The sequence below is a fragment of the Strigops habroptila genome, chromosome 5 (genome assembly GCF_004027225.2).
Source record: "Strigops habroptila isolate Jane chromosome 5, bStrHab1.2.pri, whole genome shotgun sequence".
NCBI lineage: Eukaryota > Metazoa > Chordata > Aves > Psittaciformes > Psittacidae > Strigops > Strigops habroptila.
In genome coordinates, this window is record NC_044281.2 from 33,453,929 (window position 1) to 33,682,944 (window position 229,016).

Sequence of the window (229,016 nt, forward strand, 5' to 3'; positions counted from 1 at the left end):
TCTACTTTCATGCCAAAGCATGAAAGTGTGAAGCTGCTATTGCATGGTACCAAAAAGATCCTTACTCTGAAATAGCATGAATGCAGCACTGGATGCTTAGCAATGACAGTTCAGTAATAAAAATTCTGGTTCTTTTGGTACTGTAAGATATTTTTGATGTAATCCAGCATCTAGAAATCAGTACAAATAAAGCTGACATGGTAAGCGAGGAGAAATTGCTATGTATTTGAATCTTGCTTGGAAACTTGATGGGAGACAACTAGCTAACCAGTCCCTACCGGCCAAGAGAGATTTTTGTGCAGCTGTATTAAAATTGTTGTCCCAGCAGTGTTTCTTCTTGCACCGAATGGTGACAATAGCCAGCAAGTTGGAATGCTGAAGGCATCCATCACGTAGGAAGGCTCCTCCTGAGCATGCCTCCAGCACCAGTTTATCTTCCATCTTCACTGAAAGTGATTGCAGATGCTCCACTGTTGACTCAGTGCTTTCCTTCCATTATATTTTTGGACACCAGATGCTAGAAAGGGCTAACTTTTAAATTCTACATGCAGTTTCATGAGCTTTTTGCTTGCACAAGCACAATGTTCACTTCTTTTCCTAGGAGTCAATGTGGAGAGTATCCAGAACTACAAGTGTGGATGAAAGCTTTGAAGATGATTTTTTTTTTTTTTTTTTTTTTTAAAGGGATTTAAAAGTCATGACTGAAGACTGGAAATGACACTTCTGTTACTGCTGCCTTTCTTGGCTGCTGGTGGTGTCTGCTCACCTCTCCTAGATCTTGGCTCTCCCATATTTGGCTTGAGTTTCTGCTCTTTTCTGGTGAGAAATCAAGTTTCAAATAAGTACTCTTGGGAAGTTTTGAAGCATTTCAAATTTTCAGGCAGACTTTGCTTTTTGTGTTGGACTTAAAAACAGTGAAGGTACAGATGCTAATGATCATCATTGGCCAGTGTGAGGAATGAAATTTTTAAGTACAACACGAACAATACATTGTGATCACAAGGCCAGTTTAGATGAGGGCATAATTTCTTCAGATGGGCAGTTGTTCATGAAGAATAAGAAAAGCAATAATTTATTTACTTTGGGGTTTTTTATATATGTACATTCATCTGTATGATATATGTGTGTATATATATAAAGGAGCGTCTATAAGGATCCATCTGTCCTTTTGTATGGTGTTCTTATTACAGTTTTAAAATTATGCAAGGTGACTCCAGGGCACTTCCCGTAACCAGTAATAAATAGATGATTATTCATAGACAGACTCTTTAATGTCCACCCACTTCAACATTAGTTACTGGAGTACAATAGTACTCCTTGCTTCCCATCTGTCTGTAGTATTTCTCCTGAGGCCAGTGATCCATGCCCTTCAGTTGCATATTAATATGTGGTTATTCTCTGCCCTGGAGCTGCTGCAAGACAAGATAATGAAAACCCAAAACCAGAATTGCTTATGATCTAGTTCCTAGTGCATCTTCTTGCTGTGTAAACATATCCTACCTCTCATATCGGGGGTATGAGAGAATTTCTGGACTGACCAAATGTGTTGGTCTGCTGAAAACTTTGAAACTCAGTATTTTCAAGTCCTCTCCCTGCTTAATTGTTATGTGATGAATTTCTAAGCTTTGAGATGTTTTACTTCTGGTTTTGTTTGTCAAATCCCTTTCAAGTGTTATGTCTTTTGTGATTATACCATTCATGATAAAACAGGCATTAAATCAGATACTACATGAAAATACATTGTATTTTCCAGGTTGTACTAGAAATTGAATATTGGAGAGGTTTTGTATCCTTGGTCTATTTTGGGTTTAAGTGAAATTTTACAGACATCTCAGAATTTGTGTGTATACAGAAAACCCCAGAATGTTATGACAAAGAATTGAGACTGTCCTTTCCACCTCCCTTCCCAATGCCAGGTAACAGTTAGTGTTTCATCTTACAGCACTTTTTTTATGTAATTGAGATTTTCCAAGAGTACAAAATTTGGCAGGAGACAAATCAAGTTCTTTATGGTTCCTGAAGGCAAATACTTTTCTGATAAACATTCTGGTGTGTTTTTCATGCGCTATTCAACATGGGAGGTGTGCAGAAATACGAAAGAGATCTTGAAAGCTTTCTCACTTGCCCTCTAACTCTTCACCAGGTCAGCTTTTCCTTTTGCTTGAATCTAGTGAAATTGTTCTGTGTTTAAGCACAGAAAAGAAATCAATGGTAAAGCAGTACTTCCTTCCTCTATACATACTGTAATCTTACCTACATTTTTTTTTTAAAACAAGTTCTTCAGAGTTCTAGAGCTGGTAATATGTTGTAAGAAATATCTAGTTGCTACATGTTCACCTACTCAGAGATAAACCCTTGTGCTCCACGATGAACAGGCTCTGAGTTTGTGTACTCAAGGGAACCGATTTATGCCCACATTTCACGCTCAATAATGAAAAGGCAGAACTCCAAGATAGTATAAATTTTCAGGTCTTGTTTTTCCCATGTAAGCTATCTCTCACTAAGCTGATGCAAGTAGAGTTCTTTCAGTTACTGTTAAATGAAGTGGACTGCCCCCTGTGAAGTTATTTGTCAAAACAACTGTTATGGTCTATCTTCTGGTGGCTACTCAAGCCTGCATAAGTGAGTTTTGCTCCATCGGGACCCATGACTGAAACCAGTAGTGGCAAGTGCTTGCGTAATGGTTTCTTTTCCTTTTGCAGCATTCTCAGCTTTCATTATGTAACATTCTAATGAAGAACTTTTCTAGCACGATTTCCCTCTCATTGCCAAGGTATAATATTGCCATGTTATAAACAAAGTGTGGTGTTGGGTAGTCAAAGATTAATCTGAACAGCTATTAGGAAAACTGTGGATAAAAGTCTCCATATTTGACTTTGGGAAGAGTTGCTGCAACAGCCCTTGAAGGAACAGAAAATAGTGCAGACCTTTGCTTTGCCCTTTCTTATTAGCTGGAGTGGTAATGATTAATGGTTAGAGGAGGAAACCAACTGTGTGTTGCACTGTGCATTTTCGGGAGCTTTATCTCAAGTGAAAATGGTCAAAGGGAGCACGATGCACCTTTTAAGAAATGTAACCAAATCACTGTTCTGGCGAGAAAGAGGTAGTGTTTCATGAAACTTTTTAATATCTCACCGTGAAGTTCTGAGCCTTTTTTTGATAAATGTGGGTTCATACCTCTACTGAGAAAGTGTTTGAAAGTTTTCAATTAATAACAATGAAAAATTCACTTTTTTTTAATTGATTTGCCAATCTTTAGCAGGGGTATCAATGACAGTTTCCCTTCAAAGCAAAAAGTCTAACCTTACTTTAAATCTAGATAAAGTCAGAATATACTTTCAGCCACTTCTTAACATTTGCCATAGAAATTAAATCATACCTTGAATTTCCATAAGGAAATACTTAAGTTGCAACCAAGTCATGCTCTGATTCTTTCTTTTTTTTTTTTTTTTTTTTTGTCCCTGTAAGTTAGCTAAATGGAGTTCCATTTATCTTATACTAAAGGTTTTTGGATCTCTGTAACCTATTTTCCACCCTTTCCATGGGCTACCATTTAGTTCTTTAGCATCCCTCACATGGAGCACAAGCCATGAACACATTATTGCTGCAGCAGCACAGGCACTACCTAAGACAGCTCTGAGTGCAGCTTTGCTATTTCCTTGTGTAGGTGCCAAAGGAGCTCTCCCCCCAGCATCATTGGCGAGCTCCTGGTCTGCTGATTCACCTTCCCTCTCACTATTCACCTTTTCCAGTGCTTCCAAATAATCTGGGTCACAGTCCCAAGATGGGTATCTGACAGGATACTACTACGCACTGGTTGTATTGCTCTAACTGGTATCAAGTAGACAAGGTGCACCCCGAGCCCCTGTGGTGGGTCAGCTGTGGCTAAGTCTCAGGTGCTGCCCAACTGCTCTCACCATGTCCACCTCAGCAGGACAGGGTGAGATAAGGTGAAAAAGCTCATGGGTGGACATAAGGCTAAGGACACCCTTACTGATCACTGTCACAGGTGAAATGGTCTCAACTTGGGGAAAATAACTTCCATTTCTTGGCAATTCAAATAAGTTTGCACTGTGAGCAACAAAGACAAATTAGCCACTCACTACCCCTTTCCCCACCTCAATCTCCCTCCTTTTCTCCCAACTCCTCTGCCTCTCTCTGCTCCTGATGGCTAGGCAGTGCTTTCCTGCCCCTCGCCTCTGTCCCAGGAAGCACCCCTGTGGGGCTGAGGGGAGCTGGAACTTGCCGGAACCTGCTGGAACCTACCGGAACCGGCCATGTCCCACCCGAGGCAGCCCCAGCCTCTCCTCACAGAGACTCCTCAGCCCTGCTGCTGACCCAGGGTGTGGGTACTGGTGCTGCCCCAAATCCCTCCCTGGCCCATCCCAGCTCCCTCTTCCCAAGGTGGCATTTGGGAGCAGCCCCGGCCAGCAGTCACATAGAAGGTGTTGCCATCAGCCAAAGCAAGGCAGTGCGTGAGGCCACCTCTCTCCCTTGCCTCAGCACCAGCAGGCCATGGATTCAAGGCTGGTTGTGCTGGTTTAACACACAAATGTAAGGATGCCCCAGCTGCGGGGAGCTATTTAGGAATGATGGGTTTGGTGCACAATGAGATGCACCTGGAGGGGCTACTGGTGAGCAGGTGGGGGCCATTGCTGGTGATGAGCTGCCCCGGAGCCCGCCCTTCCCCAGGCACTGGCCACATCAGGGCAGGGTGTGGCTTCTCAGCAGTGTGGTTTGTGTTTGTGAGTGCTGTGTGGAGCAGGTGCCTTCATTACCATAAGCTCCTGCCTGAGTTACCCTGAAATGAGGAATACTAGTGAGCAAAGAGGTGACACAAGGCAGGAGGAGCAGTGAACTGTGGGTGCTCACAAAGGTAAGCTGCCTTTTAAAATCTGGTAGAAGAAACTAGTTGATTGTAAAGCTGTCTATGGCGCAGCTGTGACCAGGCAGTGTGTTCCCTCTCTTTGCAGTTTGTTGTATTCATGGTGGGGTGCTTCATAGCAGTGGCTTTGGGCCTGCTGTCTTTTTAGGAGATACATTGTCTGTGTGCTGTGTTGTCCTAGAAGCCTCTTGTGTCTGGCTGAATGGTTTAGTATCAATGTCTATATTTGGACCACAGAACGATTGTGGAGGATGCTTTAGTCTCCAAATGCTTGTTTTCCCTTGTTTTAAAATGCTCTTTATAGCCAGACATATTTTGAATTGTGTATCTAGCCTTGTCCAGGGCTTGGTTTGTCAGGCGTAGGTTTAAGTACTTAAATCAAATAGTAGCACCCTGAGGAGGGTTCCCTCCACTGCTGCATGCTTGGACTCCAGCTCTGGGTGCTGCATGGGCTGAGACAGTGTGTTACAGTGTACAATACTACATGTTTTTAAACTGCATTCCAATGTGATAAGTTTTGTGATGAATTCAGGGTTTGGCTTTGTGAGACAGTCATGCATTATTCACACAGGTCAGAAGTCATCCAAACACAGTTTAAAATAAATTGTTTTGTAAGAAATAAGTTTAGGATAGACTGTTGAATATATTTAGTTATTTAATATCCATACAAATCTGACCTTGCATCTTTATTCCTTAATCTGTGCTGATTTGTCATGTTTATGTGAATGCAAGAGCAATCAAAAAGCAGTCATAATTCATATTCATGATATTTTTAAACATCTGACAAAGGAATTGCTTTCCATTTAGAGTCACCAATATTTTTGTGAGGCATGGCAGTAAGCGTGATAGCAGATGGCAAAAACTTCCAGCAACAGGCAGTGTGACATCTAAGCAGAGCTTTCCCAACACCCCTGCTGTGGCAGCAGATGGAGAGATTGGCAAGTAGGGAGGACGCTACTTTTATAGCGTGCAGTGCTTCAAAAGATGGGCTTTGCCGGGTGAGCTGGGGTTGGCAGAGCCGAGCGTGCTGCAGCAGCCAAGGCTGCTAAGAAATGGGAATGCCAAAGGCACCGCAAAAATGTAGCAAAACTCCTAATGGTGTTTTGAGGTTTTCCTTGCTTTTGACCTTTTATGACTTTTTCTAAGGCAAAATATCAGAATTGCAGCTTTCCATCAACTTGCACATGTGCACACACACACAGAGAAAGGCATTTCAGCATTTCGTAAACATTTGCAAAGCATTTGGAAGCTTCAAAAGCTTTTCTCTGGTTTCTCAGACAAATCAAACTTATATGAGCACATCATTCAAATAATTGCTGTCAGCTGCACTTGCTATCAGAAGTGTTTAAAATAATACCTAATTGTGCTAGAAAATGAACCCACCTTTTTCTGCTACAACTTTGATTTTTCAGACCTGGTAGAAAATTAATTTTATGAAAACTTGTAGGTTCTCATTTTGTATCATGCATTGTCTATGCCATTATGGGTTTTTTTTGCAACCTATTTTCACTCAACCCATCCAAAATGATAAAACTTTACCATATCTATATAAGCAGTCCCTGTAGAACTGCTGTTTGCACTGCAGTTCCAGTGGCCGGATTAGTACATGAAAATCTTCAGTTCTGGGGCTTGTGTTGACTCGGTTGTTATTTTTAAGGGCCTTTAAAATGATATCCTGATGTAATTAAAGATGTATCTGCATTTTCAATCAGGGTCGGACTAGATGACCTTTGAAGATCATCTTTCAACCCAAACCATTCTGTGCCATCCTTAACAACTAAGAAGCACAAATTCCCAAAAACTCCCAAATATATGATTTTTAAAACTGAGGGGTTTTAAGGAGTTGTTGATTGATTGTGTTGCTGAATAATGAATATTAAAGAAAAAACATATACTGCATTTTCTTATCTGCTTCTCAGGATTTGCTACCAGCTTGTAGGAATAAAAAATGTTTCTTCAGGTAGCTAAAGGGCTGGCATATTGAATAGACATGGATCTCCTAATGCAGCTGCAGAGAAGTGTGCTGAGACTTCACAGTTGCCCTTGGTATGGCACAATGAGAACTGCACAGCCACTGTGCTGTTAGACTGGTATATGGGAGGCTAAAGAGTTTCTGGTGTCAAAAAGGAGCACAAAGAAAGCCACAGCTCAAATTTAAGTCAGAAGCAACAGAAGAAACCTCCCTGTGGGTTGATTAATCATTAAAGTGAAAGATTTTTCTTCCTTTGCGTGTAAAGCTACAGTATTGCAGTTGGTGGGTTGTTAGCACGATATGCTTGTATCTAGCTGAAGCTTTGTCTGAGGACAGTGACCTATGAATTGTATTTTTAAATCTGCCACTGAGCTTTGAGGTGCCCAGAGGCACCGTCTGGGCTCATCAGGAATCGTGAAGCAGCTGTATTTCATAAGAGTCTGGAAACTTGACAAGTAATAGCCTCACAACACAACATCATTCTGGCTGAAATGATAAACTTCATTAGGCCAATATAGCTACACATACTAAAGAATTTAAAACATACTTTTACAAGATTACATAAAAGCATCACATGCTCACAGGCCTTATAACTAGTGAAGTCTGAGGAAAATTACCTAAGGCTTGCTAATCTTTCTTCCATCCTCTGAATTCTGTAGCCAAAGTACCTCAGTGTTGTTGACTGTTACTCTCTTACTTTTTAACCAAAGAGAATAAAATAGGTTAAACTTTTGCATTGCTTAGACATTTCAATACTACAGAATATGGAACTCTATTTTTATATGGTTTGTGGAATTGCAGTAACTTTTCTTTTATTTTTTTATTTGAGCATATGATTTATGTAACTTCAGGAAGGTAGGTAGAAGACTTAAGGTTAGGGAGCAAATGATTAATATTTCTGTGAAGGATGAATTTATTCTAAATAACTAGCTTTAGGGAAATAGTTTTTTGAGAAGTCAAAGGGAGTTGATGGTGATGGTGTTCTGAGTATATTTATTCCTTCTTTTATCAGTTGTTAATGCTGAATCAAATGTAGTACTGGAAATGGGAGATTTAGTGCATCTCCTGTAGCCTGCACAAAAGCTTAAGGTAGATTAAGTGTTTTGGCTAAAGCTGATTGCAGGAGTTAAGTATGAGTGGGGGATTTTTTTGGGGGGGTGGTTTTGTTTTCAAATCACAGAAAAGTATTTTTTGCATGCATCTGTGAAATTGGGATTTTAGTGCAGATTTCTTTAACATGCTACCTTTTGACCTGTTTTATGTTGGAAAATAAGCTGATCATTCATCTTCAAAAGTCCTGAAGTTGCAGAGGGAAATATCATCCCGGTAATATAAGAGAAACATATTTGTACTCCCCAAGCAAGGCAAAGAAGAGAGGTAAATCTTTTATAACTCCAGTGTACTGCACAAATACTTCACCTGTATGTACTAAAGAAAGCTACTTTGTAAAATAAAGCTACTGCTTGGTTGAAGCAGGCAATGGCATACCTGGAAACAGCTGCACTGGGGTAGCTCAAGGTCCATCTTCTCCAGGACTGTGCTGCTAAAAGCCATGGATATCCCCCAGGATTTCCTCTTGGGCTCCAGCAGGTTACTCAAAGACTTTGACACAACACCTTTCATTTTGATAGTTATGTCGAGAACATGGAAAAAAAGTCCACCACTTAGTTTTGTAAATGCCTTTTTTTTTGTCTTGAGCGCATGTGAGAACACAGGCTGCGTACCCACCTGGGACAGCCCAACCTTTTCTGGGCTGTCTGTCCCTCTTTGCCTGCTTTGCAGGTGGAGCAAATCTCCATTGCTCCTGCAACCTTAACCTAGCTTCTTCAAACTCACGACTTCTTGGGGGTTTGGATTTTTTAATGTGTTTGAAAATGTTAATCTTATTTCTTGATCTACCCTAATATTGGCTGAGTTCACACAGGCGAATGTGTTACGTGGGGGAGGTAACATTATCCACATGTTTCTATGTTGTCTGCACAGTAAAAAAAGAGGTGAAGTAAGCTCTTCAGTGGCTCAGGTCATGCTCATCCCTTCATGATACAGTTTGCAACACATTCACCATGATGCTCTCTTGGTACAATACTGGGAAAAGAATGTTCTCTTTTGCTACCCCCCACCCCTCCCCTTTTTTTAAGAAGAAAAATGTTGGTTTTGTTCTCAAGCTCTACAAGTTTCCTTTCAATTTCTCAAGAAATCTCCAGAGCTTCCCCTTCCCAACCAACACTGCCCTTGATTTGCTGTTGAACCCTGTGGGATGAAGTCATCAAGAGAAAGTTCTTGTTTTCCTGTATCTGTTTTTCTACACAGTCTTGTTCCTTTATTATTTTCACCACAGAAGGCATGTGTTTTAAGTCGGATGACTTGTATTACGTTAGGAAATCCTCCCACAGCACAGACCTTTCTAAACATTGTTTGTTGACTTACGGGAACAAGATCATTCCTGTTGCTCCATGCTGGCCTTTGGAAAGGGGCTGACATTTGTGTGTGATAGCCACATGCTCTGGGAAATGGGGACAGCTCAGTCCCCTTCCTGTCTCCAGAGCCAAACAAACAACAACAACAAAACAAAATGCTGTTGTCTGAGAAGGGCCTTTCTGTGTTAAAATGCATAGCAAGACAGCTTTGAGGAGGCACCACCTCTACTAAAAAGAGGTGTCTGCAGCCAGGAGGCTCCTGAGAGTCTTGTGTGCAGGCGCTTAGGGGGTAGGCGGTATGTCTGTATCTGTCAGCCTGCCTGAAAGAATCAGGGCAGGAGCATCTGATTGAAAAACAAACAGGCACCGACTTCCTCTCATCCTAATCCCCATCCACAAAAAAAGAAGTGAAAAACTGGGGAGGGGGGATGATCTGGCACCTCCCCAAGGAATGCAATAATCCCAAATGTGGTGTGAGCACTTCATGATCACACATTGGCTCTCTCTCCCTACGGCTGCTGCCAGCTTCCCTCCCACGCGTGCTGGGTCTCGGAGGTGATGCGAGTCTGGATGCTGGACAGTTAATCAACTCCAGGAAAATCAACATTTTGGAGAGTGCTCTTGCGAGGTGCTTGCTGTTTAATAAAATGCAGGACGCTGCCACGTATTGCATACTTACAGGATGCTGCTGGCTGCCTTCTCGCTTGGCTTTTGGTTTTGGCTGGGGTTTAGCATTTCTCGGTGTTGGATTTCTCTTTTCTGTAGTCATTGCCAAGGGGAGGATGGGCTGCACCACATTGGCAAAGACAGCTGAAGTCCAGCCCCGACTGTCCTGTGTTTCCTCCAGGGTTAAGTGCCTTCGAGAGCAGCGTCCTGTTGTCCCTGGGTGCCTGTGTGCAACTGGGAGAAACACTTGCGATGCAGAAATTGCAGTTTGAATAGTCCTTGTGAGACTGCTTTGGGGAGGTGATGGTAAGGGGGAGATGAAGGGCCATCTGCTAAGGTGTGCACAGGTGTTCCTTATGGTAATTTCTGTGATGAGAGGCTGCAAAGCTTTTTGGTAACAGTGGCTATAAACTTACAGATGCGGAGCCAAAATGCCCTCCCATGGCAGTCTCCTCCTTTGAGGACAAGGGGTGTGGGGAGGCTTTCCAAAACAATCCTGACAACAGTGGTAGGGTTCTTCCCATGAGAGCAGAGCTGTGGAACAAACACAGGCCAGTCATGTAGAAGAGAGGAGAGGAGGTCTGGACCCAAATCTAGCACCTCAAGCTGTCTGCACTTGCCAGTGGTCGGACCCTGGCACATGAAAGCCACGCCATCCCTAAAAGTATCTTGAAGTCATTCTTTTGCTATGATGAAATATATGAAAAATATTTGCTATGAAAAATAACTTCATTGAGATACATGTAAAGTGTTTTGCCACTTAGTACCTGGAGTTTGGGTAACAGTAGTGGCTGTCGCCTTCCATTTAGGGAGTGGTGTGTAAGCGATGTATGTAAATTCTATCAGCAGTATACGCCTTTGTGGGGGGATGTGTTGTTGTCCAACACGGCCCCATCCAGAGCCCCTGTGATTGGACCAGCTCATGTGTTTTGATCTGGAAGGGCTCAGTTTGCTGTGTCCCACTGGTCTATAAATGTGTACAACTGCTGTAATTTTTTCCTTGAGCTTTAGCTTTGATTTACCTTTATAATTTATTTACATGTATGGAATGTGATAAAGACTAGAATAAGTGTCCTGTGATCTAATATCTAAAAGAGAATGCAAACAACGTATCCTGATTCTTAAGGAGGATCTTTCACATTGGCTTTGCTTAGACAGAAATCTCCATTACTTTATCTTTTCATAAGTCATTTAAACACTCTCTTTTCCAGCTCCATGACATTTGACAAATGTAACAGTAATCTTGTTTGCTTCCTTTCAGTTTCTTACAGGGCTTGGCAACTCAGGCACTGATCTCTGTCTTTGTAAAACACCCACAAATTCATAATTGGAAATATAATGGACTAAAGTTGCTCTTGTGAAAGATTTTGTTGTGATTTTGGTGGTTTTTTTTTGGTTTTTTTTTTTGGTTTTGTTTTCCAGTATTTAGAGTGATTTTAGGAACATAAGGAAAAAATATTCACATAGCATATAATTTCATTGACCTTCCCGTTCAGAATGGTCCTTTTTGTGCATACTAGTGGAACAGCTGGAGAAGCTCTTACCAGGCAAAAAGCTGCTTGATGTTAAGCAGTTGGGATGGCGCGGGTAGTGTGTTGTGCTCTGGGATTGTACTCGCAGACCAGAATAGGAAGCCACAGCTCAGAAAAGAGCAGAGGCATGCGGCTGGAAGAGGTATGCAATTTTAGGCTTGTCCAGTAACAACTGAACTAAGGTTTTAGAGGGGTAATTTTGCAAAAGGAAATCGCTCTCCTCCCACCCCTTGCACACAGGCAGGCAGATGCAGGGAGGGGTGGCCAGACAGAGGCAGAGAAGGAGGGGATGTTTTGTACCGACGCAGCAACGACGTTGTCTAGAGAGCAGCAGAGACTGTCACTGCTTCAAAATAAACAGATGACTTTGGACACAGGAGAAAATAGAGCAGATCCTCAAGAAGATATTCACCACTGCTGTCAGCAGAGCGCATGCTCCCACCAGCGGAACAGCAAAGCTTTACCCCATCTTTAGATGTGGGCTGTGAAAAGAAACTCTGTTTTCTGGCATTGGCTTGCTGGCCAGGCAAGAAAAGAGCCTCCAAAGAAAGAGAAAAAAGAAAGGGGTCCAAGCTACTGCTTATTTGGTCTGTTCAGCCTCCTGGGGCCACTTGCTTTTCCAGACAAAAGCATCAAGATGCCTCTGAGGAAGGATAGCATGTGACTTCTTACTCCTATGTTCTAGAAGAAAAATCACTCTAAAGACACTAGAGTTATTTCCACCATCAAGGAACAAATGGAAAATATCAGCATGGGAAAAATGTTAATTGTTAGAGTGTTAGCCTTTCCTCACTGATGAAACCTGTCCCGGCATGCGTTGACTCTTGTCATGGAGCCAAAATACAGTCCCAATTCAATTTAAGCTGTAATGCTTTGTTTTATTAGGTACTTTTATACCTTAATATTTGTCTTAGGTGCCTCTCTCAAGTTCCGTCAGTAAAGCAGACATTATTGCAGCCACTTGAGAGGCACAGGATAATAAGCATGTTCCATAAGCTTAGCAGGGCTGCTCCTGCCTTGGGAAAGTGCTCCGTGATGCTCCTCCTAAGCAGTGCTGGTCTGCGACGGCTTCCCTGGTGCTGGGTGCTGAGAAGATTTGTCCCTGTTTGGTCTCTCTCAAAGCAAGGCTTCTTGCTGAGCCAACCTGTTGCTCTGCTCATTGCCAAAATGTAAAGTTTGCACGGTGGCTCCCCTGTGTTTGAGCTCTGCTTTCTGCCCCTATTCTCCAGCAGACCAGGCCTCCCCAGGGTCCGCTAGGCTATTGATTTTACTTCTTTTTACATATTTTTCCATTGTAAGGCTGCAGGCACAGCATTGCTTGGTGCTGATTTCTGACAGCATCGCAAAGGGTGCGCAAGGTGTTGCGTTTGCAGGGCCAGCCTGTCCGTAAGGGAGAGCTGAGGCACCGTGCTGCAGAGCTGCTCACCTGTGTGTCCCCAGACCCAAAGGGGAAAGCACAGGGGGAGAGGGCTGATGTGAGAGGGGAAAGGCAGCATCTGCTGAGTGGCTGGGTCTATCACTGAGGCTGTTCTGGCTTCTGCCTGCAGAAACTTGGAGTTTTCAGAATCTGAGAAAACCTATACCATTTCTCAGTCTGCTCCAAGAAAAATACCCTGCTGCTCCAGTAATGCAATAAGGGCTGGGTTTGTTCAGCACCTAAATAGCAACAAAGCAAAAGTGAATTGTTTGGCACATCACAGAGCATGTAATTTCCAAAGAATTTGGCCCCAAATTGATTGGGTCATGCAAGGGTCTGTTTCCCTTTGACCGTTATATCCCATCTAACTAAAACTGCAATCACACTTCTAGTATTTGTCTGCCTAAATAATTTCCCATCGGCCTAGGACTTCTGTAGCTAGGACTGATGCTCTGACTGCAGTGCTGTGTGCTCCTGCTTCCACATTGGAGTCAGAGATTACTACAGCTTTGCAAAGCATTTGATCTAGATCTGAACATGAAATTTAGCATTTCAGAGGGGTTTTTCAGCCTATTTGGATGCATGGAGCACAACACTGATGCAGGATTTTAACTGACTTGGAAAAATCTAGGAGTTCAGTCCTGTGAGCTCTCTGAAATATTTTCAGCTCCAGTTGCATCCCATGGCTGTAAATGGACTCACAGACTGCGCAGCATCAAGGGCAGGCTTTTTAGCTTATAGCAAGTAACAGCAGTGCAGTCAAGAGCTTGCCAGTGGCTTTTGTGTCCCCAGCAAATACAAAGGTTTGGTCTGAAGATGATGATGTATAGCAAAGCTAACATCAAAAAGAACAGACTTTCCCTTCTCTTTCCTTACACCCTTCCCATGTGCCATCATAGCTGTTTTTGTTGCAGAAGTCCAAGGCAGAGTTTTTGTTACAGGCCCTTTTGTTAAGGCACAGAGGCTGCCGGGGACCACACGGCTGCTGTTCACCCGGGGATGGGGCAAATCCTCCAGTGCTCTTTAAACCTCATGGTGCAATGAGTCCCCTTCCAACATTTACAGCTTGAAGAATGTTTAAAGCCTGTGACCTATTCAAGCATTTACTCAAGTCTTTGAGCAAAAGTCAAATGCGTGCTTCCTTCCTTCTTACATCCCTATTACAACAATTCAAGGTCCCTATACAATAAAAGACAAATTAGTTCACCAAGTCTTAGGGAACACCCATATGTATAAAAAGCCTCCACCTCGTTACTTTTAATATATCTCATATGCCCCTTACACCACTGTTTTCCCCTCCTTCCTGGTGGCCTTCTTACAAGGCAAATTTACCTGAAAATAAATGAGACAAACTGTGTGACTAATGGCTGTAAGGATGGTTTTTTCCTGTAAAACAGGAAAGAAAAATCTGCTCTCAGTTCCTCTGCTTAGGTGTGAAACTTGCCAGACAGCTTTCAAACCATGTAGGCACTTAATTCCCAGGGAAAAGTGGGATTTGTCTCCACAGTAATGAACTCACTTGTTTTAGAAGATGATGGTGCTAATAAGAGGGTTTTCACCTCAAAGTGAGCATTTCCCTTGCTTTATCATCATATCATAAAGTAAACTAAGAGGCACAGAATGAAATTTACTGGAATAAATTGATACATTTAATAAGCTATCAAAAATATTTATATTAAGATATAACAAACATAAAAAAATAAACCCAAAAAGTAAAATCACTCTCTGTAAATCCAAGAGTAGCTTGAACATTTTTTCCCCTCTCTTCACCTCTGTCTGAGCTTCCCTTTGTCCATTCCAAAAAGTTTGGTCCATGTGTGATTGGAGAATGAAACCTTGACTAAACCATTGATATGAAATTTCATCGACCCTGCATGTTACTGCTGTTTGCAAAATTATTTTGAGCATACAGACATTGCAGAACCATTACTGGTGGTTTGTGTTTGGTTTTTTCTTTAATGGAGTCATGCATACAAACTTATATACTGTTTTGAAATTAAAATGGAACAATCACTATAAGGGTGCTGAGTCACTGGCACAGGTTGCCCAGAGAAGCTGTGGCTGCCCCATCCCTGGCAGTGTTCAAGGCCAGGTTGGATGGGGCTTGGAGCAACCTGGTCTAGTGGAAGGTGTTCCTGCCCATGGCAGGGGGGTGGAACTAAGTGATCTTTAAGGCCCCTTCTAAACCAATCTATTCTATGGAAACTTGGAACTGGGGCATATAAAAGTTTTCTCTACTTAAAATATCTGCCAAGTGTCTCTTCACTAGTTTCTGTTTACATGTGAGCTGAGAATGGGCTCTTACTAAGCAGTTTTTTGCGTGCTGAACAGTATAATCAAAATACTTGCATTCGCCTTTCAATCTGAGTCACTTAGATAAATAGAAGCTTCGTTAACCAGAACTACTTGTTCGTTGCACAACTGTTTTAAAAATGCTGAGCCCTCTAAAGTCACAGCAAGTTCAGAAAAGATTTTTGACCTATGGAGTAAGAGTGCGAGGAACTTAAATCTGGTTACAGAGATCTCAGTGGTGTATTTTGTTGGAGTTGCCTTGCTGTAGGTGCGCCAGTTCTCTCCACCCTAGCCTGCAGCAGCAGCAGCTCCTGAGCAGGCAGGCAATTACTAGCAACTAAGCTTACTTGTTTATAAAGCAAACATGCTTTGGAGGACCTGTATCCAATGTGGTATCACTGTAGTATCTTCACTGGTCATGACTCTAAGCCGTGCTGCAGGACCACTGGGGCTGGGGCACCTCTCACTCATTTCTGAGAGTAATGGTGATGGTGGTTGTGAAGCTTCAGAGGAACTCTGAAATGAGACCTCTTCTTGCTTGAGATTTTTGTGAATCGTGTACCACAGTATTGTGTTAATCTCACAGCTTCTAAAAACTTTTACTGTTAACGATGAAAACATGTTGGTCTTTGAGGGAAACATGCTGCACTTCCAAATATTATGTCAAGGATGGAACAAATTTCCATGTTATCAGCCAGAACAGTTTTATTGTCATTCATAATAGAGCTGAGAGTGCAAAATGCTGCGTTTCATCAGGACTTTTTTTCTATAGTGCATTCGCTTTCCTTCGAAATATTCTCTATAAGTGAAATTGCACAAGTCTTTTTTGTAAAAAAGAAAAAATCCAACTCTGTACAATATTCGCATTTCATTTTTATTTGCAAACTCTTTTTCACACACATAAAAAGTTTCTGGTCTGTTTGGGTTTTATCCAGTTTTCCCCATATGTTGGGAAGCTTTCACAGACCTGACGCCACATTCCTGCATGCACTAGGATAAGGAATAAGCTATTTACAGATGTCTTAATAGCAATTGTTTCTCTGTTCTGACGAAAGCCCATTTGAGGTATGTTTTTAAAGCATTTAGAACTTTTTAAAATGTTCTGGTTTATATTATTTAAAGCCTTAGAGAAAGAAGTGAGTGAAATTAATCTTGTAACCAAAGCCAAGCTCACCAAGGTATGAATTCCTCAGTAGAAGGAGTTGATGACCACAGCCTTGGTCGCTGCCATGTTCCTAGTGGAGGGGGCCAGGGAGGCTGTGGCTGCCTGGAGGAGCTGATTTGCCTTCCTCCTCGCTGACCAGGGCTATTGGGGAAAAGTCTCCTAAGAGGGTGAACTTGGCTTTTGTGATTGTCCCCTCAGGCAGCTGCAGGGATCTGGGCAGTTTTGCAGCCCAGTCAGTTTCTCCTTCAACTGCAAAGTGAAAAATCCCTATTATAACATTTGCACAGAGCAGAAATCGTTGCTCTTTACAAAAAGGTCCTTTCCCTGAAATACAGAACCTAGCCCAAAGTCCCGTACAGCTTTGGACTCTGTGGGTATGGCACATCACTGGTCTACTTGGGAGATGAAGGGCTGCAGCGGTCCAGAGCAATAGTTTCCAGCTAGAGGATTCATTTGCATGAGGAGAAGTAGTCCTCTAGGTGACTGGATGAGGTCCAGGGAAGGACAGAGGGCATTTGCCATGTGTCTTTCTGTGCTGAAGGTATTGCAAATTCTTATCACTCTGCCAACGTGCTGTGAATCAGGTGTCAAAGGCTTTGGAGCTAGGTAAAGAACACACACGTCATTCAGAGCAGAAATGTGCGACTTCACTCAGGAAAAATCTTTGTGTTAAATGCATGTTCAGATGGAGTATATGCTAGCACAGGCCTTTCTCATAATCATAGAAAATATATTTTAAAGTGAGGGGGGAAAACATAGCGTTCATTTCCCATGTATCTGTTTCTGTATTTCTCCATTTTCTCTGAGCTAGAAAATACAGTCCCCAAATGACAAAAATAATTTTTCTTCCCCTCCCCTTTCTGCTGTGACCACAAAACTGAAGTTCTGCTACTTTGATAGGAAATCTGTTCTCATGGACTTGCCAATCTGTATCCAGCTCAGGCACAAACTTGGCTTTAATTCAGCAATACGCCAGTCTCCAAATGTTTGGGGATGGTACTAATAGCTGAGTTCACCCATTTGTTCCCCAGTTATCTGTCTTTTGGGCTGCAGAATGTTCTTTGACTGACAGCCGAATATTGGCAACCTGACTGCTAACTGCGAGGTCGATGACAGTTGCATGGGCTCAAACTCATAAATCCATTTTTCAGAGATATGCATGCATGTGCTAGAGGAAGTTTTAGACCTTGGATACACAAATCAGTAAAATTCAGCAATATTAGCTGGTGACCTTGGATACACAAATCACTGAAATAAGGCAACAGTAGCTGCCCAGTTTCTGAGTTACTTGGCTGTGCACTGGGATGTAATTTGCTCTCTGCTGTCACAGCCAGATTGTCTTTGCTGTCAGTGTTTTTAGAGATTGACAGAGTACCAGTTAGACTTCCTGTTTCCCAGACACATTAGCATAGGCAATGTCCCACACAGACGTTGCTTCATTAGCTCTGCCATCTCGAGGTCTCTCTCTCATTTTCTGCAGCTCCTTAGGTATTTAGCAGAAGCTTCTCCCAACTTGGCTTTTCAGGTCTCTTTTGCTGAGTTAGAAGGACCTAACCTTGATCTGTCGAAGCTCTGGTAGACTCTGGTTTACAACTACACTTTTTTTCTGAAGATTTTTGGCCTGCTCTCTATCAATTTAACTGCATTTCAAAGCAAGCCAACTTAATTAATGGCTTCCCTCAGGATATCGAATAGCAGTATATCAGATTTCTTACTGAAACCCATAAACATTAAATTATCTCAAATTCATTTCTGTAGTCTTTAACTTTTTCAGTTTCTTTTTAAAAAATACAACCAAGCTTGTTTGGCAATATTTTCCTTTAATGAACATATGTTGTTTGATAGTCAAGACGTGAGCCACCTTGACCTTGTTTTCAATTAGCATTTCACGCTCAGTAATGAGGAATATGACACATCATCTGTTGAAAATCCACTTTTTGTGTGAGACTTTGGAATTTTTTTATTACAAATTGCCAAATAACCAGTTTTTCTCCTTCCTCACTACAGTCCTCTGTCAAGGAGCCTACTAAGCAGGGAAGGCTTGCCCTTAGATCCCTTAAGAATAATGATTTACTGCTGAAAAATGCTCCAATTTTCCTGTCTGCTGTTGCTATGCCAGCAGTTTCCTAGATCAGGGAAGCTTCATCTTTGTTTGTTTGTTTTGGTTTTTTAACCTCACAGTTATGAAAACATCTAAGGGTTTGACTGTGTTTCTGTTTCCGCCTGTGAAAATTGTGCTGCTGAGGAGGAGGGGAGGTTTGCTCAGGAGCGCAGTGGAGGGGAGAGAGAAGGACTGGGCGTATGGGTCACATTGACAGCTGCACCATCATACTGAGGGTGCTCTTGCAAAGGCACTCAGGATGCGACTGACTGCAAAGCCAAGGCCAAGAAGTAAAGTGGGATACCTAGTTGAAAAGGTAGCACTGGGATGCAGAGTATAGGTTTCTTAGGAAGTGGGACAGCTTTTGGAGAAAGTGTGCATAAGATGGACTTCACCTAAGCCCAGCCTGGTTGGTTATGGTTATTCTGGTGCCATTATACGTCCCTAAGGCCATCACCAGGTTTTTTTCCAACTTGGAAAAGCCATTGTTCATGGAAGACTATACAAATCTGTGTAACACACCACAAGCAGATGAAATACTGAAAATCCTGTAATCCAGGAATAGAGTATAATAAAATTTGTGAAAGAGTAACGTTACAAGTAATAGCCCCTGATAATCACAGGACATAAAAACAGACAAGAAAAAGTGTACATACATTTTATATGCAAATGCTGCAGTTCTAAACAAAAAAACCCAAAACAAACCAGCTACAGTGTATGAAAAGAAATGCTTGGCTTAAATCGAAATATAGATATAAAAGATATGTCAAAAGCTTGGTAGAAGTGGAATGCTGTAATAAAAAGAAACAAATCCTGCAAGCATGACAGCTCCCACCATGACAAGTCATACCAAACTATCAGGTTTTTAAAGTGTTGCCAAGAACAAAACAGCCTACTTCGTATAGTGTCTTTGGATGTGTAGAAAAGTTGTTTTAAGTGCTTCAGCACGTGTTCCTATAGATACTAAGATGTTGTAGGATAAGAAGGATTTTTTTAATTTTTTTTTTAAATGGATTAATACATGCAAATAAGTGAAAAAGAGGAGAACAAATGGCTAGTCTTGACATGTGAAGAACGTCTCCATTGAGAATCCAGAGAAATCCACTGTTCAATGAATTTATATCTATATGAGACCATATCAACCCATTTGGATGCTTCAAGAAGATGTTACTTGGGGTTTTTCAGAGTGGTGGGAATGTGGTTCTTAGTTCTGAGCAGCTAGATGAGAAGAGGGTACAGGCTTTGTATTGATAGAAACTAATTTTAAGTTAAAAAGCAGCAGGAGGCAGCTCCAGCAGTGCTAACCCAGGGGTAGGCTCCAAATGAGCTACTATCTTTTTAGAAAAGAGTTGGTAAGGTTTTTATGAAAACTTGTCTTAAAATGTCTGCTTAGTCCCACTAATGAATATATCCAATGAAGTTTTCTTCCCTGATGACCAACAGGTAGGGTTTTCCTTATAAGACATCTCTTGTTTCAAGTAGAAGATCCTCCTATTGCTGTCATCTTAAGTAAATGAAGTGCATTTTCCACCCTTTTCACTTTCCAGTTTAATCCTCTGGCATTGGGAGTATGTGTGTGTGCATTCATACCTTAAAACATGCTATCTTGTTGCGGATCCAGCCTAGTTTCTAATGTAAAGGTTTCACTTTGAATTTTCCCAAAAGCTTTTTGTCTGTATTTTCCTTTAGTAAGTTTGTGTATGGAGTATGGAGTTTTCTTAGTGTTAGAAACCTTTGCTTCCTCTACACCAGGGATTTGCTTAACTCAATGGAGATCTAGCACAAGCTAGGATTTTATACAGTTGAGGAGATCTATAGTTTGTAAACTCCGTGGTATTTGTAGATTTTCTTGAAATTATTTTCCTTTTTGTTTTATAAGTACTAGTTATCTATAGTAGATATTCAGAGCTTCTGTTTGCTTAGTTTACTCTTGACTTTAGGAGGCTTGGATGCTGTTTGAGAATTATACTGGAAACATTTAATAAGAACAGTAAACCAATTTCATAAAAGTTTAATTTCTGAAGGATCAGGTCTTTATGAGCTTTCATTCAGAGGTTGACTGCATAGTGTTTAAAATTAACTTCTCAAATAATAAAAAAAGAACTTTCTGGTGTAAAAACCTCTTTCTCTCCTTTGGGACTTTCCCCATTTCATTTATTTAAAAAATACATTCCAGTTTTTGCAGTATTATAATCTGGATATGAATATTTACATTGTGTTTGGATTGCTGATGAAGAGCAGGATCTATTCCAGAACAGTCTCTTGCATTCAGCGAACTAAGAATTATATAGGAAAATAATCAAAACACGGTAAATCTTCATGTTCCTTTTCTGGATCATTACATACAGAGTGAAACTCGCTCCCCCCACATTCAAGCTCACTTTCGCTAACCCAAGCTGCTGGGTTAGGAACTACTTTTGGGATTCGTGCCCAAGAGAAACCGATCAGGTGCCTGAGGAGCAGGGCCCACCACAGTGCAGAGAGCATCAGGGAGTAGATTGTTTACTTTGTGAAATTTAAGCAGCAAAATGAACTGTAAAAGTTTTTCATGATTGAATGAAAGGTCTATCTGCATATAGAAGTATTCATATTCAAATCTATTCCATACAGAAATATTATACAACATACAAGCTTTTCTTTCTTGCTGCTGAGGTACTCATTCAGCAGCTTTGTTTCTTGCAAATTTGTTCACTCTGTTGACCACACAGATGGATTTTCTATTCCTCAGAGGGCTTTTCACTGTAGTTGCTTTTCATTAATGTTTTGCTGATAATATATGCAGGAAGATGGAAAGAAATAAGTCATTTATTGTTTCATTTGAAGAAGTCACTTAGGATTAATGAGATTATTCCTTTTTTTTTTTTTTCATGGAAAGTGTAATAGCTGACCTTTAGAAGAATGCACTTATTGTTCTGACGAGATAGTGAAGTCCATTTTTAAATGAAAATATTCTTTCTAAGCTTCACATTCTTAAATGAGAAAATATAAATTATTTCATTGCTCATGGTTACTAATGCCACACCACTGAAATCATAAACAAGAATTTAATTGGAAGAAAGATTAGTGGCTGCTTCTCTGGTCCTCTCTTCTCCACCCCCATCTCCTTCAAGTCTGGTACAACTATGAGTGCAAGCTGTAAATAAGATCTTTTAGAAATTAGTGTTTCTTGGTTGCACTGGAGTTCAACCAAAGTTTCAAATCTAGAACACAGATACAGAATTATCACTATATGTTAATTGCTAATTGCTTAGATCTAAGATAAAGAATATTTGTAACTGTCACAAATATTTTTTTTAATATCTTTTAAAATGAAGTTGCTTCCCAGAGAGTATAATTACTGGTGAGAATCACATTGGTTCAGTTGAATTACAGACAGCTCTTCAGAAAGATAAGCTCAGTACCCTGCAGCAATTTATTTTCTTTTAATTAAAAGATCATACATTGTCCTATTTTATAATCCTCTGAAAATATCTCAAGAGTATCCTCCATTAAGTGAGAGCTAATCTGAGCTGATGCCCACTTTCACTTTCCCTAACATTTAGATGGGAAGATTAATGTAATGCCTTGCTTTCAAGTAGGAATAAAGTCATAGGATCTCAAATAGGCTCAAATAGGAGTATTTGGACTTTCATGCCATCCAGTGCACCCTCCTCCATCTGGGATACGCCCAGATATTGTCCCATTGCCTGCTGGCTCCAGAAAACAGCAATGTTTCATGCTCTGAAAAAGTTAAAATGATACTATAGCAGACAACTGGAAGACTTAAAAAGTAAAATATCAATTTTCAGGAGTTAGAAAACTCCAAAACTAGTAAAAAAAGCCCCAACTTAAAATTCCTTTGGAAATGGAAATGCCTTTCCCTACACATTTATTGCACAAACAAGAGGGGATTGTAGGTGGTGGGTCTGTAACCCCATTGTGAAGACCTCTGTTTTACCAAGCCCGGGGAGGGATGCGCATCCCCATCTTGGCCTGTGTTTCTCACCTTTGTCCTCTCTGCACTGTGTGGTGCCAGCAGTTCATTGAGAGAGGAACAGCAGTTTCTGCAAGGCGATGATGATTGGCAGTGAAGTTGTTGTTTGGAAAAAGCAGCTGGACACGAACAGAAATGGCTCCAGCATCAGAAGCAGCATTCCACTTCGTCCTCCCAAAGCTTAAAACAAAGGAGAACAAATGCCTTACAAGAAATATAAAATTGTATATAACAAAACCCACCCTCCTCACGCTGCTCGTGGAGGCAGTGACAGCCCTGTTTTTCTCCCAGCTTTCTTTCTCCATTCATGGTTTCAGGTTCTTGCATGGAAGTTTTCAATCCCACTGCAGTAGAGCTGTGGAGATCCCTGGAGAGTGAGAGTACTCCCATTTCTCCTTGACTTTGCCCCACCCAAACTTTGGTGACTTAACAGGAGCTATTTCTTATTTCCATTGGTGTAAATAAAGGGCTCAGCAACAAAAATGCTTATTTTAGCCTCTCAAACAAAGTCTTATAATGAACCACTATGTACTCTCTACTGCTGGACTCTATTGATCTGCAGGAAGAGCAAAGATGAGCCTGGGGGCAGGAGGAGAAACATCACAAGAAAATATTTTATTTCCTGAATCTTCCCTCCCCCTGTTACTGATATAACATTGATCCTCTGCTGTCTCTGTGGCCTGTGACTTGACTCCGTGTTTTATAGTGCTCAGAAGTCTTGCAAAGAGAGTACGTGGTCTCCGTGCCTTGAAAGTAACTACTGCATTTGAGGCAGTAGGCTATCAAGTAAGTAAGAGTTTACCTGTCTGGAGACCTGCACAGCCTGTCTCATTTCAGGCTCCTACTTAACCTATCTTTTGTTTGGTTTACCTACTTGGAAAGGAGATCAACCCCATCATTTCTCGAGCACCACCCTTTCAAGTTTGGCTGAACTGTGTGTATTTTTTACTTATATGTGTATATATAAGTATGTATTAGTTTTGGGTAAGCTAATGCAATTGTGAGAACTTTTCAGTTACTTTTTTTTTATTGCCATTGGCAGAGTTTGAAACCATTTGAAATGCAGCCACATTGGCTTGTGCTCTATAAGAAACAGGGGGAAGGAATCGGCATCTGCCAAATGGAAAAGGATAAAACTGGTGTAATGATATGTTGCAATTGCACTGCAAAACCTACCACAGTAAATTACTGCTGTAACAACCTCCTTCCTGTTGCGAAAGGCTCCAGCCCAGGCTGGTTTGTATCTCCCTTCTTGATATTTCAGTTCTTAAGAGAAAGTTATCTCTGTGACCCTTAGCACTGAGTGACTGCTAAGCTTCTTGGAGGACAAACTGAAAGCAAAGATGGAGGCCAGGAGGGGCAGGTGCCTGATTTTTGGCGGGGTGATGGTGCTAGACTTGATCCATCAGTCCATGGAGGCAGACCCACAGTGCTGTGGGCAGGGCTTCATGTGGTGCATTGGTCTTTGCCGTGCAGTCTTTTTTCGCCCTCTTTGCTTGCTGGTGGTTGGTACCAGTATTTGTAAGTCACCTGAAGTTTCCATGGCATTGCCTGCACAACCCAGCTACTGGAGTGCTCTGTCCTGTGCCCGCAGCAGCGGTTTGGCTGGGCTCGGTGGCCCAGGGGGAGTGTTGTCCTCTGCGGTGGCCTGTGGGAAATGAGCTGCAGCCCCTGCTTTCGTCCATCCCAGGTGCATCTCCTCTCCACAGACGTTGCACTGTGTTTGGCACGCAATGGTGTTTTGTTAACACTGAAAAGAGGAGTGAAAAGGGAGAGAGCCAGAAAACCAGATTACTGTCCTGGTTTCAGAGTGATCCTCCTAAAGGGAGGGGAGGAGGTGACAACCTCAGTGTGGGAAAGTTTTTCAAGCTGCTCTCTAAGTTGTTTGTGTTCTGTGGAGAGAGCAGTTTGGGTCTCCTGAATCCAACTGCATGTTTGAAAAAGAGCTATTCATCTGTTTAGGGGAAGGAGGAAAGAAAGCCGCCTCTTCAAGGGGAAAGCAATGAGATCCTGGTGGTTTCAGAGGTGTAAGGGTGATGGTCCTTTGAGAGTGCTTTCCAGAAAAGCATCATACAAAACTTCATCTGACGGTAAGCACTGAGACAGAAAAACACTGGGAGGAACCCAGAGCTGCCTTGTACTTAAAATATGCAAACCACCCAGTGTGATCCAGGATTCAGGCTGTCAGAGCAGTGGCCAGGGGGCATCTCTTCCCAGGGGTTTCACTTCCTGCTGGTGAGATGGACGATGAGTATTGAGATTGCTGGGAAATATACAGAGACAAATCTAGGAGTCCCTAAAAGCTCAGTGGAACGGAAACTCCATTTTCTGCAGGCACTTTCCAGACTGGCAAGCAATGGGGCTCCCAGCATCCAGTGCCTGTGTGCATGCTTAGCTGGGTGCTGCTTCAGCTGGTCTTGGGCTTTCCACAGCTGAGCCTGCTGTGTTGTTTCCTCTATATGTGAATGAACTCCTCCTACTTTCTCTCCTGTGGTGCTCACACAATTAAATTTCTTTTTCTTTTTTTTTTAATAAAATATTAGACAAGTCATTAACTTTCTGTACTTGAATTGCACCACCACTTCCTTGCGCTCCCCAAGTCCCCAACCTCTGTTGCTTCCAATAATAATAATATAACCTGAAAAATCTTGTCTTGTCCTCTTTACAGCTACAACAAAATGGATGTAGATTTAGCTGTGCTTTTCCCCTCAGATATCTGGCAGCACTCCCTTCCTCTCTCTCCAAGGCTTCTCTGTGAGGAATGAACACAGCTGATCACAGGGATAAGGATCAGCTCAGGGGAGTATGTGCTGGCCAGGGAAATTTTTTCCCTTTGATGCCCATTGCTCCCCACCTCTGATGTCTCATGAGCGTTTCACATTCCCTAAGCCCGGAGTCATCTAAAATCACAGGCCAGAAGCAGCTTTTCTTCCCCTGGCTGCACAGACCAGATCACCCCAAGGGGATTTTCCCTTGTTAAAGTTGCCAGCAAAATATTTTGCAGGGCTTAAGTTGAGGTATCAAACTATTTCCCAGCTATGGCCAGTTTGAACCAAAGGCTGTTATGAAGAAATGCTGTCTGTTATGTTAACGTGAGTGGTCAAGAAAAGCCCCAAATAAAAGCTCTGAATAGATAGAATCCAGCTGGCCAATTTCTTTCTTTTTCTTTTCTCTTGTGAGTTTAAGGAGACTTTCTCTCTTAAAATGAAATCTGATATTCATGGGAATATCTTATTCTCTGTAAAGCTATGAATTTTTTTTTTTTTTTTTTTTTTTTGTGAACAGACCAAACACTACATATAAATCACATAGAACTGATAAGTTGCAATATATTTAAAAGAAGTGGACTTTTTTTTATGTAACAGAAGTGGGTGTATTGTTCTTTCACGCACTGGATGCTTTCTATGGAAAATCCATAAACCAAAATGGGAAATAAGAAACCATTTCTTTGCTGCTGATGTAAAATGGCAGAGAGGAAAGGAAGTTTCTGAATTATAATGGGTCAAGCAAAAATACCTCCCTGACTACTCTTTCCAAAAGAAAAATGAACAAGTCAGAAATCCTGCATACCAGTGGGATCAGTTTGGGCTATTTGGTCTACTTTTGCATCAAGGGAGTTTGGTTGTATTACTTGTGATATTAAGTTCTCTTAGCCATAAGTACCTTTAATCATTAATGTCAAAGAGAATCTATTTCAAACCATGTTTGGGTAATTGCTCAAAGTAGAAAACAAAGGGAACTGAGTGTGCTTTAGGGTTAGACTGAAAAGGTGTGGCATGTCTCAAGCATGGGGTTTAGTTTTGGTCCTGTGAGGACCAGGCATTAGGAAAAGGAGAGCGGATGGAGGGAAGCAGGAGCTTGGTCTGGGGTCTTGCTGCCTGGGGCTGCGCCACGAGGGGAGTATTTCTGCTTCTTCAGTAGTGCCAGAAGTCACCTTCTCACCTTCATCGCTGCAAAGAGAATGTGTTGAGAAACATGGTGGCGGTGGCTACTAACACCCTGTATCCTCATGGAAGGCAGGGAGTACAAGAGGTGCCTGGACACTGCTCCCCCAAAGCCACCTTGGATGGGGGCTGGTTTTGCTTTTGCCTCATCCTTTATGCCTTGAAAACCTCTGAGAAGTCCAGCTGGCAGTGAAGGAGAGAAAGGCCAGGCACTGCTGCCCCATCACCCTACATTGCTTTAATTGTCACGGCAAGCAGAATCATGGCAATGAATGCCACGTGGAAACATGTAATTCACTGCATTTGAAAGCTGACACTCCATAGGGATTTAGTTTATTATTTCTGTGTGTTGCTCCAATAATACTGGCTGTCAGGCCTGTACTCAGTGAACAAGGATTTGAGTTCTAGGAAGCTGTTTTGTTGCTATCACAGCTAATGACTTGTCAGTTTCCAAGGCAATTCTGATATTTCAGTAGACCGTTTTCTCGATTGTTTCAAATTACAGGGGGCTTAGTCCTGCGTCAGCCTAAGCCATACACTTCTTTATACGCCTTTTTCTTTGGAGCATGCAAATCAACTTTGCTTGTTTAGTCTGCTTTTTTAAAAGCTTTTTAGAGCAGGTCTGCAGCCTGCTGTAGGGTTTATCTCTGTCCTTACCCTGCTCATGGCCCGCTGCTGAGAGCAGCGCTGGGCAGAGCTGTGGATGGATGAGCGCTCAGACAGGACATGTCCCTGCCAGATGCAACCCCGCCATCAGCTGCAGGAGGAAGAGTGGCATTTTTACTCTGCTGGCCACTAGATGGGGAAATTGTATTTGCATTTTTTGGTTGCAAAATGGATCCTGGCAGTGGGCTGGAGCTCTTGATAGTAATGAAGCATATCAAGCCTGTTATCTGCGAGGGGTGTGTGGTGATGACTCAGACTTTGCCCCCCTGTTTGGCAACGATGCTGCAGCTGCTCTGTAAGGAGTCAGGCTCTGCTGAGCCACTCTGTGGCCTGATGGGCTTTTCGAGAAGGTACTCCACAAAATCGACCTTTACTGATGTCCCCTCTTTTGAAAGGTTTTTGTGGTGTGGGGTAACAGCGAGGTTGCTCCTTGGGGCAAGTGAGTGCCTGCCCCACTGCCTGCGCCTGCATGCCCTTGCAGCTTCACATGGGAAATGGGGAGAGGGCATAAACATTTCAATGAATCTCTGAACAGGGAGCTCTCAAGGCCAGGAAATCATATGGGCATTCAAGAGCTCGTGTCAGGCTCAAGGCAGAAACAGAAGGCAATGTGTGCTCAGGGCCTTCTCTTGTTTCCAGTAGTCTACTGCTGCTAAGCCATTGGCTTTTTCATGATGAAAGTGTTTCTGCACAGAGTGGCAGAAGTGACAGCAGTATGGTGACACTGGGTCTGACAGGGCCTGCATGTAGGAGACCAGCAGTTATGGGCAGGCTAATTCAGAGAACGAGCTTAAGGAGGAAGATTTGGTAGGTACAGGAATATTTCAAAGTTGAGTATTAAAGATCTTTGCCTAAAATATGGTGAGTATCGATTCTCAACCATTAGATCATTTTGCTTTAGAGCAAATATTCTAGGACATGGTGAACCATTTTTTTTGTAAGAGAGCATTAAGGCTGGTTATAGTCCACGTCACAGGAATGATTTTCCTTGTTGGAGGGTGTGACTGATGGGATCACAGCCTGATGCAGTGCTTTTGACTCAGTGTTATAGTAATTTAAAACTAGCTTTCTTTATGCAGTGCTACTTCCAGAGCAGATATGCCTTTCTGCTAAGGCATGTAAAGATTTTCAGACTTTCTACAAATGACAACTTTGTTAAGCAGCTTTATTTCTCTAAAGGTATTGCTGTAGTATTTTCGGGAGGATATCTAAAGCTGCAACCATCGCCATGTGGTAGCAGCTATAGAAATGCAGACCTCTACTTTGGTCGGACCTGGGAATGGCCCATACCATGATGAGTTCACACTACTAGACCGAGCCCATGCAGTTCTCTGTTCCCACCTTTCCCTGCCAGTCTCTGTGGGTGCAGAGTCTGCCTTGGGCCTGGGTTTCCTCCTCACTGCACCACCACTGCACTCACTGTGATGGGTCTAGTTGTAGCTGATGGATGCTTTTGTGAAAACTCAGTTACCCAAAGTCAATGTCAGCTCAGAAAGAAGCCAGGGGAATGTGTTTAACTAAGCACACCTGCATCTTTTTGGCCTTGGAACTACTGTAAATAGCTTAGCCAAAAATATGAATGAGTGTTTATACCCTTTCAAATATCACCACCAAGCAACTGGAGAGCCAAATGTTTTTGCAGCAGTTGTGTGCTTTTTCTGCATGTGCTTTATTAGAGAAATTATGTCTTTGAGTCTGGAAGTCAGAGGTATTAAGAAAAAAATATGCCTGTGAGCAATAGTCATGATCATCATTTGGGTGATTTCAGTTAGCTGTTAAGGAAGACATCATATGCTTACCAGATTTCCCAGTAGGACTCTACACTTGATTAATTGAGGAAATTGTACAGGGTCCTTTACTTCCATGTTGTTCGCTAGAAGACTCTGTCACAAACCACAGTGTGCTTGGGGATGGATGATTTGCGGATGTTTTCCCCTTTTGATTTGGAGAAATGCTTCCATAAGGAAAACCTTAGGCTAAGAGTCCTTATGAATTAAGAAAGTCCTGTTACAGGAGCAACAATGCAGTGTGTGTGCTCAGGGAAGCTGAGGTGCTTGGTAGCAGCAAATCTTTTCTGCGCCGTGGAACAGAGGTAATCTATTTCATGAAGTCATTTGCTTTTGTGTTTTTATACACAGATCTTAAAATGATTCACCCAGGATATTTATTTCCATCTTAAATATGAGGAAACTGTGTGTGCGCACACAGCAACACGCTCTCCCTCCCCACTCCAACCTGTGAGTCAACTTCAAATGGGATAAATGCATATTCCCAGGACACTTCAGTGACAGGAGGAAGAGGCAAATGTTCTCCAGGGCATCTGTTCTGATTTTGTAATTGGAAAATCTTCCAGAGTGTATTGAGTCTTCATCTCCTGACATGCAATAGCATGGCATGGCAGGTTCCACTGCTAAGTGTCTTAAAACTCAGCAGTGCCTTGGCTGAAAGCTAGATGAGCATCAATATCCTCTTCTTTGATCTCTTTGAGTAGTTTTCGGGTTTCCTTCTGTTGTGCTGGAGGGGTGACCATGGTGTGAGTCGAGGTGGTGGTGCTGGGGGCCATAGCACAGGGCTGGATCTCGAAGGCTTTTGTGAAAGCAGGCTGCAAAACTGAGGCCTGCTCTGGCATCCCAACAAGCCAGACTGGGTTTCCAGTCACATCACAGTAATGGCACTGCACTTGCCTTTAAACTAGCATTCAAACTTAGTGATGCGCACAAGGCAGTTTCTGCACTCATTTTTCCAGACAAGCTAGGGTTACTCTCTATCCTGAACTATAAAGAGCTCTTCTGTGCTCTTAAATGATGTCTGTCAGCTGCCCATGATGTCTAATGTCTGCATCAAAATTAGGTTTTAAAAATTCATCCGTGAGCCAGCATAGGGAAATCTAGGAGGTGAGACATAATCACTGCCCAGCTTTCCCTGGGCATTAAAATGTAATAGAAATGTGTTGTGGTTTGAGCCCAGCCAGTAACTCAGAACCACACAGCCGCTCGCTCACTCCCCCCCCCCCTTCTTCCTCCCCCCGCTCCCGGAGGGACGGGGAGGAGAATGGGAAGAATGTAACTCCCACGGGTTGAGATAAGAGCAGTCCCGCAACTAAGGTATAATACAAACCACTACTGCTACCACCAGTGATAATAATGATTAGTGAAATAACAAGGGGAGAGGATACAATTGCTCACCACCCGCCGACCGATACCCAGCCCGACCCGAGCAGTGATCTGGGCCTTCCGGGTAACTCCCCCCGGTTTATATACTGGGCATGACGTGCTGTGGTATGGAATACCCCTTTGGCTAGTTTGGGTCAGGTGTCCTGTCTCTGCTTCCTCCCGACTTCCCCTCCTCCCTGGCAAAGCATGAGACTGAGAAAGTCCTTGGTTGGAATAAACATTACTTAGCAACAACTAAAAACATCAGTGTTATCAGCGTTGTTCCCAGGCTGAAAGTTAAAAAACACAGCACTGCACCAGCTACTAAGAAGGAGAAAAATGACTGCTATAGCTGAACCCAGGACAAAATGTCATTGTTACAGTCATAGCTTTTACTTTATGCTCTTTGTCAAGAACCTATTTGTCTATTACCTTGATTTATTTATGGCCACTCTTTGGCCAGTGCAGGAGCTACCACTGAACGTTGCTGCTGCTTCTCACTGTCCTTTTGCAACCACTGGATAAAGAAAAAGGCTGCAGACTGCATACTCTATATAAAGGATCAGTACCTCAGCAGGATAGACATAGGACAGAATTGCTTATCCTTCTCATTTGGTATATGGCTCACAGAGGCTGGCTTTATAGACTGAATTCTGGGGAGGTATAAATACGTGACTGACAGTTTCTTCAGTCCTTCGAGGGCTTCCCAGAGCTATCTGTCTGAGATCCCATTTTTAATGGAGGACCATCTGCTGCAAACGCACACGGTTGTTAGCAAATGCCTACCTAATGCTGTTCCAAGCTACACCCAAGGTAGATGAAACAAATTAAGAAAATATACCACCTGCTTTTCTATTTGTTTAGTTCATTGCGTTTCACAACACATCGTGTATAGTAAGTTTTACTGTTCCCCTGTGCAGTCTGTCAGATTTTGGTTTTGTGAGGTTTTTACACATGTGGTGAGAGATAATGGAAGAAACCATAAGGGTTATAAAATCCCAAAATACATAACTGGAATGCAGAGGTGTGGTGCCTGAAGCTATCTGAAAACTGAAAGTGGCTAGGTTTGTAGTAAACAGCAATGTACCTTCAAAACTCAAATTATCCTCAGTCTGCAAGTGTAAATTTATAGTTTCTTGCCATCTCCCTTTTGGTAAGGCTGCAGTTCCCAATGGAGTTGGGAATGGTCCCCCTGTTGCTTTTGAGAGCCCTCTAATTACAATTAATTAATTAAAGGATACATGCATTTCATTTGATTTCTGGAATGACTTACAAAGCTTATATCTTTGCTTTCAAACTTCTTGACATCTGGACAGTTTGTACAATTTACATATTCAATTAAAATGATTTGCTTCTTTGACCTTTGATACACAATGTGAGCTCCATTTGGCCGCCTACACTTTCATAGCCAAAGTTATTACCAAAAGCCTTTTAATTATTGAGATATGGTTGAATTCCTGTGAGTTAACATTCACAAAGCTAAGTACCAAGATATTGTGATGCTGCATATGACTGTTCCTAAGATCTAAGACTCCACTGCTCTCAAAATCTTACTGTGCACAGGGCAAACAATGTGCATCTTCATTTTGCCAACCTCTGCATTATAAGGGTAATTACCAATGAAAGGTCAACATTTAGGCTATGGGACTTGCCTGGGGTGCATCACTACATGGCATTATCATCCAATACCAAGGCAGAATGATTGTGCCCAAAAATGAGACTGAGGGACCAACATGTAAAAAGTCAGGTTGAGATGAATTAATTTCACTATTAATTTTTGATGAAGGATTTGTGACTGTCCCCTCTTAGTGAGAGGGAAGGAAAGATGATATCCTAAACCCGCCTGAGGCAGCCTTCTGTCATCTCTCCTTGCCAGGGCAGCTGCATCCCTCTTCCTTCCCTCCCACCAAGAGCAGAGAGCTGAGCTGCTTGGCCTTGGACAGCTTTTTATTGACAGACGTAATACCTGCAGTTTCCTTTCAGCAGTAGTAGGTAGAGCTCTTCCCCTCCCCACTTTGGGGAAAATTACAGTTCAGCTACACAAGAGCAGCTCAAAGTCATGCACTTAATGGTACCCCCTCTCTGACGAAGGACTCTTTTGCTCTCTCTCCCTAATTGAGTGCGCGAAACTGGTACAGCAAGTGTCTTAAGTGAGGATCTAGAAATCCCAACTCGGGGTTTACATAAGCCTTTTGATTTTTCTTTCTCTAGACCTAGGGCTTGGATAAATAAGAAATGCATCATTGCTGGCGTGTCTTTGCAGACCTACCCCAGACAAATGCCCATTTGTTCTGATGCAAAATGTCCCCAGTGTCATTGGCCAAAACTAAGACGTGTTGTTTTTCTCTCTCCTTTTTTTTTTTCTTTTTTTTTTTTTTTTTTTTTTTAAGCTTCTTTCTGGCTTGGCGCTCAATTACATCAGCAACACACGCAGCTGCAGGCTGAACAGGGATGCTCTATAATCTGGCCAATGCGACAGTGCTATTGCGTGGCACAGCCCAGAGAAGCAGTTGGATTTTCATGTCTACCAAAATCTGACACCTCCTCATGGCTTTCCAACTTTCAAGGGCCAGAGGGTGTGCGTTGTTTCTCTTGGGAGGGAACATGGCCTTTCCAATCTGAATATCCCACAGGGACTCTAACTTCTAACTTCTTTCCCTGCCATATGCTGGGCACAACAGGTAACCTAAGATCTTGCAGGTTGCTTCTCCTGGGATTTTCTGGCAGGTTTTCCTGTGTCCTGTGATTTCTTTTACCTTTTCCATACCTGGTTCCCCTACTGCACACCCAGGTTGTGGAGTGTCAGTGCAGGGCAGCCTTGTGCAGGCATGAGATGTGAGTCCTAATGCTGCTATTAAGCCCAGAAAGTTTCTTGGGGATTTGCAAACTGGGAACTTGCTCCACTTGATTCTTGCAGTGGGAATGCAAAGCTTCAGCAGTTTCTCTGCATGGAGAAGTATATTAATTATCTCTACCAAGTGTTACAGCATCATCAAAGTACCCGCACTGCTCAATTAACTTGCCCTGCATCCTGCAGGTAACTTTACTTGGAAAAACCTGAAACTGCTCCAGGTGTGCCTGGCTAGGCACAGCATTTTCTACACTGAGTACAGGTTTCCACAATGCTGCAGCCACTGGGTGTGTCTCCTGCAACAGTTTGTCCTGTCTAGCTGAGCCTAGGCTCAAGTTCACTGAAGAGTCTCCAACTACAACAGAAATACCTGCCATGCACACTCCAGGAAACACAAAGAGGAACCACGTACTTGCACAGGTGATGGGCGGCAGGAGGGAGCAAGGGCTGGGTTGCTTGCCAGGCATGTGTGCAGGATGCAGCCTCCAATCACGTGAGCCGCTGGCAAAGTGTGGAAGTCAAAGAGAAACAGAATAAAATAGGTGGTAGGATCTCAGCTCAAAATTGCAGGCAGTAACTGAACTGCCTATCTATTTTTTTAATAATGTGGTCTTCTCCCTGTGCTGTCCTTAAAGCCCATTTTGTAAATCCAATTGTAAAGAGCATGTATGATTTACTGCCCCGCTGACTATAAAAAACCACACAATTCATTAGAAGAATTAAGGGATAATGTCATACTTAGAAGTGTACAGTCTGCAATGTAAACTAAACAGGTTGTAGGGATGGTTAAATATCAGCACTTCATAGGAGCATTTAATAACCACAAAAGCCACTTATTCCAAATATAGAAGACAGTATAAAGGAAAATATTTTGCTTTGGCTTGCAAGAATTTGAGGGTGAGGAGGTGGCTGGCTGAGGAGGTCAGGAGAGGAGAGTAATTAATCTTGGCCTTCACAAGGGGGGACAAAAGCAGGTCAGCATTAGCTGGCTGGTTAAGGAAGCTTACCTGCCTTATTAAGCACCAAGGGGTACACAGCAGCTAATAGTGATTGCTCTTTTAGATGAATGTGCCCATGGTTTTTGAAACTGAGGCTTTAAACCATCGTTTGAGATTATACCTTGAATGAAAATAAATGACACAGGTAGGGGAGGAAAATCAGATTTTGGAGGCTTGGAAGCCTCATGACATTTTAGTGCCAGTGCCCCCGAAGAGTTGTTCTGGCAGCTTTTTAAAAAGACAGTGTCAGACAGCAGTCAGCTGTGCACGTCTCCCCGTGCCACTGGGTGCCCTTTTCTGAAGGAAGCCATGGGCTCTCCAGCAACACAGCCCGGGTCTGTCCCGCTGCAGCGTGGAGAGCTGCATGCCTGGGCTCTGGTTCCATGTGGCTCTGATCCATCCCCTTCGTGTGCAGCTTTAGGGAAAGCATTCACTAAGTGCTTTAGGGAATAACAAATTCCCACGGATGGAGATAGTCACCCATTTGGTTTTGTAGTCTGCTGCTGCTTTTTTTCCAATCTTCCATTTTTCTTTCTTTCCTTCTGCCTTTTTTTCCTGTTCTGCAGTTAGGTGGGGAGCCTTTCATCTCCTCCTGGCCTACGTGCAGCCTTCACAGCTGCTGCCAGGAAGGACTGGACTCTCTTTCATCACCTATTGTTACTGCCACAAGTCTTGCCCTGACTCTTGATACATCACAATTACTGTTTCAATGGAAGCCACTGCCTGCGGCCACAAAGAACTGTGTCTGATGGGGGCATGAACAGCCCCACAGTAGCATGGAAAAGTGGAGCTGTACTGAATGTTTTCACCCTGTCATGGGAAATGGGTGCTGGGGCTGCCCTGCAATCCTGAATATGGCACTCGCATGGTCAAAGCACAACAAACCCCAATGCCAGCACATGAAACAGTATAAAAATGTTTTCACTTTCCTCCCACCTGCACTCCTCTCAGTGGTATTTGTCAGTGGGGAGAAGCAGCAACTGAGGTGTTTCCCACTGGGACTAAGATGCTGCCATCCCCCCAACCTACAGATAGCCTCCTACAGACAGCAAAATTTCAAGGTACATATGCTTTTGTGAGAGGGCAGCAAACCACAGGGATGTCCTCAGGAGGAAGCTCCATGTTCAGGGTGTGAAATTTCTCACTTTTTCTAGCTGCCAGTGATACTTCTCAACTGTGGCAGTGATGTTATTAACCTGGCTTTGGCTCCTCCAAGGCAGAGCAATCTGGTGCAAAGCTGCCCCTTTCCTCAGTGTCTGAGGAAAATGGAGTCCCAGTCTGAAAGGGAAATACAAGGTGTTGGTTTGTGTTTCAGTCTTGTTTTCCAGTGAACATTGCACAACTGCAGGACAGCATGATGCAGAGCAGAAGCAAACATGGACAATTCTGGACATGATGGTGGCAGTGGTGAAAAGGGCACAAGGAGGTCCCTGTGGGCACAGTGGTGGGCAGGAAATACGCATACTGCTTATGTATTCTTCAGGTTCCCTTATCTCTTATGCATGGGAAAGTGCAGCTCTGGCTGTTGGCCAGGCTGGACCAGGAATATGCCAAAACATCAGTGCAGTTCCATAGAGGATGTTCAGGCTCAACCTGCTTGTGTCTTTGCCAGCAACTGATTCAAAACAGCTATTGAAATCCCTGCCAATATCTGCTGGCAGCAGCTTGGACAGAAGTACAAAGGGAGAAACAGTCTTGCTATAAAAGCAGCTCCTCTGCCCTGCTGATTAGGGGCAGCAGGGCCAGTTCCCCTTGGCAGAGCCACAAGGTGCTGAATGCACTGCTCTACTGCTGCCAAGGAGCAGCTTGATGATCTCCTCCCATCATCTTGAGAGTGAACCTCCCAGTTCCTCTACCGTACAGAACCATGAGCCCAATGAGCCTAAAGGGTCTCAAGAACTAGAGAATTTGGGAATAGAGATTTGAGAATCTGGTGTCCTCAACATAAAAAGGATATAGAGCTGTTGGAACAGGTCCAGAGGAGGGCCACGAGGATGATAAGGGGGCTGGAGCACGCCCTGTATGAAGACAGGCAGAGAAAGTTGGGGCTGTTCAGCCTGGAGAAGAGAAGGCTGCGTGGAGACCTCATAGCAGCCTTCCAGTATCTGAAGGGGGCCTATAAGGATGCTGGGGAGGGACTCTTCATTAGGGACTGTAGTGGTAGGACAAGGGGTAATGGGTTCAAACTGAAACAGGTGAAGTTCAGGTTAGATATAAGGAAGAAGTTCTTTACAGTGAGGGTGGTGAGGCACTGGAATGGGTTGCCCAAGGAAGTTGTGAATGCTCCATCCCTGGCAGTGTCCAAGGCCAGGCTGGACGGAGCATTAGGCGACACGGTTTAGTGTGAGGTGTCCCTGCCCATGGCAGGGGGGTTGGAACTAGATAATCTTAAGTTCCTTTCCAACCCTAACTATTCTGTGATTCTATGAAACTCCTGAAGATTTCACCACTGGTGGAAACAGCATGCTCCTGTGAGTGACATGGTCATTCAGCAATGGATTACATGACCGCGTGCTGACAAGCCCACGGGTATTCCTTTATCTATCATTAGCATATGAGACATTTTAAAACCAAAACCAAACCCCTTCAGGACAAAGAAGCCTTGGCTGCTCGGTCAGGCAGCATAGAACGGCTGGTTGCATTACCTAGAGGCTAAAAGTTGCTTGTGTCTCAGTCTGGGCTTTTCTGCCCGTAGATGGAAATAAATGTGAGGAGAAACTAAAGAGGAGAAAGCACTGGGAAGAGAAGAGATTGAATGGTTCAAGATGAAGATAGCACTAACCACTGTGCAACAGTGTGCAAAACAAGATCATCTTTGTTTTCTGTAAATGAAGTGTGTTCAACTGCTCTTTCCATCTCTTGTCTCTTTCTTTCCTCAGTAAGACTAGTATTTCTGTTATTGTCTGGACTAGCCTCCAGACAATATTGAAATGAAACTTTAGACTTTCTTGGAAACGGCTCATTTAAAGATATTTACACAGAAGTACTGGGATAAATATGTACCTTCTAAACACCAAAGAGATGTAGATTTGAGATGAACCTGTGTGTGCTCTCAAGTAAATTATTCTGATTTTGGTGCAAATACAGGCTTAGTAGAAATCCTGCTTGCTACTAGGAGGTAAAACCATGCTCCATTTAAAAACAAACACAAACACACCCCAGCAGCAATATTGCTTGTCATTAATAACCACATAAGGAAATGAGCTTTAGTTGAGTTAAATACCAATTCCCCTTTTTCTGTATTTCACAGGTCTTGCCAAACTGTATCCAGTAGCATGTGAACACAAACCATCGTAAATCCCAGATGGGAAAAACCTAAACTCTTGATTGTTTGGTTTGGGGTTTGTTTTGGTTTGGTTTGGTTTTTTTATCTTACTGGGGAAAAAAAGGGGAAAAAAATAAAAGGAAAAAATCCTGACAATTTAGAGGTGTTGATGGCAGGGGCACCCAGCAATGTCCCTGGGCACGGCTGAGTTTTCTGGGTTGGCCACAGCTCGTGTGCTCTGGGTCCCCGACAGGCATGGGAACAGCTCCTTGGGCCGTTCTGCAGCCCTGTCAGTCACGCACAGGGCACAGTCATATTCAGTATGCTCTGCTCGGTTTCCCTGCACCACTCTTGGGTCTGTGCTCTCTGTACCACGGTCATGTTGTACAATAGATTTTAAAGCAGTCTTCTGTTTTATTTCATCTGGATAAACCCTGGGTTTGTGAGGCTGGCTTTTGGGTTTTGTAAAGCTGCATCGATGGCGGCAATTGCACCTCCTGGGATGAGAGAAGACTGCAGGGGGAGTAAAGAAAAAGGTTTTTTGGGATATGGGTGTGATGGCGTTGGAATAACAGTGCTAATAACACTTTTCCCATCTATCTGAGAGAGTTTGTCACCAAAACCACACAAATAAAAGCCTTTTCATGCAGAATTAATTTTGCTCTTCACAGCCCAGTGGGCACATCTTTTTAATGGAGTCAAAGATGCACCTATACTGAGTGTGTTTACCACCATGTGCGTGTATATGTATTTTAAAGCAGTCTGCACCAAAGCGAAGTTAACATCTGTGAGAAAGATTAAAAAATGTTTTAAGTCTCAAGGAGAGTTGAACTATATTTAGAAACCAGAGGAGGACTGCCATTATGTTACGGGTTGTTTCTGCTGCCAGTGCAGTCCTTAGGAAACATGCTGTGCTAAGGGGCAGCTAAGATTGTAAAGATGTCTTGGGTGCATCAACTGTAAGCCTGGAACACTCAAACTGTACTGCCAGAAATACCCCAGCCAGCTCATCTAGGATTAGATTTGTGAAAATGAGGAGCTTTCAATTTTCAAAATCCAGATCTGAGTGACCTTCAAGTCCAGGCTTTGTGGACTTACTCAGCTATGTTCAGTTGATGGAGGAAATAGTCCGTGTAGGTTCTATTGATCTGGTTACTTTTACTGTACCCATTCAACATGTTTTTAGGCTTTTATGTTGTCACATGGGGCTTTGATATCTCAGAAAATTCAGGTCACTCACAGCCTGTCCACACCTCTGGTTTCCCCAATCTGTGAGATACTCTTGTGTCCTTGCCCGCTCCTTGGGAGTTCACAAAATGTCCCCAGAGATTATAAATAATCCTTTTTAGGGAAGTAGATTATGCAAGTGACAAGTTACTGGAAAGATATGCATCTGGGATGAACAACATGAGGTCTGCGTCCCTGAGATGGTCTGTGCTTCCTGACCAGGTAGTGTTTTGCTCCAGGCAGTGGCAAAGTTTGGAGCAAGTTGGGGTGGGGGTGTGCGTTTGTGCGTGTGTGTGAGGCACTTTCTATAGTGAGACATTACTTGATGTTTGAAATCCAGCCTAATTTAAGGACTCAATCCTTCATGTCAAAACCCTGTGAGCATGTGACCTGTGGCAGAGGCTGTAGTGGGATACTTTGGTGGCATTGCAAAGTTCCAAACACACAAACAGTGAGCCTAGAAGGCTGCTCTAGCGAGGGTGATGTGTGGTGCAGCTGGAGAGCTGCCCTGGGAGGGGGGGCTGTCTCTGTCCTCCCAAACCCTTTCACGGACGTGATGTGGGGCAGAGTGCTCTACTAAGTATGTGGTATGTCAGCGTGGCACTGGAAGTTTTATAAGCAATGCCTAGCTTGCAGAAGTTTCCAAAATTCAGGATCATTGCCATTCCCTAAATTATGCTGGGGGTCAGAAGCTGGAAGTGATCCCCCTGGGCTGCACCTTTTTCTCATTGCAAATCCCTCTTGGCATGGTGTGGTGGGTTGACCTTGACTGGATATCAAGTGCCCACCAAAGCTGCTCTATCACTGCCCTCCTCAGCTGGACAGGAAGAGAAAATAGAACAAAAAGTTTGTGGGTTGAGATAAGGACAGGGACGTCACTCAGCAGTTACTGTCATGGGCAAAACAGACTCAGCTTGTGGAAATAAGTTTATTACCAGTCAAATCAGAGTAGGATCATGAGAAATAAAACCAAATCTTAAACCATCTTCCCCCTACCCCTCCCTTCATCCCGGGCTCAACTTTACTCCTGAGTTCTGTACTTCCTTCCCTGACTCCAGCAGTGCCAGCAGCCTGCTCCAGCGCCTGCTTCCCACAAGGTCACAGCCTCCTTCAGGCATCCCCCTGCTCCAGCGTGGGGTCCTCCAGTGGCTGCAGGTGACCTGCTCCCCCATTAGCTTCCATGGGCTGCAAGGGCACAGCCTGCTTCACCATGGGCTGCACTATGGGCTGCAGGGGAATCTCTGGTCTCATGTCTGGAGCACTTCCTGCTTTCCGTCTTTACTGACCTTGGTGTCTGCAGAGCTGTTTCTCTCACATATTCTCACTTCTCTCTGGCTGAAGTTGGTTTTGTGCAGGTGTTTTCCCCTTCTGAAACCTGTTATCCCAGAGGTGTTACCACCATCACTGATGGGCCTGACCCTGGTCTGCCTTGCAGCTGGCTTGCATTGGCTCTATTGGACATGGAGGAAGCTTCTAGCAGCTTCTCACAGAAGCCACCCCTGTAGTCCCCTTCTACCAAAACCTTGACATGCAAACTCAATACACATGGAGAGAATTATACTGCTAGTAAACCATCATATCATGATATATATAAGAATACTATTTCCTATCTAAACAAACTCACCATGTGCAGGGAATTATCTGTTTATTTAAACCGCTTTCATGTCAGTAGATTATAGTTACTTTGGTTTGCGTGAAAGTCACTGTGCTCAGACTGAAATCTGCTACCTTTATAAGCCTGTACAAGCCAAAAATGAAGATGAAATGAGCTATTTGAAAAGCTAGGGGAATTTCAGTTACTCAGAAATCTGTCCAGAACACTTTATGTTGCTATAGCTGCCCCTGCAGAAAACACTACAGGAGTTTTGTTGCTCAAGAGTAGCCTGTGTCAGCACTGCACGAGTGCATTGTGGTGAATCATGGGCTGTGGCTCTGACTCAGCAATGCAGTGATGTGATGAAGAGCCCTACTTCCACCCTGTGTAATTGCTGCACATTCATCTTTATGCAGTAGCCTTAGTGTTCCTGTGATATGTGTCTGTGATTTGAAACATGGTACTACCAAATATTTTGTGAAAAAAAAGCAAGTTTCTTCCCCCTGTTTAGGTTCTTAGCCCAGGTTGACCAGACTGAAATATGAGAGTCTCATGCTCTAAATGTCATATCGCTTCTTTGTTACCCATGATGGTCCTTCCCTTCCTCAAGGAGGGAGAGCACATGGGGTTTTTGTGGGAAGAGATGTTTTCTGTCCAGGAAGGTGAGGAGGAGCATGCCTGCGGGTAGGGAGGAGTGGCTAGATCTGAGGTGGCTCTGGCTCTGCCGGTCCGCAGGGCCTGCTGTGCCTGGCCAAGGGCAGTGTTCGCCACAACCTGCATCCAGGATGTTGTGAGAGTAATAGGATGTTACTACCTAAAAATTGACTCCATTCAGTGTTCTCCCAATAACTGATGACCTTAGTGTACCTTAGTGCCTTAGTAAAATAATGGTGTGCTACTCTTTTCACCTGATTTAAGTTATAACATGTAATTGTAATTATAAAAAAAATTAGCAGTGAATACATCTAAACTACGAGTTCCCAGTTCATCCCAACAGCCATAAAGCATTGCAGAGTGGCCGTAAGAGTCTGTGCACAGCTTTGAGGATAAGCATTAGTCTGATTCTGCATGGTTCATCTGCACTTAAGCCTTGTGAGGGGCAAAATTCAAAGCCCAAGGGAAAAACAAAACCATCTCTAACTATGTGGGTCTGAAGTGCTCACGTCAGGGAGCACGTCTCCAGTGCCAGCCCTCTATTTTCACTAGAACAGATGAGTTTTAGAGTAGACACTGACCTACATAATGTGGGAAGCTGCCTGCAACTGTTCCTGAGAGATTAGCAGGGCAGGCTGGGTGTGGGATGTGAAGGGGTAATAACATTTTTAACGTTTTTTTTTTTTTTTTTTTTTACTTGTTAGCTATTTAGAATCCAACCTCATTAAATCCATGCATTACAATTCAGTGGCCTTTGAATGAATGGATTAATTCAGTGTTATTTTATCACTTTTCTCATGCACCCTGCAGCTGTGCAGTCTAAAGTTATCTTGTTTTCTCATTTAGAAATGTTGTAAAGGAAGCTCCCTGGAGATGATGCAGTGAGCACGAAAGCCTCTGCTGAGCTCAGTCATTGCAAACAGTCATCGTAAGTCCTCAAAGCTGTAGCCTGGGTGATGCTTCATGGGGGATGTCTTAATTGTAAATTTCCCCTTTTTGCTGTTTCACCTAGGGATCTCTGAGAAACACCTAGAAAGGTGCAGAGCATCAAAAGACAGTGGTATTGATTTGTGAGCTTTGGGCTCATTTTCTTTTGGTCTGGAATGGCTGAATTACACCTTCCAGCAACAGTGTCAAAGTAACTGCAGGTCCAGAAAAATGTTATGAAAAATTGGAATTTGTGCTCTTTGTTGCTTTTATGTAGGAAATGCTGGATTTGGGGTTCTTTGTAAACAGAAATCTCTCATGCTAAGCACAGCAAACCTTGGAAAAAAAATCTAGAATATCTCTGGCCACTTCTGCTCAGTGGGCACTAGAAGGGCTGTGGCAATTTACATGGCACAAAAGCTTCCCATCTACTTTGACATAATGTTTGAAAAGCCTTGCTGGATTTCACTTTTTCCTGGTAGATAATGGAAGTTTGATTTGATTTACAAGAAATCTGGAGAAGGACTTTTTTCAAGGGCATGTAGCAACAGAACAAAGGGGAATGGCTGTAAGATGAAAGAGGGGAGATTTAGATTAGATAGTAGGAAAAAATTCTTCACTGTGAGGGTGGTGAGGCACAGGCACAGGTAACCCAGAGAAGCTGTGGCTGCCCCATCCCTGGCAGTGTTCAAGGCCAGGTTGGACGGGATTTTGAGCAACCTGGGCTAGCAGAAGGTGTCTCTGCCCATGTCAGGGAGATTGGATCTAGATGATCTTTAAGGTCCCTTCTAACCCAAACCAGTCTGTGATTCTGTGATTTTCAGGGTGGACAGTTATTCAGACAGTAGCTGGCAATGATATCTGTATTCAGCATGTTTATGAAACATCCCTGATTTGTACGGAGAAGGGACCGAGGGGTGATAAATCTCATCCTTTAACATCTCCTGCGATAAATCTGGAATAGCAACCCATCCATTCAACTTTTTTCTTTCTGTAGAATTTTAATAAGAATACTTCCATAGCTGGAGATCTTGGACCTCTGCGCAAATTCCCCCATGAAATGAGCAGCCTGCCCACAGCGCTGGGAAGCAGGGCAGCCAAAGCAAGTAGGTGAGTCTCTGTGGTTTGTTTGGAGGACACTGGAGACAGGAGGAACCTCAGAGATGATCCAGAAGGCTTGTTTTGGCTCCTCATCTAAGGGACCCTGGGGATACCTTGTGTCCTCTAAGGAGCATCTGTGTGGACATGCACACTGCACGGTCACAGGGAGACTGAGTTCTCTGCAATATCACTGCTTAGAAATGGGAACGCTGTTGGTGCTGCCATGAGGGCAAGGACAGGCCACCTTTCCTCCAAAACAGCCCAGCCTCTGTCCTCTGCTGCACAGCTGCTGGGCACTGTGTATTTTGTTTAGGCTGGGTGATCACAGGTCCTGACTGACTATTGTCTTGTAGGATTCATTCCTCTGTCCTATGGCTGATACCACTTTGCTCCTGAAATGACCTCTGTTGTCCTTCAGCTTATGGCCAGCTGCAGGTCCTTTCTGCAGCAGGAGGGAGAACCAAGAAGCTGTGTCCCAGGAAGGCACACTCACTTTCTTGAAGTAAACCTCTGCCTCAATCCAGATGTGCTTTTCTTAATCTGTTTAATTTTCTGTTTGAATATGATGTTGCATCAGAGAAAAGCTGACAAGTAAAGGTAAGTAAGAGTTCCCAAAGGCAAGCTACTTAGGCTGTAAAATCCCTCCCTCTGTAGGCAATTAATAAACTGCTCACTGAGATTATTTCCTATTAACAGGTTTGAATAACTGCATAGTCCTTATGCTGCTTTGGGTTTGGTATCTGATAGCCTGAAACCCACATGTAGGTGAATGTGGGAAATAAATTAATCACCAGTGCTCATAGGCTATAACTCCAGGTCTGAATATGTGTGGGCTGACTTAATGCCACTTTAAATAGTAGCTTTTTTATGAGGAGCTGGATGATAGATCTGCAGGTGGGAATTAGACTCAGTGTGTCCTATACCTGTTAATTGAATCAGGCTGAGGTGCTCACAGCAAGGAACAACATCAGGGTTTGTTTTGTGCCTGTACTGCCCTGGCTGAAAGCTGGAGCTGCATCTGCAGAAACCCAAAGGCAAGTGATGAATCATCTTCATCACTTGCAGCTGCTCCAGTGTCGGTGTCTGTTTAGAAGAGGTGTTTCAGCCTGGTTTCTGCTCGGCCCTGCAGCGCTATCAGAGCAAGACAAGCCACAGGGAGTGGCTGTTGGCTCTCCAAGGACCCAAAAAAGCCAGCAGCAGGCCTGCTTGCATGAGGTTGTGCGATCCCTGGGATGCAGAGCTGTCAGCCCCCATCTCTGGTTATGCTGGCAGACTTGCCCTGTACTAGCACACTAATTCCTGTAGAAATCATTCTCTCCCAGGGTAGAGAAAGCATCAATTTCTGCCAAAACCATTTCTTTGCAATTGGCTCCAAAGAGAAGGGCCCTTAGCACAGAGATAGAACACTAGTGGTATTAGCAAGGTGTTTGCTCTTTTCCTTGGAAAGTCATTTGTTTCCAGGAAGGATGTGGCTGTCATCTCATAATTAAGGTCTGGAAAATTATCTGCATCATTAGATGGAAGTTGTAGTGAGGAGACAGGTTTTTGGATCTTAAAATCTAAGAACATTTAAACATGTTTTGGTGATTGTTGTAAAATACACATCTTTGGGAAAAGGCTTAATGCAGCAGTCCTTAATACTAGTATTAGCTCAAAGCACAAAAATCCTTTAGTGCAGCAGTAGCTTTCTGATTTAAAAATTCTCTCTTACAATTATTTTTGGTTTATTTTCAACTAGGAGCACTAACCTTGATATTCACAGATGTAAGTAGTGTTATATAGGACTATGAGTGATCTCTGGAGAGTCACTGAGGCCTTACCACCATTGAAGAGAGAGGAATAATTGCCTGCCTCTTTAATGCAGCTGATGAAATCTGCCTCCTGTTCATCAGCATTGCTTTGCAAACTCAGGTTAAGATGACTCTGCACACTTTTCTACATATTGCTGGCTGACTAGGTATCACTGACGTTGTACTGCATATTTGATTTTCCTTTCCGCTGTGTGGGGATTTGCATGTGATAAAACATTTTGAATCATGTCAGACAGGAAAGATATATATCAGAAGCAAATATGGCTTTGAAAGTGAATGTAGTTTCTAATATACAGTTACTCTGTGATAGCTGCTGCAGTAACAGCAGAGAGATTTCATTTCCATTTGGTAGGTATTATGTATTTTGTTTCTAGCAAATATTGATAACTGCAGTAGGTACCTATTTTCAGTTAACCAGGAAGCTACTGATTTCCTTCTTTCCCCAGTACACATCTGAAGGTGAATGTATTTATATTCCAGACCATAGAAAATTTTGTGTATTTATTGGAATAGTAAATCTGGGGCTTGTGGCATACAGGATAAATCCGTGAGACAGCATATATGCTGATTAGCAGTGTTTTCTCATTAACTGCAATTAGGTAAAGTAGTTTTCTGTATCTGTTCTGACATAATCTTCCATTAATATAAAACTTGAGCCCTATGATATGTTCAGCTTTTTGATACCAAGCTGGGGAGAGAAATTGCACCAAATATGTAGGACTATTTTAAATGTGGTTAAAAGAAATTTTACATATTTGAAGAAGCTATGTGAGATAGCTTTGGAATTGCTCGAATTTCCTGATATGTGATCTTTATACACGGATCTTTTTTTCTGTTTATGGGTTTAAAACACCATGGGTATGTGCAGATGGGGGTGTTAACTTCAGCTTCAGACAGCTGCAGTGATTCTAAATAGGAATAGGATGGGTCACAATAATTTATCAACAGACTTGTTTTCAGTCTCCTGTTCCAGGCTAAAGAACCCCTTTGTGCAACAGCATAATAACCAGCAGGCAGATGACTTTGACTCTCTCACTCTCGGGGGCAGATGAATAAGACCTAATGAAAACAGCAGGGAGACAAAGAGAGAGAGCTACTTCATGCTGCTAGCAAAGATAGTCCTTTCTAACACTCCATACATCTGTAACAGTCCACATCTACAACACACTGGACAGGGACAAGAACTGTAAACAACGTTATCAGAGGACAATGTGGGCTGTATGCATGTTTATTCCATATAAATTAACACAGGCCTGTTCTTCACTGGAGCAGAGAAAATAAAACAATTTTTTGTCACTCTGCAAAAACCTAACTTGAAAAGAGCAATTTTAACCAAGAATGTTTAGAAATTGAATATTAGTGGTGATAAGAGGCTGATCTTCCCCTGTCTTATCTTTCACTGTCATCCTTCTTGTCACCTAGAAAAAGAGTATCTAAATATGCTGGTCATGAGATATGCAAAGGAATGTAAAGAGATATAGATCCAGCCCAAATTTTTGGTTATGGTGTCTTCATAGCCTCTAACACAGGTGTTTCATTTCCTGAAATGACATATGCTCTTTTGCCTTAAAAAAAAAAAAAAAAAAAAAAAAAAGAGAGAGAGAAAATTTAAACCTTAAAACCTGTATCCAATAGCAAGACAAATGGACTGAGCAGATCCCTCCCTACCAAAATAAAACATCTTTGAAATACCATGTCTGGTCTCATAGCAAAACTCTAGCTGAATGTGCCAAAATAAATGAGATGTTTGCCTGATAGGTCTCACTAGCTGCTGGTAGGACTAGACACAAAAGACCCAGTATAAATTATAAAATGTAGGTGCAAAAATAGTTCAATTTTACAAAATACAGCTGTGGTAGATGTGCAGTGCAATAACAGCCTATGCAACGTTAGCCTTAAAATCTTTACTGTATTACCATGAAAATAATTTTCTCACTTCCACAAGCCTAGTTTTATTTTTCCCATAGTTTCATCCCTGCACTTTCCAAATGATGATATATAATTAGGAGACATACTGCAAAAAGAAATCCTGAAGAAGGTAGTGTTGAGGTTTGATGCTTTTAAAACACCCTGTGCCAGCCTTGAGTGGCATGGCTGGGTACATTCTCCACAGGTGCCCCATGACTTACTTTAGGAGTATATCCTGAGACCTGAAGCTTGTGCTCCCCTGCACAACCACTCCACACCCATCAAACAGATGGAAACACTGAAAAGCATTATTCAAGGTATTTTGAAAGCTATGGCTTTAATAATGCTCTTATACAAATAACTCTTAAGAGTTATCCTGGAAAAATATATGGTGCCCTCATTGCTCATGTACATGAGAGAGGATGTGAAACTGGATCATGTATAAAGTAATGACTAAGATGTAGAGACTATCATATGGGCGAAGACCAGAAGGGTTTTACTTTTTCAGCCTAGGGAAGAGTAAGATCTGTGATCACTTTCGATTAGATGAATTGGGGAAAGAAACACCATGGAAAATTATTTTAGTTCAAATAAAAAGCTGTCATGAGGAAAACTGGGTATAAAGTAGTCACAAATCTGAAATGGAAATAGAATCACAATTTCTAGCCTTCACAAAAAAAAAAAAAAAAGAAAAAGAAATCAGGTTGGGTTGATAATGAGTTTTAAATGAAGTGTGTATCAACTGTGGAAAAAAGGGCAACAAAACTCAGTGGCTATTCTTCGTTTAGGAAAACTTGAAGCCTTTTTTTTTTCTTCTGAAGAATGGTAGGTGCAGCCATTCTTGTGTATCTGAAAAACATTCGTTGCTTATTGAAGAACCTTTTATGCTCAAGGGACCAATCTACTTAATAGGTCTGCAGGCAGTGCAGTCTTTGATTGTGTCACCATTCACCCTGTCACTCTTTGAAATACGTGGGAAAACTTCCACTGGCTATACTTACAGTAGCCCTTCACCGTGAATTAGGCAATAGAACACCCATCCCTGCCGAATTTGGCCTGGATGAGTTTCACAAAGCACCTGGAGCAGGCAAACATGCAAGGACTGCTGCAACTGTGCCCACAATCTGGCAAACAATTCATAGTAAACAGTCTATCAGGCTTTTTTTCTCCCCTGTTTATTGTGAATTATCTGTGAACAGGTGGTTATAATGAATTAATGCAGCCTTCAGAATTACTTCATAAATGCTTTTACATGAAAAAGAAATCCTGCCTGAAGCATTTGCTTTGACTTTGTCTTGACTGTTGATCCCAGTAAGATGAGCACCCTCTCTGCTTGCTGATTAAGAAGGCCAGAGGACTAGAAAATAATGCTGCAATTTGTAGCCAAAAGGTAGAAAAGCCAAATGTCAAGAGTGTCATGGTCTTGATTTCCAGTTCTTTGGGAAAGAGAGTCCTATAGCAAGTTGGACTGAAGCATTGCCACAGTCTCAGTGTAAAGCCCAGTTATGCACAGATTGAAAAGCAGTAGTAGTTATGCTAAAATCAACTGAACGAATCAGCTACATAAACAAGCATATGCTATAGTTATCTTTTGATATTGTCTTTTGCACTACTCTGAGTTTTAACTTTATTTCACTCAATAATACATGTACTGTTGTTTCTAGCAAATATTTCAAAATTGAACTTCATTTACTTTAAGTATGATTTTACTATTCTTACTTCAAGATATTTTTTAATTGAAGTGCTTTTCCATAACAAATGAAGGAAACTATTTAGCTTGTTATCTTCTAGTCATCCCATAGAAATTAAACTAGTGTATTCTGAATAGATACTCTGGAAGTATGTACTCAAACCTCTCTGATTCTATGAAATGGTTATTTTCAGGTTGCCAGGGACCATGCTACTAATTACTTTTCTTTTGCTATCAAAGCTGTGTTTGAAAATTAAGCAGTGCATTTACAGGGTTTGGTTTTTTTTCTTTTCTCCCCCTGTAACTAAAGGAAAATACGCCATAATATGTGAAAGATGATTAGCGTGCAGGGAATCACCTTTCCCTGTGTTACTACAGTGCACAGAACAATGATGCACCTGAGCTCTACTACAGCAGACACGAGTAGCAATGGTGTGATAAGTAGCCTATTAAAACGACAGTCAATGCCATATGAATAACTTCTTATTTGTCACCAGTCACTTCAGGATTGGAGGTGCAGGAACTTCTTTGTAAAGGTAGCTCCTCCAGAGAGCTTGCCTGGATGCAAGGCTCAGAGAATGAGTTTGGGCTGCAGCGAGCGTCCAGCAGTAGGTGCCCCTGTCCCCTTAGGTGATTTTGTGTCTCGGGTGTTTTGGTAGCATGAGTGCCTGTATGGGAAGTACTTCTGAATGTGATCTTGGGTCAGCCTGCTTCTGCCTTGGCTTCCATGTTTGTGTCTGTATAACAAACACCATTGTGGATGGAAGAAAATTATTTGTGATTTCATGAGGAAGATGCTGGCCTCTAGGAATCGTTTGCTGACATGATATTGGGGTAGCTTGGTGTAAACTATGTTAAGTAAACCTAGTTTACATCCTCCATGCCTAGATAGAGATGAAGACCTTTTTCTGTGTAGCTCTGCATATCTTGATGCCTTCTCATGCCCCGCACAGTGCCCCGAGGGCTGCTTCGTCTCATGCTGCTGTGCTCAGCTCTCAGAAATCACCAAGGTCTAGCCAGTGCTGGGAGCAACCTTGCTGCTGTGTGCTGTGCCAGCAGCATTCTGCCTGGTGCAAGTGCAGCTACCAGCCTAGCTGCTGCTTGTCTTGATGTGGGCATGCTCCTAAAAGCTAGGCTGCTGAAAATGTAATTATAACTCAACGGTACAATAAGATCTTCTGCTTACTTCATTATGTGGCTCGGGCGTTGTGCTTCTTACCACTGCAGTTAGGCTGAGAGGGGTAGGGATGAGAGCAGGAACTGTCAAAGTGGTAACATAGTCCCCTGTCTGTGCTTGGTCACGGTGGAGTCTCAGCCCAGCATCTGACTTACATCTTGTAATAACGAGTGCAGCATTTGGGTAGACCTAAGGGGAAGACATGTTTTGTGCATTGTTATGTTCCTGATTTGTATAAAAAGCACTGGGAGATAAAAGCCAAGCTGTAAAGAGAGCCTGACTTGCACCAGTGGTTAGGCTAGTCTCAGAAGAAGTGAGAGTACGTACCCCGGCAGCTGCTTGGCATCTTAGCTTAGCAGGACATCTTAACACCCAGGGCTTAGCAGGACCCTGGCTGTAGCTGCTCAGACCCCCACGCTCTTTCTGTTGAATAACTACCTACTGAAATAGGGCATTCCTTGCACTCACCCCAAAATGCCAGATAATCTCATGGTCCTAGAGCATGCACAGTAGATGCAAGAAAATTGAGCCATGCAGCCTGGGAAGCTTCTGGATTGCAGTTTATCTGAAATATAAATATTTTAGTTCATGGAACTGGCGCTTATCTACTGATTACAGCTCACGAACATGTACTTTCTTTGACATAATGAAGCTATGGGTGCATGCTGTTTGATTTAAAGTTTGAAAAAAGCAATTGGCTCTAAAGCCTAACCCCTTATTTCCACAGAAATTAAGCACCTTTCCCATCAGAGTTCTTCAAAAGGGCCTAATGGCATCATTTCCTCAAAGTTACACAACATTAACTTTGTATGTTTTTTCCAGAAATGAGGGGAAATTATGTGAACATCCAACACAATTAATTGATATAAATTGCCTTCTGGCAATGAAGAAAACCAAATAATATGCTGCTTTAATGTAATGAATCAGTTAAGAAGTTGTAAAGCAATAAATATATGGACTTTGAATTTAACAGCATGCACTGGGAAAATTATGCTTGTTAGAGCCACAGCTCTAGAAATGTTATCTTTCTCTGAGACAGCAACAGAAAAAGAGAAAACTCAAGAATAAGTAGAATAAACTGAATATCAATATGTTTCATACCTGATAATTAAGAAATCAATAACAATACTATATGATATGCCAGGCTCAGCTGCTTTTGACATTTCTAGGACCTGAACCTCCAGACTTTTATGTAAACACAGGATTTTATTCATATGAGCATTATCGTTGTTGTCAGGGAGACAGTCACTCGTCTACTGTTGCCACACAGAGCATTTTAATCATCTCTTCTGCAGTCAGAATTCCTGCTTTTAAAACAGCAGACAAAGGTTCCTTTTCTCACTTGCTTTGCATATAGATATTGCAGTTGGACAAGTCCTGCACCAGATCATGTGCGACGAAGGGAGAAAGTCATTCTCAGAGAGAAAAGAGACACCTATTATTAGTGTTCCCAAGGCAAACTGTTCTGAGAAAAAAAACCAAAAAAGATATTTTTCATTCTTAATGTGTTGCGTGCCAGTGGCTGCTGTTCTTGCTGTTAGCTTTTCACATTTGCTGGACTGTTTTGTTTGTAACATTTTTTATTAAAGCAACTACCATCTCACATCAAAAAAAAAAAAAAGGGGAAAAAAGAAAAAAAGGCAGACTGGTAAGGAAGACTTTTTAGTCTCTTGTCGTTGAATGCAATAGAAATTGCCAAAGACCAGAACGTCACAGAACTGTGGGAACCCTGACTGTGCTGATCATGTGTTTTTACTATTACTGAATAATTTACATTTTGAAGGAAAATGTGTGGTCATTGCCACCTTTTATTTTTGTCTTCTCTATAAGTTTAAATTTCTCAGTAAGGCAGTATAGAACTGTCAGAAACACAATAGAGATTGCGCAATAATTTCAACCCCTGTAATTTAAAGTTTGTGTCTGCCAATGCAGAATAATTGCTTCTCCAAAGACTGGCACAATTTGCCTGCAAGTTCAGCCTCTTAACCCTGCCGCTGACTCCCAAAGGCATGTGGGCTGCGATGCAGGCTTTGCATAATTCAGGGCTGAAATAAACACACCAAAAAATATTCCAAAGAGCTTGGATTTGCCTGTCCATCTGCACTGTGTTAACACTTACAACCAGGGTATACCATAAAATGGCGCCGAGCCATCAGGTGACACCTCACCCAGGTTTGTGTTGTGTGCACCTGGGCCATGCTGACTGGTTTCAGCAGGCTGAGCAGGGATACAACCACCCTGCATGGGCCAGGATGAGCATATCCTAGTGAGAATTGTGTCACCAAACGACAGGTGAGACATGATCTCTGTGTATTGACTGTACTGACTGTCATATCCTAACTCCTGCTAACATTTCAGATTTACCCAAACAGGCAAATACCCAAACTGAAAGAAAAGATTTTGCTCTACTAATTTTTCTATGTTAGCTTCTTCTCGAAGTAAAATTTTCTTCCTGGGGCACTCTGGCATAACTTCTGCAGAGTATCCATTTTGATTAGTACCTCTGGGCAAACTTGTGCCCAGGTTCCAGGAGTAATTTATTGCTCAAGCTACAAAAGAAACCCACGCTGTTTGCAAACTGCACAGATTCAGTTATCCTAAGTGTAATTCATTTCATTGTAAGGCAAAACTTTCACGATGTTGTTCTGAAACTAATAATATATTCAACAAAATACCTTCCAAAGTGCATGCAGTGGCATATGTCTCTGTAGATTTAATATAAACTGAGCCTACTTTCAGTAAAACGCCACCAGAATTTTCTATGCCAGTGGGGACTCACGTATTGTGTAAAAGTGTAGAATGTCAACAAAATAAACTTGGCAGGATCATTAATTTCCACTCCAGTATAAAATACAGTTTTGCTGATAATGGAATTAATAAGGAATTCTGAAGTCTCCAAACAATCATATTTTGTTTTCTTGTCTGTTTGCTTAGAGTTGGTAAGACTAGCAGACTAGGAAAGCAATGCTACCTGTACCTCATGATGTAACCATATTTTTCAGTGCAGCCTAAGCACTGCATCTTAAAGTCGTGTTGTATCTTATCAGGTTAGATTCTCCTCCTAATTACACTGGCATAAATTGTAGCTTAATTGAATTCGGTTGAATTGAATAATTGCTGTGAAAATAAAGGAGATCTCATTGAATTCACAGCCCAAAATAATGTTTTAAAAACAAAACCAGTATATTCAGAAGCTATGCAATGTGCTGAATGTTGTCAGTTCCTGTAGAAGTTCAAAAGAGTTGCATTACATCAATGACAAATCCTCATTTGGTGCACATTAATAACATGGTAGTTCACCTGGGCGTTTTCGCGTGATATTCCACAAGCAATAGAAATGTATAAACTTCAGAAATCAGATGAATTTGCTCATCTAGCAACAGAATCCAGTCCCCTTAATTCTTCGGAGAAGCATGTTAGCCTATGCAATTAAAGCATAAAGCTTGCAGCTGTGACCTGTTTGGGTTAGCCAGCTTTGGATATGGACCTGTCCACTGCTTTCAGGGAGACTTCTTGGAGTAAAACACTTCTCAGTGAAAGCCAGCATGACATGGTGGCAGACACACAGCAAAAAACATGCACAAGAATGTATTACTGGTCAAATGCAAAAGGCGTAGCAGGAAAATCTGTAAACTGCAGCTGTAATCTTTCTTTCAAAGTGCTCTAAAAATACTAGTTCAGACGTGCAGCCTCCTTGAGAAGTGAGGACATATAATCATGTCAGAGTTAGCTGCTGCCTGTTTAGCATCATACAGGTAGTGGCAAAATTGGGATTAGGAGTGGGAAACCCCAAGAACCTGAAAGGCTTAAAGATATTCCTGGCAAAATACCAATGAGTCCTCACAAGTCTTTAATTCTTGGTCATTATGAGAAATTTTACCTTCCAGTTCAGTTTCCTAACTTGGGGAGTCCTGTTAAGATACAAATACCTCAAAGAATTATTATGCATTAAAATTATTAAGGGGAAAAAGTTTACTTAACTGATATTTCACTAATCTAAAAAAAACCATTAAAATTTCCAACACCATAGACACATTTTTAATGTTCCCTTGAGGAGCCTTACGGGGACTTTGAAGGATGAATATGACATGACCAAACTTTACCCTTAGTAAGGACTCATTAGTCCCTTTCTAACGAGCTCACCTGAAACACTAAGAAAAGCCAGTGAGCTGGTACCTGTTGAAGCTAGCTGGTGTGCTATCACACATCTATTTATGGATGCTCCCCTAAAGAAGGCTTATCAATAGTGTGTTTGCTTCTCAGCTGTTCTGCAGCGGCAGCAGTAACCAGGACTCCTATGACACTGCCGTTGCAAATCCTTTCTTGGGGTATACATACTATGCGTGTAATCAGCTGCCATTCAAGTTTGCTTATATGCAGAAATAAACAGATAAATTATTTACTGTGCAGGCAAGATGATACTGAATACTATGCCAGCTAAATATTGTAGTTACACTGAGTTCCCATGAACAGGATATAACTAATTCGTAGTCAAGAAGTGCAAGAACTCTTTCACAAGATAGATTTTTGTCAGTCATGATTTTTCATGTGTTCTGTACTATAGGAAGTCCTCTTTGAAAAGAGGACCATAAATTATTTACCATGCAGGGAGGATGAAACTAAATGGTACAGCAGATAAATCATGTAGCTACAGTGAATTCACATGAGCATGGTGTTCATGAACCATTTGTTTAGCCTGGCTGTCATGCTAAGCTGGTGATCACTGGCAGCCCACATATGCTTTTCAGCTGTGAAACAGAGCTATCTTCTGGACAGATAGTGCTCTGCCTTTTTAATTTGTTGTCATCTGCAGCCAGACCCTGCCTCTGATGGGCAGAGACTTAATCATCTCTCTGCAAAGTGATATATGTGTTGCTGAGTGATGACTGCAGGACGTGGTGCTCTCAAGGGTTGTTTTGAGGTGTACTTGTACCTTGCAGCTCATGTACAGTACACTGTGTACATGGTATAGTCTGCCATACACATTGATATAATGTGACATATTGCTAACCAGAATTCCTCTTTAAAAATGGAGAGAGAATAGAAAAATACCAGCAAAGATATAAGATAGAATCTTGAACACTGAAGTAAGTGGACTCAAGTGCTCATCCACTATAATGGCAGAATATTAATTTTGAACACCAGACTCTCTCTGAAGGGCTGGAAGGGCTTGTCCTCAAAAAAGATTCTGCTTCATTTTATAGCAAAGCGTTTTGAGGTGTTCGTAATGACTATCATGGTTCCTGTGCCATGTTCTAGGGCACCTGGAGCCTGGCTCAAGGAGGGAACTCTCATTGCTGCTGTCCCCAAGCCTGCGCTTCAGTCCCTTACTGGGGGAAGAATACCAGGGTTACAAAACTCTTGAGGAATGAAACAAGAAAGAAAATTCACTTTTCACTTCCTCTATCCTTAAAGTTCTTCAGACACTTGTCTCTGTCTTAAGGACTTGCATCTCCCACCTCCAGTCTATAGGGCAGTGGTACTCATTTACTCAGGGGGCTGAGAGCTCCTGCGTCTTGCACAGATGCAAGCAATGGTAAGATGAGCGACTTGCCCTGATCAACACAGCTTGAGACTATTTCTGCAGACTGGACAAACTTCCTTCCCTTCTGCAGTGCTGCTGAGGAAAAGGACTTGTCACCCTCTTTATAAGTTAACATAGATATAGCAGCACAAGAACCAGTGTGAATGTAAATTGGGAATGTATACCTGCAGAGAGTTAAAATCTGCTTGTGCCATACGTTCATGTAAGCCTGTATATAAATGTGTTTATTGAAGATAAATTAGCTATTATAGCTAATTTATTCTGCATACTTCTCATTAGCTATGTTAATTCCCTTAACTCACCCCACCACATTGCTCATCTTTGCCTCAATTCTGTTTTGATCCTCTCAGCGCTGGTTAAAATAAGTTTTACATCATGACTGATGTGTTAAAATACCTTTCGGAAACAGCCCTATGATTACTCTTGCTTGTGTAGAATTTCTCTCTTGTACCATGGAGGTTTTATGTTTTGTTTTTACTTTACGCACCCTCTTGCAAGCACAGTGATTTTCAGTTTTGCCTTATTGTGTCGTGTAATTTCTCGAAGCAGATGTATTGCTTGCTTGTGATCTCCTTTCATACAATGAAACTGCCTCTTGATTAAAGCCTGTGCTGAAGCCCTGAGCCCAGCCCTTTGTCTAGAAGGACTGTGCAGTCCTTTCTAGGATGCAGAAGGAAGACCGGTGTCTTGCTGAATGTTTACAAGGGATAATGACATTTCAAGTAGAATAGAACACTATGTAAAACAATATTGAAGTCATTTAGTAAGAAGTGCTAAGACAACACCCTACACCACGCAGTACACTAACGGAAATAGCATTTCCTTTTCCCGCTTTGGAAGTTGTTCCAGTGACTTCTTTGGAAGTTGCTCCAATGATGTTCCACTTCCAAATGACTGTTCCAGTGATTTTTACAAATGCATTTGTTGTTCAGTTTTTGAATGAATGCCTTGGGCCAGCAGATTTTCCCATCATATTTCTGAGGAACTATATGCTGCTTATTCATGTTTAGGTGCTCCTGCATCTCAGCTGTTGGATGCTACCCCAGGTTGTGTCCGTGTGTGGCTTACATTGGGACTGTGCACATGGAAGCTCTGTCTACCTTCCCACGGGATTGAAATTTCCATCTTGAGTGTGAGGCTGCTCCTTGTTTCCCATTTAAAGAGGCTCGCTAAAGACTTGCAGTATGGAGCTGTTGGCTAAGTGCTATACTGTCAAAATCTAATTGCTGTAACCAGTGAGAGCTAAACTGTGGCTCTCCCAGCAGAAGACAGGCTGCTGGGGAGGAGGTCACCCTGGCAACGCCGCTTGCAGGTGCCTGCTGAAGATGGCTGATGAGAGCTCATCAGGGAGCTCTTGCAGACAGCAGTGAGTTTTTGCAAAAGCAACTGTGGCTTTTGCTCTCTCAGGCTATTTCCTGCAGCTCAGTGAGAAACTCAGAGAGGCAAAGGAGATCCTGTTTTCCTTAAGACTGTCAGACCCTCAGGGACTAGGAAAGGAAAGGGGAGTTAGTAATAAGCATTGCTTTTCCAAAGAGTGTTGTTTCTGTGATGACCTCTAATTTTACTTCTTTGGTAAAAGCTGTGGCATATTCAAAATGCCACGAAAGTATTTTAGTTCACAGTTTCTCCAAATTTTCTGCAGATTGAGCTGGAAACTAAAATCATTCTCCAGTGGGAAGAGGGTGTTAAAGCATAGCAGGAGTCTGAGTCACAGCTGGGGCACAGCTTTCTGGGGATGCAGCAACCCAGCACCACACCAAACGGTGAGCGGTTAATATGAAATACTCAGCCAGTGCCACCACAGGCATCATGTGCAAGTCTCCTGGGCTTTCTGTTCAATACCTGGACAGTCTGGCTTTTATGAACTGTAGTTTAGAATTTTATAAACGTATTTCAGAATTTTTGTTTTGCTTTTCTGCTTTTTTATAGCCACGTATGTGTTTGTCTCACATTTTTGCAAGTAGGGCATGAGATTGCTGATGCCCTTGGCATGAGAAAAAAAGACTATTTCATACCCATGAACCATACAACACTGTTTTCCAATCAGGTAAATTTTATCCTTTTGGTCAGTCTGACCCTTTTGTAGTGTAAAGCTGTTAATCATGATCATTCCCTCAAGGACATTAGATGGTCTTTCAGCCAAGATGAGCTTTGAGCTGTTTCTCTAGAAACAGTTAAACCAATGCAGACTATCAGCCTCAGAGCGGGGCATCTGCATAGCTGCTATTTCAAAAGCACCTTCAGCTTCAGAGCAGAGACCACAGATGGCCCAGTGGGACACTTCAAGGAAAATCTGTGCTCTGGAGCACAGCCCTTCTCCTCCTTCAGATCTTTTTTGTCAGGAATCCGCCACTCCTTCAAGTCTGCTCTTATAATAAGACTGTGATTACAAAAAGCTTGTTGGGGTGACAATTCATATTGGCAAAATATTCCCATAGGAAAAAACCGAAAACAAATCCAAACCAAACCACCCAAGAAAACAAGAAAAACAATCAGTCCTGTGCCTGTTAGGTGCATATCTCATCTACTGCCTGACCTGGCAGATCAGGTGAGGAAAAGACAGGGCTGTTGGTAAATTTTCACAGGTACAGTGTCACCCATGCTCGGCTGGCAGGTGCAGGTGGGTTTCTCTTGCTGTTTGCCTGCTTTGAAAATGTCCCTCTGAGACCTGAAACCTCTTGCTGTGTTTAATTTACAGAACTCTCTGATAATATTACCCCCAAATGCTTCTAATGGAATTACTTAAGCTTCAGTTTTGCAGGTTGTTACCTGCCTGTGGAAATGCAGCTTGAGAGATAATTGTCAAACATGAGACAAAACCTACTGGCTTGATTCTAACATGTATTTCTAAGCAAAATGAGTGGCACTAACAGCTCTGATCTATCTAGTCCTTCACTTAAACACCCTCAAACATGAACTTTGATACACAGATCGTGAATGACAAGTGCCATATTTTAATGAGCTTGCTTGCAAGGTAGAACTAAGGAATGCTTGGGTAAACTGGAAGTTATTGAATGCATAAAAAGCATGAACAGATGAATCAAAAAGGATTTTTTTTTAATAAGATCAAAACCAATACATGCCAGAGGCTTTCTGACTTTGCTAAAGGAATACGTTTTCATTAAATAGCGATTTGACACATCTCTTCTTAAAAGGCTAGGATTTTACTCTAATTTTAATCAGACCTGCAGCAGCGAAATATTTGCCTCAACAAGTTGTTGTTCAGTAGTTAAACACTACACAGGAACATACTATTGATGATACCTTTATAATTATTCCTCAAGAAAGTTTACAATAGCATAGCTTTCAGTAGCTGAATATTTATCTAGACAAGGGTATGCACAGAACCCAGCCAAATAAGTCACTTCTGTCAGGATAAAATGTGTGCTTTGATTCATGGGCAGTGGGAAAGTTCCAAAGCAGGCATAAAGCACTGCAACAATTTACATTGAAAGCATCACTTGGCAGGCTTCAGTTTTCACAAACACCATGAGCTAGTGAGTTAGAGCAGTTAGTAGCTATGCGAGGATGTCCTCATCTTTAATGAATCTCTCATAACTGCTGCTTCTCCACAAGATCTCATTAAGGCCTTGAAGATTTGGAGCTAGGAAAAGATTAGCTTTATGGATGGGAGTCTCTGGCAGTGCTTGCAGATGACCACTGATCACAACCCACTAAAATAAGTTGTCATTCACAGATTTAACAAAACAGAGCAGGGAGAGACCACCAACACGCTGCAGAGAACTGCTGAAAGGGAACATAAGAGGACAGAAGAGCAGTGATGTTTGGGGGAAGGCGTTTACTGAAACGTTGCCAAAGAGATGTGCAAACATGTTTTCTTTCCCTTTCGGGTGTGGTACGAATTTATTTCTGCTACTGGCACAGCTTGTTTGTTTGTTTGTTTGTTTTTACTCTAGTGTAGTAGGAGGCCTTTGCAGACAGTCCTTTTCCGCTGTCCATCAGCAACTAGCCTACGAGCAGGAGTTTCTTTCTGTTCCTTGCAACCAGTGCTGGCTTGTCACGTCTGCAGCTTGTGAAAGGAAATCAGCCTTCTCTACTCATGCTAATTCTTAAGACAGTATGCGGGCTGCAGGAGGTGGGGATTCAAAACACCCTACCTAAAACTTGTCAGGTCAGCTCAAAGCGTCCAGTTCAATTTGAAAAACCATGGGTGAAACATTTCTGCAACAGCCAAAAGTAACAAGAGGCCTTGAAAATAACCTGTGTAGCTTGTTGTTTTAGAGAGTAACTGTAAGCCATAGAGAACAGTCATCTTTCAGCTAGTCACTGACTTCAGAAAGGAAATATGCTTTGAGTAGTGCCAATTACAGCACAAAAATTTCATCTCAGTTTTTGATCAGAGCACATATAAAAAGAAAAAAATAACCCATGTATTTCACCTTATATCTTCTCTCTGGCCAATACATAAATAAGGCTTGGGAAAACTGTCAGCTTTAAAATTGTATCAGATATCTGTCTGCTCCAACACATGTATATTGCTGAACTCTGTTTCTCAAGCCTTCTGATTTGTTACTTTGGCACAAGCGCTTCACATTTTTATTCTACCTTTCTGTTTTGAATTGTGGTTTCCCAGCTAAAACACAGACAGCACAGCAGAGTGAAAAATATATGAGGGCCTCTTTGCTGCAGCTTTCTGTGACATACACAAGTAGAAAACTTGACTTACTTGACCAGGCATGCAGTTGTCTGTTGATGTCATTTCCTCATGATTCGCAGTGCTGATACAGTGTTTTCTGACCCAATGTCTAGGATACGTCCTGTGATACTCCCATGTCTTCTTTATTCACCAATGTACTTTGTTTACACACGTTTTAAGTAATATCATTTTAATTCTTGCTTGCTTTCTTTGGCAGTATTTGCTTCAAACCTCCTCCTGCAGGCAGTGTCATAAATCTTGCATAAGGTGCCTATACCTTTCGTCATGGCTTTCAATGAGTTCAGCAAGTCTGCAGTCACAGTCACTGGTCTTCTTGTGTTCACTCACTGCTTTTTCTGCTTTAGTGTAGAACTGCTGGTTCCTTTTCATCGGTAGGTACAATAAAATTTCCTTATTATCTGCCTGTCAGAATGTTTTTGTTATGGGTGTTCCACTTTTCTTCGTCTTTTTTTTTTTCCATTTCACATTGTCAGTTTAATCACTGGTGATGATCCCATGGTTTGGCTTGATGACATGCATCCGTGTCTGAAAGCCTGAGGCGAGCTCCCTGATTTTATCAGGTGTTCTGAAATAATTTCCCAGTTGATGCAGTCTCGAGCAAAACAAGCAGTGCTGAGCATGGTTTCCATTTGCCCCTACTGCCTGTCTCGCCTGAAAAGGAGATCATTTTCAGTGCATGTTTTTCGCTCTTATGCACAAAGCTGCTCTCAAACACAAATGCACCCCCTGTGCTTCAGTGTACTCACCAGGGAGCAGTGTATCAAATCATGCACCAATTTTCACTAAACATCCTTCTTCTCTTGTGTTCAATGCATTCCTGAGCCACTGGGCTAGGGTGCATTTGCCGGAAAGCTGGGCTTTTGACAATAATTAACTAGTCATTTTAGGCTGGCACTTGACAGTGTAAACAATCTGAGAGTGCAATACCTCTTAAATGCAAAACTGCTTTCTCCAGGCTGTGAGCTGGTTTCCTTTCTCTCATGTTGACCTTGGGAGCACAGGCTGTTCTGGCCTCTTGCTGAGGCAGGGGAGAAGCTGGCGTTCAAAGCAGAGTTACAGAGCTGTGTGTTACTACACCATTACACGGTGCTCAAAACACTCCTGCTTGTTGGAGGTGAGGCCCCAGCAACTGCCAGCACAGTATCAGGAAAAATATTGAGAAGCTGTCAATTTCAACAATTGACTGGGATTGCCAAGGCTGTTGTTTTTAATAGGACTATGTGTTTGTCAGGGCCTTCGCACTTAAGTAAACCCTGTGTTCCCGTCCATCTTCAATCTCATATTAATCAGGTCTCTCCATACACTTAGCATCACTTGGCACTGAGAATGGAAGAAGGCAGTTACAGACAAAAATTGCTAAGAGATAGTAATTCATGTCTTCTGATCTTACTTTTGCGCACTGATCTGAGCCGCCTTCACCCCTTCATGTTAGCTCTTCTCTGCTATCGCTGTTTTCTTTGTTTAGCGTCCAGATTAACCTTCTTGAAAACTCAGGTTTCTTGTGTTGTACATAAAGCTGTAGCCACACATTTATGTAATCTGTCAGTTGAAACAAGGACTGAAAATAGAAACAGTCACACAATGTATTAGTCATTCATAAAAAAAAAATTACACAGCTTTGCACCTAGGGACAGCACAGTATAAGAAAGATTCCCGGTCTGTGGAGGGTTCTGGCGAAGCAGTTTTCCAGTTGCACTTCCTGTGTGGGCAAAGCACTGAGCACGGATGGGAGGGAGAGCTGCAGAAGCACCGTGGACTGCTGTGCTGGCATGGAGGGCTGTGCTGGGGGTTGCAGCAGCTACCCTCGCAGCCTCAGCTTGTGCAGTGAATGTTGTCTTCACCCCAACTACATAAATAACCAGGAGACCCAATTACAGCTGCCACAATTGATACACACGTGTCAATTTTCCTCCAGAAAAAGTTAAATTCTACTGTAATCTAATATGACTTTCAAACTATTGTAGGCAGCGTATTTTTCTTCTATGACAGTGCTTCTAAGTCATATAGATTTTACAGATAGGATTTTATGCCATAAAAAATGGAGCAATCTGTACTGTGGTAACTGGTACCATTTAATTTGCCAAGTTTATCAAAAGCCTTTGGTCTGCATAGAATTCTGATAATTAGGGAAAATTAGGAACCTGAAAGGGAATGGATCCGAATTAGTTTTCTGATGGTGCATGTGTCTGTTAACTGGAATATTATAGAGACCTTTGCTTGTATTAATTAAATTGGCAGATGAAAACAGATTAGCTCTGATTCAAATGCATTACTGCTGCAAAGTCCATCAGAAGATGCTGGTGGGGAACCTTTTGTGGGTCATAAACAAAAAGGGAGAACATGACACACAACTTCCTAACACCCTCTCCAAAATCTGGTAAAAAAACCCCAACAAACCAGAGCTTATGGGAGAAGGCCAATTTGAGCCTTAAGCTCATATGTCAAAGTTCTTAGGTACCCAAAGTGGAGCATTATTTAAGTTCTTAATTGTAAAGCCAATATTCTATTCCAAAATTTTTTGCTCTTCATATATACGGTATATAATACAGTAGCTGCATTTTAAGCCTAATTTCTAAGGAATATGGGAGTTAGCCTTGGTGGCCCAGAAATCAGCATTTACACAGAAGCTGGTGATCATGGTCTGATTGCACCAGTGATGGGTAGAACAATGACCAGTCCCAACCACTGCTGTCTATGGTGGCTGATTTCAAGGTCTGCTTTGTGAGAACTGAATTAAAATCAGACCACATATGACTTGTGTGTATATGTGCACACACACAGAGAAAAATGTCAAAGAAACTTCAAAGATCTCCAAGATCTTCCCAGATGGCCGGAAAGACAATATTCCTTGGCAATGTGAAAGTATTGTTTTGGATAAAAGCGTATCCTACTTTATGAGAAAACAAAATATGGAATTAGAAATATAGAATGTAAAAAGTGGGGGGAAATCAAACAGCATACACTAGAAGTTTTGAAATGCAAAAGAGGAGCAGAAAAGATCTAGAATATCACCATCATTCTGCAAAAGCAGGGAATTTGCTTAATGACATTTCCAAAAAAGGGACTAGTTCTCATTTTGTAGAGAAAGGCAAGAAAAATCTTAGGAAAAAAAAAATCTGACAGAGAGAACTGAAGAATAAGAGTGGAATTAATGTGGTCAGACAAAGCTGATTTCAGCCTCTGAGGTAAATTTAGTTTCTGACTGAGATGTATATTTTTAGCACTTAGCATTGCAACATCAAACCTATAAAGTGCATTTCAGTGAATGATGAACAGGCTAAATGGTAGGTGCATTTCTCAATAATCTGAAAGTAAGTATTAAAAATGGCATAACACAGTGATTGGTAGAATATTGAATAACAGGATGAGCAGGGTATCAGAGATGCCTGAGAGACTAAACTGATTCTTTGGAAGCTTACATCTTTAGTAACAGGGATTGCCAGCTACATATACAGAAAGGGGTGCTGTGCCTATTGCTGAATATGACAGCTGTTTGACATACGACAGGACAATTCCATGTGCAATTCCAAGTATATATTCAGCACTGAAAAAAACCCCAAACCATCCACAGATGGCTAAAAGAGGCATAATAAATAGGACAAATTGTGTGATACTGTTTTGTATACCTTCGGTAAGTTGTTATTGGGGAAGATCTGATCGTGGTTTTAAAATAAGACACAAGGGAAAAAAGCAGCAACTATGAAACAGCAGAGTGTGGTAAGAATTCCCAAACTGGTTCAAGAGCTAGAGATAATGCCTTCTGTGGAGAGACTTAAGGAGCTCAATCTATTTAGTTTATCAGGAAGAGGCTTGAGGGGTGACTTGATTACATATATAAATACTTTAATGGGTTCTAATGGGCTCTTGAATCTAGCGGAGGAAGACATGAGGAGGATCATCCGCTAGAAGCTTCAGCCAAACGAGTGCAAATAGTAAGATAGGAATGTTTAACAGTAACACTGATTCACACTGGAAAAAAACATCAAAGAAAGCGATACATTCTGCTGAAGTATCCAGTTCCTTACTGACTGCTTTTAAATATAACGTTCTTTAGTCTGACAAAAAGTCACTGGATTCAGTTCTGGAGCCTTTAATAAGCAGGTCTGGCTACAAGATCTGCTTGTTTCTCTTCTGTCCTTTTATTTTTACCTTTCTAGAATAGATATTTGTGTATTGAGTAAAGAACACTAGAAACGTCACTATTTTGGGTATATTGATGGTCTCCAGCACATTCAGGTACTGTATAATAAGTTAAGATGGCTGGAACATGATTTTATTTTCTTGAAAAACAAAAAAGTTGTAAAGTTAGAAAAATTTCTAAAGCTTCCTTTAACTATGCTTTTGATAAATTCCTTCTCCATTTCCTCAAAGCTCTGGTAAAAATGGGGTGTCTTCTGACAACATAGACTTTTTAAAAAAGTATTTTCAGAGCAAAGATACTGAAAAGGATTTTGCGTGATGCATTGGAGAATCTCAGATAGCTCCTGATGTACATGTACCATATGGCAAAAGCTATTTGTGGTATATTAATTCTCACATTTCGATTTTGGGATTTGTGTCTTCTTGAAAGGTGCTGCATTTTCAACCCTGAAGCCAGCTTACCAAATTCATGTGTGCTTTTGTAGAGCAGCTGCACTGAATTAGCAATACTGTAAGTTTTCCAGTGTTTCAGTCCTGACCACAATAAACCATCCATTGCACTGAGACTACTTTTTATAGTTCCAGAACTGTTCACTGTCTACCACAGAAACTGGCAAGGCAGGCAATCATTCATGCTAATTGTGATAAATGTCTGTGTCAATATTTTAAAATAAGTGGTCTCAAACAATGTCCTACATCTTACATAAATCACACATAGTGCATGGAGATTGGGAGCTATACCTCGCTGCAGGCTGGGAGCTCTCTGCTGGTGCTTGCTGGCCTTTCCCTTCCCTGGCTTTGCTTGTCTCAGAAACATTACAGCTCTGTAGTGTGTAGGCTTCACATCACAATAAATGCTAACTTTCGTTACGTACGCTGTGAAAAGAGAATGCCTGCCACTATAAACACACTGAAAAATTACTCATCTGAATCAGTGATACTGAGTTAAAAGGTTCCATCTCATTGTCCTGAGTTAGTTCACTACAAAATATGTTTGCTAAAGCACACATGTGAACATGGGGAGAGTCAGTCCACAAGCTGAAGTTGATCCCAAAGTGAATTTTGGTTTTGTTCAGAAAAATGTGAACTTTGTTTTCATAAACCAGACATATATTAATTTGTCAGCCATCCATCTCACCAAAATTTGAAGCCAAAAACTGCCCCCAGGTGTGAACATGCAAACACTGTTCCTGGATAAATCAGTGCGCAGAGATGGATGTGCTTAAAGGCTGAGATGGGAATTTCCTGAATAGGCTTGGGGTACGATCCTAAAACTTGTTAGTGTTTCATTGCAAGGCTCATTTTGATAGATGGAGGTTGCCCTGTTTGCAAAGAACAGTATTGAATTTGCTAAGACTGATTGAGGTATTTAAATAAATAAGAATAAGTGTACAACTTTATGGAGTTTGAAAATTATGCAGAATCTAAATAAATTAATAAAATTAATGGAGAATAGTTAGCTTGTGCACAAAAATACATGTTAAAGCAATTATAGTAAATGTATAGTAAATGTTTACAGAGGTTGCAGGAAAAATCTGGCAATAATGTCTTGCTCTGCAGAACAGAGATTCATGGTAAAACTGTGTAGCAAAGTGAACTATTTAATCTGATTTATGAGTACTTCTTTAAAAAAGCAATCAGAAAAACTCTATGAATATGATTAGAATAAAAATAAATACCAAAAGGGCAAATATTTATATCGGCTTCAAGTCAGACTTCAGCTGTGACAAGACCAAAATGAATACAATCCAAGAGCCAGAAATCTCTGATTATATTTAGAACAATAGTTTTAAACAAAATAATCTGATCAATTTACTGTACAAAAGCCCACAGGGTGTATCAGTGCCAACATTTTATGCTTGAAGTGACAGCACGCTTTCAAAGTACTAAGTAAAAGGGAGTTTTTCCAAAACATCCTAATAGTGAAAATGAGGACACAGAACTGTCCCTTTGTAGGCAGAGGAAGGAACTCAGCAGTATTTATGATGAATTGACCACAGCTGAACTCTAGAAATCGAGCTGCTGTAGCTGTGTTGGTGAATGCAGAATATGGCTGCCTGTGTGCATTAGGCATCTCTTGCATGCAGTTGAGTCTTTAGATGAAAGATTTTGAGGTCGTAGATTTTTTTAGTTTTTTCCATTCACGATCTTTCTTTTTCTTGGAACACAACCATGGAGGGAGATGGCATGCTATGCAGACAAATAACTGAGGTGCAGCTGAAGAAGCACGAATACTCAAAACGAGAAAGCAGGAAAAACAATTTTGTCAGCAAAGTAGCTAAACATTAGTTTGAAACTAATTGAACCTACAAAGCTTTTTGAACAGCCCTTGACCTATGCTGACTGGCGATTCTTCCATTTTAACCTCCTTTAGGTTTTTATAGTTATAATGAGCAAAATACATCTTGGTAGACCTACATTTTCAGGTTAGGCTGGTTAGGGGCTGTCAGTTCCAGGACTCGACCCCCCCAGCACATAAGCAAAAACTCCTGCCTTGGCAAAGGCACTACAGGGATATTGGGCCCTTTCACCTTTAAGTGCTGCCCTGACAGCCCAAACAGCTGCACCGTGTCTCCCCAGCTGCAAATTAGCAGCTCCAGATGAGCTCCCTCAGCTTTAAACGCCTTTCTGACATGTGTTTGTTCTCTTTAAACACTGCAGCATTTCTTTCCTGGGTAATTGCCCAAGGGCTTTGCTATCCTTACTGTTAGAAACATTTTAATTTTTTTATTTGTAAAGTGGTGGGGGATAAGATTGAAAGTGAGTAAAGTGGCTTAAGGTGGCTTCTGACATAATTATCCTCTTAGTGCATTTGCATCTGCTTTGATATGAGAACAGAGTATCATGCCAGGATTTGAGGGTCATTCCTCAACAATCTCAAGCCAGCAAAAAAGGCAGCTTCAGAACAGAAATAAAGCCTATCCTTGGATCACATTTCTTGTCCTGTGTCTGAACAACTACAAATCAAAATTCACACACTCCTGATGCACAGACACGTAATAAATCACAAATAGTAACATGCAGGAATTTTGTTACTATCGGGGGGGGGGGGGGGGGGGGGGGAAGCCAAAATGCCCTCAGTGGTTTTGGACTTTTTTCTTAGTTCTGTCTATGACAAAGGCCTCGGACATTAAAACTGACACATACTCTGAGATATCTTTCCATCCACAGTTTTCTTCTTGTAGACTATGGCAGCATTTTCAGGCTGAACAGTGATTTCTTGCCAGAAAAGCAGCCAAAGGTAGGCTTAAGCTTTCATGGCTTGTCTGTTCCTATTTTCTGCCAGTTGCTTGAGACTGAAATAAAAACACTGACCACCCATCTTGAATATTTCTAGGGCTGGTGTGCCTTTAAAAAATAACACTAAGAGCACTTTATGTAAACCACAGTGTTTAGTAACTGTTGGGGTTTTTTTCCAACCACAATGTATAAAACGTTTTGACCTCACAATATTGACTACCAGCATCTGGCTCCATCATTCAAATTATCTCATATTATGTTTGGGGGGGAAAAAAAAAGAGATCATAAACAGACATTTTAAGTACAGGGCTTAAACGGCTTGGAGTGCCCTAGAGGTAACCTCAGCTCTAAATCATTTCTTTGGGTCTGCTCAAGCTCAGCAGGTTATGCAGCTTCTTTGGTAGCTTATGCACAACATGGTGCCCCAGGATGTACCATTCCATGCAGTACTATAAACCATGAGTAGGGAGAGGTGCTTCAGAAAAGTCTTATGGTTAGCTGGGTTTCAGTGTAGCTTTGAGTGGACAGGTGGATTATATAGCACCAAGGACATCATTGCCTGCCTGGTGGTGAGGATTTATGTACTTCCTTGCTCTTCTCTCTTCCTGAGTGCCTCTAGGAGCTCCAGAGCAGTGGGGCTAACATCTGCCATGCACATGCTTTTTTCTCCAAGCAGTAAGGTGTGTTCAGGAGAAAGTGTTGAGGATTTATATGTAAAATATCCTGGCAAGTAAAATGTAAGCTGATGAGGTTGCTAGGGTGCTCTCTGAGACACCAGTGTGAGTGCTGGGGGCAGAGCTGGCAGTGTGTATGCTGGGAGGACTCTGTACAAGGCTGTTTGTCTTCTGGAGCGCTGTGTCTGCATGCTGTGAGCTCTCCTGTCCCACCACAAAGAAGGAATTCCAGGCAGAGGGGTTAGCTATTGACGTGGTATGATACTAAAGCTTGTATATATTGGTAGCTGGATGGTCCTGTTAACACTGCAGAGCATGTTAAATATCTTTCAAACCTTTCATGATAAGAGATTCTATATAAATGTAGTAGGTTGGTGTGGAAAAATTCTTATTGTATTTTGTGTGCTTACTGTATAGGTCTAATTCTTCTCCCTTAGTGAGGTCTCTGGCTCCAGTATGAGGAGAATATTTCCTTGTGGTGTATAGTGCTTGTGGAATAACACTGCTTTGACCTGCTCTTTTTGTGAAAAAGAATAGTATGTTTTATCTTTATTCAGTTGCTCTGAAAATAGTTTTGCTTGAACTTAGCAAGGAACAGTAACTGAAACTTCCCAACTACTGCTGCCTTCATACTAATTTTTGCCCTGGATGTGGACTTGGACATGGCTGATTCCGTTCAAACTTGCATGCTGTGACTGTCCTTACACAGCAGCTGGGATTCTTTCAGCTACCAGCTTTTCTTTCCCCTTTCTTAGCTATGGGTTTTGTGTATGCTTTTGTCTCTATCCTGTCACAACAACCACACAGAGCTGAGGTCAGATTTTACATCTGAATGCTTTCCTCAAACAACTGGGTACTGTTTTCCCTCATGATTCCATGAATTGGTACAATAAACTTTATCAAGCACTATATAATGATTCCTTTTTAAATAGCAAAATGTTTTTTCTGGCTCTTGTTTGTGTTACTCCTGGTGACTCGAAGGTCTGTAAAGTCACTTCCCCTGCCAGGCTTGCTCTCTGTGGGATGCTTTAGCAGCCTGCAGTTTGGATGCATGCGAACAGACATGTGCTGTTTTCCAAGGCAAGCACCCATTTGTTAGCACGGGCTGCTCATGCTCTCCTCTCCATGGGAGCTCTTCCCCACTGAACTTTTGAACCACTGAAGCAAATCGAATCGTGTAGCACTACAAAATGGAAAATGGCATTTGGGCTGCATGAAGGAAGTGTTCCAGCTTCAGTGCAGTTGCCTGGGGAAGCAGAGCCAACAGAAAAACACATCGTCCTAGATGGCTAAAGAATAAGGGCCTGTTAAACAAGTTTTGTCTCCCAAGTTTGTAGTATCTTTCTTGTGTGATCTCTTAGGCAAGACTGCATATGTAAGATGATAAATTTTTGCAAGATTTTTCCTTTTTGACTGGGATTGCTGAAATCTGTGCAGTACCTGTTAATACAGCTTCCAGGATTGGTGGGAAAGGGAACTAATGCCAGAAATAATAGCCCTGAGTTTATAAAGGCCATATGTACTTTCAGTCATATGGCAAAGGAGTGCACCAGTTCTTACAAATGGGACTCCTCTAAACCTCTCCATTTCCTAGGTTCCCTACACATCACCTCCCCCAAGGCAACATATGTGTGCTGCCCTGCGAGCCAAGTAGCTCCTCTAGGTGCCTCAGGCCACATGTGGGGACATGGCCAGTAACCACAAAGAGGAGAGGGGAATCTCAAAGCAAAAGGCCTGGCAGGCAGGGCATCCATGGGCTCCCAGGGTCGCTCCTCTCCTCCCCTAGTAGTCCAAGCAGCGGATGTGGATGAGCAGAGGACAGGAGCAGTTGCAGTTAGTCAGCAAGTCTGGCACCAGTGCTGGCCAGAAGTGGTAAGGAAGGATTCATGTGACCACACTTCAGTTGTGACAGGTTGAGTGCAGTCAAAAATGGAGTCAAGCAAAATAAGGAAAAGGTTTCTCTTTAAGCCTGCAAATAATAATCGAAGAAATTGATTGACCTGTTATTATTGAAACAACATCTTAAAAGTATTGCCATGAAACTAACTGCTCTTTGGTGTATGTTTCAGACCTACCACTTCCCTAAAATGAGTTTAGAATGACCACACCTGCCCTCAGGAATGCTGTGTAACTGGAGTCAAAGTTCAAAAAGAAATCCTAACTAGAGGCATTTCAACAGCCAAGCAGAATTGTGTATTAAAGAATACTTCTTAGCTGATCTTCAGTGGATTTCTTTTCCAGTAACACATTAGCTCAAATCTTGTTGCATTTCAAGTCTGTCTTCTTCAGAACAATGTCCTCTAAGCTTGAGAGGACAGCACTGATTCGAGTGGTCTCATTTGAAATGCCTTCATCTTTCACGCAAAGATGCTTACAAGCTTACACAACAGCAGGGAGTCATTCATATAGGATCATGGTTTTACTCACATAGCAAAAGTAAAACTGGTGTTCTCTGTGCCCAACTCCAGGATTGCTAATATGCAGGACACATATAACAGATGTGCTTTATGCTCTGGAAAAAACGAATTATTAGTGGGTGATAACACCTCCACAGTGGACAATCATAGAGTCATTCATAAGTATTAACTTATTTTTCATATTCCTCTTCCTTGTTTCCAAGTGGAAATAAATCTGAATGTTATTTCTGCACTTCGACTGGAAGTAGAAAAGGTCAAAGGTGCTAAAAGCCTCTCATACATTAGATCCACTACAGATGTATGCCTGCTCTTTATCCTTAGTACTGTGTTTATTAATCCTGTTAAGGGTGGCATATGATTTATACAAGCTTTAACAAGTGCGCATCAGTCTATCTTCTTGACTGAGGGCATGATTCATCAAGTCCCTTTTCCATTTGCCTGACTGTAAGAATGTGCTAATCTCACGGAAATTAGATGTAATTCATCGCCGAAATGAGGTATTGGGGCTGGGTCAAACCTGTGAAATTAAGCAAAGTTGATTTTAAATAAAATCAGCAGCTTTCACTGCAACTGGAATTCATGGCTTTATAAATTTTGGGTATGTAGCTGTCTAGGTGGGAGCTGGTCATTAGAGAGGATCCCAAGATAAGGATGGGGTAGAGTGAGGTGCCTGTCCTACTGCATTAGCTGTAGAGTTGTCTAATTTCTAATGTATACATGTCTATACATGGCCAGTGAGGTGAATCTTAGCTAACTCCTGACTCTAGTGATCAGCTCATGTCAAATGTATAATCAGACCACATTGTTTAAAAAAAGAAAAAAAAAGAGGGGAAAAGGCTGGAAAAGCAAAGAATATATAGCAGCACAGTATGTGGCCTTCAGTTTTTAACCTGCTCTTTGTTGGTTTCAACAAATCATCAACACCACAAGATAAATTAACTTTTAATTTTGTATTATTTTAAATATCTACAAGTAGCACATCGTGTTTAAGTCCAGCAAGTAACCATTTTGTAAAACCCTTGAAAGCAAGGATGTACGGATTTAATGATCTTTGCAGGGCATTAACTTATTTCACTGTGTTCAAATAGAGATCTCTACCTACCACAAACTTAAAGACACCATAAGTGTGTTGTATGCCAATATATTTGTTTAATCATCTGCCTGGTATTACTCTGGTTTTGTGCTGGATGACATTTGGATTTACAGATCCACTGTGCATTATAGCAGATTGACTGCAGACAGAACAGAAAATACGTGTGCTAAAATTTGATACACAAATCAATAACTCATGTGTCCCTTTAAATATAATGAAAACAAAGGTTCATCATTGATCTACATTGACTCTGATTAGAGTTGCATGGTATTCTCTTTTGAAAAAAAAAAGCAGAATAGCTGATGATGAGTGAATAGTAGGCATCCGATATTACATAGCTAGCTCTCCTTGCAGTCAGGCAGAGGAACCAAAACAAGTAGGGAGTCCACAGGACTTTACGAGCTTCTGTAAAATGGTGCCTGAAAGCTGGGTTTTACAGTGTACTTTCCATAGCTCAAGTGTTCATTGCAGTTTTCATTGGTGAGGAAAAGAGGAAAATCATAGAAGGGAATCCCCTCTCTGAGCTGAAGAAATGTTGGCATACTTTGCAGTTTAAGGGTTTGATTTTAAGGAAACTTGCTAAGTACATGATAACAGGGCATATGCTGCCAACGTATTCTGAGAAGTAGAACTCTTTGCCAGATAACATCCATCTTCGCTTTACTATGATACTTAATTTTTAAAATAAGGTACCTAAATGCTTTGCACTTACATGTTCTAATTTGCTTAAATGTGCTGCTCTTTTTGCCCATGGATGCTAGCTGCCCTCTGCATCTTCATTCAGCCTTCCATATGCAAGAGAGACAGTATAGGTAAGGCAGCCTCCTCCATGCTCAGAAGTTTGTCAAGTGCCAGGATATCCAGAAAGGCAGACAGTCCAAAATCCTCTGTGGCTTCCTTCTCAGCTTGTTAATTCATACTTAATTTTTATTTATGACTTTGGCTTGAACATGATATATATCCAGATTTTCTGGGTTGGGAACACTTTCTCATCAAAACCTGCTATTAGCATGATGTTATTGTCTTCCCAGGGTTTCTGCAAGGTGGTGTTTTCCAAAGTTACAAAGTTACAAAGAGGACCGTGGAACAGAAAAAAGTCAGTTGTCAGACTTGCAGGGCGCGTAGCATACCAGCCTGTGTGAGAAGGGTCTGTGGAGCTGGGGATGCAGGGCAAAGTGCAAGCCCTCTGTGTGGGCTCAGAGCGCATGCTTACTAGGGAAATTCTGCAGTTTGCTGTATTCCAAAGAGCCTGCAAATGCCTACATGCATTTTCTCCTCAAAAACAGCTATCTTGTATTTGCGACAAGGATACAAAAAACTTACAAAGAATAAACAAAAGCCTGGTGAGAAAAATGGACAAGACAGTGGTTGCACAGCATTTTTCTTCCTCTTCATTTGCTCTTTCCTCTCATTTTATAAGTATGCTGGGTTAGCAAGGTACAGCACTACATGTAGCACTATAAGTCAGATTCCAGGGGCATTCCATCAACTATTTTACCATTGCATGCTGTTGTGATTACCAGTGCTCCTCAGAAATGGAAGACTGTGCCTCTTCCCCCAGACCAAACTTCTCCAAATTTCTTTTACGACCTTACACAAGAACACTGAACCAGTCTGTAAGGATGAGACTTGTGAGTAGAAGTACCTGACCCTGAAGAAGATAAGTGTTGCTTTCCTCTAGCATTTGATAAAGTAAATTGCTACAGTAAACTTGGCCTCTTCCTTCTTCACCTGTGTGTTTTTCCTCAGGACTTGATCTCACCCCTTCTCTTGCTGTAAATTTAGAGAGACAAATAAATTACTATCACATGTAGTACCCTCACTGCTAGGGTTGTGCCAAGAGCCTTATACTCTCTCTTAGCCCTGGTCTGTCAGATAAATTCTTACTGTGTTAATCATTAGGCAGTACCATAGCTCAGCGCAAAGTGAGTGCTGCTTTGGGTTATCTGTGGTGTCACCAGTGCACCAGAAGCTCTAATTTCACGTTACATGTTATCAGAGGGTACTATATAATCCTTTACACACAAGCTTTTCACAAGTTAAATCTGTACGTTCTTCAAAAGGCTCATTTCCATGCCATGCCCCAGCAAAACTGCTTTTCTGAAACAGTGCAGGACTACTGATAACCATTTGTAATGGTGGAAGCATACATTGGTATATTTTATTGGAATATTTGGAGCTTGGAGTGGAAGAGCACACAGGAAAGTGGGACACCAGTGGCTAATGCTCATGACTGTCATTTTTGCAGAAAAACACTTCGGGATTTTAGGAATGGAGTGTGTAGGTAGGTCTGTTCTGAGCGGAGGAATGCTGTGCTGTTCATTCACCACATCCTCAGATTTTTCTCATAATCCTCTAAGAAATGTGGACAAATCAATTAATAAAAGTTCTACTTTGGAAACAGTACATCTTCTTTCACTTATCAGAGGTAATTTTGTATGCCATACCTCCAAACGTAGTAGCAAATCCATGCTTTTTTAATGTCGCCCATTCTTTGTGGTTATTATTGAATTCTTTTTTACACTGATTAAGTAGTACTGGCTGCCCACAAAAGATTAAGAATCCATACAATCACTTATCCAAGCTCAAATCTTGTATACAATTAAAATCCTCCTGCAATTTTAGCTATCCTTTGAAACTCAGATAGATTCAAAGAAAAGCTCCTTAAGGAGATTGCAGCTAGTTAGGTATTTTATTGTATATAATTGTACATACAAGCTTACAGGCAGATATACATAATGTGATAGTTTGCTTTATCGGCGTCATAAGTGGATTTAGACAAGTCCGCAGCTCCAAATTAGAAAAAAGTTATGCAGGACCTATCCCTCCATTGCAGATAAGATCTGTATTTGGTCTTGTTCTTGAAAAATCACAGGCACTCAGCGTTAGTTTAAACTCATGTATGGAGGCTATGTTTCATGTCTAATATCCTTCAGAGCAGCACATCAGAGTTAAGAGGTCAAATGCTACTGAAACTCAATAGGAACTGGGCAGCTAGCTCTTTCAGACCCCTTGGAAAATCAGCCCAATCGTGGAGGAACAAGACAGCTGCAGAACAGATTAAACACTTACTTGGGACAACTTTTATGAACATCTGAATGCGAATTATTTTTAAGGCCCTTCCTGTCCAAATCTTTCCCTCTCATTCAGCACTAAATGCATCCTCAGCTCTGTGGAGCAAGATGTTGTGCTTTAAAAGCCATCATATTTTAATGTATAGAAATGCTTTTTTGTTTGTTTGGGGTTTTTTTTTGTTTAATGACCCAGGTTTGAAACTGACTTCTCTTGGGCTCTGAGGCAGAGTTAGTTTTCAAGAAGAGGTCTGTCTTTTAATGTAGATAGCAGACTGTAAACGCCAGCTATTTGAACTTGTTCAATAGTATAAAATTTCAGAAGAAGTCCTGAGACAGGATGGTTACTGGCCAGAAAGTAGAAAAGGGAATTAAAGGTGTTTAATAAGTGCACTTATAAAACAGCTCTGTGGATTATCACGTAGTTGTACAGTTTATCACAGTAATATCACTTCCAGGCATTCCTGGCTGTATGTAAAATATGCGTGCTAGTCCTGGCTTTTTTCATGGGAAACAGCAAAATTTTTGGAAGTCAGAGATCAAAACTGAATGTTATTTCCAAAATACCAGTGATACACAGAATGCTGTCATGGAAACCTTCCTTTCAGAGCCCTTAGCATAACTGGCAATCATTCCACACTGTGCTGCAGAAGTACTCATGTGTCCCCACACCAGACTATGTAGTCTATAAATTGTAGTCACAATAAAACCACGAATTTTAGTTGCTTGATACTGCTTTTCATGGATAAATGGTACAGCCTGCTTTCCATGCCTGAATATCTATCTGTACATTGCAAAGCTATGTGGGACCAGATGGACTTTGTTTCCTTAAAAAAACTGGAATTTCTTTTTTCCTCTGAAACCCATGTTAATATCAAAAGTTACTATGGTTTAATGAACGCTCTTTAGCTTGCTTCTAACTTGGGATACAACTCTTACTTTGTCATGTCCCATCAAAATCAACATTTCACTGATTTCACCTAATAACACGTGGTTTTGTTTATCCTTCACAAAATTCTCATGTTTGTTAGTTATATTTACTGAAGTCACTTATGCTTTTCCAGACTATAAATAGAGACACCATACCAAATTTCCAAACAATAAGCCAAGAGAGCTTCTTTTTTTTTATCAAGTACAAAGTGTATGCAGGTTAACCCAATTGCAAAGGTATAACATCACAGTGGTATTTAGACTGTGAGAGGCAGAAGTAGCAGAGATTTTTGTATTTATGTATGAGATGAAGTTTTGCAATTAAATAGCAAAAGGGTTTATAATGTGTCAGATCCAAGCCACATGCCTCAGAGAAAATCCAAATTCTCAAATGAGAGACCACAAATCTATTCAGATAGATAAGCTATGAGAATGCAGGTATCAGCTTCCTTTGGACTTGGTATATTTAAGTGAAGGGGGCAGTACATTCAGGCATATGTCACAGTATGGTTTTGGTTGCATCTTCAATTTTCAGGTGGAACAGAAAGGCTGAATCAGGAATTAGTCATCAAAAACATGGTAAAAGAAAAATAGAAAGATACATGCTTCTCTATGCCCATATAGGCACAGGAGTTAATCTTTGTTCCCCTTTATAGGAATTTTATCTTCTGAAAAAGTCACAGCAAATGCTACAAGACATTCTAACCTAAAACCTTGTTAAGATTGACCATTACTATAGGTCTACCTCTAAATAAAAAGCCAAGAGAATGTCAAATACCTTCTTTCTTATGAAGCATATTTGCAATCAAGTGTTTGAAATTAAGTCATATAAGTTATACAGTTTGGTGTAGAATTTTCCTTTTTCCTAGGTCTTACAGCGTAGTAAATAAAATGACAAGGAAATAACCAAATGGGCTGCACGAAAACAATGATTATAAGATCCCAGCACAAATACAGAGCTGCCAGAAATTAGTTTTCTGTGAGCTGGGCTCCAAAGAATAAAGTGTTAAAAGTAGCAGATAATGGGCTTGGGAAATCTCACAGAAGTTAATGGTGCTTGTAGCACTGCCTACTATCAACTTTGCTCTGTGGCCTCGTATAAAAGATTGTCACACCACCACAGGTGGGAGATGGCATCTGTGCATTGTGGGATAGTGGGGAAAAAACCAAAGTCTACTTTTCACTTTGTTTTTTGGTGTGATATAGCATTTGTGACTCTGCCTCTTCCTCTCTTTACCAGATCTGTTTTTCAGGTGAGTGAATATTACTAAGTTTTATGCCGAAGGTGTTAGAGGATAAATTTCCCTTGTGTTTCTATACAAGTTTGACTAAGAAGATCTTGAGAAAAAGAAAACTAAATTACTTTCAGGCTGAATAGGCATATGTGCTGTGTTCTTACTCCATGCTGTGTCACTTACTCTTCAACAAAAAACACTTGATTATTCAGCTTGAAAGATCTCTCTATACTGACTGACCACTGACCCCAATTCTCTACTTCTGTTTTAGTTATGTTGTGATAGTTGCAACAAAATGAGATTTGAAAAAAAAAAAAAAAAAAAGAGTAAATTGTATGAGTTTCCCCTGCCAGATTCTGGGAGGCTTTCCTTATCGTATCAGAAAGAATACTCATCTTACCTGAGTTAAAGCTGTACATGGAGTGTGTTGGAAAAGGAGGTCTCTTTCTCAGATCTTTTTCCCCCTAAATAAGAGATCCAAAGTAAGAGTTTCTGACTTTCTATTCAATATTTAAATCACTTAGAAGCTCCAGTAATTTTTGGAAGACGTCATCTGCCTTCTGCTTTCATTTTCTCCCTTTTAATAGGAAACTCTTTGTTCCTGCATCTGAAAGTGAAGTACACTTCATTAAGCCTGCAATTGTTTAGAACTCAGAAGTGTAGATTGATTAGCAAATACTCTACAATAGCTCTTATAATGGAGAGCCTTAAATAAATGGGTTTTAAACTATTCTTACAGTTTCTAGTGCTTTTTATACAGTTTAAAGATGCTGTGTACACTATTCTTTGACTCTGCTGTGTTCCTGGAGGGGAATGAATTGGAATATTCTGAATGCCTTATGTAACGTATTTAGAGAACTTTTTTGTTTGTATCTTCGTTTGAATTTCTTGGACGGAATTAATTAATGGCAAAGTATAAAGGCCAACTTTGAAATCCTAGCTGACTTAGACACTAGAGCTCAATTTGTATTCTACATCAAGGAAATGTTTGGATTTGAAAGAAGGACACCATTATCAAAAAGATTTCTGTAGATGGCTCTGTTCTTCAGAGCACCATCTCTTTGCCACAGAACTGCAGTTTTAACATTTGGGTAATTCAAAAGGAAATTTATTTTTTGATCAGAATACATATTTAATTCCTTATTAAAAATTAAAAGAAGAACAGGAAATAGTAACTGATTTGGGATAGGAAGGGGAATTCTAAAGGTTGGGTTTGTTTAAAACAATGTTCATTTCAGAGGAAAGGTAGAGAGAATCAAATCTGTAGCCTGTGCTTTTATGATCCTGTAGAAATCTGATGGGGTAACAGCTTTTAGGAAAGAGAAAGATTCTTTTTCTTTTCATATCCATATTTGCATTGCAATTTCATAACTGTATTCCTTACTGCAGCAGTACATTAATGCAATAGTGTGTAAGGATTAGTTTCTCAGTGGTATAAGCTTGTCTATCTTCCTTGAAGACAGTGGAATAAATATACACTATACTCCAAAGAGTTTGATCAGCTGATCACTGCAGCATTGGGAGAGTCAGCAGGAGAATCCTGCCTTTTGTCTTCGTGGAAAAGGGGTTATTTATGAAATGCCATGTTCTGTTTTACAGACAACTAAAGCACTATCTTACAATATGTTAGCATGTGTGCTTCAGGCCTCTGCTGTCTCTGTTGTGGTACAGGAAAAGAAGACCAGATGGAGGTCCTGCTTGCACACCTATGCTTTTCTAGATTTCAGGTTCTACATTCAAGAATGGCTTTCCTCATAGGAACTCTGCCTGAGTGATAACAGAGAAACAAAAAAAATCCAAAACCCCCAAACAAAACCAAAACCAAACCCACCACAATTTGAGGTTATAACCCATACACCAGCTTCTGTTAAAGCTACTGGAATTTTCCCAGAGTATACTGTAGAAGCGACATTAACTCTTGGTGTGTACATGGTGCAGCCCAAGGGAAGTTTGACATCCACTATTTGCAGAAGACTAGACCAGTACCTGTGTTACAGCTGTAGGAGGCAGAATGCTCAACAAGGAAGGCCAGGGGCTTTCAAGTCCATGCATTAAGTTCAGGAAATACAGGGGAAATTTTTCGAGTCTAGAGATCTCAAACGTTGGAGAGTGCCAACCTTGCTTTTTTTTTCTGATCTATCTATTGTGTTCTCAGGCCTTGAAGTTTATGTGGTTACTCAAATCTGTGCAAAGTCAGCGTAATGCTCTGGTAGCTCAATTATAGTGCCTAGCAGTAGGGTATTAGGATTTCTAGGTAGATGAAAGATCTTGTCTTTACATTTTCTAGGATTATTCTCCCTGTCAAAGAGAGATTAGGCAGGAGGGAGTAGAGTGCTGATAACATCTTTTATGCTTTTGAATATTTGTAGGGTAAAGAGAGAATTTTTTGAGATGGTCTTTTCTGGTTTTAAAATAATTTTTCTCCTCATACTAGTAGCCCTCTTTTTTTCTTCTCAAACATTACATATTTTCCGCCTCATTTATCTTATTCTGCTACCTCTGTAGCACCTTGGCATGGTCCTGAGAAATGTTAAACACTGTCCAGCTTGTGTCTTTAGAAACAGTGGAATATTAAAGACAATTTTGTAGCATCAAACTCTGGGTAAGAATATTGATCGCAATCCCACCATATTCCCTTGTCTTATTTCTCTGATACCGGCAAACTTCCATATTCCTACAAGAGACAAGAAATTAGGAAACAGACAGTAGCTGGTGTACAGAAACTAGCTCAGCCCCAGCCTATTTGACACTGGGCAATCATGGATTTCCTCCAGAACTGTTGAAAGCGCTGTGGACAAGCCCATGTTTATCCTCCTGCAGTACAATGTGAGCAGTGGCACAGAAATGCTGCTGGGCTCCTGCCAGAGGGCCCCACAAAGGCAGCCCGATCATCTCCCTGCCATGCAAATACGATGACAGTGGTGGCAGGGGAAGCCTGGTTGTGCAGTCACCCTCCCCGGTTCTGGTAACTGGAGAGTATACGTACTGAGAGGGAGGTCACCAGGAGTGCTGGCTGTAAAGGGATTTTGGGAGGCAGGCTGCCTTCAGACCTCAAAGCTCACACCCACTTGTCTTTGGGATGGGACTAGTAGCATTACCCTTCATGTCAGGAGTCCTTCGTGTTTGGCTGGTGTCCAGAGTGGGCAGGACCATTCCCCTCATGGGGCCCCAAAACAACTTTCAACAAAACCTCTCTTCTCTGTGCCCAGATGAGAAGACTGGCGGGAGCTGGGGGAGGAGCACCAGGAGGATAGTGTGGAACTCTCTGTGAGGGGAAGAGCCCACAGAGAAGTTGCCATCTCCAGTGTGAGCGAGGGCGACTCCTCAATCAAGGATTCCAGCCAGTCACCCTGTGCACAAGGTAGGACACTCCTGGGGTAGACGGAGACTGGAAGGAGGGAGGAATGGGAACTAGCAAAGAGCTGTGCAACTAGGAGAAGAATGTGACAAATAGAGCAAAGAAACGATGGAAGGGCTTGGAAGAACATGGCCCACTGCTTGCAGAGAAATGAGATTCAGTGAAAAGCTCACATGTGCAGAAAGTAGGGAATAGTGATGTGGGGAGCAGAAGGAGAATTTATTGTGGAGTTAAAGGCTTGATGCAGTCATGAGTATTCAATGACTGAGGGATTTGAGTGGGAATACCCACATTGAACGGGCAAATCTAGTGTCCATTTTTCTTTAAATTTTTACTCTGCTTATAGCAAGTATTTCTGTCTGGCTCCCACATGTCTCCAGAGTTTAATAATATAAAATCGTATTATTCTACAAAGATATTGCTGATCTTTTTCTAAGCCATGAAAGCTGTCTGAAAACAGCTTTCAAAATGAAATGTTTCCCTGCCTGATAGTAGCAAGTAAGGGATTCACTGCATCCCAGTCCACCAGGTTTCCCATCTGTTCAAAAGGGAACAGGCTGCTTTCATGGAAGGAATAAATTTTTTAATTTATTTTTTGAGGAGGGGAATACATGCATGTGATTTGGGAGGAGGATGTAAGAGATGGTGTCCTCTTCTTAAGGGATGGTTAGACCTGTTCTTTAGTGTGTGACAAAGCTCAAATATGATTTGTTCTCTTGGACTTGAATGCGTTTGGATCCCAGATGCTCAAGGATAAACATTTTCTTGTTTGTTTGTTGTTTGTTTTCTGAGTGGAATTTTATTTATTTATGTATGTCCAGAATGGTCTATTCTACTGAGTGGGATGTCAGACTATTTATTTTAGCACATAGTTAGAGAAATAGGTGCTTTTACTGTACAGCTGAAGTGGTTTTGCTTCAGCAAAACCTAAGTCCCCTTAGGATTATAAAACCCACCGAGCAGTGGTTCACTGCAAAATGAAGAGTGAATAGTACTTGGCTTTATAAATTTCTCAAAACTTTCTGCACTCTGTGTCAAATTCATGCATATAACCTTCCATTTTCATGAATCTCACATGGTTCTGCATGCTTGGATTGTTTTTTGTTTTAATTTTAATTCTTGTTGGAAAGCTAGTTACATGCGGCATTAAGTACCAGCTGCCCTTATTCTGATAAAAGATTGTTTACTGATTAAGAAAATTTGCCCAAAATAACACTGTATATATCATGGCAGAGTACTTTCTATACAAAATGTTATTTTACAGTATTTCCCTATTGACATTTCTCCTAAGACTTTTTTGGCACTTCGAAGGCACGCTGCAGGCAGCTGGCCAGTACAGCCATGGCTTAAGCCTTATTCTGTCATTACCAAATGCACAAAACATACAACCCCGTATACAGGATAGGATCTCTATCCATGGACTGGCTACAAACCAGACTTACTAGGAAGTATGTGCTCGAAGAGAAATCAGAGCTGGCAACAGCAGATACAGTGATGCATCTCATCCATCTCTGAGCAATGTGTGAGTGTACACATTCAGCCTAATGGGGCTCTCCCTCATCCATCTCCCACTGGAAACCCTAGGAGAGAACAAGTAGTAGATTCATCCCTCAGCTTTGCTATCCAACCAGGCTGGTGATGTCTGCAGGAGGCTCTTCTAACTTCTTCAGTAAATACCAATGAAGCAGCTTACAATACAGCCTTGGTCTCCAGCTGGAAGAGAAGTGATGGCTTTGGGGGGTGGTTGGACTCCTCACTCCTCTGTCCCTCCTGGGGTTGGCCTGTCCCCATGAGCTCTTCACTCCTCTCAGGCAGTGGGCTGAGAGGTAAAAATCCTACCCACGTCTCTCATAGTCTTTCTTGGCTGCCTGCTGCTGAAATCAGTCTGCTGATATCTCACTTTCTGAAGCAATATTTCAGGATCTTCACTTCAGGTGAAATTTTGTGGTTTGGTTTTTGATGTGAAGGAATTTTACAGTTTGACATTTCTCTACAGATACAGATATCAAGCTTTTAGGCTTAAGAGATAGGGTGAAAACATTATCTTCCTTTTTCATGCTTGTGACAATAACCGTGAATGCAAATAGCTACATTAATGAGGCTTATTGAAAGTATGTTATTAGGGAATGTACAAATCACTGACTTTTCAGTGAAAAAGTGTAAATGGCCTTTCTTGTATTTGCATGTGAAAATATAAAACTTATAAGGAAGAAGTTCTTTACAGTGAGGGTGGTGAGGCACTGGAACAGGTTGCCCAAGGAAGCTGTGAATGCTCCATCCCTGACTGTGTTCAAGGCCAGGTTGGACAGAGTCGTGGGCAACATGGTCTAGGGTGAGGTGTCCCTACCCATGGCAGGGGGGTTGGAACTAGATGATCATAAGGTCCTTTCCAACCCCAACCATTGTGTGATTCTATGATTCTATGCATATAAGAGATTTTTGTCCATTGTAGTAGCCAAAGCACTTTTAATAAGTCATTTTAGTTTGAAACAATGCTGTCATTCAGTACTGTTATTTTTTCCTCCACCACCTTACATTCCTAAATTCTTTCATAAAAGACAGTATATGATTTGTGAATGTAAAAAAACATGGGTGTTGTTCTGTGGGTAGAATCCTCATTTTGGAAGCTAGTTTGGAGAGTGGATAAGAACCATTACTATTGAATGGAAATTTTTCTTTACCTGCATAGCCAGGAAGTTTTACTACTGGCTTGACAAGTCATTTTGTGGCATTTGTTTCAGAATTTCTTAGTGTTAAAAAGCATGCTTACTCTGCAGTTCATGTACATGCTAGCAGCAAGATACTAGTGGACAGTGTAGGAAGAAATAAGAATAAGGAATTTATTAACTTGGAGAATTTTCATAGGTCTTGAAAATAAATAACAATTTACATCACCTTATTAAATCTAGTGTGTTCAATGTCAATTAAATTAACTAAAGGATCAAGCCAAGTGTCATAGTATATATTTTGAGTTTGCTCCAGTTCCATGTTTGTTGCTATTTGTGTCTATAAATCAACCTTTTTGAAGCTTCACAGACAAAACTTTTGAAAATCTCAGTGATTTTTGTTCTTCCAAATGGTGATCTTTCAGTTATTGGTGTCAGGATACATTTTTATTGTGGAGAACTTTCTTCTAAGGGAACATATCTGGCATAAGTATAGAGCATTGGGCTCTGGGAATTATTAAAATTAGTAGTTGTCTTAGGGATGAAACTCAGGAGAGCAGCAGTGGTGGACCAAGGCACAGAAAGTGAAGAAGGGTAGGCACACTCCTCACAGAGAGAAATGTTATGGCAAAATGAAAACAGAACATGACTAGAAGACAGAAACCCAACACCAGCTTTTTTTCCTTCCTAAGAGAGGAATGTAGTGAATCTTTGTGTAAGGGTTGTAAGAGATCCACAGGGGAAAACCTCATAGAAAGAAATACTTGTATAAACATTCCCCACTGAGGTCTAGTGCCATTTTTATCTACAATATTGTCTTTGTTGTTTAACTCCAATAGTTACAAAATGCATCAAATTTGTGTGAAACAGAAACAATTTCCTTGGTCCTAAAACAATAATTTTAACACCCTTCCTATTTGTAACCGAGGGGAAAAAAAAAAAAGTTGTAAATAACTTAAGTGGTTTCTTTTTATGGATGCACAAATATATAGCACATAGAAACCAAGTCTCATAGTAACAAAAATTGTCATGTGTACTTGACAACAGCAGGCCTGCGTGTTTTTCCTTTGGGTTTGAGTCAGTTGAGAATAAGTTCCATGTTGAGCATTACACTGTTTTTCTCTGGATAATTCAACGTGTGAATTATTTCACTGTTATGTCATTATTTCCCTATACGCTAGATTTCAAGGAAGCAATTTTATGTGTACAGTATTTAAGCACCTATGAAGGCCTGCTGACACTTGCTGGGATTATACATAAAATCCTGCCATGGATGCAGAGAATACTCAGCTTCTTCCTCCAAAAGGCTAGTCATATCTTCACATATGATGAGATATTTACTGAGTGCAATGTTAACAGCTACCATATTGCTGTACTCCCACATTGATGCAAATGTTGGCAAAAGCTACTGTGCCAGCTTCCCACTTACACACCCTAGCGGCACCTTTGCTGTTCCTCAAATCTACAAATTGCTATTCGCATCCAATTAATGCTCAAACACTAGTGTGTTTTTCTGCCTCACATATTTAGTAGGCTTCTGTCAGAAAATAAAAGATGAAGATGGAGGCACAGAAGCCTATCAAACTAGACCAAACCCAGCAAAGTTAAGAATTTTTCAATGCCAGAAAATACCCTGGAGTGGTCTGTGGGATATTAGGAAAGAGAACCAAGGATTAGAGTTTGAGGAGATTAAACCTTAATTAAAATAAGCACTTATATACAATACATATGGCAGACAGCTATTCTCCTAGCTGTAATGGTGCAGAAGTCTTCCTGCAGCTACACAGGAACTCATCCTACCAAAGGAGTGGGTTTCTGCAGTGGCTGCTGGAGGACACATTGTTAAAGTTAGTATAGAAATATGCAACTACAGAAGGGTCCCCATGGCATGGTGCTTCTCTGTAACAAGATAAGGTGACTTCTATGATCAGCATTTGTATCTAACTACACACATGGTTTTTGCCATGGTTAGACCGTCCTGCTCCAGCCCATGATGGTATGTTTACTAGAAAGCCAAAGCATGGGACCTGCATTCGCCTCTTGAGTGCACTAAGTGGAGGTGCCAATCATTTCTGATAACTTTTCATCATAAGATGTATTTACCTCCAATCTAAGATGGACTCTGCCTGCTGCCCTCCAAAATATGCTGCAAGGGCATATTCAAGACTTGAATTTGTGTCCCTTTTTACTTCTAGATATGTTTCATGATTTTCTAATAGTTACACTTGTCATTTTTAAATAACAACAACAACAAAAATCAATTAATTGAGTGCATGCCATTTCTATGGTTATGTAATAATTTTTCCCTGTCCATGAACCTGTATTTTGATTTTATACTTTATATACTTGTGATGAACAAAAAGCATGTAAAGATCACATTTGTGGTGGTGTTCATCATCAAATTGTGAGGAGAAAAACCTGCAACTTTTGATTTATATCCTTTCAGAACTTAATGGCCACTTCGATATTTTGAAATAGAAATACAGAATATCAAAATATATCTAAATGACATTCCAATATCTTTCCAAAATGGTTCTTTGTGTAAAAAGTCAAGAGGGGCTCTTCTGGAGTGCCATTCTTTGAATGCTCTCAAAACTCCTGATGTTATAATCCACTGATATCCAATATTTTATTATTCTCAGTAGGACATTTATTGGAAAGATGAAACATGAGTAGGCCATAATTTATGCTTTCAGCAGTTCTAGTTGTGTGAAACTGTTTACTCTTAAGAGAAACCTGAAGGGTCTCTACATTGCAATGGTGTTTGCCAATATTCCTTTCTGACCTAGTCTGTGTTTTGGTGTAAAGTTATTTTAGGGACATATTTGATAGTTTAGAAGCAAAGTCTAGAAATAAACATTCACATGTAAATCTCTTAAAGTAGCAGGGCTTCTGCTCAGACTCTGATAACTTCATTCCTTTATTCAGGGGTTGATGCACATAAAAACATTCCTCCAGATCCTTGCCAAATTATTTGTTCATAGTTTCAGGGCATATTATGTTTAAATTTCTTGAGATAGTGTCATAAGAGGTATAAACTAATTATTCTATTCAGCATTGAAATACAGTGCTGTCAAGTTCTAGATGTCATTTTAGAATGTCTTCCTCTGAAAATCCTTCTGTGCTGGTCCACTGAGGCTAATTGGGCTGGATCTTTCTGTGTCAAAGTCAGTGAACTTCCTTCTTGCTATCACTCTGAGAAGAAATAACATAATGTCTGTCTTAGGGGACTTCATAAGAGATATCTTATCCTTACACTTTTCCTTATCCTCTATTCCTTACTTGGCAATTATATAGATGTTACATATAATTATGGGCCACATATATTAGGGCCACAAAAATGATCACAGGGATGGAGCACCTCTCCTACGAGAAAAATCTGAGAGAGTTGGGGTTGTTCAGCCTGGAGAAGAAAAGACTCCAGGGAGACCTTATTGCAGTCTTTCAGTTCTTAAAAGGGGCCTAGAAGAAAGATGGGGAAAGACTTTTTAGCAGGTCCTGTTGCGATAGGACAAGGGGTGATGGTTTAAAACTAAAAAAGGAGAGATTCAGGCTGGATGTAAGGAAAAGATTCTTTACAGTGAGGGTGGTAAAATACTGGAGCAGGTTGCCCAGAAGAGGTGGTAGATGCGCCATCCCTTGAGACATTCAAGGCCAGGCTGGATGTGGTTCTGGGCAACCTGATCTAGTTGAAGATGTCCCTGCTCATTTGCAGGGCGGGGTTAGACTAGATGACCTTTGAAAGTCCCTTCCAACCCAAACTATTCTATGACTCTACTATTCTATAAATAAAAAATATTTATATTGCATGTGCTATGTTATTAGATTAATGTATTAAAAGGGGAACCTGGCAAAAGAGGGTTGAAAGGGGGTAGAAGGAAAACCGTGATGAGCACAGAAGGAAAAGCAAAAAGTTTGCAGAAGCAGAGAAAAACTCTTCCGTCAGAATTCTGATAAGCAGTATTAGTGACTTAAAAATTATAATGTCTGCTGAGGCATGTACAGAAGAGCACTAAGAAAGCTCAGCTATCTGGTGACTGGCAAATGATACCGCTCTGTAGCCACTGCCTCCAACACAAATAGCTCAGCTTCATTTAAGTATCCTTACTGGAGGCAATCAATCACATACGGAACAGAGCAGTTTCAAATAAGGTCCGCTGTTCATATACATTCAGTTATTTTTGCAACTAAGCTATATTTGTGTCCAAAATACATATTTGGATAACTGAATGTCTCCCTCATAGGAGTGGAGGAAAAGAGAGTGCAAATTGCCAGCATAGGTCAAGAAATAATTGAAATTCAGAATTCGGTGCCTTGGTGCATTTCATCTTCAGAACCAAAGTGTTGCCACTCTGTGCAACCTTTTGAAAGACATTGGTGCCTTAGGCTTAAGTACCTGATGTCACAGTGAATGAAGAGCTCCAGACAGCCAGCTTACTACTTACGATGGAAAACAACAAAGCAAGTGGAAGGAGGAGGAGCACTATGAGAATGTTATAAAAATTGCAGATATAAAGAAAATTGTGAATAGAAAAGATATCTTTGAGCAGAAAGTCAGCTTCTCGAAATACCCCATGTCTCTGTGTTTCTTAGTGTTATGATAGCAAAATGCTTTAAAACCATTGATTTTTTATCTTTTTTTCTTTGTGTCTGCCTCACAAAGAACACTTGTTTTAGAAATTTCAGTCAAGTATGTATCTGCACACTGTGGGTTACCAGGTCTCCAGAACGGTCTCAAAGAGTCTGTCAAAAGTATGATGAACTTGGTTGCATATATTGCACCAGTGGGACGCACAAACAGATTCACTTGCTGGGCTTAGGACAGCAAGGCAGGAAACTTAGCACTGGTGTGTGCAATAGCACTGAGCAACAGAGCCAAAGAGCTCAGTAGGGCTAACATTAGCCACTGTGGTAACAGCTCTACTCACATTCCGTAATTCAGTAATAAACATGGGAAAGTCTCATTTTCTTCATTGACCGAATCTAGTCAGATGATCTATATGTCATTACTGGTTTTCCCCCATGAAACAACATATAGTATATCTTCCCCTAGTTTGTTTTTTTTCCTCCTTACTTTCCCTCTTTTTGGACATTCTCTCTACCTTGTATTTCCAAGCTATTCTGCAGGGCTTAAGAGAAGATGAGTGCAAGTGCTGTGTTTGGGTTTGTTCTGCCTGTGGTATTTCATTGTAAACGGAACCAACGTCAGGAGCTTGAAACTTTTTTCCACAAGTTTGGCTTTGATCTTCCTGCCAAGGAAATACACATCAACCAATATTTTGCATTTTAAAGAAAAAATGCAAACAGAAAAAAATACAAGTTTTTCATAAAATATGCATGCTTAGACTGTGTTTTCCATTTGAGAGGCTGATAAAGTCCAGCATGAAAAACATTTTAATGCTAATTTCAGAATTATAGATTTTTTAATAGAAAAACAAACAAATAGATATGAGACCTTTTGTTTGTAACTAGTGTAGTGACTGGGCAGAGGTGAAATTTCATTAGTTGTTTCTATCTTTAAGAATCCAGCCTTTACCAATGCATTATTCCAAATTCTTCACTAGATAATTTGCATAATGATTTCAGTTTCTGTGAGTCTCATCACCAGCAAATTTGTTCATTAGAATGTATATGAAGGACAAACATAGAAGGAAGTGAACACAGCTGAAATGAATTCATAAAAAAATTTGAGCAAATGCTGCTGGATTTTTTTTCTCCAGTGTTTTCCTCAGCTCTCTTCAGAATCGATTCAAATCTCATCTAAAAGCAGTGGAAAATGTCCACCACTTACTGAATTTTGTAAATCTATGAGCCCTCTATACCTCATGCTCAAAAGTAAAGACAGGACAGACCCTCTCCTGATTTTGACTTTTCTCCTGTAAGTATGAAACTTGTTGAGATATTGTCACATTACTATAAGCAGCCTCCACCCATGAACATTGTTAATCTCTCTGGTATTTCAGGTCCTGCATGTGCTGTCTTTTTGCCATTTTATATGAGCACAACATAAATAGCTTGAAGTATGGCACATGATATAGCAAAGGAAGATAAAAAGGGGAATAGAGCTGACAGTAATAAATATGAATGGAAAGTACAAAAGAGCCTTTCCTCATTTTCTATCTATTCTGCTACTCTTGTTTCTTTTCCCTTCTCTGTCTTTTCTTTTACATTCTCCTCTCTCTGCCATCAGGATTTAAAGCATTTTAAGTCATTCCCTCTGTCTTTCTCTACTACAAGCATGAGTTATGAGGAATGAGCAATAATGAATGAATGTACTCTTCCTCAGGAGAACAAGCAATATACTTCCAGCAGGAGCTGCTGATGCAGCACTTGAGGAGACTGAATGGAATAGCATGGCACAATTTCATAAATCAGCATGCAAAAATTGTCAGACAGCTTGTGTCACCACGTGGTGGTTGGTTAGGAAAAGCAATCTAGTCCAGGAACAACCCATTTGCAATCCGTAGACTCTAGGTTCTGGAGCTTTTTGTTCAGTTTTGGTTTAGTTTTACTTTGGATTAAAACTTACTTGCTTAGTTACCTCCTATTTCATTTACTGAACTGCTGGTTAGCTAGTGGATAATCCAGGTAGTGGATTATCGCACAGGATTCTGTGTGAGGTACAACTCTTATTTAAGTTTCTTGTTTACATTTAAAAGAGGGTGAATTTTATTTCTGTTGGCTTTATACTAGCTTTGAATATTCAGAAGAAACTTTCAAGATGTCAATACCTGTGTTGAGCTCCAGAACCACTGCCGTTTTGCTTTTCAAATTCTGCTTTTTACATGTTTTCCTCAGTCCTTACATAAGGAGATTGCGTAAGAGAAGAATGTAATCTCCAAAATAATTTACTATATTAAACAGAAACTACCATCAATAGATATCAGCCGCCTGGAGCAGAAAGGAAACATGTGGCTGTACATTTGGAAACCGGTTGTTCACAGTACTCATCAATGCTTGCTGCCAATCATGTTCAGATGTCATCAACAGTCATTACGCAGTTCTGAAAATAGAATCAAACTTGACCTGGGCAGGTCCTCAAACAATGGATAAACTGCCTCTGAATAATGGAAATGTGTGGAGTCTATTCTCTCCACCAGCCTCCTGCTGCTCAGGGATCCTACAGACCCAGAGCTAGGGCAGCATGCGGAGGGGATACTCACTTGGGGTGTACATGTCAGGTACTCAGGATGTCTCCTCACCCCTAAGAGTTATTATTTCTTTGTGTGTCCCTGATCTGTCCTTGTGGAAAGGAGCATGACCAGCATGTCTCTGCTGGTCCCTGCAGCAGTGCTGTGTCATCTCTGGAAATGGCAAGTTATATTTGCCCCTTGCTGTTCGTCCTTTTTCTCTTTTCCCCTAGAAACCACTGGTAAGCAACGAGAGCGAGCAGGAGAAAGCACTTTGGGGAAGAGAAGGGCAAAGAAGTTTTGAGAGTACTTCTGCCATACGTGAGCTTCTTTGGCTATCCCAGCCACTGTGCTGTGCCCTGGGAAGGGAAAAAACAGCATCAGAGTGCAAGTGCCTCCATCTTGCCCACTTTCCCAGACCATATGAACATGGCATAAAGAGCTGGTGGTGTGGCTCTGACAGCACTCCTGCAATTGCTGTGCTGCGTGGAAGAGAACAACCTGTCATGGTCTCTTATTCATACATTTTCCCAAATCTGGCTTCCTCTGCTTAGCCCCCATACGAGGCTAAAGAGTACAGAAAGTGGCTTCCTTTCCCTGACTTCACACAAGACTTGAGAGGAACATTGTCTTCTCCTTTTCTTTGAGAAGTGCTGGCGAGCACAGGCTGTTACAGTCCACCGCATACAGTGCCTTGGCATCAGAAGCGGTCAGCTGTTCCATGCTCCTGTTTGCTTGGTGGTGTGTGGCAGAGGGCATGAGAGAAAGGAAAGCAATGCTATACTTCTGAAATGAGGCATAGCAAGTGGTGTGTGCCCGCAGCTCCAGCCCAGCCTGCCGCCAGTGTCTGTTCTTTCGTTAGCAAGTAGAACATTACAAGTGACTTGCACTTAGTTGCTCCCCTGTGCAAACCTCTCTGATCTCCAGCAGGCCTGGAAGACATGATTCAAGGATGTGTGTTGCTTCATCTTTTTGGAAATGCACAGCTAGCGTTCTGTGGTAACGTTATCTTTGAAATACAAGAGTGCTTTGTAAAGGCTACCAATACTGCTAAACTTAATGACAGGAAAAAATAATTTTTAAGATATGCCTCTGCCAGAACAACATTCTGTTTGTCAGAAACAGCCAACAGTCCTCCCGCAAAAGAAGAGGGATGTATATCTCTGCTATTTGCTTCTCCTCCTTTACAGTCTGTAGAAGGGTGCATGCAGAGAATCTTTTCTGTCTACTTTGCCAAAACAAGGAGGACACCACAGTAATAATCTTTGATGACAGAAATGTTGGACTGAATCAAAATTTGTTATAAGCTATATAGCAGAACAAATTGTTACCTTTTACCTGTGCAGGAAGTGATCTCTTTATTTAACAACAGTTGAAGCAAAAGAAATGTTTCTGACTATGATTTTGGGGTTTATGCTTTTCTGAACATTCTCCTTCTCTCTTTTGGCTGTTCTTGAAGTTGTGACATGAGATCAGGGAAGCTTAAGAGCTTATGTGGCTTCTTAGCTTGCCATCATTTCAAGATGAATAAGTGTTCATGAAGACAGCCTGCGGGAAGGGAATTGATGTACTGTTTGGATGCCCTGACTTTATAATTCATACTAAACTCGGTAGGAGTGTGCCCAGTGCTGAAAACTTTGCCTTAGGGTTCAGATGGATCAAGCAGTAATAAGACTCCATGGCTAGCTGAGGGGGAGGGAGAGGAGAAAACAATTTAAAAGCAATGAAAGAAGATACCACTATCATTGTTGAAGCAAAGCTTTTGCTTCACAGCCTGTAGAACCAGCACATAATAGGCTGGAGAACTGACCCCACTCTCGGTTGCCTGCCTTGCAGCTGCACACAGGATTGCAACCTCAGTTTGGGAACTGGCTCAAGGAGAGGCAGCTGGCTGCTCTGCTCAGCTGTGTTTTGAGACAAGCAATTTTCTGTTGAGGTCAGTGAGAGTTTGACAGGATAAGGAGTTCAGACCACCATCCCTGGAGAGGGTGGAGAAATCTAAAATGAGAAAATAGGGATAAAACCATATGTTCTCTCTAAAACTGGTTGCATAATCTATTTTGATCTGAATATATTTGTCAATAAAGTGTTTTTCCCAGCAAGATACAGGAAGGAGATTTTACTCGAAGATGAATTCAGAGTTTGCATAAAGCTTGCAAAATATTTCCACTTAGACAGTGCTGTCAGACAGTCATTTTAATGAGTGCTGAAAACCCAAACCAACTGTAGTCTAATCCCACTGCTTGTTCGTATTTCTGTATTAACACTCCTGGCACCTCCCAGTCATTTGCCTTCTGCAACCAAACAGCCGCACATTGGGAGTGAGCATCTTTGTCCAAACTGTCTGCTATTCAATAATGTTTGCTGATACAACTGTTCTCATAAGTTCTAGATGGCATGGCTTCAAATGATGAAGCACTGTGCACCAAAATGAAACTAAGACCCAGACAGCTTGGTTTTCCCATGTTAACCATCATGTTCACTGAATATTTTGTTAGATCAGTTTTTGCAAGTTTTAATTAAGAAGGTAGTTTTGAATTACGTGGTGAGGGGAGTGGGGGGACCAACATCTGCTTTCACAGCTGTGTCTTGTTTGTTGGTAAGCATCTCTTATCCCTCCTAAGCACGGAAGAAGCCTTGAAAACATGTTGGAGCAGCTTCATGTGTTTTCTCCCTGAATTATTTGCTGTTGTGTTTTTATTGGACATCACTGCTCCTGTGCTGGAAACAGGAAGGCTTGCTTGTAATTCAGGTAAAGGCCAGTTATGTGCATTTTTGGTGTTTTTGATAGCCTTGTTAACTCCTGATGGCATAAGACTTAGTGGTCAGGCTATAGATAGCCGACGGGTCTGATAACTGCTAATCTCATTAACCCTCTGACTTAACTTGATTTATACTTCATTTGCTCCCCCTAGTTTGTAGTGATATATTAGTCCAAGAAAGAATAAAACCACCGGGTAGGTGATAAAAAGTGCCACAGAGCATTTTTGCTCAGGTCTCAAAGTCTCTGCACGGAATGGAGGATTTGGATATAATTTAGCACCACTGGCACTAATTTCTATTGCGCTATTAGGCAAATGTGAATAGTCCTTGGTTGGTGCTAAAGAATTTCCATTTTCCATCTCCCTTTAGGCTCAGTCTGCCATATCTGCCTTTTCTGAATAACTTTGCTTGAATAATTTTATGAATGTAAACACACATGCAGTAACACGTTGCTAGAGTTTTTACTATAAACGAATATTTGGCTCTGCTCCAGAAATATGCACAGGTTTCAGTACTGTCTTAACACCAGGACCAGTTCATTCCTGGCAGGAGCTGTTTAATGGTACACAGAATTTAAGGGGGGATTATGCTCATTTTTTGTATGACATTAGATGTATCACTGTACACATCTGTATAATTAGGCTGGTGCAACCTCTAAATTAATTTGATGGAGCTACAGCTATAAAATATCTTTAAAAGAATAGTGACTTCTAAAAATTTAAGGAAATACACTGTAGAAGTGTAGCTATTGCCCACGCAAAATAGTAGGACTAGTCTAGGTGACTAGCATTTAAAGTACAGAACTCTGTATAGCTCCACCTTACACAATTACTTTTGTTGCTCTGCTGCCGTTGTAGAACTTTTCTGGCACTTATATGCACAAATCCTTATTCCCAGCATGACAAGGAATATGTTATGAGACTTGATAAAATCCATACAAACAGCTTTCTTGACTAATGCCTCTGTAAATAGTTATGCTAAAGACAAGACACCAGACAATTTGTGTAGTGGGTTGGCTCTGTCTGCATGTCAGGTGCCCACCAAAGCTGCTCTATCACTTCCCCCCCCTCAACTGGACAGGGGAGCGAAAATAGAACAAAAGGCTCATGGGTTGAAATAGGGACATGGAGATCACTCAGCAGTTACTGTCATGGGCAAAACAGACTTGGCTTGGGGAAACTAGTTTATTACCAATCAAATCAGAGTAGGATCATGAGAAATAAAACCAAATCTTAAACCACCTTCCCTCTACCCCTCCCTTCTTCCCAGGCTCAGTTTCACTCCTGAGTTCTCTACTTCCTTCCCTGACTCCAGCAGTGCCAGGAGCCTGCTCCAATGCCTGCTTCCCACAAGGTCACAGCCTCCTTCAGGCATCCCCCTGCTCCAGTGTGGGGTCCTCCACTGGCTGCAGGTGACCTGCTCCCCCATTAGCTTCCATGGGCTGCAAGGGCACAGCCTGCTTCACCATGGGCTGCACTATGGGCTGCAGGGGAATTTCTGCTCTGGTGTCTGGAGCACCTCCTTCCCTCCTCCTTTACTGACCTTGGTGTCTGCAGAGCTGTTTCTCTCACATATCCTCACTCCTCTCTGGCTGAAGTTGGTTTTGTGCAGGTGTTTTCCCCTTCTGAAACCTGTTATCCCAGAGGTGTTACCACTGTCACTTATGATCTTGGCCTCGGGCAGCTGCAGGTCCATCTTGGAATTGATTGTCATTGGCTCTATTGGACATGGAGGAAGCTTCTAGCAGCTTCTCACAGAAGCCACTCCTGTAGCACCCTCGCTACCAAAACCTTGCCACACAAACCACATAAAATTCAATTTCACTAAATAAAACCAACCATTTTAACACAGACAGCACTTTTGTTTGTTTGTTTGGATTTTTTTTCCTATTCTTTACCTCATTTCCTTCCCTTCCCCAGGAATAAACAGGTGTATGTCATGTGGTCAAACCGAAAAAAGTACTGTCAGTGTCTAAACTGAATTTATGTGGAAATATATTAGTCAGAAACTGGCATTGATACAGATGGGAGTAGAAGAGGTTAGACTAAAAATGGAGGAAAATAGGAACAGAGAGAATTAAGAAGAAAAATACTAGTATTAAATGGGAAAAAATAGAGAAATAACTCTAGTAAATTTGGTAAAAAAGCTCATGCAACCTATAAGGTTAGCATGTAGCATGGAAGGAAAAGAGGAAATTAGAGAGACAGAATTTACTGATGATGGGCTTTTGAAGTGAGTTCAGCAGGTCACAGATAAGCGGTGATCAGGCAAGCCTGAAACAGACCCACATTCCATCACACAGGAGCCACTGTCAGACCCCTGTCATTAGGCAGCAGATGTGCCTGTATAAATGACTACTTTTCGGCTTTGCAACCAGCACTGTTCTGTGAGCATGTGTGGATTAAGCCCCCTGATCTTTGGACAAGGAGGTGAGGGGCTGATATTAGCCTAGGGGAGAGAACTTTGCTGTATTTATTTGCTCTTTTCATTTCTCATTCCAGAACATGCTGCAGGTTATCAGCGACGGCTGTTGCAAACACATATAAGAATAATCCGGGGGGGTATTCACAAAGACAAAATTTAGCCTCAGGATACTTACCCTCCCAGCTTCCTTTAGAATCAATAGAAAGTGTTTCCTCTGGGGCCATTCAGAACGCCTACAATGAGCTCCCATTGAGACACTCTGCTGAGGATTTTACAACTCCCCACTGGCTGTGGAAAGATCCTAAGGCAAATAAGCTCCTTAGGCTAAAGGTGGCCTTTGCAGATATCCTCCTGTGCAGCTTGGTTTAAGACCCAGGAGCAGTGAATGAGTACCTAACAGATTTTAGAATCAGTTCTATGATTTTCAAGGTTCTCACAGAATGCCTCCACTGACTTTAAGCACTCTGAGGCACTGTGTATGTACAGCAACTGGAAATCTGTACGGATTGCTATAATATCAATAAATAACATACTGCAGTGCTGCCATATATTCAAAGCACAAGTAGCGATGATAGGACATCATTCAAAGCAGAACATGGTTTAATTAAAATGCTTGTGGATGTTATTGACAAAACAGTGCTATAAACTAACGGTCACTTTATTGTCTGTTTGTGTACTCTATCTAATCTGCATGTATATGGGTGCTAAGTGGGCATACATTCCTACCAGAGCAAAACCAATGTAAAAACCAGCTCTTAATTGCTTTTTCTAATGTATTTCCTTGTGAAATTCTAACTGTGGCTCACAGTTTAAATAATCATAGATCTGAAAGACAGTATAAGAGCTTGTAGTAAGTGACTATGAGTCAAGTGAGTGAAATTTAAGACTAGTCTCACTACACATCCAGGCTCTGAGCCAAGGAGAGGGAATGTCTGGGTGTTCCTCCTCTCATTCATGTAACATAATTTTCCTCCTGTTTCCTTAGCAGTTGATTAGCTGTGTTCATGATAGCAGTGGGGGATAAGATAATGGTGTCTTTCCTGTCTTGCCATATCACCTCATTCATATCATATCTTGATGGTACAGAAGCTGTCAGGCAGCAACATTAATCTGGAATGACCATCTTCTGTGCTTATACAAAAAGCTTAAAGCAATGTAATTATAAGAAAACTAGATAAGTGGATGACATTGAGAAACTAGTCACTTAGACTTTCTTAATTAACTTTATATATTACTGAACCATACCTCTTTCTTGGCTGTCTTTGAGGAGTTTTGACATCATCCAATGAAAGGATGTAGTATTACGAGGAAAATCTAATTCACAGGATCAGTCAAGAGAGTTTAAGAAAAGTGCTTTTGGAAAGTCGAAGGGCAGTAAGAAAGACCTGAGAAGGTAATGTAATGGAAAGCCAGCAGAAATGTGTCTTGTTCCCATGAACATGGGCAACACTGGAGAGAGAACGGGTCACTGTGGGCTACTTAAGCAAGAAAAAGTAAAATATGAACTGCACTGGAAACAGAAAACTGGAGGGCCACCAAAACAGGCTTTTATATTCCAAGTTTAGTGCACATGAGAAAAACAGGGACATCATGAGGATACACTGAAACAGTTGCCAATAGGTTAAAGATAATACGAAAAGACTGTATTACAAGTCCTGAAGGCGCAATAGCACAAAATGACTTGACCAAGAAAATATTAATTGTAATTAATTTGTAATAAGGAGATAAATTTTGAGACCAGTTCTTATTCCCACTAAAACTAATCGGACTTTTGCCATGAAGTTTATTGGGAAGAGGATTAACCTTTGAATAATTGCTTGGTTAAGAAATTATCGATGTAATTGTGAACTGCTGGCAAAAAGTAACTGAGAAATATATAACAAAATATCATCCGTTGAACAAATGCATCCGAGGTGTCCCTTTGGGTATTTAAAGAAATGATGGAACAACTAGTTGCTAAAAAAAGCACACAGAGAATTGAGGAGGTAGCAGGAGACTAATAAAGTGTCAGCATGTCTCAAGTCTTTAAAAATTGAATTAAGAGTAACTATGGAAACTGTTGTCTTATGGGCATGGCTCCAAATCGAAATGTTAAAGCAGAAGGGGAAAATGTATTCATATGAAGGTGAATAGTATAATGAGACCCCGATAAGACACAGGTGTACTACAGTAAACTAAACCAGACAAATTAGAACTTTTATCCCTCCACTTCTTTTTAAGATTAAGCCAGCAGTAGAGTACAGAATGGCATCAAGACTTTGCAAAGGCATTTGAGGTTCTGCCACATAATGTCTTAAGGGAATTACTGAAACCAGTCAGCTTGGGCCAAAATTCACTTAAAGGGATCACATGCTGGCCACTGAACTGTAGATGGAAAGTAAATCTGAACAGCAGTCAACGTTGTCAAGGATAAGTGGCTGCTAGTATCCTTTAAAGGTCAAGATATGGTCCGATATCTGGAGGATAAAGCACTAATTAAATGTGAAAACAACTACTTAAGTAGGAAGAATGATTAACAGCACTGGAGAGAGGAAACACAGAAGGTTCTTGTTATTCTCCAAGGATATTATGGATCTAATAAAGCAAGGCTAAACTTAAAAGCAAATTAATAAACAATAATGCTGAGTATTAGCAGTACTTTGTGCCCATTAGGCAACAAATAAATTTTATGAAGCTACAAATACATATTTTTGTCTATGAAAGAATTTTTCTTTCTTAAATACTTATTCAGGCTTTATAAATCTGATCAGAAAAATTAAATTCAGAAAGCAGCACCATAAATAGCATTAATAAAATGATAATTTGCTTGATATCTTTCTGTTTATCTAAGAGGAACATTGCCTTTTAATTGTTTACATTGCTCGGAGGAAGTTGGGAGTTGCACACCAGCTGGTGCAGGTGGAGGGCTCCATAAACTGAAGTGTTCATTACGAATGAGGACAGTGTGGTTGTGGGTCGAGGAATGAAGGCTTAGATACCAGGGTATTTCCTCAATTCTGCTGGATTAGACCAAAGACCTACCTAGGCCAGTAGTCTCTTTAGCAGTGGCTGAAAATCATAGAATCATAAAATAGTTTGGGTTGGAAGGGACCTTGAAGATCATCTGGTTCCAAAACCCTTGCCACGAACAGGGACACATAGATGTTTACAGAAGATGAAGAGCAGGACAAGTGTATATAACAGCTTTAATTCTTCACCAGAGTTCCTAACAATTTTCAGCTTAGGGACTCAGAATCACTTGTGGCTTTAGTAACTCTAAAGGATTTCTTTTCCATTAACTTTTCCAGCCTCTCCTTGAACCAATGAAAACTTTTAGCTCTGACACTGTCGTCTGGCCTTACAACTCTAACATAAATTGCACATCTCCTTCCATTTGTTGAAGCTTGTTACTATTAATTGCAATTGACACACACTAATTCTTATACTGGGAGACTTGGCAAACAGTCAAACTTTGGCTACCCTGTTTGCGCTACTTGTGCTTTAGTGAATCTCTATCACATATCCCCTTGGTTGCCATTTTCACAGACCAATTATCTTTTTATCCGAGTGGCAGACTAGCTTTTCCCCATACAGAAGCCATTTTCATGTCATACTTCACAAAAACCTACAGATTCATGAGTAGGTCCCCTAGCACCAGAAGTCACAAGATTACCTCACAATTGTCGTAGAATCATAGAATAGTTTTGATTGGAAGGGACCTTCAAAGGTCACCTAGTTCAACCCCCCCTGCAATGAGCAGGGACGTCTTCAACTAGATCAGGTTGCCCAGAATCACATCCAGCCTGGCCTTGAATGTCTCCAGGGATGGTGCATCTACCACCTCTCTGGGCAATCTGTTCCAATGTTTCACCACCCTTATTGTAAAAAAAATACTGTATCTTTGACGTTTTAAAGTATGCTTTATGGCCTTGCAAGAAAAGCCTGAATGCATGAACTGAATGCAGCTGCTGAAATGAAGTCTTCCTAACAGGGAAGGATAGACATTTTGAGATGTATGAACTACTGCATGCATTTCACTGGAGAGTTACCAGATACAGCGAGGGCTTCCTATCACTGTGAGCAGCATCAAAACAGAAAACAGAAGGCAGACAGACCCCTTTCCAAGAGAGCTACAGCCTCAGTGCTAGACTTAAGAGTCAGGGTGCCTGGCTGTGTTTGTTTTCTTTGCAGAGAGTGGGAGGAAGAGGGACAGACTCACTCCAGAGCTAAGACTAAGCACTGCTGCTCTGGCTTGGATTTTCCTAGAGAAAAAAGGGAGACCTGTGCCATCATCCTCCTTGTTTAAGTATTTGAGGAAGCTCCTGCTTTGCTATCTGAGGAAAAAAACAGAGGTTCCCTGTGACATACCATGCCCAGTGCTCGAAGTTGTAATACATCAAAGTCTGTCTCCACATAGAAAAGGAAGCTGTGTCACACTGTACATTAAGTATACATAGACAGGGCTTTCACTTAAGGTCTTAAATATTCTTTTGTCTTTCTGACACCAGTGTGTGGATTTTACTTCAGTTCACACACAGCCCTTTGAAAGTATGTGCCTTAGCATGCTTGAAACACTTGGCATCTCCACTGAAGACAAAGTATGACTGTGAAATTGCAAAGCATTTTTTTCCATGAAACTTCAGGAGTCGGTTGCTAAGCTTAGTCAATGCTCCTTTTAGCACTGATCCAAAATGCTGGATACTGGTTTTGACCCTTCTGTTTATCTGTCCTTTAATATTTTGCTTTTCTCCTCAAAAGTGACATATTAATGGGGGGGGGGGGAAGGCTGTCTTTATTCTCTCCCTTGTTTTTCTTTCCTGAAAACTGTCCGTAGCCTTTCTGCCTTCTGCTTGCACACTCCACTGAGCAATAACACAAGTCTTTTTTATTCCCAAGTGGGAAGGAAGAGCTGGAACTGAGTCTTGCTGAAGTCTGAGAAAGGAGGTTTCTTTTATAACTTGCAAATAAAAGCCTGCTACTGTGAAATACAAAAGTATTTTCAAATAGGAAGAATGGGGTTGCCTTACAGCTCTGTTCTGTACTCTGCTGCTGCTGTGGAGCAGTTTTCCCAAAATGGAGCGCAACAAAGGCAGGACAGAACTTTGTAATGGTGTGTGGGCTGGTTTGTGGGGAGGAGAGGAGCACACAGCACCTTTTCCTCTCGCTTTTATGGCTTGAATGAGGTTGTAGCTTGTAAGAAAGAAGCCACACACCTTTCCAGCTGGCTAGCAGCCTCACTGCCCGTTTGTTGTAGAATGGTAGCTCTGCAGCAAGATCTCAGTGACCTACCTGGGGGGCTGTGAATGCCAGGCTAAGGCACAAGAGCTGAGGCCATTGAACCTAGCCAGGCAAGAGGTGTGTGTCACAGCTCATGTTTCCTGGTATGTGTATTGTGCTGGAAAATGCTGCTTCTCTCTCCTTATGTGAGGTTGCAGTAATAACAGAGACACTCTTATTGAACTACAGAAATTGGTTATCTATTTAGCTAAACATTGGAAGTGTGAAAGGTTGCTGTTGTGGCAAATTCTTTGCAAGCTTTTGCAGTTCTAAACACATGACACTTGTCTCTAATGTTGTCCTGCCTTTGGCAGACTTCCCATTATATAATGTTGACCCATACTTGTGATATGTGACATTTTTTGCTAAATACTGTCAGGGATAATCTGTCACATAACAAACTTTCTGATTATATGTTAAGACTCTGTCATCCTTTAACACAAACGCAACTTGTGCCTCAGACAATGCTATTCCTTGTTAAGACAAGCAGAGTACAGTTCTTTCAGGTAAGAAAAACATCAAGAGAATATCGTGTGCTTTGAGACTGAAATACCTAGGACTAAATTCACCACTGAGTGATTGCATGGAATCACATCTGGGAGTAATGTAAGCTTTAAAAAATGCTGAGCCCTAGCCCAGGTGATGGGAGTAGTGATTGGCTGAAGGAAGCATGAAATCTGAAGTGTGACTCTGCAAAACGCTGTCACAGGCAGGTCTAGCTTGTTTCTTGCTTTAGAAAAGCAGAGCTGTGGAAAACATTGCTTTACTCTTTCACTGAAGTTTGACAGTATTTGTAGACTTGACTTAACCAGTCTTTTCTTAAAAAAAAAAAAAAAAAAAAAAAAGAAAAAAAGAAAGGGTACTGGTGTGGGGAGATAAATAGGTATAGCTCAGCCAGGGGTTCTTGCTGTAAGGCAGCTGAGAAATGAGAGGCCTTAGAGGAATAGGAACACCCCTAAAACCATCTGCTTTCAAAGAACGATACAAAATCCATCAGTTCCTAAAAACGTTATTTCAGTTGCATAGAATAAAAAGCAGAGGAGAGAAAGGTGTATAAAATAGAGGCAGAAAGAATAAAATGGGAATTCTCTCAGTATTCAAGAATACGGTCTGCTTCAAATGGACTTCATACAATGTTACAGCAAAGAAGTAACAAGATTGTGTGAGCTGCTGAAAGGTCTGCCACATTGTGGGAAGGGATGAATGTGGAACATAAGGCTGAGAGACTAAATACACCGTCTTCAGAGAAAGAAATTTTCCAGCCTTACGTAGGAGATGACTGTGTGCTAAGAACAGTTGCAATATCGAGGAGAAAGGTTTTGCTTCTATGCAAGGAATGAATGCTTCTCAGAGCCAAAATTAAAACCTGATGAATGCAGTCTCACCCGCTTTCATTTCTTCCCTCTCGGATTCTACATTTGTCCTCATTCTGTCTGTACATTCATTCATACATTCCTCTCCCCTCCCACCTCCTCATTGACTCATGCTCTCCCTCCCTGTTTGTTATTGCTTCCTTTTAATTTTCTCTTCCTTTAGTTTTCCTTCCCACTCATTAAATTTCTCCTCTGCCTGATCTCTCTGCACACATTTTCCTTCATGGCGAAAAAATAGCAGAGACACAGAGGAGGAAAAATAGAACATGAGTGAGGAAGGGAAGGGGCAAAGAGTAGACAGTGCAGGAAGGGTGCTCAGTGTTGCACTTTCTCCCCATGCTGCACTACAGATTTTTGAAGGTGTCATAGGAGTCAGGGCTCCTAAAACCTGTTTCTTTCTCTCAGGCAGCAGCACTTGGCAGTGGCTTTGTGAAAGGTAATGCCAGAGCTCATTTCCTCAGATTAGCATCCCTAGAAACCATCATAAAGAATAGAATAATCTGAAAGTCCAGTGGAAAGCCACCTTTGAGTGACAAACACCTGACAGTGCATGGACCTTGCTGCCACATTAGACTCGGAAGAGACTGGGTGGTCTTGGGACTCCAAAATGGGAAATGGCAGCTTTAGGACTCTGTGGACTTGCTGGCAGTTAATGCTGACCAAAAAACATCATAGCCCCAAGCTTGTCAGGGACCTGTGTGCAATGAAATGGTGTTTCTCAATGCTGCCAGTGCTGGTGTCTCAAAACTAATGGCCAAATGGTGCCAATTTTGGTTTAGTGAAACAACAAAGAAGTACCAGGAATGCTTACTGTAATCTGTGGTAGGAAATGGGCTGAAACCACTTTATCGGGCGAGTGGTGATATCATCCCAGCACGATGAGCTTGATCCCGAAGTTAGTCTGTAACCTGGAGAAAGCGCTGTGCTCCTGCAGCCCCCAAAGCTGAGGCTGCTCCTTCATCCAGCCTGCAGATCTGTGGGAGGAGTGGAGCTGAGCTGTCACACACTGATGGTGCAGTGCCACACAAGTTTCAGTTTATTCTCCTCTTACTCTTTATTTACTTTTTCTCCTTTTCTAGACCTGTTCTTGTTCCTGAAGCTGCTAATCAAGATGGGATTGTTTTTCCCTGATCGAAAAAAACCCCACCCTTACTTTTCACCAAAGCTTGGTACAAATAGCACCATACACTGCGGGTTATTTCTCCTTCCCACAAAAGGAGCAGGAGGGAAGTGTGCAGGGCACACAGCCAGAAACGACTTTACCCTGTCCTGCCACCTATAACCTTCTGCCAGCTTTTCTTATCAATTTAACAACGGCTAGTCTGTCTGCGTCCAAATTCTTGCATACATGAAGGATCAAAGTGGACGTTCGCAGCCCTGGCAGTTTAGTGCGAATCATGTGCAGCAGTTGCGGCGGGCTGCGTGCTCGGGAAAGGGCAATCACTGTCCCCGGGTTGTTGAGGTTTTTGCCTTGATGCGACTCTTCTCGGGTTATTGGAGTAACCTGGAACCAAAGCGCCCGGCGCCGCCCGCGCCGCGCAGGACAGGTGCGGGCAGCCGCGCCTGGAGCCGGCAGGGTGAAGCGGAGGGGGTTGGCCCCCGGGACCTCCGGTTCACCCCGCGTAGGCCCCTGCCGGGCGGCACCGCTGCGCCTCGGGAGACGCCCGGGCCCGGCGGAGGGGCCTCCCGCCGGCCGTTACTAACGGTCGCCGCGCACCGGGGGCTGCGGGCGGTGAGGGGGGGAAGGGCCGGGCAGGGGCTCGCGGCACTGCTCCTCGCCGCCGCCGTTACATAAGGAAGAGTGGGGGAAGGGAGCGCTTTGACGCGGCGGCGGCGGCCCCTTTAAACGCGGTGCCTGGGGCGCGCTGAGTGCGCCTCTCTGCTGCCCCCTCCCCGCCTCGCTGCAGTGACAAATCCGAGCCCAGCCGAGCCGGGCGGCGCCGGGAAGCGCTCCCGCGCGGCTGTGCACCGCCCGCCCGCCCGCCGCGGAGCCGGCAGCTTTAGCTCCAGACCCGGCGGCGCGACAGCAGGGAGCGGCGAGAGGCGCGATGGAGGCTCCGCGCCTGGCGCACGCCATGAACAGCCCCACTAGCCCCTGCGAAGAGGTGATCAAGAACCTGAGCCTGGAGGCGATTCAGCTCTGCGATAGGGACGGTAAGTCCAGGCTCGGCACGGCTAATCCCTGTAGACGCAAGATGCTGCTGCCCTCATGGATGCTAATGCAAATTAATCCCCGCGGCGTATGGTCCTTTGTCATCCCCCATGTATTTGTAGGTTCAAGTGTTCCCCACCCTTCCCGCCGCCGCCACCACCCTCTTGCCACTGAGAACAAAAGAAAAAGAGAAGGTTGCACCTTGCTGGAGGGAAGGGAGGGAAAGCCGCCGCTCCCTAAGCCATCTCTCGCGTTGCAGTGCGTTTACCCCTGGGCGAGCCTGCTGCACAACGCTGCCCCTGCCAGGAATGGACGCTGGGGTTTATTCTGGGAGAGGCCATGAGAGCTAGAGCAAGCGCTGCCGGGAGCACTGGTCTGGAGACGGGGTGGTGGCCCTGGTGGGCTCCAAACTCCTTTGTATCGTAGGACAGTTCCTGTGCTTAAAATACACGAACGAGTCCACTGGCTGGCGGGGGCTAACGGCGAAACTTGTTGCCTGTCGCTTGTGCGAGCGATAAGGCGGGGAGCGGAACGACATTGGGAGTTGCAAAATGGGGCTCGGGGGGAGACGGAGCGGGAGGCGGAGGGCCCCGCGGTTCAGCACCGTGGACAGCACCGCGGCGTGCCGTGCCGCGCTGTGCCGTGCCAGGCGGCCGCGCAGCCGGGGGACCGCAGTGCCCTAGAGCCAGCGGCAGCCCTTCTCCCGGGAGGCACCGCCGAACAGGTGAAGTTTGGGATTAGAGTTGCAGGTGCGGATATTAAAGATTATCTGGGTCGAAGCAACCAGATAAATGTAAGGTGGTGGTGTGGGACAGCCAAAACAAATTTACATGCTTAAAGCACACTGAGAGCTGACTGTAGTGGAACAGAGTAATATTGTTTATGCACAATTATGACTGACAAGCTGGACAGAGAAACTGATAGTCAAACAATGAAAAAATATTTTCTTGTAGAGTGGCATATATTTTATGTTCATATACCAGATTATTCTCATCTTCTCATTTTACATTGAATTATCAAAAATAACTCCTAATTTTTTGGTGCAAAATATGATTTGGGTGTGGAATATATGTTACCTGGTAAATATACCAAGGAATGGAAATACTCTGTTGGTGAATGGTACAGCTGAGTTAGTGAAGCTATTTCCTTGTTGTGAGTGTATTTTTGGAACATAACTGTTATAGGTGATGATCATAGGAAGAGTCAGTCCAACTTTCTCAGTCATTTTTTACAAATTAGTTATGATTGAATAGTTTGATTTTTTTGTCTGAGGCAGATTCAGTATTTTAAATGCTGGATTTTTGTAAGATCTTTTATTTTTCTTGAAACATTCAAGAAATTCAGAAAGCATTAAAAATGTCTTTTCAGTAATAATTTTCATAGCTGCATTGCAAGTTCTTTGATTTTTTTTTTTTTGTTGTTGTTTGGATTATGATATAATGTGCACTTCCATCCATTCACGCCTAGCTCACTGCCCAGAGAAACTGAACTGTGTTTATAGTAGTGGAGTCTAGACTGTTCTTTAGTTAAGACACCTTTTCATGTTTATTTTATTAATACTAGAAAGAAATGAAAACAGATAAATAATGCAATCCTTCATGTTTGTCTACCTCAAATAATTGTTAACTCCGTGTTAATCATTGCAGATTCTATGTGGTTCAGCATACTGTAGATAAGGACTGCTCAATTTCTATGGAACAGTGTCATACAGACAAGCAAATGGAAGAATGTAGCATTTTTAGTTTTAATTCCCTTTTGAATAGGCTTCACTGGAAAACAACGACTTTCCTGTACATCTGGCTTTACAAACTAACCTTCGTCAAGTAAGCCACTATCATAGAGTCATTGCTTCCTACAACACATGGTTAAATTTCTGAAGGAGGCACCTATATTGGGTATGTCAGATACAGAACTCAGTGCCTCATTTGGCACAAGACTGCGCTTGAACATACTTTGCTATTTCCTACAGGTGGCACTTATGTATCAAAAAGCTCATTTTAATGGGCACATAAAAACAAGCAAGTAAAGGTTAGGGTATTAATCTTTCTAGGTAAGCGTGCAAATGTATATGCAACATGCTTAGATTCCTAATTGTGTACATGGGTTTAGTTAGTGCATTATATTACAAATACGTAAGATTTATTTTAGGGTATCTTTGTTGTAAAAGATGTGGTTCTTAAGGTGATACGTTGACATCATTGAGATTAATCAAAGTTTTGTGATAAATATCAATATATTACCTCTAGTGAAATAAAAATATGCTAGATTTTAATATTCTGAAAATGCCCTTGATCTCTGAGCTGTAGTAACTGTAAAGGCAACCAATTAAATGATAATATTACATATCCAACTATGATAAATTCTGCAGCACACTTAGCTTGGCATTTCAGACAAAGCTGCAGTATAAACATAAACAATAATAGAATTTCTATGCAGATAACAAAATATTTTTCTTATTCTCTGAGATGAGGGAATTAATATTGAGACACTTTGTATTAAAAAACTGGGTTATACCTCCTATGGAGGTATATGCAGGAGCCAGAAATCCAGGAACTGGAGTGAGCAATTAATAATACCATAACAATTAATATCTTTGTAGATTTTGGGGTGCTTGAGGGTTTTTTTTTTCAAACACCATCATCTTTCTTAATGAATCAAGACCATTTAGAAAACTTACAAATGCCAAATAAAAGAAAACAAATGTATGCATTTTGGAGATTATTCTTTTTTTTAAATAAACACGCCTGCTGAGATTTGGTTTAAAGTGAATGCGGCATTATAAAGCCAATTATCAGCTCTTATTTTCAACATTCTCTGTTATTTACAAAATTATTTTGCATTATTTTTCTTGTTATTTAGGGTCTACTAGCACAGCTTGGTATTAGTCTCTTGCACAGTCTAATATGTAGTTCCTTAGAACTCTACTGAACACCACAGTCATATTTCTGTAAACTTAGGTCAGGAAAGAATGTTTAATCTCTGCTGAAAATTCTGGTGACCTTTTTATAAAATTTGTATTAGCCCTACCTAGGGATTAAACCTTTAGTAGATGGATGGCCTTTGTGTCATGAGCAAGCCAATTCTTTGAAAATATATCCAACTTCAGAAAATCATAAGCCTTTAAAAAAACTGTGCTTTTCACAGACTTGGTAGAACAGTCTGGGATTTTAGCAGCTGAATTTCCTGAGGCTCCACATTGTGGTTGTGCAGCGCTCCCCCTATAGATATTGCACTTTGGCTGCTGGGGTCCTGCCAGAGTGAGAACAGTGACGCTGTCATCTGCTTCCCATGCTCTTATAGTTGGCATAGACAGCTGGAAAGCAGCAGACACGTGTCAAAATGCAGAAATGAGAAAAGCAGAGCAACAAACATTCAATAAGGATGCTGGAACTTCAGAGACATGGACTGGGGAGAGGAGCAAGAAAACTGGTCTGGAGGACGCTAATAGAGACTTGGGAGTGGCTGGTCAAGTGTGGAAGAACAGGAAAGATTTGAAAGCTGCATATGTTTGTAAGAATTAGATTGAATGGGAAGGCAGAAATGGGAAAAACGACCCTGAATGAGAACAGGAAAAGAAGATGAAGGAGCAAGGGAGGTAATCCAACTTCAGGCAGGATGCCCAGGGAAGGAGAACTGGGAAAAAAAGATGAGGGGCCATTCACCCAGTTCAGATGAATTGGATGACTGAGAATGAAATGAGAACTGGGAACCTGTGAAGACTAAACCTGGAGACCTGTCTGCAAAGAAGAGACAGAAAGTACAAGAATGAGGAGGGGGGAACTGTGCACAGAGGTTAGGAGTAAAGGAATGGAACTAGGACTTGCTGAGCAAAGAGGCTAGGACTGAAAGGACAACCTTAACAATAAGGAACAGGACTTTTGATGTGTGACTGGGGAGTAGAAGAAGGGGTGGGACAGGAACAAGTTCAAGGAACAGGGCTGAAGTGGGCCATGTTTTGGTGTGACAGCCAGAGAAAGGTCAGTGTGTATTAGCACGTGTCGTCTTCCAAAGCCACTCATGACTCCAGGATACCAAATTCTCCTTGTTCGTTTGCCAGCAATGAATGGTACCATGGCATCAGGGCTTCAGGGATATAGAGAGTCAACAGCCGCAACTGACTTCAACAAGAACAGGACTTTGCAAATATAAAGCACACCTCTAGATGCTTGGAGAAAGAGATGGTAACCACCTTAAATAGGCAGTGAAAGTTACTAGCCATGTTTTAACTTCTCTGTGCCTCAGTTTTCCATGTGTAAAATGGAAGCAGAATTATTGCTTCTCCTCATAGACATGTTTTCAAAATAAGCTAATAAATGTTTGTTAAGCAGCCAGGCACTGTTGTACCCTGGAAAACCCATGAGGTGCGTGGAAAAACCTATAATGAATGATGAAATCCATTTTTCTCTTCAGAGCAGAATATGAATAATGTGTAGCAAATAAGTCCTGGAACTACACACTGAAGAACAGTGGATAGCTGTTAGAAGAAAAATAGTTCATTATGTATGCACTATTCATTATGTGTGCTGAATGAGTCAGAATTTATGTGGAAAAATAGTATGTAATCATGCAGTTAAAGACTATATCATAATCTGAACATACAAAGGGGCCTATTTAAAGTTATTCAAGTATGCTTCGTTCTGGTATTTTCTCACTATTGATGGCTTGAGCTACACAATCTCACTAGCGTGCTTTTAATGTGTTCACTACATATATTTAAAGATAGTATTTGGGTATCAGGATCAGAACTGGAATTGGTGTCTTGGCCAGTTTCAGTTGCATAAATCAATTTCATCACCTTCCAAACACTTGACACCATCAAAATTGTTCAGTCTAACAAGCTTTTATAAAACCATTACGTCATACAAACTAAGAAGTCATTTCTGTTTTATGTGAACAGCTTACATCTTTGGCTTTCCGTGTTATTTGAGCAAGTCTCATGTTTTCTTATTTCAGAAGTTTATTATTATGCTGAAATATATTTTCTAGAGTTTGTAAACAGGAGTTTTTATGGCCGTATAATGTACACGTTTGCCTTTAAAGCAGAATGGATAAGGTGACATCATCCAGTCTTTGGATGCATTCTTCACATCCCTTTTTTGGCACTGTGGAGCCGTATCTCTGCTCTTTCTGAAATGTTCTCCTGTAAGTCTCAGAGACAGGGGAAAATTGAATTTCTAGGTAGACTCCTACATGAAGGACAACTGGGAGATCCAAATTCTACGGTAATACTTAGAGTCTTATATGGTTGGGCTTGCATAGTTGTTTGGGTTTTTTTAAACTATGGGAGTTCTGAGCACAGGAATAAACAATTCGTATTTTTGTAACCAGCATAATAGAGACCTGTTTGTAACTGTGATATTTTGATAGGAAATGAAATTCGGAGGCATGTTTATTGTTCTTATTCCTCTCCCCAGCTGCAAGTTTGGAGATGTAAATTCACTCTAAATAATACAAACTGTATCACTTTTGAGCGGTGGTGTGGCCAACTAGGAAATGTATTTCTTTCATAAAATTTCTTCTAACCTGGCTGAACTTAAAAATGGCATGGTTGAGGTTTGGGGTTTTGTGTGTGTGTGTGTGTCTTGGGTTTTTTTTTTTGTTTGTTTTGTGGTTTTGTTGATTTTGTGGCAAGCAATAATGCTGCTTCAGATAGGAGCTAAAATCTAGTATATAGCTTTAAAATCTCTCTTGTTGCAAAGAAAAATACTTACAGTTTTAATTTTACATTCTTACTGGAGACTAAGATTTTCACAAGTAATATTCCTTACTGTTAGGACACAGAAAAATACTAAATGGAGCCAAGCAACTATTTTAAAGCCTTCATAAATGGTCTTTATAATTGTGGAAGAGAAGAAAACTGATGATTTGCCTATATCTTTCACTTCAGGCCACCATTGCAAGTATTTTATCCTGTCTTGGTTTATATCATAAGCAATGATGCCACCAATAACTAGCAAGGCTTTGACTGGCTATTCAACATCCCTGTGTCAAGAAACATAGTCATCCCTATTTTTCCTTTATATTCTTTAATTTTTAGAGTTATTTTCCTTCCTTCTTCCTCGCTCCTCATCTCTTTTTAGAGCTTTACGCCACTCAAATCTATGTAATTGATTATTAACTGATTTGTCTGGCAATGACCAAGTTATATATTATTAGCTACTTAAATCTTGCCTGGTATTCTGTTTGTGCCCTATTGGTTCAATTATTCTTCACCGAAACTTTTCTAGACCCTTTATAAAGCAAATGAAATGCTTGATGTGTAATTATGCGAGATTCACATACAGAAGCACTGTGATACACGCTGATATTGCTAGGTTGAATCTCAAATATACAATGTGGGTTTTGTTGTTAATTTCTACTCATTGTTATAATTAAGGCTTTTTAAGCATTACTGTCTCCCATATATGTCCCTTCTTCTTCGTGTTTGTTTCAGATTATAGTTCCCAGATGCATTCATTCATTCTGTCACAGAATCCATTTTATCATTTTTTGCCTATGTTTCTAAGCCATCTTGTGCTTGTAGCTCCTTCTATTTTAATGCTGTCTGCAATACAGAAATGTGATCTCTCTTTCCAGATCATTCATAAAGATGCTTATTTAGCCTGGAACTAGCCACAGGCCCTATGGTAGCCCAGTCGACACCTGAACTCTTCAGCTGTATCAATCTCATCTGTCAGCCAATATTCAGCCCTGCAGATCAGTAGCTCTTAATAAGTACAGTGGCAGGAGGAATCATTTAGGGAAGTGAAATTCTATTCCCTCCAGCATCTGAGAAGCAAGAATGCCAAGCCAACCCCTCACTTTAAATTTCATTTATGTTCTGCAAATCTCAAAGATTTCTTCAGTAAGAAACCTGGTTTTCTTCAGTAAGAGTTAAGCCATTAACACCTTCTTCATGTTTCATCTTCCATCTTAAACTAGATGTAGTGGTTTTCTTCTCAGCCTACTAATCTGATGGCTCTACCACCTCTGGTAAACTGTGTTATGAGCTCACTTCTTCAAATTCACTCTTTACCCTGCAGTTATGCCTGTATAATCTAGATCAGAGTCTGCCCTGCAGGCCACTTCAGCTTTTACAGCAGCTTTCTGATGAGGTCCCTGCTCCTAGAGCCATACCTTTTAGAACAAGCAGAATATCACTTTTGTCATGTAAGGTGGGGGGAAGAGAGACTACATCACATTCTTATTTAGAGTTCTCTGGTATTTCATCATTCATTTCTGAATGGGTTCCAGTCAGACATTATGATGTTTGATTGTCTCCAAAGGCATGCTGAAGCTTATCTTCCTGACCTTGGGTTTTCCTTCTGAGACTTCTCTGCCTCATTAATTTTTGCTTTTTTTCTCCCTCCAAAATCTAGAAGGATCTCCTCCTTTACCTGTTCCTTCTAATTTCCTCACCTTTTATTATTCACAGCCTCTTTAGAGCAGGTTTGAAGGCCCCAGCTTTTCTGAATGAAATAGTTTTCAGTTGCCCTTGTGCTGCTGAAGTAGTGCCAGCATTTTTAACCACAATTCAGGAGGTAATGTTTAAAAGTATTTGCAGTCTGGGTTTGTTTTTCTCAGTCCACTTGTTACAATAGGTACGTCTGCCATGCTGCAAGCATGCATGGCCTTTTGTGCTTTATGGGACCTGGAAGGCTATATTTAATTCTGGCTGAACAGACCCCAGAATCATCCACTATGTTTTCTTTTTTCTTTTGATAGAAGTTTTAAGCATTTTACTTGCAGACTACTTTCATCGAAAATTTATAAACATGTAGAAAAAAATATACTACTTATGTCATTGCTATAGGAAAGTATGAACAAATACAATGTTTATAATGTCAGAATTAAAGAAAGCTCTGCTCCAGAATCACTTCCTGTGGTTTCCACACTAGGTTTTGTTATACAGTGGAGCATCCTTTATTTGACCTTGAAAATGTTTTCCTCAGCACAGACCGTTTGGTTAGAATTTGTTGTGCTGTTTGTAGCTGGATCAATTTTCACAGCAGTGTTCGTAGCTGAATCATTAGTCAATTTTATTTTATTGTTTTCACAGAGTGTTCTTGTTTATTTATGCTTGAATGATCCTCAAAACTAGTTTGGTGTTACTCTTTCTTTGGTGTTACTCTTTCATTCCTGTGGAATGACAGAAAGTGTTATCAGAGTTGTGCTCTTTCTTAGTTCCAAGGATAGAGTGTCATCTGGAGTTTATTCCTCCAATACTGTTAAGTCAGACACAGCTGGCAGCACTAGAAGAAGCATAGTTTGAGGAATTCCCATGTTAAGCTTTGTATATCAATGCAGTCTCATTAGAAGAATTCTACAATTCGCAATTGTCAGAAGCATCCCATAAATTTATTCCCTGAGCCTCTCCACTGGCTTCAGTAAGACTCCATGTAAAAACACGTTTGAGTTTTTAACACGGCATGATTAAGCATTTACAACTACTGTACTTTCCTAAATTTTGTTATATGTATTCTATCTTATTTCATACAGATAGGCATCTAATTTGGAATTTCTCTCTTTAAGTTTGTCTAGATTTCATGTTTATTTTGTTGCTAGAAATAACATTTTTAAAGGATTATTCTGGGGTTTTTTGCAGTTCATTTCTACATGTACTCATAGTTGAAAACATACAGACTTCAAAATCATCAGGATAAAAAGATGTTAAAAAGCTCTTTCAGTCTTGGCTGGCCCTAAGTACTAGTGTACAGTATCAGTGGAGTGATTCATGCTGTCGTTAGTCCTTGTAATCCAACTTGTGTAAAGGGAAATTATACATGAGTTTATATAAACTAAGGGATAAAATTAACAACAGAGCATGCAGCAGATTGTTTTTTAAATGCTACTAAGATGCATCTCATGACATAAAGTAAATATTATGCACTTACAGTTTTATGATGGAATTTATACTGGTAATTTAATATAAATGATCAGTAGTAAACATGTGGCTTTCAGAGCACTGTTTCTGATGAATTTCTAGCCTTTACACTTTCACTGTAATTTCTAGGTGTATCTCTAATCACAGGAATTGAAATTCCCCAACCCTATCTGCTCAATGAATCCATTTGATCACAGAAAAGTTCTGTCCCTCTGGTGTGGAATATATGGGAATTTTAGTCAGTGTCACCTGTGCTCTCATGACACAGCTACTGCCTTACCTTTCATGAAAGGACAGGTTTGAGCAGTAAGACTTCACACACATTTTATTGGTATTGTTTCACCTCTGCCCATGTGTAGAGGTTGCTTTCTCTTCTTCCCCTAGATGGAGGCACCTGAAACTGCTGGTACATTTCTTTGTTTCCTCTCTCTGTGAACTGCTTTGTACGATGCTTTGGAACCTCAACCCGTTGAATGTGTTGCTTCTGTACTTCACTTTGTTACTCTGTTTAGGTAGCATGGAGTTCTTAAATCATATTTGATTTACAGGGATCTGAGTACAACAGCCTTTCTAGAGTATGAGAGTTTAATTTCAAGTTCCATGACACATCAGGTAGCAAGGTGCCCCAGCATGGCCTGTGTAGTAGGAACATGTCCAGTACTCTGCTTTCTGATAACTGTACAGGTGAAGGGCAGACAGAATCCTGTATGTGAAAAATAAAATACTGATTCTCCTCCTTCTATTTTTGCATATTCTCTAATGCTTAGCTGGTTTCTGTGTTGCTTCCTTGAGCAAACCTTCAGTAAACCAAGTAGGCTGTCTGGTGAGGCTGTCAGCCCTAATGCAAGTCTGCAGTGCTTGAGATGGAAGCCATAGAGTGAAACTAAATTCTTTGGTATATCGCGCTATGCTTGTTATATTTACCTCATGTAATAGGGAGTATGAGTTGGAAAGCATTACTTGAGATGCTTTTAAATGCTGTAAATCCAAAAGATGAAAAATTAATCTAAATATGAATTCTTTTTAAGTAACATACCCAAGGGGACTTGGTTGGCTTAGTGAATTTGTAGTAGGTTGTGCAGCTGTTTCTGTATAGGTAGTAATCCAGTTTTGTTTTACCATGATCACAATTGATTATTTATTATGATCCAATGATTATTTTATGGTCTGAATGATAAGACTACAGAAGACTTTGTAACAGAAACTATTTAAAGTATCCAACTGAGTTGTGCTTTAAAAAAAAAAAAGTAACTATTGAGGATCATGGCCTTCCAATGGGTTTGGATGTGATGGTTCAGAATTGTTATAGGTTTCTTTTTACTTAATTACATTGGAACTTCAGTTTGAGTTTTCCCTTCTTCATTAGACAGTCTTCACTGGAGAATCTACATGAGACATCTCTTATGAATGACAACAGGACAGGAAAATTATGAGCTGAAGTCAAGACTTTTAATAAGCCCACACAGTCTATATGTCATACCATGTCTGAGTGAGTGGTGAGTTCTAATGCGGTGATAACTCTGCTTAAAGATTTCTTTTGACTACTGTATTCATAGCTGTATATTTGCATATTCTAGTATCTGTGAAAAGGTTGAGCTCATTGTAGCCTTCGCCTTGATAAGGGAATATTGAATGGGGTCCTCTCTCATTTCTGCATGCTTGCCTACCTTAATGAAACTGTCAGCAACCTATCTATGAGCTCTCTACTCTTGTCAGAGGTTCAAAAGTTAGTAACAGTCACCCAATGGCAGACCTACATTCAAAGACCTTGACTATGTTTGGTTGCCCTAGGAAACTGGCTGAAAATGAAACAAAACAGAACAACTCCAGCTCCTGCCAAAAAAGGCTCTCAAAACCCCTATGTCCTTTATTTGTTGGCCTGAGAGAAAGTCTGAAACCTGCATAAAGAATAAATTTTAAAGAATAGGACAAGTTACATGGTAGAATTTCCTGAACTATTGTGAATATGTAATACATTTCAAAACACACACAGTTAAAAAGCACAAAGTGGTGTAAAACAGAGCCAAATCCTATTCCTTACAAGAGATCTGTGTGAAAAGCACACAGCAATTGCCAGTGTGCTGAAGTGAAGAAATGCTCATTCATGCTGCAAACTGCCAGGGTATCCAGTAAGTTACAAAAGCCCACTTATGTTAAGCACCCTACATTCTCCAGAAAAATCCATCACAAAATTGTGTTCCCCAGCCTCGAGTTCTCTCTGCTGCCCTCCAAGTGATGAGTTTTGTCTTTGTCTCTGGGCTTCCCTTTGCTTGAAAGAAAAGTGGGTCTTCAATGAAAATCCTGTGTGAGCAAGGCAGTTGCAGTTTTCAGACAAGCTGGCAGGTCAAATTAAAACTCATGTGAATACAAGGCTGCCTCTCCTTGCTAGATTTGAACTCACATGACTTAACTGGAAGTAGAGAATGCATTTTTGGTTTTGATTAAGACACAGCTGCAATAAACGGCACAAGTTGTTGTCAGCCAAATAAGAATGAGGTAAACAAGTATGAGTGTGAGGTTCATAGTAATAAACTAAAATGAAAGTGTTTGTCTCTCTCTCTTGTTTAGTTATATGTGAAAATACAGATTGTGAAAGGCCACTTCTCTAATACACAGTTAATATTAAAAGAAGTAGAAGATTAAGGCCAATGCTTTGTCCTCAGTTACTGTGTTAGATGAAGAGCATTGGAGCAATTAGGCCAGTGACCCAGAGCAGTGTAACTTGGGTTGGAATCTGGCCCCAAGCAACTTGTTCAAGGTCATACAGTCAGTGCTTTCATCTCTGAGATCTGTTTGCTTTCTTTGCTTGTCTTGGAGACATAGGCAGTTCCACAGTCCCAGAGGCAGCTGTACTTGTTCATTCATCAGGAGAGAAAATCCTCATGCCGTAAGAAGCTCCAGGTCCCTTCCTGCTCCAAAATCTGTCCTTTAGTAATCAGTAGAGTGGAAGTCTGCTGAAAAATGTCACTTCCCTGTTTTCCAGCAAAATAGTACTAAAATAGCACCCCTCAGAAAATACAGCACAAAATGGGTCTGAGTGCAGTCTGAAGTATGGCCAGTATTTCATAAGGAGGCATAGACACCTGACAATGTAGGCTTCTCTTGCCAAACGAATAAAGTACATGTGATAAACTGATCTGCTTTTATAATAGTCTTTCTGATGTAGTTACTTGCTTTCAAAATCTGGAATTTCATATAACTGAAGGTATGCATTATATGCAAATTCTAGTATACATAAGTGGCTGTAAAGTTCATTTTAATTTTTAAATGCCATTTAAATTAAGCTAGAAGATGGCTTAGAGCTTTTTACATCCCTTATTACCTTCTTTCCCTCTCAGCAGCTGAGAAATACTCATTTTAATTAAAATCTGTTTTTAAAATGCATCTTGTAGTCAACACATGCTGAGAAGAGCCACTTGCCACCCGTGCACTGTAAGCTTGCTGTGCTGAACGAAATGGGAGCATTACTTTAATTAGTAGTAAATATGGTCATGGCTTAGTGTTTGTGGTCTACTATAATGTCCTGTTTGATTTCAAAAGGTAGAATTGCACTAGCCTAGTTTAAATGGTCAGAGGCATAAAAACTGATGGTGTGCCAGTAGGAGTTGCAGTGCAGCTGTAGCTATTTTTGTCATCCTGCAATTCTCATTCCACAGACGGTTGCAGAGAAGCTTGTTTAGCTTCTGACAAGGGATAGTAAAAAAATACACCCACATCTTTAGTGTAAGCAGCCTAAGAGAACTTCAGTGGGAACAGTATATCAATATCAATCTTTTTGCATATATGAGTCACTCAGCAGACAGGATGAGAAGCAAGGTGCTCATGTTTGGTGGTATTTACTCTCAGTTTCAGTTTATCTGGCCAATTCAGTTTGCTTGGGTTTGATATTCATGGGTCATAAAAGGAGTTGCCACTGCTTCTCCTCAGTTGTCTGCCACAAAGATTTGGTCAGGCCTTAGAGCATGTTAGGATCAGTAGATCTGCATATCTTAGATAAGGGGAAAAGTAGGCACGATGGCATGTCAATTTAACCTTCTGGGCTAGGTGGTTTTTTAGTGTCTTACAGTTTCCCCAGTCCTTAGTGAAGAAGTGTGTACCTACATCACAACCTTCCAGTCGCACATTTTTATCTGATAATGTTACTCTCCATTTTTCATAATTTTCCTATGCATTTTTTAACACAGTGAAGATTAAATTCTGTGTGCACGTGTTTGTTTAGCTTAGCATTTTACTGAGATAACACTCCTCAACTTATGTGTATTAAACATGTGAAAAGGAAAGAGGAAAAATTGAGTAACAATGGCCCAGCCTTGTGGAACACCAAGTACCTTATGGAAGCATAGAGGCATCCAGTTTTCAGAAAAATAGTCTTAAAAAGTATCCATAAAGAGTAACGGAAACTCTAAAAAGGTATAATTGTATCAACAAAAGCTTGTGTCTATTTCCATTTTACTACTCAGTCTGTCTGAAAGCCTAGGTTTTTGGCTGCTATTGACATTCTGAAAATGTTGTTTAGTTTTGAAAGAGTACAGTATAAATACTAAATACTTCTAAGACATCAGGATACCTAATAATTAATCTTAGTGAAAGAATGTGGTTAGCCTTGCCATATTAGCCATGGACCAGATTTTCAGTCAGGTTTTGTCTTATGCTTTGGGTTTGTGGAGATCATGTGTGCCTCCACTTTCAGCCATAGGTATGAATTGCTAGATATTTGCAGTCAAGTTTCCAGAAGTTCTCAATTAACTCATCTTAAATCCTGTTGATTTCAGTAAGACTCTTCTAAATCATTTAGGTAGTTCTGAAGATGTTACCAAGTGTTACTTAAAATTTTGTTTCAAGTAAGGAGTCAAATATCAAAGAAGAATTAGCACTGAATTGGAACAATTGGCTAACAAGAGAGGGCAACTCAGTGATATGGCTGAACTTTCTTTATAATAATAAGAGAAGAGGAAACAATTATTTTGAGAAATTAGTTTAATGATGTAATTTAATGCATTATTTTTAATTAAAATTAATCAAAATACAGTTATTGAATAACTTACCTTTAATTGCAGTTAGCAAGATATAAATTCATCCACATTCAAGATTAAATGGTCATGAGATGTTTGATCCTATTAGTGCTTTCAGAAAAAATAATGTGGGGATAAGTGAAAAACTCTGAAGTATATTCGGAGAAATTATTCTTGAAAATTTATCCCTTTGAAAATATCAGTCCAGAGAATATTTATGAGTCACTTAAATGTAGATTTTTTTGCTTTGAGAGTTCAGAAACTGGCTGCCTTGTAATACTTACTTTTTCCCCCATGTTTTTTTCCTTGTTTCTCTCTGGCAGGAATCTTGCAAATTATCAGAGGTTGCTGTTGCATCATGTGAATCATCAAAAATGATGAATGCAATTTTGGAAATAATTACAAAGGGTGGTATCAGCTAGCTCTTAACTTCTGTGACCCCCCTCTCTAGCCTCTGAAAAGAATTTAGACTCCTCCAGGGCAAATTCAAATATGAGATCTAACTGCAGGTACTCAGATTATCCAGTTTAGGAAACTGTCTTTCTTCACTGAGTTTCTTCTTCTGGTAAGTGAGCCTGAGGAGACTCACTGCCTAAAGCTGATGTTGGTCTTAGTTATTATTTTCTTCATTCATAGCATAGTAAGAGTATTGTGGTTTCCACAGCAGTACATCATATCAGTATTGCAGATGAATGTTGTTGCAAGTCATATCTATATAAAATCTTTTGGACTTTGCTTTTGAATTAGAGGATGCATGTTTTGTATAAAATTTATTCCAGGTATAATTTCATAGACATCTGTGGTCTTATTGGAGGACAGAATGTTGTTCCTGCTATTTTCTTGTTACTGAATTTATTGTCATTTTTAAGAAGCAAAGAAATGTTTGGGGTTTATTATCTTTAAAGCAGTGCATACAGCCCAAGAAATCCACTCTTGAGAATTTTGTATCTATGCCAAAATTTATATTCCACAGTAATGTTATAACGGGACTACTTGGTGTCTTCTTACTAATTATAGTAACCTTCTCTGTGTGGATATACTTAATTTCCTGTTGAACCTAATGTTGCATTCAGTGTCCGGTGAGAGAATGCTTGAGCTGTAAACCAAAGCCCTACAGTTCTGATGGCATAATCATATTCCAAAATATGCCAGTGTAACTCTATTTGCTGCTACTATCTGCCAGGTTTGCCACACTTGCATTGTGCATGCCTATTGGTGTTAGTTTGAGAAAACTGAGACCTTGAAGTCCCATCCACACAAGATCTCAGAATACATGATAGTCAACTGCTTTTCCTAAGGGCAAATGAGTATCTCAGTTGAGTTAGTATTCAAGCAAATGGTGAAACTTCAAGACTATGCTGAATGCTTTTCTTTCATTATGCACTGTCCTTCAGTTGCTATACTATGTGTCCTGTCAGGTAGCAACTGAGTCTCAGAGACATCTTTGTGAAATGAGAGACTGCTTGCAGAACAAGGTTTCAGGCCTGTAGCTGACAGCAGGCAGTGAGAAACGAGGCTTGGGAGAGAATGGGGCGCTGCTCAGTGGGAGCTAAGAGCCTGCACATTCCTTGCTGTCAGTGTCAGGATTGAGATATTGGGCTGCTCCTGATTTGAATCATGGGACCACTTGTAGAGTACATTTGTTCTCCATGTGAGATGGAGGAAGAATTGAGTCCTTTGCAAAAGGCTGAGAGAAGTTCTTTAATACAGAAACTAGACAATCTGGAGATTGATCAGTACTTTACATAGGCATAGTTCTGAGGTACCCTCTCTGCTGAAAGAGATGGCCGTAGTAAAGGCACAGTTGTGCTCGCAGAGAACAATTGTGTTCTCTCTGTTTTGCAATGTCGAATATTCCTGCTGAAGTCAATGGTAGATTAGTAGTAAACGGCTAAATTAAGCCTTCAGTTAAAACCAGGTGACAAGAGAATCTGAATGTTTATGAACATTTCAGAAACACCAGTAAATATAGATATACATATTATAGTTGTACATAGTAATGCTTTATTTTCAAAACTATTTTTTAAAATTTTTGTTAGAGTGCAAGTTATTTTACTAGAAAATGCACAACAGTAGTATCAGACATGGGGAGGAAATGAGGAGAAGATTTAGAGAGGTTTAGCCCTCTAACAGGATTTATAGAGCCAGGCATTTTCTCTTTATCTAATGTAGGAATTGGTTTTACGAGGACACTTATTTAGAAATTATTCTTAAATATGCTTATATAAATACAAAAATCTGTATCAGGAGTTAGTTTACCAAGATTCTGGGGGAGAGGAGAGAGACATTTAAGAGTCTGACACTATCCACTCTTTTTTTTTTCTTTTTTTTTTTTTTTTTCTTTTTGTTGTACGTGAAAAAAAGCATGCATAAAGCATGAATGTTATTTAAGTGGCTATGGATAGCAAGTTGAACTTTGGAATAGAATAGCTATCCTGGAGCTATTTGTTGTATGGCCTAACAAATAACACCCTTGATTTGATAGTTTTATAATTGTTGTTGTATTTGTATTTCCTCTGTGTGATCATTGTCTCTTTTGAACAAGGTGTTGCAGTGAACATTGAAATTCTTTATGTTCAGGTTAATTATTTGCTTGGTAGGGACATATTGTCCTTGTCCTGTAAAACAATTTTATGTAGCTAGCAATTGGACAGGGACCAGTTCATTCCAAAACTCAGGAGAAAAATATTATATTGTATTTTTGCTTAGTTATATTTAAAGTATGCAGCTCATATGTAATTTCCTGTCATTTTTGATGTCTATACAGAAAGAAGAATTCTCCTTTCTATTGATTTTTTTCAGGAAATACAATACCTCCACAGTAAGTTGGAGAACTTAGTCTGAATTATAGCACTCAAATATTGTTAATCTATATCAGTTTTATAGAATTAGAAACTTAATATTTCACCTTTATAGAGCTGATATGTAACCAACCAGCTGAATTATCAAGACAAGGAAAGGCAGAAATTTCCATTTCAGAAGGTGTAAAGATGTCTCTGTTCATTTCATGGGAGTTACAGTTTCTAAATGAGTTGTTTTCAATTGTTATATCTGTATCTAGTAAGAGGATTTCTTATGTCATGTCTACATGATCCTTGAGAAGTTGATCCCCCCCTTATCAAACATTTCTAGTTCAAAAGGTCATAGCTAATGTCCTTCATTGTATTGAAAACGTTAACTTGAGAAAAATACTTTTTGTTTTACCTAATGCGTATATTTTAAGAACTCCAAAAGGTGATATTTAAAAAAAAAAAAAAAAGAAAAATTGATTTGTATTATAAGGTTTTGTTTGGCTTTTAGTGTGTTTATTAAATGTGCTATTGGTGTCTGTGTATAATGTAAACCTGATATTTTAGGGTCTCAAAAATTGCTTTACCTTACAGTTTATTGATCTATGCCTCTCATCCTCATGTACATATCTTTTGATTTTCAGATATCTTCCCAGCATGTATTAAGAATCCAGTGTTAGCTTCTAATGTTGTGCTCTGAGGGTACAGTCTCACCTTGCTTATTTTCTGGCTCACAAACCTTAGTCACATTTTCCTTATCAAATTCCTAGGTTTTCATGGAGCTGAGACTTCACAGAATTAACTTCAGGGGTTAATATCTTGTGTGTCTTTCTAAAGACAGTACAGAGCAGCACTTTGCACTATGTTCTGCATGACAGCAGCCCAGATAAACACCAAACTATGTGAACCAGATGAGTGAAATTACGTCAGTGTGGGAGAATACTGGGGTGACATAAAAGCAACATAATGACTGTTCCGCTGGCTTTCCTTTTCCGGTTGCTGGTTGTGGGGTACCACGAGGGCTTCCTTGTGCTTTTGGCATTCCCAGTTAGTTCAGTAGCTTCTGGGTGTCTTATCTGCCATAAAAAATTGCAGCAACGTAAGGGCTGCCATGAGGTGCTTTAGCACAGACGGCCAGAGTTTGGATGAATGGAACAATTACCACTGAATCTAGTTCTTTTTTGTAGCAAACTTTCAATCCTGGGCCACAGGTCAGTGTTAGAGGTGGAGGTTCTTCAGGAGCTTGGTATGTTACATAGGCTTAATTTTCTATATTGCCTTTATAGTACCCCTGAAACACGTGCTTTGTATCACCTAGTTTTCCATATTTTTTTTTCACCCATCACAAAGCCGTTTTTCATCATACGAATGTCAAAAGATCTCATTTTTTGAAAGTGTGTTGAACTGTCGTCTTCTTTGTTGCTGCTAGAGGTAAATTCAGAGAACAGCGAGTCTTCAGATAGAGTAGGACCTCTTATTTACTTTGCTTTTTGTATAACAACTTTTAACTGAGCCTTAAGTGCCTTGACTTTAAAAAGTATTGACATTTCTGTATCTTAATTAGATTCTTCTGGGAATTACTAGATTCCATGACTTTTAACATTATGTTTATTTGAAATCTCTGAATACATGCATGTCTTCTGAAAAATTAAACTGAGTTTTTTAACAGTTGTTTTTTTGCAAGTCATTGTGAAATCGAAGTTTAAGAAATTGCTGTCCTCAAGTACTAGCTGTCACCTGGTCAGTAGAGAATGTGGCAGCTAGGCTAGTGAGCTCTTAGGATGTTTCAGTATAACTTACAGCCATCACTGACAAACATTCCACTGTTTGTGTTGTGTTTCGTTTGAAATCTAGACTGTATTAAATGCAAAGAGTTCTATTGTCAGATAAGGGAACTTCTTAATAGCAACCATTTCAGATGCAAGGACAAGCATGAGATTTACAAATTGACAGCCTAAAATGCCTTAATGTTTTTTACGAATCTTTCGGGAACATGTTTTCAAAGATCCATGGGAATGGTTTGGCAGCTCAGGGGAAGCATAATAGTGATTTTTTGAATGTCTGCCCCAAAAGCATTAGAAGTTCATGTTTCCTACAACACAACTCTAAAGACAGTGAAGTTTTATTCCTGAGTATAAAGAAAGTTAGAACCAAATAATTTGTCTTTGTCCATACAACTGAAGATTTTCCAGTGTGATGCCAAGTGAGGAAAGTCTATTTATACATGTCGAGGAGGGTTCATAATGGGTTTAAATGAAAATGTTAAGTTACACTTCATTAAACTGATGCAGTTTGCATCTTGAGGGACAGAAGGACAAAGCCTTAGCAGGAAACACAACTGACAAGAGATATTAAATTATGCAAGGAAAAGCTATTTTATCGCTTTCTTCTCCTTTCTGTTGGTTGTTCTCTTGGCATGTTTGGGCTCAGTGATATAAAGCACATTTACATCACTTCAGGGATATGTAACTTTCCACCACTACTTAGGACAGCTCTGAGTTTGATGGCATGATGGTTCAAACAGACCTCTTTTCTCCTTCTTTATTCCAAATCTGCTTAGATATTTACATTTTTTCCACATACAAAATGAGTAAATAATTTTTGTCCAGATACAGGACATATAGCTGAATTGGTTGAATCTAAACCCCATCAAGGGGAAATAGCAATCTGAAAAGCCTTCTTATATAACCTTGGTCATTTCCCCTAGTATTCAAGTCTAATTTACAGAAAAATAGTGATATTTTACAGCTATATTTTGTCATCCAGGATTACTGAAGGGATGCCTTCACACCTCCAGCAGAGAAAAGGATTTTACCTGGCACTGCCTTCTTTTAATTTCTCCAGATTTGATGGACATCACTGCAGTTGAATGAATATTTCATGAGTTTATTTCACACTGAGTAGAAGCAATCACGCTCATTATGGCTGAAATATCTGTAGTTTTTCTCTGATGATGGATGGCTATTATATCATTGTATTCAGTCATTTGCAGGTTCTGTATTCTGTGAATTTGTTTCTTGACTGCTGGATAATTTTTCATGCTTGCATAGTTCAGCAAGCTACATAGTTAATGCTGTGAAAGGTGGCATATTAGTGTTATGGATGGAGTTAGGAAATAGGGTGTGATTTGATTGCTAAATAAAAATTGTGTGAGTTCTGAATACTTAGGAGTTCTTGAGTTCTACTGCAGCATGTCTGGTATACAACCTTTCAGCATAAGCCCCTATTTTTAATGTTTCCAACTAAATAATATTTGAACTATGGGATGTCTGTATAGGGATTCTATATTTTCATTAAATGTGTATCATACTTCTTCAGTTAATTTTTTTCCATGATTAGTGCTCAATAGCAGGAATGTGTTTGCCAAGGTAATATGAGTCAAAACTTCTATAAGCAAGGTCACAGGAATCCGGAAATGTATTATTTTATTGGCCTAGTTTCATAAAACTCACTTCTGTGAGCTGTAAGTATGCTTAGAGGGTGGATTACAAACTAGACCTTTCAGGATTTCTTTTGTGGATAACTAAGAGTTTGTATATGAAATTAAAAATCAGTAGGCAGGTACTCCCTTGCCCTGCTGTGAAGTTACGTGGTTTTAGAACTAAGGGAAAAAAATGATCAAGTTTTCTAAATTGATAAAAATTTAGCAATTGTGAATGCTCAGTAACTACCAATCAGAGGGTGTGCTAAGGTTCTTTTCACCATCCTTCCACTGCTGCAGATGTAAGGGTTCAACTTGGTTTGAGTGATGAGGCAAATTAAAAAAAACGACCATCCTTTTCCAGATCTTTTCAGTGTCGACTTAACAAATTCCAAGTCTTGATCGTTTGTCTCCAATAGTGACAGATGAAAGCCATGAATTTTCAATGGGAATTTTCTGCCCCCCGTTTTTTCTTTCTTTTTCCATTCAGAGATAATTTATGTAAGTAGAAGATATAATGAGGATACTAAATTAAGTGTGTCTACGTGTATATAAATAAAATCGGTTTGTTATCCATTTGCCAGCATTTTGGCTCAGCTGCAGCAGTGAGTATCATAACTGCTATAAAATTGATTAGACAATTTAACTTGAAATTTAACTCTGGATATGGCAGAGAGAGATAAGCCTGTGAATAGGAGCATAAAACATTAATCTTGCAGTTCTCCACACCAGCTTTATTGAGATCAGCTGCTGTATTTATTCTTTGGCTTTCAGGAAATTTAAAGTCTTTTGCTTCCAGTGTGACCTATGCACACACGAGTGGTCTTTGTCTTCTTATTATATGGGTCAAGAATCACTGGACCCTTTTACTTGTTCTAAAAGTGAACTGTTTTTTTGTTAAAACACAGGTGTTTCTGCAGCGTACAGGGATGACATGCCCAGGATTTTTGGCAGGGGAGACCAGGTTTGTTTGACTACTAGTTCTTCTATAAGCTGCTGCCCAAAAGAGACCTGAAAACAGTGTCTCTGTCCAGTCCCACAGTGGCTTCCAGTGTTGAAGCAACATGAATGTCCAAAATGAAGTAGCCATTTTAACTGGAAGCTAATCTATTTTAATTTTATATGAAGCTGTTCAGAGCAACATTTCCTACGCTACTTTCATGTTCAGTTTTTGTCTGTATTGTGATGCTTCATCAAAGAAAGATCAATTTAGCCTCAGTGAAGTGGCAAAGTGACTAACATGAAAGCAGCCAGATCTAAGTCCTTCACCTATTTTCACATCCATATCAGCTGGAGTTTTGGAGTGCTTTAGGGCAACTATATGCTGGTTTTGAGCAAGTTCAGCTGCTCTTTCTGCTTTTAGTTAGACATCCTGTTTCCTGATGTTGATCTATTCTTTAAATTGGTCCCGGTATAAAGAACTGGCTTGAAGTGGGAATGCTTTATGAATGCAGTATGAAAACCAGTTCAAAATGCTCACCAAAACACAAGTGGAAAAAAGGCAAGGTACAAATGTGTTAGCTTTTTAGTCAGTTATATCTGTTAGGTTTTGATCTCCATGACATCTATAGTACACTTACAACATCCTTGAAGTCTCCAGTTTTAAGTAGCAGGTAGTCTGCTAAGCAGTGTTTTGCAGCAGCAGCATTTTTAAGTGGTTTGGATGACAATATTATTGCACCCTAATTGAACCCCCACTTTAACAGCAGATAGTATTTTCTTAAACACCTGACTTCCAAGTTTAGCTCAAAGTTACCCTTGTGCTATTGAAAATTCTGTCCATTCTTACTATTTTGTTGTATAATATATAACTGTGTATTATAGTAGTTGTGATGCTTTTATAATATTGATAAACTCTAATGGAAATATTCAGCATTATGTGCTTGTTATAAATGATGTACATATGTTACCAGACTGGATAGGATATTCTTACTCTCCTTCAGTGCTATCCTGTCATCTTAGTCAGGGTGCAGTGATGTCAAGCACTCTATCTCACATTTTTATGTCATATTGCAGTACATCTCAGGACAGAATGCTGTTCCTAACATTGAAAAGCACTAATTTTTTCAGGACCCAGATTCCAATTAGAGCTTATGCTTTACAAGAGAATGCTTGTTCAAAATTTCTTGGTGGTCTGAATGCTCGGGTGTCTGCTGCATGGGCAAAGCTGGTCACTGCATGTTTGGTTCCTAGGATCAGTCAAATCTAAGAGAGGAAAAGCATACTCTCTCCTTTTTTTATCTTGTTCCCAAGCAATGGTATACCGGTTGCTATTCAAAAGTCATCATTTACCAATGCTCACTGAATCATCCTCCTCCTTATTAGTACTATGTATCATTATCAGGTTCCTGTTACTGCCTGTCAACTCAATGGATTTTGACATTCAGGACTGCGCAAATATGTATCAAAATAGAAGTATGTATTACAAATATCACAGATATTTCATATTCTAAATAGAAGGGAAACTTCTATTTAGTAGAAACTTGGAGTATTGCTTGCTGGTGATGATTGTGATGTATTTTACTTTCTTATTTAATATTCTGTTCATATTCTGTTTGTATTTCGAAATGTGTGAAATTATTTTTTCCACTCTCAAAGAGCTTTAAATGCTTCAGGGAAGTGTTTATTTTGGATTTTGTTCCACCATAAAGAAAAGGATAGCTTAGCACTTAGTAACGCAAGTGGTTTCTTTTTCTCAGACTGATATTAAAATGTTGCTAAAAATTACCTGAAGATTTTCTGCTAGACTGCAGCAGCATCACTCTGTCCTCTGCTTAAACACAGAACCTTGCTCCTGGGCAAGTGATCATATGTAGCCTTTTCAGTGTACTTGGTAGAGCTTTCAGTCATTTTTCAAATACAAAATGCTTATAAAAGAAAGAAGTGCCATTTTCTCCCTGCTGGCTTTCTGAAATCTCATGTTGGGAAAAGCATTTACCATGTATTTCATATGAACAGGAAGCTTTCAGTAATGACTGCTATTTCTGAGTTTACTGCAGCCTGTCCAGCTGTTGAAAATGTCACTGTGGATGGCACAAATAGGGTAGGATTTTGAGCAAGACCATGCGCTATCTGACTTTGATACTAGTTGAGAAGGAAAAAAAAAAGGCAATAGGATATTTGAAGAATAGACAACCTGTTGGATGTAAATGCACAAAATGGAACAAAAATAGAGAAGTGTTATTTTTGGTTCTTGAAATAATCAGTAAAATTACTTTATTTGGAATACTAGCTGGAAATCTCTGGATTTTGCAAACTCTGTGATTGAATTTCAGATATCCATGAGAATTTTGAACAATGAGACCTTAATATTCCTGCATTGAGGTGTTGGTATAATTCTTTGACAGAGTATGCTGGGAGGTTGAAATGTCCCTAATGTTTTCAAGTCAATTTTTTATTACTATTTCTGACTAGACTCACCTTCTGTGTCCAGTTTTTCATCAGTTATGATGGAAATATAAATAGTATCTTTTTCTGTAATTAGATGTGATGAAAACCAATCCTGACAGTGTGTTGCCTCACATCTCTCCATGAGCTTCCTGTCTTCCTCATCTGGACAGAATTTGGAAGCTTGCTTTCTTACACAGAGTTTAGCCTTGTTTCTCTCTTTTGTTTCTTTCTATTCTTATCTATGTTTGAATTTTTTATTCTTTTTTCATGCTGTGTTTCTTTACCCCTTCTCTTACATCATTTTCTATATTCTTTTCCTTTTTACCCACTCATTTTTCTCATATTTTTGCCTTTTTTTTTTTGAGTTGTTTACTCACTTTTGACTTGTGTCTTATATAGTGCAAGATCATCTAATGTTTCTGAGTTTTAATGTTCATGGAATGCTCTACTACAAGGTTGCCTTGGGAACTAAGGGAAAACCTAATTTTAGGACCTGTGATGCTTTTTGGGGTCAATGGTCATTTGTTCATCTACCATATACATTTAGAAAAATTAGCAAAAACTTCCCAAGAAAACTGCAGGATCTCAACTGGGCAAATAGAATAGAAAGAATAGACCAGAAAATGAAATTGGTGCGTATGTCCCTTTTACTGTGGCTCAAAAAGGTGATCACTGTTAATTGGTTCATTGTGAAGGAGACAGTGTTTTATGTATATGTGTACATACATATGCCATCTATAAACCTTGAAGAGATTAGTTTTACTTTGTGCTCAAAAAATAGATTTAGGATGAATATGATTTCTATTTGTATTTATCTCACTGACAGGTATGGATAGGTCCATTATGTGAACTGTGGATGTTGCTGCCATCTTAATTAAACACTGTAGCACCAGATAGCTTCAGATGGTTTTTATTCTCAAACTGCACCTGCACACAGTTGTGATACTAGACCATCTCTGCAGTCTGCTTACGTGTTATTAGTGCTTATTCACGTGAGGAATTTCATCCCTTTCCAATATTTCCCATCACTGACATGGACAATTGCATAATTGTAACTCATAGTTGCTTCTGAGTACCACCTATGAGACTTTATTAAAGGCTGCTTAGAAATGGGATTGTACTGGAACACAGGAAACAGATACCTAATAGGTCTTTAAATGAGCAAATCGTGCTTATTTTTTTATGCAGGGAATAAATCACAAGATAGTGGGATTGCAGAGATGGAGGAACTTCCAGTGCCACACAACATCAAAATAAGTAACATCACATGTGATTCCTTCAAGATTTCTTGGGACATGGATTCTAAATCCAAGGACCGCATTACTCATTACTTCATTGATCTCAACAAGAAAGAAAACAAGAATTCCAACAAATTTAAACACAAGGTAATTTTCATTTTAAAATCTCAAGTTTAAGTAGACAAATCTCAGTGTTTTATTAACCTTTCAAAGCCAAACCATGAGCACAGGTATTGGACATCCAGCAAAGGTGGGTTTTGATAATCTGATTGACTTTTTATTTTTTTACTCTGAATACCTTCTCCATCTCTAGCCTGTGTGCATGTACACACAAATGCATTTATTTCATATAGACTGAATGTTACCTTTCCTACTTCATTTGAAAACAGTTTTTGAACCTGTACAATGTATTACAAGACAGACATTTTTATTCCTGACTAGTTCTTACTCATTATTTAAACAATTTATGTGTTTTGTGCCTGTCCTTGTTCAGTGACAGACTCATGAGAGCAACACGTCTTTTCAGCAGAAGAGTCACAAATTCTAAAGCACTTCTAGAAGGCTTCCAGCAATTTTAGTTTGCAGCATTCAGCACTGTGACCTGAATATTCATCTATCCGCTTTTCTCAAGCCACTGATGCAGGGACATACTGAATGCACTGCAGAGTCTGTACTTATCAAGTCCAGCAAAATTTGCTTTGACCTCAGAACAGTTGAAATGCTGACATGTCCATGGAAACATGGAAAGAGATAGAAGATTAAACAACACAATCATCTGCAAATTTAGAAACTGTTTTGGCAATATCTCTAAAAGATAAGGCACAAATGCCTTTCATTTTATTAATCTACATGGGGTGGTTTTGTTTGTTGTTTTTTTTTTAATTCATGTGCAAACTGGTGTGAAGTTGTAAAATTTGATTTTGTATAAAGTAGAGCCACCTTGGCAGATCAAATACTATATATACCTCAAAATCTATATCACAGTGATGAGACTAGTGTTAAAATGGAGAAGGGGAGGAATATACTGGTAGTGTAATAAAGATAAGCCATTAGATTTGTTTTGTATTTCTCAGCAATCCCCTAATTAACTGTTCAGTCAAAGGAGAGTGGTAGTTGGTATTGTAAGAACAGGAGACTAAAGCCTATCGATTAAAATGATGAGTAAGTTGGATGTCTTATGAGAATTAACTTCAAATTTCTCGGTACCAGGTAAAGATTCATTTGTTCATTTTGGACTTGTTTGTTTGTTTTGCCCCCTGCCAGAATGGCGCAGACAGGGTGGGCAAGAGAACTGAGTAACAACTTTCTGTGCCAGAGTACGTATGTGTTTGCTTTCATCCATCTTTAGTACTAAGTAATTTTTAACACACTTTCTAGAATGAGCTTTTGTTGAGAAATTAAAACTTGCTCAAATTTGAAATGTGCTCTAACCTTAGTATGGTTAGAGACAAGCATCCTTCCTCCTTATAATGTAGATGTACGACTTCCATAGCTGAAGCTCAGTGGCAGACCTGCTGGGTAGGGAGCTGATCACCTGGCAGCTGCAGCACCAGGGACTGGAACCTCCCAGGATTCAAAGGGAACTGAATCAGTCTCCACCCGTCCATTGCCTTCATAAACTAAGCTGTTGTATAAAGGTGAAGAATATCACTGACCCTTGTAGCAGAGCTTTTCAGAAAGAAAAGAGACTTAGCAAGCAAACCTCAGTTTGCTTGTAGGGTGAGGAGCAAGTGACCTGGGATATAGACTTCACCTCATAGATAGATACTGTACCTCAGGAAAGGGGCTCCTTTTTCCCTTGTGTACCCAGAAGAGCATACATGAATGATTCATCATTCTTTCAATACTTTTTCTGTTTGCAAATATATTTGCAAGTCTATTCAGCATATCTAGGGTACATACAGTTTTATTATTTAAGACTATTGTCATATATGTGAAGGAGGAGGTTTTTATTGGTAGTAGTATGCAAAGACTAAAATTCTAATAAGACTTTGTTGTTTTCTCAATGCAATTTGCATAACTCCTTTCTTTTTTAAGACATGGAAGTATGATTCTTGCCATGTAATAGGGAATGAGGCTCAGATAGTCAGCAAAACTAGGACTAGAACCTGGGTGTGCTTTGTTCCCACAATGTGTCTTATGAGCAGGCCTGGCAAAGAGAAGGATAAGGTGAAATGGGAGAAAGTCAAAGCTGAAAATTGAAAGCTGCTGCTTTGGCAACGAAAAGGAACTGCAAAGCAGGCATCTATTCCCAAAGAGGTGGTGTGACTCGTATGTTAATTATTCAGTGCTTCATTCTTGGAAATTATTGCCATCTAGGTACTTTTAGAGTTGTCTGGTGGGTGCTGGTGATGGAGCAGCTATCTGCAGCACCGAATCCCGGCTGTGCTTGAACTGGCATATGAACTCCTTTGCATTTCTCTGGGGGCTCAGCCAGGAATGAGAGCTGAGCAGAGAAGAGATGAAAGGAAAAATGGAGAATCCCCAGAGAAATTCCAACATGCATGTTTGAACATTTTTTTCCTGAGGTCAGTGACCTGAGGGGGAAAAAAAAAAAAAAGGAAAAAAAAAGTGTTTGCTTAGAAGAAGAGCAACAAATTAGAGTTTTGAAAAGCATCATATCTGCCTCTTCTCCACAGCTGTGCAAGAGATAAAACCCTCTGCCCTCTGTTTAATGTGGTTTTAGGTAGTCTGCCCCTTTTTTGGTACAGTTAGAAGAGTTTCCTGATACACAGCTCAAAGATAAGGCTTTGATGCATGGGGGCAATGAGGCTTTGAACGTTACTTAAAAACTGACAAAATTTATGGGGGTAAAAGCCATTACCAGTGTGTGGGCACAGAGACCTTAGCGCTGTTGGAGGCAATTTTTACCGTAGCCAAAGAAAAGATGGCAGGAAGACTAATGATTGTCACTGTCGCAGCTTTTGACAGCATTAGCAGTAGCATATTCAGTCCAGTGGGATGTCTTTGCAAGACAGTTCCAGGGTGGCAGCTTTATATGTCATTTGGGAGGTTTTTTTATTTTTCCTTGTAATTTTCCCCAACTGTTATTTGATTTAAATAAGAATTAGCAAAAAAGAAATCATGACAACAAAATGTTACCCTTGATTATCAGTCAGTCACATTTTGGTTCTTGTAACATCACAAGCTGCTAATTTTACACTTTCTTAATACAGAAACCAAAGAATATTTTTTTGCTGACAGAAAAACAATAAAAGATATTTTTCCATAATAGAAGACAAGCAAAAAAAAAGAAAAAAAAGTTTTGGATCTTGCTTACAGATCATGAACAGAAAATGTCTCTTTTCTATTTCTTTTTTCCTTAAGAGACTATTATGCTGGTATTTGTAAGATGACTATGGACTAGTATTTATAGGTGGAAAGCATTATGGATGTTATCTAAAATTCCTGCTTTTCACAAGGCAGCCATTTTACTATTCTGTGATTACTGACGTATCCAAGAGTAAATACCTCTCTCTACCACAGCTCCTCGCGTACACTGTGCAGAGAATAATTCAACTTCACTGAGCATCCTTTCACCCACAGTTCTAGCTTAAACTGTCCAGTTCTTAGTTTTTTCTTCCTCTTTGTGGTCTGTGCTACAGTCTTTGATACTGTGGAGATGGGGCATTTCAACAACAACAAGCAGCTATTCTTCTTTGTTGCACTGTGGTGCGATACACTGGAAGAGCAAAAGAGAGTATCTGAAACGGTGACGGGGTGGGAAGCAAGAGGTGCAACGGCAGGCACAAACCGTCTAGCTATATGGCTTGTTCTGGCCCTTCCTGTACGTAAAGGTATTTTGGTACATGTAGACCACACAAAGTTACTCTGCAACGGGTTTAATTTTCTCTGTTGAGGTCTGGTTTGGAAGATATCAACAGCAATATAGGTGAACTCATTGACAGCAGGAGGAATTTTGTTTGACTGAAAGCAAACAATGTCAATGAGAGCACAAGAAGCTCTTAAAGATATCCTTGTGGTCAGTAGTGTGTCTTTGTTTGTTTGATAATTACGCACAAATGGCCCTAGTCTGAATTACCTGTTTGGGCTATACATAATAGTATCAGTCTGTACGCAGTTGGAACCGATAATATACATGCAAGTTATCACCATAGCTCTTTTAGAGCAGACTGTAGACTCTTGTCCTCTGCCACTCTGTTATTTTTATTATATTTAATTTTTTATTATTACTTTTTTTTGCTTTTTCATTGCTGCAGCAATCAACTGTGAGGCATAACTAAGGTTTATGCAGGAGAGCCAGGAGTTGGGAATTACATTGCAAAAACAATGAAGGAAGGGGTTGTGAATTGGTTTGGTTGCATGCTGACTTGTGTATTGCTTTGTCTTTTCGTCTCTGTCAGGATGTCCCTACGAAACTGGTGGCCAAAGCTGTTCCTTTGCCTATGACAGTCCGCGGGCACTGGTTCTTGAGCCCAAGAACAGAATACACAGTAGCAGTGCAGACAGCTTCAAAGCAAGTTGATGGTGATTATGTTGTTTCTGAGTGGAGTGAAATCATCGAATTTTGCACAGCAGGTAATATTGCTGAGGAAACATGCACCACAGGATGTATGCAATTAACGTTCCCTATGCTGCCTGAGTGGGTTAGCCATCTACCAGTGCCAGCTAGGCTGGTAGAGTTAGAATAGTCAGACCTGGAAACTGGAATTCTAACTTCAGGCTTTGTACATGCTCAGGTTTGGTGTTTTAATGAGAGGCAGCTGGACTACCCCTTTGTTTTGCAGCAGTGTAGCTGCCCCAGGGTGCTGTGCCTGGCACCACTGTTTGTGCCAGGGTAGGAAAGCAGGCTGGTGAACCAAAGTGGAGCAGGGCCACTCATGTGCCTGCTGCTGGCTACTAGCACCTGTGGAGAAAACACAGTGTGGCAGCTCCCTAGCAGACAGCTTGCTTAAGACCTGCTACTGCTCTCCCATCTCTGGATGCTGTAAAGCTTGAGTACTGCCAACACCCTGTCTTGACAATCAGTTTAGCCTGTCATTGATTTCGAAGTCTTCCTTTAGATGTTCGTCACCTGGTGCCAATGTGCTTACCTGTGTGAAAGCTGAGTGCTGAAGTGAGTTCTCTGAATCCCATCTTGGTTGTGATAGTGTTTAGACTGGGTCCTAACCAAGCTATTTTTATTTTTAACTGTTACTGTCTCGCAACTGCACATTGTAGCAAACAGTTGATCAAATGACATAAGCCAGAGAGGGCAGTTCTCAGCTCCTCTGCAGTCCCAAATACAAGGAAACGAGCTCTAACACAGGGAATTCTGAGCTGAAAGTTGCTGTAGTCTTGCAGAGTATTTGCAGGGAAAGGAGTGGGGAGAATCAAACATGCGTGTTCCTGCCATTTGTCTGTTGCCACCATTGGAAACTGGTGCTGCTGCTTGATGTGAGGTATGTTACTGAGGCTCTGTTCCCTACTGCACATCTGCATAGCTTTTGGAGCGTATTGTGGGTTTTCCAGCCCCCATACTAGCAGATTGTCTTTTCTTTCCAGATTATTCAAAAGTTCACCTAACACAGCTATTGGAAAAAGCTGAAGTGATTGCAGGCCGTATGCTTAAACTGTCTGTTTTTTATCGGAATCAGCACAAAGAATACTTTGATCATGTCAGGTAAGGAAGTAAACATATGCAACATTGTTTGACAAATTAAGGGAGTAATGAAAATAAGTAAATGGAGGCAGCTGTGCTAAAGCTGGAGCATAATGTCTGTATGCTTTATCTGCCAGTTCAGAAGAAGGGGAAAAAAAATATAACTCATTTCCTCCACCTTGCTTAACTCAGCACTTCCATTAGGCAATAAAAGTTTGTGTTTTGAAGTAGAAACTGAAGTATGCACAAGGTCTCCAGCCTGATTAAAGTGTCTGTTGTCATAATGGAGTGTTTAGTAGCCAAGTACTTCCAGTGTACTGAGAAATTTAGAGTCAGATGTCTAATGGTAAGAGTGCACAACAGTGTGTGAAGGCATTTGCCTGTATGTAAGTTCCATCTCAGATATTTCCTCTCCACATACAACCACCCTATTTCTATTTCCAAATGTAGTAACTGGGGCTCTGCAATCCAAATGTTAATTTACAGCTCAAGTGGGGAAGGAGAGGGGGTGATATTTAGACAATTTTACAACACTTTGCTTCAGCTGGAATGGATAAATGGGATAGCTGGAGGTAGGTTCCTTATTCCTGTTGGAGACCCAGTGTGACTTTGTACACGCATCTGGAAGCATCATTACAACAGAAAAGAAGACTTTTCTGTAGAAGGAGTCAAGGCTCATGCACCGACTGAGCAGGAGCAGCCACCATGCAGAGGTAACCTTCCACTGTTAGAAGGACATGATTGAAAGGTAAGTGGTGTGTTGAAAGCTGTTTCAGCACTGTGTCAGAAGGGTGGCAGCACTGACTATGCTTCTTTGAGAGATGAGGCTGCTGCTGCGCCACATAATTCTAGTTTCCCGTGGGTGTCACACTAGCACCTGCCTAGAGCTGGAAGGTTCTTTAAAACTGGTGAAGAAAAAAAATAGTAAAGGGAATCCAACTCCAAAGAGCAGACTCCATCAGCCTTGGAAATGTCCACGTCATAGTCACGGGTATCATCTGCTCAATTCCAGAAGTGTTGTGTATATTATAGAGCATGGAGTTTGCTCTTTCCCTCTGTGTTATGGAAGAAATGTTTTATTGCACATAGTGACAGAGCTGCAAAACTCCATGGAGGTAGAAGATAAATTCCAGTTGAGGCTCTTTGAGGACTTCATAAATCTCTGCTCCCATCCTGGACTAGATAGATACCACAGAAGGGAAAAACCTGCGGTGGCTCTGAGTCTCATATAGCTTTGTTTTCAGCTATGTGACCATAGCTACCTGCCTTTGTGTTCATAGAGCTTTGAAAATTGCTATGGAGGTGCATTTATAGCTATGGGTTTGGCCTTGTTCTGCCAAATGTGACCCTGATTGCATGGTATCTTTTCCCCTCCCTCCTGTTATGTTCTTTCTTGAGTCAGTACAAGTAGAGACAAGTTTGTTTTCCCTTGTGTTAGTGAGTTATAGAGACAAAAAGATGTGTTTCATTAGGTCAGTATGCACTAATATGGTCACAAGCGCCAGTCCTTCCACAATACACAATTCCAAATGTTATGTTAAAAACCCTAACCACATGCTTCATTTTAGGAAAAATTCCTTGTTGTAGCATACCTGCCAATGGCTTCTGTGGTGTCATAACTAGTAAACAAGTTTGGAAAAGCTTATAGAGCAGTTCTAGTAGCATTGGCAAACAAGCAACTGTCACGGTGCTAAGGCAGCGACCCCTAAATGTAGGGTTTGAAGTGTGAGCTTCTGAGTAGTGTTCATGTTACTCTGCTGCTTACCTCGGCCGGGAGCGCCATAGAGCAGCTCAGATTCCCAGGAAGCATGACCTATAATTAGCCTAATTGGCCACTGGATGTCAGTATCTTGCCATAGAAATGGCACTGCAAGAGGCCTGGATTTTCAAGTTACAGAGACTGGGGTTATTCAAGATGATTTTGTTGGGGTTTTTTTTTCCCTAGTAATAGCTTCAGTCATTAGTTGTAACCCCGCCCCACATGCTCCCCAGTCAATGTCTTGTGAAAAAGGGCCAGAGAAAATAATTGTAATATTTGAATGGCCAGAAAACTTTTGTAATTTATCTTAGAGTCAAATGAAGATATGCTGCTGCTGTGGAGATTAGAAATAATGACTAAATCACAGTTGGAGACATTACTGGGTTGATTTAGAGCTGGTTTGTATGTGTACGCCTGAATCAGTTTGCTTTGACTCCTACCTCCGCTTTAACCAAGTAAAACCTTTTCCCACACAGCACCATTTGCCAGGTGCTCTTGCAAGTTAGTTAAAACCAGTGCGAGGGAGAAGACAGGCTTTCTTGGCTAGTTTCCTCTCTCCTCAAAAGAAGAAAAAAAAATAAAGCAAGAGGTGGATGAAAGACTCTCCACCCCACAGCCTCATGCACTTTTGATCTGTCACTGTGTATAACAGCACTTTCGTAGGGTGCTCAGCTTGCAAAAAAAAGGAGTTAGCCTTGTACATGTTTTCCCCTTGGGACCAGTGACTGCAGAAGCTGGATACCGACCAAAGTGGAAACTAACCAAATTGCCTAGTATTCTGTGCCCAGCTCTGCTCTGATTGAAGTCAGCAGTAGGCAAACTAGACCTGAAATTACCATTCGGGGGAAAAAACAATGGCAGACAGTAAATTGGTTCCTATAAGCTCTCTGAAAAGCATCATTTAGAAACAACTTTCCCTGGCAGTTTTCTATGTGAAATATATACTGCCTATGCTAAAAATACACGTTAACAAACAGTATGTTCAGCATATTGAGACTGACTTGCAATTTTCAACATGTGATTAAACTCATATGTGTTTATTGTTAGAACTGTAGTGGAAAGCTGAACAAATCAACTAATTAAAGATAGTGGTGGTTTGGGGGCTTTTTTGTTTGTGCTGTTCTTTGCCTGCACATAATACCCATACAGCTCACAGCTGACAGAGAAGCCAGGCTGGAAAAGCAGGTTTTCTCCTTAAGCAAGAGTTATTCTAGCTCTTCCTGAGTCTGGCATCACTTGGTTTTCTTGCTTCTAAGATCATGACACTAACCACACTTCTCAGTTTAAGGTCATGTCCCTTTTATGTCCCTTCAGTACTATTACCAAAGAGCATGATGACCTAACTTTCCACTTTTTCTTTAACATGTGTTACAAAATAAACAATACCAGTCATTCATTTGTAGAGAGCATCATGGGAATGCTATGCAGCCCTCTGTTAAGGATAACAGTGGCAGCCATGGCTCTCCAATCAGTGGGAAGCTGGAAGGCATCTTCTTTAGCTGCAACACTGAATTTAACACTGGGAAGCCACCACAAGATTCCCCTTATGGAAGATACAGGTTTGAGATTGCAGCTGAAAAACTCTTCAACCCAAACACTAACTTGTACTTTGGAGATTTCTACTGCATGTACACAGCCTACCACTACGTCATTCTTGTTGTTGCCCCTGTTGGATCACCAGGAGATGAATTCTGTAAGCAGCGCCTTCCTCAACTAAATATAAAAGATAATAAATTTCTGACCTGCGATGAAGAAGACGGTGTCATGGTTTACCATCATGCCCAGGATGTTATTTTGGAAGTAATTTACACTGATCCTGTGGATCTCTCCCTCGGCACAGTTGCAGAAATTACCGGTCACCAACTAATGAGCTTGTCGACTGCAAATGCAAAGAAAGATCCCAGCTGCAAGACCTGCAACATCAGTGTTGGACGTTAAAACTTCTCTTGTTACTTAGGAGCCTTCAAACCTCTGTTGCCCATTTCCATAGTCAGACATTTCTGTCGGAAGCATGCACATGCCGCTGTCACCAAAAGCAAACATGAGTCTTCAGAATCTCCAATAGCGTTTTTAGTACTTCTTCTCTCCTTCTTTCCCTTCTGTTTCCCCAATGCTTTAAATGATTAGAAGTCCTGGATTTCTTTCTGGCAACCATTTATACCTAGATGCTGCAAAAATTGTTTTCTGTTTCTCGCCAAATGTAACAAATTCCTATATAAACTGCTTTAGCAAAATAAAAATAACGGCTTATAAATGGTGTTTAAATATGCATTCATTTTAACTACTGAACGAATACTGGGATAACTCCAAACAGCATGAAAGGTTGTAATTGCAGCATGATTTGAATTTCGGAGCCTAGAAATGTCAGCACTTCCAACGTGTTGTTTGACAGTGTTATTTATGTTATTTATATTAGCTAACTGAAAACAGAAACTGTGTCTCAACATAATAAATATAATAGAAAAATATTTTATTTGTACTGTTGTATAAAATATTATACAATCATATAGAATATATAGATTACATTTTAATATCAATTGTATACATATGTCATGAAATCATTTTCCCTTATCAAAGATGTAGTTTGTAAACTTCAAATAGCTCTGTATCTGTTCCTGTTGCTCTAGATGACTTTAATTAAAACAGATTTATGAAAGAGACCATTTCTGATTCATAAAAGTTATAAATTATTAAGTCACTACACTGAAACAAACAACAAACCTCCTAGAACTAAAAAATTCCTTTTTTAGTATTTATACTTTTTCCTCCAAACTACTTGAAGATGGGTATGTCTTCAAAATCATGCCGAGCCATACATACAATATAAATACAAACATGGGTGGTACATAATAGCCTTTATAAAAGGAAAATCTTCTTACAGGATAGAAAACAGGTTGTTTATACGACGGGCAATACAAAATGACAGTTAAAGCAAAATACCAAATGTGATTCAACTTACTCAAGTCCCTTTTTTTTTTTTTTTAAATACTTACTTCCTTTATGTCTGGGCTATTTTCCAGAATCCCTGCTTTTCATTCCTAGTATAAAAGCCACTGATAATCCTTCTGTTAATAGTCCACATTTCACACAAATGGTCTATCACAAATAGTGAAAAAATCTTAATATTACAAAGTGTGGTGTTCTGAAAGTTAAGAAAGACGCATAATTCCAATGGAAAAATAACCTTTTATAATCTTATTTTTAGTAAACAAGAAGTCTAGCATTCCTCATCAGATAACTGTGACACTCAATTATATACCATGTACTTCATCTATCCAAAATATCTTAGCATAATGCAATTATCTAGCCTTTTTTAATATGTATATATATATATGTAGCAATCTATAACACAGGAAATACTTTGACATTTTACAAAGTGCATGCGTCTAAACGAGCTTTGGTACTTAGAAAAGCAAAAGTTATAGCATCAGGCAAAATAAAGTGCAAAATTTAATACAGAAATTAAAATTAGCATGTAGTTGATTTATTTACTGTATTTTATGTACGGTGAGCCAGGTCCTGTGAACTGTAGTGAAAAGGACAGCAGCCAGTACATTTGTTTTAGCTCTTCCCAGTAAACTGTATCTATCTATCTATTTTGTTTTGTCAAACTCTTTCTCTTATTTCTAAAAAAAAACCAATAGTTTTACTCAGCAGTCACATTCCATCCATCCTTCCTTTTATTTTTTCTTTCTTTTTTTTTTTTTTTTTTTTTTTTTTTTTTTTTTTTTTTTGCATAGGCAGCACTACTTTATTTTACTCCCAGAATTTTAGACCAAATCCTGGTTCTTTGAAGCTACTGGAATCGAATGGCACCTCTGTCTCAAAAGATAAGAGTATGGTCATGAGTTTTTCCTTCATTTGTTTTATGCTCTTGTTTCTTTTAATCTAGTGAATATCACACATTGAGAAGCAACATTAATAATTATAGTGCATGTCAATTCTGTTAAGAAGTGTGTGGTACATTATCATGTACTAAAAACCTGGAGAGTATTTCCTCACACCTTTTTAAGCTAAGAGCAGGTTAAACTGAGGCTTTACACTACATCAGCATCCTTTTAATTTCTAACATTCTCACAGTGCACTTCAAGGCTTTTTCAAAAGGAAAAATATACTATAGTCCACTCACCTGTGCTTAATGTTCTTGCATATTGCTGTCCTCTCTCATCCCAGCTAGTATAATTGGTAAAGTGCATCAAAAAAAATCTCAGAGTGTTAAATAATTGTGCAGCAGACCAAGACCTGTAAAATTACTTCCTCTTTTTCATTACTTGTTTGCTTGGGCTTTTTTTTTTGGGGGGGGGGGGTGGGGGTGGGGGTGGTGGTGGGTTTTTTTTGTTTGTTTGTTTGGTTTTTTTGCTAGAGAACAATACCACAGCATTGCATTCACTTCAAATCGTTTTGGAAATATCATGCTTACTGATGAGAACCTCCAAGAGCCTGATTTTGGCTTTTGTGTGCTTGTATTCGGAGTATTCCTCGGCCATTGGCGCCCGATCTTCTTTTTGAGGACTTCTAGGAAAAAGAAATGAAAGTGCCGTTGCTTTTATGAGTAAGAGGAGAAACAGTCTTTAAAATTAATTCTGCAATATCTAGTGAGGATTGGGTTGGGGTTTGTTTTTTTTCTCCTAACTGTAGGTGTCTAAAGATAATTTGACAGGACCAAAAAGCTCTAATAGACAGAAATTAAATAATAGTGTTTAAAATACTGACTTTTTACATACCAAGTAGTTTTCATTCTTGTCAGCTGTGCAAGCGTAACTACTTCATTTTCAAATATGCAGAGAAAATACCACGTAGTACTTTTTGTTACCAGAATACTACATGCCCATATCTTCCACCATTTTCAGCAAACAAGTTTGCTAAATGAAAGGACGATAAGCAAAGAGCAAAAAGTAACCAATATTTATCTTTGGGTGAAAAAACCAGCAGCTTCTGGTTTTAAAACTGGCCTTTTAAAAAAGACACAACTGCCAAGTGTAATCCCTGCAGATTGACATCCTCAGAAAGAGTCTTTAGCAGCCTCCCTTCAGCCCAGGAAAGATCCTGTCCTGAGGTGGGGTTTATACCCACTTCAGACATGCCCTGGAACATCCTCAGGTCTAGACCCTCCTCAGGGATGCCTACATCCCAGAGGAACTAAGCAGGGAGATGGACATCTCCACAGAGATCAGACACCTCCATTGTATCTTCAAGTCTCTAGCTGCAGCTTTTTTGGCCTGCTCACCTAAGAGTACCTACCCTAGCAGAACCCAACACGCCTGCGTAGGAGCCCAGTGGGGAGAAGGAGAGGGCTTTTGTTGAGCTGGTTATTTACCTTCCTGTCTGTTTATAGAATTGTTCCTCAAACTCTCTCAGAGCTTTGCGAAGCCTTTTCTTATCTGCTCTTGTTTCTCTGAGATGTTCAAGGAGAACAGGCCTGTAAAACAGAGACAAGAACATGAAACCCTCATGTGTTTGGAAGTATTGTAAAAGCTGCAGCTTTGGGTAATAAGCAGCCGGCTGCTATGGGCCACAGCAGGCACTGCTCACAGTGCCCCTAGGCATTCCACCACATCCCTCCAACTATAGATATAACTAACTGTCTGTACCATCACATGTGATAAACAACAGTTGTGCACCTTCCCTTACACTACCATCCCCACCCTTCTAATAAAGTGAAAACAGAGACTCTGTGGACAACATGGGAGGAAAAGCTTTCAGGACCGAGTCTTGCTCGTGGCCTTAATTTCGTGTGGAATTACTGGAGTTCACAGGGCTCAGCATCTCACAGGAAATGTTTTGCGTATCTGTTACTGAATTAATAAAGTTAACATCCAAGCCTTACTTGTAAAAGCAGCTGTTACCAGACGTTACTGTGATGCAGTGGAAATGCTAGTGGTGTCAAGAATCAACATTTTTGGAGGCCATGTCAGCGGGTATTTGTAGAATAAGTTTTTAAGCAGAGAAATAATCCTGTCATGACATATGCAGCTGGTTGGTTTTTTTTTTCATAATAACAAAATTCACAGAAATATCTTCACAGCATTTGTGAGCAAACTATTACATACATAGTTGAGTTACTTAGAAAACCAAGATATTTTTGTTTACTCTCAATTTTGGTAGAGCCTAGTCAACTTCATTTATGCATCTAAGAGCTCCCAAACCGAAAAATAAAAAGATACCATCCATAAGCTGTGAGAACACATCTGTTCCTGGAAGGCATATTCCCCAACAAGTTGCAGGGCTGAGTGATATAGAAGCCCATCTTGAGATTTGCTGTCTCATGCGACCTGAAATTCTTAACTATAATTCAGAAGGGGGAGCTTTGTTTGAGTTTTATTATGGAAGGTAAGAGGGTGGTGCTAAGTTTTCTGGTCATCCAGACACTAATAACTATTCTTATGCAAGGAAGAAATTGATTTTACACATATTCAGTGGCCTCCCACATGACTGATCCTTCATTCAGCCCACCTGTTGCTGTTTGTATGCCTCATGTGTCTGGCCTTTTTACATCACTCACACTGTCAGTCCCAGCACACACACGGGAGCAGACTACCCTGCTTGGCCAAACTGTGCTTTGTTTTATGACTGCTTTGTAAGAACGCAAGTAGCTAGGTATCTAAAAATTTTGCAGCAATTATAAATAGGTCTACACATCTTTGCTATGTCATTATGTTGTACCTACCACTCTGTATATGTAGTTGTTTCTCCTACCTGCTTACTTTCCTTCACCTTTCTCTTCATGGACTTGGCACAAAGCTTTGAATAAATAGCTCAAACCACAGGTAGGCTGCCCAAACAATAAATATCCTCTGCTTTTTTTCTCCAGTAAGAAAACATTTAATCACTTGTGTGGTATAGAATATTCCCATGAAATAAGTATGGATCATGTTTAAGTTGCAAAGTCTACATGAAATATTTTGAAACATTTGAGGAAAAAAAAAAGAACTTACATTGTTGCCTCATGTAAATTGGACATAGACAAGGCTGTTTGCTTGAAAACCTTCTTTTCGTCCAGAGGTGAAACATATGCAGGCTCACTCTCCTCCTGAACAGAACACAGGTGCTCGTCAACAGGGAGGCAAGGTATTGGGCCAAATGATAGCTCATGGCTGCTTTGAGAATGGTCTTCATCTGAGTCTTCCTCCTCCTGCTTGTAAAATGTAAAGCATTATTAAATTAGTTGTTTACATTACGATACTAACTATGAATAGGATGACAACGTAAAGAATTAGGATCTAACTTCCTGGATGTATTCATTGAAATAGATTACACATATTGAAAGCTTCACCCAGGTCTGCCCAAGATTGTTCATGAGAGCTCTCCTTGGGCTCACTGAGTTACTGTGTATTGTCCACCGAGGCTAAAAAGGACAGAAGTTGGCCCTGCTTCTGACTATATCTCCAGCCAGCAATTTATTTCTGTTTACTCAAAAGCCTTTATAAGTAGCAAAGAAAGATTTAAAGAACATTCTGTATTTATGTAAGCAGTGCAGTCTTGCTGGAACTTGTGCTCCTCTTCTATACCATCTACTGTTTGTATTATGCCCAGAAATTCTTCCTGTAACAAGAGTTGAAGGTAGAGATTCCACAGTTTTATAGCTACAAACGTTAACTACCAAAATAGAGTGATGTTCACTGTCTTCCTCATGTTCCCTTATCCTCAGAAGAAAAGTTGACCTTTTGAAGCTAAGGCTTAAACATAAAAACTCCATGGGGCAAAGCTGCTAAGAAGTAAGATAAGGGAACTTCAGTGAAATTTTTACATAAAATGTCCATGTGTACAGAGGTCTACACTGGGATTTTTCAAAGACATCTAAAGCTCCACTGTCATCTAACAAGACAATAGTTCATAATTTTTAAAATCAACCCATCCCCAGTTACTATAAGATTAGTATTTTTGGTAGGCATGGTAATTAACTTCCAAATAGCCAGATTCCATTACCTCTACTCACAGTGGGACCAGCACTGTTACATTACATTGATATATTATTAAAGTACTACAAATTATATTTATGTGCTACGTGATTGATGATAAAGACATTGTCAATAAAATATGGAACATAGATATAGTGACACCATAGTGCTTCATGGACACAGGTTTAATTCTGTGTTGCGTATGTTAGCCGTAATGGAGAACTAACGCCAGCCTTTGATCTCTTACCCAGTGACTTGAAGTGATTGCCTCAGAAACCACTGCCATACATTGCAACCTCTGGCATGCTTAGCAGTTGAATTTTGCAGAGCGCTTGCTCTATGCGAAACACCTCGCTTTAACCAATGAGCAGAGTCTTCAAATATCAGTAGATCTATTGCTGCCAAACTGCCATACAGGTACAAACCAAACACAGCATTTAGTATATGTTTTATTGACAATGGTTATGATTTCTTCCCAACTTACAATTGTTGTGATCAAAGATGGAGTTACAAGAAGTTTCTTGATAATCCTGTATCTGTCGTAAAGAGGTTTCATGAGATTCTTTTCTTGCTTAGTTACCTAAAGAGAAATCATAATAAAATATACTCCTCCAAAATAAAAAAATACAGAAATTTTGCCCCTGTAAAGCTGTCGGAAGAATATGACCTGATGTGTATTTTGCTTCCATAGATATTTCATGGGAACTGTAATTTAATCCATGCAATTTCTAAAAAGGAAAATGGTGATCTGTTTTCTAATGGACATGCCCAATGTGGATTCCTCACTTCCTTGCGCCATATGGCCTGGGCAGAGGGTACATTATTCTCTGTCTCTTCCTGAGGATGCTAATAGAGTCATAAAGGTTAAGATATGCTTTAACTGTGCCTTGCACTGGTATCTCACTTAATTAACTCTAATAATGGCAACAGGCTAGCTACAGCAACATGACAGTCTCCCTGGGACAATATACTCAGCAGACCAGGGGGACAGCTGCAAGTGCAGCTTTACAGCCTCAGTGAGCGAGCTGGCTCCATGTAAAATTGCTGTGTGCATCCCTTGCTGGAACTGCATTCCACAATTGGGATTAAATGCCTATTCATTTAGTGCGCACTTTTATGGGCACTAGGAGCAAGGATTTGGAGAAGAATTTTATTTTAGAGCAGGTATTAAGAGACTGATCCAGCCACAAATGTTTGTAAGTATAAAAATAAACGTTATGGAAACTAGCTGTGCAGTAGACCAACTTACTGTATTTAGGAAAAAAAGAGCAAATCCCACAAGAAGAAAAAAACAAACAGAAAAACAACATGTTCTCCAGTGAGTAAATGCCAAAACAGTCATTTGCAAACTAGTTCACTGTCAGCCCCTGCTCCTCAACTCACATGCCTATCAGCACACGTGGGGTATAATTTCACTGTCTTTTGGCACTGCAGCACTGCATTGAAGCCCAGCTACACACGCTCAGATGAGTGAACAAACAGCAGGTTTGAAGAGACGTTCTGGCTGACGGTATGGACAATAGTCCAGAATTGTGCAGAAACAGACAGGTACCTGATCAGCAGGAGCAAGGGTGACAGCAGACAAATGCAGACTGATGACACTGCTTGTTTCTGGCTGAGTGAGTAGTTAGGAACTATTCCTAGGGCCACGCTTCACCAGGGAATGTCAGGGCTTGCCTAGGCAGCCAGTCCACTTCTTTTCCCCAGTCTTCATGTTCATTTGATTGCAACACATACGAGCTCCAGGAAATGCCATACAAGCCAGAATAGATAATTTTTTGTTTAAAACCTTGTGAGTGCCCTCTCCATCTGACTTTGCTTAGGTAAGTCTGGATAAAGATGATGTTCAACCATACTATACATCAGCAAGACAAACATCGTCATGAGTGCTCTCCACTGTTTCAAGGCTGCTGTAGCCAGAATACTCAGAACATGCAGCAACTTGATAATTTTTTCTGATGGGTTCTCTTTTTGTACTCCCGAAAAAAGTTTCTACAATAACTGTGACATTGTCTAGGAATTTTGCTATTTATTTGCTTAAAAAAAGAAAACAACAAAACCAAACAAAAACCACAACAAACCACCAATGTTTTTGCATAATTGGCTAAATTTCTGATTATTTTCATGGAAATCCAGTACACTCCATTCAAATTAACCTTTTGATAATGCTATGGTGTGATATCTGTTAAATGTTAAGGCATGTCATGGGTTCCTAGTTCAAACATCAAAGTAGGGATCGTTCAGGTGTCGTGGTTTAAGCCCAGCCGGTAACTTAGAACCGCACAGCCACTCGCCCACTCCCCACCTTGTTCCCCACCCGCCCCCGGAGGGATGGGGAGGAGAATCAAAAGAATCTAACTCTCACAGGTTGAGATAAGAGCAGTCCAGTAACTAAGGTATAATACAAAACCACTACTGCTACCACCAATAATAATAATGATAAGGGAAAGAACAAGGGGAGAGGATACAATTGCTCACCACCTGCCAACCGATACCCAGCCCGACCCAAGCAGCGATCTGGGCCTTCTGGGGAATTACCTCCAGTTTCTATACTGGGCATGACGTGCTGTGGTATGGAATACCCCCTTGGCTAGTTTGGGTCAGCTGTCCTGTCTCTGCTTCCTCCCGGCTTCATGTGTCCCTCCTCACTGGCAGAGCATGAGACTGAAAAGTCCTTGCTAAGGGTAAGCACTACTGAGCAACAGCTAAAACATGGGTGTGTTATCAGCATTGTTCTTGGACTAAAGTCAAAAACACAGCACTGCACCAGCTACTAAGAAGGAGAAAAATAACTGCTACAGCTGAACCCAGGATCTGAGGCCTCAGCAGTCAATATTCCAGTATTGTGAAAATCCATCTTCTGCACTGGGACACCTCTTTGGTAGCAGAGAGGCACCTGTTTTGTGAGCTAATGTCACTGGAGTGCCTCTACCTGGGCACTCATCAATTTGCCTTCTCCAAGTCATCATCCCCTGGCTTTTACAACCTGTGCAAGTTTCCCTAGCAGGTATCTCTTTCTTGGGCCCTTCCAGCTCTGAACTGTGCACAGGGTCTGTGCTGGCCACTGAGTGTGGGCCTCGCTGGCCTCACTCTCCAGCTGCGCTTGGTGCTCAGGATGCATGCAGACTCTTCACCCCTTTCCCTCAGGAAAATACAATCGAATAGGTAGAAAGATTAAAACTTGCTTCTCTAAGAGACATGATTATTTAAGTATGCAACTTTGTGTGGAGCATCTCCAGATTGCTTGTTCATTTTCAACAACAAAAAGAAGATGTAAAAATCTTGCCTAACTTCAGTTTCCTTGCTTTAAATTCTTGCCTGTCCCTGATCTTTGTGTGACTTTAAGTCAGAGCTGTTTGGCAGACCTAGGGTTCCCTCATGACAGCTTAGTGTAACTGATCACCTCTTTCCTTATGCAGTTAGCATCCTCTTGCTTAGCTGGTTATTCACCTCCTTCAACCTTGAGGAGAAACAGCCTCTCTGAACCCCATGCTGCAAAGCCTGACCTAGTATTTTCTTTTCTTTGAATCTTCAAATCTCTTTTACCTCTATATAGCACTAATAACTCAATTTCTTCTTTGTTCTCCTTCTTAGGAAATATTATTTCCTAAGAAATATATTCTCTCTATATATATATTCCTATATATTCTCTCTCTCCCTAAGCTCTCATTCCAAGCCCAAAGAAGATGGACAAAAATTATTTTATCCAAGACGCAGAGAGACCAGACTCAGATCACAGTGATATTAACAGCTGGCATGTTTTTGGACACATGCTGGTGCCATTCCTTTTTTCTCTACCACAACAATTACAAGTCAAAACCAGAGACAGTCATAAGAATACAGACATGGACATCAAAGAGGAATTCCTCAGTTGCGTGTAGACAAATTTTCAACTCATCATCTCACCAGTGGTGGCAATTCTTGGGTTTGTACCTACATTCAGCAATGAAGTCTCTTGAAAGGATTTTAATTAATAGTTAGAAGTGCTGCTGTGAAATAAAGGGGAACACAGATGACAGGTCCTGTCATTCATGTCTCAGGCGGTGCCCTGTAAGCCTTTTACCATTGCTACGCATTCTAACCTTTCATACATCACAGCAGAGTTATCATATGCATGAGCCAAGTCTGCTGTGGCTGTATAATCCTCCGCTTTTATCGCAAAAACCTGCGACTTCCAATCATGAAGAGAGATACAGGGCCACTGGGAACTTGCCTTTTTAATTTATTTTTTTAAATATAAACCTAATTCATCAGTATCAGGCAATAACATTTATACCTGAAGATTAGTCTGAAATAATTAAAATTATGTTGTGTAAAATTCATCTAAATATATTTCATATATGAGTCAAAAATATTTGTTAGAGAAGTTAGATAATTTTTAATTTACCTATCTTTCCATGGTATACTTACAGGTTGTCCATGAATAGTCTCAAAATATAGTAGACATTTCTGAAGACTGATTTTTTCCAAAGCCATTTGCTTTTTTGTCATATCCTATTTAAAAAAGTTATTTATAAGATTATGAGTCAGGATTTCATGACAAGGGTACAGGTACGTATTTGCTTAATAATCTATTCTCCCCAGATAAACATTAATAATGAATTCTGTTTCTGTCGGCACTGAGGTCATGGGGACTTGGCATTAACTTAGCAAGAACAGAGTCCAAATTTACATGACTGAAGTTTTAAATTAAGCAAAGTACACGTTACCCTCTGAAAGCCTAATGCAAAGCTGGTGAGAGCTATGGAGATACTCTACTGATTAAAGTAGGCTTTAGGTTAGGCCTTTCCCAGCGGAAAACACACTGTATTTACTTTGTCTGGCCAAAGTGGACTCCTTGAGGTCTGAACTTGCGCTCGCTCTTCTGAAGAAAGATGCATGAATAAAAGTCTACTGAAAGGCTGGAACCTTATTTTTCTTAACTGTCATTATACAAAGCTATAATACTTGACTGCCTTGATTTCTTTCAAAGTTACTATTCTATGAAAACAATTTAACAGGCTTAAAGTCAGGAAGCAGTGTTAGGCTATTGATAGAACACTTCATCCTAAGCTGGAAAGTTTCCAAGGGTACAAACTATGGTCTCAGCCAATAAGGCAAGAAGCTTTGTGTGTCACTCACTCAGAGCCTGCATCTCAAAACTTTTTCTATGAATACTGGTTGACAGAAAGTCTAAACAAGCAGAGGTTTTTGCTTCAATATCATTGCCAAATTGCATGCACATGAGGTATATCTCATCAGTTGGGTTTTGGAAAGGCAGGCTCACAAAAGACCACTGCAGCACATGAGTAGAAGGTTGCACAGATTTCAGTGCAGTACTTTTCTAGGACATTTTCCAATGTTTAGGTAGCATTTATGAATAATGATTGTAACAGAAAACTAAAGAAATATTTTTCTCATCCATCCTAGGGAGAAATTAATTAATGAGGTCTGTATGTTAGTAACTTCTGCTTGCCAGGTCAGTTCGTAAATCGTAGCTAACATTCCCTGTTACATATTAAATATGATTTAGTTGTAACAAATGAGAACAACCACCATTCTAGAGAAAATCATAGAAACTTGCAAAAACAGAGAGGACATAACTCAACTTTTTAATTTTTCATCAAGAAAGAGAAATAGATTTGCCTTGGCTTGTAAGGGATGAAGAACCGAAAGCTTCAGCTATGCAAACACAACACATTTACAGAGTGGAATGATAGATTCACAATGAAATCCCTAAATATCCAACCATTGTGATACTATGTGAATAACCGATAAATGCTGAGCCTACTAGAGAAAGGTGCTATCTCTAAAATGAAATGGAAGAATAATCTGATCAGCCAGCAGGAAATTGCAGCTGAAGAGTACACATCTGTAGAACCACTATGGGGAAGCTGCAGAAAGCACAGCCCTTTAGTAACAATGGGAACGAAGGCAGGCTTTCTTCCTCTCTCACAATTCTTGCTCTGCTGAAGACCTAACACTGCAGTTGATTTCTGTTCAAAAATCAGAATATGAATCACTGGTACCAGAAAGAAGGATGTTGATTTTTCATCAATGCAGTTTGTCAGTGTTGGTGATTTATCAGTGTATGTACAGGTGTCTGCTGCAAGGAGCACACAATTTAACTGGCATTGCTCTCCTCTCTCCCTTTCCCCCTATTCCCAAAAAGATCTGCTCCTGACACTTGCATATTTTCATCTGGGTTGGAACAGCAAGAAGCACATGAAACTAATGTCCTTTTCCACAGTCTTTGCCAGGCATGACACATCTGTATGAATGAGGGCCAAGTGTTCGGAGGTTTGGAGGACAGCTCATCCACCATAAGGAGTTGGGAGCTGAAGGGGGAACACAGTGCCTTTCTGCAGAAAGTTTACCACTAGGTCTTTGTATTGACAACTTGCAGAAGTGTTTTTAATAATTAGCCTCTACTTTTTAAAACGACATCAAGTGCAGAAGAAAGAATGCTTTTCTGATATTAAAGGAGTGCCTTGTTATTAACTTCAGCAGGAGCAAAACCTTTTTTCCTTGCTGCCAAAATGCAAAAACAGTGCAGAACCACTAATCACATTTTGCCTTGAAGGTCTGCATGAGTTAATCACTCCAAAACTCTGTCATTCGCATGAAGAGAAGGAACTGCTAACTAGAATGCAGGAGTATTATAAAGTAGGTAATTTGTTTATTTATAATTAATACAAGGTTAATTCTCTCAAAACCTATTAAGCCTGGAGCAGCTGAATGGTTAGGAGGAAACGGGGTGATCATTAATATTGATTTTACACATGAGAAACAATCTCAGGAGGGTTTGACATTTGGGCCTATTTCATTAGTTCATTTTATTAGCAATCTCAAGACAGTTTATATTCAGCTAAGTTTGAAAGGGATGATAATTTCAGAATCAGAGAAGGCAGGCAGAATCACAACCTACAGAATTATCTGAGACATCTTAGGACTGTAGGCTGCATACAACAGCAGAAACTTCAATGCTAATTAAATAAAAACACTGCTTCATAGCCAAGGAGAAGATGAACTGAAGCAGATCAATAATGAGAGGACAGATACATAAAGGCAGCCAGTCTGAGAAAAACCTTGGGGGACAGACTGCAAATGCTCAAAATAAACATAAGGCAGAAGTTATTTGCTGCATATAAAGAAAGACAAAGGACACACACACGCAAATAAAATAAAGCTCGGGTTGTAGTTTGGTTTTCAAAACTCAGGACAAATGCACGCAAAATGTTGTATGAAGTTGTCTTCCTCACTAGATAGTTCCCTGAATGATTATGCGTTTTAAACTCACTGCTGTTTTCGCAGGCAGAAAATACAAACTCTGGGGACAGGCAGGATGATAGCGAGGACCGGGCCTGGCTGAGGCCTCTCACTCTTAGAGGCAGCATTGTGTTTCCATGCAGGCACTGAGGCTGGATTCCCAAGGTCTGCTATGTCTGCCACACGGGTTGTGTGGTAGCAGCCTCTAACACAAAAGCAGTAAGAAAAATTTTAAGGGAAGACAAGAAGTGACATGACACATCCATAGAACAATGCCCGTTTCCTTCAGCTGAAGATCAGGCCATGTCTGACTGTAGCCACACTGTGAAAGGCCATGTTTTCTGGTGAACCACAACAGAGCACTGCAGGGTTGCTGCTCCTCCTTGGTGTGACTGAGGCACCAATTACATCCCCAGCCATTAAACGCTCACATTGGCTTAAAAGTCAGGAGCTGGGGTTTGGTTTTGGGGGTTGGGGATTTGGTGGGTTTTTTGAATAGTATGATTCAAATTATGTCTATTTGCCTTTCAGCTCCTGAACAAGATCCTACGTTCATGGTCTTAATCTTTTTTTTTCTGAAGCGTTGTACCTAAAAATGAGGTGAACTGTTGAGATAAATTGCCAGCTCCCAGCACAAGGAGCTAGTGACACAAACAGTAACAGGTGCCCATCCCTTTCTGGGTTACTGAATCATTCACAGGCCAACCCCAATTTTCTCTATGTCTTCTCATTCAATAAATTTACTCACAGGCTTTTTTGTGAGAGGGGTGTTTGGTCCTGAAAACCACATTTTGCTATTTCATATTCAGATCTTACGGTTTTTCCTTTTTAAACATACTGCGTGGTTCAGGATTTTACTCTGCACCTCTCTTAAGGACACACATTCTCTCATTTTTAAGCAGGGCCTTAGAGGTTTTCCACAGCTGAACTTCAGGGGAGAACTTGGCAGGCTTTTATGGAAACATTATGCTTGACCAAAATAGCTAAATCTTAAATCTTGAAAGAAGAAACATGTAGCTCCTATTAGTTTACTATTAATCTAGCTCAGATTCTGGTACAGGATCTAAATGTTATATACAAAATAATATGGTGCACATAAAAAATGTCTACAGTAACAATGAAGTTGCCTGTAGCTGAAATGAAGACTTTGATCTGCTGTAACCTGCAGATATCCTTGATTCATTTCATCTCCTCAGTGCGATAAGGTTCATTCTCCTCTGATTCATAATTAAAAACCAATCTTTTTTAATGTTATGCTCAAGGACCGACTAAAATATGTAATTTTGAAATAGCTCGTTTTGACTTCATATTATTCATTTTCAAGCCTCTATTCCATAGCAGTTACCTAGAACTATTACCAAACACCTCTGCTAACAGGTAGCTTTCTCAAAACAAGTTCTTTCCACAAGAATACAAGAAGAAAATAAATAAGATCTTAAAAAATATTTTAAAATATTAAATGTGCAAACATTTAATTTGCATTTACAGAATTCTCTGTGAGAATACTTCAAGCCAGCACTGCCATTGCACAGATTTAGGAGGTTCTCTTTTAGAAAATCAGAAGTGTAATTAATCAAAAAAATGAGTGGGACAGAGACCCACATCCAACTTATAAGAGATTTTTCCTGGCCAGGATTTCCTCATGGCATCTGTTTTGCTGTCATCTCATCTCACTCCTTGCATAATTAAAGAAAAAAAACCAACTGAAAATAGTATAGTACAGTCTGCATTGTTGGGATTTTAGGACTACATACAGAACAGCATGGTTTTGTTGTCATCCTTTGTTTTCTTACAAAGGATCCTGGTTATGAAACACTTTTTCCATCTCAGGTTTTCAAAAACAGTAGTTTATAAAAAGAAATTATTAAAAAATCAGTCTTGTATGCAGAGCTCAAGATCTAAAAAGCACGGCATCATTATACATAGTTCTATATAGCAACTAGATGTTTAAGAACAAAGAATAGAAGAAAACAAAACAAACAAACAAACATAAACTTATCCGCTGCGTATTTTTTGCTACTGAAATCCACCCAGAATCAATTCATTGTCTTGCTCAAGAATAGCAACATCATTTGACAGCAAAAATAGCCAAAACCGTAGTATTCTTAGGAACAATCTGTTTTGCAAAAGAGCTTTTGGCAGACCCCATGACATGCCAGGAGTGTGAAGGTACAGCAGGATTTTAAAATATGTACTAATTTAAAACCAAAAATAAATTGCCCAGCCAACCAAGCATGTTTCATGGAATACTGCTCCTACATTTAGAACAATAATTGAGAATGTGGAAGAGCAGAGGCAGTATCGGATCAGAAGGGCAAAGCAGACTGGATGGTCGTGTTATCCATGTGATCTTAGTGCAGTACTATCTACTGACTGGGCAGAGGCTCTCAGCATTTCTCAGGTGAAGGGGTAAATTCAGGAACGTTTTTAGTCACACAGTTCCTGTGGACTCGAGATAGGAATGCTTTTGCTGACACCATCTTCAACACACTGGAATACATGCTTACTGCACACACAACCTCAAGTAGGCAGGTTTCAGCAGTGCCTGGCAAACAGCTTTGTACATGCATCTCTGAGCAAAAAGCACTTAGCACTATTTGAAAACCCCTTTTGCACCTCTTTTTCTGTGCAACTCTTGACAGAAAAGTAGACTTCAGAAAACTGCACTAGAGTTCCCATCTTGTTTGAGAGAAAATGCACTGCAGTGCCAGAAGTCATAGGATGCACATGCATCGGCATACCCTGAGACAGCTACGTACTAATTAATATCTGCCTCAGATGCTAATGTTCTAAAAGAAACAGCCATAACTTCTTAAATACCTTAATAGTCTCAGGAAGATTAAAGTGTTGTCTTTTCTCCTTTAATCGTCTCAATACACTGTCCATGGTTTCTTCTACCGAGGGAGCTGGTTCCATGCTTGTGCCCTCCTGTGTCCCAGCCTCTTTAGAGGTCCCAGTGCTTTCGCTATGATCATTTCTTTGGGGTGCTCTAGAGGTACAGTTTTGCTCTTCTGACATTCTTAGTTTCAGCTCTGAAAGGAAAATTACTTGGTAAGTAAATAGATTAGAAATAGTTGCAAAGAAGTTTCCTCTGACACTACAAGAAAAAAAATATTCCTATTTCTTGCATACCATTATGTACTTCTCTTTTTCCTCCCAGCCCATCTTTGACATTAAAGGTGAGAACTGAAGAGGCACTGGGTTAAAAATTGGGGCCTGGGTAGGAGAATCAGTGCAGAATTTCTGTGGGAATGAGGTTAGGGAAGGGGCTGAAAAGGACAAGCAACCCTTAAGAATATTTGTGGGAGGTTTGGGGGGGAAGAGAGAGGATATGGAAGCAGAGGTCTCTCTCTCCCCCTCTTCTTCTCACCAAACCCATGCACTCTCAATTGGTTTGATGTCTGGATAAGTAAAAACATGTCTACGCATTCTGTGGGAATTGTTGTCTGAGGATGCAGTCCTTCACAGGCACCTTCCTGGACAAGAGGCAGCGTCTCTGCAGGCACCTGCTGCACTCTCACTCCAGCTGTGCTTGCCTGCCCTCCTGTGCTGCTGTGCAAGTGAGGAGAGCGAAGGCCCTCACCTGGGCAGGGCTGAGGAGCCCAAACTGTGTCACAGAGCCCACCATACCATCTGCCAGGCTGGTGGAGCCATGTACTCCAGGTCTGCATAACCAATTTCACTCTTCTCTAGTGGAATTTAAACCATAACCCTCCTTTCCAGAGGCTGCATTGCTATCCCAGCCAGGCTGCTGAGCTGGTCCTCACAAGGAGAACCAGACACTTTGTTTCAGTGACTTCCCTTGGCAGAAGAGTAACTGAGCAACCCAGCAGAAGACATAGAGGTTACAGTTTGGCCTAGCTTCCCAGTCAGCAACCTGCCTGGACGCAGTAAAGTGTGTAAGTATATTAGCTTGACATCAAGCCAAAGACCGTGGAGCTCTAAAGACCTGCACAGAGCAACAGGAAAATTGAATAAAGATTGGAATTAGCTCACATGAGCCTGGGCTTTGTACGTGTCATATGCCTGGCTGGTGAAGGGCTGTGGGCAAGGCAGGAGACTGATGACTCCAAATATGTTAAATTTATTGAAATGTGCGCAGAAACAGTAATAAATTTTTTTGCTCAGTTGTGACAGTATAAGGATACAGGCCAGATTTGTAGGGAAAAACAATAAACTCATAGAGCTAGGAAGGATGCATAAGCCTTACGGACTTGAAGAAGGACCTACAAGCACTTAAGTGTTTTTCCCTTTCAGTTGCACTTGTTTTGTGAACCTCATGAATCTTGCTTTACTTAAAAGCAGGATAATAAAATCAAGGGTGTTTTCAGGATTGAGGCATTTTGGGTGTAAAGGTGAGGCTGATCTACAAAAGCTAGGCCTCCTCGCGAGTTGAAGGAATGGTTTAGTCAGAGAGATAATTTTCAGAAAGTTTACTACATTGTTTGTCCGTTTCCTCTCATTTGCCTTTCCTGGATTTGCAGCACAAAGTTCAGGGGAAAAAAAAAAAAATTAAAATCTAGTAATCATGCAGCATAGTATAGAACCTTCCAGAAGAAATTTACTAAGAGATGTTTCTATTTCTTTATTTACCACAGTCATACCCTCTATAGCTACATTCTTAATTATATCCAAAACAGAGATGAAAGATAATACTACAATTTAATTAGTAGTGAGGATTCATTTATAATGGAAAAAATAGATAAATTATAAATAGCCTTTAAAAAAAGAAAAATCAATCAGTCTTGGCTACATTCTCCCTGAAGGCAAGCATGTGATACACCCACAGACGTTAATGGGGTGGTATGCAGACAGTCAAGGGCAAAACTTGACTCTGAAGACCAAATCTAATATCAGGGAAAGATCTGGTTTTATGATCAAAAAAATAAAAGCTTTAAAGCCATATAATCTCAGTTGTAAAGGAACATTTTGCACCTACATTTGTACTATTACAAGGACACTTTCAACTTGGTAGTTCTGTATTTCAGACACACATAAAAATATCCAGAATTGCCTTTTGCATGAATTTTTATAGTGGTGAGGGAGAGGTGGCATCTTTTTCCTCTTCCTCTTTTTAGCCTTGTCATGAGGACTGAATCAGCTTACTTTTATCCTTGATTTCAGGAATCAAGGCAAATCATACCCTCTAATAATTTTGTTGTCGCTGGCAGTATTATTGCCATGCATTGTGAAAAATAAGCACAACACAGAGGTTAGAAAACTAACTCTAAAATATTCCAGGTACAGTGGTGCTTCCAAAAGCTTTGGCAATAAAGTGAAATGACATGCTTTATGTACCTTTGAGCTGCTTACGACCTTTGGCCAAATCATTCATCCATTTCAGAACTTCAGGATTGGAAGTCTTGTCACCATGAGAAGGCTGAAAATAAAGAAAAAAAGGAAGAATAAAACAAAGGAATCGATGGTTATACAATCAAACAGATAAAAACATATCCACACACAGTGTGCCGAAAAATGTCCATAGTTCCAACCGCACTATATCATAGTGTCATGCAGAGCATTTGGCTTGATCATGGTACTAATTTGTCATGACTTGTCTCTCCCCATTGTGGCACAGTGCTACATGGGTCTGACTATTTTAGCTCTGATCCTAAAAAAACCCCAACCTTTTAAGTCCCTGACTAATTGGATAAGTAATTTCAGTGATTTCAAAGGACTGACCAAATACCTCATGTTGGTCAAGTTCCTAAGTGACTTCCAGCATGGTAACACAAGCTCTCTTTCCCTTACAGGGATAAGCTCTTACTGCTTTAAGACAGGGATTCTCTTGTAAAACAGCACTTAAAAAATTTCAACTGAACTGCTTAATTAATCAAACGAAAAAATCCTGTGCAACAGAGGATGAACCACAAAAGCTTTGTATATCAGTCCTTTCTTTGCATTTAGAAACTGCCTCCAAATTAAAATCAATTTACACTGGATCTTCAACACTCAGACATTTAAAATGGCAAAACAGTTTTGCAAAATTAAACCTCAGAAGTAATTTTTTTCTGGTCACAGTGCAATGACTGTTTCGGTATGAAATCTTACTCCTAAACGTATATGATGACCATAAGGCAGTACGATTCACAAATGTATGATTAAGTTTGCTGCCATTGTTGAGATTACAAGGTAATACATAATTTGCTTAATTTTCATTTTAATGTAGTCATAAAATATCACAAACTTTCCTGTAACTTCCCTGTTTCATACTGTACATATCCTTAGCATGACAGATGTTTCGATATGTTTATACTGCACAATTCACCTTACTCAAATTAGCTTGATATGAGCAATGATCTTGCATACACTGCATGGAGAATACCACTGGCCTGAAACAACCACCTCCCCCCAGCAACACATCCTAATTTTTATTTCTCTAATTTCTGCCATTAGATTCTATTGAGCTCTATGCTTTGAATGCTTACAGGAGTCTGCCTGAATGAAGGACTCTGCACAGCAGAGCAACAGTTTCCAAGCAAATGACTTCTACAAAGCAAATAAGTAGCTTTCCATCTTTTGGATCATTTTGGTTCACAAGCTGTCAGCTACGTTTCGCAGACTCACACTTCTTACACATCTAGAAGATGGATATTTTGCAACAAAGGTAATCCAAAGAAAATGTAAATTAGAGCCTCAGAACTACTGCATAACCTGAAAGATGTTAAGAAGATATTCCCTCATTGATGATTTTCCAATTTCATTTTACCAAAAATACGCTTTCTGCTATTTTTTCTGCATAAGTTTAAATACACTGGGATTCTTGCCTGCCTTTTGCAGTGTTTCCCTTTATCTTTTCAGTTATTATCTTACCAGATATTTTCTTTCTTGCTCAAACTTTTCCTCATACTTCCTAATTTTTCTCTTGAGACTCTGAAGATGCTTGGTAAGTTGTGCTACTGTGTGTGGTTCTTTGCAGTCTTCACAGTTACATCTAGAAGAACTTCTTGGCCTGCAAAAGCCAAAAGCATAGTAGCTGAATCAAAGAAGTGGCTATAACGGACCATGCATTGTTTCAGGCGCACTTTATGCTTTCCCAGCACTTCAGAATATGCATCTAAGTTCTTTCACATAGAGGCAATTTAGTCTTACAAAGTAAGACTAAAATAATTTCTTTTGCTTGAAGGTACCCCTAGAGTATACTAATGGGTTCACCATCTGTCTTTTACTCTCTTTTTTTTCCATTAATTGTGGGATTTTTTAATATTTTTCAAAAGTTTAATCTAGTAGGTCACAACCTGATCCAGTATTTACATTTAATACCCTCATCTTATTTCACAAATCTTCCAACTGTAATGGGAGACTGTAACAATATGATTTGCCAAAGTAAGCTCAGGGAGATTTTTATTACTGGGAATAAACATTTTCATTTTGAAGGCACTTAAATTTCTAATTTTTTACAATTTCAAATAATAGATCTGATTATTGTTCATATGTTCATATAGAATTTTAAGAAAGTTTGGTTTCTGTCTGAAATGCACCATTCGTTTCTGGAGATTACATATATGGGCTGTTCATATGCTCTGACATTCATATTTAGTGAATGACTGAAGCTATAGTTCTATTACAGCTGAAATTTTTAGTATTATACCTTGATAGCCCTCTCTATTTTATGTTCACTCATCAGACTAAACACAAACTTTTAAAACTGTTCCTTGCTAACTATAATTAACAAAGACTACAAACAATAACATACTGTGTTATGAGTGAAAAAATGCTAGATCTTGTTTCACATATTGCAGATTAACCATGTAAAGTTATGCTACAGTATGAAAAAACTGTAGCTGAAGTACGTATGAAAAAAAGTGGCTGATAAAAACTGAAGAGTCAAAGGCAGCCTTCCAATATCTGAAGGGGGCTTACAGGGATGCTGGAGAGGGACTGTTCATCAGGCACTGTAGCAATAGGACAAGGGGTAATGGGTTTAAGCTTAAACAGGGGAAGTTCAGCTTAGGTATAAGGAAGAAGTTCTTCACTGCGAGAGTGGTGAGGCACTGGAACAGGTTGCCCAAAGAAGTGATGAATGCTTCATCAGAGTTCCTGGCAGTGTTCAAGGCCAGGTTGGACAGAGCCTTGGGTTACATGGCTATATGACTCTATGACTGTAGATTGTACAAAAAATATTTAAAATATATAAGGATTAAAATATAATTTCTTACATCATGAAAGGTTGAGCACTTGGTGGAGAAGGGGCAGACTCTGTGTCTAGATTAAATCTCTGGCTTTGGCTGAAGATAGAACAGCGTGGTGACAAAAGAGGATTGTCGCCATCTGTAATGTGATACAGCAGTCGACTGGTCCCTAGGGAGTGATGTTCTTGTGGGCTGCTGTCCATGTCATTCTGCCAGTCTCTGTGAGCTGGCAAAGGCTCTAAAAAGCAAGCACAAGCCAATATGACTGAGGGTCACACACAAGATGCTTAGCTACCTAGATAAATACATATCTATACCTGCAGTAATATTCAAAGCATAAGTATTCAAAGTAAACAGCAAATAGTTCAGCAAAGTATCACATGCAGGATGAATGTAATACCAAGGATGAGAAAACAGAAAGGATGGTTACTGCCTTCACATAAAGCAATTTTGAGTTCCAGGGGAGAAGGTGGATGGGTGTGTTTGTAAACTATAATGTAAAGTATAATACAAAGATGGAGAGTTTTCCAGAATAGTAGCATTAATCATATTTTCATAGATCTGTTTGCTTTTGAAAGCCACATTTCTAAAGAAGACAGCGAATATACAAAACAAGTTTATTTTGTGATGTAGCATTTAGTCCTTTGGTCAGGAGAAAAGCAGGTCAAAAATACGTATGTCCTGATGCTAAGAATCTCCAGTGTTGCTTGCAGTATCCTGCAGAATTTCATTAAGATTTTAAGTTACATACCCATGGGTCTGAAGAACACAAGATGTGAAAATAAAAACAACCAATAACATTCAAGGTAGTTATTCAAGGTAGTGTGCAGTCACTGCTACTTGGAAGAGTCATGCTTATGGTACTGTGTTACTGTTGTCTTGGGCTATACATGGAAGCCTCTCCTTGGGTGCCTCAAAAGGTAAAATATGACCTATAGAGATGGTCAAGCTAGAAGTCAGAATGGTTCATTCTGGACTGGAAAAGTAGGAATTGGTGAACCTCATTGCACTGTTTATGGATAACATGGAAAATAATGGGCACATTACAGAGCCTACCTCTAGGGAATACCAAGAGTTCATCTTCCCTTGGCTGTTCCTGGTTACATTCATGTGAAGAACTACTAAATCTTCCTCATCCTCTGTGGGTGAAATGGGTGAGGATGATCTAGCCTAATCGATTTTTTGCTATCAGATGATTGTGCTTTAAATCATATTATACTTTTAGGAAGAAACTCCATGATCTCATAAAAGCTCTCCCTCCAAAAAAAAAGAGTTAATATATGTTAAAGCAAAGAATGTGCTCTGTCTCAGGTTCCCCTATATCAGTTTCCATAGTGCATAATATTTTTACACCGGCCACATTATATTTTTTCCTCTAAAACCATGTATTTCCAGGCAGCATGTGTGTTATTTCTAATCAGTATTATATTTGCAGTCTAGCATGCATTCTAATACATTTCACAGAAACTGTTTTTTCAATGGAAGTCTAAAACTGCACAGAAAAACCGTACATGGACTTACTCACAAAAGAGCAGGCAGGTTTAGAAAAGTTCTTTCATCTTCGCTTTCTTTCCATTTTCTCCTTTGTACATGGGACAGGACATTCCCATGGTGAGTTGGTATTTCTTTCTGGATTTTAATGGAATCTTTGTATAGCTTTTATTTGACCTCTGCCCAAGAGATATGGAAGCTACAAATCCCTATTGTTGCACTTGGACAGTGGGGACAAAACAGCTCTGAATGGCACCCTTGATAGAACCATTGCCTTCCTAGAACTCAACTATTGGTTTAAAAAAGAATAGTTACAGTGGTCTAAAATATCATTTTATTAGGCACTATCCAACTCTTTTTGCTTTACAGACAATAAAAAATCTAACTGTATATTACATAATCACAATTTAGCGTGTTATGCAAAAGTTACACAACTTTTGTATCTCTAAGTTTATATTACTTTAACAGCACCATCAATTATAAATATGTTAAGCATTTCCACAATGAGACAATGTAGTTGGTTATTAATTCTTTCCTCTATGTACTTCATACTCTGTAAGTCAAATTCAACTCTCCAAGATACCAGAGCAACACCCTAAACTTCTAAATTGTGTATGAGATTCAAACCCACACATAGAGAGATCCAGAAAGGCATCTGGGAGAAACAAGGGTAGAGATTGTACCAGTCATGGGAAATTATGTACACAGACAACACACAGTGATAAATGTTGTTCTACAAACAAAAGTGTTGTCTCTTTCTGGTAAGTAATCTTGCCTTATGCTGTAAGACATAAAGAAGTTAATAGTTTTGTTTGGGGTTTGATTTGTTAGGTTTGTTTTTTTTTTACTTCTGAAAAACAATATTGTCAATGAGAAGAAACTGGATTCCTTCCTTTTATTTCACCATCTTTGAACTTCAAGAAATATAATCACGGTGAAGTAGGGTGACTAAGAATAGTTTCACTATTTCTCAAACACTGTTATTAAAAGTAATAAATTCTTTTATAATCATATTAAGTAGCAGTCTCCTTACTATGAAAGGAAAATAAAGTTATAAAAAAAAAAATCAGCCAGTCTGTGTATGATCAGTGTAGTAAAAGTTTCCAACATTTGTACTCTGATTTTCTGTGGACCAAGAAGTACTTGTTTATAAAGAGCCTGTACTGTTTATAAACTACATGGTCACAGGCATTTGCTCCTTTTCACATTTACAACCAGGCAATTTTACTAGGCCCAACCCAGACTCAAAAACAGAAGAAAAGCACACATTCAAGACTAAACACTCCTAGAAGATAAATGCAAAGGACAAGTAGTGGCTGGAGCAGCTCAGGTATAAAAGCGACCATACTTCGCTGCAGAGAGTTCAAGGAGGTTTTTTTATTCAGCTAGCAAAAGAAAGGGAGACAACCTGCATTCCAGGTGAATTTGGGAATTTTCCCAAAACCAGGGATCTTCAATTTCCTTGGCACCAGGGCTTCCTGACAGCATTGCTCCACTAAAGCTGGTAAATTGGTGCAACTTTGGTATGGCTCCAGGAAAGGTTTTAGCTCCAACCCTATTACAAATGCATTAAATCGCTATCTAATATCCAGAAGTGGTCAGCAAGTCATTCAGATTGAGTCATTTACACAGCCTGATTACTATAATAGAGGAACACCTCAGGATGATGACAAGTTATAACCAGACCCATTTTTAATTAAAACTTCGTGCCATCATCCCTATTCCAGTTCAGCATAGATCCTAAAAAAGACACTAAGCATTATCCTGGGAGTAGCCCAAGAACTGACCAAACATCTACCTGTCTTCAAGTGTCTGATCTAATTTTAGCCTCTATCTTTTCCAAAACTAGGAACTAAAGCCACATCTAGCTAAGCGAGTAAGTTACTCTTTGGCCTGTATCTACTCCATCTCATCTACTCAGCCCACCTTAGCACTGGCAAGAGCTCACCAGCGGAGTTAAAGCCAAGATCTAGTATCTTATAATTTGCAGTATGCTTCATAATGTGGACTTGGATCATATGACAACAAGTCATTCGGTACAAGTCTGTATTTCTGATTGTGAAGTAAACCAATAATACACTGAAATCTGTTGTATCTAAAAAAGAATATGCAGGTATAATGTGTTCATCGTTATATCTGTGAATGCCAATATCAGGATTTTTAAGTTAAAAGACATTTAGAACACCTTGTAGTTAAGTTCAGCTGCTCACTGCTCAAGTCACATAATCAATTTATACTCATATCAAAAAGTTATAGAAATTACTCACGCTCTGCTTTTCTTTTTTTCCCCTCAAAAAAACCTTACGATTCTTCATGGTCTCACTTATGGTCTAATTCAAGTTTTTATGTACACAAAAGTAGACTGGAATTTGCTGATTTTGCTCAGTTGCTGTTCACCTCTTAAAATTTGCATCCTGAAATACCTGAAATAAATGTATTTTTTCTAATTTTTCTTGACTGAAATGTGAAAAAAAATAAACTAAATAGACTACAGATTCATGTTTATTTTAAAAATAACATATTTATACATTGTTAATACTAAAATTTTCATTGCCTAATTCACTGAGCAAAGGCTAATAAACTAGAGATGTAGTATATATGGCACATCTTCTGACTCTGTTCTTTGCCCACTACAGCTCTCTGGACTTCCATCCAAGTTCAAGTTGAAATAGCCAACAGTCCCATGTGAACAACTGTACCTAACCCAATAAATCAGAAGATTTTGGTAGTAATTTAAGAGACAGAATTAGGACTAGCTCTCTCTATGCAAAATGGCAAGTTATTAAACAAAAAACAAACTACAAAGCAGATGCTGGCAGGAATGAGAGTATACTGAAATGCATTAAATAAGTAAGCTTTAACTAAAGCACAAGTTTGAACTGCTTGAGTGACAGAGCATGCTCTGAACTGTGTGAGAGAAATGCTACATCATCCAGTATTTGCCTGTGTAGCTGTAGATAGGCAAATAGGAGCTAGAGAGGGTATCAGAAGTAGGGGTCACTACCACTATGAATTAAAAGAAAATCCAGTCAAACCAGCATAAATAAGAAAAGGAAACAATTATGAACCATCCTAACAATGAATTGTGAAATTACCAGAACAAAATTGTTCAGTAAACTACTGGAAGAGGAGGAAAAACCCACCCGGACATAAAGGAAAAGAGTCAGTGCAGATTTTCTATGGGCTGCAAAATGTCTCTGCCTGTGCAGCGTAGATATGAGATCTGTCTCTGCCTCAGATCCATGACGAGGGACTAGCACCAGTGCAAGCTCTATAAGGTATTAAAGTTTGGGTTTTTTTCACCTAACCCCCAAGATATTTAGTATTTTTTACATTTACAATTTTCCTTAATTGTGCAATGCAAACCTCATACTCTAAAATTTCTTAAGTAGAACATTATCATTTGTGATTTTTTTTTTGTAAATAACTCATTTTTTGCTGAAATTCTGAGCAAACAGCTTCTAAATAAGTTCTACTACACCCTGTCTTTATTCTGACATATAACATCAATTGCAAAGGGATTAGTGACCTATGTCCCTTAATTTGAACCATACATGGTAAATGACTTAAGTATATGTGTATTCATGTCACTTGTCTGTGTTAGTGTTGTTAGTGTCACTTGTCTGTGTTAGAGATGTGTTAGTCATATTGCCTTTGACCTATTTTTCACAATCAGTGATTCCTCTTCTACTGAGCATCACGACTCTGCCAGCCCTGTGACTACAAGCTATGAATTGACAAAAATAGCACGGAGCCTTAAGGCTATTTATTTCCATGTAGAGGAAAGAGGGAGTGATAACACACCACAGATTGCCCAGATGGGTAATAATGCAGGTTTGTGAATGATTAAAATCTGTATGCTGTAAAACTCACCTTTGCTATCTCTCTGCTGATGCATTAAATTAAAATCAACAATAGGAGAAATGAAGTGATATTGCTCTGACAAAAAGAATAACAAAAGTAGAATTACATGATATGGCAGGTGATCTCACACAATACAGACAAAGGAACAGCGTAAAATTACTTGAACAAAAAAAAAAAAGAATGAGGATTCTTGAAACCTGTCTGAAAAGCAAGACTCCCTCTCAGAAAAACAGAATGCTATACCTCTTTTAAGAGGTATTGCCCCTTTTTACATTACACAGCATTTGCATCATGAAATGGTGCTTAGCATTAGCTCTGCACTGCTTCCCAAAGGACTGCAAATCTGATATTAAACTGCAAGTCACAAGGCTTTTTTATAATTGCAAATGAGAACACATCACGACATGATCGCTTACCTCCACAGCTGGCTCCATCAGCTTGCACACTGGTTTGGGCTGATGAAGGGGCTGGATCCTTGGATGCCGGCAGCTGAGATGTTTCTTCCTGGGCTGGCAGAAATGCAGAGCACAGATCGGTTTCTAGGGCTTGTAGCTTCAACAAAGAATTCTGCAGACAAAAGCAGAACATTGGGCTAGATAGAGAACAACAGAACACAGCGATAGCTCTTCAACTCACTGAGCCCATTAGCAGGTCCTGCAAAGGGGTGTTCCACTAACAGCTCTGAGAAGACATGCAAGAGAACAAATGTGCACTATTCCGCGAGTTTCTTGACTTCTGGTTATTTAAATCCCAATTTACATGGATTATTCATGACACGTGGGAAAGATGACTTCGTCAGCAAAAGACAATTTATTCTCGGAAGCCAAACTGAGATGTTGTCCCTTTTCTTGGTCTCAAAGCAATACATTAAGCAAGTATTTTATTCATTGGACTGACATCACGATCTGATGACATTCTGTCCCTCCCCATTTACCATTCATAAAAAAACAAGTCTCCCTCTTCCAGCCAGTGAGTGCCATACACAGCAGTGAACAAAGAGTTACTGAGAACACAATCCCTCATGGGATTCTTGGAAGAGATATTTTTAATTGGCTTTTTTAGAGATACTTCTTTATGCAGATGTAGCTTTTATGTAGGCAGCAACTGCTGCTACAGGGCAACTAGATCATTTCTTATCCATTGCAAAGGTAAAATTAACAGGTCATTGTCACTCGCTGCAGACAAATCAATGAAGACAATGCTTATTATCTATAACATCACAATATAACATCAGCTACTGTGTCATGCTTGTTTCATTTCTCATTTCAATCTTTAATGCTGCACGCAATATTCAGCTGTACAATCTGACACAAGCATCTTGCTGTGATGTAAATGCTGTGAAAGCCCTTATCACCATCTGACTGGGCAAAATGAGTCACTACCGATACCTCATGCATTCAGTTCCCCCCTTTCAAGGGAAACACATCTTGCCACATAAACAAAATCACCTAAGACTGTATTAATAATCACACAGCTGGCACATGCAGAATATACGTGAAATGTTAAGTCACTCAAATGGTACATATTTGTAGAGGATTTTCTGGAGGGAGAGAGGAGAGAACAAACAAAAACCAAACAGCAACCAACAAAAAAAAAAAAAAAAAAAAATCACCACAAACCCCCCCACCAAAAAAAACCACCACCTCCCAAAAAACCCATGAGTTGCAACAGAAAAAAATTCCTCAAAAGCTTCTTTCCCTGCTCTGTCAAAGACCTGAAACCAATTTACTGATTCATTTAATGAAACAACGAATTTATTGGAATTATTTCCTTTGTGTAACAATATCTCACCTACATAGTGAGTAGTTTAATGTCTTTGCATTATTTTAATTGTAATACAGCCCTTTTATAAACCCAGACGTGCCAGTGTTTTTTTAGGTTAAAAAATAAAAAAAGGAAACTAATTTGGCTGAGAACAGCAGGGAAGACTTTCAGCCTTGACCTTTCATTCCTTTTATAGACTTCAGGTGGTGAAAAAGGAGCAGAAAGTAGCTCTTTCTAGGAGATACCTCAAAATAGGGAAGTTTTAAAAAAGCCGCAAGATCACCATAACTGGATCCTGTGACCCTCTATGTGCTGTCAGGAGTGCTTCAAAATCCATATCCTGTTCCACAAAACAGACCAGGTTACAAGCACTTGGAACTTGGCTTCAGCTTAGGTCAAAAGGGAAATCCAGAAAAACTTTCTTCTCCTTCAAATAGGAGCTTTGACCACTCCTATTAGAAGCAGCTTGATATTAGAGACATGTGAACAAAGAAATGGCTTGTGTTATGCATTTTAGGACTAAGTTCCTCTCATCTGTTGTCAAGATATATTTTGACATCTCCTCCTATAATACCAGAAAGAAATGATTGCAAGATCAACAACTGATTTGTAATTGAATGCCTAAATGTAATACTATTCTTTAAAAATAGGGCATAACGTAGAGCTGGTTTCTATGGTATGAGGCAGAACATACCTTTACTATTGACAGGTACAAGTTGCATTAACAACCTACCATCCTTTGGCCCTGATGCCATTTGTAAGGATAATTTACCCATCTTGGCCAGCAGTGCCTCATCTTCACACCTTGGTTTCTCCAGGATCCCTTGAACGACTGGCATCTTTCCTTGCCACTTACTGAGACTCTTTGGTCCAATATTTTACATATATTATTTCAAATTAATTTGTCTCCTTTGACCCGTCTACTAGAAAGGGTATGCCAGGTATACAAATGTCCGCAACATTGGCTTTATCAGTGAAGACCAATAAAATGAATTCACTCAGCTCCTTTTTTTACAGCCGTATCACCTTAGTGCCCATTTTATGTGTCAGCCAGCAGTCATAGTGATCCCTGCCTGGATTCCTGCTTTTGACGTATTTAGTAGAATTCTTATGATCAATTTGAGCATCTTTTATGACCTACTTTCAAAGTCGTCTTTAATCCTCTACAGGGCTTTCTTCAATTAGAGACAGAACAACGGAAACCATCTCACCTTCAACAGTTTTCAAGCAGCAGTGAATTTTCCTTGTCTAGGGAAGGATGCTGACTTGAATCATATCCATGGCACTGTTTTGGGGAGGGATTTCATAATATGACAGGCCTCATTTTCCACTGCCTGTCATCCCAGCTAGGCCCCAACGAAGTGGCTGTGGAATTATCACGACAGATGGGCAGTGTTTTATAGTCATTAATATCATCTAGGAAAAGGTGATTATACCAGTTACACATCAGTGAGGTGTGTGATCTGATCCCAGACCGGACCTTTTCAAGAGAACTGCTGATGACAAGTAAGGAGAACACAGGCGAACATACCAGAACGTATCAATAAGGAGAACATAGGCTAATAACTGTCAAAAATACCTAACCATCATAGACTGTCACTTCAAGTATTTGACAAAAAAAAAAATCCCATATCAAGAAAATACATTCACTTTGCATCACTATTTCTTATGATACATTAATATTTATGGCAAATTCAGTATAAAAGCATTCACACAGACTACATTGTTAAACACTGTATTTTGGCAATGCTTAGGCTGTAATTCACCAGCTGGTTTATATTCAATTGCTCCAAATGATATTTTTCACCCATCTGTGGAAGGTGGGTGGATGGCAAATCTCCAGTCACCGCCAAATACTTAAAAAAAAAAAATCATATAATAATAATAACAATAGAAAAACCTTACAGAATTCCATGAATGTGCCCTTGACAGGGATTTGATGTAGGGAGAGAAAGAGTAAGTAGCTGTGATCATTTTAATGTTACCAGGGAGATGATGAACCTGGAGTATGCCATCAACCTCATCTTACTCCTAAAATAAGCTGAGTACTATGGTACTGCCACAGTGCGCTGTAAATGAGAAGCCACCATACATTTATGGGAGCACATGTAAGGAGACATAGCTTTAGCACAGGCCAAACACAAAGCTGCCCAGGTTCACCAACTCATCAGCAACAGGAGCATCCTAGTAAATGCTAGGGACGATGCTGCTGCCTGCCCTGCCGCATGGCCTGTCCTGCCCCTCTCAGGGCTGCTTGCAGTACTAACAGTGCCAGAGCAGCTGGGCTGGATCCTGCCAGCCTCAGACCTCTTGCTCTATGGCAGCAGTGTTTCTGCAGCTGCAGCCCAATCACAGCAAGAAGGTACTCTGCGAGAGGACAGGGCCATATAGCAGCAACCGGCAGCAGGTCCTCTATCCTTGGGCTCACGGGGGGCTGGCTAACATGCTACCAACTGTTGGCAAAAGGAAAGCAAGAAGAGAGATGTCTTCATCTTCTAAAACCTTCCAGGTTAATTTGAAAACTTACTGACCACTTCCAACTTCCCCCTAATTCTCCAATACTTTCCAGCATCTGTACAGCTCTGGTGTGACTGCAGGCATCCTACCACAGTGTTGGGGATGTGTACTCTTCTGCCCTGCACACACTCAGCAATACATGTGATCTGGAGATGAACCAGCCTGTGCACATGCTATTTAAAACTCTTCCATGGTCCAGACCTGTCCCTGGGCCCAACTGGGCCATCTCTGCTCTTGGCCATTTAAAAGAAGTTGCAAAACATGTTAGAAGCAAACAAAAACAGCTAAAATACATAGAGAGGGAAATGTTAGGTCATGGTGAGTGCCATCATAAATTTTAGTAAGCTCTTCTATGGAAAACTTATATCACTGAAGTAATTTAAGATATGGTATATTATATCAGCTAATGATCTAAGTTCAAATATTTCAGAACTGATGTTCATTCCAGCTTTACTCTGGTGCCTAACACTAGTGTTTCCAATCCATGCTAATGCAAATGAAAGGACATTATAATATTTTAAATGGATCCTTAACTTTCTTTGGAAAAATAACCATATTGTTGCCTTTTAAGAATAATATTTTTCAAGTTTGAAAAGGAAGCGATTATAATCATCTTGGAGAAAAGTTTCTTGTCTTTTCTTCTGTCCTCTTAAAGTAACTGACAATTCAGAGAACTTGAGCTATGCCAATTCCACTAGAAGAAAAAACTTTCTGCATTATTTCAGATCAAAGATAATGGAAAAATAAATACATTTACAGGAAGTCTGAGGAAAACAGAAAGAGAGAAGTGTGGCACTTCTATTTGTAAATTTTGCTAATGCTTTAAGAAAACATAGTCATTAAAGTATCATATTCTCACCTGCTGGAGAACACACAGTTCAAAAGGATAGCCATTTGAAGAGGAAGCTCAGCCTATAGTAAATAAACCAACTTTACAAACAAGTAAGCCACTGACTGTCTCTCCTTCCATCTAATGATTATTGAAAATCAAGAGTTGAGGTCTTAGGATGAGGAATTATTGAGATGATAGACAACCTCTTAGATCTAGAGGTAAATACCACACACCTGCACTCACACTGTTAAATGCCTCTGGAGAATGGGACACTGAATAAGCAAATTCTCCCAACTTATCACCAAAATGCTTTGGCAATGAGTGGGATCGCCCTGAAATAGCATCAACTGTTTCTTGGTAAGTGCCTCTCCAAGCTGGAGATCCCCACAGGATCAGTGCCCACAGGATCAGTGCCATGTGACATGTTGGTCAGCATGTCCAACGGGCCACAGCCTGATGGGAGACAGCATGTCAAATGAAGCCTCGCAGCCCCCCACTTTCCTGTATTGCGCCAAGAGCTACAGCACTGACAAACCTGCTAATCAACCAGTGCTCCCTGCACATCCACAGAGAGAGCAGACAGCTAACAATGGCCAAAAGAGAGCCACTGCTATTAGAAATAATTTCTTTTCCCTGATAAAGCATTACTATTATCAGCATCCTTTGTTTCACCCTTGCAGACATCCTAAGGACTGGTAAATTTAAGAACTGAGGGAAGAGGGAAAGAGAATATGTCTGCCTACCCATGAACCCTGCTCTGTCTCAGTCTGAATGCTGATGGGCAGAAGGGAGGAGAAGCAAAGCCCAGACTTAGTGCTTTCTGCCTAAAATGAAAACACCCTGCCCCATACACAGTGTTACTGAATATTAAGGGTGCTTGCACCCTGCCTCTGGGCCTGCTCTTGTCCCTCCAGGACAGGAAACTATTCTATCTAGTTTATTGATGGATTTACTGGATTTATGAAATCAGCTGAGGCAGAGAAGGAGAATAATCCAACCCTTCAGCATTTAATAGCCTTTGAAATGAGTCATATAGAAAAGAAACTTAGCAAATATCAACCTGTTCGATTCCTTCACTCTAAGGAAATTAATGCTTTTATGTGTCACATTAGAACAGTGATGTATAAAAGCATCTCCCTGCTTTTTAGTCTGAGAGTTCAGGTTAAAATAAGATAGGCATATTTTATGTGAACATAAACAAATCTCTGCGGTATCTGTTATGGCAATATTTGTGTCTTGAGGCATATGACATTTTCAATTCAGAACTTCCTTTATGGGGAACAAGCAAGCAACAGTAAGATAGAACAAGATATGCCCTGGGTCTGTATAATGCCATGAGTGAGCAGTGAAGAGAGACACCAATCTCTCTAATCCAAGAAGAGAATTTATTTTCTTATGACCCATGTCCACTTGTGTTTGCAGTAGACCTGAGACACCATAAAATCTAAAATTTTGCAGAAGAAAGCACCAGAAAGTAACTCTTGCTCATTCCTCCTAAATTATTGGAAATTTGTTTTTATGTCTAATTATCTGTTTTAATATCTTACACTGATTTTATTTATTGTAATATTTTATCTCAACCTTTAAGAAATCCTTTGCAAGAATTTTAAATGGAAGTTTTAGGTGGAAGCTTTGGTGATTATTTGCATTGGGGCTTCTCAAAAGAAACAATAAATGATTTCTCCCAGAGCCTTAACTGGCTAGACAGAGGCTGAGCATGCTCCCTTATATTGGTCATGAGATGTGCCTTACTAGTTAGCATTGTAATTTTCAACAGTGAGCTGCACAACAATGTCACAAATGCACAGGAAATAATTAATTGTAAGGAGAAGATTAAGTCTGAATTCCTTTAAAAGGACACATTGTGGTTTTCTCCTAATGAAAGGGAGGCATCTATTAATAGACATACGTGTTCTCTGGCTGATTATGGAAACAAAGCTGTCTTTTCCATGGTTTGAAAGGAATGGTATTCTGTTCCCCACAACTCTTTTTTTCTGCTGCTTCTGATGGTCTGTTGTCTTGATCTACACATAGAAATATTATCTGCTCTGTGTTTACGTCCAGTATTGTTCATTGCCTTGTAGTGTGTAAACATATTCTATGCTAGCATGCAGATACCCTTGTTTATGGAAGATGCTTTATAATGTGTCTCACTTTGAATAATTGCAAAGCTTGGATTTGGCCTCCAGCATGTTGCTGATTGTGAAAATCTAGCCTGGGCTCATCTATTGTTTGACATGATCACACAAACAACTTTGTGCTCTACCCTCTCACTATCATCCTGGCATAATCCCTCTGAAAATAGCTCTTGTTTCAAGTGTCACAGGTGTTATTTGACTTTCCTTACTTTCGCTTTTCACTCCAACTCTCCTTTCTTCCCACCTTACAACCAAAGTACCTTTTAGACTACATTGTACTGTTCATAGATTATTTATGTAGGATGTAGAAACCTTGAGAACTCATTTTTAAACAAACCATAATTGATAGCTGAACACTTTTAAGCTGTAATATGAGGAAAAAAATCAAATGTTCTTGGAAGATGGCATTTCACTCAGTCAATATTTAATGTTTAATTCTTTTCTGAGCACAAAAAGAAAGTTGGCTTAAAACACTTTTTTTTTTTTTTTAAAATCTCTTGCTTCTTGTGTTAAAACTATTATAGCAGTCTTGTATCACATTTTTAAGCTTTTCTCCAAAAACATGACTAGGATGATTTAGTAAAAAGCTAACTTTAAATTCTCAAGCAATTACATTACTCCAAAACCTTAGAATTAACAAAAAACCAAACATCTAATTCAAAAGCTGTAACATCGTATTTCAACTTTTGGTTAAGCTTACCTCATTTAAGCTGTTAAATTGCTCAGTTGCTTCTTTTGGTGAAATGCATGTGTTCTGATCTATTCTACAAAACAAAACAAGAATTTTCACTCAATAGATTGCTTACTTGTGCTGAAAATATGTAAAACCTTTCATCATGTCTGTACGTAAATTACGAGTTATGGGATAAAGTTGTTTTATTCAAAAAATAACATTTCTATCAAAGTTACATCTGTATTTTATGCCTCATTCAAAACAAAGGGACTTTACTGGAATCCTAAATAACATATTTAAACTGTGAATAAGGTCCTGGAAACTATGACATTAAAATCTGGCTCACTCTGCCACAGAGAAAAAGTTCTACAGAAGTATGATCAGCTCCCAATATCTTTGTGAGCTAATGGAATTAAAGCCAAGAGAAAGCTCTAGCATATGTTTTGATCTAAGCACAGTTTGTCCCACATGCTTTAAGTCAGGAACAAGAGTTTTCCTGTATCAGAGCCATAGAGAATACATCTTTCCATATTTAAATTTGTATTATTTCAGGCTCCCAATCTTCAACTTTCTGCTTAAGTTCTGTTCTGCAAATTTCACAAAGACCAAAGGATTCTTACGTGGAGCTGGAAATCCTTTGAATAAGAAAGATTTTCTAGTGTGTGTCACTTTGCAGCCACCAGATATGTCTGTACCTTTGGTTTTCCCTAACTGTATCACTGCTTCTCCACATGATAAAAGGAAAGGAAGGTCCTGGACTGGCAAGGGGAAAATCTTCTCCCTCAGACTACAGCTAAAAAGACAACTGTGCCCCATCCAGGCAGATGCGGTCATGACCTAAGACTCCACACACCTACCAGCTTCAGGATTAGTTAGTTACAAATTTGCTCTACCAAGGAATGAAATTAAAGCCTAAAAAATCCTTCCCATGGATTAGGTGAGAAACCTGAATAGGCTCATACCACAGCACTGTCCTTCTCCAGAGCAAACAGAGGATTTCCACAGTCATCTTCAAAGCCTGACATGGGTATATCACAAGTTGATTTGCAACACAGCTGAAGAAAGAAAACTATTGCTGCCTCAGAGAATGAGATTTCTCATTGCTGAAAAGGTATCAGTGTTTGCTGGCCGCTGAGAGACTCACATGGTCAAAATTAACACAAAATCCAGATTCCTTTGGGCAAATTTATTAATATTTTTCAGCCTATTGTGCTCAGAGTCTTCTAAGCAAAACCAAATAGTTTTAAAAGTCTAGAGACCTCAAAAACAGTGCAGACAGATGCACAGGCCTTTGTTGCAGTTCTTCATACTTATGAGACATTTAAAGACTGAAATGATGAATATGCCACTTTCTTTACCAAAATAGACATATTAGATATCTACATCAGGGTAAACACTTACCTCCAAACAGGATACAAGGTGTGCAATTCACACAGGAACAAAAATGAATCATTTTGGTGGTATACATCTAGCACCAGAATGGGAGGTCTCACAGACCAGCCAGCTTTACCTCTCTCAAGATGCACAGGTACATGATAAGAAGTGAGTGATTCCTGGAGATTCTTTAGCAGCAAGGTGCCTTGAATGACTGTTGCACAAGCACCTATCTACATCTCTATGTAGCTCTCTACAAATATATGCTTTCTGCCTTTTCACCTGAAAATGAATAGCAAATGTTTCCATAATGTGAAGAGAACAGAAAGAAAAAGGAATTATAGAAGCAAAAATGTTAATGCCAAACAACCAACTTCTAGCTTTTAGGGACAGTATGAGGCTGCACAAGAGAGTTAAAGAAAACTAAGAAAAATCATGGGGAGAGCAAAAGGACTAATTTAATAGGAAAAAATGAAATATTCATAGTTTAGTTTAATAACATGTAAGAAAGGACCAGCAATGCTACAAACAGCTGGAGAATTAATTCAGTAGTGAAGAAAAAAAAATTAGAGTGATTTATTGCACTGACCTAGAGCTAGACATAAAGGAAAAGAAGAAAAGGACTCATGCCAGATTTGTACACTTCTGGTATTCATTTGGAAGACTCCTTTCAGGGTCATAACACACAGCAAATGTGAACTCTCCTTAAAAAGAGAAAACAAAAAACTACACACTAGCAGCAGTTCTTACATGTGCTATATGATGTTCTACATAATGCACAGCTGTATCACTCATGCAAGTCTTGAGATTAAAATGTTTATAGCACCCCTGAAGTACCACCTCTCTCTCATTCAGGCTGATGTTCTTGTCTGATTTTTTTAGAATAAGTGTTTTAGTGGAAGTCTTGCATTTTGCTGCTTCTTTTAACTAAAAATACTGGAGTAAGATGCTTTTCGGTTTGAATTTTTTTGGATCTTGGAGGTATTGAAATCATTCAGGTGAATAACCATTTTTGGGTGAAGACCATTTACACAACAGTATGCCAAGCTGACCTTACTCTATATAGAAAGTTTTGGGGTCTGCTTTTTTGTTTTCACCAAGATTAACTGCTCTGCTAGGCAAATGCAGGTTATCTGATTGTCACCAGGCAACAAGGGGCTTGCAATTTAATAACTATGGTTGGATCCTATTCTCATTAAAAGTCAATCACAAAATATCCATTAACTTCAAAAGCAGCAGGAACAAGCCCTAATTTTCCATCTGTGCTGAGTACATTAAAAGTATTTTAAGCCTTAGCTGAAATTTTGAATAATTGCAGGCAACCCATATTTTGTATAATTTTCATAATGTAAAATAATGAAAATGGAATGCTTTCCATGGCTACTACTCAAATATATGCTATACCTTATCCTTTATAAAATATGAAAGGCCTGATCTCTCACCCTCCCTACAGACTCTGGTTTTGGCAGAATTACCCTGTTCTAAATGGCACAGATGAGAAAGATGCAGCCCAGTAACATGTACATTTGAAGCTTGTGGACATCACAAAAAAAATCCAAATATTAATTATCATAACAGAGCTCCTACCAGACAGCAAGGGGAAGATCAATTTGCATGAACAGTGTGCTGTTTAAAAAACCCACCAGAACATGTAAATTATTGAATTATGCATATCACTTCTAAACTTGCATAAAATTCAAATAAAACCACATAATTTAAAAAACTAAAAAAAATGTTTAAACGTAATCTAAGAAAATTCCCTTCTTATTTCCCAAACTCATAAAGGAGAATTACATTCTGTAATTTGCAAGCCTCAATTCAGTCCAGCCCTGGATTACACTCAGCCTATCCTCAGAGACTTATGTGTACGCACCACAACGCCACACTTGCTCTGTGTCTTGGCCCAATTAACGCATTACTGGCGCCAAGATAAATTCTGGCAAGCAAACCACACATTATGCTGTGGGATGAACCCCCTTTTTCCAGATTCACTTTCAGACTATCCTGACCCAATACCCCTTCCCTGTCTCCAGTCTAGTAATCCCACCATGGGGCTGACCCACCAGGTTAACAGCTCAGAAAGGGCAGTCTCAGTACCGCATCAGAGGACTGATCCAGCCTATCTAGAGGTTACATTACATGATTTTACAGAAGGACAGAACCTGCAACCAACACACCTCAGTGCCAGGAAAACAAAAAAGTCCTTTCTGAGACCTCCACAAATGCCAAAAAGTGTTATGAAATTCATAGTCACCACCTTAATACAGGGCTGCACGTGAATGCTTCAAAATTAGGCCTATGACTCCTTACAAAGCAATACAGAACTGCAACAGCCCTCTGGATGAGCATAAAGTTCAATGAAAGAAATAACACCATTAAGGGCCCAAGGCTGTTTGGATACATCCTAAGATGACTCCTTGGTCAGTCCCTGAATGCTGGAATAAGCAGCCAGCCAGAGAGCCAGCATACCAGGGCATGTCTCATCACTCAGTATTTGCATAAAGGCTGCCTGTGGACAGCCAGACAGCCACGCTTGTTTTTCATATTATGAGCGCCTCTAGCACTCACCAGGCACAGTCCTTACTTGGGCTACAGGAAGATGCCTTTTTTCTTTTTTTTTTTTTTTTTTTGCCTCTCTGCCCTTTTTTTCTTTTTTTTTCTTTTTTTTCCTTAAGTGTATTGCAACCCAAGAGCTTGCTCAGGGATTTTCCATGCCTTGATACAAGAATTATCACTGGAACCAATATTTTAATATCGAGATTCCTGAAGAAACTGTTCTTAGAAACTGGTCAGTCATTTCCCAGTAAATCAGTGTTTCGTCAGCAAATCCTGGTTTGCTGACAGAGAGCTATTCGCAGACACATACTGGTTGTGATGAATTTTTGCCAGGTCTGAGGCAGGACTCAGAGGGAATCCAGCCAAGTTTTCCCCCTGCTCACCTGGCTGCCTGTGCAGGAACACAGCCTCACAAGCTCTGCCCCACCGTGCAGGTCCGCCATATGGCATGAGGACATCAGCAGTTCTGCAGCTTCCCTGCTCCCTCCCACACATCCCTGAGTTGTAGCTGCTCAGCAGAAAGCATGGAAACTACAAGAGTCCCTACCTGAACTGCACTCTCAAAAGCTACTTGCCTTGAAAGCTTAAATACTGAAACCCTCACTAGAGCTTGGTCTCCCACAGGGGAGTACAGAAACCACGAGAGACTCTGGCTGAGCCCAAGATCCAGGACAGCCCAAGGCTCCCGGCATTTCCAGTTTTCCTGAAGAACAGTCATAGGTCTAACAACAACTGCCACCCTACAGCCTCTGCAGAAATTAGGCACCAACCGAGGGACTAGCTGATTCCTACTAAATGAAACCACTCCACTCCCATTTTTGGGGAATGGGGAAGAGGGGGAACTTTCTGGGACTTTGGCACAAAACTTAACTCCAAAGTGTAATTCCCACACTGACTTGGAATGCAACCTTCTTTGAAACACTGGCATTCCCATTGCCCAAGCGTCCCATGTTTCAGCCCTCTCTCTGTGTACAGGCGTCCGAAGAAAACATCATCCTCTATTCAGGTAACTGCGTACACAGCTCTGCAATCCACAGCTCTGCAATCTACAATTGCTGGTTGCCTTTGAGAAGGCAGTCGGTAAAAGCAGCTTTTTGTAATCATCTGTATTGTTCCACACTGGCTTTCCTATTCTCTGTTAAAAAAAGGCAATTCTTTTTATTTGTTCCTGGGGCCTGCATATAACTTTTACCTCCCAAAGGTGTAGATTATATTACAGTCATATCCAAACCCAACTATACAGGATGTGTAGAGCAGTATTCAGTGTAATCACTTGCAATAGTATTAGAAATTCATGTTCTTGTAATAAAATGTAAAGGTTTCCTTCCTGCAGATGGCATTTCATATTCTAAATTGATGCTGATGTTCATAAATCATGCATGATAACATACCTCTTGAAATTAAAATTCTTGATTCACAGATCATGTATAGTTTAGACAAAAAGACAGTATTCCCTCATTTTTCTGACTATAATTTTTTCACCACGTCTATTTTTCCATTTCCCTCAAATCCTACCAAAATTTTTCTTTCACTGTTTCAGTGGTTGTCATATAATGAAAGTAAACACACACACCCCCCAAAAAAACCCCCACAATCAACACATATACTTATAAGTTGTATTTCTATAGATTGTTTCTCTTATAGTGCCTGTTTTTTCTGTCACATATCTGTTTATGAATATCCCTTGTTAGGTTACCCTGAATTTAGAACACTTTGCTCAACAGGGACTATACGGGAAAGTTTTTCATATCTCAGCAGTTTTTGATCCATATTTAGACATATTAAAACTATCCTGGTTTTAGCTGCTCCACACTCACTAGAACAGACTTTTTTTAAATCTCTGTACAGTTCAGAGGCATTTAGAACCTGAAACTCCAGTAAGACTAATGACAGAGCTACAGAAGTCTGCAGAAACTAAATAAGAGCAGAAGTAACAACAAGCCACACTAGAAACAATTGACCTTGCTTCTTAGTATGAGACAAATAAATCCTTCTTCTCCTACCCTCCACACATACATCTGTGACTGTATCAAGTGGCACCCTTGCAGCAGTGTGGCCATCTCCTGTTCTCCAAAAAATCAGATAGCTTTTGGTCTATGACTTAGGGATCCCATGCAGATGTAGTATTCCAAAGCATTGTCAATTTTAGCAGTAACCTAGCAAAAACAGGGTGGAAGACGGTAAAACTCAAGTTTTGTGAGGCTAGCAGATGTGTTCTGTCAAAATCTAGCTATGATTGTTCTCTGCTGCCAAGGCTGAATATTTAACCTTTGCCATGTCCTAGAGCAGAGAAGGCAGAAAACAAGTCGTCATACTCTGGCAGCTATGTTTCACAGCCTGTTCTATGAGCCAGTTCTGTTCTCCTGATGTAGCAGCCAGAGATACACATGAGCTGAGATATGGGCATGTAATTGCTCTGGACCTATCAAAGCTGATTGACAGCAGAGGGTTGGGGCAAGCTGCTGGTGATCCTTAAAAGGAGCCACCAGACACAGTGACCCTCAAACTGAAAGTGGTAACTTCAACATATGTGATTCAAAGTTCCCTGCCCCAGCAGGGTGGTGGGAATGTTTTTTCCAAGGACAGTTAAGGCAGTTAAAGTAAACAAAGAGTGTGTGCAAGGCCAAGGACCATGTCACACAGCACCAATGCTTTTTTACTCCAAGTTTCTTATTTAAGAGTAAAATCTCCTCTGTTTTGTTGTAATATAAACAAATTAAGACACGGGCAGAGTTGAGATTTGATCATTATGCCTTCACAGCTCTTAGCATGGTAACTCCAGGTACCATTATTTAACAGATTTAGCACCTGTGGACAGCAGGCTTCCTAAGGAGCTACCCTGGTGTTAAATGGGAATGAATGGCATCATGAACAATGGTTTAGTACCAGGCAATCTAAAAAGGCCAAACTGTTGAAATGGATAGGGAAACTTTGCTGTGGTTTGTTTTATTCAGGCATACTCCTTATCTTTAAAGTCCATATTGATTTAATCATGTTCCTTTCATAAATCAAAATTAACCAATGTTATTTCATTATCTACCCATACACAGACCTCCTACCAGCAAAGCCACTAGGTACGTCTAACTCTCTGATACCAAACTCACTATGCCTCTCTCTACAAGAAATCTGTGTGATTTTTTCCTAGCATAAAGAATGCCAGAAGAAGAGAAGGCAGGTTTCCTCGGCTGGGACTAATTAGAAACACTCAGAGATGCAGTGTTTCAACTGCACATACAAGCACTGTAGGGTGGAAAGCAGTTCTTTGTGAAAGCTAATTAAATGCTTGGCCATTCTGCTAAAAATTCCTCTGGGAGCACAAATTAATATCATTTACAACATTGTCTACTAAAAGCTGTAGTGAAGGCAACCAGTTCATTTCACATAAAGCACTAAACTGCCACTGGATGGCAACTGTCACTCCTCACCTAGTCTTGACTTGAAATAGGCCTTGGAGGCAACTAGTTCTGCATGTCAACTAGTTGTGCCCTTAGCCACTGAGCATCCCTGGGATGTACAGCTGCTGCTCCAGGGCCTCCAGAGCGAGCCAGAGCCCCTGCTACACTGCACCAAGGCTGTCATGCACCTCAAGATAGAGAACAAAGAGCAGAGACCTGGCCCGCCTGCCTGAAACTCTATGTGCACAGCAAAGCAGGGTCAAACCAGCACCTGAGCATGGGAAATGGGTAAAGTAGTGCCCCAAAAACTGATCCTGTGAAGAGCATGAGCTCATTTACACAGTCCAAGCCTGCCAGTAAGCGCTAAATTTTATCTTTAGGACACACCTTCACTGGTAGATCGGGTCAGTTGGTTGAGTTGAAACACCATTTTTAGCCTTTTGCACAGCCATGAAAGATTAGAGGAGTAACTGTGACTACCAGTAATCAGTAGAGCTGAGTCACTTCACCATCAGCTGAGTTACCTGCCATCAAGACTCAGCTAATGCCTTACCTGCACCCTTCAACTGGGACAAGCACAGTTGCCATAGCACCTAGAGTCTAAACTATACATAAATGCATACCCCTGCTAAAGTCAGGCCTGCTGGTTCCCATTTCTCAGTGAGAATACAGCTCTGAAAAGCAGGTCAGCACTGGGGGGGAAAGAAAAGAGGTGCCAAGATGTTTTTGAAACTTGGCACAGAGGAATTGAAGTTTCTGAACTGAGGATGTTCTTCCTGCTTAAAATGTAAGCAGTTTAAAGAATGATGAAATTTGCATTCTTATTTTCATCCCTTTCACTTTCTCCAAACAGTTCTAGTCATATAAATACAGATTACAACTGCCAATGAGGGCCAGGAGTCTGAATATTTTATACAAAAGGCAGCAAATTAATTAGCCTTTCCTACAGTTAATCAGAAGTTAAAGGTGCTGTCTTATGCCAAGGCTTACCTTGGTTGAAATCTCACAACTGCTTCCTGGCATCTTAAAGCTACATTCTGTGCATAGTCATTAGCTGAGGATGCAGCCTTCCCCTGCCACTCTGGGAGGCCTGGCAACGCACTTTCCAGCTCCTGCACAAAGAAAAAAAATGTTGAATGTCCTGTCAGTACTAATCAGGCTTAGCTGAATATTTTGCTTAAAGAAAAAAAGAACTCCATGAGACCAGATGCTGATTGTGTTTCTCTGTTATTTTTTTGTAATTATCTAGAAACAACTGGAAAACACAGACTAGAAAAGGTTCTAAACAAAGTAGTATCTTCTTTCACTGTAAAACATTTTTTGAAACCAAAGCAGACTGTAATCCATTTTCTGTTTATTAGTTAGATAAGAGATGTCAGCCTCTGAGCTAAGGGGTGCTATACACAGAATTCAATATTATTTTGCTTATGTAACTCTCACATTTAATTTGAAATTATTTACTCACATGTCAATAATATTTTATTACTTGGGCATCGTCAGAAAAATTTTGGCTGACAAATGCAAATGCAATTCACTTAAGATTTGTAAGGTTTAACCAGTTTCCTTTTTCCTTTTGCTCTTTCCCTTCCCTAACATATGCATAGCTTTATGAATAGAGCATTACTGCAGAAGGAGTGAAAGGCAGGGAGGAAAAAAAAAATCACGTTAGCCAACCTGTCACACAGAAAATAAAAAAGCCAATTTATTCCAACAAATTGAGGGAGTAGGAAATAGAAAACTATGCATTCTACTTGAAGCTTTTGAAAACCAGTTGTAGGGCTGTGACAAGACACGTTCAGCTCATCTTAATTTCCTTACCTATAAAGTGGGTTATAATATTTCCCTTGCATTGCAAAGGGGTAAGTTAATGAAGTTCTTTGAAAATGCTATAATCAAAGTGTGACTTTTTCCTACTTCTTTATTAGCTTTTATCATCCAATATTTTATTCTAATAGTTTACAAAATTAAAATACAACATGCTTTGCGAAACAATAGTGTTCACTTCCGCTGGTAAAGCAATACATCTGGTTTTGCTTAGCTGGAAGAATGGAGGTCAGAAGTTTGGATAGGACTGTTTGAATGGGAACATGGAGGGCTAAGGTCATTCTACATTTAGATGAGCTTAGCTTCAGAAGCTGACCGCAAAAGCTGTTAATACAGTTACAAGGAAAACTTTGGGTGCTATGTAAATGAGTGAAACAAGAGCATTTGAAGTTAAGCAACTGTATGTTATGGCTGAAGATTCTCAGTATTGTACAATTGAAGTTAATCAGTCAAAGAAAGTCAGTCCAGCTAAGGTGCAAAACCAAACCTGCATTACAGTAGTAAACTTACTTCAGCAGAAGCATCTTCTGCAACAAATAACTCTTTCCAATATCAGAAGAGAGGACATGGCAATTCAAGATGCTTTCTGCTAGATGAAAGGGAAGGCTGAGGACAAGAATATATGCTGGTCATTAGCACTCACTTGCAGGCTTGATGTTTGAGGACATAGGTGGGTTTTGGTTGTTTTTTTCTTTTATTCTTTTCTTTATTTTTTCCCCTTTGTTGTTGTTCATCAGCAATGTTATTAAGGTATAAAGAGTAATTTCTAGGGAAACACCCTTGACGAAGTCTCTGTTTCTCAAGAGCAATGAAATCCATTCCTCATGTGTCAAAGGCATCCAACAGTGTAGTGCTGTCTTATATTGTATTTTTATTTCTTCTTAACTATGGAATGAAGCTTCTACAATGAGGCTGCATCTGGTAAGGAGTCTGTGAGGAGGGAAATCTCCAGGCATTGCTAACAAGTCTCAGTGCTGCATAATCACTGATACTTGCCATACCTGCTTTATAGACTAAATAGTATGTGGGTTTGGAAACAGCCAAAAATTAAAGCTTCTGTTTCACAAGGTAATTTTTTTTTAATCTATTTCCCTCAAAAAAACCCACAGCTTGTCATACCCCATGTCTGTCAGAGCATCTGAATTATAGTACAGGCATACAAACTTTTGCTGTGTTTATGGAGCAGCTTCATCTGCTCTTGAACTCCAGAAAGTGCCTTGCATCCTTTATATGCTTTATCTAAAACACAAACACTTCCACCTCTCTTCAAATGCAAGCATCATGCAAATATTGTATCAGCATTTTGGGCTCCAGCCCTGGCATACCTCGTGATGCTGTGTCAGTATAGAAAATAGCCAGGACTGAGCAGAAGCTCCTCCTACCCCTCCTGAAAATGCCAGTCCATACAAGAAAATAAGCAGGTACATTTAATGGACAGTGAGTTGGACAGATTTAATCCATGACGGAGGTATTGTTTAGACATAAACAGAGTGTACCTAAAAACTGAAGTGGAACTTGCAGGCTGCCTGACATGTTTATGCGTTTATGTAACTAATGTGTTACCATCAGTTCTGTGGTTTTTAATTTGAAATCCATGCAATTTGCACACATAATTTATACTCAAAATACAAAATTTCACACAGCAGTTTTCAACATTCCCATCTTGGCATTGATTGTCAAGCCACTATTTAATTTTTATACTCATTTAGCTTAATAATAAAACTGAATTTTTACTATCTCTACCTACTAGCTAGCATGTTTACTGTCATTTTGTAAGTATGTCTAAGTATCAATAAGGAATTTGAGGATGACTCATTTAATAATCTATATTCATGACTGTGCATCAAAGGTGAGCAACAGGAGAAAGAATTAGGCAAGGAAAGCAGACTTTCCATTCCTAACCATCTGTTCTTACACTGACTCTCTGGAGTACGTTCTGAGCATATGCCTCCTCACCTCCTGAAGTCAAATAAATCCTAATTGATTTGATTTTCTATAGATTAACACTGCAGAATTGCTAAAGAAGCTCATAAAGCCATAGCAAAGATGAAACCAAGTAGCTGGCGTACAGCGGTGTAATCACATTCCAGCAGCCTGCCTCTCTTTCCATACTTTAGAAAGGATCCAACTGCCCCCATAGCCAGCTCCTGCCCCCAAATAAATAACTGTATGCAATATCTGAGGTACAGCTTTACTCTAGTGACATTTTATCAGCTTATAAGTGGTCAAGTGAAGTCATTTGGTACTGCATTTTTATTAGACTTGGTCCTATTGATTATCTGTAGATGTAATAACCTTTTCTTCATTTAAGACCTAGGTTACATGACCACAATACTACAATTGTGTCCAAAAAAATCAGGGGTGAAGGAATCACACTTCACCAGACTGTGAAGCTCAAAATCCCCAAGACAGCCATCTTTTGTCTACTTGAACACAATGGACTGTTCCCTCCCACTGACCTTTCTACAATGGAAATCCCCTGAATTCTCACTAGTAGAAAGGCACACAAAATTGGTTCCCATCCAAACTGACTTTAATCCTTCCAACACATGCAGCAATCTTATTTGTCTCACTCTGATTTTAAATGGACAATTTTCTGAAAAAGCAATTCATGGGCTTATAACACATAGGAGCAAGCAGTAAACATTTCCTTGGCTTATCAGAGCAACACCTTTAAAAGAGATACTGTCAGTGCAATGTTGTCACTGTTTATTTCTGATACTTCAGAGAAGTCAGATTGGAGAAGTGAGGAGACTATCAAAAAAGCACTCTATCAATAAACTCAGGAAAATGAGGATGAAGTTTAATCACCATGTGCAGTGCATCGTACTACTATTTTTTTTTTCATAAATGCATGTACTCTGATATTGCTGTTTGTCAGCTCAACTTCAGCCGCTTCTATGTACATCATTTGTTTCACTGAGTGACTTGGTGGCAAGGTGTTTCACAAAAGGAAGTTACATGCAGTTGCACAGTGTTTCAAAGCCTAGCCCACTTCTCCAGACAGCAGCAACCTGCCATGTACATATGTAATTGTAGGAACTAATGAATTGTAAATAAATTGGTTCTTTCTTTCTATCTAACAGCTAGTAGAAACAACACAGGAGCACTTTGCTTTCAGCTTCATAATGGAGAGAAGCAATTGCTACCAGTTCACAACTAAGGCTGCTAACATAGACAGCTGCAATAGCGTTTGGGAGGTCATAACATACTGAGGATCCCAATGAGAACCCACATACAGAAACAAATCCTTTGCAGAAGTCTTCTGCAAAGCAGAGCCTAGTTTTCACAGGCATTGTTAACAGAACCAGGAGCCAGATGCTGGCTTCTTTCAGAATAAAAGCCCTTGTGGTAGCTGAAGATGCAGAAAGGCAAGCACTCTGGGTCAAGGAACATGCACATCCTTACTAATGAAAATGAAGGCTATGTGAAATGAAAGGCTTTGTAGATGTGTTCTCCAAAACAGCTCCCTTCTGCAAACTATTCCAAGAGGCAAACTCTTTCCTCTACAGCAAGCACCACTGAACCCAGGGTGGATATGAGTTACCCATCGAAAAGTCTTTTAGTACTAGGATACAATTCTGTACATGAACGAGTGGAGTTCCTACTATGGAGTGATGTTTGGTTTGTGTTTATGTTGTATATTATACTCTAAGCTCTACATGAGCTCTCATCCCTCAAGGGAGATGAAATGGTACCTAAACATCTTACCTCTTCCAGTATGCCAGAAATGGGAGCAATGAGTTCGGTAGGGGCCCAGGACCATTTTGATCTTTCCTAATTCAAGCCCTTGAGTCATGTGAAAATTATCTGCCTGACACTGTTTTTCCTTCCAGAGGCTGCATATCTAAGTTACACTGGTATTTTATGGCAGTCTAATTATATGCTTAAAAAGTTTCCCATGAAAGAGTATCAACATTTTCAGTTAACCACTTCCAGCCACATATAATAATATAGATCAGTAAATCTGTGCTGTTATCTTTCATTGGGCGAAAGATACATGCATGGCATACGCAGGGAGCAGGCAGACAGGAGACCCAGAAGCAGTTGAAAGAGCAACAGATGATCTATGATACATCCCTGTTGTTCATGACTTCTTCATGACTCCTCTTCCTGATATGCCTCCACTTGCCCTTTATAGGGCAAAATTTCCTATCATTTTTCTTATCTGCTGATAAACATGCACACCTCACCTCCCTGCAGCCTAAATAATATTTCCTAGTAAAGCAATACAGTTGCAGAAGATCTGCAGTTAGTTCTTCACCTCAGGGGTGAACTCCAGAAAACCATGCAAGAAGAGTAGAACAAGAGCTGACATTAATATTCTGAAAGAGACTGTGATAATACCATTTGGATGCCATTTGCTTTTACTTTTTCTTCTAGAATTCAAAAGGATATTCCTCACTTAGAAGGTAAAACATGCCATCCAAAATGATGAATTCCCACTCTAAATTTGAAAAAATGGACCAAAATAATTCCTGTTCTATGATGGGTTCAAAGCATTTTAGAAAGTGTTCTGCAAATTTCTATCCACAAACAAGCAAAGAGGAGAGACAGAAAATAACCAAATAACTATACATCAAAGAAGAGATGTAAATGCAAACATCTGTATTTAGCAATGTCAGGCCTTGTGCCTAATACAGTCCAACAATCTACCAACACGTTAACATCAGCTTTCTTGGTTATGAAAATATTTCCAGCTGAGGGGTTTAACCTGGATCAGAAGTCTAGCCCTCAGATGCACATAAGACATGACATGGGAAGCACCACAGAGAACAGAGGCACTTCCAACAGCTGCTGGGAAGTGGTAGCTCTGGAGTCTACATAGCAATGTACCACTACAGAAAGCAGCAGAAGCTTCTTCATTTCTAGTCTGCTTTTATAGCCTTTAGAAAAGTTACAGTTCTGCTCCCCTCAGCTCAACCTGGGAAGCCTGTGGGAAAGAGCACTCGTACCAGAATCTGCACTGGAATAGATTATTATTTAAAAATTAAAAAAACCCAAAGAAAACCACAAACAAACAAAAACAGAAAGTAAGATAAAGTATGAAAGATCTCTGTTGGCAGCCAAAATACCAGCATAAGAGATCCTCAGTGAAATAAAGAAAACAGAATAAGTCCTGTCAAAAAATGGGAGTAGATTACTGTGGGGTCTCGGTCCCATCATGGATTACCAAGGAGTCCCACTTTGCATTTCAAAAGGTATGTTTGCTCAGACACTCTGCCATAAACTTACACTTGGTAAGCTTAGTTCTTTACCTGACTTTCCTCATGGCTTTTTCCATTTTCTAGCTTTGCAATGGGCTTAGGTTTTCTCAGCTTCAAGTTACCCATTTCAGGCTTTAGAGCGTAGTCAATTACAGCCTGCTGCTCGTGCTGCTGAGTGTCTTGCAGAGGCAGCTGCCTTTCCGCTAAGACAGCAGTGTTGTCTGGATAATTTTCTTTGTTATCATCATCTCTGTAAGAAAATAAAATTGAAATGCATCAGGTAGGACTTCAGACACCTATCAAAATGTTATGAAGGAAAAACAGCAATAAGTTCTTAACTATTCATGGTATTTTAATTTTACCAAGTTGAGTAGTCTACACATCAAACACTGCTTATGTTAGTAACATGAAACTGAGAGGTTACTGTTTATTGTAAAATCACAAGTTAAACTACTGTTAGTATTATTACACATTCAACTGTGGAGCCATTTAAATAAGACTAGTTTTAAAGACACTTTCTGGCTTCAGCCCTATAGTTCGTATACCCCAAATAAAATCTGAAACTGTCTTTTTCAGGCAGAAGACCTTTCACCATCTAGGTTATAATGTCACAAAAATGTCATCACATCCAATAATTGTTCCCTATGTAGTCACACTTCCCTTCTGACAGTCTGACAGTCTGTTTTTGAGGGCTTTTGGAGAAAGTGAGGGAGGCAGGCATATGAAGTAGGGTTTGGACAGCCAGAGATGTATTTGAGTGGAAGGGACAAGCATCATGTACTCCCAGTTGGAGCAAAGGTCCTCCTCTGTAACAGCACATCTGGTGGTTTAAAGATGCTGTTGCTCATGGATGCTCAGGTAACCACTGAATCTGGGACAGATATTTTCAATCTCCGCCTAGCCTACAGAGTGTAGCCTGTCCTAAGACCTTCCTAGTCTTATCCACACCCAGTCAATCCAGCCTTAGACCGGTCTAATGCCTTCCACTGGGAGTGTTGCCCTGGCACCTTTAAGAAAGCTACTGCAACGCAGACTGCGATGTTGCCTGCTTAGTTGGCAGGATCAGCAGACTGGCATTACTGCTCCCTGGCTGTTGCACGGTTTGCGGGTGGAATTTCAGATGTTAGTTTCAGCTGGTAAAATCCTAATCGTTAGCTGAGAGATGACCTCTCTCCTGGTGTGAAACTTCCATAACTGAGGGATTCAAGAACTATTGAATTAATGCTCCTGAGATTTCTTTTAGCAAGCATAACTTGCTAATTCGATGTTTTCTCCTAAGGATTCTGAGCTGCCAAAGTCACTTTCCATCTGTGGCCTGTCAGCATCCAGATGGACGCTTGCAGGGTGCCTATGAGTTAAACACCATTGCTGCCCAAGCCTTATGCAAGTGTGCTCCAAGGCAGTTGTTATAGTTACAGGGTAGGGTGCTTTATATCCTAGGGCATTACAGCAATGTGCAGAAGTGTTGCTAATTTTAAGGTATCATCTGATTTAAGGTTTTAAATTCTTTCTGAAAGGTTGTGTCCTCTAGCAATCAACATAAACTAACATAGCCATGAGAGACACATGCCTCAAGAATACTTCAGTTGAATTACAATTTGAATTTTTTTTTTCACAGAGATACTCATCAATGAGCATATCGGCATACCCTCGTAGAGTTGCAAAACTCTACTTACTAGTACTTTGTACCAGCTGCCATACAATAAAATTCAATGTATTAGCATCAGAGCTGCATCTGAATGAAAGCAATCTGATGCGAAGTTAAGAATGCACACCATAATATATTTACTCATATAATAATAACTGAAATTAATCTGAATATTTTTTGCACAAAAGTATACAAGACAAATATGCATTTCCCAGAACTACTAATAGCCTTCGCAGATAATACGCCAGAAATTGTGCATTCCCTTGAGAATAACGTTTCTTTCTAATGGTTTAACAGAAGCATTCTGACAGCTTTATTTGTTGCCAGTGGATTTCAGACAAAATTTGCAGTAGAATACCTGGGGCTGGAACTGCCTGCTTGATCTTGATGTACAGAGTCTGAATCGCCGCCACACCTTGAAAATGGATACAAAACAATTGCTGATTTTTTGCCAGCTGCAGAAATTTAGTTTTTAATAACATGACAGTGCAGCTCAAAGTATAAACACATTTCTCCTTCTCTCACATTAGTTGTGGTCATTTAATTCCATAGCTGCTCAATGATAGTCTAAATCTCAGAGGAAGAAAAGGATTTGAGATTTTAAGTGTACATCATTTGGTATAACATCTTCAGCCAGATGGAAAAAATGATGACAAAGAATTTAGATGTTACCATAAAAATTACAGGAAAATTACTGTGTTTTAATTGCTTATAGTATGCTTCACATAAAAAAGAAAAAATAGAGACAATTAGCAAAGGGTGTTTTTCTCCAAGACTCACAAAAATATTAACTATGGTAGAGCAGTCATTCTCTGTATAGCAAGAAAATGAATCCCCAAATAAATTATAAAGTCTTAAAAAGTGAAGTAGCAGAATTTTTTTAAGATACATGAAGAATCATAATCAATTACATCCCCTAAGTTACAAACAACGGAATTGTCATAAGGCTGCCTAATCAAAAGAGAAATCTGGATAAATATGCTAACCACTCATGCTGAACACTGTATTGTGCAGCATGGCTAAACTTTGTGGAATAACTGCAAAGCCTATGAGCAGTTTTTCTTCAAATAAACATACATATATTTGCATACACTCCTAAAATTATGCATACATCCTTCCTAGGTATTATGTGGTGGCAAAAGTTGAGGCCCTCCTGTCACCCCTCTGTTCATACTCACAGAGCACAGACACTAAGCAGGCTTGGATCTCTTGAAGTTTGCTGGCAGAGGAATCTCTTCATTGTGAGGGAAGCAGCCTGTACTTCCGCTGACTTGTTAAATATTCGGAAGAGCTTAGGACAGAGCACATTGAGTGATAACAGCTCTGTGGTGCAATTTGATAGCAAGGTTTTTAATATATTCCTCTTTCCCACCAGTCTTCTGCTAGTATCTTTATCAAAAGCCAGACTGCAGCAGAAAATATTTAAAGGGACACTCAAGTGTTTACACTTCCTGAATACATCAGCATATGGATGAAAGCATTTGCTGCTCGCAACTGGAACACATAACTACAGTTGCAGATCCCCCCTAATCACACAATATTCCTTCAATGAGTGCAGTTCTCCCCACAAGGCAAAGTGGGGCGACATATGGAAGACAGCGGCTGATGTACAAAATGGATAAATTCACCATAGAAATCTAGTTGCCTTTGCCTCCAGATGCCAGTCACACCTTCCCCTCCAGTCTATCGCTAATTACCTTATGGACACCAGCAAGGTATGAGGATAGGACATATTGGGGGTATCAAGAAGGAAGCCCAGGGACCCCCCAAAGGGACAAACTTTCTGTCCTGTGTGTGCCACAGGAAGAGCAGGTAGGAGGAAGCAGCTCTGCTACCAGCTTCATCTATCTCCTCCTCTCACCAATCACCACACTTGGCAACCCTCGGTCCTGAAAGACTGTTTTGGTAACTGGGAACACTCTCTGGAGGGACAATGGATGACTGAGCACAGGTCTATCAGCCAAGTCTATGTATGCATACTTGTGTGCATACTCCTTAACTTGGTAAAGTGCCCTGGGAGTTGCTTTCCCTAAGCTGACTGTAATAAGGTGATCTTGAAGAAGTAGAGATCCTAACTTAGCATTTATCAACTGATTAAAGTCATAAAGCAAGACAAAACTTATAAACAACTTAAGTGAGCATGACAAAACGTATTTGAATAACCAGATAGCAGTAGATAAGAAAGATAAGCAATAATGAATCAGAGAAGACTCTGTCCATCATGTAATAAAAGATTGTGAGGAAGTTCAGAAGCAACACACTCTGAAATCATTAACAGAAATTTTTCTCTTCATAAAAATAAATATTAACTAAGAAAGCTTACTCACATAGACAGTGCTTGAGGCTAAGACCATAGCAGGACCTTTAAATAGATGAATTCCCAACATAATGCAAATAGCCATCACTAAAGCACAGTATTTTCACCTTGGCTTCTTTAAGAAATGCAACTTACATGTTCATGTCACCTGCCTGCACATATCAATACAGACATACACACATACTTCTCCTCTCACCAGCAACTTGTAAATCTTGTTGTCCAACTTTAGCTATATTTAACAGATAAAGGGATAGGCAAGAGTTTGATCAGTTTTGTGATAGCTTGTGGCCATATGAGAGTTCCCGCCAATGCAAAAACTATAACAGTATCTCACGCATTCCTAAAACATCTGACAATATGCCAGAACTGCCTCAAGACATAAATCCATATGGATTGAAGCTTACATTGGGCAGGAAGCATGTCTTCTGACAGTGATGTGAATCATTTTCCTTCGGTGCCCAATCTAACTACAGACCAACGGATATGTCTCTCAGAAGTAAGTACATCCATTACTGATCTCATGGCATGAGCCAGAGTCAGGTCAGAGATGGGATCCCAGTCTAGATGGACTGCTGCTCATACTCTTTATAGTACTGCCTCTTTATGCTTCTTCCAAGGATCTCTGGTTTAATGGGATTAACTTTTTAAACTTCCTTCCATTTTCACCTTTCCATAGGAGCCATTTCAGTACAACTTGAGAACTGCTCCCTTTTGCTGACTTGACCTTTAAGATGTTCACATGAACAACTACTCAACCAGGGTGCACACATGGCTTGCTGAAAGCTTAGCAGCCCCAGGCACTTGCCTTGTCTGAAGAAATGTTCCTGAAAGTATTGTATCACCGATTTTATATCATTCAGGAAGCATTTGATTTTGCCTTTGCCACAAATAAAGACAGAAAACGTCAAATAAAGATGTCTAAAGTTGCATGGCAAGTTCTCTCTTTGTTCTGCTAAATAAAAGTAACCTATTTTCAGATCTGACCAGCACAAGCAACTAGAGCTGAAATCAGTAAGAACTGCAGCTCTTAAAAACAGGCTGGGGGGGGGAGGGGAGAGGCGGAGAGAGAGGAGGCTCTAAACAGGAATTAGAGAAATCAACTCTGGAAACCAAGTTTGTTCATTTGTACAACACATTTCAAATGTCATTGCTCACTTGCTTGGTTTTCTAAAAGCATGTTTCTACTTCCGTGTTTGGAAAGATGAGATTAAAAATCAAAGCCCCTGAAACAAAACCAAGAACAGCTTAAATGAGGGAGATTCACCCTTCAGGCAATGCCTGGCCCAGCCACAGCTCTGCCATGCTGCTGCCTTGCAGCTCAGCAGGGCACAGCACAGCACTCTCTGCACCCCTCTCTCTTTCCCCAGAGGCAGTGCTGACACTATGCAGTCAGCTTTCATGCCAGCCTGGCCTTTGCCATAACGGTCACACGTAGCACCACGGAGAAAGTTATCACCTTCAAGTCCCAGAAACCTTAAGGCTGAGGCAGGCACAGGGGCTGCTCCAGGGAAATCTCTGTGGGAAACGACGGATGCACTCAGGGAGAGAGAAAAGGGAAGGAGGAAAAAAAAAGACAATGAAAAATGTACTATCTGTAGTGTGGTTATTCTCCGGTGAAGGGGGAGCATCCAGAATTTTACAGACCACCATTCAGCACGTAACCAATAGGGACACGGGAAAATAATTTAAAAATTACTTAATGATTTATTACCTTTTGTTAAATCTTTCCATATCTACTAAAGTCACACAAAAATGTGACTAAGTTAAAATATTAAATAAAGCAAGGTAATGTAAACAAATAAAGCACAGCAACGTAAAAGAGGGAAATTACTTGAATCCCTGTGAAATGTTACTTTTCCTGTAGTGATTTTGGCAACACCTGAGGATGGCTCAGACAATTACAACGTGGCCTGCTTTCAGAAAGTATCCTGTCCCCACAACGCTTAGGAAAACAGCTCACTGCCCAGCTAGTGTGTTTTGAATTATGAGCATTTTTCCAGTGCAAAACTCACCTAATACACAAATAAATCTATAAATCATTTCCTCCCTGAGAAACTGCTTGGCACATTACTGCTGAAGAATATTCCCAAGAAGCTTTTGAAATAATCAAAAGCATGTAATAATAACATAGAGAAAACCAACACTGAAGTGGTTTAGACTGAAATAAAACAAAGACCATTTTATTTGTAATAGTTTCTTAAAACCTTTGCCTTTCTAACTTTTTAATGTTCTCCCTTGTCCTGTTCTGTTGTCTCTGTAAGACAACAAAAAATAAATCAACACATATATATATTATGATCATGATATATATGAAAGGCCTTCTAATGAGTTTATGGAATTGATTACAAAGAAATGACATATTTGGTACTTGGCATGTCTAAATAATATATAGGGGTTTTTTCACAATATTTGCAAAGATTTTTTTTCTAATACTTGCAGGAAGTACAGACCATGTGTTCTTAGAAAACTGACATACTTGTGTTTGTCAAGTACCACAAATGAGCAATATTTTCACAGGAGATTTATCCTTCACTGAAAATCATGCATTTAAACATGTGTGATGTGCACCAAACATACATTCTCCCAGAAAAATATTTCACTGCTAAATGGTCACAGAGCATGCAAAGGCAGCTGTTTCATGCAATCTTTCCCATATAGTCAATAACGTACTTAGATTACAGAAAACTGAATTAAAATATATGAAAGATAGCTCGGGAATTCTCACATACTACTTACAATTATTCTCTACAGCAATTAAACTCATCATTCTTATTTAGAAATAAGGACGTCTTTAAAGTGTTCACTTACTCTGCTAAAGCTGTCGTGTTGAAGGATTTATCCTGAATGCTGAAACAGAAACAAGAAAGCATCAGATAAGTCAGCAAGGCAGGCAGGCTCCCTGAATCCTTCTCAGTTGTAGGAGCACATGCACAAACATGGCATTGCAAGGCAAGTCTCTGTGTGTTAGCTCTACATGCACGACTGTACCTTCAGCTGCTCTGCACATGCTCATAATCAAGGAACCATAGGGATTAGTCCTACAACACTCACAAAGCCCATCCAGCAGTGCTTTGAATTACTACAGGGATGCAGGTAGTCTGTGAGGATCAGAAAGGGATCATATTCTTTCATAATTGTAATAGTGCTGCTAATAAAGGCTTGGGTTAACAAACAAGTATTTGGCATTCCATCCTTTAAACATTTGCTCTATGTAATCGGCTCATCAAACACAGTTGTTTTTATTACCTAAATAGGGTTGCTCAGCTAAGGTCTCTGGAGGTTTTTTCTTCTTGTTTAGTGGTCTGTTACACACTCAGCTCATGGACAAACCCCAGGGAAACCTATGAAAAAATAATCTGGCAGAAAGGACAGACCAAGTAGTGAAAGGTTATTAAGCTAACAGCAAGCAATAGGTGAAACTGTTCCTCTGAAAGGAATAGGCTGATGTGCTCCTGCCGCAAAACATTTCAGACCTCATAAAATGCATTCAGTAGGGGTCAACTGAGGATACCTTAAACTGCAGGTTTAGAGGCAGCTATGGAATTCCCCCTCAAACACCACCTCTCAAATCCAGTAAATACACTGTTAGATCATCCTGAAATTTTATAGCAGCAGGAAAAAAGAAAAAAAAAAAAAAAAAAAGAAATGAAGAAATCTCATTGCTACATACCAGAGCTGGGATTTTTTTTTTTTTTTGCTCGGGTAGGGGAGGAGAAAGCAGTGCAGACAACAGCATCTTATGAGCTCTGCTGTTTGTGACAATGACGACAGCATCAAGCAGAGCAGGGGTACAGAGGAGTGCAGCGTCCTCCTCCCTGCAGCAGCTTGTGCCGCTGCCTGGTGTTGACACATGTCCCAGGCAGCAGCAGCAGCCAGGAGCCACAGCCATGACGATTTCCCTTCTTTCACCAACAGTGCTAACAGTGTATCTTGTCTTCATCTCCTCCCAGCCTTTCTACCTGCTTGCACACACTATCTAGCTCTTTTCTTTCCCATATTTGTATATATATGTCAATTTATACAATGGCACAAATTACCTGGGTATCGGACTATCACAGGCAGTGTACAGGGGTTTCTGCCCTACATAGTAGCAGGTTTTGTGAGAGAAGGATGAAGAGAAAAGCTAAATTTAATGGTTAGCATATAAATCCTGCCTTAGACCTAAAATTTCAATACTTTTTCTCCTCCTGTTTCCAGGTTTTGGGGTCTGAACATACAAATACGACTTTTTTTTTTTTGTTTTTCTATTTGCAGGGGAGCACCTAAACAAAAGGTACACTTCTGGATGTTGTGGCAATCAAAACCACAATTTACATGCTCAAAAAGTAGAGGACCACTAAAAAACCCTGATACTATTTTAAATAAATACATTCCAGAACGCTTAAGTGCTCTAGTTTTTAATGCTTAGGCTAGGATTACAGCTATCATTTCAGGTGTGTAATGGAGGAATCACAAATTTTTAATCATAAAATTACATTGATAAGCATCATAGCTTGGTTAGAGTAGAGCTTAAAGAGAAACCGGGTGTTTATCCCCTCTTCCCTACATACACCCCCACAAAAAGGGGAGCGAACACAGAATGCTCTTGTAAATGTGTAATACTGTAAAACACCACTCTTCAACATACTGCTTCTTTGTTGTATTGTGGAAAGACACCTTTTCTGTCAAAAATTTCCCATTTTATACCCAGTTTTGTTCTTACCCTCTTTTGCTAGATGTTGATCAAGCCAACATAAATATCACATGACACTTCTCAGCTGACACAAAAATGTTGGAGAACTCCAAAGCAAACATCTACATATATTTTGGAGATACCAGGATTCAGGAATACATGGCTCTTCTTCTGAAAATTTGAATGATATATTGCCCATTTATGGCTGACAAATAGGTTGGCATTGAAATTCCATCCTTCATTTGGTTTGTATCATCAAGAGAATTACTGCTAAGACAAGAGAAAGATTAAAATAGGAATCAGCCTCCAGCTCAGTTATGCATGTAGTAGGGGCACATGGTCAACATAAATGATATGTTCATAAGCTCAGAACAGCATTAGTTGCCACTATAAACACGTGCCAGGCAATGAATGCATTTCAAAGACACTATGGTCTGGTTGCAGAAAACTGCAAAAGAAGAGAGAGATAAGTGAGACAAAAGTGGGCAGTAGTTCTAGCTCCAGGAGAACAGGAGAGAGTGCAACAACCAAGATAAAAAGGCCAGAAAAAGAGGAGGAATGGTAAAGGTTGCCAAGCTACAGTTGTCTAAATGGTCACAAACACACACCCCATACCCCTGCAGACATGGTGGCAGCTTGTTTTCACCTGCAGAACAGAACCTTTGCCTCAATTTCCAGAATTTGCTCATCTCCATAAACGACTGCTTCTTCTTAAGGGCATTTCTGACTCAGGTAAACAATGAGGCCTTTCAGCCATAACAATGAAGAATTTCTGTTGGGAAATTAACTGTATATTTATTAGAGGGATAAATATATATTTACAAAGAACTCTAAACTCTCTGAGACTCTGGGAAAGTTAGCATTTCTGCATTTAATATCTACTATCTAACAACAAGTTCAGTGCAATCCTACAGGGTGTGATTAGCATTTATTGCAAGACTATTTTCTTTATTATTATTTGTTATTCCACAGAGTCCAAAGAGCTAGTGCTGAAATTGCTGCGTCAGAGGCAATTACATTTTGCGTTATGGTTAGGCCATACAAGGGATCTGCACAAGATGCTGTGGAGGGACACAAGAGATGCGATATGGCACACTGTGCATGACAAGGAGCCTAAAGCAACTCCCACAGCTCTGGGAAGAAGTTACTCATGTTCCACTACCTAAATAAAGGAAAGTTGGAATGATCTCCCTCCTACTGACTCTCTGGATAAAATCAAGTCATCCCTGCCAGAACCAGCTGAGCTCAGAGACTCATAAAGGTATTGAACAAATTTGTTTGCCTTGGAGTATGTGTGTTCCTGCCAAGTAGCAATACCCTGAAGTGCTCTCCCTCAAATTGTACCAACAAGGAGATGCGCTCACTCCTACCTGTATGCATACACAGCACGTGCTTTCGTGGATAAAATACATTCAACTCCACCAAAGAGCAGATTAAATATGCTTGCCTATCAGGTCACATTGCTACTTCTGAGGTCACCCTTGTGACAGAACACTTCTATTTAAGCAGAAAACAGGGATTCTGCAGTCGCTCATCTCTGCCTTCAGCAAGTCCATTCTATTCCAGCACACAGGGTTTTCTTACAGGATAAGAGCAGGGATCATTCTGCACCAAAATGGTAGCACTGTGGATCGTTCTAGTGCCTTGCTCTTTCTTCAGAAGTGATCCTGCAAGATACTTTTGCTATTTTCCAATCAGTAAGTCATAAAACAGGGAGCTGCCATGTGAGAGAGAACACACATGCCTCTTTCCTGTAGTGACAAATACTGAATGCTACACTGTGGCTCAAAATATTCATATGTTCGTTGACTTGCTTTCTTGATGTGCAGTCTGCCTTTTTATGGCTAACATTCTCAGAGACATCAGGAAACATCTTAAGAGAAATCAAAACTAAAATACAGCAATTACATATAGAGGATGGCTGGTGAGCACTCAATCCAGTTTCTGTATTTCTCAGTGACCTAATTAGGACATCATCTGAGTGAATGGACCCAGGGGAAAAAGCATTCAGCTGATCTTGCTGTATATCTTAAAATGAACAGACAAGCTCATGCAGGAAAAGACTGGAGCTGAGTGTAGGTGCAGTAATAGTTGTCATAAAACAATGCAGGGCAATTCCATAAGACGCATATATGTTGGGTTCGATAAAGCTTTGTGCAAGTGCACAGACCTTCAGAGTTATATTTTCAGATTATTCAGTGAGCAATCAACTGCACATACTTCCTTACTCAAGCCTTCTAAGCAGTGGGCCCATGAATCCCACACACACTCCCATAGTACACCCAAGTTTGCACTGAGGGAGGTACATCCACCCTATAGCTCAAAAGGCATGACCATACATTGGCCAGATCCCTCCCTGGTCTCTTAAAAAGGAAAGTATCATGGAACTGCACAATTTTGTGCAGATTGGAAATTCTGATTTGTGAACCACTTCAGTCCTATCACTTGGGTTACATTTCTGCAGCTCAGGTGCTCACACCTGAGCAAGCACTAGCTCTGCCAGTGAGGAAACCACCCAAGAACATGGTAATCACTCCAGCAAGGAACCCACACTAAGCTCCCTGCTGGAAGGCTGTACTGGTGGTGCCCTGGTTAATCAGCACAAGCCTACTTCATATAGGTCTGCTGACTTGAGGAAGTATGCTAAGCTGGAAATACAGAACTGTGCCTCTAATTCTGTTATTAAAGACCAAGCTGCTTTATGAACTCCCATCAGCTCTGCTAAAAATCTCTGTAGAGATGCCCAAAAATCATTATCCAGCATGCACTAGGCTGCATGATAAACCAAACTGTACTAGTCAAACTGGGGCTAGCAACTGAGCCATTATAGGCAGAAAACTTGATTGACTGCAGTCATCCACTGCAGACAATTTAATACTGCCACAGATGACAAAACTATTTCCAGCAGGTTTACACCAAAGTCAGGCTAGACTCAACATAGCACTAAGTCAAAGCCAGTTTTTCCTCTGAGCATTACAAGATGGGGAAAAATACACACACTCCTAATTTTACTGAGGTGCCCAGAATGCTTCAACAGATCAGTACACCTAAAAGTAAAAATTCTTATTTAAGAAGCCTTGATCTTTACCACTTCTTACTTAAGAAAACATCAGTTGCAAGAATGACATATGTGAATTTATTTACATGCCTGATGTGTCTGCAAGATCACCATGTTCCTTTTGCTTGTGATCGTAGAAAGAGAGGCAGATAAAGGCAAGGACATTGTAAAAAAATAACACTCCTTCCCTAGAGCAGAGCATGTGTGGAGAATGTGTTTACATAATGGCAGCAATGGGGTAGCTTTGTTTTGCTGGTAGTGGCTTTTTAAAACAGTGTTCATTCTTTTTTTGTTCAAGCTAATAGTGCAGGAATTCTGCAGGGTCACGTTCCTCCGTTACACTCCTAGTCTAATTATTTTATCAATGGAAAACAATAACAGTATTAATTAGTATTACATGTAGGAAAGTTCTTATGAGGAATTAGCATCTTGTGAACATCAAAATTAAGGAAAGACAGAATTAGGAAGTTTCACGCTGTGCGTTTCTTCATCTGAAGACAAGCACGGAGAACAAGACAGCTCAACCAGGAAGAGATTTCACATTCTAACAATCAAGAATTTCCAGATCTTGCTGCACAAACTGAATGTGATCATATAGGTAGAGACCGTAAGCAAGTAACTTATAAGCAAGCCTTCCAAATTAAAGCTTAAATATATAGCTTTCCCAGCATTTTCCAATACAAATTAAATGGAAGGGGGAATTTGAGCTAAAACACGTTCTCAGAAAGTTGAATATTTGAAAGTAAAGGGAAAACCAAGCAAAGAGATGCTCATACATCCAAAAAATATTAATGCCTTTTTCTGTTGGGTCTGTAGATGAGTGGAGCTGAAAAAATTGGTTCTTGTTAAGCCCAAAGAGAAGAAAGACATGTGCAAGTCATGTATGATTCCTGACTGTTTCTTGGGGAGACACCTGTTGTCATGTAGAGGAATACTGATTATGCTGGGTAATTTACTTGTTTTCTGAAAGCAAAAAGAATCAAACAAAAAAACATGCTTTTTACTCAGATTTCCCTTTGCAGAACTCTTCCTCACCACCTGGGAATCTAATTGTGTAACCTGTGTGCACATACACACACATTCATGCACGCATGTATAAAATGTTTGTTTCTTCTAAACATCAATTCACAGAGCCATAAACCTGAGAGACTTCAGTACTTGCCTTTTCCCACATCTGTCTGCAGCAGCATACTTACTTATGAGGTGCTCTCCAAATCTTGCTCACTATCCTTCGTGTAACTAGCAGAGTAGTACATACTACTTTCTGTCACCTATAGCTTTATCTTCCCAGCAACAAAGAAGCCAGAATGGTATAAAACAAAATCTATACCAATGTAGAAGTCACATAACAAAACCAATTTACAGCAATTGCTGCTCAATGTCAGAGTTTATTCTCAGTGATGTGTAGGCCACACCTCTTTAATTAGCATTACCAAAGAGCTCCATTATCAGCAACTATGCGTTTTCAAAGGGCACCTGGCCTTCTCCCCGGGCATTTACTGTGCACCACATGACAATCAGTGATTAGTCCTATAAGGATGCTGGGGAGGGACTCTTCATTAGAGACTGTAGCTGGAGGACAAGGGGTAATGGCTTCAAACTTAAACAGGGGAAGTTTAGATTAGATATAAGGAAGAAGTTCTTGACAGTGAGGGTGATGAGGCACCGGAATGGGTTGCCCAGGAGGTTGTGAATGCTCCATCCCTGGCAGTGTTCAAGGCCAGGCTGGACGGAGCATTGGACGACATTGTTTAGTGCGAGGTGTCCCTGCCCATGGCAGGGGGGTTGGAACTAGATGATCTTCAGGTCCTTTCCAACCCTAAGTATTTTATGATTATATGATTCTATGTCTGAGGGACAGTTCAGGTAACATTAAAAACAGATTCACAATGAATGCCCTCTAAGCCTCTTTCTAGTTTACAAACGTGTGTGTGTATTTTTACTGTGTGATTACAAGTAGGAAACACCAATATGCTGTTCTAAGAGGGCTGGGCAGCTGTACTGGGGTCCATGCAAAGCTATGCTAGTTTACACCACCCAAGGACATTGCCCACAATATCTATAGCCCAGCAGGGCTGTCCATTTGATATGATGTGCCTGAATACTTTTTGGGTATATAGCCAGACCTTGAACATTTCTTTTTCATAGTGTGCTTCCTACTTTCTATTTTTGTTGAAATGCAGGAAAATCTAACTGGCACAGGCAGATTATGAAGTATTAATGTGTAAACTAATCAAAGATATGAAACATAAAACTACATCATTATATGTTACTTAACTTCAACACAAACTATTTTTCTACTTATGAATCTAGATCATATTCAGAGAATTCTGAATAACCACTACTGTTTATGTGATGTCAAGAATGATGACCAAAATTCAGAGAGAGAGAATAGTAATAAATAAATAAATAGCTATAAAAGGACAAACTGTACCTTAAGACTCTTGTAGCATAATCACAGAATCATAGAATAGTTAGGGTTGCAAAGGACCTTAAGATCATCTAGTTTCCAACCCCCCTGCCATGGGCAGGGACACCACACACTAACCCATGTAGCTCAAGACAATAATAAATTAGCAGAACTCCTTCTCATTTGGAAACAGAAGAAAATATGGGCAGTAACACATGGATGTTTAGGAATGAATTTAGCTTTACACTGCACTACTCTGAACATTCAAAATATCTGGAAAGCTAAAGTTGCTTATTGTGTCTGAAAAAACAACGCATCTCCATTTGCATGCACCAGATACAACTGTACAAGACAGGAGATCTCACTGAGAACTTTTTAACCCCATTCACTGCAGTCAGTATCTTTATGTATATGAATCTTGCTACTCCTTTGTCAAGTGTTTATCAATTTCAGGGGCTAGTAGGGTCAGAAGAGAGGTTGATGTCAGTAAGTCAAAATTGATGAAATGTGTTTATTTACATGGGTTTTTTCTGAACTTGCTTCGTATATCACATAAATATAAAACCAAGACAGATCCAACTTCTGGAGCCCCCTCTGAGCAATGGCAAAAGCCTACCAAGAAACGCATTTAGTTAATTTATTTCTGGCTGTCATCTCAGCATAACATTTCTTCCCAGCCATCTTACCTCTCATAGAGAGGAAAAACTGTCCACGTGGCAAGGAATTCTGGATAGGGAGAAAAGACAGAAAAGAATGCGATGGGTAAAAATAATGAAACTGATATTAGGAGACATAGTAGGAAGACACGAACAAACTCCAGAATAAATACAACAACATAAGCAAACAATCACAATGTAAAACACAATTGTGATGGGCAGCTGGGGGAGGTCCCTTTGCTTCTGGGCATTATCTCACCTATTTTTGTGGGGGTTTATGAAGCTCCAGTTGCTCATTCTCATTTCCAACACAGAAAAAAAAAAAAAAAAGGCATGGTAATGAATCAATTTATTTTTTTTTTCTGAGTTGTTTTCCTGAATTTCTGTTCACTATAATGTATAGTCAGTGACATTTGAAACCTACTGATTCAGACCATTAACTTCTTCAATATCATGATCCACTGACATCAGAAAAGTCTCCTCAGTTATGGGTTATTCCCCTGCACTTGTATTTCACAGAAATGCCATGAAAAAGCCACTGAATATTGACATCCATAGTCAGTGGTCAGCTCCTGTTCAGCTTCTACCTTGCTGTTTTAATTTCTTCTCATAGCAAGTAGTCCTCCTCTATCTGGCTTTTATTTCTATCCAGGCTCATGATCTGTGCTAATGTCCTACCACTTACTATTTTAACTTATCAGAAGGACAATGCACAGATAGAAGTTTGTTCTTCTGAAGTTTGAGAAAATTTTGAATTCTCAATTCATTTTGTTGTTTTGTTTTTCCCAGCAAGCAAATTTATTTATTTATTTATTTTTTCTTTTAGATTGAGGGAAAGATAGAGACATTCTCAGCAGATTATGTCTTTCAACACAGTAAACCAGCCAGGTCAGGACACAGCACTCCACACAAATTAAATAATATAATCCTATTACATAATATTCAGCTTCATGGCATAAAACATGAACCCTACAGAAAATATAAGTAAATGGTACAGAGATGTCTTATACATCTGTTCAAATTTACCTTCTTATTACTTAAAAGAATTTTCTTTCATATAATGGTTGTTTGGGAAAGAGAGAAATGTGTGGCAGGCACTGAAACACAGGGAACACAGGACCTAACTTCTTTACCAAGACAAGGAAATACCTACATAACAGCACACCATCTGTACTCTTGGCTTTTTATTCTCCTGCCATGCTGCATACTGCTTATACATGTGCAGTTTTATCTTGTGAACTGGCTTGTTTCCTTTGTTGTGCAAGAAATATCCTGAGAGCGCACCAAGCTCAAGCATGTCTGCAGACATGTCCTGTACCAGGGCCACCAGGACATCTCCATTTCTTAGGTAACAGAGTTTCTTACCCCTCTTACCAAGAGCTGAGTTCTGACATAGCCAGACCACAGGTGATTTACCATCCATGGTCCATAGAAAGGTTCTTACAACAGCCCATGATTTTCATGGGCCAAGCTTTGTAGTTCTTTCCAACTCATAAGGGGAGGTCCTCTACCAAAGGCCAGGACAAATCTCACTCAATGAGACTTTGCAAAAGAGCTCTCTTTTCATTCTAACTTAGAATGTCTCACAGAGGGCTCCAGAATTAGTTGAGTAAATTGCTGCAGCACACAGAGAGGACAGCAGTCAGTCCTCCAGTCATAAACTGCATTCCATGTTCTCTTCTTTTTTTGTTATTTATTAGAATATGTTCTCATCCCAGGTTATCAACAGCTTTTAAGGCTCAAAAATAATTTGAAAGCCAGGATTTTCTCTGGGATGACCTTGTCCAGCTTAACAGCAACTGATGACACTGAAGAAATGACCTCTGCTCACATAAATTTGGTCCCATTGAAAATTATTTGTAACTCAAGTATTTCCTGTATAGATCTGATGAAGAGAAACAGAAGCATATGGGAAAGACATTTCTGCAGGAAACAGCTTTATCACTTTGCTATCTATTGCAATAGTTTTGTTACAAAAGGGCAGTGAAAATTACTTTTCCTTTTTGAGACATTTAAATCCTTTGTTGTAAAGCACATTAAGTGCTCTTCATGACATCATCACATTTTCTAACTCAAATAGTCTGTCCCCGACCTCTTTGATAAACTAGAGAAAATTGGGTTTGATTTCACATTATTCAGCAGAGAAGTAAAAATAAGAAAGACGTTTTCATTCAAATTCTAATATTTTTCATCTAGTGGTCATGCAACATCAATCAGCAAGATGCCAGTCACAGAAGAAAGCTTCATTTCTAGGTGAGCTATCCATTTTGAGAGAGAATTAAAGTCACCAGAAAAACTCTCAAAAGCAGAGCCAGTGAAAAATAGAAATAATTCTTGAAACCATGAGTGTAGTATCTTTTTTTATTCTTTCTGTAAAGATAACTAGAAAACAACATCTTGCCTTTATATTGACAAAAATGCTGACAGTAGCTTTTAAAAAGAGCAATGAATACTGCAGTCTAAATGTGGGCACACTCGGGAATATTCAGAGCTACAGTAACTTCCCTCTCCTTGCTGATGCTTGAAGAAATACAGCCTACATTTTCTAACCCAAATCCAGGCTCTCAAACCCACATTTAAGCACCTACACAGTTTCAGACTTATTTTAGGTAGCCACCAAGATGCAAACATTTGGCCAATACATGTTATACTAATTTTGTGTCTAGAATTATGATTGTAAAGACTCTGGGACTATGCCTAACACTACAGCTGTGTTGTTGCATGCTCACTACAAATATAGAAGGAAAAAAACCCAACACATCCAAACCCAGCTTCAACTGTTATTAAGCCATCAAACCAGTTACCATCTCAGGACATATTTGTGTTATGTGTCTCCTCCCTTGTTTTTTCTGTTCGTCACAGATCATCTTCATTCTGTGCAACTACTCCAAATGCTCCTGTCTCAGCCACCTCAGGTGGCAAAAGGGCTAATGTAAACTAAGACAACTATTAATATCTCCTACAAATCCCCACAAAAATGATGAAAATCATGCATTGCTAGCGAGGTCCCTTATTTCCTTGTGTCTCTCCTGGTCTCAACACCTGGCACATATTTCATTGCTTGTTTTATTCAGAAGCCATTCAAGTGTCTTGAAAGAATGGGCCAAATAATGACATTGTAAACTACCCAATGCAAAAATGCATTCAGACAGGGCACCATGCAAAGTAGGGAAAAGTCATTCTCCAAAGCAGTAACAGTTCTTAATACAGTATTATTCATAGCTGTGTGGCAAAACAGGAAAACCAGATAATCTATAGCCACCAAGAAGTAAGCATGACTCAATTCAAGTGACTCATGGTTGTGACTAATCTGTTTAATAGCTCTCTTTTTAAAAAGTCAGCCTTTAAATCATTTCGGCGTGTTCTTTCTCAATTGCCTTGCATTCCATAATTTTAAAATGATTACCAAAGCATAATCACAGTATAGGTCTAAGCAAATCACAATGATATATAAATGTATCTTAAAGCTTTTAATAAAGCATATAGTAAATAAGAGTTAGGAAAGTGTATCTGTCTAAAATCCAGCAGATCATTTCTCAGTTAAACATAAGGCAAATACAACAATGCCAGACTGAAGGGGTGGAGGGTTGAGTCATCCTGCTATCAGGTGCCTGCACGCTGCCTGCAGGTGCTCTACAATTCATTGCTCAATCACATTATAGTTTTGAGCAGTGAATTTCAAGCAGAATAAAAAGTAGCTAAGTCCTCTCTCAAAAGCAAATGCAGCTATGGCCAGGAACAGCAATGCTTTTAAGGAGAGTTTGAGGAACAGTCGTCTTCTTGCCAAAAGCATTTTGCATTTTTAGATCAATAGGGATATGAAATTTATAAAAGAGAGGAAAGTTTAGAGTTCCTTCTTTATTAGCGCACTCTTCAATACAGGGTAAACGTTGCTCCTCATACACCATTAAAATGAATCCTCATTATTTAAAAACATCTTTAAAACCATAACTACTGTTTGCACCTGTGATGTAGAGTAGGCAAATGAATCTTGTTACTTTTTTCTAGTTCATTTTTAGAAATAGTCATATGCCAAAGTGAAACAGCAAGTAGGCAGGAGAAAAGGAACCAAATGAAACCTATTCTCCAAGTGCATCACCAAAGAAAGCTTTTGAATTTTGACCCTTACCACAAAGCATTCAGTCAGCCTTTGCAGCAAATGGTGCTCATATCCACCCAATGCAGCCAGCACTAGCTGAAAAGGCTGTGAAATCAGCTGAAAAGACACACTGAAACGACCCATCATAGGGTGCTGTAATTCATCTGCTATTCTACTCTATCATTTGGTGAATCTATAGAGGTACCACCTTTCAGAATTACACTTACATCTCATCTAAAACTACACATACAGTAAATTATCCATGTAACATTTCTCAAGAGTCTCTAAGCAGGTTTATCTGACATTGCCACTAACGAAAAAGAGAATTAATGGGCTTTATTATTATTTATTACCCTCCACTTAACTGCAGAAAATCCAGTTGCTTTCCCCAGGTTGTTGCTAAAGACCTTGATTTGAATACCTACTTACAGCCTTAGGTGGGAGAAGCATGAGAGAGGAAACAAAAGGGATGTGCTATCGCTTGGGGCATCAGGCAGTAACCAAGGACATACTAAACTGACTCCATACTGCAGGGAACATTTGATTGCTTGCTGTAGACCAGTCAAGCACCTCTGTCCGCTATCCAGGAGAATTTCTAGATAGTTTGTCAGAAAATGTTTACTTATGTGTGCTGATGAACTCCTAAATTTCCACCATCCTCACTTCCTCACTTGTGCACTGTACACTTTTCAACAAATCTGAAACTGGTTCATACTCAAAAGTATGATAAACTGATTACAATTAATGCAGCAGTCATTTTGATAAACCATATAATACACTTTCAGGAATTTCATCTTATGCATCAAAGCTGCAGACGCTCTGTAAATAATAAATATGTCAATGTACACATATTCAAGCTGTCACCCAAATAACTTTTGGCTTACAGCAAAATAAGACTATAAAGCATTTCCTCGGTTTACTTTTAGGAGGTGGTCATCTCATTTTCTGGGAAAAAATATATTATGGAAAAATTACATTATGCAAAAACTATATTATGCAACCTAGATTTGTTTGTTTCTTTGTTTGTTGGGGTTTTTTTGTTTGGTTTTTATTTTGTTGTTGTTGGCAGAAGTCCGTTCAAGTTTTCAAAATCCATTATGAATGTAGGGAATGATGCCTATGAAAAGGGTGAGTCACAGCACTGCTGCCACTTAAAATGAATAATCATCAACTTTTTTCATAATATCCTCTGAGCTGCGCAAAAAAAATAGCTTTCTGGTTTAACAGGAAAACTGAAAAACAGTAAAACTAGAAACAGGTTTCTCAGATTTAGTCTCAAAAAATAGTGACATTTCCCCATATTGCTTAAAAGCAGTCTTAACAAAATGAAATATTTCTTATCAGTAGCAATCTGGTTACACAGCAATACAAAGTACACAGCTAGAATAATGTCAGGGCATACTCTCTCCCATGGCAGTAAAATTGCATCCAGAACATTACATATATGCAGAAGAATTAGTAAGAATTTCAGAGTGACATTGAGGAATTCCTGCAGATCTCACTCAGCTATCTGGATCTAGCTGTACTGTAACAGTGTGCAAAACTTGCAAATGAAAAGTCACAGCAGCTACCCCTGAGCTTAATTCTCAGTCTCTGTCATACAGTGAGTTACACAGGACTTCAATAGTAAGTGAAGTGCAGTTCCCCTGCCCCAGAAACACAGGCCAATATGCACATAATAGCCAAAGCATGCAGCAACCCTCATCTCCAATCTCTTATTTGCATTTTCCTGGAAAGCTGCCAAGTTGTTAATGTGTTAGGTGGGAAATTCCTCACCATGGCGATCCTAGGACATTCACAGCTAGATTAGCCTCGTGCACCAGAAAGTTATGCTTTGCTGTACAGATATACTAAAATTACCTTGCTATCTCCCATATTTTTGTTGTATTGTTTTCTCCTGCTTCATCTCCCATTAGCAAAGCTTCTGGAAACCTCAGGTTTTCAGGTGGACAAATCTTAGAAGTTGTTCCTTAAGGTGTCTCTTTGGCAATTAAAGATTTTAAGGAAATAACCTCAAAACTTCTCATATATAAGCACACTGCGTGGTTCTTCAATAAGTCATATGGAGGCAAGCAGCAAGTCTGTTTCTGACATAGGACCACTGCCATAAATTTAAAGTGCCATTATGGCATTGATGTAGATAGCACAATCCATTTCTTAGTGCAGAACAGCCATGAAACATATTCCTTAGCAGGAAGAAGTCATCCAATTGTAAGACTGAACACAACCACACAATTTTGAGAATCTGAAAACCTGTCATCCAGAGGAGAGCCATGAAGATGATCAGAGGGATGGAACATCTCTCCTAGGAAGACAGGCTGAGAGAGCTGAAGTTGCTCAGCCTGGAGAAGAGGAGGCTCCAGGGAGATATTAGAGCAGCTTCCAGTGCCTAAAGGGGACCCACAAGAAAGCTGGAGAGGAACTTTTTACAAGGGCATGTAGTGATAGCACAGGGAGAAACAGCTTTAGACTGAAAGAGGGTAGGTTTAGACATTAGGAAGCTCTTTACAGTGAGGGTGGTGAAGCACTGGAACAGGTTGCCCAGAGAAGTTGTGGCTGCCCCATCCCTGGCAGGGTTCAAGGCCAGACTGAAGGGGTCTTTAAGCAACCTGGGCTACTGGAAGGTGTTCCTAACCATGGCGGGGGGTTGGAACTAAATGATCTTTAAGGTCCCTTCCAACCCAAACCATTCTGTGATTCTATAAAATCCATTTCATATATAGACACAGAAAACATCTACATAACAAAATACCTTCCTACTATCACTCACACAAACGCAAATTAGAAATATATCAGCACTATTTGAATGGAGGTTCATATTATTTACCTTGAACTGTTTTTAACAGGACTTTGCTAAATCCCTAGACACTGAACATGAACATTCCTTTCCAATTGCTATTCAAAGTAAGATCAAAACTGAAAAGATCTGGAGCTATAAACAAAGAGATGAAAAAAAGTGTTATTGTTTCCTTAAAAATCAGTCTAAGAGAATTGAAGGGGACAAAAAAAGTTAGTGCCTGGCAGGGATTTGTTGATGCTCTAGGGTTTACTGACACTAAGTTAGTAACCTGCCAAGGCTCCTTTTTCCACCCATTGTGTATGCAAAAAAGCCTTTTGACTTGTGGAACCAAAACTAGATTCAGAGCAAGGTAAGAAAGGAAGAAGTATCTCTTACACCTGAAAAATTAAAAGTTAATGAATTGTTGGAGCTGAGGAGAAATAAAACCTGTTAGAAGATTGAAAAGGGTAGAAGTATCTCAGTTTATGGTTATCAAGAAGGCTGATAAACCTGAATTTTTCAGTTGGAGTGGGAAGATGCACTGAAAGAAAGGAGGAGAGGGGAATAGGTCTCGTGTTGAACTTGAAAAGGAGAGGACAGAGAATTAAAAAGCCTGAATCCTGATAAGTTTCCCGTAAGCACAGAAAGAATTAATTATGATAACAGAAATATTAGACTAGAAGAAAAAGCACTGATAAGAGCCAAGGTAATTTATCTTTCCTGTATTTATAGAGACACACAAATGTGGTTTTTTTAGTTTTCAAAACCTGTAATAAAGACCCTGCAAACCAAACTGGTTAGATAAGCCATCTTGTAAGTGACCTATTCTACTGTGCATTGTAAAGACACTGTCGTGCTGACATTGTCTTCAGCTGTATCCAAAAATAGGTTTTAGGATGTTTGAAAATTTGCAAATCTAATTAATGCAGGGCAGAGGTTTGGGTTGGTAACTATGCTTGCTTTATTTTGCATTTCATTCCAAAAAACCTGTAGATGTTATAGTTTTTCATTTAATTAATGCTCAGAAATATGCATGACAATAAAAAGCCATCTGGTAATTCTAGCCATGGAATCAAGCCCACTGACTGCACTTTAACCTTAGCACCCCAGATAGTTAGGACTCAATGTTTGTGAAATAAATATACAGACAGGAACATATGGAACAAACAGGAAAACACAATCTGCATTTCTCCTTTGTTTACATATTCGTTAAACTGGATTGCTGCATGTGCAAATGATCAGTTGGTTGCGTAAAAATGTGTGCAATACTTGTGTCAAAACATGATAAAACTAATGCAAATTATATGGAAACAGACTTTTTTCATATGTGCCTATTTTGATCTTCTGGCAGTTGGCTAATACTGTGGGGTTTAGAATATTCTATTGTGTACAGTTTATAACATAACCTCTGTGAATTTAGAACAATTAGAAATAATTACAGCACTGACTGATGAGAACTTGGATTGAAATTCAAACTAGAATTAATGTAAAATGAAAAAGAGATATATTTGTGTACTTATTTTCCCTTCTGAACGTGATAAAAGCTTTGACTTAAAAAAAAAAGTTTTCATTTGTTAACAGAATTGTCTGAAGGGGTTTTCATATACAAAAACCTCAGACAAGTACAAGATTTATACTTCAATTTATATTTATATCAGCCACAGTCAGATTTACATTTTAATTCATTCTGTCCTGTCACCAGCTCTAATCTGCAGATATTGGCTTATAGGCCTTCACTCTAAAACAGAAGCAGAAATTCTGACATGTTCAATGTTTGGAAGACATTCATATCTGCAATGGTAGAAGCTAAACAAATAGGCCAGATGGGCAGATGAGGCTGAGCGACACAAACAAATTAGAACCTGATGTTACCCGGGTACTAATTTATTTGCAAGCTAGTATATTTTCAACAGTGCAACATCAAGTCTTTTTCTCCGGGTGGAATGCTCCTGTCCAGTTGGATTCAAATAGTTCACTAATACTTCTTAATGGGTTCATTTTTTTTCTTTAAAAATGTTTGATTTTTGTCAAATGTTAATGCATGAAATCGGAACATGCACAGCTAATTTAATAGTGTCTAAGAGCAACTGTTGTATGGTTTTCTAGAATTTAACTAAAACCACAGTTGTTCAGAACTCCATCAGTTAGCCTACCACTGAAAAATCATGGAAAGTGAAAAGTACCAACACAGTAACTATTTTTATCAAAAATAAAACATTTCCATTTGCAGATTTTTTAAAGGAGAAAAAAAAGTCTTATACAGTGACTTACAAAGAAGAAGTAAGGAAAGAAAGGCTTACCATCTCCTTCTCAGTCTCTCAACCATAATTCAAGCGCAAATGGTACTGGGAACCACAGATCAATCTGTCTGTCCTGGACTGTAAATATGAACTTTGGCTCTTCACCTCCAAATAGTTTGCCCCAAACTGTGGGCTACGGAGAATTAATCTCTGCTGATCTCTCCTGTTAAACTCTTCCAGTCTGTACCATAAGTCAACAAAAGGGAGGGTGAAGGTTCTGGATGCATCTTGTGGTTGCCCACATGAATCCCATTCCCCAAACTTAAACATTATAGAAAAATTACTTGGGAGGTTAGGGACTAAACTTTTCAGCAAATGCAATTTGCATAAACCTGCACTTTTTAGCCTGTACGTTACTCTATTTACAAGGCACAGTAAAGCTCTGACTAAATTATACGTTGCTGAACAGAAACACAGCTAAGTCAACCACTGTCTGGAGATGACCTGAAATTGATTCAAACATTAACACCAGTTATGTCTCACTTGAGACATAATATCAGACAACAGAAAAGAGTAGTTCAGGAGCTCAGGTGCCATTCCTACTTTCTGAATACATTCTCACATATGACCATATTCAATAAATGTTTTCGTCACTTGTGGGGAGGCATGTCATACCTTGAGCTCCTGTCCTAATCTTACCACACCAGTGACACAAGTAGATACTCTTCTAGAGGATGAAGCAAAGATGTACCAATTATTTTCCACAACAAACTTTGTCAGACAAAGGCCCAGTGCCATTCAATAGAGATACTACAAAGCAGCCAATGCCCTCCCTCAGAAAGCTACTAAGCAGACATTTATACAGCATTTTGCAGAGAAATCCTATATTATAGTTTGTCACCTGAATTCTTTTATTTAGAGTACTGTGACATAGAAAGAAGTAATGAGTCAAGTTTACCAGTGTAATTGCATTGCTTCCAGTCAGTTCATTGCATGGGTAAGGAAAGAACTGTCACAATAATAGGTATGTATATAGATGCATCCAGTATTACTTTCTAATATTCAACATTAAAGGCATCACAGATTTAAAATTGGCACCAGAACTCAGATATTTCAGTGGTACTGAGTTTAATATTCTTACCACTTGCAATAATTTTTGGGACCAACATAATTTTACAAGTAATGGTATTCATTAGAATACTAATGGCATTAAATTGCATCACAAAGAACAGTGTGCATAAAGCTGTTTTAACGTCAAATCCAGCGTACATTCATGGGTGAAATAGAAGGGCCATAAAGTGAGAACCAGCTCAAGACAGAAGTTTAGTTTTGACTGACAGAAATCAGAAATGTTGGTTAATGAATTATTCCCAGTAAATGAGATGTTCTTCCTGCCTGGTCTAAAGTAGGCATTTTCATTTAATATTTCATATCAGATGGATGAATCACATGTGTATTGATCTTCCCTCATGGAAAACCTTGACTCATCAGCTTGCTTATCAGCAGATATAAATATTTTAACTGAATATTTAAAAAATTCAGATTTTTAACTGAAACCAGAAGCAACATGCTCTGAAGTCACTTAATGTTACAGCAAGCTGTGCTCAACACACCACCCCAGTGGGATGTTACAAGGGTGATATGATCTGTTGCTGAGTTCTGTATGGCCTCAAATCACCTGCAGGCTGACTGAAACTGTGGTCAGGTGCCCAGAGCTACACAGGACTTTGCATACAACAGTTGCATCCCATGTAGCTAGAGCAGAACTGCTGCCATGCCTCTTTGCTCTAATGTGCCTAGCATACTCCAGGCTACCAGATGCTGCAATGTAGACTTGTTTTGCCTGTCTAGATGTTCTTTGGGGAATTGATCCAACTAATTTATGGCCATTACACTGTCAGAGCACCATAAAGTACTTTCTCAAGTCCTGGCGATGGGCTTCATTAATTTTATTGAAACACAGATTTCACATTGGATGTTTGATCTGTTAGTTTGACAAAACCACCAATGCTTGAACAGATAATTTTCATCAAGCATACATTTTTTTCTGCTAGCATACAGTATATATGCTCTTCCAAATTAGAGAAAGCCTCTATGCAAACTAATGATATATTATCCCCTTCTGATACCTTTCTGTACAATAAACAGTGCCAGACTCCCTAAATTATTCAGCATGATGTGTTTCAGAAAGAGAATTTGCTCATATTTCTTTAAGAGAAATGTAGTTGGAAGGCAAATGTTTCTATTTAACCTATTCCCCAGTCAAGCAGAGCCTATTTAGTTAACCTTAAGTAAAAGAAAAGTATCTGTTCTTTTGGTCTTCACTTTCATATTTTAAACTAACCTAGGAGATGTGAATCACCCTATTTTACCTTCAGTTCAAGCCTCACATATAAGTACATCACAAAAGCTAAGCAACTATGACAAAAAGCACTGTGTAGTTGAAAATAAGGAGAGAGACAAATTAGTTAAGTGCTGGAGTAAGTCATCCAGGGATGTTGCTCAGTATCTCCATCTCTGGTGGAGAGATCAGGTTAGACAAATGTCTGTAAGTGGAGTTTACCTTGCCTTCAGGCAAAAGTATGAATTAGATGACCTCCTGAGGCTTCTTTCAGATCCGTGAGTCTACAAATATAGTAGCATTAATCACTGTCTGTGGAGTAGCCTTCATGGCCCTTGTAACTCTCAGAATGACACTCAAGAACTGCAGCAACTATAGCAACATCACAGAGCTACCTCACCTTCTTCTATAGGGCAAAACAATGACAATCAGTAACAGTTCTGAGACTTGCCATAACGTGCATTTTTTAATTCATCTGACTATATCTTATCTGATAAGACAAAGTATTTTAAAGGATTTCAAGAAACGGGCTTTCTAGTCATCTGGCAAGAACTTTGTAAATCACCTGGCTAGAAGCAAAAAAGCAATGTACTTCCAGGCTTCAAGGAGCTGTGAGTTTGAGAGCTGCTTGAAGAAAATGAGGACTAACGGAAGGCCTTCTGCACCTGTAGCTTCCTGGCACTGCCCCAACACCATCTGTGCAAAAACATGTGGGAAGGAATGCTTTATCCATTCAATATATTAAACATTTTTCCTGTTCTGTTCTGCTTTGGTGCACTTATGCTTCTGTTGTTCTCAAAAGCCTGTCACCGTTCATAACAGCTACTACAAACTAAAATAATGCTTTCCATTTTAAAGTTTTCTTAGTAGAACCTAAAGGATGGTAATAACTGCATGAAAGCCAGGCATCTATTTTTATCACCTCCTCACTGCCCAACATCTTCAGGCCAGAAACAGGTGTTTAATTTCTTTTTTGGCATCTGCAGTAGGCTTGTTTCAAGAACAAACAGTTCTGTGTGAGCAAGAAATTCAGAGATACAGGCAGTATCTTTGTGGAGCAGGCAGACAAACTGATACTGTAATCCTTGCACATTCTGGAAAAAAATAACTGGAAAGTTTTTAACTAAAAAAATAATTTCTTACAGTGAAACCATTCAATTATACCTAAAGTATGGCTTGAAATGTAATAGGTAAACCACAGGAGAAAGCATTTCCAGAGTCTGTTTTTTCTTCTTTCTCTATATACCTCAAAGTAAATGACAGCTGATATAGCAGAAAAATAGCCTGACATATTGAGAGACATAAACAGGGAGCAATTCAGAGAGAAGGAAACAAGATTGTACTTGCATTTTATTCTTTTGGCTTTAAACACTTGGCTAAAACATTATGAACTATCATAACAGAGCAGTAGTGTCCTTTCTGTTATTACATTTTTGTCTCTGTAGGAGCCAAGTAGTCCCAAATGTTGAAGGAAGAAGAGAAGAGCACATGTTGCGCTAAGGAACGTAATGCCATGCTTCATAGTGAGCAATGGAGGTCAAAGCAGCAGCTGCTTTGTCAGAGTTACAGACGCAAAATCTATTGTAAAATTTGTGTTTCAGTAACATAAATATTATGTTTCATTAGCCCGCACACATTCAATACTTAGGTCAGTTGATTCCCAAGAATTTCAAAGCTTTCTAAAACTTCATGAAAAAAAATTTTTTTGGCAGTGGATTTGGTTGCAAGATTGAAGTCCCTGTGATCTGTGATCAGTACCACAGTCGCTATTACTAGAAATGTAATAAAATTTGAAAATTGCTTTGAGGTTATTTCTTGCTCTTTTTATAGTCAAAACTTTATTAGTATTAAGTACTCTGATTAAACTCCTCTACTTGTTTTTTCAAGGCACTAATTTTAATTAAAATCTTTGATTATGTAGCAAGTAATTTATGACCAAGGTCAATTAAACTACTATTATTCCAAAATCTGGAGACTCTGGAGTATTTGTTGTTGACAGTGCACAACTTGGTTTTCAGCAATACTTAAGATATCTCACATCTGAGGAACTATGTACAAAGCAGAATATACACTTTTGAAATACAACAAAAATAACTTTTATACAGATGCAAAAATAAAACAAGTATTTCAATAATATGGAATAGATAAAAGCAGAATGCAAAATGACAAACAGAATAAGTTCCTAAGAATCTGCAAGAAAATTATCAAAATTACTTTGCTATTCTATAACTTCATCACAGTATCTTTGCACCCTATTGGACAGAAAAAAAATTTAAAAAAAGAAAGGTTCCTTTATATATATATGCACACACACATACACAGAAATACATTTATGTTATTTTTATATATTCTCATTTTTTTGATGTTTCTATTTTTAACCCCACTGATAAAGCAGAACTTCAGAGTTCTGCTCTGTTTAGTTATTCCCTGACTTTTCATTAAATGCTATCATGATAACCGGTAGGACCTGTGCCACAACACTGCGGTTTGAATAAAAAGCATTTCTGATTGAGTTTTGCATCACGGAAGCACATAAGTGACTTCAGGATACCAAATGAGGCAAGGGATGGGTGCCTTTAGGATCAAAGAGCTTCAGAGCAGCTTGACATAAAATTTCAGTAGCTCTTAAGTGAGCTGGAAAATCCGATCTATTGATCTATGATTGAGATTTTAGCTCCTAAATACCTATCTATGTCACTTTTTACAGTAATGCTTTGGAAAACTTTGAAAGAAATCACCTTCTAGAATCTGTCGCCATGCACACTAGAGCACACTACTGTTCTGTTGTGACAGTTCATAATGTTTCAGCCAAGCACTCAGTTTAAAGCCAAAAGAATAATATGCAAATACAATCTTGCTTTCTTCTCCTGCTTGACCAACCTGATCTCCTTCTATGACAAGGTGACCCCCTTAGTGGATGAAGGAAAGGCTGTGGATGTTGCCTACGTGGACTTTAGTAAAGCCTTTGACATCATTTCCCACAGCATTCTCCTGGAGAAACTGGCTGCTCATGACTTGGACAGGTGTACTCTTCACTGGGTAAAAAACTGGCTGGATGACCAAGGCCAAAGAGTGGTGGTGAAAGGAGTTAAATCCAGTTGGTGGACAGTCACAAGTGGTGGTCCCCAGGGCTCAGTACTGGGCCAGTTCTGTTGAATATTTTTATCAATGATCTGGATGAGAGGATCAAGTGCACCCTCAGTAAGTCTGCAGATGACACCAAGTTTGGTGGGAGTGTTGACAGCTTAAGGGTAGGAAAGCTCTGCAGAGGGTTCTGGAGATTGATGGGCTGAGGTCAGTTGTATGAGGTTCAACAAGGCAAAGTGCCAGGTCCTGCACTTGGTCACAACCCCAGTGGAACATTACAGGCCTGGGGAAGAGGGGCTGGAAAGCTGCCTGGTGGAAAAGGAGCTGGGGGTGCTGATTGATGGCTGGCTGAATACAAGCCAGCAGTGTGCCCAGGTGGCCAAGAAGGCAAACAGCATTCTGGCCTGTATCAGAAATAGTGTGGCCAGTATGACTAGTGAAGTGATTGTCCTCCTGTATTCGGCACTGTTGAGGCCATGCCTTGAATACTGTGTTCAGTTCTGGACCCCTCACTACAAGAAAAACATTGAAGCGCTGGAGCATGTCCAAAGAAGGGCAATAAAGCTGGTGAAGGGTCTAGAGCACAAAACTAATTCTGGAACTCCCAGAGTAAATCTACATCGAGAATTATGCATATGGTTGTCTTCCACATTTTCAAGTATTATCACAATGCCTTTCCTTATAAGCAGACAAACAAAAGCATTTGAACTGCAGCAGTATTATGTTTTATGGTTTGGGGTTTTTTTCCTATTCTTATTGTTTAAAAAAAGAACAAGTATTGACATCTTGAGACCTTGTCCTGGAGTCATTAATCTCTCTGGCTGGCCTAATACATTCAGTCTTTGCTTATATTTCACTCATATTTGGTGACAGACTTGCACATACCCCTGATGCAAGAGCCTGTTAATGGTCATATTTGTACCAGAGACCATGAAACGTAATACTAGAAACCAATCACTTCTTTTTTGTAGAGAAGAAAAATCAGTACTATATTTAAAATGTGAAAACATTCAAGAAGTGTATCATTCTCCATTAACAGTAGCTTGAAGAAAGTGAATTTTTCATGCTTTAAGTGGAAGCCAGAATGGTGACTGTCATACAATTACAGACTCACTGAAGCTCCACCAAGAAGCATACCAATAAACACACTAAAACAAATCTCTCAGCTATGCAAACCTAACCTTGCTAAACTACTTTAGAAATTTTTTCTTCCTTGCAGTTTCTGGAAATTGACATTTTCTGATTTTGACCTTTACATATTCACTTTCTGGGCCTTAATTTAATTTTTATGTAAATACAGACATGAGGGTGAACACATGCAATACATCTATACCAATTATAGACACATTTTTTGGTAAATAATTTGTTTTCCATGTGTTCTTTGTGCAAAAGTATCACCTACAGATATAACTTCCTATAGCAATTAGGTCCTACTGTCTCTATGGAAAAGACTCTCCCATCCCACCACTGCCACTCTTTTGATTTTCTCGTTAGTCCCCTGCACAGACTGCTGTATTTATGTGAGAAATACACCAAGAAAGACACTGATGTGTTCAAAAAACAATAGAAAAAGAACACAAAATGACAAAGAAAACTATCCCAAGATGAATTATTTATCGTTCAGTTCCAGCACTGGCAGCTCTTATCCCAACCAGTGCAGCTGTGACATCTCGACACTTCTGAAAAGCAGCCCCTAACTAACCCTGTACAGCTTTATGCAGGCTCATCTGGAAGTGTTGACACCCTTAGTGGCATCAGCCTCCCATTATTTCTTCTTTGTTTATTTACAAGCTAGAATATAATTTTCATGGTTTGTCATGGGCCATCCATAGGCCAAATTAAGATTGCACCTATATTTCCTTTCTAAGCCAGACAGAAATACAATAATTGATAATGAATAATGAACATTTATTGAAATTGCATTGGCAGAAATTCAGAGAACACTGTGCATGGGTAAATTGTCACCACTCATCAGCCTGTCTCAGTGAGGGGCACTTCTTTTCTGAGTGTGTGGGCAGACACTGAGATGATTCTCATTAATACAGGGGAGATGTATGTGGCATCTTTTAGTACCAAATGTGATTTAACAGCCTACAATTGACAGCAGCATGTCTGGAGACACCTATATCAGACATTCTTGCCCAACTGTGATATTACATGTCTATTTTTTTAATGAGAACCTGTTTTATTGCCTTAATTTTAGTTATCACATTAGAAACTTTGAGCAGGTTTTAAACTCCTTAGGCTTGGAACAATTCAGAAAGAGAGAGTCTTTGCTCAGGAAGAACCATGTCATGGTGAGGTTATTTTTAGTTCTTGAGAAAACTAGACAAAATATTACATCAATCTGGATAGAAAATTGCCTAAAAACAGGCATATTCAGACTTTTTTCCCTTTGTCCTTTATGTTTCTCTTATTAGTGACTGTCTCCCAGCAAAAACACACACCAAATGGAGCTCAGTCTCTGGGAACCAGGAAACATAACTCCTCAAAGCCTTGTCTCTAAAGTTTTTATTTCCTGTATTCTCCAACTGGTTCAAAATACAACCAATAGAAGAAGTAAACCATCCTTTCTCCCCCACCATCCCCTTGATCCTCCCTGATAGTCAATAGTCAGGAAGAATAAGACATTGATCCCAGCAGTAAAACATATGCACTGCTTGCCCCTTAATACCTACTTAAGTAGTTTGTTAGTATTAATGGCATTTATGTATGTGTTTCAACAGGACAATTATCTGCCCAAGGGTCTCATTGTGCACCATTTTCTGTACTCGCTGAAGGTAAGGTCGCACAGCTTTTGGCCATCAAGATTGTGCTTATGGTGTAAATTGATATACTGATCTCTTGAGGGGTTAAAACACTGCCTAAAGTGTGAACTTGCAATTGTTTTTAATGGAGTTTGAACTTCAACTAACCACAATAATGTTAACAGTATTAGAAAAGATGTTACTGTAAAATATGCCTTGAGTAATTAAACAACTATTTTAGGCTTCACTGGAAGCTGAAATATTATCTCTACCTTAACATAGTGAAGAAAAAGCTTGAAAGACATTGAAGGCATTGATATATGTATAAATACTGAAATTTACCATAAACAATGATGCTATAACAGATGCCAGAACTGATCAATGTTCAGAAATATCATCTCTCAAATTATGCAAAAAAGACAATAGAACCGACTCACCCCTAATGAAACTATTCCTTCCTTGTCAGTAGGAACATGTGAAAGAGTCTTTCCGTCAAAATATTTTTGTCTTGACTAACAAGATTTAACAACAGAAAGAGCACACAGAACAAGGAGCTGAAGATAGATATGAATGTTTACATCTATCCCTGTGTTCTATGTCACAATATGAAAGGGAGACTGTAGAAGGAGCCCACTCTCCCGCAGTAAAATAGAAAGCTTTAGTGGAATTTTGAAATATCTGGTTATTGAGTAACAAAAAAAGATATCACCCCATAAGAAATTAAAATTTTCCTGAATATCCTTATTTGAATCAGAAAAGGCGAAAACCACAAAGCAACAGTCAATAACCAGCTCAGGTGTCTGTGCTAACCAGGTAGTTAAGTTAGGTGTAAGGGATATTCCAGTACCATTCTACATGACAGAAAACAGCATAGGCACCAAATGCGATTTCAAACATCTATCCTAAAAATAAGCAAAAATGGCAGCCTCTCCTAAAACTTTATTTATATAGCTGTGGCTATTGTACAGCTAGAAGTATTCACTTTAAGATAAGCATGAATACCTCAGTCTGATGGTCAGGCAATAAAGGAGCTAATACCACTTTGCCAATTTAAAATTGAACTTGGAGAGATTTCTGTTAATAAAATAAACTACATGAAAGTAATTAGCTTTCTCCAAAAGAAAATTTGCCTCCTCTGAAATGTTGTCAGGATGCTGCTTTCAAATTTAATAGTAGCTTTGTGAAGCAGGGCAAATTCTGCTACTGGTACATGTTTGGCTTTTCACTCAATTGATATGAAGATATTTGTAATCTGACAGAAAAAGTCAATTTATACAGAAAAGTACAAAAACTTTAGTTTAACTTTAATTAAAAACTTTAGTATAAAGGTCTATAATTTGGTGATTTTCAAGTATTTCTAGAATATATTTCTAGCAATATTTCTAGCATAACTTCTGTGGGAACATGCAACCACATCTGCTGTGGTCACGGCTGCAACTGTAATATAGTGAGTAGATAAAGCTAAGTTAAACTTTTAAACTAGTTAGCTCAACAAGAGGCACTTTCTACTTTGCCATAGCAAGGCCAGAGCTCAGCATGGGCTCCTTTGCTCAGTATTTAATTAGCTCCTAACATGATCTCTGTAACTTAAGTCAGTCTCTACATCCACACTGATGTTAGTTCAGCTAACGAGTTAGCTCACCCAAAACTGTTCTTTTACCTAAATTATACAGCAATCTCAGCTACAGACTGCAGTAGACAAGCAGACGTGTAGAACAGAAATCTTTAGAACAAAAACCTCATGCAAATCAAGCCACAGATGCGCTCTATAAATACATAATAAATGTTTTGCTGTCTTTAAAGTGTATTTGAAAATGAAGCTCTTTTTGGCAATAGTCTGAGAAAAAGTGTTCAAAAAAGACTGAAACAGACAAAGTTATTTCAAAGAGAGAGAATACAGTGGGATGTTGATATAATATTTGTAAGAAACCCATATTTTCTTTGTGACCACTTCATAATATTTTCATTAACCTGCCTCGCACCTTTCAGCTCCACTGAAGAGAGACTAAACAAGCTGTCTGTCACATATTAAATTGCAGGACAAGGGTGCGTCCTCCCATCACAGAACTTGTACTCAGAGAGTCCATATGCTTGCTGCACCTCTGGCTCTTGCAATCCTTCCTTAACTACATCACAGCCTTGGCAGGAGCAAGGTGTAAATTTAGCCCCTACCTGGCAGCCCAGAGATATGTATCAATGTCATTGCAAAACTACACTGCATTCTCTCTATATTTTCATGACACCTGAGACTGTATGCTTTAGATGGATATTATCCAGGAGTCCACCCACACCGTACTTGCACCATCTGCTTTCCCAGCACAGTCTTGTAAAATCTTCCATGGTCTTTCTAGGTGCTCAGATGTGACCAGTCTGAGGGCTTAAAATATCCTCAAAAACCAAAAAATTTTCCAATTTACTATTTTAATTATATACAGCTTATTTAAAACCCTGTTACCACCTCTCAGGACAGTCCTTGCTCTTCTGAACAAATTTCTTTGAATAAAACGTACAGGACAAACAAAAAACCACGATGCAAGCTATTCCCACAGGATGCTATGGACAATGAAGGGATACGGTTTTTTGAACAGACGAGAAAAATTGAAATACATTTACAGAAAATTGTGATTTGGAAAAAAAAAAAGCCAACAAAATCCTAAACTTTCTGCTTCAAATAGTTAAGAAGAAATACAATATACAGAACTTAAAACACAACAGCAGTGGAAAAGGGCATTCTAGCTACTGCCCTGGAAAACTCCATCAATTTGCTTCTCTTCAGGGCAGATGGTGAAAGAGTCATTGGTTTGATTTTCTCAAGGGAGGAGCATGGAAAAAAATGCAGTATTTTGGCACCTCAAGGATTTTACTGGAAAGATATTCATCCATGAGAAAACATCTGCAGCATGCAGTTTTAATGAGATTCCGTATCTGTGTCACTAAATTACATTTCTAATCTGCAAATGGTAAAAGATGAAAGCTGACAATTGTAAGGGCTTATCTAAAACTTTTTCTTTGATTTTTTTTTTTTTTTTCTGAAGGAAGAATACATAGTCATAATGCAGCAAAAATAAACCTATGGTCTGAATTTCAGTCAGGATATTTTCTTTCCTGTTACCAGTTTTGTATAGTGTCTCAAGCAACCAAGTTGGAAATGTAAGCAGCAGACTTCTCAGAGCTTTCTCTAAAAGACAGCTAATTTTTTCATGCTGACTCTAAAACCCAATAAGATTGCATCATAAATTTTTTGCTTCGTAGAACTGTCAAGATAAAAAATATCTAACACATTTGTTCATTTGTGCTCACATTAATAAAGTAAATGATCCACATACCAGTCTTCTCAAAGTTTAAAAGTGTTTCTCAAAATCATCAAACAAGTGAAATTAGATATCACAACTGATTTAAAAACAACATTTCACCAGCATGATTGGAGGCTTGCCTGCTTTGAGTGGAATCCGCCAGCTTTTCCTTTTAATATTTGAAGTCTTCCACCTGCAGGCTATTAGCTTTAGTGCTTTGCAGGGAAAGAGTCAAAAGAATTGATAAATAGAAAATACCAGCCATTGTTGCCAGCCACCAGAAACATCTGAGGTCACATGCAGAGTTAGCCAATATAAATTAATAATTATTTAATGAAATAGGCAAAATCAGAGGCTTTGTATATTGGTAGGGGTTTAGAAGTGCCTTCAAACTCTAGATTCAGAATATTTCATTAAACTTGACAATTAATTAGTGTGCCTAATGATCCTCTCTCTGGCAATCTGAGAGAAACGATCAGGAACACATCCATCCTCTCTGGAAAGGCTTTGCAATATGTTGCAATAAATAGCTAGCATTCCTGCTTTTCTGTGCAAAGAGAGGGTTTTCAGGTTTTTTTGCCATTACTCCCAATTACTAAATTATTCCAAAATAATTAAGTAGAATTCAACAGCTAAATGGCTTGTGGTGTCAAAAAAAGCATCAAGGAGTATCAGGGAACTTCTTTCCTAACCCACTGAATATCTGTTCTCAGTAATAAAGCAAGAGCTGATCCAGAGTTACATCAGAGACCAGTAGTCATGGAAAATAACATTACCAGTGTTTTTTATGATGATTCATATCCTCTAATTTTCAAATTCTCTTGACAGTCCTGCTGTTCCACAAACAGCATTAATGTCACACTAGAAGAAATCTACAGATCTCAAGTACTATTTCTGAGACAGGTGTTCATAAAATTCATAATCTGTGATTTTCCAGGCTCAGCCATTGTCAAAGCTATATCTGGAGGAGAGTAACAAAGTCAGTGGACAATACAGGTCTTCAATATTTCTCAGAATAACAGACCACATAAAGTGCAAAACATATTTGACCATAAAAATAAAACAAAACCCTAAACTATTCCATATTGACAGTGCTCATTTTATAAAAAAAAATCTTTGCATACCACCTTTCTCATGCAGTGTGAGTTATGAAAAACAGAAGATGCTGAAGCTAGGGCAGGAATCTAAGATAAATTATATTGATTGCAAAGCTCTTTAGCTTTGTTTCAGCAGCAAATAGAATCAGCTCCGAGACACTTTTTTCATATCTTTCCTGTGTGAAGAAAGATTTACTCCCTCTAAAGCTAAGGAACTGCTCCAAAAGCAGAGCCCAGTACTGGGCTGCATTACCGTAGCTGTTTACACTGGCAGGAATGGTGCATACAGATCAAGGCATTCAGCTTTCCCTTCCCCCTGCTCCTCATGCCTTTGTACTACTCATTAACACCAGAATGACCCTATCCCTGAAGCCAAGAGCTGGTCCACAGATTGCCTATAGGAATAGTACATGGAAGAAGAGTTGGCTATTTATATATTTTGCATATGCTTTAATTACAGTATCACTAGTGCACACAACAGCTACATGCTTTATAAAGCACTGACAAATTTTATGGTAATTAGAAAGCCCAATTAGCAATTCTCACACTGTGGGGACATTTTGTTTGATTCAGAAACAATTGAAGAGAGAAAAATTTAGAAGAAAAAAAGCCTTAAAGGTATTTGAAGTTACGGACAGGAATCTACGTCTGTAATTTAGAGTATATTTAACACATGCTCAAAATCTGTTCTTCTCAACAAAGGCTCTTCTCAACAAGGCATGCTGCTTCACTCAGTTCTCCATCATTTTTTCTCTCATTGACATAGCCGTCTTATATCTTCTTTGGAAAAAGTTTTATCCCATAAGAAAAACTATCAAGAGCGAAGAGCAAATGCAACTTGAACTTAGAAAGTTACACGCCACCATAAAACATTTCTGAACAGAAATACAATCAGCAGTTGTACTAGTATAGATTACACTCAAGAGACAGTTACCAATTACCTCAACTTAGGAAAAAAACCCTGGCTTTATACCATAAAAGGGTTCCCTGTGGTGGTTTATACACCTTTCACTCTTAAATTATCTATTGTCCAAGGTGATCCTATTCAGTTCTCAGTCAGGATACATTACCAGCAGGATCAGAAATGCAGCCCTGTTATTCCAGAGCAGTTTAGAATGGTGTGCAGGTATGCCAATATTGAAATGTTGCTGTTTGATATGAGAGACAGTCTGTGCAAGTTGGAAGTAAATCAGCCCAACCTCAGAGTTGGGAGGAATTCTGAATTCTGTAGCTCAGTACCATCCCTAGCATAAACTGGACTAGCTTCTCTTTTTACAGAGACTACCCAAAGCTCTTAGGTTAAATAAATTCTATTTTCATAAGAAATCAATAGGGAAACAGTTTGTGTAATTCTATGTCTTCAGCTCCACCCACGCATCTGACAAGACTCATGATCCTCAAAGTTGTTCCAGCTTTCAGGGATGTTAGTGCTTGCCTCATTCAATTTACTGCAGCACTAGTTATCCTGAGATATAGACACCTGCCTTACAGCTGTGAGAAAAATAAGCTACTTGACAGCAATTAAGGTAAAACTTTGCTTTGGTGTAAATTCTGGAAAGCTGCTGTTTCCTCAGTCTGTCATGCTCCCTGCAGAAAGCGTGAAATGTTAGCAAATTCTAATGACTGCTCTTAAGGGGAAATGAGGGCAATTCAGAGAATTATACTTGCAGATTAAAATATAGCAACCTAAAACTTCTATAGAGTTCTACTGTCAAACCCCCAAAGCTGAAAATGAAACTACTGAACTTCAATTTATAATGACTGCCAGCAACACTTCTCAAGGATTTTGCACACATGACAGTTATTACTGGATTTAATTTTACTAGAGACTAGATGAAAACTATTCTTTTTCATTTGGAAAATACTCAAAGATTCCTTTCTTCCCCGCGCCCCCCCCCCCCCCCCCCCCCCCAATTGTGAAAGTTGGAAATGAAAGCTTGACATTTGGCACAATAGCTACTTAGAAATTGTAGTTCCATAGTTCATGTCTGCATCCTCATCAAAACCACTTGAAATACTCCCTGCTGCATACCCTATATCAATATACAGGACACACACATGGATGGATACAGCAGAATTGAGTTGATTCTGGAGAGTGGATCACATTAACTATAATCATTCATGACGATCTATTAGAGAAGATGTGACTGCATCTGCTTAGTCTGGATGTATCCCTAGGTGCCTACAGGCAATGTCAAAAATAACTGGACTCACTTTCTCTTTACCAGCCTGATTGTGTAAAGAATTAATGTTAAAAACATTACTGCATTAAAAAAGAAGAAAAAAAAAAAAGGGGTAGAAAAAGTTAATGTAAACAGTGGAATAGCAGTAACAGCAATGGAAAAGGTGTTTCTGAATAGATGAGGGAGCCAAAACCACATCACACACTACCCTGAGGCAAGAGCGTATGTGCACACAATGGGGAAGTAATATTAAGCTGATTTAAAGCTAACAAAAAAGGCTGTGTGGATGCACTGCCCTTTAACCAGGTTTATTTCGGTTTAATTCGTATCAAGCAGAAAAAAAGCCAAAGAAAAAACAAGATCTACCCTCAAAAACAAAGTCAAAAAGCCTCATGTAGAATTTTACATTACATTACATTACTTTATCTAACACCAAAATAAGCGTATGTACACAACTATGCATGTGGACAGACATTAAATAGCATATTTCTTTCAAAGTCTTACCTAGAGGATGTAGAATCATGGAATCAATTAGGTTGGAAAAGACCTAAAAGAGATCATCAAGTCCAACCACTAACCCAGGACTGCCAAGACCACCACTTAAACATGTCACTGAGGTGACATCTACACAGGTTTTTGAACACTTCCAGGGATGGAGATTCCACCACTTCCCTGAACACCCTCTTGGTGAAGAAATTTCTCCTAATATCCAATCTAAACCTCCCTGGCACAGCTTGAGGCCACTACCACTTAAGGCCATTACCTCTTGTCCTATCACTTGCTACCTGGGAGAAGAGACTGACCCCCATCCCACTACAACGTCTTCTCAGGTTTTTGTAGTGTGTGATAAGGTCCCCCCTGAGCCTTCTCTTCTCCAGACTAAAGAATCCCAGCTCCCTCAGCTGTTCCTCATAAGACTTCTTCTACAGACCCTTCACCACCTTTGCTGCCCTTCTGTAGACCCTCTCAGCATCTCAATGTCTCTCCTGTAGTGAGGGGCCCAGAACCGAACATAGGATTTGAGGTGCGGCCTCACCAGTGCCCAGTACAGTGGGATGATCACTGCCCTGGCCCTGATGGCCACACTGTTGCTGATACAGGCCAGGATGCTGTTGGTCTTCTTGGATGCCTGGGCACAAGCTGGCTCATGTTCAGCGGCCATCAATCAGCACCCCCAGGTCCTTTTCCACCGAGCAGCTTTCCAGCCACTCTTCCCCAGGCCTGTAGCATTGCATGGGGTTGTTGTGGCCCAGATGCAGAACCCAGCACTTTGCCATGCTGAACCTCATACCAATTGGCCACAGCCCATTGATCCAGCCTGTCCAGATCCCTCTGTAGAGTCTTCCTATCCTTCAGCAGATCAACACTCCCAGCCAACTTGATGTTGTCCACAAATTTACTGAAAGTGCACTTGATCCCCTCATCCAGATCATAAATGAAGATATTAAACAACACTGGCCCGAGGGACACCACTAATAACAGGTCACCAACTAGATGTGACACCATTTACCACCACTCTGGGCTCTGCCATCCAGCCAGTTTCCAACCCAGTGAATAATACGCCTATCCAGGCCGTAAGCAGCCAGTTTCTCAAGGAGAACGCTGTGGGAGGCAGTGTCAAATGCTGCACTAAAGTTCAAATAGACAATGTCCACAGCCTTTCCCTCATCACCCAGACAGGTCACATTATTGTAGGTGATCAGGTTGGTAAAGCAGGACCTGCCATTCATGAACCCATGCTGACTGGGCCTGATTCTCCCGTTTTCCTGCACGCACTTTGTTATCTCACTTAGGATCATCTGCTCGATGGCCTTCCCCAGCGCTGAGGTCAGGCTGACAGGCCTGTAGTTCCCAGCGTCTTCCTTCCTGCCCTTTTCATAGAGACACGTCACGTTGGCCAACCTCCAATCCTTGGGGACCTGCCCACTAGACCAGGACAGTGTAAAGTGTATTTGTGTATTATACGTAAAGTGTATTTGGAAGCCTAAAGCAAAGCCAAGAGCATTTGCTGATTAATAGGTCTTCATCATCGACCTCACTACCAAGAAAATATCAAAACCAAATTTTCTATTTCCTATATTTTATACATGTGGAAAACCCTCCCCCATCAAAAAGTAAGTCCACTGTACTGCAAGAAGCATTGGTATCTCTAGCCTACTGTGTAGCCACAGATTTCCAAGCCCTGGCCAACTTTTCTGAATCAAACACAAATCTGCAGCTTAAAATATAAAGTGTACTCACAAAAAAATCTGATCAGAGAAAAAGATGCTCTGGAAAGTTTGCTCATCAGTTTTGCCATCTTTGATCTTCACTATTAATTGCCATTGCATTTGCATATTTCATAAAAAGCATATTAGGAGAGTGAAGGAGGGAAGTGAAACATCAGCCTTGTAATCCCTTCCTTCAAAACACTCCATCCATTTCAAAGTTTTCTTAGAGGACTTGCTGGTTTGTTTATCTCTAGACAGTTTCTGACAAAATATTCTTCACAGCTAGGATGAGGTATGTCACTTTAATATTGCTAATATTTTACACTCTAAACTTTCCGGTTACTTTGTACATCTTTTTTTAAAAAAAAAAAAACCAACAGATTTTATTGGTATAGGGAGGTGTATAATGGAGTTAGATAGGACAAAAGACCAGTTTCCCATAACAAGAACATTACTATTTGTGTATTTAGCATCATGTACATTCAGACTAGTGACACTAGCCTGGTTACAGGTTGCTACACCATAGGCTGTTCCTGCAGCTATCCTTGAATTTAGCCATTGGAGTTGGTAAATCTGATTGGATTTAATATTTATCTTTTACGTGAAAAGAAGTAACAAAAACCCCAAAAGAATGAATCTGCTGTAATTAACTGTTCCCCCCAAAAAAATATCCTGCAGCATTTCTAGATTCCTATATATGCTAATTGTCTCTCCCTCATAACAGAGACTTTTATTTGCCTTTAATAATACACTTAATTTAAAGGGATTAAAACTGCCTGGCTAGGCCTACTGATAAACATCCATCAAACACACTTCTCTATATCAGATTCCCAAGCTGGCAGATTGGTATATGCAAGTTAAGCCTCTATGAAACAAAACAGAAAATCAGCTAATAGATATCTTGTTCAATCATACTGATTGTTTAAATAAATGGGCATACCACTAAACCAGCTAAATTAAAGAGAACTCCTGTTACCAAAAACAAACAAACAAAAAAAGTAGAAAAAGTACTAACAAAAATCTGTAGTTTGCTAATCTAAAATGTGAATCATCCTCGCTTTTCCATGATAAAAGGAATGTGATGAAAGTTAAATTACCAGGACAAGTTTTGGTTCCAGAATAGAAGAGCACAGGATAGAAAAAAGGCAGTAAGTAACTGAAAAAGTGAAGCATCATCCTGTTTTGTCTAAGGCTGCTTATATTATGAAAGAAACTAGCAACACCATATAGGCATACTAAAAACCAAATAACATCTTTAACATCAGCAATGTGAAGGCAGGTGCATGGTAATTAGTCTTGCTCTCAGTTCAGAGCTAGTCATGAATTTTGGAAAGCTAAAGTAGATTTACTGTCCTTTCACAGTTATGTACTCTTGATAACACCTTTCTTTACTGATAGATTTACTGAGAAATGGGGCAGCACTTAATTGTGCTTAGACTTCACAAAAGGGTGACTTTATGATAACAAATACCAACACCGGTTCAGAATCAGGAAGCTTCACAGTACATCCAGCAGGTTTCTTAGTTACAGTACTGATTCCCATCACAGCAGATTGAGGCTGTGTCTCTCTCTTCTACATTTTATTTCATGAGTATTTGTCTTTGTGCAGTACACATCTTTTGGGTGGCAAAGTGTCACATCTAAAAGTTGGTTTCAGAAGCA

General features: G+C 40.0%; 2 protein-coding genes and 1 long non-coding RNA gene across 10 annotated transcripts; 1 reads left to right on the forward strand and 2 right to left on the reverse strand.

Moving 5' to 3' along the window:
- Nucleotides 1-16,034: 16,034 nt before the first annotated feature.
- LOC115608475 lies at nt 16,035-22,594 on the reverse strand. Its single transcript, XR_003991558.1, has 2 exons — nt 22,433-22,594; nt 16,035-16,948 (listed from the first exon to the last, which is right to left on the reverse strand). It is a non-coding gene; the product is annotated as an uncharacterized LOC115608475 (long non-coding RNA).
- Nucleotides 22,595-79,624: 57,030 nt separating this feature from the next.
- Nucleotides 79,625-138,267, forward strand: PHYHIPL (phytanoyl-CoA 2-hydroxylase interacting protein like). Of its 3 annotated transcripts, none has more exons than XM_030487338.1 (5): nt 79,625-79,769; nt 128,194-128,390; nt 132,608-132,782; nt 133,749-133,866; nt 137,008-138,267. In XM_030487338.1, the coding sequence occupies exons 2-5, from the start codon at nt 128,226-128,228 to the stop codon at nt 137,540-137,542; spliced, it is 993 nt and encodes a 330-aa protein (XP_030343198.1). In that variant the 5' UTR covers nt 79,625-79,769; nt 128,194-128,225; the 3' UTR covers nt 137,543-138,267. The 3 variants fall into 3 exon arrangements, with proteins under 3 accessions (XP_030343198.1, XP_030343197.1, XP_030343199.1); XM_030487337.1 differs by lacking the exon at nt 79,625-79,769 and adding an exon at nt 103,284-103,532; XM_030487339.1 differs by lacking the exon at nt 79,625-79,769 and adding an exon at nt 113,765-113,889.
- Nucleotides 138,268-138,566: 299 nt separating this feature from the next.
- On the reverse strand, nt 138,567-193,412 carry FAM13C (family with sequence similarity 13 member C). 6 transcript variants are annotated; one of them, XM_030487332.1, is made up of 14 exons: nt 193,291-193,412; nt 188,524-188,580; nt 186,569-186,767; nt 180,477-180,598; nt 172,189-172,252; nt 164,654-164,804; nt 158,910-159,120; nt 157,564-157,702; nt 156,049-156,130; nt 153,571-153,782; nt 143,987-144,082; nt 142,540-142,736; nt 140,922-141,023; nt 138,567-140,119 (listed from the first exon to the last, which is right to left on the reverse strand). In XM_030487332.1, exons 1-14 carry the CDS (start codon nt 193,350-193,352, stop codon nt 139,996-139,998), a joined length of 1,818 nt encoding a protein of 605 aa, XP_030343192.1. In that variant the 5' UTR covers nt 193,353-193,412; the 3' UTR covers nt 138,567-139,995. The 6 variants fall into 6 exon arrangements, with proteins under 6 accessions (XP_030343192.1, XP_030343190.1, XP_030343191.1 ...); XM_030487330.1 differs by having other exon boundaries at nt 139,964-140,119; nt 142,540-142,739; XM_030487331.1 differs by lacking the exon at nt 193,291-193,412 and adding an exon at nt 189,344-189,708 and having other exon boundaries at nt 139,964-140,119; nt 142,540-142,739.
- Between the last annotated feature and the right edge of the window lie 35,604 nt (nt 193,413-229,016).

Coding starts and splice junctions, on each gene's coding strand:
- PHYHIPL (XM_030487337.1), top strand. CDS start 103,427: ATGGAGGCTCCGCGCCTGGCGCACGCCATGAACAGCCCCACTAGCCCC. Junction 103,533..128,193: donor TCAGCTCTGCGATAGGGACG/GTAAGTCCAGGC, acceptor TTTTTTATGCAG/GGAATAAATCACAAGATAGT. Junction 133,867..137,007: donor GAATACTTTGATCATGTCAG/GTAAGGAAGTAA, acceptor ATTCATTTGTAG/AGAGCATCATGGGAATGCTA.
- FAM13C (XM_030487330.1), bottom strand. CDS start 193,352: ATGCTTTCTTGTTTCTGTTTCAGCATTCAGGATAAATCCTTCAACACG. Junction 180,599..186,568: donor AAAGCCATGAGGAAAGTCAG/GTAAAGAACTAA, acceptor TTCTTTGTGCAG/GAGCTGGAAAGTGCGTTGCC. Junction 140,120..140,921: donor TTCTATAAACAGACAGGAAG/GTAAATAACCAG, acceptor TCTTTTTCCTAG/AAGTCCTCAAAAAGAAGATC.